The sequence below is a fragment of the Polypterus senegalus genome, chromosome 3, assembly GCF_016835505.1.
Source record: "Polypterus senegalus isolate Bchr_013 chromosome 3, ASM1683550v1, whole genome shotgun sequence".
Classification (NCBI taxonomy): domain Eukaryota; kingdom Metazoa; phylum Chordata; class Cladistia; order Polypteriformes; family Polypteridae; genus Polypterus; species Polypterus senegalus.
Window position 1 is genome coordinate 122,825,124 of NC_053156.1, and position 288,358 is coordinate 123,113,481.

Below are 288,358 nucleotides of genomic sequence, written 5' to 3' on the forward strand. Positions count from 1 at the left end.
TGTAGCAGTCAACTCTATCTGTATCTTATTTAAAAAAATACTGATCCTGGGATTTTTTTTTTTTTTTTACTTTGTTTGTTTGCCCAAACAACTGCTTGTTGCATTAGACAAAAACAAATTCTGAATGTTCTGTAATATTTAGGGGGAACAGTTATTGCATTGATCAGGGACAAGTTATAATGTTCTTGAATGGGGGGATGTAAGTGGTCTGGTTGCAATAAGAGCCCAGTAACACAGGCATCAAGGAGCTCTTTGACATCAAGAAACCCTGTGAATCCTCAAAAGAGACCATCTTCAGGAGATGGGAGTCCACCAAAAGGGATCTCAGCCAAGAGATCATCTGTGCATCCCCAACCGGTTATGCACAAACACATAATTGTATATTTCCCCGTGAAGACAAAAACAGGACAGTGTAGACACCCTGATATAGAATACACCAACACACTATGCAGCAAGTACACCGTTCATCTCTGCTTCTCAGAAGAAAAGAACTGTTTTTGGGACTATCACTGTAAATGAACATTGTTAAACATTAGTTCTATGACAGTTTTCATTAAGTTGATTTAATTTCTAAATACAATTTTATCATGTTTTTTATCAATATGATTATTAATAAATTGTGATTCATAAAAATGCAACTGTTGTACACTTATTATTTAAAATATATAGTCTGTGGCGAGCGGCTGGGGGTGGTACCATGGGGACAATGGGTATGGAGCTTGGAAGCTCAATCCTGTAGGGGCCCATGGTCACCACCAGGGGATGCCCGAATGCCAGAGGAGCCTTGGCCCTCGGCACTTCCGCCACACCCGGAAGTGCTGGGGGGAAAGAAGACCAGGGACATCCGGAGTGGTTCCGGGTGCACGGCCGGTCCTTCCGCCACACTGGGGGTGCCAGCGGAAGCTTTTCGGGAGGCACCTGGAGCTTGTCCGAGTGTGAATAAAAGGGGCCGCCTCCCTCCATTCGATGGCTGAAGCCGGGTGGAAGTGGACAGAGTCTTGGAGGAGAGGAGTGGAGGCGGTCAGGAGAAGAGAAAGGCATTGTGAGAGGACAGGACTTGAGGGGTGTTTGGTGCTGCGGCACTGGGTTTGTGTGTGTTCATTGTACATATTTGTAAATAAACATGTGTTGGGTGACAAAACGATGTCTGCCTGTCTATGTCCGGCCTGTCCCCCACAAGTCTTATGGGGGGTGCATAAGCAGTCATACCTGCAATTAAACCATTAATTGTTCTTTATATTTTTAAAACAGTGTGAGTACAAATAGGTCCGATGTTGCAATAGTACAACTAAAACATAAAAAAAATGAAAATGTTTTAATTTTTGCATCAGAAGCCTCTTACAACAACATCTGAAAGGTGAAAAAAACATTTGCTCATTTTTTTTTGTATTTGTAACAGGGTTAACAGTTTAGCTCACAGAATCATTGATTTATTTATAATTCTACAAGTAGATTTGATACTCCTGACAGAATCCAATGTAATGCCAAAGTGTCTGCCCTTTTCTCTGAGCCAGACAGTGACCTTCCAGACAGTGCTCATTTTAACAATGTATTTAAAAACGTCAATAGCAGAACTTTGACCAGTATTGCTTAGGCCTCTAAAACACACAACCTGGAAATCACTTCACATTCAGAAACATTGATGGAGCAGAGGAAACCAGACTGTGACATGTACAGGCAAGAATTTTTTGCTCTAATTCCTTTACTTACTGGACAAAAATTGAGCATAGAATACTTTACAAGATATTTATTTATTTGCACAAAAATTATACGATTGTTTAATAGAAAATAGTAATTATGATAAAGAATACCATGAGATATGATAAAAGTTTGGGGCAGCCACCCGTAAAATGTATCCTGGCTCCAAAAGTTGAAATTGTTGAACACGACTGAGTCCAAAACAGAACTGACTTAAGACAAGAAAGATGGTGACTTTAAAGGCCTGCTCAGGAAGTGATGTCATCTTTAGGGCCAGACCCAGAAGTGATGTCATCGCAACGACCGGAAGTGACATCATCTCTGGAGCCAGACACAGAATGTCATCAAGGGTGCCAGAACCTGGCGGGATTTCCCAGGAACGGTTTTTAAGTAACTGAGAAAGACAGTCAGCACACTCCGCCACCCCATAGTCGGTGGTGGTATTACAATTTCTCAGGCCCTTTAGCTGCCTCCTACTCGTATGTGTGTGATATATGCAAAGCAAAAGTAACAAACTATATAGTATATGTAACATTGCAAATGTGCTAAGACAAAAGTTACAACACAACTATGTGTGGCACTATCTTAGGCCATATTGTTTGTTTCCTCTTTTTAAATGCTGGACTATAAAGTTCAGAACATCTCTTCATATTCTCTGCAGAATAACAGAAGAAAGGCTAATGAAACATCATCATATGGTATAATGTTGTTTTCCAGCAATTGGATCTAAATTTGTATTAATTTATAGACAATTTCTAAATAAACAATAGAGGGAGGTTGAGAGCATGCATTGATACAGCGCATTGCTGTACCCACCACACAACAAACCACCTCAGTATCCCAAATTAGGACCCGAGCACAGCCGTACAAAAGGTGACGCCTCAGGACCACGCAAGTTTGAATGAAATGGAACAGTGTGAGATTTTTTACAATGGCTGGAATACCAATCCTGCCACCAACCCTCGAGTATTCCCTGCAATAGATAGTTAAAAAATACCAGGAGGTGAAGGCCTGTTTTTTCGTTGTATGAACACCCCAGTTACCTAAGTGTCACTGCTTTGTGGCTGGCCATGGGTAGTTATCACACCTCAAATGTCTAGATTGTAATGGGTCATGTTGTATCCCACCCGCTCCATGACAAAATATAAAATATAGTTTCATTTGGTAGACTTGCGATATTCAAACAAAATTTTACTACAACCTTAGAATTTCTGAGATCCCCACAGATTTGGATAACTCTCCTCTCCTCAATTACTACACATCTTCATAAAATTCATGGAAATTTCTATCTGATCTTACCAGCTTGTCCAAAATGGCACAGCTCCCCTGGTATGGTATGATCATTGCTTTGCCCACACACATTATTCTCTTATGTTCTCTCCATTGACTTTCTGTTGCTGCCAACTTCCATATCAAATATATTATTCTGCACTATAAATTCCAGCATGGCTTTACTATTCATTACCTCAAGACGGTATTCTGCACTATGCTGCCTTTTAACTGTGCCTTAGGTTAAGCAATGATTCCCATTTTATGCACTCACATTGTGGAATGTACTGGCTCTGATGACCAGAACTCCCAATCTCCTGGTATTCTGGTGCATACAGACAACATATTGCTTCCCTCAGCATCTTAAGGTTTCTACCTGTTGACAAAGGATATTGTGACAGAAAGGCAGAAACAAAAAATGAAGGTTGGGGTCCCGGAGGATGTTTGCAATGCCGACATGCTGAACAAAATGTTTTGTGTAATGCATGAAGCAAAATTAAACTTCAGAGTTTCCATGCTCGGTTCTTCACAGAAGCAGATCCAATAGTGAACGCTGACTTCCAGTGGGGGTTTTGTTTAAAGGGACATGGCTTCGTGGGAGAGGATAGTGACCTCATCGGTCTTTCAGTGTTTTTCTTCTTCTCCATTCTAAGACGGACCAAAGTTAGTGATGATGTGTCACACTCTTCTATGTATTTCTGTATTCATCCAGCACAAACCCGTAAAATGCTCCCCAAATGCGCATGTCTGACAATATCTCTCGACCCCATCAAGCCTGAACTACCTGTGCTATGATGCTACCTTTTCTCCTGGCATATCACATCAATGCATTTCCTGCACTCTAGTACCTGCTTATTTTCTTCATTCTTGCCAAGAACTTCAATATACCACATAAAAATGTTAAATAAGGAAGTCTGATAACTGAAGAATGATATTTCATATATTCTCAGATGCCCTGTGATTGACTGGCATACCAGTCATGGTTAATCTCTGCCTCAGGGATAGACCCAAGCCCCCCATAACCTTGAACTGGATAAATGGGTTAAAACATGGATGGGTGGTGTTATGTGTAAGGGGACACTTGCACTCTGACCTGACCGCTGCTGTGGAAAGAGAACGTGAATTAAGACTGCAGTAGACCCCACCAAAGATTGTTAAGTAAGGATCAGACACCAAAAACTACTGAATAGGGCGATTTACGAATAAAGCAGCCACTTCCAATACTAGAAAATAGTGTGATGATCCTATCTCCTTTTGACTTCTCAAAGAACAGGAAGGACCTTTCTCAATGCATAATTCAGGTTTTCCTGTGTGAATTACAAAAATTTGTCCATGAGTGAGCTTCAAGGAAGAAACGTTGTCATAAGTTCCACTGTTTAAATCAGTTACAGTTCTTTTTCTAAACATTAAAAAGCTATTTAAAGTACTTACTGTATCTTATTGGCTGAAAGGTTTTTCTGAACATTTTATAAACTGTTATTTTCCTAACTGGTGATTGGTTCAATCAAGGCATAGCATTACCTGCTCAGGGGGTGGACACATCGGTGCCAGGGGGCAGAATGTCCTGACAGCTCATCAGTTCCTCTCAGGTCAGAATGCCTGGTTCGGTAGCTCTCTGCTTGATGCAATATCTACATTTTCTCTAAAGAGTAATTACAGAGGATTACAGGATCTTCTTTTCTCTCTCTTTCTCTGTCTGTGTCTCTCATGTACACACAGTGCATTTACTCACCTCTATTCCTTTGCAGCATTTCAATACCTACATTGCAGATTGATATTTTTTAATATTTACCCTTAGGACCATCACTGTACTCTCTGATGCTTTACTTTTTTATACTTAATTAAGCTTAGGAGTCAAATTTCCCCTTGCTGCCCCAAATAGTAACTGCTGCAATAAGTATCTGTGCTGCAGTTTAGAACCTCTGATCTTTATTTTGGACTTTGTGTGCATTTGCACTTTGTTTTGGTTACAATGTTTATTTTGTTGTTTATTTTTCTCGCTGTGCTATTTTGTGTTGTATTTCGGATGGGCCCAGCCATTTTGTAGCTGTTTCTGCATAGCTGTGGTAATATCGTTTCTGAGCACTATGCCTGCCTGGATCTCGATCATCTTGATAATGTTAGCAGAAGTTACGTCAGGACAGTAGATGGGTGGTAGCAAAATATTTGAGGATACTTTTTGTGATAGTGCTGGAAGTGGAGACTGGAGAAGTACATGAAGGATTAGTATGAGCACTGATTATATTGTTTTGGTAGCAAATAATGAAGCAGAAGATAGGAGAAGATAAAGCTATCATGAGACCAAAAGGTTTCAATGTAAATGCAGGTGCAAACAATATGGTGCTTGGAAGTTTAGGGGTAGGAGACATGGATGAGGTAGGTGCATGGCAGTGTGACATGTGTGGTAGAGGTGTTGGGAGAAACTCAATATAAAGCATAGGTTGTTGGTTCATGCGGTGGATGTAGTGGAGGGAAGAGTAGCCAGTAGGTGAAGAGTGCAGCTTTCTATGTACAAAGTGTATGAGAGGAATGCAATAACGTAGTCAGTGTACATTCAGATATCAATAATAGAATTGTTTGGGAGAAGGCTGAGTAGTTCTGGTACTTGGGTGAAATGTTGAGGTGCTGGAACAGCACTGATTGTAAGGTTGAAGTTGTGAAAATGAACTCCCAGAAGCTGTTCTTCTTTCTGACTTGGGAAGGAGCCTCACTGACACTGAATGGTGAAATTTATGAAAGCTGTGCAAGGAGGAGTATACTCTGTGGGAGAGAGATATGTCAAAATCATATACTGTGGCTATGCCAGCCTCTTCCTTGTACTTTTGCTTTGCCTTCTCCTAATAAATTCAAACAAAACTGCAGGATGATTGTGTGCTATATGGCCAGCCATTCATCCCAGCCAATACCCCCAGGTCGCCAGATGCAGCCCTCCCTGCAGCATGGAGATTCCCCAAAGGCCAGCAGAGAATCCTGGACAATGGAGTTTTTATCCACAGCCCTGCTGGATACCATGGGGGCCGCTATAGGACGCTGCAGGGAGGAACAAGGAGTATTTTCCATACAGCCCGGCAGTATATCACAGTCACATGGACAGAGAAAATTACATGCTTCCGGGTTTTTACCTGACCTGGAAGCGCTGGATAATCACGTGGACTGAGGGCTCAGAAGCACTTCCGGGTCATGGACTATAAAGGACTGGGAAATCCCAGACGGGGGAGCTGAGTCAGGTGGCAGGGGACAACGTGTCTGGGAGAGTGGAGGATTATTGTGGATTGTTTATCATTTTTTATTGTATTGATTAGTGTTATTGTTTATGAATATAGTGGAGTGGAGGCTGCTTTGTGTACAGTATTGTTCAAATAAATTTAATATTTGGACTTTTATCTGGTGTCTGGCATCTGGTCCAAGGGTTCAAGTGGACGACAGCGCCCCTTATCCTTCACAATTGTTAAAAAGGTTTCTTGTTTCGGTCAGGTCAGGTCAGTTTGGAGAGCATGCATATTGCCTCACCCACCACATGACAAAACTGCATAGCATCCTGTTTGGCAACAGACACACGGTCCTGTCCATGAAATGACAATCTATCTGCCTCAGCCAGGTGTTTCGTGGACATCCCCCTTGGCCTAGTGCAGCTGCTTGGGTCTATTCCCCACGGGGAATCGAACCACAATGAAGGTAATGTGCCTTATTTGGGACTCTGTGATCAACGACTCATTCAACACAAAGTCAAACCAGCAATACTCAAGGATTCTCTGAAGAAGCACAGTACTGAAAGAGTGTTTCAGTGCAGTGTGCTAAAAATCCTGTGAGACTGCATCTCAAATAAATTGCTACAAAATTGCTTCGGAAGACTGACTTCATAAAGCAAGCAACTGAAAAAAAAGAAATTTATTCTTAAGAGCTATCATAAAGCAGCACAACCCACCTCTGTACTCCAGCTTCTGGTAATTTTAAATATATTTTTTAAAGATTTCCATTTTTCCTGGTAAAACCCCATGGAGATTCCCATTTTGCAGGTCCAGCCCTTGCTTTCACTGCTTTGCTTTTTTGTTCTGTATCCTTAACCCAGTCAGGGCAAACTTTAGCAACTGTTGATTGATGTTGATGTTACTTCATCTGCATTTGTAAAGCATAAAAGCCTGCTCTGGTGCCATGTTGAGTGATGACACAGTGCACTGGGGCCTGCTTCTCTGTCATTTTGGGTACAAAACTGATTTCTGAGAGTGGAAGGCTAAACCAAGAGTGCGGCTTTCTTCTACAGCTCCAGCTCTCCATAATCCTTTAGTGGCAAAAATGGATGGATGTGTGTAGAATAAGTCTGCTAGGAACCATACAACTGGAACTAGTGGAGATCTGACAAGACACAGAAAGGGGCACAGCCCTCCAAAGGCTGTCTTGTGTCTTAGTGTTACTTTAGTGTTGCATTTCCCCCATATACTATTTCATCACCTTATTGTGTATAACTTGTTTGATCCTGCTATTGTTGTTATGAACAGTATTATGATGAAGAAACTTTTCATTATCTGTAGAATAAAACGAATTTCTATACAGACTGCAGCACACTTTAATGCCCTTGACAACTGGAATACTGATAGAGTCATGTGATTATTTCACAGTTTTCATTATTGTTCAGAGCATTGTTCATATTTCAAATATAAAATGGAATACATACAGGAATAGTAACATAGCCATCAGATGAACTGCAAGCAACTGCTTAACGTCTAGGGCAAAAGAGAATGCCCAAAAAAGGTCAAGATTTAGCTGGGACTCCATCTCACACTTTTGGTTTTACCAATGCTTTTTATTTTCTCTTTTGATTTTCATTTTCCGTTCATATTTTCAGCTTTGTTAATTAACTGATATTCATTCAGTTGTTGGTAGGTTGCATTGCTCCTTTTTCCTCTTCATTGTACCTAATTACCCAGGCGTGCGATTATGTGAGGCACTGGCTTTAAGTTGTCAATACGAAGGCTTTCCTTCCTTCAGTCCTATTGCTGAGGTAATGAGTCGTTTCTCTTATTCTTGGTTCTCATTCTGTGGGTCTGGTTTAGTGAAAGTCTAAGAAGGCAACCATTTTGTTTAATTTTGGGTGGTCTTTTCCTTTATCATTACAAGCCTTCTTCTGTTGAAGTTCTTGAATGGTTTTCTGATTCATTAAGATGTTCCCTTCAATGAAAGAAAAGTTTGGCATTTGTCTATCAGGACTGAATCTTGTTCTCTATCTATCTATCTACAATCATATGAAAAATTTTGGGAACCCCTCTGTATTATCGTGGTATTTCCCTCTACTTGCCCTTTTACCTGTTTCCTCAGGGGTAAGTGTTCTTGTCAAGTTCGTTATCGGGTTGGTCAAAATTTGCCATTATCATTTCATAATGATTCCATAAGCATTCTGAATCCTTGGCTAGTTGACTCTAGTAATTCCTGTGTTCTGTTATTTCTGCAGCTCTTGTCTTTATTTCTTCAAATGCCAAAGATGCTGTATGCAAAATGGAAGCTGGATTGCCTAAATCTTAAACACCTATTCCAAGTTCAAGTGGTGTGTCAATTCTAAATTAATGTCTGCCACATTATTGTGTTTCACCTAAACAATGGTAACTAATTACTCCACCCCTGGACCCCTAAAAATGAGTCCATCTATCTAAGCTACAATTCTATACAAACAACAGAAATGTTTTTATAATGTCTTTGCATCTGATAGCTAAATACCTGGTCTTAGGAAGGAACACGTTTCCTCAGATGAGGCCTTCATCTCAACTATCAAATAAACCAAAGTAATTTCCCTGCTCAATTTATTCAATCAGTAGAGATCCGACTGCCACCAATTCTGGCCAGAATAAATTGGGACATCCTGTATGGGGTATCAAGTGTCTTTCCATCCAACAGATCACCACTGGAAGCTGCACCCAACAGGTGGACACCCTCTCCTGTTCCCTCCTTGAGCACTAAAAATATTTTTGGCTTATACCACTACTTGGTGTTCATATGAAATGCCTCCTTCAACTCTTAGTGTCCTTCTCTAATGTGATCACTTTCCCATAACAATTACCTCCTGCATTGTACATTATATTACATTTCCATAGTGTCATATGAATTCTCTATGATAAACTTTACAGTTCTGAACTTTGATATCTTATACAATGTAGGATACCAGTTTGTCAAAAGGCCCAAAAACTTCTCTAAATTTAGTTGCTCTATTTTGTTCTAAATTTTGTTCACGCTTTCTTTACTTTGTTTTTTTTTTTGTAGCACACATTATTGGACCAATTTACTCACTAAATAATTACATTAACAAAACTGCAAATCTAACATTCTAGTTTAGAATTCAAAGCTGAAATGTATCTAATTAATTTAGCTTTAATGTCCAGTTCCTTATGTTATATTCCTGGTTTTATGGTTCCCTCTGAGACATGCACTTCCCCCAGTTCCTAACTATGGTAGCCATAAAAGGCACACCAGGTGTGAGGTGGTTTGTGGCGTGGTGGTTAGCTCAGCTGTAGTTAGAGTGGGACCAGCCTGGTGGAATCACAGAACTCAATGCCATTGCCACCCCTTCAAATATAGCAAATGTTATAGTGCACCCTGAGCACAACTCTTTGGAGGACCACCAGAGGAATGTTAGCTCCCTTTCTTGCTGGAGCATCACTTCCACAGTCACAGATACTGTTGTGCAGCTCCCTGCACTGCAGCTTCTTGCCTCTAAGTGACTAAGATTACAGTAATCCCTCGCTATATCGCGCTTCGACTTTCGCGGTTTCACTCTATCGCGGATTTTAAATGTAAGCACATCTAAATATATATCACAGATTTTTCGCTGGTTCGCGGATTTCTGCAGACAGTGGGTCTTTTAATTTATGCTACACGCTTCCTCAGTTTGTTTGCCCTGTTGATTTCATACAAGGGACGCTATTGGCGGATGGCTTAGAAGCTACCCAATCAGAGCATGTATTACATATTAACTAAAACTCCTCAATGCTATAAGATATGCATCCCGCGCGGAGCTTGATTGTTTGCTTGTCTCTGCCTCTATCTCACCCTCTCTGACATTCTCTGCGCCTGATGGAGGGGCTGTTTGCACAGAGGCTGTTTGCTTAAAAGATACTGACGCTTCTCTAAAAAAATGCTGCTTTATTGCGGTGCTCGGCATATTTAAAAGCACAAAAGCACACGTATTGATTTTTTGATTGTTGCTTTAATCTCGCTCTCTCTCTGACGTTCTCTGCGCCTGACGGAGGAGATGTGAGCAGAGGGGCTGTTTGCACAGAGGCTGTTTGCTTAGAAGATACGAACGCTCCTCTAAAATGCCGCGGCAAACTTAAAAGCACAAGTATTGATTTTTTGATTGTTTGCTTTTCTTTGCGAGCCGCTCTCTCTCTCTCTCTCTCTCTCTCCCTCTGAAATTCTCTGCTCCTGAAGAGAAGAAGATCTATTTGCATTCTTTTAATTGTGAGAAAGAACTGTCATCTCTGTCTTGTCATGGAGGACAGTTTAAACTTTTGACTAAAGGGTGTTATTTCATGTCTAGAGGGCTCTAATAATGTTAACAGTGTGGGAGAGTTTATAAGGGCTTAAAATATATAAAAATAACTACACAAACATATGGTTTCTACTTCGCGGATTTCCGTCTATCGCGGGGGGTTCTGGAACGCAACCCCCGCGATCGAGGAGGGATTACTGTATAGTCTTTAGGGCATCCAGCACTCCATTTATCCCCCTCTTTGTACTCACTTAGCACATTGTAAGCTTCTTTACTGCTTTTCCACCACTGGTCTTACACTCATGCCCCTTTACACCTTTCCATCACCCACAAAGCACAGAATATCTATGACACCCAACTAATGGGCCTCAAAAAGGTGGAGGAAAATAGCCTGTTTCAAAGTGACCATTAAAACACAAGACACTATATTGACATTTAACCCACCCCAGAATGGACATCACTTTAAATCACCGAGTTTAGCCTAGTGGGCTATACACATCAATATACAGGCTACAAAAAAATTAGAACAAATGCAAAATAAGGCATTAACCTATCTGTCTAGGCCTTTTGGACAAAGTGATTCCCTCATAGTTTTTGATTGTCTTGATCATTGTTCTCCCTTTGGGTCCTATGAAATCCCTACAAATGTGTCCTAAACTATCCTGTCTTGCCCTTAGAGACCAGCTTCCCTCTGCATGCAGTACATCCCATGTTATGTGCTTATGGAAGAGAACACTTAGCTTTTATCTCTCAGTGTCCAGGTGTCTTTTCCTCAGTCCAGTGCTCGACAATGGTGGTGATGATGATGCAGTCCTTTGGCCTCTTTCAGCAGAATTCTGATGCTTGCTTCAGGTCCTAGTATAAAAACTTTGTTGCACACAAATTCAGTCCAAACATAAACAGTTCATTCTGGTTCTAAAAAAGTCTGTAGAAATGGATGCAAAACAGTTTTTTTCTGGCTTTCAGTCAAATCAAGTCTTTTGTCCTTTTTTCTAGCAGCCATTGTTTCTCATTTTCTGGATGATGTTCTTCCTAGACTATTAATCCAGACCTTGTTATCAGGTGTAATTATTAATAGTGCTGCAACTTGCCATACTTTGTCCACAACCAGAGTGAATGAAATAATATTAATTTCTAATTGAGAGAAAGAGAGAGTGCTCACATATTTTATTAAAATGTCTGCCTTCTGTCCCTGCTCCACAATAACTCCTAGAGCTCTTTACCTACCAGACAGACTTAACAAATATGTGACACCTGTCTTTCTTCCTGCTTTGGTGATCATGTAACAAAGACCCTAAAAACTACCCAGCTGTTAGTGTGAATCACAACAGGCCTTTCTGTATGTCCTTCTTACTATCAAAGCAACAGCTTTCAGTTCAGCTCACTAGCTACATTTTTCACCCCTTTGTTCTACATGCCAGAAACTGGATGGTAAGCCACTGCCTTCCATTTTCTTATTCCCCAATATGAACGTGCTGCTTGTAACACCAATCAATATACAGTAAATTTTGTTTTCTAAGCAGCACTAATCAACATGGGCTTTGAATGGTGTGTTACTAATAACCAGCTTCATTTCTACTGCTGTTGCTGGATGTTTCACTGCCCTATAGCCTGTAACAGCTGTTCACCTTTAAAGTTATAAGGATCGATGCTACTTCAGTGTTAAATGTAAATCAAAGTTAAAAACGTGCTTTTTCCTTAAAACAAGGGTCAGTTTGTGCAGATCTACACTCTCACTCCACTTATCTCATTTGCAGGGGACCACCTTTAAAACACTGGCCTCAGGGGGTTTTCTTTCCACCCCTCGCTGAGACCTGACAACTGCTCCTCCCCCGCTGATCTCTGTTGCTGCAAGCCGCTCACCTCGCTATCATAAAACACCTCTGGCTGTTTAGCCTGCACAACAACCAGCATACTTGAATGACTGCCTCCTGTCCCATCAGCAATCTGCTCTGCTATTAACTGCTCTCCGGTGTGCAGCGTAACAGCTGAGTATTCTTGCCTTTCAACAAAAGTGGCTCTCTTATCAGCAAGCAAATATGAGAGTGCAGCGATCTGTGACAAACTAAGTTATCCTGCATTTATCTCCTGTTTCTCAGGGTCAAAAGACCCCAAAATCAAAGCACACACTTTAACACTGAGCAATCGTTGCTTAATCTGTGTGGCATTCTCTTTATACATTTCTACGTGTACTGCCAGCTGCTTGTGGCTTTTTGGCCATCTATTTCTCATCTGTCTTGCCTCCACAACTAACTGCTTTATAATAATTAACAATACATAACCTGTCTGACCAGCAGACAAGTGTGTTTTCTATTTTAGCCGCCTTTGCCTCCACTTTATGCAGGGACGGCTTCTCTGCGTCTTTGACTAGCGCAACGGCCTGCGATTCTTCACTCTCTACACCCGTTGCCGTTAAAGTTGTGGCTGCTGCCTCCGTTTTAGCGGAGAAAACACAGCTTTAACAGCTGATTCTACCGTATATCTAAAAACTTTACAAATGCTGTTGATGCACGCTGACATGTGCCGGCTGTATGCCAGCATGCGATTACAGCATATTTGCCACCTGTGGATGATCCATCCCTGTCTTTGAAAAATTATACCAAACACACAAAAATGCAACAAATGATTACTCCGTTAACCCAGCTCGCAGCGCCAAAATGTATTATCATGGTATTTCCCTCTACTTGCCCTTTTACCTGTTTCCTCAAGGGTAAGTGTTCTTGTCAAGTTCGTTATCGGGTTGGTCTACTGTTGCACTTTAAGATGAACACACACACACATAGATAAACACACACAGAGATCCTAACCACAACTGTGCTCCATGAATGACACACACACGTTGATTAACCCTTAGCACTTTAAACCACACAAGTGCTATAGGAATAACACAGCCTGTCATTCACCACTTCAGGAGACTTACTTATTTTTGGCACGAACAACAATACGATGTTTTAGTGATATCTCAGACCTAAATATTACTTTTGGTCTACAAGAATACATTTAAACATACAAAGACTCAGCACTCTTGACTATAGGCCATTCATCAGCCAAGAATACCTTCTTTATCGTATCTGTCCCTTCTGTTGAGTATAGCGCTCTTCACTCTCAGCCATATAAACCTCGCAGCACAGAAATAATGGCAAAATCCGGCTGTCACCAGGTGCTCAAAGAAATCGAACTTATTACTTTAATCACTCTAGACATTAAGACAAAGCATTGAAAGTTAAAAGCAGCATGGTATTTATTACAAGAATAATAATAATACCACAAGAACAAAGAATACTAGAAAATAGGTACTGATAGGAAAGTCTGAATATATATAGTCTTTAGAAAAAGCTTACGAAAATGTTACAGATGACAAGGATGAATGTCCCAGGGAGGCGTTTGATTTAGCAGTCGATGTTCATGATGCCTTTCTGACGACCAGGGCCGTCTTCGTCCGTTCCTCTTCTTCTCTCTTCTTCTCCCTTTGCTTCTCTTTCTTCTCCCTTTGCTTCTCTCTTCTTCTTTCCAAACCAGGGCATATTTATTATGAAATGTCAAGCCTTGCTTTCAAAACACATGCACTTGATTGGCTGGCTGTCCAAATGATTGATGAATTAATTCAATGTCCATTTTCCCACACAACAAAACCTTTGATGTACTCTGAGGTATCAGTAGTTCTTCCTGTCCCAGGCTATAAAGCAAATTGTTGTTCCACATGTCCATCTATAAAGAAATCAATAGCCTGAGGTATCAGCACAGCATCCTTTCCCAGGCTATAAAACCAAATTAGCACGAAGCTATGAACAAGTGTTATAAAAGTAAGGTGTAAGGGAAGAAAACCTGCTTTAATTTGTTAATTTCATCTGTTGTCTTGTCTTGAACAAAATATAATGGAAAGCAAAATGTACAGATTTTATACACCATAACACCCTCTTAATTCTTTGGAATTTCTGTTTATCATTGGCTGAGCTTGCTGGGAGTTGTGTAGTATTTCATCAGTGACATTAAGTTCATTGGATTAACAGAAAATATGCAATATGCATCATAACAAAATTAGACAGGTTCTTAAATTTGGGCACCCCAGCAGAGATGTTACATCAATACTTAGCTGAGCCTCCTTTTGCAAATATAACAGCCTCTAGATCAATTCATCCGACCCTAGACTTTAACAAGGGCCCCAGACCCTGAACTAGCCACACAGCCCCTCACAGCATGGAACCTCCACCAAATTTGACAGTAGGGAGCAGGTGTTTTTGGTTATGATCAAATAACTCAATTCCTGTTTCATCAGTCCAAAGCACTTTGTTCCAAAATGGGTCTGGCTTGTCTGAATGAGCATTTGCATACAACAAGCGACTCTGTTTGTGGTGTGAGTGCAGAAAGGGCGTGTTTCTCATCACCCTGCCATACAGATGTTCTTTGTGCAAATTGCACTGAATTGTAGAACGATGTACAGATACACCATCTGCAGTAAGATGTTCTTGCAGGTTTTTGGAGGTGATCTGTGGGTTGTCTGTAACCATTCTCACAATCCTGCACATATGCCGTTTCAGTATTTTTTTGGCCTGCCAGACCTGAGTTGGTTTAACAGCAACTGTGCCTGTGGCCTTCCATTTCCTGACTACATTCCTTACAGTTGAAACTGACAGTTTAAACCTCTGAGATAGCTTTTTGTAGCCTTCCCCTGAACCATGATACTGAACAATCTTTGTTTTCAGATCTTTTGAGAGTTGCTTTGAGGATCCCATGCTGTCACTGTTCAGAGGAGAATCAAAGGGAAGCATAACTTGCAATTGACCACCTTGAATACCTTTTCTCATGATTGGACACACCTGTCTATGAAGTTCAAGGCTTAACGAGCTAATCCCACCAATTTGGTGTTGCAAGTAATCAGTATTGAGCAGTTACATGCATTCAAATCAGTAAAATTACAAGGGTACCCAAATTTTAGCACAGCCAGTTTTTCACATTTGATTTAATTTCACATAACTAAATACTGCTTCACTAAAAATTTTTGTTGGAAAACACCTCAGTACTCAGATGTTCCTAGGAAATGAAAGACATACCACTGTTATCTTTTTTGTTGAAAGTAGCCAAACTTTTTCATATGACTGTATCTATCTAATATTTGTTTAGTTTCTTTTATTTAATCTAGGTTATAATATGTAGTGAGAAGTCAAGCAAAATTCCACCTTTTATTGGCTAACTAAAAAGATTACAATATGCAGGCATTCAAGGCAACTCAGGCTACTTCTTCAAGCAAGATGTAACCAGTGTTTTAATTTTAATTTAGTATTTGGCTTATATATTCCAGAGCTTTCTGGTTGGATAATTGCTGATCTCATTTTTGGAGGTCTTTGTTATTGTCATTTGTTATTAAAGCTCATTATATTACTTGCTTTAAATGTGTGAGTATGTTCTTTCACAGTTCCTGTTTGGGCCAGCCATCTCGTTCATTTTAGAAAGCAACAGGCAGCAACTTTTCATACCATGGACCATGACCCCTCGAGGCACCACATGGCCCTGTGCTGCTTTTGTTTTGTTGCATTTTGTGTTTTTTGTATTTTACACAACAGCTTCATGGTGCTAGTAAGTGGCGTGTGTTGCACTTTGTCAAGTATGCAAATAAGAATTTCATGGTACTTGACAGTAGATCTGAACTGAGCTGATTACACTGCCTGTTTTACATTTTTGGGTAAATCAAAACCTTGGATTTTGAAAGAGCCCCCTGCAAATGGTCTCAACACCAGTTATCAGTCAGCATTACACATGTTCGCTGGGATGGCATTTGTATGGACAAGAAAAAAAATGCTAAGGAAATGAAAACACACAGGTAAATGTGGTAAAGCTAAGTGACAAAGAAAACAATAAGAAGTACCACAAAGCAATTGCCAAGAGTGCTGAGGCACTCTTTTTCATAATGGCGTAAAGAAAATGAATGAATAAGAGAGGCATGTTTGAATGCGTGCAAGTAACTAATAACTTTTAATGTCTCTTCCTAGCAGACAATTACTCATGTCCATAACATCACTAGCCCATAGGTTTCTAAACTTGGGATCACAGCCCAATTCCGATCGTGTGTTGTCTGAACTTGGGTTACGCAGACTCATGAATCACAATACAGTACTACTCAATGGGAAAGGGTCACATATGGTTTGTGGAGTGTTAAGCAAACACCATTGCTCCTCTATGACCCATGCCTGCAATTGTGCAAGCAGTAACCTCTTCCCACCAATGATGACGATCAGCAGCCATTCCCCAAGAGGTGGGATAGGGATGACGATTTGTGGTGATTCTAGGTTTCGAAGACACAAAAAAATGTAAGAAACACAATACAAGACATTGCTGCATTTGATACCTGTACTGGGAAGGTAAAATTGTCATTTTGGGACTGCAAACATTTTGCTTGGAAGGCCACAGTGGACTGTGTTTTCTTTTGGAACTCTGGAACAGAGAGTGGCACCATGAGAGTTTGTTTTAATGTTTTTATACTCCTCTGTATTTATCTAAATCTATAAACATTTTCTTTTAGCTTATCTTAGTGTATAACTCAAATTATAAACTTAGGTTACAATAACCGCTGTCATGCATAAATGAGTCAGGATCATCAGTACGGCAATACAGATATAAGGACACAGGTAACTGGGTAGGGAGAAATGTGATCACCAATAACCCCAGTCCTTTAATGTGGAGCCAAGATGACCAAGCCCACTAATGTCACTTCCGGATTGGCCCACAGAACCTACCTCACTCAGCAGGCTCTTTTCTGCACTCACTTCGCTCCCTTGTCACATGTCGATGCCATCTTGCCATTGTTTACATTTCACAACTCACGCACACGCTAGGATTAGTTGCCGAGTCAACGAGTCTAGCATTCCTCCAAGCACAGAGGGAATGCCTGTGACGTGACAGTGAGATTTGTCGCCATTAACAGCTGATTATCGTCCTCTATCCCTGGATGTTGACTTTAGTCGACATTCGCCCTCAACCCCTCCTGTCGACAAAAGTCGACATTCGCCCTAAAAGAGTTAAAGATGCGCGTTGCTGGAAGTTGCCATTCATTTACAAATAAGAGAATGAAGGCATACCTAGAAGCCTGACCAGAGAGGTGCTACATAACGCACAACATCTGAGATAACTGGATTGACGCTTTCATTTTCTTTTATCCAGTCTTTTGTTTCAGTTAAATGGGTCATGGCAGATCCCCAACACTTTATTTGCTCCTTCTTGTCATTTCTTATTGCACTGCTCAGTCAAACTCAAACACCAGATAGGAGTATCCATTCCAAAGGGAACAATGCCTGAATAGAAAAGCACCTTTGACAACATAAAGTGTTTTATGCATTTTTTATGATTAAAGATTTTGGGACAAGCTGTATCATCAGAGTAGTTAGCCAATCATCTGTCGGTAACAATACGGGAACCCCACATGGGGCATTTGGCATAGAGGCCATCAGAGCCATAGAGGCCATCAGAGAAACAACATGAAAACATCTCAGTCTCACAGGTGTTTCATTTGGTGCCATTCCTTCAGCTTCCATATCCTTACAGAAAGTATTATATAAGCATTTTGACTTTGGAACCAGGATCTCTTTAGGCCTGTGTATCCAGACTTACCTATTATTCATTCATTTTATTTACATTTTGTATCTTTTATTATTCTATTTTAATAAACATGACTTTATTCTAAATTTCTTGAATAGTGAGCAGTATGGAAGGGAGTAAAACACCATTGGTAAGGGCCATTAACCAAAAGTGCAGTAGCCTTCAGTATCTGGGGTACATTTTGGAACAATGGCGAGCTGGCCTTTAATGTGTAGATTACATCCAGGGCTACCCCTATATATAATTCTGGCTAGTAAGTCTTGATGTGGAGCACTGAGGAGTGATAGGTTCTACGGGCATCACTCAGGGTGTAAGTGGAGTGGGTGTGTGTACGTCCTCCCTGGCCATTTGACCATAGCATCATAATTATTGTTATAAACCTGAGTAAATTAAAAAGGAATCCTCTCTACATGATCTTTTATTTTTATATCTGAACTAGGGGGGCAAGCCCCCCTGGCTCCTTTGGTGCCCAACACCCAGTTGCGGCCAGTCTGCCGCACACGTTGTGAAGAGGGGGGCAAAACGCACCCCAAAAAGACATGATGTCTCCTCCGAAACCCCCTCTTAATTGGTGATACAATAGGACACAAACACAGTTTTATTTTTTACCTCCTCTATGCTCGATCAGCTGCTGCCATGCGGCATGATCTGCATTTCGCACGCCGCTTCAATCATTTAAAATGCTGTACAGCAGCTGTCCTATTCTTTGTCTTTTATTTCCGGCCTTGGGCTTGGTTAAATCTCTAAGTCTTATCTCGCAGGACGTGAGTTCTTGATATTTTTTAGCTTATAATTTAACAATGGAATAAGAATTTGAAAATCTAACAATATTACATATGATAACAAACATATATATGTAGGTTTTAAAACAAGCCCAATTTAAAGTATGACAAAGAACAAGACATAAAAACGTCACATAAAATCGTTGCACTTTTAGGCTTAGGATTTTATACAGTATATAGAGAGTAGATTTATCAAGTGCATATTGATGTATTCTTATTTACTATTGTTGGTAGTTAATTTATTGATTCATATACTTATGTATTTTTTTTCGTATTTGTCCTTCTTTAACTTGCAGTTTTTTTCTTTGACATCTTGTATAGCAATTTGAGCTGCTGAAATGTGCTGTATAAATGTGTTGTTGTTGTTGTTCTGTGTTTCTCTCGGAATGTTTTAAGATTAGGGTGAGAGAGTAGGCCAATACACTTTTAAATGAAAATTTAAATTAAGAACAGAAATAACCAAGTTGAACCGTGTTTACACATCTCACATATATAAAAGTTAGTCTGCAATACATTTTACTGAGTCACACTCTGGTTGGATGGTAGTTGCGATGAACTTCGTTCCTTCCTGTCATGGTTTGTTTAACAGTAATCAGTCACTGAACCTCTTAACTTTACCAAAGTACTCAAAGAACAGCACAAAGTCTTTAAACTTGAAAATGCAGCCTGCCATATGAAAGTAGTAAATTGGACTACACCAGGGGATGACGTTGGTGTACAGTACAGGCCAAACGTTTGGACACACCTTCTCATTCAATGTGTTTTCTTTATTTTCATGACCATTTACATTGGTAGATTCTCACTGAAGGCATCAAAACTATGAATGAACACATGTGGAGTTATGTACTTACAAAAAAAGGTGAAATAACTGAAAACATGATTTATATTCTAGTTTCTTCAAAATAGCCACCCTTTGCTCTGATTACTGCTTTGCACACTCTTGGCATTCTCTCGATGAGCTTCAACAGGTAGTCACCTGAAATAAAACAAAGCTCACCCAATGTAAATGGTCATGAAAATAAAGAAAACACATTGAATGAGGAGGTGTGTCCAAACTTTTGGCCTGTACTGTATTTCTCAGGAGCAGTGCTGTAAAGCAGACAGTATCAATCTAACGTGATGTATGTACTATTAACCATCCTGTAATCTGCCATAATAGTGGTGCTCTATGAGTGCATAATATCTGACACTTCATGGCCTACATCACAGTTTGCAACTGACATCCATGACTGAAGTGTGTCCTCATCAACGTTTGTTCTTCTCCCCGGGGTTAATTTCTCCAAATGAATGTTATGTGCTGACTATCAAAACAAGGGTGGTGAGGGCTTGGTGTTGTATCTGCATTGTTGCTAGGAATGCTTCCTTTTGCGATCTCTAGTAGATGGTGGAGATTTGTAGTGTCCTCCCATTTTTAGGAGAGAGCACATTTAAAAGAAAAAGACCAGAATAAAACATATAATCAAAAACATTATGCAAAGTTTGGAATCGTAAGATCAAAACACACTATTGTCAAAACCAAACAAAAAAAATTCTAAATGGAAGCCAAATGTAATAGTTAAAGTTCTTTAGCAGGAAACACTAAACAAAAGAAATTTGTGCACAGAGTCTCAATGAAATTATCCACAATCTTGGGTACCAGGATGTACATTGTACTGACCTTTAAACCATCGCACTGGTGTCATCACGGGTTGTGGCCTCCTGGCCTAACAATGCAACAGCAACCATTCTACAAAATGACAGCACCTATTTTAAATTAAACGGTGTCACACAAATGATGCCAAAATAATTTTAAAACATTTTAAAATCATAACATATCAGAACTGAATTTTATATTCTTCAAAACCAGAAAACGGTATGAAAAAGATCAGAAATACATAACAGCGAAGTCAGAAAAAAATTAAAATTAAGCCTACTTCACAACAGGTAGGATATCAGAATGGAATGACTAGAGGGAAGTACTTATACTGTTATGAAAGGACCAAGAGAAAATCATAGTTAGGAAAACAAAGCAAAGTCGATACCATAAAATCAAAGAAAGGCAATTGTCAAAACTAAACACTAATCGCAAGAATCATCAAAGAGTACAAGCTGCCTAAAAGTAGTATATGTAATCACTATATTGTTATCCAAATCTTGGATAGAGAAGAAACTGTCATGGCAAAGGTTTTACCATTGCACATGATGATGTAATCCAGTGGTTCCCAAACTCGATCCTGGTGACCCGCTGTGGCTGCAGGTTTTTGTTCCAACCAACCTCTGTTTTTCATTGGACTCTTAGCCTAATTAAGTGAGTCATTATTTCCCAGTTTCTGTGTTTTGGGGTCTATGTAGAAATTATGAACTAAGTTTGGTACATTTTTATGAAAATGGAATAAGCAGTTATATGGGGAATATGCAGTTTTTTTTAAAGTCGTTAACAGTATTTTCAACTTAATTTTCATTCTGCTATTCCAGTTGTTCTGATTATTTAATTTACTAATTAGTGAGTCTGACACTGAAGTCGTTGCTACTTTCATCATTGCGAGTGTCTGCTGTGCTGGTTGCTAATCTATATATATAATTCACTAAGGCAAGACACCCATGGAAAGCACCCCGGAAGGGGCGTGGATTCACTAAGCCGACAAGTAAGACACCTATGGCGCGCAGGAAGGAGCCACGCCCACCAACTCCTGGCACCTCCAAGCCACGTTGACTGTTCATAGAGGCATGTTTCTTGCGGACGTGAATCGCCACATGCAGCGTGTAAAAAGGTTTCCGAGGGGTATCCTATGGGATCCTTAAAACAATCCTTTACAACTGAGGTTAAAACACAATGAAGTAAGCAGTCTTTAAAAACCGAGTTTTCGGTTACGACACACGACCGCGTGCACCATAGCAAACTGTTTTACACGCTACATACAGCGATTCGCATCCGTGACAAACATGCGTCTTCTTAGATGCTCCTGCAGGAACACGGAAAGTCGACGTGAGTCACAGGTGTGCAAAGACAACAACGACTCAAGTGACAAGTTGGAGGTGGGCATGTGAGCGATGGCGGTCCGGCAGTTTTCAGTCACGGACGATTGTGTGTTGGTTCGTTCCGTGCATTGTTACAATGTTGCTTTTCTTGCTGATTTATTACATTACCGATTTTTCAAATATTAATTTTCTCCCAGTGCTTAAAAATCATTAAAAAACCGGCCTGATTATGCGGCATATGGTTGGCTAGTTGTCACTATTAGGGTTAAATGAAGGGAGAAAACTACACAGGAAAAGTGGAAAATAATACGAAAACAACAAAAGAGAGTTAAGCATTTATAGCTTTAGAAAAAAATATAACTATTTCTAAATGTCTTATAAATGTAAAAACCATACAGTTGTGTTTTTCTGAATGCAGAATAAGAGAAGAGTAAAAAAGAACAGCTAATTAAATGAGATCACTTGTTATCGATTATTATCACCGATTGTGAATCTGGTTGGAAAAAAAGCCTGCAGGTACGGGTCCCCAGGATTGAGTTTGGAAACCACTGATTAGATCAATGGTTTATTCTGAAAGGATTATGGGAAACTGCCATAGCAACAGAGAATGCTAAACTGTCAAAATGGCGATGTCCAATAACAAGCCAAAAAAGGCATTGAAAAAGACAGTACAAATAATTAACTTTTAAATCACAGAACATATAGCAGAATTCCTTGGGGTTGAGAAACCACCAAAATGGAGACGACGGAAGCTATTGATTTTCAATGTATTTTTTTAGTTCCTGAAGACTTCAAAAAATAAACAACTATAGACTAAGTCATAGTAGATGAAGTAACACTTTAGACTTGTTTGTACTCAAGTGTATGCCAGTCCTTTGCTGCTTTATAAGAAGACCCAAACATCTGCTGTTGGTCCTATAAGGCCGGAGTAATACATGCTGCAGCGGACGCTCTTGCTACGCAAGCGTTGTAGTGTTCATACTTGCGCGCGTACTTTACGTAAACCTGGAGGAATCCACCAGGTGGCAGTGCGAGATATTATCACGGTGAGAACATGTTCGACTTCTCTGTGTTGTGAATTGCCTAGAACGCCTATTAAATTCTGATGACACCTTACTGCAATATCTCTGAAAAGGATGTTTATTGATTAAATCCATCAATCCAGGGATGTGTCCATTCCAGCAAGCATTGGGCAGAGTGAGAAACAATCCCTGGACGAGGCCTCAGCTCATCGCAAGGTGAATACAAGCACTCGCATAAACTAGCGTCATTTTAGCGGCACCAAATCCTCAAATCTGCATATCTTTGGAAGGAAACCGGAGCACAGTGCGGAATACAAGCAGGAAATACCAGCAACATAACTCCCTGCGAGACAGCAGTGCTATCGCTCCACCACCGTGACACCCCCATGTGTGTAATTAACAGTATTCATTATTTAAACGAAATTATATGTAAAATGTAACATACATACTTTAATGCCTTTCATCATGAAAGTGATATCAAGTATACATCTAAAGATTCTAAATGTGCAGAGAGTTGGAATATCATACATTTAATTTGTTCTGTGTGGCGATCTATTGCTGCTTGCCGCTGCTGTCAGATCCAAGAAGCTCGTAGCGATTAAAAACTGGGATGATGTTTACGACGGTCTGCTTTAATGATAAAGTAAACTACGAGGTTAAAGTGGACATTTCGAGATTAAAGCCGAAATTTCCACTTTAATCACAAAATACTTGTTTTCACCGTGTCCTTTATTTTTTTCTCAGTGGTTCAAATATAATGCTATACATTATGTTGCTGTTGTTAAGTTGCAAAAATAAAAAAATAAAAAACACGACACAAAAGATGGTATATGAGACTTTTAAAATGTATCGCGTCATTATGTTCGGGTACTATCTACTTGTGACAGAAAGCCTCTCTACAGATCCTACAGGATGAATGCTTCGATGTGGTGAAGCAAAACGCCGACATACAGATGCATTTGTGGTGCTTTTATATTCAAGCGTCGCATATTCCCGATCGTAATACATTTTAAAAGTCTCACATACCATCTTTTGTGCCGTCTTTTTTATTTTTGCAACTTAACAACAGCAACATAATGTATAGCTTATATTTGAGCCACTGAGAAAAAAATAAAGGACACGGTGAAAACAAGTATTTTGTGATTAAAGTGGAAATTTCGGCTTTAATCTCGAAATGTCCACCTTAACCTCGTAGTTTACTTTATTATTAAAGCAGACCATCGTAAACGTCATCCCAGTTTTTAATCGCTACGAGCTTCTTGGACCTGACAGCAGGTAAAGTAAAAAAATAAAAAATAGACGGCACAAAAGATGGTATGTGAGACTTTTAAAATGTATCGTGTCATTACGATCGGAAATATGCGACGCTTGAATATAAAAGCACCACGAATGAATCTGTATGTCGGCATTTTGCTTCACCAGTTTGAACCATTCATCAAACAGCAAAGCGCGCACATCGATCCCCGAAGGATCTCCATAGAGGCTTGCTGTCACATGTAGATAGTAAACAGAGACTCTGACGTCACGTTCCGACTTTTAGCACACTGCGCCCCCCAACTTTTTGCTGGTACTGCAACTCGCGCACGCGTCGCATTAATTTCTGAGGACCTGCTCAGAGGACGCGTGAAATGAACGCTGGCAGCCATGATGCGGGCACGTACGCGTTCTGAGCGTGAAGTATAAATCGGCCCTAAACCAGCCCTTAGACATACAAAGCAGCAGCATGTTAGGTTACGGGCTATCGATTGACCATCTACTACTGCATTTTAATAAGTTTAAGTAAATCTATGGAATGTGTTCATTTGTGAAATACAGCACAGTAAAGGATGGGAGTCAAGAAAACTCTCCGTTAATCTAGTGATTTGGAATGAGCTGCCAGATTCAGTTAATGGGACCACAGGAACACTTTTGTGACTGCCTGTTTTTATGGCTGACTGTAACAGAGTGCCTGTCATTTAAACCTTCACCTAACTCTGTGGTTTTCTTGTTCATTGATTCTCTGGTAATTCTGACACTGTGGTAACATGTTGTAAGTTACTCAGACATGCAAGTGAAAATTTTACCATACTCTTAAGTATGTGACAAGAAATTTAAACTTGAACTGTTTGCCTTGTGTGCAGGGTTCTCTGGTTTGTATAAGTGTCTTGTTTGTTGAAGGGTCTTCCACATCTTGAGGTTATCCCCCAATACCCCCCTCCCCACAGACCCACAAATCATTCATTGATTGGCTCCTCTAAGTTGGTTCAGCATGAGTCTGTGTTTCTGTGTGGGTGAGTGTGCTCTGCATTGATTCCTGATGTATCTGCCATTGTTAGTTTCTGTCTTTTACCCTTGGAAAATTTCAGCTCAGATTGAAATACTGTTGACATTTCAGAACATAAAAAATACATCTACCTTTCATGTGGTGTTTACAAGTTCTTCTGATTTTAACCAAAACCATCTGTGATCATTCATACTGTAAGTGTGCTGAATTAATTTGCTTAAGAGCCTCCCATAATGACATCTGGCATCCCTTGAGCTATTTAAGACTATTACAGTATTGGAGTTCTAAAAACAGACCATTTATCTATTTCTTAATAGCTGGTAGTAGTATCATTATTAGTAGTGTTATTATTATTAATATTTACAACCTAGTACTGCACACACCAGGGGATGACAATAGACAGACTGGTTATGCTCCTTGTGAATTTCTAAGCAATTGAAGACTTCCCTAAAAGTGTCTTTTGCATTACAGTCACACCACAAATCCGGTGACGCTGCATCATTACCCAGGGGTTCAACTCATGTCTGAGACAATCCTAGAATACCTGTTATGCGACTTAGCCTTTCAATGGGAGCAATGATGCAGGACAAGGATTTAAAGCTCACAGACAATTTCCTTGCAGAAAAAAAGCTGTTTAAATTCCGATGTGACTACAGGGATGCAGGGCTTCCCAATTTGAGCTGAAAGGGAACACAATATTTTGAATATTTATATGGCCAAATTGAGATCCTAACCATGCGTCACATTCACCGCAATCCCCATTCCAGGCGTACTGTTAACAGTATTCAGTAAAGGTGAGAAATCTGAATTTAGTGCCAGTGGGTGCCATTACTCAGGGGAATCCAGGATTCAGCGGGTGAAGAACAAATCAACCTAGCAGCTCAGCTGCAGCTCTGTGGGCGACCGTCCCAATGTGGACCCCCGCGGGTTTTTAAATAGCTTTTGACGCAAACACAGTTCGAAATTGTGCATTCACCTGAAATCCATCACGGAATAGTTGCCATTACTGTGAGGTATAATGCTGTACAGTATGCATGGAGGTTTAGCCCGTACCTCGGCGGAGTGTAAACATCAACAACTGAAACACCAACACACGTCCATTAGGTTTGCAATACGCGTTGTTCTATTTATCATGACGTCAATGTGAGTGTTGGGCTAATTGGCGGATCTTATTGCGTGGGTGTTGTAGTGCGTCTGAGTGGGCACCGTATTGGACATTCGCCCCGATCCTGCCTTTGAAAACAGATTTGAAAGTGAATGGGTCCTTTTTAACTGTTTGCATGGCTAAATTTTGTTTGCAGAAGTCAAAACATGGCCTAACTTATTATCCTTTACTCCTTAATAATCGAATCACAACGACAGAGATTCCTATTTTAGTGTTACTGTTAAGGACACGTTCAATCTCGGTTTCTTGAAAATGTTCCTTCCTAACGAAAGAGCATCCCTAGAATTGTCATTTAGTCACGAAGCGTGTTTTTTTCTTGATCTTCGTGTCATCTTTGCTCTTCATCTGTCAGCCCTCGCACCTCCCCTTCTGAGGCTCCAGGTACGAACTAATAAAAAGGAGAGCTGCGCGCTACTCTACCAGTGAGGCGCGGAGGCAGCAGGAGGCAGGAGACTACCGGCCTGAATGAGGAGAGCCGTCACTGTCCTGCTCTGCTCTGCCCGCACTGCCCGCGGATGATGCGCGGTAGGAGACCTGAGAGAGGGGAATCTGCGAGGTTAACGCAAGGGTGAGTCGTGTCCAAAGTTTGATTTTCAGTGTGCAGACAGAAGGATGTAACAGGGTGACAATAAAAAAAAACAACTACAAAATATCAATAGTAAGCAACAAATAGTTTGATTCTGAAATAGATACGGGATGATCAATGGTAGATAGATAGATAGATAGATAGATAGATAGATAGATAGATAGATAGATAGATAGATAGATAGATAGATAGTGAGTGAGTGAGTGATCCCTGATGTGTTATACTCCGTTTTCACCCTTTTTCCGTCTACCACTGAAGTAATTGAAAACGATGAATAGACTTTTCGAACTTCTATATTTATAAACTTCTTTCCTGATTTTAGCACTATAGGCATCTCTGTCTCTCTGTTTACAAACACGGGACATATGAAAGACCTTTAGCTTTCAGTACGCAAGATAGGTAGTTTGTTTCTGTGTTTTGAATGCGCTATCCCAAGCAATGCAAATAAAATCTAATTGATTTCCAGAAGAGGCTCAGATCACTGCACTCTCGAGTTCTCCGGATGATCGCTGGGTTTTTATTGCTGCTCACCGCGGCTCTGTTTTTCATTTTCAGCTGTCCTGGCTGACTGGAGATGTCAGAGTACGGTCCGATTTCCAATACAACTTCTAGTCTGGCAGCTGAGCACTCGGATTACGTCTGGGAGTACGAATATTACGATGAACCGGTGTCTTTCGAAGGACTCAAAGCCCACAGATGTAAGTTCCTCTGTCAATGCGAATGTATCGGGAGACGCCTGTATCTGTGCAGTTCTGGCACTGAAAGACGAGCACATATTCTCTCTGATGAAATTGTATCATATCTGCCTTTAAATTATTTTTCCACGTAAATCTAAACAAATGGAGACTTGCGCTCCGAATTGTATCATTATAACGGATCCAGCTTTTTTCGTTAGTTCAGATTAACTGCTGTTGTGCATGACGTCTATAATATTTACTTGTTCTATCCCGTTTTTTAAATGCTGGGTGCGGTTGGATCTGAAAATCTTAAGAGAAATTAATGGCCTGATTAACGGGCCAGGCTTCTAAAACCCCGAATTAAATACGTAGGCGGTGAATTTTAATTATTTATTTTGTATTGTGAGGCGCTGCCTCTTCAAATTTATAGATTTTGTTTCTTCTAAAAGCCCCGTGTTATTAAGTATTATTAAATCCTTTCACATACAAACATCTTTCGGCTTTAATTAATCTTGAATCACTTAATATTTATGCTTATTCCTGTGTAGAGTTGTTGTGTGGGGAGTCTTGCAGATCTGGCAGTATTACTGATCTGTGCGCACACACACACGCACACACACACGGAGACACACATCCTCACGCACGCACGAGTGAAGACACTCCGGCACGCAGAGATATCCAAGCGTACATACAGGGACGCACACACATATGAGTTCACCCACGAAGACACGCACGCACGCACACACTTAGAGGTCTCTCATGACTTCTTTGAAATCCCACCTAATTTGCGCCCAGCCAGCAGATGAAAGAGCGCGGGTCACGAGGGGCTTTATCTCCGCTTGGTGACGACTGAAGGGAATGCTATTGGTGCCTCGGCTTTTGAGATGAAAGTTGAAGTTTGCTAAATGAGATAAGAACAGTTATATAACAGAGGCTAGAATGGAAATGCTATTTAAAAAACAAAGAATTGACTAATCAAAGAAATTATGTATGCTGACAAAATTAATGTAATGGCATTCACTCCAGGGTTTAAAGTGCTGAGCACCTTCATCTTCTGTTTTTCACTTAATACATCCACATGAAGCAATGCAAAGTTGAAGTGTGTATCGAACACAAAAGTTACCCGTTAAAAGCAGTTTATTGAACTTTACCCCCTCCTCTTTTCCAGTTATTGTAAATGTTTTTTCTTTTTCTTTTTTTCTGTGTGTATGTGTGCCTAAGATATTAAAACACGCGTGTCCTTGGCAGCACAGCCTACTTTTACGTTTACTTTCTCGTTTTGTCTGTATTAACCAATCAATTACAAACCCCACTTGCCTAACCACTTATTTCAATTTATCTCCTTTGCTCTCTTAGTGCCCAAGGCCGAACTATACGGCGACTGTTATGTGACTTGCATGCATCTGTGAGTTTTCCAGATGTTCTGTTTTGCAGGATTGCAGCAGTTAATGGAGGGTCTTTTTCAGCATACAAACATTTTCAGCCTCAGGGTTGCTAGGGATCAGTTCCTAATCTGGCAGCATGGTGTTCAAGGCAATAGACAACATGTGTACTCTTAAAAATAACACTCCTTTAATGCAACTTTATTGTGTGGTGTGGTTTCTCATAAGAACCATGACAAAGAACTGTGAAGGGTTCCTTGTATATGTAACTCAGTCTTGGGGTTTGAAAAGGTTCCTAATATTTGGAAAAATGACAAATCTGTAATGCGTAGTAAGCTACAAACAGGATATCGCAGGCTAAGAAAACCTGAACTTAGCCTGGGTTATTATATGCAGTCTTTTCAAAATCAGGAATGTGCTGGTGTTTAACAAATTTGTTATCATTTTGTCATGGCTGTTTATGGAGCCTGTTACTGATCTAAATAAATAATGGATCTTTCCAGAACCTTAATGTGGGTGAGTCTTTAGGGAAGCAAAAATGGTTCCCCTAAGGCATTTCTCTGAAAAAAAACATTTTGGCACCTTTATTTTTACAAGTGTGGGTAGAGCACCAGTCTATCTCGGGACACACACACACTAACTGTGGAGCAAAGTAAGAGATACCAAGCTAACATTTCTCTTTAGGGTGTGGTTGTAGAGGAGGAGGTTAGGTGCATGCAGTTGAAGAACTCATTTAGAAATATGAAGAACATACAAAGGTAATGGACATAATGATATGCTCACCAGGATACTACACTCTTAAAAATGAAAGGTGCCAGACTGGTTCTTCAGTGTGATGCCATAGGGGAACCATTTTCAGTTCCCAAAAGACCCATCCACCTGAAGGTTTCAGATAGAATCCTTATTTATTTAGATCCATAACAGGAATCCGTAAAGTAAATCACCATGATTAGATGGTAACAGACTTGTGAAAGACCAATGGGTCATCACAGACCCAGTTCTAGGATTTTTGCTGCCCAAGGCAAAGTTGTGCATGGCACCATGCCACCTTCTTTGCTTTGAGAGGAATCATCACTGCCAGATCTGTACATTGAGACTGCGAAGCAGGACTGGGTACAGTGAAGTATTTAGGACCTCAAATTTACAATTTGAGAATGTCGAGTTATAGCAACATCTGTCTCAGAAAAATACACTCTTGAGGAATGCCGTTTCAGAAAATAAGTAGGAATTGGGCTGTTTAGTATTTGTTATTTATTGCTTTTATCGTTTGTCTAAATAAATTTAAGAAACACTATTCTTATAATCTTTTTTTTTTAACTAAGTCATTACCATAACATACACATGTCATTTAAATTGATAAAATAAATTGAAAACTTAGCACAATGACAACATCCAGTGGAACTGAGAATATAATAATTATCGTTAAATAGGAATCTTTGCCCACAATTCCTATATTCCATATGCTCATGTATGCAAATAATGCAATCTAGCTATCCAAAGAAAATGGACTACTTTAGCGTGCCTAGAGTGAATCTCACAAATGACGGTGAGCAACAGAGGACAATACTTGCTAAGTTTTAACACAACTTTTAATGTATGTCCATTTGGGAGACCAGCACCTGAAGTGCTGCAGTCCTGTTGCCGTTTTGATCGTTTAATTTTATTTCACAATGTCTGTCTCTTCTATGCTACAGTTTGAGGATTATTATTACTGGCATCATCATCATCGCTGTTGTTTTTCGTGTTATTGTTGGACGTCACGCATTAAGACCAAACATTTCTAGTATGCTATAATAATATAAAACAATATAATTAAACATTCGCTTTGAGTCCGAATGTTCGTAGGTCTTGTTTGAAAAATTGTATGTCGCCCAGGGTCATTTCTGGGCAACAGATCGTGGTGTGCAGGGTGTGTGTGAGGTGCACAACATAAACATTTCATCAATTTTTTCTAAACAAAATAAAGATAGGAATCTCTACATGGGGCTGCTGTAATGTGCCCTGACAACTAGAGGGCGCCCTAGGTGCTTGCCTAGACCAGCTATGTTCAGAAACAGCCCTGGGTAATCATTTTACAATAGCACAGGCTAAGTTCAGGTTTTCTTAATCGCTTAGTGTCATGCTAGGTTGCCTACCATACATTCAGTTTTCTTTTCTACATATTAGGGGTTTTTGAAACACAAAGAAACAACTTCATATGCAAAGAACCCTTCCCAGAAATAAATGGTGCCTTATCAAGCCATAGCTCTATGAAGAATAATATAACACAGTAAAGAACCATAAAATGCCATTAAAGAACCATTATTTGTAAGAGTGTAGACATGTAAAGCAGCAATGCTAACCCCTGTGCCGCTTCTTATCAAATGTTCACAGGAAAGGTGACTCCATCATAATGCTGAGAGAAAGACAAAATATTTTATGGAGGTGTCATGCAGGCTGAGGACAGCTGAAGCCAGTTGGTAGGATCTTAAAATGAGAGATCCATTCAGGGATTTTTCTGCAATGAACAATCTGGTAAAGCAGCACTGTTGTAAATTTTTGAATGATCAGCTAAACCTGAGAAAATGCTCGGCAAGTCATGCTTCCACACACAGTAACTCTGCAAATAACCTTGAAACAGCCAAACTCTATTAATGCTAGAAACATTTAAGTATTATTACTCTAAAGTAGTAGTTAGTAGTTTTCCACACCCCCATATTTTATTACAGGAGGTGACCAAAGCCCATTTAAGCATCACCAAGAAAAAACAGCTTGTATTGGGGTGCTGCTTATCGCAGGGCAAGTTTAGAAATTTGAACCCACATGTCTAAGTCTGTAATTCAAGAGTACGAAGCACTGTGGCACTCTACTACCAACCAATCGCAAAAAACAGTAAGATAACATTCTTTAGCGTCTTTCTTAGGTACACTAATCTAATATCAGGTAGGACCCCTTTTTGGCTCCAGAACAATGTGAATTCTTCAAGGTATGGATTCACAAGGTGCCCAAGGTGCTAGAAACATTCCTTAAGTATTTTAGCTAATACTGACTCAACGGTATCATGCACTTCCTGCAGATCTTTCGGGCACATATGCCTGCTGAAAACTCCTCAACCAAAGGTGCTCCATTGCATAACAATCTGGGGACCGTGCAGAGACCAAGAGTAAGCTGATGTCCTTGTCATGATCAAAGATCTAGTCTGAGATGATATGTGTTTTGTGATCGGCATATTATATCCAACTGTAAGTATTCGTATATACGTAAGTTGTAATATTAGAAAAACGTTTGATGAGAACAATCCATTCCACCCAAAAATACTTGCCAATGCTATCCACCAAATTTCTTAAAAAATAAAATCAAGTTGAGTTTTGAATGTCCCGAAAGTCCTACTCTCTACCACAGAGCTTGGTCACTTACTCCATTTGCCCGTAGTTCTATATATTTGAAAAGAATAGGCTGCGGCCATAAAGAGATGCAAATGGTTCGCTACTATGCTGAAGTATAATGTGATTTTCACATGACACTCAGCTGATATTATGAGGCCAAATGTGTATCATTAAACATTCCCCACACCATTACAATGTCACCACCAGCCTGTACTGTCAACACCAGGCAGAATGGATCTTCCAGTCACTTGTCCATTGCCAAATTCTACCCCTGCCATTTGCATGTCTCAGTGGAAATTGAGATTTGTTCAACAAGGTGACATTGTTGCAGTGTTCAGTCGTCCAGTTTTGGTGATTATGTTTCCACTGTATCCTCATCTCCCTATTCTTAGTGGAGAGGAGCAGGCCCCACCATGGTCATGTGCATCTCCACTGCCTCAGATTCTGACATGTTCTGTGTTCACAGATGTCCTTCTGCACAGCATTGTTGTAAAGAGCTGTTATCAAAGTACTTCTGTCATCTCCCTTTGCCAAGATGAGCCAGGTTATTCTATTCTCACTTATGTCCTTGTTCTTTAAGCCAGCAGAATTTTCACTCTCTGGATATTGTTTTGTTTATCAAGTCATTTTCTGTAAACTCAAAAACTGCAATGCATGAAAATCCCAGGGGAAGCTGTTTCTGGGATTCTGCAAGCATCCTGTCTGACGCCCACAAGCACATCTACGTCAAAGTAGCTCATTGTAATAAGAGGCCGAGGAACAATTAAATCTGATGGTTATGTCTGCATGCTGTATATTGAGAGGCAGCCACATGAACAGCTGTTTCATTTTATCACTTTTGTTAGTCACATTTCATTGAATGAGAAAAAGAACAAGAAGGAATTTAGTGAACACTACTACAGGCACATTTATAGTCCCCTTCAAATCAGTAACAGCACACTTGAGTCACACAGCTCTGTGAAAGAAGACATAAAATACAGCAGTAGCCAGCTTTGAGGAGGCCCAGTTTGGTTATTTTCCTGCAGCATAGGTGAACTTCTGCAAAATTCTGAAAAATATTTGGACCATTCCTCACTGACAAAATATTTGGTAGAATAAGATTAGCCACACAGATCATGGAGTTACTGACTGAACGGTTATTTATTATTTTATTTACATGGGAAGGGCAGGTGGACTTAATAAAGTGGACACTCTGGTTTGTATCATTAAAGATTTATTAGATATGAGAAAACTTTGGAGAAAATTCCAGGTGTTGGGTTCTCTAATTATTATTTATTATGGTCCTGTCAGTGTTTGTTGGCAAAAATCATTGAAATGGGTGCCAAGTGTTGTTGTATTATGGCTGTTGTTAATCTAATGGCATTGTAGTTCTATCGATCAAGAGCTGTCGTTACATGCAGCAAACCATGGAAGGCAGAGAGAAAAGGTGTTACAATTCCAAGAGAGAGATCTGATGTGCTTACTCTTTCCACTGTGGCTTTGCAGTATTTTTGTCCAAATCGCCATTTTAAATTGCTACATTTTAAAAGCACAGACATTTAAAAGAGTAGCTCACCTTTTTCAAACCACAGTGGAACCAGTTATCTGCAGATTTTTTCACTCAGTTTACCATTCTGTATCTTCATTAAGTATTTTTATTCGATTTTTTTTTTAAGAAATCACATTTTTTTCATTTGGCAACTCTGAATTGGCTGATGGTTGAATGTGTGTGACTTCAACTGACTGGCATCCTATCCAACTTGCTACTTGCCTTGAAACCATTGCTACTGAGATAGCTGCCTATGACCATGAACTGGAAAAGAGGGTTAAAAAGTAAATGGATGAATGGATGGGAAGTTCAAAACATCAGTAATAGTGTGATAACATTGACAATGGTGATTAAGGACAACACTTATGGGATGCATTGTGGACCCCTCTGGAAGTAGTAGCAAAGGAGAGAATTAAAGCAAAACTGAGTTCCATTATGAACAATGCTCCACATCCTCTCTGACGCATTGAGGACCTTTAGCAAATGAATTATTCAGCAAAAGTGTGTCAAGAAACACTAATGGAGCTCTTTTGTACCAAGAGCAATTCACCTGCATAATGCCTCACTGGGACTGTGACAGCCAAGTAAGATGTTTTCTTTCTTTATAGTCATTTTGGCATGTTTTCAGACCATATTATATTTGTATATATATATATATATATATATATATATATATATATATATATATATATATATATATATATATATATAAAGCAGAGTCGATGTATGTATGTGTGTATGTATGTATGTATGTTTGTTTGTCCGCCATACAAATCTGCACCGGGCTCCTAATCAGCACCAGACTCGGGATGGGGCTCCTTTGTGACCAGGAGAAGGTCATGGGGTATGTTTTGTTGGGAAAAATGTCCGTGGTGACCCACAGGGCACCTTTTCACCAACACAACGTTCGGCACATGTCCCCGTACTTATCATCGACAAGATGGCCACACGTTGCAACAGACGTTGACCACGGCGCCATCTACCAGCAGCTTTGGTCTCTGTACATCGCTTTTTACCCATGTTTCTTTGCCAAGAGATAGCGGAAGTGTCCAAGTATAAGAAGGCCGACTGCTTTGATCGGGTGAAGGGGAACTGCCATATGGATGTAAAACGTGAACGACCCAGAAAGCCAACTGACACACCCATGTTTCCACACGTCACACTCCCACAAGCACTGATAGTGCTGTATTTCTTTCACCAACGTCCGTTATATGTAAGCACATTTGAACAGAGACTCGCCTTAAAAAGATAGCATCCTTCCCCCACCATTTTCCCCAAAAGCAGCACTGGTTGTATATCACTTCTCTCTGTAGTTACCATCACCAACGTCTGTTAGATGGCATCACGGTTCGACACAGACACTCCCTAGAAACAGAGCACCCCTCTCCGCCATTTTTCCCAGTACAGTTTCAGTGCTACTCTTTCTCACTGGCTTTCCGTATTTGTGGTGCTATTTGCTTGCTTTCCAACTCACAGTATGATTTCAGTGTTGCTCTTTCTGACTGACTGGTGCTGTTTGTTTGCTTTCCGACGTATTGTAAATAACATAAATTCATCTCACTGTGGTGCTTATTCCATACGTAATACCATGTAACACATTATAATTGTCCTGATTTTCGCTAATATACCCATGTCACCGAAAAAAAGACATAGAAATGGAAGGTCCACTTCAGATGCCACACGAAAATCAATTTCAAGGGCGTCTGAAACGCCACAGCAGACAGAATCCAGAGTGAGGAAACTTACAATAAACTATGAATCACAAAACTGTTTGTTCTATTTCTATGCTCTGTTTCTTTCATTTTTGAAATTCACCGGTTATACAGTAGATTCCCGATACTCCTGCTAGTATTTATACTGTATATATATATATATATATATATATATATATATATATATATATATATATATATATATATATATATATATATATATATAGTCACAAAAGCCACAATGAGACATAGCAAGATTTGGGGCAGCCACCCGTATAATTTGGTTTCCTGGCTGCAAATCGTCTTTTTAAATGATAGCACTGCTGTGCACAAGACCGAGTCCAATACAGAACTGAGGGACTAGGGAAAAGGTGTAGGTTTTTAGGGGAAGACAGGAAGTGAGATCATATGGATCAGGCTCATGGTCTTCAGCCTTTGTTTCTAGTCTGGACATGACATCACAGGGGCCGGCAAGATCTTCTTCCATAGGCTCGGTCCCAGAAGTGACGTCAAAAGAGCCAGGCGGGATCTCCCGAGAATGGTGTACAAGAAAGGGAGAAATAGAGTCAGTGCACTCTGCCACATCCCGGCATGCTTTGGAACTGCCCTTACTCAAGCCCTTTAGCTGCCTCCCATGCGCACGTGTGTGACAATATTTATATATATATATATATATATATATATATATATATATATATATATATATATATATATATATATATATATATATATATATTTATATATATATATATATATAAACATCTACACATGGAAGTGTGTGTGTGTCTGTGCCCAGAAATAAGAGGTAGATTCGGGGTAAGGGCTCCATCTCCGAGGACACACAAGCAAGGCGAGTACGTCAACAAAGCGAAACCTCCAAAGAAAGACAGTTGCTTAGCCGCTAATGCACAAACGATGTGAGCAGTTTGGCAACACAAAACCTCATAGGAGAGAGATTCCCAAAGTGGATCCTTCCAATTACCTGGCATCTTTGCATTTAAATTTTTTTTCTGACGATTTCAATACTTTTTAGGACCCCATGCTTTTTACAGCACAGGCTTACACAGCTAGTATATATTTAGAATATATTTGAAACATATTATTGCCCCTGAATGGGTATAATAACTTGGACAATTTAAAATAAAACACATTTAAATACCTTAATGCCTCTACCTGTCAAAGGATGAAGCAGACAGTGGGCAGTAACCAAGTGTGAGGCACCTGAAACCTCAGGCTTTACTAAAGATGGGTTTCATAGTGGCACGCTGTCTGTCTGCAGTCATATTCTCTGTGGAATGTAAATCTTTTCTGTGATTTTCTGCAAGTTTTCAAACGTAATCCACTCTCTATGGTTACCTGGATTGCCAGCTCCAAAATCTGCCCCATTCAGGTTTGTGCCAGAGGCATCGCACCCAGGATTTTTTTTAGTCTTTGGTCCAACTTTGCTGGTATTGGCCACTGTGACCATATTTTGTAATAAACAAGGTCAGGAAATGAATGAATGGCACAATACATTAAAAATATTTCTTTTGGTTCCAGATTTTTTCTAAATCTATAGTGCTAACTTATGAGAGGTGAGAACCTTTATTTTCTAGTTACATGTCTGTGTTAACACCATTTAGATAACATTTTCATGAAAATTACCTCATATTCCTCCATGTTCTGCCTGTTTCACACAGGATGCTAAATTTCTTTTACAAGGATTACAATGGGCTTTTATTATGTTAAAATTTGTACCTACCTCTTCAGCATTACATGGAAAAATGAAGAAAGAAAACCTCTCAAAAAACAGCCTAAGATGAATTAAGAGTTGACGCGCTGCTGTGGTGTGACTCACTGTGCACTGCAGGATCAATGTCATCATAATTTCCGTGTGCATTAGAGGAAAGCCTACTGAAGCAAAGCTTCATCACAGAAACTCTACAAACACCATCCTCTGACACTAGCTCCACTGGTCAGATAATAAGGGAGGACTTTAGTCTTTTTACTAATTTGTCTCTGATAGTGTTCACTATAAAAGTCCACTTTTTTGCCAATCAGTTTTTGGGCTATTGCAGCAGCATCAAACACAAGGCAGGAACCAACCCTGAACAGGGCCTACACACTCTGATTTAGAGTCGACAGTCAACCTAACCTGCACCTTGTAAGGAGGAAACAAGAACACCCAGAATCATGCAAGCTGAGTTTTGAACCTAGAGATGTGGAGCTGTAATGCAACAGCCCTAACCAACAAGCCAACCCACCCTACTATAGCAACAGAGGAAACCATTTTAGTTTTACCGTTTTGTGCTCAGCAGCCTGTCATCATGACTTACTGCATCCGGTGGTTATGGTAGCAGCAGGCAGTGTGGTGTATTAGCTTTGGATCTTCAGCTTGAAGGTCTCCACTTCTGACTCACCGTGTGACCGTGAATGAGTCACTGATCATGTGGGTACCTCAACTATAAAAAATGTGTGTAAACAATTCAAGTAAATATTGATCTTCTTAGTCAGAAATGAATCAGCCAACCAACATAATATTAGCTAAGTTTTAATTCACTAATTAATTTTGACAATTTAAATAACATTTTTCTATTGTTCTTTATATACTTTGTAGTGCCCCAACATAAAAAAATGTTGTGTTGCCACTTTTTGTCTAGTCTAATTGTGCGGGCATGAGGATAGCCCATACATCCTGTATTAGAATTAGACTGGTGATTGACAGCAGCACCCATGAAGGCTGTACATCTGGTTATAGAAGAAATTGTATAAATTGCACTTTTTTTTGATACAAGAAACAACACAGCAATTGGAGGAAAAAGACGAGAAAACTAGCTAAACAGATCAGCATCTGCTTTGGCCATTTAAAAAGGTTCTATAGCTTTAAAAACCTGTCTAGATAGGCAGAGGTCAGTGATCATCTCCAGGAACATGAATCTTGCACTTAGTTACAGCTAACAGACTAGGATGAGCTGGTTCAAGTCCTTCTTTTTGCCCCCACCATAACGTATCGTCTATAGGGGAGGAGCGAAATTTTGATCTCCAGTTTTTGACGGATCTCAACGTTTCAGGGTCCTCGGATACTGAAAACATCAATATCTTGATGATGGATGTGTGTCTGTCTTTGTGTGTCTGTGTGTCACAGTTTCTTGAGGATGGTCTGGAGCTAAAACAGCTGGAAGGACTCAAAACTTAACCCTGTTATGAGATGACAATGTGCTGATTAGTTTCTAAGCCAAATCGTGCATATCGGGTCCGATTCATTAGATGTGTAAATAGAAACAAAAAATGAGATGATGCATCTGTCTGCAAAGCATGGAATTGCCTTACTGAAAAATCATTCTTACTAATGATTTTTTCCAATTATCTGAAGTATTTCAGACAACATAAAATGCACAGAGAGTTTAAGAACAGGTTGTATTGAATAAAAAAAGTGATCTAATCTCAGAGACTTAAAACTTTAGCATTCTCAAAGCTGCTTAGTCCAATTGCTGATGAGGTTGAAGGGCATCAGCCTACCCCAACAGAATCAAATACAAGACAAGAAACAGCAATGGACAGAACACCAGTGTGTCTCTGTGCTTACTGACACCACCAGTCACCCAAATGAATATGCCTGTGGCCATATCGGATGAAGACCAGGCTTGACAATGTATCCATTTAATTTATGCATTTGTTAACCTTAACATATATATTTTTAGGGATGAGTGAAAAGACCAGACTATCGGAAGCAGAAGCTGATAGTGAAATGCAAACTCAACAAAGCCAGCGACCATGCTTAGAACTTGAATCCAGGACCCTGGAGCTGTGAGGTGACATGAGTATTCAATGCATCACTGTGCCTTTCCCAGCAACATTACAAAGTGGACTCTGCATGTCAGCATATTTTGTCCAATGGTCATGAAAAGATGAAAGAGAAGAAATTTATTAAAAGCACTTAATGGGGAGCAGCAGCCATTAAAAGCAGCAAGGGATTATCTCAATATAAACAAGGGTGTGTCTTTGTTAATAGTCTATGGTCACTCAGTCTGCCCTCAAACCTCCATGGTCAGACTATCACTCACCTTCAGCCAATCAGCAATAAAGAATGATCGATTTACTTAAAGAAGAGAGGATGAGAAGAAGAAAAAAAAGAGAATGTGATACATTTCAAAAAGAGGGGTCATTTTATATTTTAGTTGCATGCACATCCCTGCAGATAGATGGGAGAGAAGCAGTTGGCCCGATTGAGGGGGCAAGGTAAGGGCTGAAGCTAGAGACTAGAAAGCAGTGGGCATCTGAGAAGACAAGAGGGAGTTGCAGAGAACGCTGGTGACAGGGGGAAGGAGAAAAAGCCAAAGCAGTGGCAGCTTTAGGCTGCCATGTTGTGAGTGGAAAAGAATAAAGTTGAAGAGGAGGAGGGAAATGGAAATTAAGTATAATGTGAATGGGAAACTTTTTTTTTTCATTGGTTTCGATCCATAGGTAGCTTTCTGGCAGTTTATCCATTTCTGGACTGAAGCAATCAGTGAAACATCACTGCCACTGTGGTATATGCATGGATAGGGAGACACCCAAAGGCCACTGAGCCAAGAGTTGCTTTGTTTGCTTATGCCATGTAGCAGCCCTGCCCACTGGCATTAGCTTGAAGAAATGTTTCTTGCCTTTTAATGCGGAATGGCTCGTTCTTACATTAACAAGACCATAAGGTATTTCCAAGAACAAATAAACTGCTACACATTTCACTTACTTACTGGACATCTAATGGGTTGTCAGCATAAAATAAACAAATGCTAAATTCCATTTACAGTGAAACAAAAATGAAAGCCGTCTAGTTGAGCCGTCTCACTAGAGAATACATGAAGCATCATTTTCTGGCTTATTTATCCTTCTACAGTGACTTTTTGAAGACCTTATAGCAGTCAGCATTTTAACTGAACATCACCAACTGACAGCTAATAACACTGCTCATCACATGGAAGATTTTCTTCTCAATGAAGACTGTACTGACAGCTGCCATTCTCTGCAGCTTGCTCATAATGTCTTTCCTGCCAGCCGAGACTAATATGAAGTCCAGTGAGTGGTTTGTGAGCCCATATATCATTAGAAGTGTGTTGTTCATGCTACATACTGGGCAAATCTATTGCTAAAAGCACTTCTCCCCCTGCTCGTGTCTTCTCATAGACGATACACTTATGGTCTGTTCCACTTCATCTTCTTAGGGTGATTTATGATTGCAGATGTTTACCATCTTCTCAAGGTACAGAGCTATAGGTCAGTTGTTTCCATTGATTTTCTCTGTAGTTGGAACAGGTGACTTGCTTAGGCTCACACAGTATTCAATGAACCACTTTATTAAGTCTTTCCATGGACAAGACTAATGGTGGAACATCTTAACATCCATCTCTGAACCTATCATTATCCAGGCCTAGACAGCATGTCAGTCCACCACAATGCAGATTCACTCACGCTGAGCTAATTAATGATTGATAATTAACCTAATATGTGTGTTAAAAAGAAAATGCAAGGAAACATTGGAAGAACATTCAATTACCAACACAAAAAGTAGGGATTTGAACCAAATGCTGTGAAGCTGTGAGGTAGCCACACTAAGTATGGTACCGCCATGCCATTCCAGAAACCGGGTATCTTTTGGTATTGTGTCACTTTATCTGAAATTATAGTAGTATGTATCACATAAAAGGCTTATATGTGCTTTACACCCAGCAAATACCTCTAACCTTGAACCGTTCAAGTTATTTGAACTTGAAAGAAAGGAAGTTAATAATAAAATATGTATTTTACACTGAAACTCCTTTGGTGTTTGACAGAATTTCTAATTTGTGAATCAATAGACGTGATTATGGCTTAAGTAAAATTAAACTCTTGCTGTGTCCAAGGTTTCCGTTTTTTATGCAAGGCCACCTGGTGTTTAAGTAATCTGTTATGCAGCCTTTTGATGCAACTGTTTGTGCTGCTTTGTTGAAATTATGAACACTAACTGTGTGGGGAAAAATCTAATTCTAATAAGTAAAACATTAATGTTCTTGACAGTGCGTCGCTTGGTCTCTGCTGGGCCATAAAATGTCAGAAAAGAACATTGCTAATTATCTTTGCATTATAAATTTATATTGCAGCCTGAATAAATCAGGGACTAAGAGTAAAGTGTCAAATTACACTGAAGGACATGTCAGCTGCAAGCTGAATGACATATTTTTTTTAAATAGGTAGATAGATAGATATCCACATTTGGATGTATACAGCATATATTTGATTTTGTTATAGTTTGGGGTAAGACTTACCTTGCTGATAGTAGGCTGGTGTTAAGCTTTGAGGCCTACATCTTTGAGAGCTCACAAATATTGTAAGAACAGCCAGGGTGATGTCCCCTGTTTTGTCATGGAATCACACCATAAACCTTTCCAGGTTGTACATTTTGCACTGTGGTTAACTATCAATGGTCAGGCATGAACCCAGATCCCTTTTATCCCAACTCTGCCATGACCACTAAGATAACTCTCTTCCTTGGGCATACAGGGACTGCCTGTAAGAAATGCAAATCAACCAGATTCTGGTGTCCATTTGCTCCCCCTCTCTCACTCAGCATCCCCACACCTTCTGCCCAACACCACCACTACATTCCCACATAAACTTCCTAACTCGTTCAATGGTTTGTTAGAACATCTTTGAGACCATTCAGAAGTCTTTCTGCATGGCCTCACCTAACTCAACCCAGACAAACATCTGCGCTTCGGCCACTGGCACAACTACCACCTTGATATGCCTGTGGATATAGATGTTCACCCTCCTGTTAACACTGCTCAGAAGACCTCTTTCTTCACTTAAGAGTTTCCTATACTACTGGTGTCCAACCACAGTTCCTAGGGTTGCCGCCATAACGGAAAACAACAGCCATCTTGCAGGTGCCTTTCCTGCTGAGGTCTTAAACAGGGTTCACTTGAAGTCTACATCCTTGAACTCTCCCAAGATAGAGGAAAAGCTCTTCTTGATGTGGAAATTGAACGCATTCTAAAAACAGGCATCCATTACTTACCCCCAACCCACCCTCACCATCTGTTTGGTGTGCACTCCATCATTGTGTGCTAGCACACCCTTAATTGGTTAGAATTTCACAGCTCAGCACCTCTCTTCAAATTAGAGTTCAAGAGATACATCCTCATTTTAGATGACACATTTATAAATAAGATATAATAAAATATAATATAAAATAAGATAATAGTATTGTGGTTCCAGGTACACTAATGAGCAATTTTGAATTCAAACATGGTGTTCATTATGGACATACCATTACTAGAACAGAAATCCAACAAACCTTCACAGCAAGGATTCAGATTTGGCAAACTGTTTCTCCAAATCCCATCATTCTCGGTATCTCTATCATTCAACACATGAGCATTGAGGTCTCCCAGTAGCACTACAGAGTAGATAGATGGAACCATTTTGAACACCAAATTCAGTGTCTCTAAAAATGCTTAATACTCTGAAATATTGTTCAGTGCATATATATTCCCACAATGGTCAAAACTTTGTTCTCAGCAGCAGTTTCATTCACCAGAATAACTGTACAGCACCCAGCCAGAGGCTGGTGACTCTTCATACACCAGCTTGGGGATTTTGCATGGTCCACCCTTGATCGATAAGCTTATTTCCAGAAAAGCTGTTGTGTAGATAGGTGAGTATCAGTATACAGTGCAGGTAGGATTTTTTAAATAGGCCAACATCAAATCATATTACTGTATGGACTTTGCCCCCACCAAGGTAAGTAAAAAGATTACAGAAGAAAACTGAAGAAATGTCTCATAAATAAATACCTCTACATCAAGATTAATAATTCAAAGAGTTTATAAACAAATATGTATGCACAAACTGTATATAAACATAAAACTTCCATGTATACATATAGAGAAGCTATTTTTTCATACCAAGACATCCACAGCTTGAAACACATATACATATAAAATAAATTAAATTCTAACTCAAATAAGACAAATATGTGAAATGAGACAGTGTAGATTTTGACAGTTCAATAAATGTCATCCCTAAATATTTTTTGCTATAAGGAAGACAATGGTTTCAAGGTAAGGTACTTCCACTATGTCACAGAAGACAAGGGTTGGCTGGCAAAGATGGATCCTTATCTGGCTGAGAGAGTGGAAGAGACCACCATCTGGGGACATGTGCTGCTCCAGTCCAACAGGTGGCAGCAGTTTTCCGGTGGGTCTCCCTGAAACCTGCAGGGTTTTATGGGATTGGAGCTCCGATGGGCAGCCTTGCTGGGTCTCATGGGAGCAACCAGAGGAAGTGGAGGAGGTTTCCTCATTTTAGGGAGGTTCCACCTGACCCGGAAGTGCTTGCTGTATGCAATGTACTCCAGGGTGCGGTATAAAGGAAGCCATTCCTCCTCCATCGGGGAGTCAGAGAGTACCTCACTGCAATACAGTGCAGAGAGAAGGAAAGAACAGAGAAAAAGAGAAGGGTTTATTGAATTTACCAATAGTATCTGGAGTTTGGGGTGCTGGTATGCCCCGTGTTGGTCACAACTCATTAATGATGATGATGTGTTACAAGTTGATCAGCAGATTTAAATAAGAATATTGCTGTGCCCTGTACATTTTATAAAATTGACCCTATGAACTTATAATAATCAGATAAATAAACCTTGTAACTGCAGTGAATGAGAAAGAGTGGGAAAAAAAAGGTTCTCGCTTTCTCAGCATAAGAATTGCGGCAGCCCAAATAATTGTGGGAGTGTTGTTTGAGTTGTAGTTTCAGGTGGCCACCCTCAATGATTTCAGATGTAAGTGGTGAAGTTGAGACTGTCAGTAACTGAATCTTCGGATCCACTGGCTGTTGTCCTGTTTGCTGCTGACATAACGGTAAATGAAAAGTGGAATCTTACCCATTTGTGTGTTGCTATATATGTGAGTAACCCCAAACTTGGGTGGCACAGTGGTAGCTCTGCTGCCCCACAATAAGGAGACCAGGGTTTGCGTCCCGGGTTCTTCCTGTGTGGGGTTTGCACGTTCCCCCTACGTCTGTTTGGGTTTCCTACGGGTGCTCCGGTTTCTTTTTTTCCATTCAAAGACATAAGTTTAGGTAATTGGTTGTTGGCCCACATGTTTGTTTGGTGTGTGGGTATGTGTTTGCCTTGCAATGGACTGGTACCCTGTCCTGGTTTGTTCCTGCCTGTGCTAGAATGGTCTGGATTAAGAGGGTTAGAAAATGACATGGCATGACCCCATACTTTGTCATATCCATCCATCCATTATCCAACCTGCTATATCCTAACTACAGGGTCACGGGGATCTGCTGGAACCAATCCCAGGGCACAAGGCAGGAAACAAACCCTGGGCAGGGTGCCAGCCCACCACAGGGCACACACACACACACTAGAGACAATATAGGATCACCAATGCACCTAACCTGCAGGTCTTTGGGAGAAAACTGGAGCACCCAGACATGGACAGAGACACAAGGAGAACCCGGGGAGCGAACCCGGTTCTCCTAACTGTGAGGCAGCAGCACTACCCACTGTGCCGTCTTGACGCCCTGACTGAGAAACAATAAAGGGTAAAAGGAAGTTCAAATGCGGTCTGTAAGTGCCTCTGCACATAACGTGTATATACAGTATATTTGTATATGCACAAAATGTATATTAGTGATTAGTGGGGGGATGAACTCACATGTTGGCTTCACACATATTTTTTGGCTTGCATGGATCTTCTGGCCCCCATGTGCTCCATGGCTGACACTATGCCTAGGAGTGGCTCCAGAAGTGAAGTGATGATTTCTTAAATTTAATTATAACTATTTAGAAGGTCACAAGATAGCCTCTCTCCTCAGACCAGTTTTTCCTTAGGGAACCCAATCACATCTTCATAGATCTAAGGATAACTGAGGCACATAAGCCCCCAGCCTCCACCATGCCAAGGTTGCAATCCTAAGAGGGGAGTTTAGATCATTTAGTCTAATTTAATAATGTACACAAGGAAACTGAACAAACAGGCTCGCACCGCTCCAGATACAGCAGCTGTACTTTCTGACATACTCCACGTAATGTGATTAGTCTGCTCCTTTGCTGTTGATTCATTCTTCTTTGCTGGACAGAATGCAATTAAAACCAGAGCAGCCCAAGTGAGCACAAATACAAAATAAACATCAGATATCACTGAAGCACAATTAAAACCACTCTGCTGTCATACACCTCAACCCCTTAATGGAAAATAAATGTTTAAGAACAAGAGAATTGGCTTTATTGTTATTAAACTCAACCGTGATCATTAAAAAACAATAAAAAAAATAGTGTAATTTGATTAAAAAAAAAGAAAATCAATCCACATTCAGGCCATCTAATATAACTAAACACAGACAGTGGGAGAAATTCAGCAGTTTCTACACAAGAACTTAAAACATAAATTATGCAGGGATGTTATCCCAGATATGTGGCTGAAGTATATTTGGAATTTGGACAAAAACCTGTGTCATTAAGGAGGGCAATTAGACATCTGCTTATAAAAACAGTCTTTGAGCAGAGAGTGACGTAAAAGGTGGTGATAGCAGGGAGTCTACAAAACAGCTCTCTTCAGTAATAAATCTGTGGAACATTAAGTGCAGACTACATGCACATGAAAAGTAAAGAGATGATCAAATACACTCAGCACCAAGGCCAGCAGCACACAAGTGCTCTCTCTTTCCGGGTCTCAGTTTTATTGATCGGAAGGACATTGCACAGTGTATTTGGTGAATTCAAGTGCAAACAGTTAATAACATGTGAACTGCAGCTTAGGGGGCGCTCCTCCCTGAAGAATAGATAAGCATGCATTCCCAGTAAAGAAAATGTGAAACCAACTGAGCACACAGGAGCAAATGGACAACACAAGATGGTGGAGAGGAGATGTGATTTAATCGAAAAAAAATCCATGAAAAAAAAATGCATCCATCTATTTCCAGAGCCCGCTTTTATCATTACAGTGTTAAAGAGAGGCAGAAGGAACAACAGCTATATACGGCATAAAAGGGTTAATAATAATCATCATCATCATCATATTTCTTTCCTTCAATATATGTATGTTGTCATGCTTTTAATAACATAAATAATAATAATAATAAAAGTAATAATCATCACTACCATCTTGTTGTTATGGATCAGTTTGAATTGATATGCATTTTATGTTTTATTGTTGTATTTGGTAATTCCAAGTTATTATTGTTTTCATGTTATTTTCTGTTACTTTTACTTATCATTTGTTATTTGTGTTCTGTCTCCTTAAATGTGTGTGTCTTGTGGGTGGAGTTCCAAGAGGCGGGGCTAACCTGTTGGGTCCTCCTACTGGCTAGTTCCATTCTGAAGCGAGAGCCTGCCATTGTGTATTAAAGTTATTTGGAGTCATTTGCAAGTATTGTTTTCTTGTGGATTTACTGGTTTTTGACATATACTTCTACTCTGTTCTTTGATTGTGTTTTGGAACTTGTTTGCTTATGACTGCTTTTTTAGGCAACTCGTTTCTGCGCTTTAGTGCATTTTTATTATGTTTTGATAAATACATCTTCCGTTTTTGACGATTCTTTGATTGCTCATTTGTCAGTGCTGGTCGAAGCCCATTTGTTGTCCTAGGCAAGGTTTACCGCTGGCGACCCCAAAAAAACCAAAAAAATCAAATTAAAGCCAAATTAAATGTACAAACAATTTACAAACACAAATGCCTCCATATAATGCAGGGAGATTCACTCGAAAGAGGCCCCGAATATTCTGTAATAACTCTCACTAGGACAAAGCAATCTGAACGAAACTTTGTGCAATGTGCTCCTCAGTATATGGAGCTTTGAACAAACCAGGATGCCCCAGCATCGGAGCGATGAGGTAGGCACCGGACAGCCATTGTGATGTTTAACCTTTGTTTGCATCTTGTGGGTGCATACCGCCCATACTCCTTCACTCAGTCGCTCGACTTCTTATCAGGATGGTGCTGTACAGTATTGAGTGGCACATCTTCATGTTTCGAACTTATTAGGTAACCGATTCGTTTAAGCGATGTCAGAATCAACTGGATGATGTGAGTTAACAAAAGGTTACTTCCAGCAAGGTGGAGGAACTTGTTACACATCAGCAAGGAGCATGGCAGAAAATGAGTCAATCGATGGCAACAGGGTAATTTCAAAGGGGCTTTGGTCACCATGGTCACTGGTTCTGACACCACCAGACGTCTTCATTCAGCCTCGCACTGTGGAAGATTTGAAAGAAAATATCCAATGTTCAGGAACATGGAGTGCCGCGTTGAAATGTGTCTGGCAGAAAACGGAAACCACTTCCAGCATTGCATGTAATGCAATCAATTACACATATGTCAAGGTATATATTATATCTTTTTGGTTCGGATTGCTTCATCATAATAGAACCGAATATTTGGGGTCTCTTTTGAGTGAATCTCCCTGTATAACAAATCAAAGTAAAGGCAAACTGAACATGTGCAAAGTGCACACAGGGTCATTATAAATAACTAGCCACAGTTCGCTATCTTTTGCCTTACATGCACCTTCAGCACCTTTCCTCTGTAAGTTTTAGGTGTGCATTTAACTGGCACTCCATTTCTCAAGCACCATCCCATAAAGCCTGCTTCTCAGACTCTGTCATTATTTGTGAGGCACCTTTGTCACCTCATGTCCATTGTGCTGTCTTTGAAGGCAGCTCTCTCAGCATGAAGCTTTACTCCAGTTCGTGCATCTCACATTTGCACTTCCTCTTTCATCTTGTCACCAAAGCCAAACTGACCAATCAGATTTCTCAGGAGGACTGGACAAACAGTGTTTTATTATATAGAAGATAATAATAATAATGATGATGATAATAATAATAAATATCTTAAACAGGTACTTAAACATAAGGTCACTTAAACATAACACAAAAATTGCAAAGCTTTCACAACTGACATTTAACAAAACTGTGGGACTGACATGACATTGAGAACATTTCTATTTACAGGTTTACCTTCCTGGTCATCCTTGCTGCAAAGTCCTGTATGACATTGTGATATGAAATATGACGAGCAACCTCATGGTTGATACTCATTACTGCCTGCTTAGGTAGCAGGATTAATTATTATGGCATTTACAGTAACTTCAGGCTGATTGTGTGATCTGTTCCTTCAAACCTTTCTGGCTACTGCAGAACCTGGTGATGTCTATGATGTCTACGTAGTACTGTTGTGCACAGAGGGCCTTGAATTTGAATTAGGAGTCTGGGGTGTCCCTGGACTTGAACCATGTCATACCTTAAGAGTCCCGTAAACCTGAAAACACAGTACACAAGTACAACAAGTAGTGAAAGAGTATGGAAGAGGTTTACGGATAGCAGCAAAAACTACAAGACAGCATCTGAGATTACGAGTGTTACAGACATAAGTACAGAGCATGCAATGGCAAAACTTAGAATTATACTTGATAGCCATCAGACTATGATTAGTGCACAGTCTGCCAAATCAATTATTAAAAACAAAGACAGTCTGATCCATCAACTGTATATACCGACCAGCCACAACATTAAAACACTTGACAGATAAAGTAAATAACATTGATTATCTTGTTACAATGTCATCTGTCAAGGGTCGGATATACAGTACAGTAGTGGACAGCAAGTGACCAATCAGTTCTTGAAGGTGATATGTTGGAAGCTGGAAAAATGGGCAGTTGTAAGGATCTGAGTCCTTTTAAGAAGAGCCAGACTGTGATGGCTAGACAACTGGGTCAGAGCATATCCAAAGCATATGGGGTGTTCCTGGTATGTAATGGTTAGTACCTACCAAAAGTGTTCCAAGTAAAGAGAACAGATGAACTGGCAATAGGTTCGTGGGCACCCAAGGCTCATTGATGTGTGTAGGGAGTAAAGCCTAACCTGCCTGGTCTAATCACACAGAAGATCTACTGTACCATAAATTGCATAAAAACTTAATGCTGGCCATGAAAGAAAGGTATCAGAACACACAGTGCATTGCAGCTTGCTGGTATGGTGCTGCATAGCTGCAGACTGGTCAGATTGACCATGCTGACCCCTATCCACTGCCAAGAGCATTGACAATGGAAACATAATCATCAGAACTGGACTATGGAACAATGAAAGAAGGTGGCCTGGTCTGATGAATCACATTTTCTTTTAGATCATGCGGTGGCCAGATGCGTGTGCATCATTTACCTGGGGAAGAGGCAGCAGCAAGATATACTATGGGAAGAAGGCAAGTTGGTAGTGGCAGTGTGATGCTCTGGGAAATGCTTTGCTGGGAAACCTTGGGCCCTGGTATCCACATGGATGTTACTTTGACACCTACCACCTACCTAAGGATTGTTGCAGACCACGTACAACCTTTCATGGCAATGTTATTCTCCTCTTTCAGTAGGAAAATGTGCCCTGCCACACTGCAAAAGTTGTTTAGGAATGGTCTGAGGAGCATGACAAAGAGCTCAAGGTGTTGACTTGGTCTCTAAATTCCCCAGATCTCAGTCTGTTTGAGCATCTATGTGGTATCCTGGAGAAACAAGTTCAGTCCATGGAGGCCCCACGCTCACTACTTACAGAACTTAAAGGATCTGCTGCTAAAGTCTTAGTGCCAGATACCACAGGACACCTTCAGAGGTCTTGTGAAACCATACCCCTGACACTCAATACCTGAAGCTGATAAGACATCAAACATGAAACTACTTAAAAAATATACAATAAATCCTTACTATCCATGGATTCTGTTCCTGCAGATTCACTTATCTGCTATTATAAAAATGTAAGCCATTTTGTGACACCCGCAATTTACTTGAGCTTATCAATAGATAAGGTCTTTCTTGTGCACCATGTAAAAAAATTCCAAGAGGGCTTTCACGCATGAGTATCACATGTCTGGGCCTCCCCATGCACTACATTGAATAGATCAGGGGTCCTCAATCACGGCCCTGGAGGGCCACAGTGGCTGCAGGTTTTTGCTCCAACCCAATTGCTTAATAAGAAGCACTTATTGCTCAAGTAACACTTCTGCTTCACTTTAGTTGTCTCGCTCGTTAAGATTTTGAACCCTTATTGCTTATTTTAGTCTTAAACAGCTGTATTCTGGGTTTTTAATTGCTCCTAATTAGCAATAACATGCAAATGACAAAAGACACCAGCATTTCTCCATTTAGCTTGTTACCATTTACACCTGTGTGTATTTATCATGCACTATTGGGTTTAATTAAATACTTGGAAGGAAAGTGAAGAGAAAAAAGTGAAGGACTGAGAATTACTCCTCCATTTTAACCTTCTAATAATTTGAATGATATCCTTACAAAGAGGAAGAAAATCTAGTATATGAGAATTACTTGACATAGCAGAGTTAAAGCACTAACAAGCCATGAAATTAAATTATTGGCAAGAATTGCTTTCTGATTAAGCAACTGGGTTAGAACAAAACCCTGCAGCCACTGCAGCCCTCCAGGACTGTGTTTGATGAACCCCGGTAATAGATTGATGTGAGAGGTGTGAGTAAGCCATTCAACCTCATTCATGATGGGGACCAGTGCTTTCAATTGTTCCCCATGAATGATGAATTCCCTTTATACTCACTGCCACCCTTTGCTACCGATCAAATGGTTTAGTGAGGTCCACAGATCAGCCCTTCTGCAGTCAATCACAGCCTCTAGTAGAGTGCTTACAAGACAACAGAACTTCACTATAGAAGAAGTAAAAGTCATAACAGTAGGTGAAATGGTGGATGGATCATTACGAAGCGTTTAGGGTCAAGAACAGGCCAGCGCATCTGCCCAACACTATCTCGCCCTGCCAATCCTCCCCTTGAGCGATTTTCCCGCTTGAACCTAACCCCATTTCTCCCATAGGATCGAAGGTTTAGTATTTGTGGTTTTCCTTATTTTCAGGAATGTAACAACCACAAATAATTAATTGTATTACAATAATAAAAGTTAACACACTAACAGCATAATACTCATTGAAAAATAATACATATTAAGGAATAAAAAAACACTGTTCAAAATAAAATTTACAAGACAACAAATAGATTAAAACAAAGGAAAGAACCTTCAGAGTCAGAGATGATACCCTTGCTATAGTCTAACAGTTCTAAGTAATGGTGAGGAAACTGCCCTCAACAGGGCATATTGTTGAGAACTGGCAAAAGCATTTGGTTGAACTCCAAATCCCTGCAGAAAGTTTTTTCCTGGAGATGGCATTGCCAGAAGTGTTGGTTAAGGATAAGTTAATCTATATAAGTGGTTGCTGAACTATTTGCCATCTTTAAAGCCTTGCCATTAGCAAACACTGCACTCCTATACACATCTATCTATTTTTCTGATAAAATTAATCCACTTCAGGGATGCACTGCACCAGAGCCTATCCTAACAGTATTGAGTATTAGGCAGAAACTGACCTTAAATGGGGTGCTAGTCTTTTGTAGGTCACACTTGCATATACAGCCATACTCATTGACACAAGGCCAGTTTAGAGTTGCCAGTTAGCTTAATTTGAGGAATATGAGAAGAAAACCCATGTAGACATGAAGAAAATATCCAGATTTTATACAGATAGTAACTGAGCACGGAATTCAAGCCCAGTTTCCTGAACTGGATCTATTATTCAAATAGTGCATCATGCATTTTCTTGAAATATATTTGTAAATAAATGCATATTGTGATGCGTGAGTCCCTGTCTTGCACCCCAGAAAACAAGGCTGAGTGTCAGTACTTTAGCAAAACCAGCTTTATTCTGCTTGAAACAGGAACAGCAAGGTCATTTATTGCAGCAGGATCTACCATTCTCCCACACACATGCACAGCAAATGGGCAGGGTCGGGGCCACTTCAGTGGGCAAATTATACTGTTCCCTGCATTTGTAATGTGCCTTGCATCACCCATTGGCGACAGGGGCTTATAGTGCGACTGCAGTCGGATCGGATTTGTTTCCGCGGCACTATGCTGGTGTACTGTAAACCCACGGTTGCCTCTACGATGGACAAGCAGCCCTCAGCAGAGGCGGCAATCGCGCTTCATTGTGTCGTCCCATTAGGGGGATCCCAAAAGAGTTCAGAAACCTAATAATATACAAAATCCTGGGTTTAGTGACTCATGTGGGTTGGATGTGTCTTTCTAAATTCAGAGTGTGTTCAAATGCTCCTTAGGTGCTAGGATCTTAGGGCATTCACTCGTTTTTGAGAGGTGTTGGAGTTTTGCTGTATGCCTTCCAAAAAACCAATGTCCTTTTCTAGGTGATCTTGAATTGTGGCATTGACTTTAAATCTGCCAGATGGACTGGATCAGACAATAAGATCATTAATAAAGCTCTGTGTCCTGTTTACTCTTCTCTGCCATGGCACACACCTGTCAATATAAAGCAAGTCCTTAAAGATGACAATCTTCTGCACATTCTGCATTATTTTACCTCTGCATATCCTGGAGATCTTTCTCTGTCAGTACATTTATTACTGTGACCTTTCTGCTGGTGTTCATTTTTATGATCCATCCAGTCTGTCACTTTCCTACCTTCCACTTACTGCAACACAATGCGCGTTCCTCTTGCTGACTCGAGCTCTTTTAAATATTTCAAATAAGGAATGCAGTTGATTCTGCATTTCACAGGCCATAAATGTAAATGGGGTGGCACGCTGGTATGACGCTGCCATATGGATTCTATATGTTGCATTTTAACTCTATTCCTGGGTATTGACTGTGTGGACTTTGCATATTTTTGCCATATCAGTGTGGCTGTTTTTTTGTTCTACATCCACAAAGATCTAAATTTGCCCAATGTAAGTGTGTGTAATTAGGCCCTTTGATAAACTGGCACTTTTTTTTACCACAGCTGTTTCTTGCTTTACCGGTATAAACTGTGGCTGCCAACTATCTTGAATGGAATTAAGTGGGTTTGAGGAAGTGTGGAAATGTAATGGAAATAATTAGAAGAAAAAGTCAAAGATGTAAGAAATTCACAAAATAGCATAATAATTTAAACATGTTGTATTATTACAGACCTCATTATGCTAGGAACTCATTTGAACTTTGAAATACAAGTCACCTACTTGTCAGTGCAAAGCTAAACTCTTGAGAGAGACAAAAGAGGTGTTCATTAGGTATAAGTCTAAGACATGAAGGTCAGCAGTAAATGAACGTTTAGTGAAGGCATTTAACTGTCCATCTATGTGTCATTCCAGATTTATAAGAAATTAAACCCAAGCAGATCAGCACTAATAATTTAATAAACATCAGCTGCAGCTGAGTAATCTCCAGCAGAAGAAGCTCATAAACCATCTTCAGTAGGCCATCCTTACAGGTTACTGTATTGTTGGGGGTGTAAAAGGCTGAAAGAAAATAGAAGCCCAGTTTGTCAGACTTGGAGAGGTTCAGATATTAAAATGAAAGAAGGAACATAGCCATCCATTTTCAATACCTGCTGGTCCAGCCTGGGATCAGAGAGCTTGAACCTACTTGAAACTTGTGCTACCATGCAGAATGCAGACATTTATAATCGTTTTACCAGTATGTTATTTAATTACCTGTTATTAGAAATAAGGAGACGATGATAACAAATGACATCTGAATAGTAGCAATGTGTTTGAGTGACAACGTGCTGCTGCTCATCTTGAAGTGTCAACAGTAGTAATGAAGACTCTGCAGGCTGAGCCCAAGACTCATTTACTGTACGTGCACAAAGTGGAATCAATGTCACCATAATAAGGAGGCACAAGGTGTGTGTGGTAAACAACATGAGAAAATGTTCTTTAAAGAAGATACAAATCAATATAGTAGATAGCAAAGAAGGATTTAAAATAAGCATATTTTACTTCACATTACAAGTAAAGTCTTAAAGTGATTGTTCTTTTATTGTTGTGTGTTGTAGTATAATGATCTGAGTTAACAAAGATTAAATACTGCGGCATCCAGTGGAATAACTAATAACAATGACTGACGTCACAAGCAACTCAGGGCCGCTTGAGGCTAGAAGTGGGTGGGGTTCCGAAAATGTGGACCGACAAATCAGCAGATTTACAGTTCGGTAGAGTATGCAAATGACCTGATGATAAAAAGAGGATTGTGGCAGGGGCGAGGGATGTTGTTTTACTAGCAGGCAAGCTAAGCATCTCCTGGAGCCAAAACACCAGCACAATGAAAACATCCTTTGTATAATTTGTCCAGTGCTGACTTGGTAGTATTACATGATTCCTGTAGATTTTTGGGCAACATATTTGCGCTCCCAAAGGTCTGAATGGAGACTGAAATGTATTGATGTCATCCTTGCAATTGGAAGAGAAGGAAGTGCTGAGTGTTTGTGTTACTGTGGTGTGAGAATGAATTAAAATACAAATTTCGCTCCTCAAAACTTTTTTTTGGTTGCCGCTAAGTAGTCCTGCAGGAATTTTTAAAGCTCTTTTTCCTTTTAGAAGGGTCTTGCTTTTTTTTGTCTGCACGGGAGCAAGTTACTTGTACTCAGAACTAGTGCGATACGAGGCAGAAAGTGATAGCTGAGCAATAGCTGAAAGCGTAAGTAAATAATTGGTGTCATAGCAGTGAACAGTTAAATGTAACAGCTATTTCTTAGTAGGGAGAAATTAGGGCATATAAAGAATAATTGCATAATTGGATAGTGCAACATATAGCACTTGTATGGTTAAAAATTTTGAGTGATTTGTGACATTTGTATAAGTTGCAATAAGGTGATTCACATCGTCAGCAACAATGCTTAGATGCATAGTGGCAATTAAATGACTACTATCCCCAACTGTAGGTACAATGCTGGACAGATCCATGGATTCATACTGTTAATGCCAAATTCTTATCACCTTCATTTCTCTCTGTTATAAAAAAAATCTTAGAAGGAGATGAGACGTGATTGTCTCAGAGACACTTTCACATCCCACAAGACAAGTCTTCATGCCAAGAGATGTAACCACACCCAGGGCCGGAAGCCCCACGAGACAAGAGCTTATGTAAAGAGATTTGGAAAAGTCCTGTATGGTTATGTTAGATACATTTCTTGTAGTGAGAAAAAAATGATATTCACTCATGGGCAGTTATACGTTGCATTGTCACGATGTAATTCCAAACACGAAATCAAAATTCAACGCGATATTGATGAAAAGGTAAAAGTGAAAAGAGATCGAATATATGGACATAGGTGATATGACAGAAGTGTGACAACAACATGCAGATCACGCGGCACGGCAGCAGCAGCAAGCTAGCAGCTGATTGAGCAAAGAGGAGGTAAAAAAAAAAACTGTGTTTCCCATTGTATCACTGTTTAAGAGGGGGTGTCGGAGGAGTCTCCTTGGGGTGCATTCAGCCCCCCTCTTCACAACGTGAGTGGCAGAGACGTGAAGTGGCCGGTGCGTAGCGCAGGCAGGGGAAGGGGGCGAAGCCTTCTAGTTACAACAAAATTTGAGATTTGCCAGATGGGATGATTCTTTTTCCAATATTTAACCTAATAGTTCATTTTCTGGTTTTTAGCTGACAGGAGTGGATCCTACCATAGGTTTGTTCAGTTTTATCCCAGCTGCTTCAATATCCATGTGATGTGCATTACGATGTGTTCCTCTGTACACAAGTGTTGTAAAGAGCTGTTATTTGTGGTCTTTCTGATAGTTTGAACAAGATGGACCAATCTCTCTTTCCTGATCACGGACCCACACAACTGCTGCTTACTGGCTGTTATGCCATCTCCCTGTAAACTCTGGAGACTACATGGTATGAAACTCCCAGGAGGGCAGCTATATCTGAGATACTGTAATTATTAAGTCTTTCATCAACAATCACATCACAGTCAAACTCACATGCCTTATCCACTCCAATGTTTGGGTAACTAAACCTCTTCATCATGTCCACATGATTGAGCTGCAGCAACACAATTGGCTGTTTGGAGGAGCAGATTATTCGTTACAATAAGCCAGTGAACCTAATTAAGTGGTCAGTGCATATATAAAAATCGATGAAGGAACACATACTGACATTTGTGGCTGAATGGCTTAAAAGTTGAGGGATGGATTTTGGATTCTGCTCTGCCCATTTCCAATAGCTCTCATCTTACCCCTCTCCTCTACTGCACAGAATCAACTGTAGTCCTGCACAGTGCTAAAATAGCATCGTCTGCTTGGGATGCACGCCTCTGCCTAAATGTATGAGATGGGTTTCTGGTGGGTGTCTGAAGTGCCTGAACATCCTCTGCCAAGTGGCAAAGTCAGAGGAAAACTGTAAGTACATTATTCTGTACATTCTTGATTGTGTTAATAAGGACAGACTGTGACATAAGAAGGAAATGTTGACTGGCGTGGACCTTTTCTCAGCATTCTGACACCAATACGGTTTTATGTGGGTACATGTTCAGATTCTTCATGCAATCAATACTCACTATCATTTCAGTGTATTATAATGATAATAATCATAATAATAATAAAGCAGAAAATTTATAGTATATATGGATTTTTCAAATATCACAGGAATCATTCAAATTCAAATCAAAATCATTCAAAATCTTGAAAATGTAACATGTTTGGTTTGCATGTCCTATTTTGCAGATTCCATTGTCATTGGATTTTGGGTTGGCCTGGCTGTCTTTGTGATTTTTATGTTTTTCGTCCTAACTCTCCTAACAAAGACAGGAGCACCACATCAAGAGTAAGTCCCTGAATTTGCTTTCTATTGTTTCAGAATCCAGAAACACAAAAATGAAATGTTTAATGTACTGGGTGACAGGATTCATCCTCATGGTAGCACACTACAAGTAGAGTAAAGGCACAGAATATGCAAAACATAGTGTATGTATTAAAAATAAAACAAACGAGGAAAGACAAAAATAACAACTCTCCAGCCATTCTGGGCCTGCATATACAGGTGCTGACTAATGGGACTACAGGTAGAATGGCTTACCCACTTTCCCATCTTCAAGGAAGCGGCAGCTAATGCCCTTTTTCATGCCCCAAATCACCTCCAAACCACAGACTCAAAGATGACTTTGCTATGATGCAGCCTTAAATCCCATCTTATGATCCCTTCTGACAATGCACAGAAAATTTTTAAGAGGCTATACTACTGCTGCTACAGAGACCACATGTCTGCTATGGGTACAACTCCTTCTTTAATCGCTGCTGTCTCTGTGCCCTCTTAAAGAGCTGGACAGTCCCAACACCTCACACTCTGTTAAAAGGACAGTTTGCTCTCATAAAATACCTCCTCTCTGGAATCTCCAGACATTTTTTACATCTTTTTTGCAATATGAAGACCTCCAGTTGAGGTCTCACAAGTGTTATTTAATTTAAGCATAACGTCCCTGAATTGGACTTGACCCAATGTGATCTGTAACTTAATATCTTCTTCACCTTTTTAAGTGCTTCTGTCCACTGTCTGGTTTTGGATACAGTTAATCTACCACAACTCCTAAGTCCAGTTGCATACTTAGATCTACCATTTTTACTTTGTAGGTGTTAAACCTTACATTAATTTACATTGAATTATCATTTCTCGTGTATCTTCAGAGAAAAGGAACAAGCTTTGTGCTTTGTTGGGCAGGAGAAACAGAGACCTTTATTAAAAGAATGCAAAATAATAAATCGTTAAAGACTCTTCAAATATGTTATAGTAATTTTTTGTTGTTTTAAACCAGGATAAAACTCTTCTAATATGTTTACAAACATGCACACAATTAATAGTTGGTGATAATGTATTCCTCAACTAAAACATTACCAAAGTTTCTCAAGTTGAAAGTAACACTGATAAAGTCACAGTTTACACTTCCTGGAATTCTTGGCCCTAATAGATAAATCAGTTACACTGAATAAAATGTAAAGCAAAGCATTAATAAGGAGAAATGTCTGCAGTGCAGCTCATTTTACCTTCCAAGGACGTCTTATGTTACTCCCTTTCAGTGTTTGGCATAACATCCAGAAAGTTCGAATGATTTGAGTGCAACTGTGTGCAACATTGCTCTGCATAACTATTGTCAGGATTAGGCGTTTATTTTTGATTTTTTTTTTTTCCTTTGGAATTTAAAAGGTATTTAAAGGAATTTAAATTTGAAAGGAATTTTGTGGTTACGTTGTTTTTTAGCAATTGTGAAAATAAGTAACATTCTCCAATGACATCATTATGACTTTTATGGGTGCCGTCATTTTCAGAGTAATTTATTGACAGTCAGTATGCATTTGCCAGGCAGGGTCAACTGGAAGTGTGTGGCCAATGACATCAATGAGTCAAAGGTATAAAGGACAAGCCATCCATCCATCCATTTTCTAACCCGCTGAATCCGAATACAGGGTCACGGGGGTCTGCTGGAGCCAATCCCAGCCAACACAGGGTACAAGGCAGGAACCAATCCTGGGCAGGGTGCCAACCCACCGCAGGACACACACTAGGGCCAATTTAGAATCACCAATCCACCTAACCTGCATGTCTTTGGATTGTGGGAGGAAACCGAGCGCCGGAGGAAACCCACCCAGACACGGGGAGAACATGCAAACTCCACGCAGGGAGGACCTGGGAAGCGAACCCGGGTCTCCTAACTGCGAGGCAGCAGCGCTACCACTGCGCCACTGTGCCGCCCAAGGACAAGCCATGCACTTCCTAATTATCCAAGATCTGAATCCTCCTAAAGAACTTTGCATTTATTCTTTGTCTTTATTGAATTTCTGGTTATGAATCATTAGCCCTGGTTTTTGGCTACTATTTCTGATTTCTGATTTCACTGTGGTTACATGTTTCTTTTTATTTTTGGTCATCTACATACCCACACTCTTTCCTGATTATGATTCTCCATACACATCCTGAGCAGTTTTTGCTTAACCTTTTATCTTCTGGTTAACTCACTTTACTTGCCATATAACATTTCTTGCAGTAGGAATTTGTCATTTTTCTCATACCCCAATTTACTCTCCAGATTAGCTTGGGTGACAGTGCAGTATCAGATATTTGTACAGCAACTGCAGGTTAAGGGCCTTGCTCAAGGACTCAACTTCTGGTAATGCAGGAATTCAAACCGGCAGCCTTCTAGTTATTGGCACAGATCCATTTGCCAGGGAGCCATCACTCTGCCTAAAGACCCATTGCTTCAAATGTTTGTCTTACCCACATGTCTTGATTCAAATTCTACTCAAAAGCTTCTGCCACCTAATACAGTCAGTACAGGTGGCCCATGGAAAAGCAGCCTGGTCTTACTTCTAATGTCAATTAGATTTAGTCATAAAAAAAATGATGCTACACTTGAAACATTTTTGTTGTTGATTATTAGAATGTTATTAAAGATTATTGCTTAATGCTTTAATGCCTGGGCTGAAAATGGTATCCACTTGTAGTAATACAAAGATTAGTGTACCATAATATGTTCATGCTAACGTGACTTCTATGAAAGAAAACCTCTGAAGTACAAATGCAGGGGTTTCTTTGTTTCAGTGCATTCATTGCTCACACTTTTCCATCCATTCCTGCATTTCTCAGGAGCAACCATATACAGTCCTATGATTCCCTCACAAGTATAAAGATAGAGCACCACCATCGAAGTAGTCTCTTCCAATGATTAGAACTTGTCTTCTCTCTAGCACCCACATGGATAATAAAACTAACAAAATGAAAAACCAATCCACTTACTTTAGTGTCACTTACAGATTTAACCAATATGTTATTATCATTCTTAAAGCTGTCACATTATGCGCATTTTCACTTAGTGATTTGGAGGCAGATGGTATTGTACTCCCATGAAGTAAGGCGTATAATGTGATATACGTAACAACTCACTCAAACTAGGCTGCAAGTCACTCTGATAATATCAAACAGGTTTGATTTGGTCTTTAGTTGTAGTGGAAGTCTCTGTGTGTATAGAACAGACCACCAATGAATGCTCATCCAGAAGGACAATCATATATTACAGCAATAAGGAATAAGAAATGCAGGTGTTTTGGACTTCACAAACAGAAGAAAAGATAGTCCATATGATGCCTTGTGTTTTACGAATGACAATAGAATGGAAAAAAGAACAAGAAAGAGCCAAGGCTGCAGCTGAACTTACCGTACATGTTAACCCATCACAGAGAACCGGCTCCATCAGGCAGGAAGCACGCTACTGGCTGTCACAAAAAAGGGACAAGCACAACTGTGCTGGAAGCTTGGAATTCTGTCAGTAAATTTTACATGTGTAAACTGAAATGGCCCGTCAGCAACATCAGCAGCTACAGTTGGCAAATCTGACATACTCTCAGGGCTAGCATTTGCCTAGTGCGCAAATCATAAACGGGGAAAAACCCAGCCGCACAAGTTCACTACCGAACAGTTGGTTGACCACTAATAAGAAAAGGCCTAAGGCGCAGAATAACCTAGCACCAGCACTGTATACACCACAACTATGACTCAGGCACCGCCGGGAGTGGCAACCTTTCCAGCTTCTCCATGTACGACTTTATCTTTCTACATTTTTCTCTGTTTTTCTCTATTTCACTGATCACTCCTATCACTTTCTTTTATGTAGACTCGTTCCCTGGACACCTTTTACTACTTAGTGTGAATTTCCTCTTGGGATTATCTATCTATCTATCTATCTATCTATCTATCTATCTATCTATCTATCTATCTATCTATCTATCTATCTATCTATCTATCTAACTAAAAGTACCATAAAGTGACATTGGCTTTACCTAAATCATTAATATAAACTAAAAGGAGTAACAGCTCCAGTACTGATTGCTGAGGGGGTGCCATTTTTAACGTTACCAAATTTTTAAAAGGTTCCTCCCAACATAACCCTTTGCTCCTGGTGTTTGCACATATCAACAGTGCATCCTGCCCCTTGAATTGCCACTTCTTTTAGTCTGATCAGTAAGCTCTCATGAGGCAACTTAAAAAAGGCTTTTGATGATAACTACATTTTACCAAAAGGCTTTTGATGTTATGCACTTCTCTCATCTTTTGTTTCCTCATTCACTTCTAGCAGAGTTTTGAGACACTGTCTCCCTCATCTTAACCCATGTGGATGGTTCACTAATGCACCTGTACTTGACACGTGTTGTTCAACCTTTTTCTATATTAACAGACTTGTGGTACATAAGGAGCTAATTGGAATATAGCTACATGGATCATCCCAATCATTTTTTTACAAGCGACGATGATGTTCCTCCGTTTCAATTCTGTATTTCCCCAGTGTTCAATGTTTTTTGTAAAATGTGGGTTTGTACAAGTATAAACAAAGGCTTCCAGGGGGACTCATGGGTAAATAAAAAAACAGTGCTAGTGATTTGTCTCATTTCATCTTCTTTTAATTCCTGTCCCACTTCTCTCTCTGTACTCTGGCCATCATTTAATGTCTTATTACCCCTCCCTATAGTTGCTGGAAACTGCAAAACAAGAGCATTTTCTGTTTCATGTTTTATAAATTATAGGTCCCTCATACTTTTCTTGTTACAGTTTGCCTCATACTTAACTGCATGTTTTCTCCTTAAATGTATGAAAGATTTGACCTTTGCATTTTCAGTAATATTTTTCTCCTGGTGCATTTTGGCATTTGTTATTTCTTCTTTTCAATATAGGTCTCATAAATCCTGTGTTTAGTGCTGGAGATATTTGTCAGATAAACCAGTTCAAGGTTGAGGGGACCACAGCCTGTCCCCAGACACAAGGCAGGAGCCAACCACAAATAAAGTGGCAGGCCATCACAGGGCCTGCTTATGAACACATCCACTCAATGACAATCACTAATAACCCAATACATACTTTTATGTATGTAAGATAGGAAAGTTGAACACTCAATATAATTAATAGTTTATCTATGGTAATTCCAGTCAAAATCCATTAGTGTAAGGAGAGGAATAATGAAATGAAATATAACAGGGGATTTCAGATGCCCCCCATGCACTCCTCAACAGATGTCCATATGTGGTGGGCATCTGAAAATCATTTTTAAAATGATGTTATGTGCTATGAATCACCCAATGCTCATTACCAGGTCTGCAAGAAAACATTATGAAATATGAATTCAGAAGGTCACTGTAAGGAGTTTCTTTTTATTTTAATTTGCTTTGCCCTTGAGATGCAGTGCTTCTGCCATTCATGTTGTTAAGTAACCAGAGCTACAGAGCTGGTTTATGTTAGGGTGACATTAAGTTTAGAGAAAAAGAAAATAATCCAAGTTTTCAGCTTGTAAATGTTTGACTTACATTAAAAAAATATCAGATTAATGGCAATGTACCAAGCAGTGATATTTCACAAAAGTCTTACTGCTGTTGAAGTGAGCATCAGCACGTCTACGGCGGGTGAACTGACGGCTTCTGCTCTCCTGCACAGAAGTGAGTATGTGGTGTGAAAAGTGGCAGTTCTGTGGGATGCTGGTCAGAGTTACAAGTTCTGGGGGCTTCGGTTTGCAGATTGTATATCTGTGTATGATGCGATTTGTCTTTTTAAGAAATTCATATCCTAACTGATAGCATTTCTCCATAGCTAATTGTACATTTCACAGTATTAGAATTAGACTCCACCGTTCAATGCAATGGAGCACTAATGGGACCACCCGATTACCATGGGGTATTTCACGAACTGCTCAGCAGTTTGAAACTGAGGCCTTGACTTTCATGCTAAGGTTTAGTGTGGTGTTTACACAGTTCAATAAGATTCTTACTTGCTTCTTTCTGACAAAACTGTGACAAAAGTATAGACCATAAGCGTCCACAGCAGATTGAGAGGAGGTTTTTACCCTCAGGTCATAAGTCTTCTCAACAGCTTCTCATATTAATTGTTGTGTGTTACTTGTATTGGGTAAGATAATTTCTCCTTACAATTACAATAGAGCTTTAAGGACTTTCAGCTGTAGATCTGATGTTATTTTGCACCATCTAGGTCAGGAGTCCTCAATCACGGCCCTGGAGGGCCACAGTGGCTACAGGTTTTTGCTCCAACCCAATTGCTTAATAAGAAGCAGTTATTGCTCAAGTAACACTTCTGCTTCTCTTTAATTGTCTCGCTCGTTAAGATTTTGAATGCTTATTGCTTATTTTAGTCTTAAACAGCTGTATTCTTGGTTTTTAATTGCTCCTAACTAGCAATAACATGCAAACGACAACAGAGACCAGCATTTCTCCATTTAACGTGTTACCATTTACACCTGTGTGTATTTATCATGCACTATTGGGTTTAATGAAATACTTGGAAGGAAAGTGAAGAGAAAAAAGTGAAGGACTGAGAATTACTCCTCCATTTTAGACTTTAGATCATTTGGATGATATCCTTAGAAAGTGGAAGAAAATCTAGGATACTGTATGAGAATTACCTGACATAGCAGAGTTAAAGCACTAACATGCCATGAAATTAAATTATTGGCAAGGATTGTTTTCTAATTAAATGACTGGGTTAGAACAAAACTCTGCAGCCACTGTGGTCCTCCAGGACTGTGTTTGATGACCCCCGGTAATAGATTGATGTGAGAGGTGTGAGTAAGCCATTCAACCCCATTCACGATGGGGACCAGTGCTTTCAATTGTTCCCCATGAATGATGAATTCCCTTTATACTCACTGCCACCCTTTGCTACCGATCAAATGGTTTAGTGAGGTCCACAGATCAGCCCTTCTGCAGTCAATCACAGCCTCTAGTAGAGTGCTTACAAGACAACAGAACTTCACTATAGAAGAAGTAAAAGTCATAACAGTAGGTGAAATGGTGGATGGATCATTACGAAGCGCTTAGGATCAAGAACAGGAGGCCAGCGCATCTGCCCAACACTATCTGCCCCTGCCAATCCTCCTGGAGAAGTTGATTAGGCTGAAGGGCCTGTTCTTGTCACAACTGTTCTATTGTTCCAATAAAAAGAATGGGGTTCAGCTGTTGCACCTTTAGTAAGTACTTGCTGTGGAGCAGACAATGAAGATAAGGTACACTTGTGAAAGAGGTGATGGGGAAATGAAGATTAAAAAACGATAATTGGTCAGAGGGACTGCAAAATGTCTTCATCTGAGAAAACAAAGGGTGTGAATACAAAATTAGTCATTTGGTGGCAGAGGGATGCGAGAACTAAGTTTAGGAATTAGTTTGTTGTGATTTCCCAAAACAGAAAGACCAAAACCATTAAATCACCTCAAACACAACCACACACATATTTACATTTACAGTGGATTCAGAAAATATTCAGACCCCTTCACTTTCTGCATACTTTATTGTGTTGAAGATTTAAGTTTAACAGGATAATTCTCACATTTTTGCACATGAGCCTACACTCAATAATGATAAAGTGAAAAAAAAAAAAAGTTTTACAAATTTATTAAGAAGAAAAAATTGAAACCTGTCATTCATATAAGTATTCTAAGTACATTCATTTATTAAACAATGATCAAATAATCAAAACAAGGGCAGGAAATTAACAGGACTAAAAAGAAGTGCATAATTAATAAATTTATATAGAAGAATCAAATAACAAAAGCAATGTAGTAAAACAGAACTTCTTTAACTGGAAAACAAATTAAGTTCTAAATCCAAACTATGCATGTTACATTTTGGGAGTAGAAATCCAGAAACTCAAAAAGAAAAGCCTACAAAAATGTTTAAAGGATTACAATAAATTATTCAGTAAAATAAGCTGGCACAACAGTAAGCCAACTAATTTAAAGCAAGAAGGAATCTTAAATGAGCCTCTTGTGAAACTGCAGCCATAATGACCACAGTACCTGAGAGTATCATAACTAGACCCCACAACTACAGACAAAGAATATAATTAGAGGCAAAGAACTGAGGAAAACGTAAAATAAAGCATTAACAAAGCAATGCAAAGACTTTGGAGAAAAATAAAAATAAAAATGGCAGTGCTGCAACTGTAATAGGTTTGTCTCCTGCCGTTTTTCCTTTTATTGGTGTCCTAAAATCCTTGCAACACAAAAAGACTGATCAGTGCGGCAGTGATCACTAAGTGCCATTTGTACTCTGAAGACTATAAATCCAAAATCAACGGCATGTTTGATATGATTTAATCTTTTTTTTTTCGATCCAAGACCTGTTGTGCATTCTTGCAGCCTTGTCCTGAATTCCAGACCAGAACTTTGATTTTCTTTAGTCAGAACAAATAATCATGTAAATTAAATAATATTCTAATATTCTATCTTATAAAAAATCAGATTTTAGCATTCTTATTTTTTTCTTTATAAAAGTCTGTATTTTTATTTCGAGGTCCAAAGGTCTGTATTGCTGGCAGCTGTTGACTGGGGCTCATTCTCCGCCATCCCCTATCAATTTTTTTTAGTTCTGCTGCCTACTTGGTAGTCCAGCAGTGTTTACTGCCTGCTTTTCTTAGACGTTTTTATTAACAAGGAGATATTACACTTTGAAAGGTCAGTTTAATTTGCTGACATCTATAGATAATTCTACTTGAATGTTTAACAAACAGCTAACATGTCAGCCTGAGTGGCTCTCCATAGGCTTTGTTCAGGATGTGTGAGCAAAATAAGAACAAAACCTGCACTGAGTTCAGATTAATGTAATAGCAGTGCTTATTCAAAAAAAGGTGAGCTTTCTTTAGAAAGCTATTTCTGCAGCCTTTTATTAAGATCCTAAGGTTATTAATCCATAAAGCAAATTGCAAAAATCATCTAATTATTTCTGGAATGTGCCATTCTTTTTGTTATTTTCTTGTCCATTTCAGGCCTTCACTCCAAGTCATCAATGAAGTCTCAGTTCTATGTTTCAGTCAGCTGAGAACAGAAAATCCAATTCACTTTAAAATTCATTTCTTATCATTTTCACACTAGGCGTATGCTATTATATTCTGTACAAAAGATGTGCAAGATCTCAAGACTTTGTCTTTAGGACAGAAACAACGAGCATAAAAGTGCCGATTTTTTATGAAGTCAGTTAACTATTTTAACTCTACTGAGAGTGCAAGGATGTGTATGTGTATGACAGATTGGCCTTCCATCAGAGGATGGTTCCTGCCTTGCACTGAGATAGACTTCAATCCCTAGGATCCTATTTTTGGGCAATGTGGATAAGAAAATGGATAGATATTATGACTAATAAGGAAGATTTCTGAAAATTTTGAGCTCCTAATGCAGCTGTTCTAGTTATGCATATATGCATCATGTAAAGAAGAGATAAAACAACATGAAAGTGTTGGGGCACCACCTTGGTGATCATATCTCCCTATCCATCCATCCATCCATCCATCCATCCATCCATCCTGGGCTGGTTCTACACAGGCATATATGAGGGGGCAGACAGAAATGTGAAGGGGCCACATGGTGGCGATGGAGGCTGGAAAGGGGTGGTGGTACTCTGGATAACTGTTTTGTCATGTCATTGGATTGCACTTCATCAGGCCTCTACCCTAAGACCTGTCCAACTTGGGTGTCCCACCTGAAGGCTAAACTTCTGCTGGTGTAGCTCTTAGGGTCACTGAGGCACGCAAACCCCCTGACCACAATAAGGTGGCAATCCCTCAGGAGAAAAACTGAAAAATAAAACAACAAAAAATAAAATAAAATATTCCTCATCAGATTATAACAACTAAAAACATGACATTTACCTTAATTGGATGGCCTATATCAAATATATTCAAACCCAACAATAACACTTCTCACTATTGCCAATATTAACAAAACTAAAAAGGGTAGGCCAAGTTATAAAAAAAAATCAATTCACCAAGTCTTGAAAAATAAAACTGAAGAATAGAATAAAAAAAAATAAAGAATAAAAAAAAATATCCATCCAGATCTTTACAACCAACAACATAAAATTTATCTTAATTTGATGGCCTAATTCTCAAATAAATTTGCAAAATAAAGTAAGAATAAAATAAGACCTCTCAATATAGCCAATAATTACAAAACTAAAAAGGGTTGGCATAGTAATTATAACAAAAAAAATTCACCGTGTCTTTTCCTACAATTCTCAAAGTAATTTGTAGAACACAACAGATTTAGAACAGAACATTTGAACTTTGTTCTTCTTTCTTTGTCTTGTTTTCAGGTTGTTTGTTTTGTAAGCAACTGAACTCTCTGTTTGCAACTAAACAGCTCCGCTCTCCTTTCTCCTCAATCCACTCTACAACAACAGTCTCCTGTTTCCCTTTGCAAAACTCGTATTACAAATTCATCCATATCCAAGTTATTTGTTATGGACTTCTCATGGGCCAAGATCACCAAATTCCTCTTTCTTTTATGTAACATGGTGTGACGATAGGGGGTTAGGACCCGTGACAAAGTGGAGAAGGAAGTCTCACACGATGCTGAAGACACACCAATTACCAGGGCTGTTACATACAATTTATGCAACTCAGGAAAGGCTTCCTTGTACTCCTGCAGGAGTTTACACACAGTGGACAGGTCTGTTTCCTTTGAACATTTTTTGAGCAGCATCTGTTTTGCCACAAGAACTTCATTTTTCAGACTTACAACATCTGCTACAGTGCCATCCATCACAGCCAGAGGGTGCAACAGGGTGGGATCTAGAAATGCGCTAGATTTGGGTGCAAGACTAGATATGGCTCTCATCAGGTCAATATTCTTGTGTGAAAATCTAGTTTCCATTTCTGAAATGGCCCTGTCAAGGATGTTAAGCAGGGATCTTTTCAGAGACTGATGGGGGGAAATGGTAGGGTCACCAGAGTCTGTATGGCCCAAAGTTGAGAGCACAACACTTTGACCCAGGTGTTTGCTCATTGTTCTCCTTCTCTTTGTTGGATGTGACTCATCCTCAGCAGGAGATGACACTCCCCAACAGTCATCCTCATGGATGTTTTTTAAGGAGTCCAGTGCTGCACTAACAACCTCAGAAGCACTGCACAGATCAACTGACTGAGACTGTAGAATAGCATTTGCTGATTTTAAGACACCAAGCACCGGCACTGGGAACTTTCCAATCTCAAAGAAGTGATGCCTCTTAATTTGGCATAGCAGGCCTGATGCCTCAGTGCACAGGTCAACTGCAGCATCATCATCCTCTGTCATCTCAGATAGGATACTAAGGATTTGTTCTTGATTGTCCACAGTGCACCTTGTCACCTCATAGTGGCTTGTCCATCTGATCTCAAGCAGCCTTTTTAGACAAGGTGCATCATGTTTATTGAGCACATAGTGGTGGTGAAAAAAGTTGTAGATTGAACTAGATAGGCTAAAAATCTTTTGCACACGGCTCACTCTGCATGGCATGCACAACCACTAAGTGCAGTTGGTGGTTGTAGCAGTGGATGTATGGGACATATCTGTCAAGCCTCTTTTGAGCAGAGCTTGTACACCACCTCTAACCCCACTCATCACAGAAGCCCCATCATAACACTGGTTAAGTATACTGTCAGCACTGTAGCCAGCATCAGAAAGGTGTAACAGTATCTCAGAGGTGATGTACTCTGCATCAAGTTGTTGCAAGTCGAGCAACCCAATAAGATGCTCCTCTGGCATGGAATTTCTGACAAACCATATTATCACAGACACATTTTCCACATTGCCCCTATCCCTGGTCCAATCACAAAACCCTGCAGAATCAGCACTTTCATATTTTTACCTGAACTCTCTTACCACCATGTCAGCCAGTGTTTGGATAATTTCATTTTGGATATCCTTAGATGTGTATTTTGCATTTTTGGGATACCCTTAGCAATGCTTGCTAGCTTCTCATCCTTCTCTAAGGTATATTCCATCAGTTTTAGAAAAATACCTGAAGCAATGTCATCATCATTACCCGCTGCATCATGTCTCAAGGTTTCTGCAGTCCCACTGAGCCCCAACTCATTTACACAGAGAAACCTTATAGCACTACCGATACTCTTGACATAGTAATGGTTTTTTTCAAGTTGTGTTTTACCAACCAACATTGAATCCACTGTCCCCCTGTGGCCTCTCTGCTTTTATGCTCAGTCCAGATGGTTGAAGCATGCACATGGTTGTGGCTGGACACATGCCTCTGTAGCCCTTTGTCTCGATCAATTGCTGCTTTCCAGTTGTTAAAACCAGTTAAGGTAAAAACTAGATCCTTCTCGTTAACATTTCCAACAGGGGAAACAGAAGCATGCGTCCAGCACAACAGAGTACTCCAGCCATGGTTGTGTGTGGTACCAGGCAGGATTGAATGATCTTAATGTTGTACCACCAAATACACATTTGGAGTAACTACCCAGTATTGGCTGGGATGGTGTATTGCCATTTAAGTCACTGGGTAGCTGAGTGGGTTGCTTTGGGGCAGCAATTGTTGGCAGAGGTACAGGAGAAGCAGTGCCTGTTGATGCCACAGGAGTAGACATGCTAGTTGCTGTCTCTGATCATTGCTACTGCTATTGGTACAGGCAGGAGCAGCACCACACTTTTTAAAAGCTTGGAAAAAAAGGATGCATCTCACAGAATTAACTTTCCCTTTGTGAGCTGCTGGAAGCTGGGGTGGGAAGTAAATAAGCTTTACTAAAATCGCTGTGATTACATCAGTATATGAAACGATAAAACGGTTGAGTGCAGAGTTGGAAGCTGGGTCGGGGCTTTGTGTCGGGGTCTGACAGACACAGGTCCTCCAGTCGGCTCTGTGCAGCAGACAGGCTCACAGTGGTGCTTGTGGGATCAAGAAAGAAACACTTCTCTACCAGACTGAAACTGTGAGAAGAACAATGGACTAGTCCCCCATTAACTGTACAAATATAGATGTATTTTTTAGTTGTTGTTAATTATTTCACGAGTCCCTATGATTTTGACGACAGAGATTTGCTGTTTCCTCAAAACCTCCCGCTGTTGACAAGCTCATTTTGCTCTGCCCTGCCTACTGAGAAACCTGACACCGGGTCATTTGCATACTAACAGCGATTGGATGTTTAGCTGGGGGGCGGGTGAGTGGAGAACTCTGCCGAGTGCTGTGTGAGCCTGCGTTCAAACAGAGCACAGAGGGAGACAGTGAATAATGGTGAAAACCTATCATCTCATTTGTGTCTTTTCCATTGGATTTTTCAGCTACTGGAGTAAATCTTGTCCATATTCAGTTTGTGGGTAATCTATAATTTTCTTTCTCAACTTCTAAAAGTTTGATTTAAGGGGGCAGAACGTTTTTTTAAGGGGGCATTGCCCCCTCTTGCCCCAATGTAGAGCCGGCCCTGCATCCATCGATTATTCAACCCACTATATCCTAACACAAATCCTGAGACGAGACAAGACTTTTGCCAAGAGATTTTGTCAAGTCACACCCTCCTCTCTACCATTTACAACCACGGCCACGGTCCACTCACCTCTCATTCATATGAATGCTTTTGACAGACACAGTTCCCATGCTGTCAGCTCTTATAAATTTTTATGTTTTCCTTACTTTAAGTTCCCAATAAAAGAAGACTTATTAGTTTGAAATCTTATTGATGAATTTCATCCCGAAGGATTATCAACAAAAGAAATGAGTACACAGGCAATCTTAGCACCGAGAAACGATGAAGTCAAACAAATGAAAGCAAAAATTGTCAATCGGTTACACAGCAATGGCATGTAAAATCTGAACAGGCGACAAGAAAGGTAATGTTGTATATCTTCCATGGATAACATTAGACACCAAAGGAGATCTTGATATGCCATTTGTATTAAAAATGTTTACAGTTTCCTGTTACAATAGCTTTTGATATGACAATTAACAAACCACAGGGACAAACATTAAAAAAAGTCAGTTTATTTATTAGAAAGAAACGATATTCACTCACAGGCAGTTATACGTTATATTGTCACAATGTAAGTCCAAACACGGTATCAAAATTCAATACAATATTGACGAAAAGTTAATTAAAAAAAAATTGTTTTTACAGAAGTTTAACAGTAAAAGTGTACATTTAAAAAGTATTTGCATGTTAATTTCAAAGCAAAAAAGAACGAAACTCAACGAATACCTCTAACGCAACATGAAACATAATTTTCTTTCAATTTATTATGCTTAACTATTTTTTACTATGGTTAATTACACTGCACAACAAAGTTTTTGCTTCTTGAACACTGTTGGGTGTTTCTTATAAATTTTGTGGGTGCTGATCACGAATATCACATCAACATTTACCCATCCATCACGTACCGTTTCAGTTTTGTCATGATTTTTTCTTATATTTGTATCCAAACATTTTCGCTCCCGTAAGTGACTTATCAACAACGGTTTGTGCAGCCTGGGCATGTCCAGGAATGGAATCAGACCAGGTTGGAAGCTGTTCTGTGGAAGTTGACATCCTGGGCAGGTCTGAACGAGCTTGACGCTGTCCCAGTATGCTATAAAGGTGGCTTGCACCGATCCTGCTCATTTGGTTAATATAGATAGTCAGTGTGTATGTATAGTATCAGTATAATAAAGTATAGTATCTGTAGCAATATAACAGTAAGTAAGCCTGATGCTATAGACGTTTTGGTGTCGGGCGATATGTCACGTCAATGTCATAACAGCCACGATACATTCTGCTATATCTGTGGCGAATATACACTTGCGCCTAACAGAGATGTTGGATGATTGCTCTAGTGAAGAAAACTTATCATCTGTATTTCGACTGCAAAACTAGTGATCAAGACAAGGAATGGGCACCTCACATTTGCTGTGTGACATGTACTGTCAGTACGAGAGCCTGGCTCAGAGGCACTCGAAAGATGATGCCGTTTGCTGTCCGATGATATGGAGTGAACAGAAAGACCATGTGACGGACTGTTACTTCTGTTTGACTAATGCGTCTGCTTTCTCTGCCAAAAACAAGAAGTCAATTGAATATCCTAATCTGCCTTCAGCAATGAGACCCGTGCCACATGACGACAATCTTCCAATTCCGAAACCACCAGAGTATTGGACCTTAGTTGAACCAGATGAAGAAACTGCAATGCAGGGTACTGACAGTGACATTGACCCAGATTTTGAACTGTGCTCATTTTGCCATCCACATCTGATAACACAGTCCGAATTGAACGATTTGGTCAGAGATTTGGGTCTGTCAAAAGCAAAAGCCTATCTGCTGGGCTTGAGACTGCAGAAATGGTGTTTGCTGTCACCAGGTACGAAAATATCTGTGTTTCGAGGCCAACATCATGATATAACCAAATTGTTTGCACAAGTGAACAGTCTCTGTTTCTGTTGTGACATTGAAGGATTGTTCTCGGCCTTGGGTTGTGATCACAACCCAGAAGAGTGGCGTCTCTTTATTGATTCGTCAATGTTAAGCCTGAAAGCTCTTCTGCTACACAATGGCAACGTTTATCTGTTATCTGTTGGCTATGCAGCACACATGAAAGAAATGTATGAGACTTTGGAACTGTTGCTGAAGCATGTCCAGTATAGCAGGTACAACTGGAATATCTGTGGAGATCTTAAAGTCATTGCTCTGTTACTAGGACTGCAGCTCAGCTATACAAAGTACTGTTGTTTCATCTGTGAATGGGATAGCCGTACCAAAGAGTCACACTATTCTTGACAGAACTGGACACTCCGTAAAAACTTAGTTCCAGGACAAAAAAATGTGGCACATGAATCGCTTGTTGACCTGGCAAAGATATTTTTGCCTCCTCTTCACATAAAACTGGGACTCATGAAGAATTTTGTGAAAGCACTGAACAAGGAAGGCGAAAGGTTTTTGTTATTTAAGGCTGATGTTCCCAATAATAACTGACGCCAAGATCAAAGAGGGCATTTTTGTTGGCCCCCAGATCAGACATGTTATGAGTGACAAGCGGTTTGAAGATCTGTTAGTTGGGCCGGAAAAAATTGCCTGGAAAGCCTTCAAAGATGTTGTTGACAATTTTCTGGGCAATCACACAGCCCCAAACTACATTCAGCTGGTAGACAAACTTCTCAAAGCATACAAGACAATGAAGTGCAACATGTCACTCAAGATTCATTTCCTCCACTCACACTTGGACTTCTTCCCTGCAAATCTCAGTGCTGTCAGTGACAAACACAGTGAAAGGTTGGACAGGACATTGATATGATGGAGAAATGATACCAGGGCAACTGGAATCCGTCAATGCTTGGACACTGCAATGTGATGCACCAGACATTGAATACAAAAGAAAATCAGGAGCATAACCCTTTTAATTCTGTTGAATTTAATAGCTTATGCGAAACATAAATGTGACTAAATACATTATTGTCAGTAAACATCCATCCATTATACAACCCGCTACATCCTAACTACAGGGTCACAGGAGCCAATCCCAGCCAACACATGGCAGGAAACAAACCCCGGGCAGGATGCCAGCCCACCACAGGGCACACACACACACATACACCAAGCACACTCTAGGAGCGCCAATGCACTTAACCTGCATGTCTTTGGACTGTGGGAGGAAACCCACACAGACATGGGGAGAACATGCAAACTCCACGCCGGGAGGACCCGGGAAGCGAACCCGGGTCTCCTAACTCCGAAGCAGCAGCAATACCCACTGCGCCACCATGTCACCCATGTCAGTAAACATATAAATGCCTATTTCTCAGACTATATTTGTGCATACCCATTAGGTACCTGTCATAATCAGCAAAAACTTTTCAGGAAGCAAGACTTTTCAAAAAAATTGTTGTGCAGTGTTACTCGCTGTAATGTAAAATAGTTAGTTCTATTATGCATGTGTAACAGTTCCCATGAAAATCTGTTTAAATTGTACATCCGTTTCCCCATATGCAAGCGGCAGATCCACAAAGTTAAACTGCCTTTTAAACAAATTTTAATGTCAGTTTTGTGACAGCATACGGAAATCAAAATTGCCTGTTTCACTCATTACTGTATATTTTTCCACAGACAGAAAAAAAATGCACACATTTAGATCAGGGGAAATCCCAGTGTGGAAGCTTCACTCACATCCTGAGAAATTTGGGGTTTTAAAGGTTCCAGGTGAAAAAGAAGCCATCTTATCAGGACAACTAAAATGCCATATTCTTACTTACAGAGTTCCATGTTCTCATTGTAGATTCAGGAGTAGAGAATTAAAAAAGTGTACACAATTCTATTTTGCACTAGCCTTATTAAAATGTACTTCATACTGTAGAGAAAAAGGAAATCATTTTGTTCTTAAACCCTCAAATCATAAATCAGTGCCTCTTGCAGTAAGATAAGATGGGGTGAAATGTGTTGGTCTAGTGAATATTGGGGCTTTTGGGTAAAAAGGAGACATGTCAGAAATGCTTGTCTTGAGCTTCAGAGACATGAGTTAATTTATCAAGACATTCTTAATAAAAAGAATCTTATTGCCTTGGAAACTAATCAATTATAAGTTCTTAATAGCAAAATTAATTAATTTGAAGTGTAAGCTTTAATGGGTCTTAAAGGTACTTGTCTACAAGTTAATTGACTTTGTGACTAGACCCTTAAATTACATGGAGGTGTTTTACAAAGAAAAACATTTTAACTGAATTTCTTATTCATCAAATACTTTTCTCTAATTCTTTGTTAAAGAAAAAAGATTCATAATTTAACTGTATTTATTTCACTACATGGAGAGAATGTTACAATAAATCTTGTTTAAATAATTCTTTTCAATTTCCCCCTGTGTTACTTCATGCTGACCTCCTAAAATTAAAAAAGTGGGTTTATCTAGTTCAGACACACTGCTACAAGGTGACTCCTGCTGAAGAAACAATGGTTTCTTGAATAGAAGTTCCACAGGATCATCAATCACTGCCACCTCAGTGTTAGGATGCACAATTTATTAATGGGCCATTGACCTGAAGAATGCCCTTTGGTTTATGCTTCTACTTTATCTAGAGTGGATTTCAAAAGAAACCTACAGTTTGTCTGCCACTTGAATATGTATTTTTGGTGAGGGGTTGGGCGGGGACATTGTAAGGTTTCTGTTATAAAGATCTTCATGTTGCTTAGCAACAGTTCTGTCTCCCCTCACGTCTAGATTCTTGAATGTCAACATTTTAAAGAAGGATCTTGTAGGACAATAAGCGCTTAGACATTGAGCCAGTTTCCACAAAACTGAAGATGTTAGACAGCCAGAAAAATTAAAAATACATAGGCAGTTGTAGGGCATTTAGTTTTTTTGACATTTCTGATAGTAGTTCAAATTTATTGCTAATTTTAGGTTTTTGCATGATTGTAGTAGAACTTTGGGGTTTCTTGCTTTCTCCTTGCTTTTTATGTTGCTTGGTAGCCTTTTCGTTGGTCCTTTTTTGGCACCCAAAACCATTTCTGAAGTTGCATTAAGCATTCATGAATCACAAGACTGCCAATTGACTGATACTGCTGGATAACTCAGAATCAAAAGACGGGACAAAGTTAGGTTCCACACAGAGGGATAAGAAATTGTATTGAAAGAGCAAGACATTTATTTACACAAATCACCATAAAGATTTCCAATTAGTTCATGTGAGTGTCTAGAATAGCATAGTGTTTTAATGTGGAATCTCTCCACAATCCATCCCAGGTTGCACATTTCCACAGTGGTCCCTACTGGTGGTCGGCCACAAATCCATGATGTCTGGCCCACGGAAGTAACTACTTATAGTGTGAGCTAAAGGAAAAATTCTACTCTCGGCCATGCAAAGACTGCTTCTGAATACTATAAGCAGAATCCTTCTTAGTAATGTCAGGTGAACTGTCTACACAACCCTCATGTTTCTACTGCATATTCCACCCCTTCACATTGCAAATCCTGCCCACTACGCCAAGTGTTTTGTGGAATCACACCACAATCCATCGTAGGTTGAAATTTGCACTGTGGTAACTGCTGTTTGTCAGCTTGGAACCCACAACATCTGGCCTTCAGAAATAGCTCCTTATACCGTGAGCTAAAAGAATGCTACAAGCAGAACATGTTCTGGTGACATGAGCTGAACTTTATTCCCAGCTCCCACCTTTCCATGCAGCTGTACTGAACATATAGTGTTTTACATTTTGATGAATTGTACTCCTATTTCATATATGCTTTCTACATGTGCTACTGAACCTACCCATTTTTACAAAGTAAGTTAGCTTTATGCTTAATGTGTGAACCTTCATTTCTGCCATTGACTGATTTGTCAGCAATTCAAAAACTGAAACTCATCCCTAGTTCATTCCAATCACTTCCCTAAGTCTCTATAACAAATATAAAGGACTAAAGAAACCCAGAACTATTAGTAGCAACTAACCTAAACTTGTGAAGAAAAACTGACAGTCATCTACAGGTCAAACACACACCGTTTTAAAGTGTGGTCTGCAGCTGATTGGCGTCTTTTAAATAAATAATCAGTTCGCTTGCATCTTTGGTGGGGGGCGGAGTTGTAGCCTGATGAGAGCAGTTCCCGAGCACAATGCTTAGCGCACAGGTGCAGGATCGCCCGTGACCATAACTAACTCCAGCAGTTGCTGATTGCCACAGCTGTGCCTCGTCCCCATTTTAAAAGGGAAGTGTGAGTACGAGGGAGGAAAGAAAAGGAGCAAAAAGAGACAAATATAGTGGAGGTTATAGGACTGGAGAAGAAGCAAGAAGGCAGGAGAGAGAAAGGACGCAAGCTAGTGTAAAGTATGGAAGCAGGTGGACAGGAGTAGAGCCTCAAGGAGGAGCATGTGGCCATTTCTCAGGAGGGGTCTGTGGGTCACTCATGTTGAGCGACTTGAGAGCAAGTAGAGACTATTACGCTTTGGAGGTGATCTCACCGGGTGGAGCCAATAGCAGCGGTGTGAGTATAGAGCATCCGCACTGGCTGGAACCAGGATTGGCAGCGGTTTGGGTGGAGCAGGGCTCGGTGGTGGCTGCATATTCTCTGGGATTGGTAACGGGGACACAGGCCCGATGAGATAGGTGTCTGAACCTGTTGGTCAACATCTCTCTAGGCTGGCAGATTCAAATAAAATTATTTTTTAATATAATGAATTAATTAAAAGCAAGTAACATTCCATACAAACAAGTCAAACTTGACACAACAAAATTCAATTCAACCCCACCCATGAGAAACAGAGGGAGGCCAACAGCCAGAGTAAAACAATAAGAGTAGAAAAGAGGGGAGAGAATCCTATTCCCCAATATAAATGCTTATTCTAAAATGTTATTGATTAGATCCTGCCAGGTTTTTAAAAAGTTTTGAACAGATCCTCTAAGTGAGAATTTGATTTTTTTTCAATTTCAAATAGCATATAACATCAGCTTATGATGACTTAAAGAGGTACTGCAGGATGGGATTCTTCCATCTGAGGAAGTTAAGTCTCCGTGCTAATAGTGACGTTAAGGCAATTACAGTTTGTTTGTCCTTCTCCATAGCAAGGCTGTATGAAAGGCATTTAAAGATTTTGGTCCAGAATGATGTTAATTTGGTGCAGGCCCAAAACATATGGCCCAATGAAGCTGGAGCTCGATTACAATGTTCGCAGGTTGGATCTTGGCCTAGAAACATTTTGGACAATTTTAAACAAGATAGATGTGCTCGATAAAAGATTTTAAATTGAATAATTGTATGCTATGCGCATATAGAGTTAGAGTGAATTCTGTTCATGGCTACCTTCCACTCCTTTTCTGAAATGTTGAGTAAGAGATCCTTTGAAAGGAAGGGACTTTAATATGTTTTCTATATTACTGAAATGCTGTGTGAGTCCTCAAGACTCATCAATTTTTCTTCCGGAGTAGAAGTAGGAGGGAGGTGAGGAAAATTGGGCAGATTTTGTTTACCAAAGTTTCTAATTTGGAAATAGCGGAAAAATTGAGTTGATGGGAAGCTAAATTTGGAGTGAAGTTGTTCGTAGGATGCAAAGATGTTATCTATGTACATTTTTCTGTGATTTAATCCCGTATATATTTTCCAAGCATTAAAAACTATGTGGTCTGAGAGGATGGAAAAAGGTGGTTATCGTGCAGAGGTACCATAGATAAAGGCTTCTCTATCCTGAAAAACTTCCGACATTGGTTCCATATTCTGAGTGAATGAAGAATAATAAAGGTTGTTAATATATTCACGATAGCTTGTATTTACTGGGACGCAAAGCAACAAATAAAGAAGTACTGAAGAACAGTATTTCTATTGTGGACCAAGTCTGTATGTGTTCATCTATTTGTGTCAATGTCCAGGATGTTATAGGTTGTATATTTGCTATATATTGTATATAGCGTCATACTTGCAAGATTTCATGTTGGGCAAAAATTGTTACTTATAAAGAAATAACCAGTTCTTGAGTAACAGTGATGTACTGGTAAGAAGAAGGAATATGCTCTTCAGTTTGGATTTAGAAATGTTTATGGGTCTGATAAGTTGTGATCAATTACAAACTGGGTAATTGTTTTTGTAGTGTTAGATGTTATCGCACTTGTGGCAGAAAACCTAGCCAGGTCTGGATTTGAAACACAATTAAAGCGAGTGTTCATATTGGAAATAGATGCAAATACATTTTGGAGGAAGTCTTGCACATCCACATTACAATTACATAAATTACCCATGACAATCACATAGCACCCTTCAGAATCAGATACTACATCTGAAACTGCAAATTAAATTGTTCTATGTATAAAAATCCCCACACCTCTATGTTTCTTTGTATAGCTGGCGTGGAAAATTTGGCCAGTCCAGTCTCTTTGCAACCAAAACTAATCCTTGCTTAATAAGTGTGTCTCCTGTAAAATACTATGATGGCATTTAGACCTGTTAGTTGAGAGAATGCTTTCTTTCTCTTTATTTCATAATTGAGACCTTTGACATTCCAGTTCAAAAAGTTTTCACTGTTTGGTTATAGAGACACTGCTTCTGAGCTTTTGTTGACATTTTGTACTTTGTTTTTAGTTTTACCAGGACTTATTTCTGTGAAGCCTATTGTTGTCTTGTAAAGTTTAAAGGATAGATTAGAATTAGCTTGCTTTCTTTTTCTCTGCCTTAGAGTAGTATTGAACATTTTTGTACCTTTTCTGTATCTATTATTTGTTTTAGGGGTAGTTGCAATATGTTCTCATTTTTTGATTATCTCATTGTTTGTTTTATTTACAATTGCATTTGTATGGCTGTAGCTATGCTGCTTGTGGTTACTATACTCAGTTGCCAGGCACATGGCAGCCATTTTCGTGACATGCGATGCCAACATGCATTTCCTATTTAAAGATGATTATGTGCTTTCACAAACACCCATTTATTCAAATTAAAAACTGTTTCAAATAAATCCTGTTGATGTGTGTTAGAGATAAGAATTCCATGTCATTTAGAATGGTTTTTGTTTCCTTTGTCTCAAATACAACTGTAGCTTTGAACTTCAGGCCTTACATCATAGATGAAATCCTTACTCAGTTTCTGATGATTGCCTGTGACCCAACATTGATTTTGCTCATCCCATTTATTTATTTATTTATTTATTTATTTTTATCTTACAATCATTTCCTTCCCTGATTTTGCTGCGATCATAACAGTCCATATATCCAAATTTCAAAAAATAATCACAAAAACAGATCCAGGAAAATCCCAATTCCTAAATGGTCAAGAGACTCAAACCTTACAACAAAATAAGAAGCACAAAAGGGAGTCAATGAACACAGCTGCAGATGCAAACTAATGTCAAGGCAAAGTGGTCGTGGCTGCAGGTAGCTTTCAGGTAACTGCAGATTAAATTATACTTCACCCAAAGTGACATTTTTCAATACATTACTTACCCCATGCATACCCCGTACTGATGGCCCTTCAAATAGAGCCCCAGATTGAAGACTGGACCCTTGACCAATGAATGAGGGTAAGAGGCAAGTGCTCATATTACAGTAAAAGCGTGATTCTGTGGGAAGGGGCTGCCCATTTGTGGACTACTTTCATTTTTCCGGAATTCTTTATTAAACAATAGTTTAGCAAAAATACATGCATTTTGCATGTTGTGAGCATACAGTTGGATGATGTATTGTGTGAATTATGTGACACAAGTAACATGAAATTTTTTTCTTGGACATTTTTGATACTCTTTGCTGTTGTCCAGCGTTGGATACCATTTGGTCCCATCCTATCAGAATCTTTGTTACCTCTGCTATTTGCAAAAACATGACTACATGGGGTTAGTAATATATATAAAAAAACATTTTCGTTTGGAGTATTCCTTTAATGCAGTACAGAATAAACCATGAAAAAAGGGAGTGTTATGATGTGTTACAATTTAATTTTTATTCTGCTCTGCTGTTAAGTTTTAGTCAACTTTTTCAAGCTTATATAAGGTTTTAGAATATGTAGATTTAGGCCATTTTAACAGTTTTCTCATGTGAAGTTTATTTAAAGTATTTGAAGTATTACTGCATATTTTTTGATGCCAGCTTTGCTATTTTAGGTTTTGCCACTTGCAGGAGCAGTTGCTTCTGCGTTCATAAACACAGTTGTGGTCATAAGTACATACCCTGGCAGAATTTGTAAGATGTGTACCACACTTTAAAGAAAAGATGACTGATCAGGCAAAAGTGTTATTTCATTTAATTTTAACGGAATCCAGGGGCAGCATGGTAGTGCAGTGATAGCACTGCTGCCTCGCAGTAAGGAGACCTGGGTTCGCTTCCTGGGTCCTCCTGCGTGGAGTTTGCATGTTCTCCCAGTGTCTGCATGGGTTTCCTCCTCCCACAGTCCAAAGACATGCAGATTAGGTGCATTGGCGATTCTAAATTGTCCCTAGTGTGTGCTTGGTGTGTGTGTGTGTGTGTGCCCTGCAGTGGGCTGGCGCCCTGCCTAGGATTTGTTCCTGCCTTTCGCCCTGTGCTGGCTGGGATTGGCTCCAGCGGACCCCTGTGACTCTGTGTTAGGATATAACGGGTTGGGCAATGGCTGGAATCCAAATTAAACTATAAGGCATCACAGAACAGCACAACCATTAAACAAAACATAGTAATAAGGAAAATAATGAGACACTCCCTGTTTACAAGTTTGCATACCCTTAGTTCTTACTACTGTTTATTGCCCTTTTTAGCATCAATGATGGCATGCAGTCTTTTGTGATAGTTGCAGATGAGGTCCTTGATTTTTTCAATCAATGGCCATTTTTCTTGGCAAAAAGCCTCCAAGTCCCATAAATTCTTAGATGAAGTGCATGTTTGAGCTCTCCCCAAAGTGGTTCAATGCAATTGAGGTCAGGAGACTGTGATGGCCACTCCAGTACCTTCACTTTTTTCTGCTATAGCCACAGAAGGGTCAACTTAGCCTCATGTTGTAGATCACTGATATGCTGAAAGATCCAAGTGTATCCCATGTGCAGCTTCCAGATTGATAAATGCAAGTTATCCTACAATGTTTTCTGGTAACATCCCTGCCATCACTTTTCACTAAGTTACATGTGCCGCTGTAGCTCACACACCCCTAGAACATTAGAGATCCCCTCCATGCTTCAGTGTAGGGGTGGCGTACTTTTTGTCACGGGCCTTGTTGTATCCTCTCCAAACATAGCATTTATGGCTGTGTCCGTAAAGTTCAATTTTGGTCTCCTCACTCCAAAGAACTTTTCTAGAAGCTTTGTAGCTTGTCTAGATGCTGTTTGGCATATTGTAACTTAGCCGTTTTGTGGTGTTGGCACAGTAAAGGCTTTTTTTCTCTTTTTTTGGTGACAGTTCCATGCTTGACTTCCTTGTTATGAGTCTTTGCTGTGTTTTTGGCTCACATCTCGTCTTGTGGTTCTTCATAAAAAAATCACTGACAGCTCTACTGTAGAAACACAGCGAGCAGAGAAAAATTACAAAAAATTAGAAAAGGCAAAGCAAAATTGAAATTTTAATAGTAGAACATTTCAGCTAAAATGTATGTGAAAATTTTCTGCAAAGCTTTATCACAGAAGGGAGTTACATTAAAAACAAATAGTGTTAAAAATCAACGGCAAATATGCCAATTCATTGTAGCCTCTGCCAGTTTACAAGCAGAGAAATGCTTTCTAAAAAGCTTTCTCTATTTAAAAAATCTAATTTATATGCATCTGCAGCACTAAACCAACTTTACATATAGTTGCTAAAAACGATGCATGAATTATATTTCCCTCAGATGTAAATTAGAAAGATGGGATTAGGATAAAGAATGAGCTGACCCAGATGTGAATGTGTGCTTTTAAAAGTCACCTTTCTGCCAGGCACATTTCTAGGTGCCAGAAAAATAATAATATGGTACAGGCCGACGTTACTTAAGCTACTGGAATACCAGTAGATAAAAATGTTGATGTTTTTAGTACATTTATTTTTTCATTTCATGGGGCAACACACAAATGCTGCTACCGCAGAGCTTCAGCAGAATGGGTTCAAATCCCAAGCTTGGTTACTATTTCAGTGTAGTTTGCATCCTTTCACGATGTCAGCATAAGTTAACTAGTGAGTTGAAAATGACCTGATGGTAGTGTGGGTGTATGTGTGAATAAGAACGTAACAGTCTTCTCTGTTTGAGACTAAGCAGGCTTCATTCTCAGAGTCTGTCGGAGTAGGACATGGCATTAAGTTCTGGCATACACTTGGTTGCTCTCCACTGCACATCTACTGTTTTGTCTTGTAGCCTGGCAGGCACACAATAGTGCAGGTTCGGTCGAACGAGTACATCATATTGTCTGAGCATAACAATTCTCAATTTATATTTCACAGTTTTAAACAATATAACATTTCATTTGCCTTTTTAATAGATTCTGTGCAATATTCTGTGCAAAACCACCAAATCTTTATTATAGTTTCCTTCTTAAATGACAGTATCTCCCATCTTGTATTTATAACCGATGTTCCTGTCATCCACATGTACCACTTTGCACCTTTCAACAATGAAATGCATTTTCCAAGGGTTTGCCCAGTTCTAAAGCTTGTCCAGGTCTTTATGATTTGTTTTTGCTGCCACCTTAGCATCTGCCATTCGTCCAGTTGTAGTATGATCTGCAGATTTTACATGTTTACTAACTGTATCTAAATCTTCTCATAATATAAGTCAGAAAAGGTAATACTCCAAGGACAGACCCTGAGATACTCCACCGATGACCTTACTCCATGAGGAGTTTTATTCTCTTATCTGTACTCTTTGTCTCCTGCTAACTTGAGATCCAGTTTTGTAGGTGACCTCTGACAGCAACAGCTTTTATTTTCAGAATTAATCTGCGGTGTAAGACGGTAACAAAGGCTTTTTTGAAGTCCATGTAAATTAGGACGTATGCTTTGCTGTTGACAACTACTGCATTGGCCTGCTCAAAAAAAACGATGGGTTTGTCAAGATCTTCCCTCATAAACAAAATATGTGCTGCTACTTAGTGTATCATTTAAATATACAGTAAATAGTTTTCATAATACACCAAGTAACACCCAGTATTTGTTTATGAGAGGAAGATCTTGACCCATCGTTTTTTTGAGCAGGCCAATGGGTCTGTGGATTTATTTTTTGTCGCACTTACAAAACAAATTTCTTCAATTTTATGCTTTTGTAAATATGATAATTCATTATTTTTTTACTTATGGTAAAATTATAAGCATTGTTGATTACAAGATATATCAATAAATCATCTGTGGTTTAAGGCTTGTATTTTTTTTTCTCTTTACCCATGTATAAAGAGAGGTAAATCAGTCTAAAATTATTTTGTGCAATGATTTTATGTGAAGTTTTTATATCATGTTTTTTGTCACGCTTTAAATCTGGCTTATTTTAAAACCTACATATATATGTTTGGTATCGTACTTTTCAGAATTTATCAAATTTTAATGTGATGTTAGATTTTAAGATTCTTATTCCGTTTTTAAATTATAAACTAAAATATCAAGAACTCACATCCCATGAGACGAGATTTTATGCCAACAGATTTAACCATGCCCGGGGCCGGAAATAAAAGGCAAAGAGCAGGACAGCTGCTGTACAGCATTTTAAATGTTCGAAGCGCCATGCGAGATGCAGATCACACAGCAGCAGCAAGCCAGCAGCTGATCGAGCAATGAGGAGGTAAAAAAAACTATTTGTTTCCCATTGTATCACCGTTTAAGAGGGGGTTTTCGAAGGAGCAACCGCGTTTCCTTGGGGTGAGTTCAGCCCCCCTCTTCACAACACGAGCGGCAGAGACGTGAAGTAGCTGACGTGTAGCACAGGCAAGGGGGTTTGGCGAGTGAAGCGAGCAGGGGGTAAGCCTCTTAGTTTAACTATAAGTCAAAAACCTAGCTAATTAATCACACTTCCACATATGAGCCTAGCACATATTACAATAGTTACAAATTTGTGACGAAATAAGACGTGCAGCATAAACACAAAGCTTAATAATGGGACATCAACAGAAAACACCTCGTGCAATGTCAAAAAATTATTAAAAATATACAGGATCTATCACAGAAGCTGGCAGACAAAGCAAATAGAAAGTCCTTGTATTCAGAAAGCATAAGCAGTTCTACAATTCATTGAAGCTGACTGTAAGATAGCAATGAAATCACCTCAGCAGCTGATATAACGTATATGCTGTGTTAAATTAATGAGCCTTGATTTAAATTGGAGATTCTCTGGTATTGGTAGGTGAATCATTCCAATGTTCAGATGTCTTCTAAATAAAGGCTGTGTCTATTGATCCTTGGTCTTTTAAACAGGCCTGCAGCATCTTAAAATCACAATGTACACCCAGGAGTAAAGGGATTAGCAAACTAGGCAGGATAAGGGCAGCTAAGCAATTTGTATCTTAATGCATGAGAACAAGGATTTTAAACTTGTCTCTAAACTTAATTGGAAGCCAGTGAAATTATTTAACAAGTGGACTTATCAGGTCATACTTAGTAGTTCTAGTTTTGATCTTTGCTACCATGTTTTAAACTATCTTTAAAGTAGCAAGCGAGTGATTTGAACATTCTAACCACAAGGCATTACAGTAGTCAATTTTTCTTGAGACAAATGAGCTTCCTTAAATAAACTACAATACAGTGGCGTTGCTAGTGGCGGGCGGAGGTGGCATTATTGGTCAAAAAGCTCAGTACAATTCGTGTGTAAGCAGCAGGGTTCGGAAAAATATCACTCATGAATGAAAAAAGTTAAATTCTCTGATTTTTATCCATAAATGCTTCAAAATTAATTTTCAGACTGTCCTTCTGTGATGGCATCAGACAAAGCAGTTGAAATTTAGGAGGCAATAACAAAAATAAAGATACACATTACATTGATAACTTAATAAGATAAACAACTAATTTACAATTTAGAATTTAGTTTCGTTATCAATCCAAATGCGTTCTTGCTCTGTACAGGAAACATTCCCACCTATCACTTGTACACTACACAACGTATTTATATTAAACTAATAATTAGAGCACGGCTTATCAGTGCATCTATACTATATTCTTGTCTAGTTGATGCTTATAAATAATATGTAAAACATTATTGCTGTTTCTCTATATATGAATAAATCTATGCAAAATTATTCTTATTTTTTTCTCTATACATCATTTTAATTTTCTATTCAAATAGGTTAACATATTAAGATATGTTGGAGGGTGGCAAATTGAAGCACCAACCCGCCACTAATGGCACAAACTCTAGCTACGCCACTGCTACAATATATATTTATACTGTACTTTCTTCCATATAGAGAATTTGGCAAGCCACAAGGACAAATTAAAGATTTGTATATTTTGACCGAGAGATTGTTCAGAAGATATACAGTATACAGAGTTCACTAGCAACACCTCAGAAGACCTGCGTTAAAAAAGAAACATCAAAGTTCAAAACATGTCCACATCTACTTCCACTCTGCATGGGAGACTCTTGTTACTCCTCCTTTATCTTACACAGTTTGTGATTAGAATTGTGGTGCGCAGCAGAAAGATGGGGGCTGAGAAAGAAAGAAAGCTTAGCTGATGTCACCAGAAAGTGCTTTGTTTGCAGTACTTACAGGCAGTCTTTGCACAGATGAAAATTAATATTCTTCTTTTGCTGTCACTATAGAGAAACTGCTCCTAAGGGTGTTTTTAATCCAAATATAGTGTGTTCTTGTCTGGTTGTCGGCAATTATTACAGTACAAAATGGATTGTGGTGTGATTCCACGATAAAAAACACTTAGTGCAGCTGGCAGGATTTCTGCTGTAGGCAGGTGGATTGTGGTGGATTCCACGATAAAAATGATTATTGTTATTGTCATGAACTTGAAGTTCAAAGCACTAAAGAGTTTAAAAAACACTTCTAAAAATGCCCACTGAGAGGGATTTATGATCAAACGCCAGACAAAGGATTTCATTAAAACAACAGATTTATTTCACAAAAGAACATAATCAAACTGTGAAGCTTGGAAGACCAAAAGGGCATACAATGAGTGCAAACAGCAATCCCAAAAGCTACCAAGTCCCAACACAGAAATCTAAAGGTGAAGTAAAAAAACAACAAAATGGTCAACGATCCAGAAAATCACACAAGCACAAGGCACAGAAAAATCTCAAACACTCTACACTCCCAAGCGCATTAAGGATGAACCACCAGAAACAGTGGGAAACCCTTGGCTTTATAGGCTTAAGGACTGTGGCCCCACTTCTTGGAGAACCACCCAGTTATACTTTTGCTAGTAGCTCATTACATCTGCTGTATGCTTTCAAGTAAGTCACAAAGCACGTAACACAAGCATAGAAAACAAAGCAGATACTTAACAAAAGTAACGTTAGCATAAATAAACTACATAAAAATGAACAAAAAGGACAACAAACAAAGAATTGAACCCCAGCCCAGGGAGGAGCTCTAGCTGAAATATAACAGTTCGTATTTTCATAGACTACTGCAGCAGTTATACTTTTGCTAGTAGCTCATTACATCTGCTGTATGCTTTCAAGTAAGTGCCGTAGAACAAACAGCTCTTTCTTCATATTCCGCTGCAGCCTCTTCTTCATCTTTCTCCTCTTTCTAACTCTCTACTGGAGATCTGAAGGAGCAAAAAATATCAAAGTAGAGCATCTGATGCAAAGCCATAAAATGCAAAGTATTATTAGAATGCTTTATTAAGGAAAATAAATACTGCGGCACTGGGTTTTCTTTGTCTGTAATTTGTTTCTCATGTAATGTTACTGTTTTTTTTAGGGCCAGTACACTGCTACTTGACCTCAAAATTTAAACTGTAGTAATTCATTTGTAGTTATATATGTTTACTTATATTAATAAAGTGTGTTTAAATTATGTTTTAATATTCTTTTGAAGGCTTTGGTGATGCTATTGAGGATTATATCATGATAGACCCCATTCCGTGTTCTTTTCTTCCCTAGGCACCTCCATATTATTGTTAACAATGGCACTGTTTCTAGTCATGCGATTATTGCATGTTGTGTATGTCATTGTCCTAAAACAATTCACGAAGATCATTAGAAATACCGTACATACCCATATATGAGTCGAGTGTTGAAACCAGAAAAATCGATCATAAAATCAGACTCCAAGTTGTACACTAAAAATACAACACTTAAAATTCTTTCTTCTTTCAATCTCGCACCAGTTTCTCAGACAGATCGAATTTTGTTGCAGCAGCACAGTTACCAATTTCTTTCGCCATTTCAACGAATTTTAATTTAAAACCAGCTTCATATTTTCTTCTGATCGAATATACCATTGTAGATAAGCGATGCTTTTAAGATAAAGGTGTATGAGAGTTTGAGATACAAAAAACACAAAACAGCACAAACGTTGCTTCGGAATAGTTTGTGTATTACCGTGTGGTCACATAGGCACTATACATAAAAAAAAAAGGCAGTGTACTCCATGGTTACTGTCTCAGGTAGGCGTTAGCATATCATAATCTCTTGGACTACTAGCGTGAGTTTTCCGCATTCGACTTATATGACCGACATTATAAAATACCGGAAATTATACTGTCAAATCAAGCCCTGACTTATCCGCAGGAGAACTTAAATGTGAGTATATACGGTAATTATAGATCTGACCTCCTCTGGTTTGAGCTTTGTACTTTGATTTGAGTCGAACAATTCTGGTTGTTAGCGTTTTCGTCTTTTGGCTCTGACCCTTGCTTGCTTGAGCAACTACTCTTCTGGTTTCTCCACTGGCTGTTGTCCTTTTCGAATGACCATTTTGTCTATCATATTTGGCCATAATCTAAGAACACTGGCAAGTAGGTTGGGGAAGGTCACCTCTCATGTGAAAATTGGTACAGTTTTATAACTCAGTTTTTACTCTGGATACATGTCATTGCCTAAGTAATTGCTTATTGCTATGTAAGCAGTTGCCACTTTCCTTTGCTGCGATTTTGTTTGACTGGTGAGTTTGTATGAAGGTCATGCCAAAAGTAAGGAACATATGTAAATAACCACACTGCAATGCATTACATTGCAGTAAGTACTTCTTTGTATCATGTCATTACCTAAATGAAAAATAAAACTGCTAACCTCAATTAACGATAATATTGTTTCAGAGAACATACTACATGGCATTAATAAAAAAATTCAGGCTTCATTTAGAGATGAGCGAGTCGTGGACTAGTTAGAGTGAGTCGCTAGGCATGTAGCACTACGCAACTAGCTTCACGTTAGCACACAGCCAACTGCCTTCAACTCACTAAGATTACATAAATGAAAGCTATGACTGAAAATCATTCGAAAACTCCCATACTGTGACATGGGCTATAGTTTTCTTGTTGGTCTTGTGACTGCATAGTGTTTTTTTTTTTTTAGAAATTCCTTTTTCCACAAAGAATTTAAGACATGAGGTCAATTTCCATCTCACAGTTACCCTGGTGTCACAAAGAGAGGTGTTTTTGTGTTATCATGTCTGTGTATGAGTGTTCTTTGTTGACTAGCAACACATTCCATCTCTACATCTGCCACCGACAGTCTACCCCCACCTTGCTACAATCATGAAAATGGTAGATTCAAAACGCTAGCATTGGTTTACTAGGCCCCCATACCTCAAGACCAAGCCATATTAACCAACTAGGTTTTGGTTTTAATGGCACCATAATTATGGGACAGCAAATGTAATGTTCACTGTGGCACCATAATAATAGAAGCCTTCTCGTTACAATATACACCACCAGCTAATGTTCATTTTTTTATATTTCTTTGCATTAACTGTCAGTGGTAATTAAAATGCAATTTATAAAAGTAGCCAGCTGTGAAAATGGTTGAATGAGTTTCATTTTCAACTTCTCTTTTAAAATTGTTTTGCTTGCTGAATGGCACCATTGAAAGCACAGCAGTATTTCAATAATGTTCAGTCAAGGAGAGTATTGGCATTATACTAAAGCCAAAGACAATCCCTGGTGCTTGGTATAAGCAGAATAGGACATTTCTGATCTTATTCATAACGTGAAAAATATGTAAAAGTATAAAATTAATATGTATATTTTTAACACTCACTTTATTAAATATATGGCATGATGACAACAGTTTTTTCTGTTTTTTGCTGAGGTGAAAAACGAATCGTTTATTTATAACAAAATGAATGCAGCGTTCTGTTTAGTTATGCACAGCTGCCTTATTATCACTAATGAGGTGGCAAAATGAATCACCATTTCTCAGGTGGTATGCAAATATCCTAATTAATACTACAAGAAGAGTTGCTCTGGGCAGCAGAGATGTATCTAATAGCTGCTGCTCAGTGCAATTAAACCAAAATATTAGCCCTTACTGTAGCAAAATAGCAACTGTTGAAAAGAAGATTACATTTTAATTGTAAATTCAGTCCTAAAAACACCATTCAAATGAAAGCTATTGTGCACATTTTATTTATTAAAAATTAATACCTTCTACACAGCCACATGTTAATTCATGATACAGATTTATACGCAAATGATCTTACTGACTATGCTGTTGTTTTGCTGTAGAAGAATCCAATGATTGCCTGGTCCTCACCCTAAGGGCTCATTTATACTTCACGCTCAGAACGCGTACGCGTCCGCATCATGGCTGCCACACGTTCCCAGCGTTCATTTCACGCGTCCTCTGAGCACGTCCTCAGAAATTAACGCGACGTGTGCGTGAGTTGCAGTACCAGCAAAAAGTTGGGGGCGCAGTGTGCTAAAAGTCGGAACGTGACGTCAGAGTCTCTGTTTACTATCTACATGTGACAGCAAGCCTCTATGGAGATCCTTTGGGGATCTATGTGCGCGCTTTGCTGTTTGATGAATGGTTCAAAGTGTTGAAGCAAAATGCCGACATACAGATGCATTCGTGGTGCTTTTATATTCAAGCGTCACATATTCCCGATCGTAATGACACGATACATTTTAAAAGTCTCACATACCATCTTTTGTGCCGTCTATTTTTTATTTTTTTACTTTACCTGCTGTCAGGTACAAGAAGCTCGTAGCGATGAAAAACTGGGATGACATTTATGATGGTCTGCTTTAATAATAAAGTAAACTACGAGGTTAAAGTGGACATTTCGAGATTAAAGCCGAAATTTCCACTTTAATCACAAAATACATGTTTTCACCGTGTCTTTTATTTTTTTCTCAGTGGCTCAAATACAGCGCTATACATTATGTTGCCGATGTGAAGTTGCAAAAAAAAAATAGACGGCACTGAGACTTTTAAAATGTATTGTGTCATTACGATCGGGAATATGCGACGCTTGAATATAAAAGCACCACAAATGCATTTGTATGTCGGCATTTTGCTTCACCACATCGAAGCATCCATCCCGTAGGATCGGCATAGAGGCTTTCTGTCACATGTAAATAGTTCCTGAATGTAATGACACGATACATTTTAAAAGTCTCACATACCATCTTTTGTGTCGTCTTTTTTATTTTTTTTATTTTTACAACTTAACAACAGCAACATAATGTATAGCATTATATTTGAACCACTGAGAAAAAAATAAAGGACACGGTGAAAACGTGTAATTTGTGATTAAAGTGGAAATTTCGGCTTTAATCTCGAATTGTCCACTTTAACCTCGTAGTTTACTTTATCATTAAAGCAGACCGTCGTAAACATCATCCCAGTTTTTAATCGCTACGAGCTTCTTGGACCTGACAGCAGCGGAAAGCAGCAATAGATCGCCACACAGAACAAATTAAATGTATGATATTCCAACTCTATGCACATTTAGAATCTTTAGATTCATACTTGATATCACTTTCATGATGAACTGCATTAAAGTGTGTATATTACATTTTACATATAATATCATTTAAATAATGAATACTGTTAATAATTACACACATGGGGGTGACACGGTGGCGGAGCAATAGCACTGCTGTCTCGCAGGGAGTTACGTTGCTGGTATTTCCTGCTTGTATTCCACACTGTGCTCCGGTTTCCTTCCAAAGATAAGCAGATTTGGGGATTTGGTGCCACTAAAATGACGCTAGTGTATGTGTGCTTGTATTCACCTTGCGATGAGCGGAGACCTCGTCCAGGGATTGTTTCTCAGTCGTGCCCAATGCTAATTGGAATGGACACATCCCTGGATTGATGGATTTAATCAATAAACATCCTTTTCAGAGATATTGCGGTAAGGTGTTATCGGAATTTAATAGGTGTTTTAGGCAGTTCACAACACAGAGAAGCCAAACATGTTCTCACCGTGATAATATCTCACACTGCCACCTGGTGGACTCCTCCAGATTTACGTAAATGCAGCGCAAGTATAAACACTTCAACGCTTGCGTAGCAGTAGCGTCCGCTGCAGCATGCGTCGCGTGAAGTATAAATGAGCCCTAAGACTTCACCCGTAGACCCACGTATTACTAACCTTTGACTCCTGCTCTATTAAGTCAACATCTACCAGCCTGTCACGGAGATTTAGCTGCAGTCTGCAGTACCACTTGTGGTGACCGTCAGGATAATCTTGTCTACATCTATGGTTAAAATAACCCTCTTTAACACTCTCTTATCTCTAGACCCTAGACAGTTTATTAGGAAGAGCTCAGCAATTTAAATTTTTTATTCTTTTACCCACTAAATATAGAGTAACATTTTCTAAACTAAGATTCTTAATGTGCCAGAAGTGGAGCAAATGGATATGACGGTAACAGTAAAACCTGGATGAGTGGCACCTCTTCTTTCTAGAAGTCCAGGAAGTTCATGTGTCTTGATATCAGGTGGCTCATTTATTCTTTTCTTGTGCTTCTGAGATGACAGGTCTTTGATACAAAGTGGCCTCTAGAGAGATACAAATGGAAGGAGACAGACAAGGAAATGCAAGCATGCCCTAAATTTTTTGCAAAACCCTATTTTTCCTTACCGTATCACTTGAACCAGTGGAGTGTCATAGTCTAGAGGCCAACCCTTCCTGTGCTCTGGTCATATACCTCTGGACCAGTCCTGGTTATCTATGGTAATCTATGTTCTTGAGCCTTCTGGAAATCAGCATTCCGTCCCTGGCCGTGGTCTAGGGTAAAACATTTCTTTTTGTCTTTCGGCCCCCAACTTGTTGTTAATGTATCAAGTCAGATGGTTGCAAATTCCTGTGTTAACCGTTTCTGCCCAATTATGTAGTGAGCAGAGTAAGCAGGCAAGGTCTTATTATATGTACAATATAATGACTGAAAAGTCACGGTGCAATGTTTTTTACTTTAAAACCTTAGTTTTTGTTTATTTCCGATACATACTGTATTGCTATAAAAGTACAAGTACAATAGCCTGTTACAATATGTGAAAGCTGATACACCAAACAATTGTTCAAAAGTTCTCCTCAAATCCCAACCGTCCATCCTCATTTCAGATGCCATGATAAATACAAGTGGATTTCATACCTGGTAACAAACCATGATCATATACATACAGCCACTGTGTGTTTTCTGAAACTATGTGGTCCTTCATAAGTAGGCCTACAGAGAAGAACCAAATTAGGAACAATCCAAATAGAACACTCATGCTGTTTCCAAATAGATGTAGGGTGCAAAGTATGTTTTCTAATGAACATCAGTGGGACATATCCAGACATACTAGGCCTTAAGAATGTAAACTGGACTTTGGAACATAAAATATAACCTCACAAGCATTGAAGGAACTGGTGCACCTGTAAGATGTTAAAAAAATAATGTTTGGATGTAGTCAGACTCATCTCCATGAACAGCATTGGCTCTGAGGCCAGGCCTAAATTAGAATTGTGCCACAGGAGAGGAGGTTTGGTAATGCTTGCATTTTCCCCACTGGATGCTGTATAGTTGGACTTTTCCACCAGTGGATAAGAACATTGTCTCAATGACGTTTCAAGTTGGGGAAAGAAAAGGTTTAGCCTAATAGCTACTCCAAGTATTCAATACTTTTAGAGACAGAGGATTTGGTGTTTAAATTGTTGGGATGCTTGGTGGTACACACTTCAACTCAAACTATAATAAATTATACAAACAAAATTTCAAAGGCTTAGACTTTCCTACTTAATCTAGCCACCAGCCTAATCTCCAAAATTTACCTTTCCCCAAACCAGGAGACAAAAAGGGGAAAGCCCTGACTCATAACAATCCTTAATAATCCTAAAAAATGCATAAAAGGAAGAGAGGAAATGGTAAAATCCTCTGGTTCAAAAATAATTAAAGTTCTATGCAATAGTTAAAAGTATACTGTATTACAGAGAACTATACTTTCAAAAAAACAAAAGAAATGCAAAACATTACCAAAAAGCATTTGTCTAAAAAGCAACCATGGGCAAAAAAGCCATTCTATAATCCAAATCCTTTGTACACCAAAGTGAGCAAAATAATAAAAAAGCCAGAAAAATCCAATGCTACCAAGTGATGAATACAAAGCAAAATTCAATGCCAGTCTGGAGACCTTGACCCTCTACCTAAAATATAAAGGTAAAGGGTTAGGGTTAGGACACACAACAAAAACTCTAATTCTAAAATAAGCCTAACACATATATAATAAATAACTAGGAAACATAGTAATATTCAAAACGTAATATACAAAAGAACTAAAAACAAAATCAATGGCATAATATACAGGTCAGGTCAGGTTAGGGAGCATGCACTGGTATAGCGCATTGCTGCACCCTCCACATGGCAAAACAGATCCTGGTTGGCAACCTCCCAGGCACACACGTGGTCCAGTTGCACCCTCTGAAAATGACCTTCTATCCGCTGCAGCCAGGTGTTACATGGGTGTCTTCTTGGCCTGGTCCAGCCACTCAGGCCCTTAAAAATGAGGATCCTGCAAGCCGGATCACACTTGGGGAATTGTGCCATAACTGATGCTCTCTCACAACGAAGGTAATCTGCCTCAATTGGGACTTCATGAGCAACTGCTCAATCGACAAACCAGTAGTACCCAAGGATTCTCCGAAGAGACACAGTATTGAAGGATTCCAGTCTTCGTCTCAGATCAAATATAATGTCCAGTATGATAATATTTAGTGAAAAACAAAAATATCACAAAATATGAAGCTACACTTATGCCAGAGTTGAGACCCTGGTTAAAACATGACACTTCGAAAAAAAGTAGTGTCAATGAATCAAAAATGTGGATGTGAGAGGGCTCAAACAGGCAAATGATCCTCTGGATAGACCTAAAAGGCATTTTCTGAATGTCAGGAAAAGACAGATGCACAGACTTGGAAATGATCCCATTCTTTAAAGTAGAGGTAACTGAAAGGAACAAATGTAAAAAACTTGTGTCAGTTGAGGTGGCAAGCCTAGGGCACTTTGGTGGCTATTAGTGTGACCAGGTAGCTGTGATGATGCATGTTAGCTCCATGCTTCCACTTTTGTTTGGGAGCCACATGAACCTGCCACCATCGATAGTCATGACCAATTTGAGCTGGGCAAATGAGGGCACACACATGCAGCAAGGGGTGGGTACAAAAAGTGTTCCAGTGCTTTTATTAAAATCAAACAAAAAAAAACACAGTTTCCAAATAAAGAGTGCAGTGCATCAAAAAATCATTATGTCTGTCTCCTGCTTCCTACGCGTCAGAGCCTCTAGGCTGATTCTGGAACTAGGAGATATGAGCTATGAGGACAGCTGAACCATTTCAGTTTAAGCAAATAGAGATTAACAGGTGATTTTATCAAAGTGTTACTAAATTATGAAGGAAATTCAGTGGGTACCGGCTGTTACTTTAGAATTACTTCTGCAACAACAACACAGGGACATGACTGGAAATTTGTTAAGCTCAGATTTCACACAAATGTTAAAGATTTTCTTTATGCAAACAATTATAGACACATGAAATAAATTAAGTAGTAGTGTGGAGGAGAGAAGGACTTCAGGGTTCTTTAGATCTTGACTTGATGTTATTTTGGATAGTGGTGGTTAATAGGTTGGATGAACTTGTAGGGATGAGTGTTCTGTTCCTGTCACAGTTGTTCTATTCTAATATTCAATCTCTCTAATCCTATTTCTTCTTCTTTTAAACCAGAAACCCAGAGCCCGCTACGAAACGACATTGTCTCCACAGCTTTGCTGTCAATTTTAGCCACCACCGGGAATCTGAGAAGGAATCATCTCAACATTTAGAGGAGGCTCGCTCCCTTTTCCACTGTTACATTAATGAAGTCGATCAGATAGACCGGACAAAGAGGGCCATTAAGCCTCTGAACATGGATCATGCCAGTCTTCACATCCAGGAAAGCCTGGTAATATCGAAACTCAATGAGGGAATGGATTGTCTTACAAAATTCAACATCCCAAACTTTGTGAATTCAGAGCCAAGCTCAATGCTGGGAGATGACGACTTGCTCATTTGTGAACAGCCAATTATTATGGACAGTGATGCTAAACTGAAAAGTCCACATGAAATCCTCAGCTGAAAAAACATAAACCAGAGTTTATAGCCAATGATTTTAAAATGCTTGCGAAAAATCTTAAAAATGTGTTAATATTACCATTTATATTTCTTGTCAGTGTCACCATTTGATTAAGTGGCTTTAAGAAGATATGGATGTCATCAATGTACCAAATTCACAGTGACATGAACAAAGCAAGCATGAACTGCTGGAGATCTTTCACCTTAAAGCACTACTGTGCTCCATACAATACTTCAATTCACAAAACTGTAGTACTTATGGACAGAGAACATGCCAGATATCTGTATTAAAAGCATACTATAAAATTTGAAAGCTTTTAAGATGCATTTTATGATTTCCGTTTTATACAGCGTGTCAATGAATATTTAGGCTCATCTTGTAGTGCTGTTCTAATAAACAAAACACCATTTGCAAAAAAAAAAAAAAAAACAAAACAGAACTTTTAGCTTACAATTATACACAAATTATTAACATAAGGTTCCTATTAAACAAGGATCGTCAGGAGCAACACAATCCATTAACATTATTGACACATTCAGTACTAAAAAATTATTTTGTAAAAACATACATATTTAAAAGCAAGGAAAAAGATAACTGCTGCAGCACCGGAGGTCTTGGAATTTAAAGGTTAAAAACTGTGTTTTGGATTGTGGTTCTTTTTGCCTTCTCACTTTTGGACAGCAGAACAATATACAACATTACAATCATTTGCCTTTTCTGATATCTGTTAATCAAACCATCATCTTAAGGGATAAAAAAGCCAAAGGTCTCAATTTAAACAGAAGAGGTGTTAACTATTCTTGGAGATGAAAATAAAGAACTATGTGCAATTGAAGCTGTTCACATTTTGCAAACCATCAAGGATGACCAACATTTAATAAATCTTATATTTTATTTCCAAACCTTAATAAAAGCATTCCAAAGTCCTAAAAGGGTCTTGTATGACTTTTATAGTTAATTAAAAAAGGGGCCTCAAGGTAGCATTGGAACAAGGGCAGGGATGATCGGGTGAAACTCACTAAGCGTATGTTATCCATTAAATGAGGGTCTACTGACCAACAACAAGCAGGTTCTGAGATGCCGATAAAACAACAGGGGAGCAACAGAGGCTGATGTCTCTTGGAGTTTGCATAAATGTTCAGTTTTTTACAGTCAAAAGTTTGCAGAAATGAATATGCTGTATTAGTCCAAGTAAACGTGGATTAGGGAAAGAGTATATTATTTCCAAGGTGGTTTTCAACTTATTGACTATGAATTTTAATGTAAGGTCTTCATTCTAGCTCTGCTTTGAAGCCCTGATCCAATTTTCAAATGACGTCTTCATCTATGGGGTTATGTAGTATTGTTTCCTGAATTTAATAAAAAAAAAAAAGTATATAATGGGACATTGACACATATCACAAATTATGTAACTCTGATTTGTAAATATTATTTTTCCTAGAAAGGTGTTGGAACGATTCTATTTGCCCTTCCTGGCTTCATTACTGCATTTTTTTTTTTAATGGAATGTTTTTTCAAACAAAATATAACATTAGTGAAACCCAAGTGAACAATAATACACTTGGGTCCAGTGGTACAACTGCATTATAGGCTGGGGTGTAGCACTGCCCCCTCCATCTATACAACTATTATGCAGAAATTAAACAAATAACAAATTCACCTGAGTAATTTAACACATTGTAAAAACATTTAAACAAAACTCAACTTAGTTGTCACAAGGACATTCTTCCTAAATTTCCATATTATAATTGTAATGGTTTAGCTGGGGTCTATTATCTGTTATCTATAGTGTTCTTTTACTTTGGTTTTAAATAATATTTTCTAAATTATGTTTGTTATGAGATGCACATGTTTTCTTTATTTTTCTCTTAGTATACTTAGTTATATGCCCTGTACCCTATATGTGGCGTTTCGGGGACAGGGTCACTATGATGTTTCAGTTGGAAGACCACACTGTGCCCAAATATTCCAGAGGGAGGGTCATATTTTTGAGATTGGCACTAACTTATGTTTGGTGAATATTGTTATTTGTATGTACTGTTTGTGTTTCCTGGTTTTCTGACATTTTTTTCTCTTTCTGCGTGGATTTTGCACTGGCTTTTCTTTTAGGCTGTTTTTTAGGCCCACTGTTTTTGTTCTTTTTTTGTAAATATATATACAGTAATCCCTCGCTATATCGTGCTTCGACTTTCGCGGTTTCACTCTATCGCGGATTTTAAATGTAAGCACATCTAAATATATATCACAGATTTTTCGCTGGTTCGCGGATTTCTGCAGACAGTGGGTCTTTTAATTTATGCTACACGCTTCCTCAGTTTGTTTGCCCTGTTGATTTCATACAAGGGACGCTATTGGCGGATGGCTTAGAAGCTACCCAATCAGAGCATGTATTACATATTAACTAAAACTCCTCAATGCTATAAGATATGCATCCCGCGTGGAGCTTGATTGTTTGCTTGTCTCTGCCTCTCTCTCACCCTCTCTGACATTCTCTGCCTGACGGAGGGCTGTTTGCACAGAGGCTGTTTGCTTAAAAGATACTGACGCTCCTCTAAAAAATGCCGCTTTATTGCGGTGCTCGGCATATTTAAAAGCACAAAAGCACACGTATTGATTTTTTGATTGTTGCTTTAATCTCGCTCTCTCTCTCTCTCTGACGTTCTCTGCCTGACGGAGGAGATGTGAGCAGAGGGGCTTTTTGCTTAGAATATACTGACGCTCCTCTAAAATGCGCGCAAACTTAAAAGCACAAGTATTGATTTTTTGATTGTTTGCTTTTCTTTGCGAGCTCTCTCTCTCTCTCTTCCTCTGAAATTCTCTGCTCCTGAAGAGATCTATTTGCATTCTTTTAATTGTGAGAAAGAACTGTCATCTCTGTCTTGTCATGGAGCACAGTTTAAACTTTTGACTAAAGGGTGTTATTTCATGTCTAGAGGGCTCTAATAATGTTAACAGTGTGGGAGAGTTTATAAGGGCTTAAAATATATAAAAATAACTACACAAACATATGGTTTCTACTTCGCGGATTTTCGTCTATCGCGGGGGGTTCTGGAACGCAACCCCCGTGATCGAGGAGGGATTGCTGTATTCTTTGTAATTAACATCCTTCAGTTTTAAAGAAAATTCTAAATAATTTTGGGCTTTCCTTTTTTGTGCCTGTGTTGGCCCACAGACCTACATATAGTCTGGGGAGCAATGAGGCCTGGGTTAGATTTGGGAGGCAAAACAGTGGTCAAGCCATATGTTAGCTCTGTATGTGCGTGGGCAGGCTGAACTTTTCAATTCTGCCAATGCCTCTGAATTTGAGATAGATAGATAGTGTAACAAAAAGGCGCTATATAGGCGTCTGACCCGACACAGATGGACACGGAGGCACGTGTAAAAATAAACAAACTTTTATTTTTCTTCACTTGTGGGCACACGTCTTCCCCGTGACCCACAGGCTATACACAGTCCAAAAGCACAACTCTACCACACAGCAACAACCTTTCCTTTCTTTATCACCACTCCTCCTCAAGCTTCGCCTCCTTCCTCCCATCTCTGGCTCCTCGAGTGGTGGTGGCTGGGGCCTTTTATAGCCCACCTGGTCCTGATTGCACTTCCGGGTGGGGCTGAAGACTTGTCCAGCCGGGCTGTTGGAAGCAGACAGCCCCCCCAGCGGCCACCACGGGCCCCAACTAAGCTGTGGAGGACTCCATCTTCCATGGAGCCCTGTGGGTGGTTGGGGAATCACCTTAGGCCAGGGAGGCTGCCACCAAGTGTCCCGGGGGAGGTATAGGACTGCCCATGGCGGCTCCCCAGGAACATAAGCAGCAGGGGCGTCTCTGCCGGGCATGGGACCCGGCTGTCCTTCACAATAGATAGATAGATACTTTGTTACATATACTGCGAGAGCATAGTGAAATTCTTGTGCCACAATTTCAGTGATGTTTGAATACAGTAAATAAATACATACATACAGTAAATATGAGTGGGGAAAAAAGTAACATCGAGTACATCTTCACATGAATCATCAGGTGGGTACAGTACACAGTGCAGGGCAGGTAGGATAAGGTTGCTGGGTGTTGAGTGATCTTACGGCCTGGAGAAGAAGCTGTTCCTGAAGCAGGCAGAGTGAGTGGTGTGGCACTTTCCAGAAGGGAGAAATAAAAACAGGATGAACTGGGAGGCTGTAATCAGAGACAATGACTTCAGCACTCAAAAAACATCTGGCAAAGTAGATGGTGTGAAGCTTTGGAATTTGTGTCAATAATTTGAGATGCTGTACAGACTGCACTTTGAAGGAGTTAGTGATCCTGGTAAGTGAGATTACCAAACTATACCATGATGCCTCCGGTCAGGATACTTAATGCAGTGGTAAAAGTTCACTAGTGGCTTGTTTCCCTGCCTGAAGCTCTTTAGCACCTTCTAGAAAAAGAGCTATTATTGAGCCTTTTAAAGTATACAGGTGATGTGGACACCTAGGAACCTGGAGCTGTTAACTGTCTGAACAGGGGCACCATTGATGTGGAGTACAGTGTGACTGCCTTTGCTCTTTCTGAAGTAAATAATGATCTCCTTTGTTTTGTCGACATTCAGGGAGAGGTTGTTGTTGTGGACCATACAGTCAGGTGGTTTAAACCCTGCAGGCAGATTCATTATATTCTCGTCACTGATGAGCCCAAACACAGTGGTGTTGTTTGCGTACTTGATGATGCTGTTGCCCTCATGCTTTGCTCCATAGTCATTAGTGAACTGATTGTATAGCAATGAGAAGAGGCAGCAACCTTGCAGAAAGCAGATGATAGTGCACATCATGCAGGAGTCATTTTTGCCAGTCCTAACTGACTGGGGCCAAACAACCAACAACAGATGGAGCTCCTTAGACCAAGATCTGTGAGCTTTAGTACCAAACTGATGCTGATTGCAGAACTTATTGGCAATGAAGAGCATCCTGACATAGGTATTTTTTCTTTCCAGATGTCTGAGAGTAATGTGTAGGGTAAGGGAGATGACACCATTCACAGATCTGTTCTGCTGGTATTTAAATTGCAGGGGATTCAGGGCAGCAGAAATTTTGTGGCTATTGTGGATTAGGAGAAGATACTGTAAATATTATAATAAACCACAATACCCCAAACATATAACAGGACTTGTGGCTTGATTAATAAGAGAACAGTTGTCATTATCATCATGTTAGTTAGATTAGTTATATGCAGTACAATTTAGCACGTTGCACACTGAACACAAATTGGAAAAGTTATATTCATTTAACTTTCTGCTTTCAGTGTGGAGTATTTCATGTTTATGTTCTTTGGTGGTTGTACTGCATTACAAAAGGTCATGGAGCTTCATTTTGTGTATTTCTTTTCTGTGCCATTATTTGGCCGACACTTCATCGTATTTGGTGCTGGTAGATTAATATATTGTGAAACAGAATGTGCCATTCCTTTGCTTCCTCACACAAGATTCTTTGGTTGCACAGAACTTTCCTTGTGGCTCCAAAGTTCTTTTCTCTTCTGCATCCCCAGAAGGCACATTCAAACTGTCAGCTCCACCTCAAACCACTCATTCGGGGTCACAGGCACACTATCTGCACTCAATTTATGGACTCCTCGAGACAATCCAAGATGGGAGACTTCCCAGGTGACCACATACCCAGGCCAATGGATTTAAGCAGAGGAGTGGGTCTTGTAGGTGCTCTCTTCCTGCCTAATACACACAAAACACAGATCCTCTGCATGTCCTCTCAGGATGGCTCTGTCCCCTCATTCTCCTAGGTCCATGTGGCTTCACCAGAATTTTCATTCCAAAAATGCCAATGCTTATGTCATTTTTTTTGAATGAAGAAAATTATCGAACACCAACTGATGCTGTGAGCCTTCTTACACCTTTAGCCGCGACCAGTAATATTGCTTCTGTTTAGCCATTTGGATGTGGACTGGCTTTTGTGCTTTGGATACCTATCTTACTTCATAACCCAACTTCAGCTCATTACTGGACATTCCACTTAAGAATCTTCTCTTACAGAGCAGAATTCATGGTTCCCTCAGTTTCAGCTATGGCAAGCTGGCCAAGTCCTGAAGAAGCATAGCATCCTTGATTTATGCTAAACATAACGGGTTGGGTGCTGCGTCCACTTTGGCCTTGTGTCTAGAACATTCTTCCAAAATGCTTAGGCCACAGAAGCCTGGAGTTTTCTTGGATATTATTTAAGATTCTTTGAGACTTAAAGAGTGATTCTAGAATATACCATTGTAATACTATCAAACCAAATACTCCTGCAAATATTAACTGGTTTCCAAATGTGTTCCTTTCGGAAAATGTGATTTAATGGAAACCCAGAGTCTTAGAAATTGCTTTCCATTCAGCAAAAATAACTCTTTCTCAGCATTATTTGTAATGCTGTAATAGCAGTTTAAGAATCTGAAAACAAACTGTATTGTATAGAAGATACAGAGTTGCAAAAAAAAAAGATAATAAAATATAAAAAATTTTTATTTACTTTTATATATCACCAACATTTGTTTAAATAAATAATCATACATTAGCTTATCATACCTTATCACTTCACTTTAGACAAAGCAGGTCATTTGCACTTCATGATTTGTTAATCAGTTTTAGAATTTATATGTTGTGAGAGCTCTTATTTAACATTAATTTTAATCATCATGTGCTTCCACACATTAGCCATGTTTAAATATGTCCAGTAACTTTAGATGAAAAGGTGCCAACAACACTGGGTTCTGGAATGACAACTCCTTGCTTCTGCAACTCACGCAGAACGTCCAATATTGAATCCAGTTCTATCCTGAACATTTCTAACTCATTGCTCTTGTTCTGAGCAAGCCTTTTCCACTTTTCATTTTCCTGAATTAACCTGCTGTCCACTGTACAATGGGTCTGTTGAATAACCTGTTAAATGAAAATAAATAGAGTGCAATTCAAAGATCAGTGAAGTTGGGTCGGCATAATTTTGTTCAGACAATAAATGTTAGATTGAGAATGTTAACATAAAATAAACTGTTGAAGTTTATATTGTATATTTTTTTCTTAAATAAACACAAGAAATGTAGCTGCTGTCTTTTCAAACCTAACCAACTTCAACATGTTATAACAACATTTATTTATATAGCACATTTTCATACAAATAATGTAGCTCAAAGTGCTTTACATGATGAAGAAAGAGAAAAAAAGACAAAGTAAGAATTAAAATAAGAGAACACTAATTAACATAGAATAAAAGTAAGGTCCGATGGCCAGGGAGGACAGAAAAACCAAAAAAAAAAAAAAAAACCTCTAGATGGCTGGAGAAAAAATAAAATCTGCAGGGGTTCTAGGCCATGAGACCACTCAATCCCCTCTAGGCATTCTACCTAACGTAAATGATCAGTCCTCATTGTATTCAGGGTTCTCATGGAAGGACTTGATGATGACAGTCATGTGGACTTCTGGCCTTTAATCCATCAATTTAGGGACATCACAGTGCATGGTTACTACAAAATCTTTCATTTAATTTTTGAAGTTGCTTAGCCCACAAGATGGAAAGCCTATGTAATTAGCATTTTCATAAAGCTGTGTTTGGGATAGAGAATCCAGAGAAAAATCCCAATCGGGCATGGAGAAACTGGTAAATGCCCTATAGCAATGACTGGACTGGGATTTAAAACCAGTCTCCTGATTGTAAGGAAGGGACGCTAAACATAGCACCATTGTGTCACAAACTTGTAGCCTAAAATGATTCAAAACATTATGGAGACACATATAAGGTAAAAAACACATAGTGTCACTGAAAGAAGTCTTTATTTCAAACATATCTATAGCTAAATTGCAGTCTGCAGTATTATGGATAATTATGGTATAAACAATAAAATTAAGATATTATTGGAATAAGAAAACATTGTCATTTTTTGGAATAGACCAAAAAAGAATTACTGTAGTCCCCCACAGTAGGAGGACTAGCTAAGACAATACAATTAGTACTTAAAGCATGACATGTCGTAAAGTGCAAAATCTCTGCACCTCTACAGGCATGCCTTCATTAGCCTTATTTACTGTCATATTAGTTAAACGAAGCCCTGCCTGCTATGGCACTCTACATAGAAAAGATGCTGTATGTTTCAGGCTTTCACAGTATTGCAGGCACTGCAGTGGACTAATGTGTACTAAGCATCATGTAGATCTCAGAGACTCTCTGGATAAAGGTCAGCACTGATTTCATACTGCATTATGTTATTTAAGATAACTTATACTTTTAAACTTTTGACTTTTTCCACACCCAGCAATATTCCTTTACACTAAAGCATGAATATTCAGCCATGCTAAGAAAAATTCCTGCACATTAATGAAAAGGCTTCTGTATATTAATACACAACACAGTATGTGGCACAGATTGTAATCACAATCACCACAAGTTTCACAATGATCATAAAAATGTGGCAATTTGAGTTTGCCATTATTGGGCTTACACTATTACATGTACAAAAACTGCACCCTTGCCAGCTAGTAATACCCTTCACTAAGTTTCCTGACACTAGGCCTTGAACAGGTAGTATCTATTGTCTCACATGCATGTCAGAAGATCACCTTCTGGGCTCACCTAAGCTATATGGTAATACCCCAGGACAAGAGGGGGATGCTGTTGCTAACAACCTTATCTCCTTTTTCCCTCACAATTTTGAGAAACTTCCCCTTTGAAAGGGGACTGAGCCAAAGAAATCCTGCCTCTTGGATTTCTGGTGGGACCATCCTAAGAGTGTCACATGGACACTTTTGCACAATGGCAACTTGCCAATCATTTTTTCGCTATTGTAATGCTCTTTCTGTTAAAGCCCTTTTTAACATCTTGTGGCAACGTAATAAATGTGGTTTTGTCAAGCTGACACCCCAATTATTCTTGGTCTTGCCTAGAGTCATCCCTCACTCTACTACACTACAATTTAACACTTTTTCAGTGTGTGTGTCCATTTCTTTGTATGCAATTTTTCAAATTTTTACATGCTTCAGTCACTCAATTAACTGATAACTGTTAAAATGTTAACTGTTAAAATATATGTCCATCTTTTCCTCTAAAGGTAGAGCCATAAATGATTTTTGAAATTTGCTATTTCAAAATCATTGTCTATGTTTGGATCAAAATGGCTGTGTAAATCAATACTCTCTATTATTGCATAATGAGGTCAAATATAGAGCTTAAAATGCTGATGGCTAGTGTGAAGGCAGACCAGAGTGGTGAATTTTGTTCAGATATTCAGCTAATATTTCTGCAACATGTCAGATTCTCTTGGTTTTTTTCTGCTTGAAAAACTTGTTTCATTATTTGCATTTATGGCAGCTGTGAGTTGTCAGAATATACTGTACAGTACATGCTTTGAACACACCTGCTCATTTTTATTGTTTTACATTTCCAATTGAACGGCATCATTTTTCAGTTTCTCTAATTCTGTTTACATTATGTAACAAACTGAATCAATTATTCTGTGTGGGCTTTTCTTGGTGTTTCGTAATCTTAACTCCATCTGGGCTGTATACTAATTGACTATAAATGTTACATTAAATAATAATACTGAGCTTTCAGAGATGCTAAATGTAGGAATAAACTATCTGGGTCATTATCATTGAAACACTGCAATTACTAGGCTATTTTTGTTGATTATAAATACAACCTAATATGGAATTATAAGACTGTTGTCAAAATAACAACAGGAAAACAATTATGTCTGCACAAAAACTAGCATGTAACAAAGTAAAACACTTTAAATACACAGATATCATATTTCATAACTCTAATTAACCACAATCTAAAAAATGTTCTTTTCCCTATCATACCTTAAAAGTTAATGTTTTGCAATCAACATGACATCTTTGACTACTTACTGTTGATTTCTGCTGATATAATGATGAAAAACAAATTCTCCATTTATTAAACTGACCTTGAAAGCTTCAGTGAAACAATCATTAATTACTTCAATTAAAATTATAAATAAATTAAAAGAAAAACTTTTAAACAGGAGACATAATAGTTTATGCTACAGCAAACATAATATTGTGTTACCTTTTGGAGTTCTTGCTCTCTTTGTGCATGTCGCAATTCCATATTTTTGATTTTTCTTTCTAAAGCTAAAAAGTGCTTTAGTTCAGGGCTGTGCTTTTGTTTTGCTTCTTCAAGTTCTTCTTCTAATACTGCAACCTAAAAATCATGATGAGTACATCAAGGCACATAAGAATATTACACACTGCTATAAACAACAGCTCCTTTTAAAGGATTTTCCAGAAATGGCATATTTATCGATTATTTTAACAAAAATACATGTTTGGAATGTTGTGAGCATATGGTTGTATATCTAAAAATGGATTATACAACTCAAGAAAACTGAGATTTTCTTCATTAATATTTTGATATTTTTTTTTTGCTGTTTGTACCATACTACTCCCTATTTAAACATCCGTTCTCTGCAAAAACATGAAATTACAACAAACACAGGGTAAGTAACAGATAAAAAAATGTACAATTTTTATTGATTGGATTATTACTTTAATAATGTGCTTGGTTATTGTTGAGTCTCATGAGTGATGGGTTAACTTGCTAAAATAAGACTTAAAAATAAGCAACTACCATCACCCGGCTGATTGTACACTTCTTTGCCTAATGATTTCTTACTCTGCATCACTCTTTTTTACAATAGTTTAAATTAGGCAAATTGCAAATGGCTAAGCAAAATGTAGTAATAAAGTAAATTATCTTGTAAAAACCTGCTTCTGTAGCTTTTCTCCTTGAACCTTTGAAGCAGCAAGATCTTCTTTGCTTCTTTGGAGATCAGCAACTTGATTCTGGAGAAAATGTATCATTATCTGTTTTGTTATAGAAAAAAAAACAAATTGATTTTAACATATTTGATATATATTATTCTTTCTAGAAGAGAACCTTATATTGGCAGAGAAAAATACACCCGAAAAGGTCACTAGAAATGCATGTCTTGAAAACAATATAAAAGAGAAGATTTTGTGGATTTTGTGGTTTGTGAAACATGAGAATGGCAATTCAGTACTGGTTACAATGAACGAGAGAGAGATGCCTCACTCCACACATGTAGAATATATAAATATAAATAAAAGGAAAAAAATGACTAATTCCTGATTGGCTATTTCTCAGGCACATGCAGTACTTTGATATTTTAAAGCCTTTCTTTTGACACTGATTTTATTTTTATTTTCTCAAAATGCGCTCATGTGTTGATAGTAGTACACTCCCTAAAACTCACATTTTATTGCACTAGTATATAAAAGACTAAGCACATAAAATATTCCAAATAAATATCCCAAAACCAAAATCATCTACAAATATCAATCTGCAATTTGAAATAGTAAGAGTATGTCAAATTCATTTTTATATTAATTTACATTATTTTCATGGTTTATCAGAGTAGTGTCCCTTTACACATGTAATAAGAGAAAATTGTTTTTACCTCTGATTAAAATAATCAAAGTTTATTGCCAAATAACATTTTGCACAGATATTAATTATATAACTTGAAACCAGTCAAAAGGAGAATACTGAATTATAGCTTCTGGAAGAGAGAGAAGAAAAACAAAAATGCAGCTAGACTTAAAAGCCACTTCATAAAAAAAACAATCCACTTAAGTGGCAAAGAACCATTTGAAGATAAGTTAGAAAGAACAACACTTGGTTATAAGGATTTAACTTTTAATTAAACATATGAATCAAGGATGTATTATGTAATTAATGCAAAGGCTGGTGTGTTGTACTGGAGCAAAAGGCAGGGCTTTTGAAACACACTGACTAATATTCTTTCACCCTACACCCAGTGGGGAGAAGGACTGTGGATGTGTGTGTGTGTGTGCTTATGTAGTGGACCTTGGGAGGTCACTCTATACAAATTTACCACTTGCAGAACCTTCATTTCACCTGTTAAAGTATGCATTTACATCAATCACTCGATTATAGGTGAAAGCCCACATGCAGCGATGTCACATATATGAGTGGGTGAAAGCTGCTGAGCTGCATGGAGCACAGTACTCTATGCCAAACAGAGAAATAGAACAGGGTGAAATACATGGTTAAAAATAAATAATGGATAAAAGCAAACACAATACAAATAACAGGTGAGGATCCACTTAGAAGTCAAAGATTACCTCCTGTGTGGATACTTTATTTGTTAATTCGGCCACTTTGGAAGAAGAATGCTCCAAAGCATGTTGGGTAATTATACGTTCAAGTTCTTTTTGATGAGCCGCTTTTAAACATGACATACGTTCATCTGCATCTATTTGTGACCTGAAAGAATAAATAAGTAACAAATTAGTAGTTCAGAAACCTCCAAAGACTTTGTAGATTTCCTAGGCAAGTTAAAAATGTAAAGTGACTTCAAAAACATAGGCATTGCAATATAACATATATATATTAAAGTCTGCATGCAAATTTTAAAGCATGCTGGGACAACTGGTTGCTTATAAATACTAAAAGGTGAAATGCTAGTTAGAAATGTTAGTTTAAGACCAATTAACTGAATATACTATGTTGGCCAGATGCTCCTCCAAATTGTTGTATTTGAGTAGACATTAAGAGTGGAATCCCTTTCTAAATCATTGTTAAATTCATTCTTTGATGAACCTACAATACAGTATTCAATGTTTCCTTTAAAATGGGGAAAAAACACAAATATCATGTAATCCAATTTTCATAAATAAAAGCTTGTTAGTATAACTTTCTTATGCTTCTACTTTAAATGTTTAAACTTAAGTATCTCATTATCTCCCAGAACATATACCAGTATCTTACAGGACACGTTTCAGTATATCTCAGTAATGGATTCATACCAGTGCTGTAAGGCAACAGCACTAACTACTACACCACCTTGTGATTTGAACATGAAATGGAATTACACATAAACTGCATTCTTTATGAACTTCTTTAATGAAAAAATAGACAGTATAAGATCCCAGAACTCAGCATCACTGTACAAACTTTATACTAGATTAGCAAACCCTATCTTGCCTTACACACACCACTTTTATAATTTTAATTTAGTAACAGAATAGGAAGTTATATCTTTAATTTCTAAAATGAAACTTACTTCTTGTTCCTTATGCCCAGTCCGAACAATACTAGTAAAAAGTTCAATGAATGTTCTTGTAGCACCCACTGTTAGTGTTATGAATAGCTTATTACTAAAATTGCCCAGTTCCTGACGCACTAAAACTATTAATTATCATATAGACCAAACAGTATCTTTCAGATGCTGTCCTTAATTAGTTGCGTCAGTGAGATAAAGAAGTGGATGGATGCAAGCTACAGGTATTTGTCTCTGAATATGCGGGAAAACAGAGATGCTACTTATTGGGGGGAATGATGCTGACTGCAACAACATTCTGTCACTTTTCACCTCACAATTAGTTTTACTGAATCAGCACACATCACTGATAGTAGTACATTGTTTAAAACACACAATACAGAACTATCCAATATGTTTTTTTCCATCTTGAGAATGCTAGAAAACTAAGATGTTTTTCAAAAATGCTGGATACTGAGAAATTAATTAATGCATTTGTTTCTAGCGGAACTGACTACTGTAATGCACTATTCACTGGCCATTAAAATATTTTTTGCAGCTTTCAGTTAATTCAAAATGCTTCTGTAAAAATTATAACAAGAGTCAGAAAGTATGAATACACATCTCCAGTTCACTGTTGTGTTGTACTGAAATTGTGCCTAATGTTCTGTCATTAAAAGCAGAAATCTGTACCATAACAAATAATTCAATAATATTAAATACACAGCACACTGTACCTATAAAAGTATAGAATTTTTATAAACCTTACAAATTGCAATTAAAGTAAATTATCTTTTTTTTTTTTGTAAAGTATCTTTTATGAGTCTAATAAACATTGTGACAAATAAGACAGAACTACTTTTCTTAATAGAGTACATTTGTGCAGAAAGGAAGGGAACTAACTGGAGTAATTTACACAATATGTATAAAACGAACAGGTCAACCTGTACAGATGACAGGAACTCTGATTAGCAGAAACAGCAGTCTACATATTGATTTTGATCAAGTGCTGAATCTTTCACAATTGCAAGTTTAGCATATAGCTTGTGGGTAAAATATTTAGGGATAATAAACTCCAGCTTTTGCCAGGAGAGTGGAACTAGGACACATGCTAGACTACTTCCTGCAGGTAAGGTGGTGGATTTCTCAGACTACTATTACCACTGGATGATATCTTGCCAAAACACTTAAGACCTAATACTTACTTAACACTAATGTTTACTGATGATATGACTACTGGCAGAAGTAGCAGGATCATTTCTGAAGTGTACAGCGCTATACTGTCTGCTCAGATTCAGTCAAACGCTGCAAAACTGATAGATCAACAATACATAGTAGAGATGGAAAATGAGGCAAAACATACTGCAAACATAAATCAAGTGCTTTTCAACGTAAAGTAGTGGAATATTCTTCAATGGCCAAGTAAATGAACTGACCTCAACCCCATTGGACATGCATTTCACTTGCTGAAGACAAAACTGATGGCAGAAAGTCTAGCGAACAGGCAGCTGCTGTAAAGGTTTGGCAAAGTATCACTCTTGTGGAAATCCAACAGTTGGAGATGACCATTGGCTGCGGACTATGAAAATCATCATTATATTTATGATTTTTTTTGTTTGTGCGAATACTTTTGAGCCCCTGAAAATATGGGGACCATGTATCAAAATGTCTGTCTTTTCTAAACAGCTCATAAAATATTTATGTTAAACCCCTTGGATTAAAGTTAAACGTCTATACTTTAATCACATCTTAATTGCTTTGTTTCAAATGCACTGTGGTGGTCCACAGAGCCAAAGCCTTGTGGTCCTGACCTTATACAGTGTCAGATGTAATCTACATTACACTACACTACATTTAGCAGTTGTATTGCATGCTAGTGTTCATCCTATTAACATTTACAGTACTGAAGAATGAGAAAGAAATATATTGTTTTAAAAAAAGAAAATTCTGTGTTGAAATAAAAACATTTTAAAAACCTATTTCATAAAAAGGTAAATTTGTACAAATTCCAGGTACCATATTAGTGAGTTATTTGCCATCTGCTTATACAGCTAACTGCAGAGATACCGCATATCTTTACTGTTTTGAATGTTTGTAGTCACAGTTGTGCCCAGTCATTGTTTCAGAATTAAAATAAAATGTTATTTAAGCAATTACTTTACGTCTCTTTACTGTGTTACTATTGTACATCACCTTTCATAACTAGCAAAATCACTATTATAACAATTATAAAAATTAATAATAAATAGATTCTATTCAAGAGCAGATACATTAATACATTAGAAATGATACATACATACTAACCATCGTGCAATGTGAAAAATAATATAACACAATTTATAATAACACTCATTACAGAAGTAAATGTACAGAAGGCATTGTCAGAAATTTTTCTTTACCTTTTTGTTTCACATTCTGCCTCAGTAACTGCAGCTTGTAAAGTTACTTTTTGTTTCTCAATTTCAAGATTCAGCTGTTCTATTTCTAACTTTAGTTTCTCATTTTCCTGGAGAACATCAGAAATATGTAAACCAGCAAAGACATTTGGCTGATAACATTTCTCATCCAAAGTTGCAGGAAATGGTTCAGGACTTTCTAAATATTGGGTAGAACTGGGCTCAGTGTTAATTGTGTCTGCTTTGGATGGCTTTTTTTTCTTCTCCCATATTCTTTCTACTTTAGTCTGATTACTCAGTAATGTCCTCCTTTCTTTCTGAAGAGCCTCAACAGTTTTTGCAAGGTCTTGAATCTTGCTATTTTTTACTGCCAACTCCTGCTGCAGTTTCTCAATATCAATACTGTTAAAATCATTAACTGCATGACCTTCAGCTTTCTGTAGATTTTTCACAGCCCTGTGACATGTCATCATTTGGTGATTTGTAAGATGTTGATGATGAACATCATTTTCTGCTTGAAGGATGTCTTCTTTGCCGTCTGGCAAGTCTGTTAATTGTATATCTTCTTGTAATAAACTATGATTGCTAGAATATTGCTTAGGTGTATCTTGTCCACTTTTAAGCCGCTGTTCCAACTCTGAAATAGTTTGCTCATATTGAATCTGAAAAATGAAAACATAGCACAAAAATTATGTTTCTCGTGCATATAAATTACTTATTTGAAAACCAAAAGAAATACCTATATTATTACGGTACCTTTTTTATTTGTAAATACATAATAAAGTACCATAAACATTTATAAGTACATGAAACTATGTGTAATGTAATCAATAACAAGTACAGGGATTAAAAAATTGATAAAAACGATGGCAAGATGCAAGCATATTCTGAATCAGATTATTCCAATACAATGTAGTGAAGGGCTGAAACCTATCCTGGAAGAATCAGGGCCAAAGTAGGAATTGACAATCCTAGCTAATGCCAGGGTTTCCTTTGTATTTATTTCAAATTTCTATAAAAAAAGATCAAGTCTATGTCACATGAGGAAAAAAAATGTCATTGAGTGGAAATAAAAATGAACCTAGCACAGAGTAGGTCTATATTTGTAATCACCAGCTCACCCTGAAGTTTACATTGATGGTGACAGTACAACATTACCACTATGCAATCCCATAAACTGTATACCCATATAGAATATATATTTTTATATATATTTAGACCATTGACCTAACCTTACTAGTTGAATGTAATCACAAACTTCACTGAACTCGGTAATCACAAACTTCATTGAACTCAAAGTATAATGTTTACATCTAACCATTTAACCATGATTCAGGTTTACCATATTCTGGCTAAATGAGAAGACGTCAACGTTACCATCCAATCAATGTACAGTGTCAGTTTTACACTTCAGACTCCCGCTATATAGAACTTATTTTTATTGTTCCAGGAGTTATTTTGAAGAGTATAATCTTCAAGTCATTGATGACATTGAATAACAGAGGATGGTATTTGCAGTGTTTTAATATAAGCCCATATGGAGCTGGTTATATTTTGAATTAATTTACCCTTTAGAAAAATATTTAAAGTATACTTTGGTAAATAAAAGGAAATGGGCTGTGGAAAAAAAGTATTTATTTTTTATTTTCTTGATCTTTCGTTCAAAATGTTAACAAAAATCTAACCTTTAACTGAAGTAAAACAAGTGAAAGGTTAAAGAGAAATTCTCATTATTAAAACAAATATTATTCTCAATTGTACTGTGTGCCACAATACAATATTAATGGAGGGCAGTGTGGATTTCAGATAATGACAAAAAAAGCAGCCTTCACTAGAAAAGCTGATACCTTCATTTTTTGAAACTGTTGTTCCATTGCTCGAAGACTTTTCTTGGCATCCTCATCTTTACCTTCAAGGTCAGCTTCTAATTTCTTAATTCTTCTTTCTAGAAATGCTACTGAATTGGGTTTGTCAGCACCTTCAACTCCCCTTGATGTGGCTGAGGCAGCTGCATATATTAAAGCTGGGAGAGAGTTTGGATGTCGTCTACGAATAATTTCTTCCATTTCTTTTACCTGCGAAAATCGTAAAAATATAATAATGTTACTATCTTCCTGTGTTTACCTGGGTCACTACTTAGTGGTGCTGGTTCATCCTACCTCAACCCACAAAAAGTTTGGAGCCTGCAGACTAACAACTTTGAACAACCCAAAGGTGTCTGCCAAATACAGGAGATCATGTCAAAAATGTTATCTTGTCTGTACTTAGTATTTGTGATTTATATTCCCAATACCAGAGCCCAAACAAGTATAAAAAGGTGACAGGTCACTACTCCACCACTGGGCGCATTCACACACACACACTCACACATACACAAATACACCAACAGACTAAAAGCATGAGTCACAATGTCAGGAAACATGATTTGGAAATTAGCCAGATCGGTATCCTTCAATAAGGGCGTGTAAATAAAGGCGAGCTTCAAAAGGCCAACCACAATTGGGCGCAGCGAATAAAGGCAAACGCAAAAAAATTATTACAGAAAATTTATTAGATAAAGGCAATGATTGAACGTATAAAAAGGCGAAAGCAAGAATATTAAAACATCCCGTTGATAGTTTTCTCCTTTCTGAACGTGTAGCCTTCGACTACGAGTAGATCTGCACCTTTGTTGCTCTTCACATATTCCAGAGCCATTTGAACTAAATTATCTACGAACGCCTTTATTCGCGCTCAATTGAGGTCGCCCTTTTGAAGCTCGCCTTTATTTACACAGGCCTTTATTCGCCGCGCCCAACTGAGGTCGCCCTTTTGAAGCTCGCCCTTACTGAATAGAGTGCCTGAGTGCCCAACTTGTTTTAAATGTATTTCTTAGAGGGCAGGGTCCTGTTTTTAGCTCTTGGACAGGAAGGTGTTAACTGAGGGTTATCTCATGGTCTTAAGGATATACAGTATTTGCTCAAAATGAGGTATTGTATTATGTAGCTGAGACAGAATCTCAGCAAACATCTGATAAAAACTAAATAATCAGTTCTCTAATTGGCAAAATTGCTACAGTCCAAAATTCAGAAGTGGAGTTGCCAGTCACAAATCAGTGACATTTAGGTTTAAAAGATTACATTAGCCGAGCTTCCAGTCTGCCCCCATCCCATGCAAAACACCACTAAATTATAAATTTTGGTAATGAGAGATTCCTAGACCAAATGCTCTATAAATGTTGACCTTACACAATGTTACAGTGAAGAAAAAGCTTAATATGAAATATGTATTGCTTGCTAAATTAAAATCTCTTTTCACAATATAACCTTGTGTGATCAAACATCTGCTGACAAGAATACTTGAAGGCTGATTTACGATTCAAAACTGAAACAATCGCTGAGAAAACAGATAAACATTGAACTTCAACTAAAACTGCTTATTATATTCAACTTTAATGTTCTCAAGGTCTTGTAGATGCTTTGTTTGCTCCTGTCCTGAATGGTTAATGTTCAGTTACAAGCAAAACATGAGTGTTTTCTGCATGGTTAGTGAAAACAGAAATTTTACGAGTATTGGAGAACTCTCGACACATTTTGCTTCAATATGAAAGTTTAATAATTTACTAAAATAAAAATGGAGATTGTCCACATGTCCACCATGGCATAACCTAACCCTCTCACAACAGGTTAATTCAGTTCAGGGTTGTGCGGGGCTAGGGCCTATCCAGGCAGCACTGGTCTCAAGGCAGAGAACAGTCCTTGCTTAAAGTCAATCTGGAATCCACATTTAAACTAATACAGACATCTTTATGAATGTACAAGAAAAACAGAATTAACTTAAGTACAAGCCACACAGACTAATAATGGGTGTGAGATGTAACATTCCAATTTTTTGAAAAGTGATGACAGACTGACTACAACAGAAGAATTAATCTTTTAAGGAATAACTCTGTCCTAAGGGCAGACCATGTGTGTATTAGTGCATGTTTTAACAGAGGCACTTTGTGATTCGCAGGAAAGGCATATTCCAAAAGGAGTGCTGTTTGTGTTTGTTAAAAGAGAAAGAGAGAAACAGATCTCATGCTGTAATAATATTAACCAGTGTGCTGTGCAGTTGATGCAAATAGAAAGGAACTTAGAGTTAGTTACTTGGCAGCAGTGGCAAAACTATGTGACGATGGTCCATTGTGTTGGGATAATTTTAAATAAATAATCTGGTGTGGGTGTGTGCAGGCACGCTTCGTACTGTGGCTGATTGAGGTACTTGGCCAATACTGCCGCATATACTTGTGGAGGCGGGCAGATTGTTCGGGCACTTTAGTTATGCATCAGGGCAAGGCAGTTTGTTGCACCTGCAACCCAATTATGTAGGAGAGTTAAAAGGAGCCTGCAAGGGACAAAGGGGGAAAAAAATTACTCTGGGATGAAAGAGTGAAAGAGAACAATCAGGAACACAAAAGAAAGAAAGACAGAGGTTGAAAGAAGGGATGACGGATGCTGGAGGCATGTAAGCAGTGTGGAGCTAGGAGAAGAGCCCCAAGGGAGCACAGATGCTCGAGGTGGCTGAAGAGGGTCTACTTCTGCTGAACATGACTGTCACTGGAGTTTCCCGATCCTCTCAATAGGTTCCCATGCAAGTCTGGGAACAGGCAGCGGGAGACGAGGATAGAGAGGCGAGGTTCAAAGTGGAAGCCCTGCTGGGTGCCTGGGACCAGCAGGGACACAAATCTGGATAGAGGGGAGGCTATGCCGGCCAGCAGGATGTCTTTTCATGCTGAGAGATCCATGGCAAGTTAGCCGGGTTGAGGTTTGTTCATAGAAGGAGGTACTAGGACTTACACATCTTTGTCTGTGCAATTTAAAAAAAAAATATCTGCAGTGGATTTTAACTTGGCTTTACCTGGACATGTTTGTGGATATTTTCACCTCCTGGAAATTACTCCAGTTTCAATGGATTCTTATTTATTTGTGAACATTTTACCTGCACTATTTACTTGGACACTAATTTGTTTTGGACAGCTTTAACAAAAGCACTGTTCCACTTTTTTGCATCTAACCTTTCCTATATGAGGGTCCTCATTTGCCTGCCTCATTCTTGGTTACATTATTGATAGTGGCAGGTTCAAATGACTCCTAAAGGCACACAGGAGTGTGGCACCAAACTGCACCATCAAATTATACTTTAACTGTTCCATGATTGGGAAGCACTTATCAGAACACAGAGGAAAACCACAAATTGCAGCAAGAAATAAAAAAAGCATTTGAAACATCAAGAAAAACCAAAATAAAAATTGCTAGTGAAGCTAAAATGAACAGCAAGCAATTTTTTGAGTACTATTCTAGTAAAAAGATGATAAAAAAGAATTTAAGAAACCTTAGGGACACAAATGGAAAAATCTTTGAAAATGAGAAGGAAATAGCAAATGAACTGAACAAATATTTCACTCAAGTACTTATAAAGGAAGAAACAAGTGGAAAGCCACATACAGAAGTAAAAGCACAATCTGAGTTCATAGAATTTAAAATAGAAGAGTCAGAGATGCTTCAGGCCCTCAAACTCCTGGACCGAATGGGATCTTACCAGTTGTACCGAAAGAAATTAAAGACATCATCTGTAAACCCTTATTAAGCATATTTTAGCAGACACTATGGAAAGGAGAAGTCCTAAGCACTGGAAAGTTGCAAATGTGACTCAAGAATTAATCTTCAAAAAGGGAGACAAAAAGGATCCTAGTAATTACAGACCAGTCTTACTTCTGTGCCATGCAAAATTATGGGAACTATAATAAGACATAAAGTACAAAATTTCCTAAATGAAAATAATATTCTAAATATCAGGCAGAATGTGTTTATGAGTCAAACCATTATTTATACTTTTTTGAAGAAGCAACAGGAATAGTTGGAAAAAAAAGCAAACTATACAAATAATTTACCTAGACTTTCTAAATGCATTAGAGAGAGAGAGAGAGAGAGAGAGAGAATAAAACCAACAACCACCCCCTAAAAACACACATAACAACTTCTGGCTTGGATACTGGAGAACTGCCTCAATCACTGACAAGGCTATAGGTGGCAGTATCATGGTCACACCTTTCCAGATGTTCATTTGAAGCTATTAACATTGCAATAAAATAAGTCCAGCTTGCTGTATCCAAAAAATAAACATAACTTATTACTCATTGTTCTGTTGCAGAGTTTAAAAATAAACATTAACAGGATGATGCAACTGCTCCTAAGCAGTAATCTGGACAAATTCAATTAGTTTTTTCAAAGTCTGGATCACACTTATTGGCTTTATTTGTAATGTGCTTGCGTCTCCTTCCTAAGTCTCCTGACCCTCTCCTGCTTTCACCACTCTGTCCGATCATATCAGATGAAAACTGTCTGCATCAAATAGTATCAGAAATATGTTTTGGCTGGTTCTCGACAATAAACAAATGCCACAGTACCAGGAACAGTTTGTGACTTGCCATAACACATAAAAGATTTTCCAACTTATTTAAAAGTGATAGAACTTTCCACATTTATGGAGACATGCCAGTTCTCAGTCCTTTCCACCTTCTTTTATCTTTGGTCAGTATTTTTTCCATCCTTGGTAGAGCTGCTTCTGCAATACTGCACAAGAGTCAGTGGTGATTATGGACCTACCAGCTGAGTAAGGGATCATTTAATATTTCTATTTCTGCTCACCACGGTACAAGAAAGACACAGCAGCACCTGAAGCTGTGCAAAGCAGAGCGACCAAATGCATCCCAGGACTTAAGGACATGTCCTACTCTGACAGACTCTGAGAAGCAATATGCTTTATAGAAAAATTGCAATATTCATTTAAATTATTTAGAAATTTAAAACCTTAAAAAATACTACTAATCTATATTAAACATACCTATTTAATAATACAAAAACATTACCTGTCTTTCAAGCTCCTGAATTCTTTTCAGATCAATAGACCGCTCTTTAATTCTTTTTTGTTGTTGCACATTTTGACACCCAGCTTCTGCTTTAAGTCTCTCTACCTGTTTGAAAGATAAAATAATTGTACATCAACTCACATGCAGAACCATAGGTGAAGGGCTTAAGCATTTCACTCTTACAGTGCTCCTGTGTAGTATAATTATCTCCTGTACCATCATCAGTCCACACCTTGAACCTGTCCCAGTCATTCAATACATAAGACACAATGTTCCTCCGGATATCAAGAGTGAGCCTGATATGGCTGTGCAATATGTAACAAAGAGAATGGAAAAGGCCATAAATAAGAAAGTTCAACAAGGCGGACGTTGTCGACCATTACGCGTAGAATTTCGAAATGAAACCTGCTTTAACTGTTGTAAGTAAGCTGTAAGGAATGAGCCTGCCAAATTTCAGCCTTCTACCTACACGGGAAGTTGGAGAATTAGTGACATTAGAAAGTTCAATATGGCGGCCAACAGTGGCGTCATACCACCGAAATATGTACGTACATTGGTTTCGGTTAGCGCAGGGAAGCCGTCTACCAAATTTCGTGAAGATGGGGCCATAAATAAGAAAGTTCAACATAGCGGACTTTGTCGACCGTTATGACCGTTAAGTGTAGAATTTCTAAATGAAACCTGCTTAACTTTTGTAAGTAAGCTGTAAGGAATAAGCCTGCCAAATTTCAGCCTTCTACCTACACAGAAAGTTGGAGAATTAGTGATGAGTCAGTCAGTCAGTCAGTTAGGGCTTTGCCTTTTATTAGTATAGATGATATGTAGAGTACAAGTTGAACCTTTTTATTTTTTAGCAAATGTAGGTTAAGAGATGACATGACTGAAGTGCTTAAAATTATAAAAGGAATTAGAACAGTGGATTAAGACAGTTCGTTTAAAATGAGTTCAACAAGAACACAGGGGCATAGTTCTTATTTGAAAAATGTTAAGGTGTTTTTCTTCACATAGTAATTTATTCCATGCATCTATAGTTGTCTAAGTAATGTGATGGACAGTAGGATGCTACAGACATTCAAAACTCAACTTGATGTTGTTTTAGATGAATTTGGAGGTACATAGAACTGGTTCTTTGTTGGGGTAAATGGTCTGTTCTCATCAATCAAGATTTCTAATGTTTCTAATTACATAATGATCATTATTTGATAACAAGAGGCAGTAATTTGGCCAATAAAGAGAACCCCAGTTTATCCTTTTTTTCCAGGCTAAAAAATATGAATTACTTGTTGTAGTCACTCATTTTACATCTGCCATCTCTCATTTACACTTTTACTTACAAACCATACCGATGTGATCTCTAGAAATTATATTGGACATTTTTATGATTACTCCTTTTTGTGCACATACAGTATAACTGCAGGTTAAATAAAAACATCCATCCATCCATTTTCCAACCCGCTGAATCCGAACACAGGGTCACGGGGGGTCTGCTGGAGCCAATCCCAGAGCACAAGGCAGGAACCAATCCCGGGCAGGGTGCCAACCCACCGCAGGACACACACACAAACACACCCACACACCAAACACACACTAGGGCCAATTTAGAATCGCCAATCCACCTAACCTGCATGTCTTTGGACTGTGGGAGGAAACCCACGCAGACACGGGGAGAACATGCAAACTCCACGCAGGGAGGACCTGGGAAGCGAACCCGGGTCTCCTAACTGCGAGGCAGCAGCGGTACCACTGCGCCACGGTGCCGCCCTAAAACAATGAAATAATAAATAATAAAATTCTCATGTATGATTTTCAGGTATATGGTAGAAGTTAGAAGTGCTAGAAACACTCATTTAACAAGCATATTTGGAACATAATACATAAATTGTTTAGTAGTAATGGTCTAATACCTGATGATTAGTAAATTACACAGCGATTGGATTCCGTTCAACTTTTTGCAGGTAATTATGTTTACTATACTTTTGGTGCCTTCATCGCCATGTAAGATTAATATTAAATAATGAAGAGAATAACATACAAAATAAAAATAAACACTTAAAAGACTATGAACATCTATAAACAGATTATTCTGTAAACAAGTTTTCAAATATGTTTAATATACCTGCTTATTCAGCTTTTCTATTTCAGTTGCTGTTGCTTTGAGACGTTGGGAATCCTTATCTAATAGTTCTTGGTTTTCGGCATACCACTGCAACCTTTTCTTCAAACCATCGATTTCCTGTTTGTATTGCTCTTCCATGATTTTCATCTGAAATTCTTTGTCTCCTATGAAGTTTAATGTGAAATCAATTTGAAATTTAAATCAAACTGAACTTAAAAGGCTATTATATTAAAACTTACAGAAATATTATGTACCTTTTACAGGCATGATGTGTATTTTGGTAAAGAAAACTGAAGTAATGAAATTATTTACTGTATGTAGCACCATTCATATATAATTATGCATATATATCTCAGATGTCTTGCAGAAATAATATAGTAATCATGTATACATAGTAATAAAGAATTAAAAATGGATGAACCATAGAAATAAAAAACACAATATTTTAACAAAGCATAATCTATAACAAGATACCTCTGGAAAGGAAAAAAAACTGCTTGCCACACAACATGGTTTAAAAGACTGCTAATAAAAATAAATGGCTCATCTTATTAAAAGTCATATGTAAATGTAACTCAAGATCATTCATATCCTTCAGCAAATTGGTCTACCTGGAGTGAGACTTGACTTTCTGGAATAGTATCACTCAGTTTATCAATTGCTTCATGTTCGCTGCAAAGTATAATACATGTATTTTACACACTTAAATGATATGTATTATATAGTGTATTGTTATATGTTCTAGTCTCCTGGGGAAACAACTTGAGCTCAAAAGATGCAAAATGCCTGAACAAAAATATCAGGAAAAACTGCTCCATTACAGGAATAACCGTGGACATACTAGAAGCTGTTGTGGAAAAGTGGATTTTGGCAAAATTGCATGCCATCATGAAAAATCCCCACCATTCCCACCAGGAAGTGGCACCCCTTTTATCCTCAGGCTCATTCCATTATGGTGTCCTAAAAAAGTACCTGTGGGAAATCTATCAGACAGTTCAATGCTTCTTCCCGACACCCCAAACTAAAGGCTGATACTCCAAGTTCAATTTGCGAATTCTGTACAATACACATCATTTATTTATTAAGACTAGAATCCCTGAAGCCTACGAACAAAGTTGTAATGCTGGGCCACCTTAAATTCCCTTGCACATCTTCATCAGTGTCTTTGTTTTGCAAATGTGTCAATCAGCACAAGCAGCATTATGACTTTTTTCATAGGCTTGAGGTATTCTAGTGTTAACTGATTGATTGATTGATTGATTGTATTATTTGTCCTATGAGTCTGCATCCTTGTTTCTATGTTTATTCTGCTGTATGCATCTAAATCTCCCCTTGAGATTAATACAGTTTATCTAAACTAATCGTAATCTATCAAACCCCCAACATTAACACTTTACAGTGGTGTGAAAAACTATTTGGCCCCTTCCTGATTTCTTATTCTTTTGCATGTTTGTCACACAAAATGTTTCTGATCATCAAACACATTTAACCATTAGTCAAATATAACACAAGTAAACACAAAATGCAGTTTTTAAATGATGGTTTTTATTATTTAGGGAGAAAAAAAAATCCAAACCTACATGGCCCTATGTGAAAAAGTAATTGCCCCCTGAACCTAATAACTGGTTGGGCCACCCTTAGCAGCAATAACTGCAATCAAGCGTTTCGATAACTTGCAATGAGTCTTTACAGCTCTGGAGGAATTTTGGCCCACTCATCTTTGCAGAATTGTTGTAATTCAGCTTTATTTGAGGGTTTTCTAGCATGAACCGCCTTTTTAAGGTCATGCCATAGCATCTCAATTGGATTCAGGTCAGGACTTTGACTAGGCCACTCCAAAGTCTTCATTTTGTTTTTCTTCAGCCATTCAGAGGTGGATTTGCTGGTGTGTTTTGGGTCATTGTCCTGTTGCAGCACCCAAGATCGCTTCAGCTTGAGTTGACGAACAGATGGGCGGATATTCTCCTTCAGGATTTTTTTGGTAGACAGTAGAATTCATGGTTCCATCTATCACAGCAAGCCTTCCAGGTCCTGAAGCAGCAAAACAACCCCAGACCATCACACTACCACCACCATATTTTACTGTTGGTATGATGTTCTTTTTCTGAAATGCTGTGTTCCTTTTACGCCAGATGTAACGGGACATTTGCCTTCCAAAAGTTCAACTTTTGTCTCATCAGTCCACAAGGTATTTTCCCAAAAGTCTTGGCAATCATGGAGATGTTTCTTAGCAAAATTGAGACAAGCCCTAATGTTCTTTTTGCTTAACAGTGGTTTGCGTCTTGGAAATCTGCCATGCAGGCCATTTTTGCCCAGTCTCTTTCTTATAGTGGAGTCGTGAACACTGACCTTAATTGAAGCAAGTGAGGCCTGCAGTTCTTTAGACGTTGTCCTGGGGTCTTTTGTGTCGTCTCTGCGCTCTTGGGGTAATTTTGGTCGGCCGGCCATTCCTGGGAAGGTTCACCACTGTTCCATGTTTTTGCCATTTGTGGATAATGGCTCTCACTGTGGTTCGCTGGAGTCCCAAAGCTTTAGAAATGGCTTTATAACCTTTACCAGACTGATAGATCTCAATTACTTCTGTTCTCATTTGTTCCTGAATTTCTTTGGATCTTGGCATGATGTCTAGCTTTTGAGGTGCTTTTGGTCTACTTCTCTGTGTCAGGCAGCTCCAAGTGATTTCTTGATTGAAACAGGTGTGGCAGTAATCAGGCCTGGGGGTGGCTACGGAAATTGAACTCAGGTGTGATACACCACAGTTAGGTTATTTTTTAACAAGGGGGCAATTACTTTTTCACACAGGGCCATGTAGGTTTGGATTTTTTTTCTCCCTAAATAATAAAAACCATCATTTAAAAACTGCATTTTGTGTTCATTTGTGTTATATTTGACTAATGGTTAAATGTGTTTAATGATCAGAAACATTTTGTGTGACAAACATGCAAAAGAATAAGAAATCAGGAAGGGGGCAAATAGTTTTTCACACCACTGTATATTCAGCCTCAAGCCTTAATTTATTCACAAACAATTTGCTTAAATATTAAAAACTAATTTCAAAGAAGAAAATTAAGTATTATTTTCTAATACAGTGCCTATAAAAGCATCAATTGTCTTGGAAATTTACACATTTTATTATTGAACAACATTGAAACACACTGGACCAGTGAGGAGTCAAGTGTGTCATTTTAAGGTGAGTGAAATTGTTCTCAATTATTTTGTGTTTTATAATTTAGACTACTTTTCACTTAGACATTAAAGAATCTTTTTCTTTTGATCAATGTCAAAAAAGCCAAATTAAATCCAATATGATTCAATGCAATGCTTAATCCCAGTGCTACCATTTACAATGTTAACTTCTGTGTTTATCAAGTAATCCACGCCTACTACATCCTACCTTTCCTTTGCCATTTGCTTTGTGAACCTCAACACATTTCCAAATTCATTCTTCATTTTACAGCTCACTTGCACACTCCCATCTCTTGGCTTCTTGTAATTATGAAAATGTATTTTTAGCATTGTGCTTCACTTTCTTATAGATTCCTTTGTTGCAATTCACCTGCCACTTCTTACAGCATCTATTTTTCTTTCTTTGGTTTCTATGGCCCCTCAGTCCAAGCATAGACTCCTGTTGTTTTCAACCAGGCATTCTTAATCACTTTCCACTAGCCATTCACACTTAATGCTCTTGAGAACTACAATAATATGGTCTTACTACCAACTTGTCAGTAAATTTAATTCTCAAACTCTCCTCCCTCAGTTTCCAGACCTAAAACTAAAAGGTCTCTTACAGCCCAGCAATGTTAAGATACACTCACTTCTACAGAATCAGCTTCGTAATTTTCACTTTAATCACCATTTTGTTTTGTCTTAAACATAGTATTGCACAGAAACTATTGTGCTGGTTATTTAGATCACTGACCAGTACAATTACTTCTCTCATGATACCTCAAATATCATTCCCATCAACCTGGCCCAAAACTCATCTTTCTCTTTCTCACTTCTGCCAACATGTGAGTATATGCTGACATTATACTGATTAGTCATTTACCAACAATCTTCTTAATAAATAAAATGCTTACATCAAATCCATCACTCCTGTGCCTGTGTTTTGGTTGGGTTCTTCAATTTCCAGTTTGACATAGGTGGGATTGCCTGCAGGTATTATGGGCTGCACCATCTACATGCTACATGAATGTTCCTCTTGTCAAACAGAGTATAGTACTGGAGCAGAAATTTTTAAGAACAGATGCCCTTCCTGACATCAACCTCTGTTAATGATCTCATTCAACATATATGAGGAATGGTGGTTTTATTATGACCCTAAATCACATGAATACTAGTTGTCTGTGAATTTCCCCTTGGGATGAATAAAGTATCTATCTATCTAACCATTCAGGAAAAAGCAATCACCAATTTTTTTCTGAAGTTTCAGATGTATTAAATTATTAACAAATGCTGTTCAGAATTCAGAATGCTGTTTAATGATATTTATATGTTGTGACATAATCCAAATATAATTAACTACAGCATTGTTTAATGCTCCAAACACAACAAAATGAAATCTTTCATGTTTAAGAGATACTGAATGAGGGTAAAAAAGTATTACATTAGGAAATTCTATACTAAACCCACAAAACCCTTTTCTGATCTACGTTGTAGCTACACCTTGTCTGAATAATTCAATAAACTGCAACCTCTAGTTATGGTCCAGTTCCTCTTAAACTTAATCAGCCGACAAATCAAATTAATCTTAACCTCAATAAAAGAAAATGTAAATTCATAAAATGTATAAAAATATTTAAAATTAAAAAAAATAACAAGCATGACATTATAGACAAAGAACTATGACGCTTTATTACATTTAATTAAAAAGGTGAAGCAAGTTCTATTTCATAATATGTTTGAATCACTTCTTTACCTGAAGTGCTAAGAACTTCGGCTTTGGCTAGATTCCTTTCTTTCTTCATAAGTTCTAGGTCTACTTCTAGAGACTGCTTTTCTTGCTTAAGTCTTCTTATTTCTTCAGCCATGTTTGATTCTGTTTTCTGAAAAGAGAGGCATGTAAATAATACAACTAAGTTGAACTAAAATGTTTTTTCTTAGTTATTCAAAATTTTTCCCCCATGTTTATATTAAAAAAAATGTTGCAAAGAATGAAAAAAAATCTAAACTGCAAATTTTTGTTTTAAAAAGAACAATTTCTCCTTTTCTTAAAATGTTTGCTTAAACCAAAATACCTTAACCAGACTGGGGTTTTTGACCAAAAAACAAGATTGTGGCTTCAGGAGTGTTCAGGTAAGGACAATTGAGAGAGTACCGTAGATACTCGCCTATTAGTCGACCTCGCAGATAAGTCGAGTGTATTGTTTAAGCTGAAAATTATTAAATTTGTTATGACCCGCATATAAGTCGAAGGTAAAGCTTGAGAGCCTATCAAATTCTTTGAATTTCAATATTATACCCAATGTACATGGGCCCAGACTTTCAAAATTGTAATCTTTGAAGAATTTTAGTAAGCCAAAATTAAAACTTCAAAAACATTTTTATTCATTTACTTACAGTTAGAATATTTCAATTAAATTCGTATTCAAATCCCTTGCATATAATAAAGTGGCCCTAACTGTCTTCTTCAAATCCTTCAAAGTCTGACTCTTGTTGGGATCAGAGTTTAAAATAGCAGCCTGACATCCCAATTATATTGAATGTGGGATGTGGGTGGAGTTGTCAGGGTTTTGGGGGGTGGAGTTTTGGGATTGAGTGTTTGTTGACGGCATGGTGGGGCTCTTGTGTTTTTGGTCTCTGTTAAGCTAAAACAGGCACCTTAAAAAGAAGGAGATAATAAAGTCAACCATTGAGCAGTCAAGCCTTGTCTGTCACTCCCTGCTGTAAATTAGGAGAAGGGAACTCAGGGACAGGGTTTTACCCCAGAGCACGTTGCTCTGGCCTTGGAGCTTCAAACCACTGGACACGAAGAAGGAGAAGCTCCCCTGTGTCACCCCGACCACGGTCCGGAGACAGGCAGGAAAGGTAACACTGGGGGCTCGTCCGGGATTATTCCTGCCAGCACTAGTGAGTGACACGAAGCTTGTAAAACTGAAAGAAAATTGGTGCATTCTCTCGGTGGAGTGTGTAACTAGGAAACTGTGAATGGCGACAAAACTAGGGGTTTTTCCAAAGGCACCGCAATTAGCACCAACCCCTTTAGGACATCGCCCACGCAAGAGGAAACTATGTCCCACCGTTTTCCACTAGTAAACTGGGAGAAAAGTGTCGAGGATGGGATTGTCAGACGCGAAAGTGAGCACCATTGTAACCCTTTCGTACAGATGGCGTGGACCGAACTCCGAGAACTTGTGGACTCGGTCGCTATAAAGAATAGAGATCCGGGCATGCTTGATGCTGAAATCACCCACCTGTTTACCTTAGACACTGAGGATGAAGAATTTCATAGATTTGTGGAAGAGGATTGAACTGAAAAAGTGAGTGTATTGTTTTGTATTTTATGTTACAACTGAGCAATGTTGAGAGTTATTGTGAATGAGTTGAATAAAGTTTGACTTATCTGTTTTGTTTCGCCGAATGCGCTTTATAATCCAATGTGCCTTATGTATGAAAGTAGACCCATTCATTGATATTGCGCTTTAAAATCCGGTGCACCTTATGGTCCAAAATACTGTATGTTTCTGGTTGCCGCCATCTACTAGCAGCTAATGGTATGTTTGTTATCCAAAACCTGCAAAAGCTAATGCTCAAATTCAAGTGCGGTATTTCACAGTTTAAAGAATTATTTAATGAAATTAGTGTTGCCCTGTGGATAAGTCGACTTTGTGTTTTTGAATGAAATTTAAGGCATAAATTTTTTGACTTATACATGAGTATCTACGGTAATAGCTGTCACATAGACATAGAATGTCTAGAATTTCCAAGTCCAAGAATATGAACATTTGTACATGCAGCAAATTTTGTCAACAAAATGTATTAAGGTATTGGTATCACTGAAAATGAAATGTAATAACCTTTTGTGAAGGATATGTTTTTAGCTGTTATCGGTTTCTCTCCCCAAATCCAGTAGGACCTTACACACATGCACAAACTACATTGGGTATTTGGGGGAACCAGTGCACACTAACTGTGAACAAATAAATGCCACTTTCATGATGCAGGCACTAGACACTTTACAACTAGCTAAAAAACTTAACCATCTTGATCACATGGATTGAAAGATCAGAATGCTTAAGTTTTATGCTCTTTTCTATAGGAAAGAAAAACTTCAACTAAGCTATCACAATGTTTATGTTTTGTGTTGTATATTTATTAATATATACGCTTGCATATATCCATCTTCTATTATTTTTATGTTATACATGAATTGTATTATTTGATTTATTGCAGCAAACATGTCTAGGTTATCTGTTGAAAAACAGTCTCTCACCATGTCCAAAACACAATAGAGAAAGAGAAAGTTTTTTAACGGAGACTTTCGCAAATTTACATATACTGAATAGATCTCATCATATTTCTGGCATTCTGGCAGGTAAGTGAAACTGAGATCCATGGGTGGGAAAAAGTTGGATCTAAGATCCTCAATAGACTAATTTAATTTGGCACCAATGAATAAAATTTCAAACAATAACACTAATAAAACACATTTCAAATAAAGGCTAAGTCAGAGACAATAAGCACAGAAAAGGGGCTATATAAGTAAAACGGAACTGCATTCATATTGATTAACAACACCTTAAGTCTATAATCCAATTCGCTGCTTGTAACATAAACATAGGAATTTTCAAAATAGGATGTGTTTTCTAAAAGTCACAAAACAATGGTTTAGAGTAATGAAAAGACCATCATCATAAGATTTTGAGAGGTTTGGCAAATTAAGCTGTTCAGAGATGTTGAAATTTACAGCTTTCTAAGTCAAAAGTACACACAGTAAGACAGGATATTTAAGCCATCTGAGGGATGATATGCCCATTTTCTTTGTTCATAATTAGTAGTATTGTAGCAGCCCTTTGAAAAACTCAGCCACAGGGGATGCTTAAACCAGTGTGTTTCTTCATGTCAGTCCCAAGCTGAGATAAATGGGGAGGGTTACGTTAAGAAGGGCATCCGGTGTAAGACAACAATACAGATTTCCATACCGGATCGGTCGAGTCCTAGGTAAACAACAACCGCCACCAGTACTGTTAGCCAACAGGGTGCTGGTGGAAATTGGGCTACTGTTGGCCGAAGAAGGAGAGGAAGAGAGAGGAGAGGTGTCTGGAGGAAAGAGGAGAAGAGGAAGGTAAAGAGAGTGGAACTGAGGGTAGGAACTTTGAATGTTGGCAATATCACTGGTAATGGGTTGAGTGTTAACCAATATGGAGAGAAGGAAGGTTGATATATTGTGTGTGCAAAAGACTAAATGAAAAGGGAGTAAGGCCAGGTGGATTGGAGGTGGATTCAAATTGTTCTATCATGGTGTGGATGGGAGGAGAAATGAGGTAGGGGTTATTCTAAAGGAACAGTATGTATAGAGTGTTTTAGAGGTGAAAAGAGTTTCAGACATAGTAATGATTATAAAGCTGGGAATTGGAGGTGTGATGATAAATGTTGTTAGTGCACGTGCCCCGTAAGTTGGGTGTGTGATAGATGAGAAAGAAGATTTCTGGAGTGAGTTAGATGAAGTCATGGATAATGCATGCAAAGAGACAGAAAGTTGTGATCGGAGTGGATTTCAATGGACATGTTGGTGAAGGGAGCAGAGGAGATGAGGAGGTGATGGGTAGGTATTATGTCAAGGAGAGGAATGAAGAAGGTCAGACGATAGTGGATTTTACAAAAAGAATGGGCATGGCTACGGTGAATGCATATTTTAAGAAGAGGGAGGAACACAGGGTGATGTATAAGATTGGAGGAAGATGCATACAGGTAGATTATATCCTATGCAGAAGAATCAATCTGAAGGAGATTAAAGACAGCAAAGTGGTGGCAGGGGAAAGTGTAGCTAGACATGATAGGATGGTAACCTGTAGGATGATGTTGGAGATCAAAAAGAGTAGGAGAGTGAGGGCAGAGCCAAGGATCAAATGGTGGAAGTTGAAAAAGGAAGACTGCAAGGTTGAGTTTAGGGAGGAGGTAAGACAGGCACTGGGTGTCAATGAAGAGTTACCTGACAGCTGGGCAACTACAGCAGAAGTAGTAAGGGAGAAAGCAAGAAGGGTGCACAGAGAAAGGAGGAAAAGAAAACCTGGTTGTGGAATGGGGAAGTACAGGAGACACAGACAAAGGTAGAGGATGGTGAAGAAGAAGTGGCATAGCAAGAGAGATGCAGAAAGTAGACAAGGGTATAAGGAGATAAGGTGCAAGATGAAGAGAGAGGTTGCGAAAGCTAAAGAAAAGGCGTATGATGAGTTGTATAAGAGGCTGGACACTAAGGAGGGAGAAAAGGACTTGTACCGGTTGGTTAGACAGAGGAACCAAGCTGGGAAACATGTGCAGCAGGTTAGGGTCATATAGGATAAAGATGGAAACATACTCACAAGCAAGGAGGGTGTGTTGAGAAGATGGAAAGAGTACTTCGAGAGGCTGATGAATAAAAGGAATGAGAGAGAGAAGGTTGGATGATGTGGAGACAAGAGAGAGAGAAGGTTGGATGATGTGGAGATAGTGAATCAGGAAGTGCAATGGATTATCAAGGGGGAAGTAAGGGCAGTTATGAAGAAGATGAAGAATGGAAAGGCCGTTGGTCCAGATGACAGGCCTGAGGAAGCATGGAAGTGGTGTTGAGGAGAGAAGGCAGTAAAGGTTTTAACCAGATTGTTTAATGGAATCTTGGAAAGTGAGAGGATGCCTGAGGAGTGGAGAAGTGTACTGGTAAAGATTTTTAAGAATAAGGGGGATGTGCAGAGCTGTAGTAACTACAGGGGGATAAAATTGAGGAGCCCCAGCATGAAGTTATGGGAAAGAGTAGCTGAAACTAGGTTAAGAAGGGAAGTGGTAATTAGTGAGCAGCACTATGGTTTCATGCCAAGAAAGAGCATGACAGATTCAATGTTTGCTCTGAGGGTGTTGATGGAGAAGTACAAGGCCAGAAGGAGTTGCACTGTGTTTTTGTGGACCTGGAGAAATCATATGACAGGGTGCTTCGAGAAGAGTTGTGGTATTTTATAAGGAATTCAGGAATGGCAGAGAAATATGTAAGAGTTGTATAGGATATGTACGAGGGAAGTGTGACAGTGGTGAGGTATGTGGTAGGAGTGACAGATGAATTCAGCTTGGAAATAGGATTACATCAGGGATTGGTCCGGAGCCCTTTCTTATTTGCAATGGTGATGGACAGGTTGACAGATCAGATCAGACTGGATTCTTCTTGGACTATGATGTTTGCTGATGACATTGTGATCTGTAGCGAGAGTAGGAAGCAGGTTGAGGAGACCCTGAAGAGATGAAGATATGCTCTAGAGAGAAAAGGAATGAAGGTCTTTAGGAACAAGACGAAATGCATGTGTGTGAATAAGAGGAAGGTCAGCGGAATGGTGAGGAGCCAGGGAGTAGAGCTGATGAAGGTGGATGAGTTTAAATACTTGGGATCGAGTTTAAATACTTGGGATCAACAGTACAGAGTAATGGGGATTGTGGAAGAGAGGTGAAAAAGAGTGTGTAGGCGGGGTGGAATTGGTGGAGAAGAGTGTCAGGAATAATTTGTGACAGATGGTTATCAGTAAGAGGGAAAGGGAAGATCTACAAGACGGTAGTGAGACCAGCTATGTTATATGGGTTGGAGACAGTGGCACTGACCAGAAAGCAGGAGACAGAGTTGGAGGTGGAAGAGTTAAAGATGCTAAGATTTGCATTAGGAGTGACGAGGAGGGCCAGAATTAGAAATTAATACATTAGAGGGTCGGCTCAGGTTGGACAGTTGGGAGTCAAAATCAAAGAGGCGAGATTGCATTGGTTTGGACATAGGCAAAGGAGAGATGCTGGGCATATTGGGAAAAGGATGTTAAAGATTGAGCTGCCAGGCAAGAGGAAAAGAGGAAGGCCTAAGAGAAGATTTATGGATGTGGTTAGAGAGGACATGCAGATGATGGGTGTGACAGAGCAAGATGCAGAAGACAGGAAGATATAGAAAAAGATGATCCATTGTGGCAACCCCTAATGGGAGCAGCAAAAAAAAAATACATAACACAATCAATTATTGTGAGATAAACTGGTGCTGCAGGGCCACTGAGAACAGAATAACAAAAATAAGAAAGGGAGATAATAAAGGTGTGACAGACTACATAAATACAAAAGCCATTCTTACCTGAGCAGTTTTAAGCTGCAACAATAATTCTGTAAAACTGTGGTCAGTGGTTTTCTCAGTATCATGGGCTATAGGCTTTTTGTTAGTCTGAGCCATCTGTTCTCTTTATATAAAAAAAAATATATTATGTAAAATCTGCAAACATCAAAGATATAACTATTTATAAGGTAAAAAGTGCTCAGAATAATTATAAAAGCTACCAGTACATCTGCATTTAATCATCTGCTTTTGTTTCAGAAAAAGGGTGGATGGATACTAAATAAACCTTATGTTAAACTCACTAAAGTTTTGAAATTTTTAAAGGATCTGAAGCTCAAACTTACTTTATATTAGCAAGCTCAGTTAGTAACCTTTGATTTTCTTTAAACATTTTTTCCTCATTTTGCTTATTTGCAGCTTGCAGTTCTTTTACTTGTTTGTACAGTTTAACATTTTCCTGAAAATAAAGCATGCCACGTTAGTAACAAGGTAATTATTTTGCACCAGCAGTCTAGGTGACATGGATTAAATGGAACAGTAACTACATAACAAAAAAAATATTTGGCCATTGGCAAACAATCAAAAAAATATAAATTAAGTTTGATACACATGACATTCCCCAGTCTATATTTTTGTATTTACAGCTCTTACCCTTTCCATGTAAATAATAGCAGACAGCTATCTATGTCCACAAGAAAATAATGATTTAGTTTAAAGAATTTACAGATGACATATTCTAATATTATCTTTCACACATTCTGAAATTATTCTGAAAAAAATCATATAGAATGTAGAATGTATGTTTTCTTTAGGGGTGGCATATTGTGCACATTCTGAAGCAGCAAAATTCCAGCTATCAGATAGTACAATGAAATTCTAGATAGCCATGACTCCACGTACAAATAAGAATAGTAAAGTACCAACAACAGATAATGAAAGTAATCATAGTTGAATACAATCTGATACATTAAGAATAACATCAGACTGAATGGAAGAAACATTCATGAATTTAGTAAGAGCCACTGTTGTGTAGCCTTATGGCTTGTGAATAAAAGCTGCCCTAAAACTTGAGGTGAAAGTTCTAGTTTTAGGAGGGCCAATGTTTTTAGTAATACTATTTGCCTTTCTAAGGCATATATTATATAAATCCTGAACTAAAGGGAGCTGTGTCTGAGAAACATTCACCACCCTTTCCAATGTTTTGGAGTAAATTAACCATTGTGCATTTATTTTTATATATAAAAAAAAAGATAAAACATAAAATGCATCATATTTATCGTTTTTAGTTTGACTATTAAGTCATTTGTTGTATAAGTTTGACTTGACTGTATGAAATGTTATTTTCTTCAATAATAAAATTTGAAAGAAAAAATATAAATAAAAATCTGAACAGCATTACTGCTTGTAAATGCCTGTGTGTCATAAACTTTGCTATGATGTAAAAGATATATAAACATGAATTAATAATATATATACACTACTGAATAGTGGCACACAACCTTTGACTATTGATATGTACATACCTGTAATACAAATTTTACTCAAAACAAATTACTAGAACTGGATAACAACAATACAACTTCCTATCAACATTCTCCATAGGATGAAAAGGCTTGTGGAAACTAATAGTAGAACTTTTGAATACTCAGGTGTTATAAGTGAAGTGTACCTGATGATATCCCTGAATGAGAATCTCTTGGTTTTTTGCCTCATCTGCAATAGACTGAAGTTTCTGCTTTGTTAAGGGATCAGATGCATCAGAAAAATCCCAATTTTTTTTGTTTTCTTCAAGGCTGTGCAGCTTTAAAAAGAGAAAATTATGAAGTACAAAATAATAATTAAAACCAGTATTACTTGTATTATTTTATTTTCCAAAACCAGAACACAATTTATTAACCAATGTCAATGCTTACTGTAGATATCAGTATCTTTTCTTAAATTAAATTTTATAGTTAAAGTTTTATTTAAAGTATATTCTTAAAAAAGTTTATTGTCCACTTCGTAATATTTTCATTTATTTTATTTATTTCTTATCCAGTGTTGTTTCTTAAAATTTTTCCTATCATTTACTTAAAAAACTACAGTACAATAACTGGAGAAAATGGCTTTCGGCTGGCAAGAAAATGGAAAGGTTCACAGCACTCAGTATTCCCAAGTGGACTCCTGTTCAAGTATTTACCAAACCCAGAACCACTCAGGATCTATGATTGTAAGGATTCAGAGTGGTAGGGTCATAAGCATGAGGTTCCACTTTTTGTTGCCTTCTATTCCAAATGAAAAGATAAATATATGAATAACTGTTCAATATTTTTCTATAATTTGTCTTCATAAATTTAATCTAGACTGAAGACCCATCATTCTTCTCTGTTGCTAATGAATTCATCCATAAGCATTCCATCCAAACTAACAATATCCAATCTATGTGTGTCCAGTAGTAGCTTAGACCAACACCATAATACTTAGGTCTCAAACAAACTGAGAACAAATATAAAACAGACTCATGAATGGAAAAAGATGGTCTACATCACATTTCTCAGCTTTTGGAAAATACACATTATGAAAATATATAGCTATTGGGGAAAAGCTGAAGAATTACTTCAAAATTTTCTTGAATTTCATAAGAAAAAACATTTTTTATTATTATTATAAGTCACTTTAACGTGGTGGCAACACCTAATCACTATTTTGTAGTATTTTCCAGTTGATCCCATGCCTGTGTGAATTTTCACCTCTTACTCTTTCTCCCACATTCCAAATGTTTGAATGTTGGGCTAGTTGGTGAATCTGGAATGGCCTGGAATGTATAGTGTGGACTACTATTGTGTTGTGTATTAACATAGGTTGTTTCCTTGCATCTGATGCAACTGAGCTACACTGTGTTAGGAATCATTGAAGATAAAATGCTAATGGGTGATTCCATGTCCACTTCTGCAAGCTTAGTAGAGTACCTTGGCTTGAAGAATATAATTCTCTTGTTTTAGGAAGGAGACTTCTTTTTCATGTTCTAGTCTGAGATCATTTTCAATCTGATTTAGTCTTTCTTCCTTTAGTGCAAGTTCAGCTTTCAGCTTCTCAACGAGGCTGTGCTCTGCTTCCCATTTCTCCTGGGCCTCTTCTGCTCTTTGCAGTAGACTAAGTTCTCTTTGAATGTTATTTATTGGAGTGACTGTACTTAATTGATCTGGGACATATTCTCCAATCTCTTGAGCAGATTTAGTCTAGGAAATAAAAAGTTAAATGAATAGTAATTAATATATCAGAAGAATATTGCAAGCAGAATAACTCATAACATCAGCCTTCGACTCAGTTTAAAATGTTAGTACTTAGCTGATTCCAGTGCTATGGACTGATAGAAAGGGAGACAAAGAAAGCAAAAACACCAGCAGACAAGATGCTGAAAAAAACAAACCTCCAAAGGTACCAAGGCCAAAAAAAAATGCCAAGCCCATGTTGTGAACACTACAAAACATAAATGCTGTAAAGTAATTAATTATTGTTGCGAAGATGCACAATCAGTGTTAATAAGAAGCAGTGGGTCACTTCAAAAGTTGGGAGTGTCCACATTCCTTATTAACAAAGAATACAGTCCTAAAGGTCACATCACATATGTCACTTTTTGCAGTAATAACTTTATTAGCAAATGCTTTAAGGCAGGAAATTAGTATTTAAAGACCAAAGTATAACAATAATCTAATTGTAAATGTGAGTAAATGGTACTTTTCTGTACAACAATATCATCTGAAAATATCCCATACAAAGTCCAACTTCACAATTAAATATGTATGAATCATACAACTGTTCTTAATATATTAAAAAAACAACAACAAAAAAAAACACATCTACAGTAACTATCTTTCATAAGAAATATTTAGGCTCTGGACACAACTTTTAATTATTAGCAATACAGTGCATTCCCCTTAACATTTATTTAATTTATAATAATGAGTCTATTTTCAGTATGCTGATTATGTAAAAAATACTGTACAAAAAAAAATGTATGTTCAGCAGATGACAAATTATAATAATGTTCAATTATTCATATTCAGCTTGTCCCAATTGTCGCAAAAAATACCTGCCAGGGGCCATTTTGAATATATTTAAATATTCAGGAAAAACTTTTAAATTAAATTTTACATGAAGAATGTTCTCTTTATCTATAATAATAAAAGGCAAAGCTCTCACTGACTGACTGACTCACTGACTCATCACTAATTCTCCAACTTCCCATGTAGGTAGAAAGCTGAAATTTGGCAGGCTTATTCCTTACAGCTTACTTACAAAAGTTAAGCAGGTTTCATTTCAAAATTCTACGCGTAACGGTCATAACGGTCAACAACGTCCGCCATGTGGAACTTTCTTATTCATGTCCCATCTTCACGAAATTTGGTAGGCAGCTTCCCTGCGCTAACCAAACCCAATGTACGTAATTATTTCAGTGGTATGACGCCACTGTCAGCCGCCATATTGAACTTTCCAACTTCACTAATTCTCCAACTTCCCGTGTAGGTAGAAGGCTGAAATTTTGTACTTATTTCGGTGGTATGATGCCACTGTCGGCCATTACATTGAATTTTTCAACGGTCTTTGTTATGGGCCCATGTTCAAGAAATTTGGTACGCGGGTTCCCAACGCCAACTGAATTCTACGTACATATATATATTTCCATAGCTTGCAGCTCGGTCACCGTGTGAGGCGGCGTTGGGTCCCCAAACCCAACGCCTCCCACGTTGTTGGCTGCCTGCCTATATAAGGTCGTCTGTCGCTTCAGTCTCTACATTCCCTTCCTTGCTTCGCCACGGGATTCACATCTCCCTGCTGATAACTACAGCCTTTTAATTTAATCCACGGCTTCTCCGCTGTTTTATTGTTCATTTATTACGATTATAGTTATTGTTTAGGTATTTTAGACTTACTTTACATTGTTCAGGTACCCATTTCCTTTATTAACCTTATTGAACCTTACTCTTATTCGATGTGAATGTTGATTTATTTTGTTTTATAATTGTGTCTTTCATTTTTCTATTCTTTAATATGTAAAGCACTTTGAGCTACTATTTGTATGAAAATGTGCTATATAAATAAATGTTGTTGTTGTTGTTATTATTCCAACCGTACCCCCATTAACATGTCTATCGAGGTGATCACCATCGATCAAAGAACTGTCACTTACCAAGTGGTTTCCATGCCCAGAGATGGCACCTGCCTTTTCCATTCTCTTTGTTACATATTGCATGGCCATATCAGGCTCACTCTTGATATCCGGAGGAAGATTATGTCTTATGTATTGAATGACTGGGACAGGTTCAAGGTGTGGACTGATGACGGTACAGGAGATAATTATACTACACAGGAGCACTATAAGAGTGAAATGCTTAAGCCCTTCGCTTATGCATCTGCATGTGAGTTGATGGCTGCCGCTGAATTGTTCGGTTGTCGCTTTCAAGTGTACGAAATGGCCAAATATTTTACACCTTTCAACAACCGCCAATGCCTCTTAAACATCTTAGATTCACAGGTGACGATTTCAGTAGTGGACACTTTGATGTTTGTGAATGTTTAAACTCTCAAAAGCTGGATGTTATCGATGAAACCAGTTGTATACTTACAACGCTTGAGAGATGCTGAATGTCTCTTCAACACAAGTCCTACAAATACTGTTGTAATTGAAACAAACCATGAAACTCCAACTGATTATGACAGCAGCAATCCAAGCTGTGAGATCTGAAACAAGATTACTGTTCACATGGCCAACTGTACGTTGCATGCTCAAGAGTAAGCTCAGTGCACAGCTTGGTCATATTACAACCGGAGGGCCGAACTCACAATGTGGTATACAAAGAGATCCTTAACAAATAATTATTGGTATATTTTCCCTCAGTTTAAAAAGGTTAAATTTTCTTCTTAATAAAAATTTTAAGGCAGTACTTCGCCACTGCGAAGCGCGGGTATTTTGCTAGTTCATACATATATATATATATACATACATACATATACATATATATATATATACACATACATATATATATATATACATACATATATATATATACATACATATATATACATACATATATATATATATACATATATATACATATATATATACATACATACATATATACATACATACATATATATACATACATATATATATATATATATATACATATATATATACATATATATATATACATACATATATATATACATATATATATATTGTCACGCACGCTGAGTAGGAGGCAGCATGGATTGATTCGATAGCACCTGGGAAACCACTCACGCCAGGGAATGGTGGGGTATTAACTTTCTCCCTCTGCTTCCTCATAGAAAAAGACCTTCCTGCACCATAGGCCTGGATTGACCGCAGTGCGATACTTCCGCCCTTCCTCCGCCATCTTGCCCTGACGCCATCCTTCCCATCCTCCCTTGCGGTCCTTCCCGCATTCCTCCACTTCCGCTCCTCCCCAATAAAATGGCCGCGACGCCAGGAGTCGGCGCGCGCATTATGAACTGTTTGTTTATGATTTTGACCTTTGTTTTTGTATTTTACAATATACGGGCCGGAAAACCCCAACCTTGCTACTGTCTCCTCGGTCCTTTACAAGTGGCGTAGTCGGCAGGATAGAGATCCCGGAATGACGGAGGGACAGGACCTGAACACCGTGCTGCAGGGAATGAACGCCCAGCTCCAGGCCCTGCAGCAAGCGCAAGCCGCTACCACCGGGAGCTGGAGGCCACGAAGGCCAGGTTAGTGGAAGCCCAACGGGCGAGACCAGACCCGCCCAGGCAGCCGCCTCCTATGGTCCGATGGGCCCTTCGAGGACGCCGATGCCTACCTGGGCATGTTTGAGAGGACGGCCACCCGGAACGAGTGGCAGCGGTCCGAGTGGGCGTCCATCTTGGCGCCATACCTGAAGGGAAGGCAGCGCTGGGCCTATTATGACCTCCCTGAGGAGGAGGCCGCTAATTACGACCTCCTCAAGCCCGAAATACTGGCCCGCTACGGCATTAGCCCGGCCAGCAGGCGGCAATGGCGGAACTGGGTCTTTGACCCGAAAAGCCCGCCGCGCCCAGGCGCTCGAAGTTCTGGGGCAAGATGGGCGCTGGCTACGGCCAGAGAGCCCGACGGGCGGAAAGTGGTCGGCGGGTGGCCTGTGAAGGCCTGGTCAACGCGATGCCCAGTTCCCTCGCCCAGCAGGTCCGGGACACGCCTATCAGAACATGTCGGGCCTCCTCGACGCCCTGGAGCGCCAGTTGGCGGTCCTCCGACTTGGGGGTCAGAAAAGCCTGCTCGCGGGAACCGACAGGGGCGGCGAGCCCCTCGACGCTGCAGAAGCGCCAGCCAGAGCCAGAGAGAGGCCGGGTCCGCCGCGCTGTTTCAAGTGTGGCGAGACCGCCACCTGCTGCCAAACTGCCCCATCACATCGCCCGGAGCCTATGGACTGCAGCTGGACATCATCGAGAGGTATTGTACCCGCCGCATCCCTTGGCGAGTCGAATCGGGAGTGGTGTTGCTAAATGGGCACGCCGTGGTGGCTTTGTTTGATTCCGCAGCAACATTACCATTGTTGCTCGCCGTTTGTCTTACCGCAACAGTGGTTAAAACAGCATTTGTTGGTTACCTGTGTGCATGGGGGACTAGGTCATATCGCTCCGCTCACTGCTATGTTACCTGGAAGGGGGAACCAATCCAAATGACGGTCGCTGTGTTACCTGACCCCCCCTTCCCAGTGATTCTGGGACAAGACTGGTCTAAAAGAATCAGCGGTAAGCCATTCGCGCCTCCCGGGCCTCGTTGGATCTTGTCATGAGGGGAAAAGGCACCCTCCGCGGCCTCCACGCCGTGCACAAGGGCAGGCCCTATGGGCGCTGGTGTCTCGGGGACCTTTCGTGGCTACGGACCTTGACCCGAAGATTCCGCGGAGAAGGGACTAGCCAGGAACTCTTCCCGGCCCAGGCCCCAAGACCCTCTCGGCGCCTGGACCATCAATTTCGGTCCACGCCGCCTCCTTTAAGAGGGAGCAGTGGAATGATGACTCCCTGCGCTTTGCCGAATGCGATTGTTCTGCCTAACAGCTCACAGCGGACGGATCCACACCGGGAACCCTTCTTTGTCCTTGAGAATGATCTGTTGTACCGGTGGCTACCCATGAGGGCGAGGTGCGGAAGTTGTTGCTAATTCCGCGTACCTTCCGGGCGGAGATATGCGAGTTGGCACATGCTCACCTCCTAGGCCCACCTGGGGCAAAAAACACTGGAGAGGATTAAGCTCCGCTTTTACTGGCCTGGGATCAATGAGGAGGTCCGGCGGTTCTGTCAATCCTGTCCGGAGTGCCAGACCCGCCAGATTCCTAGGAGGGACCGTGCTCCTCTAGTCCCTATTCCCCTCGTGGACATCCCCTTTGAAAGGATAGGGGTCGATTTGGTGGGACCCTGGAGCCCTCAACCCGTGGCCACAAGTATATCCTAGTCATGGTGGACTATGCCACCCGGTACCCAGAGGCGGTTCCCCTGCGCCCGCTAATACTAAAAGCATCGCGACGGAACTGGTTAACTTGTTTTCGCGCGTGGGCATACCCAAGGAGGTCCTCACGGACCAGGGTACGCCCTTCACTTCGGATACGTTCAAGGAGGTGGCCAAATTACTGCAGATAAAGCACCTGAAAGCGTCAGTCTATCACCCGCAAACTGACGGGTTGGTCGAACGATTTAATCAGACGCTTAAGCAGATGCTCCGCAAGGTAGTCAGCGCTGACGGCAGGAACTGGGACCAGCTCCTCCCGCCGTGCTTTTGCCTACCGGGAGGTACCCCAGGCCTCTACGGCTTCTCCCCTTTGAATTACTATACGGGCGACAACCCCGGGGAATCCTCGACATCCTAAAAGAAGGCTGGGAGGCCGAGGCTCTTCCCTCCTCTAATATTTTGGAGTACGTAGCGCAACTGCGCGACCGACTCACAAAGATCAGGCCCCTCCTAAAAGAGCACGCGACTCGTGCGCAAGCAGCGCAGGCCCGGTGTTACAACCGCAACTCCGTCCTCAGGGAGTTCCGCCGGGGACCGAGTTATGGTGCTCGCCCCGACCTCCCACTCGAAGCTGCTCGCCACTGGCAAGGGCCTTACGAGGTTAAGGAGAGAAGGACTCGTCGACTATTTGGTAAAACAGCCCAATCGTCGACCGAAAGTGAGAGGATCTATCATGTCAACCTGTTAAAGCCCTGAGAGATAGAGAGGAGCTCCCAGCTCCCGTAGGTCACTCTCCCTTTTCAAGCACAACTGCCCTTAACCTCGGCGAAGAGCTGCCCCCAAGCAGCGGCAGGAGTTAGCCCAAACACTCCGAGCCATCCCCGAGGTAGTGAGCGAGTCACCCGGCCGGACCGCGCTGATTGAGCACGATATAGTCACGGAGCCCGGGGTAATCGTCCGGGAGGCCCTACCGACTCCGGAGGCAAAACGCGCAGAGGTCGAACTGGAGGTGAAACGTATGTTGGACATGGACATAATTGAAGAGAGCCATAGTCCCTGGTCCAGCCCTATTGTCCTCGTCTCCAAGCCAGACGGCTCCTGGAGGTTCTGTAATGACTTTAGACGCCTGAATCAGATCTCCAAGTTCGATGCCTACCCCATGCCCCGCATTGACGACCTCCTTGAGCGGCTGGGTGCGGCTCGATATCTGACTACCCTTGACATGACAAAAGGGTATTGGCAAATTCCTTTAACGGCATCCGCAAAGGAGAAAACGGCCTTTAGCACCCCTAGCGGGCACTGGCAGTACAAGGTCCTCCCATTTGGGCTGCACGGGCCCGGCGACCTTCCAACGCCTGGTAGATAGAGTGCTGAAGCCCACCAGTCCTATAGCGCCGCCTACCTGGATGACGTTGTCATCTATTCCGCACCTGGGAGGAGCATCTACTGCAGGTCGCAGCTGTCCTCCTAACACTGGCTAAAGCCGCCTCCGCATAAACCCCGGAAGTGTTTTTGGATTAAAGGAGGCCAAATATTTAGGCTACCTCGTGGGACAAGGACAGGTGCGCCACAGAGCTCCAAAGTTAAAGACATCTTAGAATGGCCCGTCCGAGTACCAAGAAACAGGTGCAGGCTTTCTTGGGGCTTGCGGGTTACTACCGCCGGGTTTGTTCCCCGTTTCTTCGAAAGAGCAGCACCCTTGACTGACCTGACAAAAGGGCGCCCCTATACGTGGTGTGGACCGACAAAGCAGAACACGCGTTCAGTGACCTAAAGAAGGCCCTAACGCCGGCACCTGTGTTACGGACGCCCGATTTTGGGCTCCCGTTTATTCTCCAGACCGACGCTTCGGACACAGGCCTGGGTGCCGTGCTGAGCCAAAGCGTCGATGGTGTCGAGCACCCTGTGATGTACCTTAGCCGGAAACTGATGGACCGGGAGACCCGCACGCTGCAGTGGAGAGGGAGGCCTTGGCCATTAAGTGGGCAGTGACCCACCTCCGTACTACCTGCTGGGTGCGATTCGCTCTGGTGACTGATCACGCTGCACTTCAGTGGATGTCCCTACACAAAGAGTCGAATCCGCGGGTCACCAGGTGGTTCCTGGACTTACAGCCGTATAAGTTCACTGTCACTTATCGGCGGGCACCCTTCAGGCCAATGCCGATGCCCTCTCTCGTATTCACGACCTCTCGGTTAGGTCCGCCCGACCTGACGGTCCTGGGCTAAGGGGGGATCGTGTCACGCACGCCAGTAGGAGGCCGCGGATTGATTCGACAGCACCTGGGAAACCACTCGCCGCCAGGGAATGGTGGGGTATTAACTTTCTCCCTCTGCTTCCTCATAGAAAAAAGACCTTCCTGCACCATAGGCCTGGATTGACCGCAGTCGCGATACTTCCGCCCTTCCTCCGCCATCTTGCCCTGACGCCATCCTTCCCATCCTCCCTTGCGGTCCTTCCCGACATTCCTCCACTTCCGGCTCCTCCCCAATAAAATGGCCGCGACGCCAGGAGTCGGCGTCGCGATATGAACTGTTTGTTTATAATTTTGACCTGTTTTTTGTGTGTACAATATACGGGGCCGGAAAAACCCCAACCCTTGCTACTGTCTCTCTCGGTCCTTTACAATATATATATACACACATCTATACACATATATATACACAGTTATATATATATACATATATACACATACTGTATATATACATACTGTATATACACATATACATATCTACATATATACTGTATATACACATTTATATATACAAATCTACATATATATATCCACATATATATATATTAGGGGTGGGACTCGATTAAAAATTAATCAAATTAATTAGAGGCTGTGTAAGAATTAATCTTGATTAATCGTATGTAATCGACACGTAAATTTGCCCCAAATCGCAAATGTTTTTTTTTTTTTAAAACGGTTTTAGTGGGCTTACAGAATTAAATAATAGACATGGACATGAATATTGTAAACTGAAGCTGTTTTAATTTCTGAAAAAAAAGCCTTTAAACTGCATTTGAATTCAAAACAGAAACAAAAATATCATCCCTGGTTAAAATTGGGCAGACTTAAAAATAAAGTGGTAGTTTAAGTACTTTAAGTAGATTTTCAGAATAGTATTGTCTTTAAATAATAATAACCAAAATTTCAACATAAAGTGCAGTTTTCTTCTGAAAAATAAGTCAGAAACATAAAAGGTAATTTGACCAACTTAATCTTTAAACTCTGAGTAACCTTAGCCAAAATTATTTTGTACATTAGGCTAAAACAGTGTGATCATTGAACATTTTGTAATTAGATGTAATTAGAATTACTAACGGTCACGGAAGTCCAATGATCCCCAGTAAGAGCCACAAAGTCCGCTTTCTGTAATGCATCTAATTTTGCTTGCTTTTCATTGTGCACAAAACCATGCTTTTATCAAGGCTTCTGGAAGTCGAAATGATCAGTCGAGGAGCGCTTTATTCCGACTCTAACATTTTTGTAGCTGTGATGTGTGCATCAGTGTAATGGATGTACCAGGAAATGATGCATTGACAAAAGTTCCCGTTTGCTTGAATTGAAAGTGTGATTAAATGCGTTATTTTTAACGCGCTATGGAGTACATGCATCGAAGCTTCTCAGCTGTGCTTGTGCTAATAAAGGAAACATTTTAAAAATAACGTAACATGATTCTGCTAACCTAATATTTTTTCATACGTCCCAAACCAAGGAGATGCTAAGGTAAAATGAATCAGTAGCGCACATACTCAGTGCATCCCTCTCGAATCAACCTCGAATGTCGGCATTAGAGGCTTAAGACTCTACAATTGAGCCACAGCATGTGGCTTGTCTACGAGAGTATGTACTGTAGATAGGGGTATATATATACATTTAAATATATACCCGCGTATCGCAGTGGAGAAGTAGAAGTTATGAAAAAGAAAAGGGAACATTTTAAAAATAACGAACATGACTGTCAATATACAGTATTTGTTTTGTGAGTGTTATTGAATGTTGCTGTCATCAAGGATTTGATTATCATTATTTCTTTCAATCAGGGTCGTATTTGTACGATGTGTTGTGTTCAAGTTACATTCCGTGTTTGTCAATCGCTGTAAAGATGACAGGTTTCATTCATCGATTCGCTTTCTTACTGCATCAATAAACAGCTCGTCTTCTTCTTTATCTGAGACCTGACACACTGCATGCACGGGTTTTTTACACTGTCTTCCTTTAGCGGGACATTGACTTTTTCCACCGTGTGCTTTGTTTCCACAGTAGCTGCATTTATGAATATGCTTATCAGACGCTTCATATTTTTTGCTGCCTTTTCAACTGTGTAATTCGGTTTTGTTCAGCTCTTTGGAACTGTTGCTTTTATCTGTGTACTGCGCCAGTTCACGGAGCCACTCGGTGTACTTGCATCGAAGGTTCCCAGCTGTGCTGGTGCCATCTCGCTATGTCCATAGCTTTATTTAATGTTACCTTAGTCCTGGCACTTAAAACTTTCTCTCGCAGTTTCGCTGAGTTTGTGTCAAACACCACCCTGACCATCTCATCTTCCTCTCCATAAGCACAGTCCTTCACCCGTGAATATTTACCCGTGGCAGTTTGCTATTGGATTGCCGCTGACGGACGGCCTTCTATGGCAGGCACTAAATTACAAACGCCAGCGCAGCCTGTCTATGAACTTAATTTAAAGTGTAGGTTTAAATCGTGCTTTGTTTCCTAAGTAGCAGAACTCGCTTCTTATTGTTTCGCTGCCTTCTCAATTATATAATGCATGTTTTCTTGAGCGCATTTTGATGTCTTCCTGGTTTCTATGTACTGCGTGATTACGTGGGAGGCGGACGATGTCACACGAAACTCCCCCCCACGGCGTTGAAGCTCATCTCCATTACAGTAAATGGAGAAAACTGCTTCCAGTTATGCCCATTACGCGTAGAATTTCGAACTAAAACCTGCCCAACTTTTGTAAGGAAGCTGTAAGGAATCAACCTGCCAAATTTCAGCCTTCCACCCACACGGGAAGTTGGAGAATTAGTGATGAGTCAGTGAGTGAGTGAGTGAGTGAGTGAGGGGGCTTTGCCTTTTATTAGTATATATATATATATATATATATATATATATATATATACATATATATATATACATATATACACACATACACATACAGTACAGGCCAAAAGTTTGGACACACCTCCTCATTCAATGTGTCGTCCCCACCCAACACCGCCCCCCCACCCCAAACTAGACAGCACGCCAAAGAGCGTCCTGAAGTCCGATCTCCGCATCTATGGAAGACTGCTTATCGTTTGCCGGGGCAACAGCAGGCTCATAGCTATGCTGCGTCTTTCCACCAAAGCAAACAGAAAAGATATCGATGGGTGATGCAAGGAACATTGTAACTGCAGGTAACAGGATTACTTGAACACTAATCTGGACACGACCCTGCCTGACTGCTGTGTCTATGTATACCAGAGTGGCAGATCACGCTACAATAAATAAGTGTGCCGTTCCTGTTTCAAGCTGAATAAAGCTGGTTTTGCTAAAGTACTGAGACTACGCCTTGTGTTTTGGGGTGCAAGACAGGGACTTATAGCACGACCCCGATCTTTTATGATTTGCTTCTGTGTTGCTTCACTGCAGCGCTATGAAGCCTGTTGTTTCCCTCCCTCAGCAATCCACAGACGCTGGAATTGTGCTTTGGGACACACTTGCATGCAGTTCCCGTTGGGTGGGGAGTGGGGTCTCAAAAGAGTTCAGAAACCTCACAACATAAAGAAGAAGAAAAGGATAAATTAGCTCCTGATTGATAACTGTGCTGCCCAGAACATACTTCCATATTTAGATAATGTTCGTGTTGCACAGCAGTGCTTCAGCCACTGGATTTGGGCATCATTCGCACCCTGAAAGTGTATTATCGCAAGGAAATGCTGAGAAAAATTCTCATCAGCATAACTTGTAGGCAGGAGAAGATTAAAATTAACGCGAAAGAAGCTACTGAAATGATTGCAAACTCCTGGGCGCAAGTTAAAGAAAGCACTATAGTAACAAATACAGAATCTCATTACAACAAAATTTTAGTTACAACAAAATATTTTTTAGGTCCCTGCACAGCCGTGCACATAACAGGCATTAGGGGGGTCTAGTTAATGCTGAAACTCCAATAAGCAGGTCTAATCATGTCCACTAATGCCTCTTCTCCCTCCCTACAGGAACAAATAAGATGTAATCTACTTCCTCTTCCAGCAGCAGACCACACCCTCCGATGACTTCACTTCCACCTTTTCCCTCCAGACAACCCACCTCTTCCTCTCCCACAACTACAAAACCCACCACCTCTGCTCAGCTGTCAGTCCTGTCTTGTGACTCAGTTATATGTGACTACTTGGTAGAGTATTACACAGCATTTTTCCTTTCAGCAATTCCACAATATATGGGGTGGATCCCCAAACCTTTACCATTGTTTCCGCTTTCTTTACTGTTGGCGTAGTGGGCAGGATCCAGCTTAAATATGTCAGAGGAGCAGGACATGAGTACAGTACTGTCCTGCTCACCAAACCCGATAAGGCATGCCTGCCCCCGCAGAAGCCAGTTGCCAAAACTGGCCAAAGGAGCACAACCTCCTCCACTGTTTCAAGTGATGAGAACCGAGTCACACGGTGCCTGCCTGCCTGCCCGCTCCTGAGTAAGCCCATGGACTGTGAATAGACCCACGGAGAAAGGTATAGTGCACGGTGAACCCCCTGTCCTTTTCCCAAATGGGAGTGATGTTGGTGTATGGGTATAAGGTCACAGCATTAATGGATTCCAAGAGCAACATTTCCATTGTCGCTCACTGGTCTGTGATGCCACAACAATGGATTGACAAAAAGATCAGTATAACTTGTAGTCACGGGGACACGCGGAACTACAGCATGGCAGTATGTGTTGTTACTCACAAAGGACGGATGCGGACACTTCCTATGGCCTTGCTGCTGGACCCACTGTACCCCATGATACTTGATAGAGATTGGTACCCCATGATACTTGGTAGAGATTGGTCTAACAGCAAACACAGTAACCTACTACCCACTCTTCTGTCTAAACTAGACCTGCTTATGGACAGTCAGAGCCCATCCGCTACTGCCTCCACACAGTGTTCTCTTCCAGCATCAAGAAATGACGTAGCAGCCCAAACAGATGTGGCTGACAGCACAACGCACCTATCCTTGCCTGTTGATATGGATAGAGCACTGTTTCCGACACCATGCCCATTGAGATTGCACCAGGCCTGCTTCTGACCTTACAAGCTCAATTTAAGAAGACGCCTAGCTCATTTAAATGGGAGCAGTGGAATGATGGCTCCCTAAAGAATGCTAAAAATGCAGCTGTCTCTGCTAATGGCCAACACACAATACAACCCATGCCACAGGGGATGCACTTTGTTATAAACAACAACCTTTTATACATGGTGGCCTAGCATGAGGGGGAGGTGTAGTCACAGCTGCTAGTCCTGCGGACCTTCCGGTGGCAGGTTTGTGAGCTAGCACACACATACCTCCTGAGCGTATTAAACGCCGCTTTTTTTGGCTAGGAATTAATGAGGAGGTCCACCACTTTTGTATCTGTTGCCTGGAGTGCCAACTGCAGCAGATTCCCAGAAGGGACCATGCTCCACTCGTTCCTTTTGAAAGAATTGGGTTAGACTTTGTGGGACCCCTAGAGCCCTTGGCAAGAGGACACAAATACATTTTGGTCCTTGTTGATTATGCCACACAATTTCCTGAAGCTGTCTCTCCGCATTCAGCTAATTCAAAAATCATCGCACGGAAACTAGTAGGGGTCATTGCGCTTACCGGCATCCCCAAAGAAGTCCTTACACACCAGGGGACATCATTTACTTCGGAAACGTTCAAACAGGTGGCCAAATTACTCTGAATAAAGAGTCTAAAAACCTCAATGTATCATCTTCAGACTGGTGGTTCAGTTGAGAGGTTAAATTAAACTCTCAAACAGATGCTACGCAAGGTGGTCAACGAGGATGGGGTTTATCTTGTGCACTAATGCCTCTATTCCCTCCCTATAGGAACAAATAACACCTAATCCATTTTCTCTTCCGGCTCCAGACCACCCTCCGATGACATAACCTCAGTTCTGCCTTTTCCCACCAGACGACCTGCCTCTTCCTCTCCCTCAGCTAAAAAAACCCACCACCTCTGCTCTGCATTTAGTCCTGTCTCGTGACTCAGTCATATGTGACTACATTGCGGAGTATTACGCAGCATGACGTTCACACAATCAAGCCTGTACTGCATTCCTCAATTTTCAAGACTCATTGGCAGCTGCTTCTTCGCTTATATCATTTCTGCCTGAATCTGTACTCTCTGCAGTTTAATTTGGGTCTTAGTTATATCAATGATAATTTAAATTAAGATCACCTTAATCTTTTTTGCCCTATTTTTTGGCCCAGGATCATTGCAATAAGCTCTCATTTACAGAATGTCACAACCTAATTATGCTTGAATCACAGTGAGCTGTGTGGGAATCATCGAACCCCAGACCAATTTAATATAATTATAAAGTGTTTCTCAATGCATCTCGACTTTTGACTTTCTTTCCTATATATGACAATTTGTTTCTTTTTAACAAATGGAAGAGGCCAAAGGCAAATTCCATCATGTTTCAGCAAATTTTATAGCACTGTGTAGAGTCCACAAGAAAATGACATTTGATATGGTAGAATGTTTTGATTAAATTTCCATGATATTCAGCCTGTTTTTAATCACTACAAATAGCTTAAAGGTATGAACATTATTCATGTATTTTACTACACCATTCTCACAGATTTTAAATTTTTTGGCAGACACGACTAATCAAAAATTTAAAAAGTGTACTAAAAAACAATTACAAATAAACTTTTCAAACGTCCACCTTGTTTTTATACCTACCATATATTTTCTATCTGCATTGTATTCAGTTATGATTAAGTTGAAATTTACATTTATACGCTCAAATATACCACCAGGATCAGCATAATGTCAAGACATTGCACTGATATCTTACCGATGGCCCAAACTGTGATTTGCAGAATGAGGGGTTTGATTGTCTGTCGCATTGAGTGACTTAGTACAGCAGTGTTATTCATGTCTCACCATCTCATTATGCGACTTGATTGACTCGATCACAAGTGAATGTACTACTTTTGTTTTGCTCCCTCCCCCACCCTAACCTACCGTGTCTAAGGGGGAGGAGCGATAGCTTTAGATTTGTCAAAAATTCTGATTTCTGGTTTACAACGGATCTTGACATTTTAGGATCCCTTGATACCAAAAACATTGATATCTCAACGATAGGTGTGTGTCTGTTTGTGCGTGTGTGTGTGTGTGACTGTGTGTCACAGTTCTTGAGGACGGTCTAGAGCTAAAATGGCTGGACCAAAAAATACCAAACTGGAAAGTTAAGTATGTTATGAGATGACAATGTGCGGATCAGTTTATGAGCCAAATTTTGCAAGAGAAAGAGGCATTCTAGAGGAATTCTCAAATACTATAATTCTGCAATTAATTATGAATTCTTCTCATCAACTGCTATCGTAATGACCTATTTTATGATCAGAAAGATCAGCATTAGAGTGGTCAATAATTACTGAGATGTTACAGAATAGTTTGGGTAATTTGGTTCCTAGGACGCAAATGTCACATACCTTGGTATTGACATTCATGTCTCTGGTGTCTCTTCCTATGAAGTCAGTAGACAGATTGGGAGACCATGGGGGGTCATGAGGTCGCTGGAAAGGGGTGTGTGGTGCTCCCGATATCTATGCAAAAGGACGAAGGTCCAAGTCCTTAGAGTCCTGGTGCTTCCTGTCTTGCTATACAGTTGCAAGACATGGACGCTATCCAGTGACCTGAGACGAAGACTGGACTCCTTTGGTACTGTGTCTCTCCGGAAAATTCTTGGGTACCATTGGTTTGACTTTGTGTCAAATGAGCGGTTGCTCATGGAGTCCCGAATGAGGCACATTACCTGCATTGTGAGGGAGCGTCAGTTACAGCACCACGGCCATGTGGTGCATTTCCCTAAGGGTGATCCAGCTTGTAAGATCCTCACTGTTGGGGACCCGAGTGGCTGGACCAGGCCAAGGGGTTGCCCACCGCTGCAGCAGACAGAGGGTCATTTCCGGAGGGTGGGACTGGACAGTAGGTCTGCCTGGGGGGTTGCAAACTGGGATCCCGAGTTGTTTCGTCGTGTAGTGGGTGTGGCAACACATTGTACCAGTGCATGCTCCCCAACTTGACTTGACATGCGCAAAACCTACTGACGCTCAGCCCGAATTTGTTTTTAAACAAGGTCAATTATTAAACCATTGTACAAGAAAGAAAGAGCGGCTTTGAGCCTTAATAAGCTAGTGGTCTTGATCTAATTGACCAGGACCGATGTGAGCTGTGATATGTGAAATGGATTATATTTGCATGGATGTGTGGATTTATGTTGTCATTTTACTGTGAAAATGTGTACTGTGTTTTGTTGTAATAAAATTATCACTTTTTTTAACATTAAAAATTAAACAAAATATTTATTGTCCATTGTTCCTCAAGTCATTTTTTTTCTGAAATGTTTTGTACTGTGTATACAGTAATCCCTCGCTATATCTCGCTTCGACTTTCGCGGCATCACTCAGATTGTGGATTTTATATGTATGCATAACTAAATATATAACGCAGATTTTTCGCTGCTTCGCGGGTTCTGCGGACAATGGGTCTTTTTACCTCCTGTACATACTTCCTCAGTTTATTTGCCCAGTTGATTTCATACAAGGGACGCTATTAGCGGATGGGTGAGAAGCTAACAAATCAGAGCACGCAGTTAAGTTCCTGTGTGCTGAATGCGGTGTTAACCAGGAAGTCTCGTCTTGTTCATTCAGCATCAACGTGTTTCACTGTGTAAAGAGTTAACTTTTGTGCATTGTCAAGCCCTTCATTAAGGCTCCAAAACAATCTGCTCCTGCTACTGCTTCAGGGTCTGTGCCCAAGCGCCAACGGAAGATGTTAACGATTGCCGAAAAGGTAAACGTTTTGGATTTGTTGAAGGAAGGGAAAAGCTACACCGCTGTAGGACACCATTACAGCATCAATGAGGCTACAATTCTTTTTATTTCAAAAGTAGGAAAGGAATATAAGAGCTACGGCCGTAGTGTCCTTTTAACCAGGGTGCAAAACGAGTTGTAAGTGGATGTAATGAGGCAGTAGTCTGGATGGAATCTGCTTTAGGGATTTGGATTGAAGAAGAATAACGGCGGTGCTACAGAGTTGCCTGAAGTGGCTCCTTTAGAAGGGCTGTAATGCTCTCCTTTGTTGTGTAGTAAAATTAAACTCATCGTTATCGGACAAGTCATCGTGTCATTGTTGGTGAGTAACCATAATTAATTTTCTACTTACAGTACTTAGTACATGTAATGCACGCTTAGTGTCACTGTACACACATTTACTGTATACAATTTTTCTTGCATTGTAATGTATTTATTGCTGGTGGCCTGTCTATCGTAATGGCTGTAACATATGTGATATCAGAGACACTCGATATCTTTAAAATAATATTTAGGTTTTACTGTATATAAACAGTGTGTTTACATACATAATTTCAATGAATCTTATCTAATATCTAAGAGAATACAAAGGTATTATGCTGTATAACTGTGCAGGGAATATTTATAAACAGTGTGGGAGAGTTTATAAGGGCTTAAAATATATAAAAATAACCATGCAAACATATGGTTTCTACTTCGCGGATTTTCACCTATCGCGGGGGGGTCTGGAACGCAACCTCCACGATCGAGGAGGGATTACTGTATTTCCAAATCATTCATAAACCCACATAAATTACTGAGCTGTATACAACAATACAGAATATTTTAAGACAGGGAATCGCGATGCTTATGAGAATTGGATTTCTCAACCCTTATACATTATGTAAATTATGTATCCTACACAAGACACAAAAAAGCATAAATTCAAATGAAAATTGTAATTTTAAGACAATAAAATAAATTTCAGTTTATCACAGTCACCATGCTAAAATCAAATTTACAAACATAATTATAAGCAATTTTTTGTACTAAAGGAAAATATTTTTTTTCTTATTTTTGCAAGAAATTACAAATGCTATAGATTTAATTCTCTCTGAACTTCAACAATATGGCTATTACATTCACATTTATTTCTTCTCTGTCGCTAACTGTTCAATTCCTAAGTGTATAAATGAACATAATAAACTAATTTATCTACTCAAAAAATTACTTTTTAGTTATTGGAAACTAAAGACTTATATTGCAATCACCTGCTAGTTGTTCAAGATTAAACATATCAAACTGTTAAACACAATACTTACAGCAGCATCTTTAGCTTGACTTGAGTCAACTGTACTTCTGTTGATTTGTTTCTGCAGATAGCCAGTAAATGACTGTCTAGAAGGATCCACTTTGGTGTCCATTTTACGGTCTTTAACTGTCTGCTGTACTTCACCTAAACAGTTAAAGAAATACAGAATTAAACTGAAGATTCAATACTTAAACATTTTTGATATTCTGAGTGCAGAAGATGAAAAACGTCTGACTGTTCTATCTGGCCATTAGCTTTTTTTTTTTTTGTGACTTGAAGTGGATTCAAAAATTAACTAAATGATATTCGTATTCAGATGCAAAAAAGGCATTCAAGGTGCTGAATGCAGTACACACAAGGAAAATGCAAATGTAAGTAGAGTTGATGTGTTTTATCAAAAAAAATTAATTTAAGCTGACTGATTCTTTGATGCATAAATTCATGAAATTGTTAAACATGTGGAAAAAAAATCCATTTCCTTCACTAGTATTTCACTAAAAAAAAAATTTTATATGCTGCAATTTTATTTTTAAACAGTTTGAAGGATAGTTATATGCTGTAATTCCATCCACTGAGTTAATAGTGCCATAACACCAAATATACAATGTTAATTTCACTATCAAGAATGACTGCTTAAACAGAACATTTTAAATTTTAAATTTAGATCTGAAAAATAAAAAATGTTGCATTAATGTAGAACTGACTTAAAAATAAACTTACTAAATTTTGTAACAGCTACAGTAAACACCTTTTGCTGTAATTAATTGTTTTTTTTTTTTTGTTGTTTTTTTTCTAGTTGCTTCTAATTTTCTTTTAAATGTATTAAAAGATTCATTCGGATCCTTGGGCATTTGTTTAAGTACAGAATTGTAGGTTCGAACAGCTAGTCTTATTTGTCCAAAAAATCAAAAGCTCAGCCTAAATAATGCAACTGCACTGCATCTGTAGCTTAGAGAACTGTAGTGCTTCTATTCATGCGGTATTCATTAGAATTTACGTACAACACCTACTTTTAATGCTTAGTTTATAACTGGTGTAGATGTGGGTTTGTCTTTTTTAATTAGTTGGATTTGCTTACACATGGCTAATATTATGATACTTAACTGGTGAATAAAACCACCTGTAAGTTTTGAACACATGTGTTCTAGCTGCTTTTTATAGCTAAGTAGAAACATAAAATGATACCATATGTCACTGCCTATAAACTGTTAAAAAATCACTGGAAAAATTAATAAAATCTTTCAAAAATGCTCCTTGTTCTTAAAGATTGCCAAGTAGATTTCATTTTACAATTTCAATTTTTTCTGAATGTGACATTCATTCATTCATCCATGCATTGACTTTTAAACATATTCCAAGAAGGAGTCATGAAGGTGATTAATTACTAATCACTTTAATATCACACTGTGTTTTATAATCACAAACGACAAAGAAATAGGAAATTTAAAACCAAAGCAAAACAAGAATCAGAAAAGGTATCCACAATTCTACTTACACATTGACACTGCTAAACATTGACCTAACAAAACTGTTCATTTAAATGTTTAAAAAATATGCATATATGTCTTATGTATATACTGTATCGCCCTCTCTCTCTCTCTGCCTCAATCTTAAAATTAAAGAAAGGAACAAATAACCAATGTGCAACAGAACAATAAAAACTGCCTAGTAGTGGGTTAACTAAAATTGGTTGCTTTACAGTTAAAAGTATTGTATTACAGTAGAGACTCTACTGACCACACATTTTAACCCTGAAATTATTAAGCACCAAGCAAGGGTGGTTTTTAATTCTACGGTCACTTCCAGAGCAAAATCTGGAATCGCTTTGGGGTCAAGCCAGTAAAGCAACAGTGTCAATAGATCACAGCACACGGCAGTGGCCTTTTATGTTCCTGCACCCCCTGAGCCCTGATAATCCTCTAGAAAGCTACATTCCAAAGAATGCCTTTTCTCTACCTTTGGTAGTAAAATTCCACCTGATATCTAGAGGATATTTGTGTTGAAATGTATCATTGAAACATTAGTTTGATCTAGTGTATCCAGGATAATAACCCTAACTTTGGTGTTCTCAGTGAGTTTACTTCTCAGGCATTCTCTTAACAAACAGTTCTGGACTCTGATGATCTCCACTCCATAATAAAATGTAGGAATTCTTTCTGTCTTTCTTTCATAGCTCAATCTATCTATCTAGTCAAAGCCAGGCTACTTTTGTAACTTGTGTAACCTGTAACCATGGCAATATTTTGCCAAAAAGGAAACCTTTCACCATTGCAGCCAATTAAAGCTTTAGAAAATTATACAAAATGATAAAACAATTATAATTGAAATTACAAAAAAGTACTTCATATGCTCTAAACACAAAGAGCATATCTGGCATTTTAAAATACTTTTATTTATTCTATTTCTTTTTCAATGTTATAATTAGGGTCAACAGCTTGTGCACATATTACAAAGGATGTAGGTGCTAGTGATCATGAGACAAGGCATTTTCTGACTATACACAAATATGATTTGGGATATTATTATTCTCAAAACACTGGTTTAGTTCTTTACGGAAAGACTGATACAAATCTTTTAAACAATTAAATTCATTATTACCTTTTAGTTTTCGTGTTACTTGAAATGCAGGTAGCTTGTGTTTTCCTCTCGTATTTGTAGCAAAATTACTTGAAAACTTCTCATTCACAGGTGAAGCTTGCTTTGACAATGGGCTTTTTTTTTCAGATTCCAAATTCTTAGCTACAGCAGAGGATCCGGAGAAAAACTTTTTGCCCTTCATCTGGGGGGATCTGATTATTTTTTCCTGTTTTTGCTGATTCATATTATTTATTCTTAAAGCAGAAGTCTAGACAAAACAAAAATGAGTATGTAACTCTGTTTATTGTACCAATTAAAATAAAAAAGTAAACATTTCTTAAAAACATAAAACATTCTTATCTGTACACATAAAAAAAGAAACTTTTAAAAAACTTGCTAGTGTGACTGGTACAATTAAAAACGCTTCTATAACAAGCATTACACCATACTGCAAAAGAGCGATAGAGGCATAAATTCAATTAAACAAAAACATTCAAAAGTCATCTGCTAAACTGCAAATGGAAATATGCATAAAAACAACAGATCATTAAACAAAAATCAAAAAAGCAAAACTTACACTTAAACTGGTAAAATTAAGTAATGGAAGAAATACCCACAACCAACAATGATCCAATGTATAAAGTTTGTTAATGTTTATTCCATTACAACCTTACAAAAGATTGTGGATTAATAATGTATTATTCCACATTCCTTGTTTATATCTTACTTCTGTCATTGAATTTTTACCAAATCTCACTTTACAAACTTCCTCTGAGTCTATTTTCCTTTATCAATAGCTTTTTTCTTTATTCGTATTGCATATCTAAAAAAATATAATCACACTCTTTTGTATCCAACAGAGGTTTAAAGCAGCCAAGTAGGAGTGGGATGCATGTATATGTTTTCAATGGTTAATTGATTTTACTGTTCTATGCACATTCTAAAAACAAATATCTTACATGATCACTGGGAAGCTTTTTGCAGTACAAGTTCAACTTATCTTCATGTTACTACATGTTCTTTTCTGTTTTATGCACATTTACATAACCTTGCTTGTACCACTTACTTGTTGGCCTTAGCTTATCACATTACTGTAGTTCACTAAATTCAAGACAAAAATTACTGTTTTGTCTTTTTAATTTTAATTTGCATTTTTATTAGCTTCTGCATACCATCAGTATTATCTGTTAACATGAAGAACATTTAGTTATTCATTTATGACATTTTATTTGATATGAAAAAGAAAACCATTAAATGCTACCGTGCTTTTAGTTGAATAGATGGAGTTACAATAAACACTTTATACTGATGCCATGACTGAGATGATGAATTATGGTTTCACAAAAAAAAATATAAATAATATATATTATTTGAGTTGTCTTATGTCCAAAAACAGGAGATCCATTACAACCAAAATCAATATTTTGCAAATGGTCATATCAGATGTCAAAGCTAACTGAAAATGTGCAGTGAAAAAAGGGGAAAAAAATCCATAGGTGTAGGCCAATGAACAAAAAATTACATGAAAAATATATCCATAGCAGGGTGGTCCAAGATGCATTGCGTAATGTGTTCTATAACCTTGGCAAATAAAACAGGAAGAATATACTACCATTCATACCAGAGGTGGAAGAGGAGGCACCAAGTGCTATACATAGCAATTATTGGGCACCTATGCTTTTCAGAACAGCACAGCATTTTCAGTTGGATAATTTGATCATCCCTGCAGTGGACAGGCGCCCTGCCCAGGGTTTGTTTCCTGCCTTGTGCCCTGTGTTGGCTGGGATTGGCTCCAGTACAACCCCGTGACCCTGCAGTTAGGATGTAGTGGGTTGGATAATGGATGGATGGATGGATGGATGGATAATTTGATAATAAAATATCACAGATTAGGCATACTGTTTATCATTTATACAAAGAATGCCAATAATTCTTGAACACAATTTAGATAACATTTACTTTCAATAAGAAAGATGTCTTCCTTCTTCTGAAGCAAGTAACTCTAGGTGTGACAATTTGATTCCTGGAATGACCATGTATTGCCAACCTGATCACAAGGTGCACAGATACACATTTTTTCTACGTGTTCATTACTGAAATAAAAGTGTCACACCTACTATATATTCTGAGCAATTATAGTCATTTTCCATGAGAAGATCAGTAGAGAAATTTGCCGTGTGGCTGAGAAACAAAAGGACTGCTTGTAAACCACGTCATGATTTTAAAAAGTTAGTATTGTGAATCTGAACTCAACCCAATGATATAAAAACAGTCAATAATGATGCAATAAACGTGGGATACAAAAAAAACCCATTCTTTATTTTACAAACCAGGGCATAAATTTCAGGGGTGGATTGAAGAAGTCTCCCTTATACTTTAAAAATCCACATGGTTTAATTTAAGAAAGTGAAAGATATTTGAAAAGTTTGTGACATTTGAAATTTAAATTATTTTGACTACTCCAATAAAAATTACTCTTCAGTAATTGTAATTAACAGTTAATATCTTCTCTATATACTCATGCAATCATAAGCCTCTCAATAACAAATAGCATGGACCTGATAAACTGGTTTTCTGAAAACCTTGAACTAAAAACTGTGTTTGTTGGTATTAACTAATTCATTTGGCACTAATATTTTTTTGAAACTTGATTTTAAGCAGTATTTATTTTTAGTTACTGAAAAGATAATGTCATTGAATACACTTAGTATGCACAGTGTACATATGATGAAATAAATCACTAACTCCATTATCATATTATTTTTATTAACCTGTTACTGAAATTTCCTCTAGCCTATAACATGCTACCCATTTAAATCTTGTTAGATTGGTGAAAAAGCCAAAGTTATTACAAATGAGATTCCCACTCTACAAATCCTGTAACAGCTATAAAGGTAAAATAATTTTAGAATCTACAGTTAACTAAATCTATCTAGACCTATTCAGCACAGTTGTCTCCCGGTCAATAAGAAATGCCCTCTCTAAATAACTGTGGAAACAATACATCAACTGATGTAACATTTCATGCTTTTTGAAGAAATCTTACTGTGTCATAACTTTCCACTATAGAAAACAATATTACAGAATGGTCAACAGCATTTCGACACAATACTTACGCCGGGGTTATACTTAACCATGCTGCAGCAGACGCTCCTGCTACGCTAGCGGTTGACTGTTTATGCTTGCATGCATACTTTACATAAATCTGGAGGAATCCACCAAGTGGCAGTGCGAGATATTATCACAGAGAGAACAGGTTCGGCTTCTCTGTGTTGTGAATTGCCTGGAACACCCATTAAATTCCGATGACACCTTACCACAATATCTCTGAAAAGGATTTAATGATTAAATCCATCAATCCAGGGATGTATCCATTCCAGCACGCATTGGGCACGAGGCAAAAACAATCCCTGGACGGGGTATCGCAAGGTGAATACAAGCACACACATACACTGGCATCATTTTAGCAGCACTAAATCTCCAAATCTGTATTTCTTTGGAAGGAAACCAGAGCACAGTATGGAAACCCAGCAGGAAAACATGTAAACTCCAAGCAGGGAATAACAGCGACGTGACTCCCTGCGAGACAGCAGTGTTACCGCTCCGCCACTGTGTCACTCCCATGTGTGTAATAATTAACAGTATCCGTTATTTAAACGAAATTAACAATTTATCTGTAAAATGTAACATACATACTTTATTGCATTTCATCATTAAAGTGATATCTATACTAATAAAATGCAAAACCCTCACTGACTTACTCACTCACTCACTGACTCATCACTAATTCTCCAACTTCCCGTGTAGGTAGAAGGCTGAAATTTGGCAGGCTCATTCCTTACAGCTTACTTTAAAAAGTTGGGCAGGTTTCATTTCGAAATTCTACGCGTAATGGTCATAACTGAAACCTATTTTTTCGTCCATATACTATAATAGACTTCTGCTCGATAGTAGTTTAGTGCCTGCCCATATAAGGCCGTCCGTCAGCGGCAATTCAATAGAAACACTGCCGCTAAATATTCACGGGTGAAGGACTGTGCTTATGCAGATGAAGATGAGATGGTCAGGGTGGTGTTTGGCACAAACTCAGCAAAACGGCGAGAGAAACTTTTAATTGCCGGGTCTTAGTTAACATTACATACAGCCGTGGACATCGCACGAGATGGCACCAGCACAGCTGGGAACCTTCGATGCATGTACACCGAGCGGCTCACGTGAACTGAAGCAGTGCACAGACAAAAAGCAACAGTTCCAAAGAGTGCTGAACAAAAACCGAATTACACAATTGAGAAAGCAGCAAAAAAATATTAAGCGTGTGACACATACAAACATATTCATAAGTTCAGCTACTGCAGAAACAAAGCACACGGTGGAAAAAGTCAATGTCCCGCTAAAGGAAGACAGTGTAAAAAAAAACCCGTGCATGCAGTGTGTCAGGTCTCAGATAAAGAGGAAGACGAGCTGTTTATTGATGCAGTAAGAAACGAATCGATTAATGAAACCTGTTATCTTTACAACGATTGACAAACACGGAATGTAACTTGAACACAACACATTCTACAAATACGAATGTGATTGAAAGAAATAATGATAATCAAATCATTGATGACAGCAACACTCATAACAGTGACAAAACAATTACATTGACAATCATGTTACGTTATTTTTAAAATGTTTCCTTTTCTTTTTCATAACTTCTTTAACACACTATTCTCCGCCATGTTACAGGTATTTTGCTAGTATATGAATAAATCTATACAAACTGAGAGGCGGAGTGGTGGCTCTGAGGCTAGTGTTCTGCACTGGGAATTAGAAGGTTGCCGGGTTGAATCCCGTAAATACTAAAAAGGGGCTCTGCTCTGTTGGGCCCTTGAGCAAGACCCTTAACCTGCAATTGCTGAGCGCTTTGAGTAGTGAGAAAAGCGCTATATAAATGCAAAGAGTTATTAAAATGTATCTTAATTTTTCTCTATATGTTATTTTAATTTTCTAATTAAATAGGTTAACATATGCAAATATGTTGGAGGGCGGCAAATTGAAGCCCCGCCCCAAGCGGCACAAACTCTAGCTATGCCACTGCTGTCAGTTCAGTGAGTTTAGCAAGTGATGAGATCACTGTTAATACTGAGTCATACACAGTCATGACGAAAGAAAGGAAACTTTGTAAGACTCAACCTTGGATGGGGTGCCAACCTTGCACAAATCGACAACACATTATTACAAATTAAAATGTATTTAGTTAGTGTTTCAGAATTTCCAAGCAGACATGTGTTAATTTTTTGAAGCACAAGACAAATCTCTCCAAAGTGTTAATGTAAATGTATAGTCTCAGAGATGTGCAATAACGGAGATATTCAAACAGCACATATCAATTACAACAAAGTAATTTTTACTTAGTGTAACAAGCAAAATTTGACTAATGGCACAAGACACATATGAATGATACAGGAGTGAATGCAAAGCCATTTCCAGGTAAGAATAATCTTCACTTACAGGAACCTATACTGTATAAGCATAAGCAGTCTAAAAGCTTATGTAAGTTAAACTGAAAGCAACATAACAAAGGTTGTTTATTGGGAATTCTGAAATAATAATCTTTAACTAATTTAATTTTAAAAAAGGTAGCCATAAAGCAGGTTCAAGGAGGGAAAGATTTCGAAATGTAAAGTTTCTGGTGAGTGACATTTGAAATTTGAGTTTATTTCTCTTTAGTGTTTTTTACCTAATGTCTCCTTCATACATTGATGTAGTCTTACAATAGCAGATGTCATAAAATTGACAAAATTATTTTGCAGAGGAACTTAATTTGAAAAGAGTCCTCTTATAAAAGCAGCTTTAAAGAGTTTGGGTAAATGAAAAATGTATTATTAATTTTGATATTCAAAAAAAGATCCAACTTCAATTAAAGGACAGGAATACTAAGTAAATTAATGTAGTATGTGCACATGGTACAATAAATCAGATAGACCATGTTGATTTTATCGTTATTTATAAACCCCACAGTAAAACCAATAAAAGGCCCACTGTTTGTTTTCACACTTGGGGTGTTTGGGGGAATCTCCCTGTCAAACATGAAATTCTAGCTCTAAAATGTTTATTTTGTGTAAATCAAAGTATGAAAATTTCAGGCTATTTTTTTATTCCATAACAAGCTATTGCTAATACATTAAAAATTAATTAAAAAACATTTTTACATCAGAAAAAATTTAAAGAACAAACACACACAACAAAACACCTTGTAACACCTTGTTAAAATCCCCACATACAATATTTTTGTGCAAATAAAGAAACATCACCTTTAGTTTTTATCTGTAACAGCTCAGCACTTAAACAACGTAAGTGAAAATAAATGACAGTACTTCAGAACATTTAAATTCCTGGAGGTGGTACACCAAGAGAAAAGGTTAAGAATCCCTGTAATGTACTGGCCTCCCGTGTGGAGTCTGTTACTTGCTTGGGGATTGATGGTTTAAAGTGCACAAAAAAAAATGAAAAGTTTAAATGCATTGTTAAATAAAGCATATTAATTCCTGGACATGTGTTACATGCTCTTTTGTAAGCATCATGACATTCTTCATTAGTGGCAAATTTAATGGCAATTAAATAAAAAATAATATTTTAAAATACTGATAAATGAAAGTATAATGAGCACTTACACCTAAACAAAATTAAACTAATTAGATCATAAAAAGTGCGTACATCTACCAGTTTTGGTTCCTTTTAAAACTGTACAATTAGTAAGATTTAACAATTAAAAAACAGAAAGAAATCCAATTATTATCTGATTGAGTTATGTGATTCACATAGTTGCATGTACAAAATTTTGTGAAATGGTTCTGGCTATTTTAGGTATGTAGAGTCAATCAAAGTTAAACCACATAGTCACATGATATGTATAAGAACCACTATAAATTATGCAAAATAATAAATGAAAAACATTTGAGGAAAAAAAAAATCTCAATGGGATGTCCATAAGCACACGATGCAGTACTCACATTCACCAATTTTCCAGCAATGAAAGAAATTATTTGAAAACAACATCTGAGGAAACAGAAATAAGTGATATTCAGCAAACAAATTGTTTTGTAATGTAATTGGAATATTTTATAAAGTCCACAAAAACTATACTCCCTTAGTAGCAAAAAAATATGTTGATCAGTTGGTCAGCACACAAAACTAAATAAACCATCCATCCATTTTCCAACCCGCTGAATCCGAATACAGGGTCACGGGGGTCTGCTGGAGCCAATCCCATCCAACACAGGGCACAAGGCAGGATCCAATCCTAGGCAGGGTGCCAACCCACCGCAGGACACACAAAAACACACCCACACACCAAGCACACACTAGGGCCAATTTTTAGAATCGCCTTGTTCAATAAATGCTGTCTATTATATAGTACCCAATACCAATAGCAAGATTGGTATTTTTATATTTAAAAATTTCTGTAAGCCAGGACAGTGAGAATGAATAGCACTGAGGTCTCCATGATCCAGCATCTAGGGTTCAAATCTTAGAACATGTCTTTGTCTATGTGGAGTCTGCATGCCTAGGTCCTCTGGTTTTCATCTCCATCCCCAAACATATGCATGTTAGAGTATTTAGTGATTCTAAATTTCCCCTTTGAGAGAATATGCACAAATAGATCCTGAATGTAAACGTTGCCCAATTCTGAGCTGGTTCCGGCTTTGTGCGCAATGCTGCCAGGACAGACTTTAGTACCCCCGACCCTGAATTAGATTAAGAAGGTTTTAAAATCCTCAAAATATGTGTTTGTAGTTCTCTGTTTCTTTATTTTTATACTTTGATTTAAAATTACATAGATATTTATGTACTACAGTTCTATTGTGTCACATTACTGTGCTCCCTGCATTTAGAATACATGACCATTAATAAATACGGCATACAATTAAAATTAAATTAAATGTAATTATGTTAATGATTTTTATTGCTTCATAATTTGCATAATATGAGTTATGCATTGTACATCATGGCCCTAAATAGGTTTCTAATTTGGTGGAGTATACTAAATACTGTGGATCTATTAGAAAGTCAAGTGAATAAGAAATGCACTTCTGTTAATTTAATAGTAACTGTCAAATTATAAGCAATTCAGAGAACAATTATATTATCTCTGCCATACGATAACCCTTAAAACCAAAATGTGGTCTAAAGTAGGTATATTGTTGAATATTCATCGATGCAACAGCCAATTTAATATATATTAAAGACATTTCCTCTATGATTGCTTACAAAATTACACAATAACAAAGGCAACTGTTTTTAAAAGAGCAATGTATATTATTCAAATTGTTATTAACATAATAGTTGTGACATATTTAGAAGTATTGAATAATAAAGGTGAAGTGGTTTTTATGTTACATAATGGTAAAAAAATATTATTTTGTAAATGAAGCTAAAACAATTATTTTTGACTGATACTTTTCTGTGTACTTGAAAAGTAATGGAAGATACTGACAGGTTTGTTGGAGTATCTCATAAGTTTCTCAGTAGTGTACTTCAGAAATTAAATTAAGAATATTTCTAGAAATATGGATGAACAGAAGGTTAGATAATTAATGACCTAGACCAATGCTTTAATGTTCATTATATATACACACAAAATCACATCCACTTTATTTATCAACTGGGGAACTCGCTTAGTAAAACTACTATTTACAAATAATATTACACATCTAAAAACACATGCAAAAAAAAAAACAAACATTCAGTCACATTAGGATACTTCAATGTAAATGATTCATAATTAACAACATCAACTAAAATATCCTAATAATCACTGGGAACTTCTTGCATCCTCACCAAAGCAGATCTTTCTTCATGTTATGGTATCAAAATGTTTATGCACTTTATAAAACACATATTATAATATTTTAAATTTTAGGAATCCTGCTATCAATTACAAACAACTAACAAAAGTTCAACCAAACCAATTTTTCCATGTTATGATTATTCCAAATTTAAATTAATTTACCCATAATGCCACTTTCTATATTTGCATATCTGAATAATCAGGTAGGTTAGCAATCATTACTTAATAAGTGATTTCAGTGGAAATATATAGCTTATTTATGATAAACTTTCTTTTAAACTTTTCAAAGAAAGTCTGAAACCAGATTAAACTAAAAATAAATTATTTTTAATAAACAAACCTTTAGCTAATTGTTTTTAAATATATCAAGACATAGCAGCTTGTATGAGTGCAATTTGTTTTCTTCATTTTTTTCCCCTTTATTTTCACAAGACATCAAATTACAATGGTTGCACATTAACTACTAAAAAAATGCTCAAAATCTAAAAAAGCACAGGAATTATCACTGAGCCAGAAAATTCTATAGATGTATTTATAGACAATGAACACAGTAATTGCATTTTTCAAATATTCAATTAACTAAAGATGACTGATCAGGTGGGATTACATGCTAAAATTGACAGCTATTCTTTGAGAGCAAGATTGGGATTGCCTGTCTGCCAGAAATTAAATACAACTGGAGGTATGACATCAGATTATATGGACTTTCTGCTTTTATTTCATAATGTCACTGAGTCAAAAAAATCAATCTTTATTATTCCATAGGAGAAGACATAATATGTCTGTGCTAATCAAATTAAGCTGTTCATTAAACAGGTTGCTGTTGTAAATAAGGTGTTGGAAGGTTACAGTCCCTATGGGTGTTCATTGTAATTAATCTCTAACTGGAAGCTAATTTCTGAATTTAGTGAACACTTCACATTTTAGAGAATCAGGTGTCCTTTTCCAAGAAATGAGTGACAATAGTAATGTTCAGGATTGTTTTGTGGTCTCCCTTACACACCCTCCCACTAAACAGTTAAAAAAAAGAAAAGAAAAGAAATAAAAGAGGTTGTGCTGGACATAAGTAATCACAAAGACCTGCACAGGAATAACGGACTTCACTGTTATTTGCAACTGGTCTTGTACACTACAAACATAAAATTTTGTATAAAAGCTGTTTTGTTTATAAAATACCAGGGGCCTCATATATAAAACCTTGCTTACATTCCATGCAAAAATATTACTTACTTTCAAAGGGCAACAATGGCATACACACAACAAAAAGTAGATTTATAAAACCTACATATACTACATGCGATGGAAGGTTCCTTTACAATTCTCAAATCAACTTAAAACTATGCACTCATGCATTTTTTTAGTTACTCTCCATCACTTCCTACCAGTAAAATAACCATACATGGATTAAAAAATGCCTTTTCCTGAATATTCAAATCTAACCAGCTTATAAATTTGACCATGATCCCAAGATACGTACGTCTGTACTACAAACCATAGGAAAACAGAGGATACTAAAATTCAGTGAATGTAAACTTCAAGTAATACTGAAATGGACTGTGTTACTAAAATAAGTCTGATATAAACAGTACTTTTTTAAGGCCACAGGTAATGTAAATATGTTAGTAATCTAGGCTTTTGGCATATGGTGATGCACTGGTAGTGCTGCTGCCTCGAAGTAAGGAGTCTGGGAGGGTGCACCCCAGATGCTCCCAGCGTGGAGTATGCCCATTCAGTTTAACTATGATATAATTAGTTCAAGAACAGAGTAATGTGACTAATGCATCATTGAAATACACACTGAAATGAGATTTTCTGTTCACTTCTTTGTCCTCCTAACTGGAGTTGTTAAAATGGAAGCACCAAAATAGTGTGCGCAGGACTTATGGGTCGTTAAAATTTGCCATAAAGTTCATGTTTTATAAATCCTAACTTTTGTGCAAGAAATGGCTTAATATTTATGGGATATAAGTGTAACATTAAATTTCATATTATACAGAATCACTTGTTTAAGCAGAAATAACAGAAAACATGGGGTGAAGTATCTCAATTCAGTAAAGAGATTAAACTATTTTTCATAAAGATGTTGGATTTAGTTAAAATCTGTAACTATCCAAGGTTAAAATTGAATTTCCAGTTGCAGACAGTGCATCTCATACTCAGGTCTTGGAAAGCCATAGTGCCATTAAGTTTTTAGGAAAGTCTTATTTAACTAAAAGCTGATTCATGCCGTTAGTAAAAAATAAACTGTTTTAATTGCATGGCATACTCCCATTTTTATTTATCTATGACAAACAATGTCACATTTAGTGTTTTGGACTGGAGTAGTACTGCTCATTTATCCACTGTATTAGACTGCATTGTTAATGGTTTGAAGGTTTAGGAAAAAATGATGCTAAGTTTTAACAAGTGGTCATTACTAAAATGAAGGACAAAACACACTTGTTTGATTTCTGAGCACTAAACAACCCGACTGCAATCTTTCCAAATTTAACAAATAATTAAAACAAAAACAATCAGCAATATTCTATGAAATTTCAGACAAACACCTGTCATTCTAAGTCTGAAGCAAGTTGTTCCAATTTCTGGTGACAAATACAGTATCTCCAAAATGAACCATAGCTCATATTGCTGGAGGTAATATCTCACCTCCTATGAGTATATAAAAAAAATATTTTTTTCCTAGGAGAGTGTTTAGATCCTTGCTGTTCCTTATTATTATTATTCATCTGTGTAATTCGCCAAAGCAGTTATCTCAGCAAATGTGCTATATTTACAAGTGACCTTGGATGCCAACTCTTTTACTGGAAAATCGTTGTGCCGTCAGCATAGACAAAAATTGTTTTTCCTTTGTCTCATGATACAGTACTTTGCAAGGCCAATGTGACATGACAGAGTTGTCGCAGCCATTAGCAGAACTTTCACTGTGTTTTGGGCCTATTTTACATCACTATACCCTATGTGCTTCATGTATGCATGATGTTACTACTCCAGCCAGATTTGCACCCTGGATGCGTATTTGTTGTATTTTGTGTGTGATTATCATTTCATAAACATCTGTGGTTGTTTGAGGCAGGGTGGTGCAGTGGTTAGCACCAATAACATTTTAGTTCCTCCATCCCCAATGACTTCAATGCATTCTGCCGAGTTTGTTGAAGCTCCGTATTATTTCTGGGATTTTGCTGAACTTCTGGCAATGTGAACTCCACAGGATTTCCTCATCATTACTTATCATAATACCTGACAGCTGAAAAGAGAACTATAGTTCTAAATGATCAAAAGTGTTTACTTTAATAACCTAATAGTTAAACAATCATCAATAGGGTGAAGTTTAGAAAAGGTAAATTTGAAGTGGAAATTCTTCATGCATAATGTGAAAGTAGTGAGTGAAGAGTCAATTAACCACTTTAATAATACACCAGACTTCTTTTTAAGCCCATCCTGAAAGTTTTGTTTATGGCTACTGAATGTTGTTACTGTAATTCTCTCTCTCATTTGTTGTTCTTTTAGCCCGACTATGATGAATTAAATAAAACATGGTTGATGAATTCATTTACCTTCTTATCTGTTTTGTTTCCTGTACATAACTGGAAAGATATGCAGTCTGTGTCACAACAAACTGACACATGCAAAGAAATAACTGTAGCTGGGAAGCCAGCCAATTGTAAGGCATTCAATGCTTCACTTTCATTCTCAGTGAGCCAATTTCAGTCTGTCAAACAAATTACCAGGTGGAGACTTCAGAGGAATTTATGTGGGCACAAGGATATAAAGAATTTAAATGGATTACAAAGACTACAAGAGGGTAATGCTGTGGACTGTGTCAACATCCCATCCAATAAGTTTTTAACATAGTTGGAAACAAAATAATGGTATACTTGCCTTTCGTTTTTCATAGGTGAGTATACTGGAAGTATTTGAAATGTTTTTGTTTATGCTGTCATCCACTCTATTTTTATGGTCAAAATCATCACTAACAGCTTCTGTGGCTATATGAATACCGGATATCTGATGTGGAACCAGGCCTTCGCATGAAAAGCTGATATCTGAGTGTTCCTCAGAAATTCTGCCTTGCTTCCTTAGACTTTCCTTATTGAAGAGTCCATCCAGTGTGTCATGCTGAAGTTCGATTTTGCTGTAAAGTGTGACATAACATCTTAAATACAAAAAAGACCTTTATGAATCTTTTCGAATGCATACTATGTAAAAGAAGATACCTTGCTGGCTGTAGTTCAAAGCCACGTGAATAACCATACTTATTCCCAAGGGGCTTCATGAGCTCTTCAACAGTTGGTAAGTCTAAAGTATACAATTTCACAATAATAAGTTTATTTCTAATGATTATATACACAAGAGACAATTAAATATTTTTTTGAGTTACATTTTTTTAAACAAAATAAGAACAGAAGAGGCTGATCGCACTTGTGATACTTTTAGATAAATATGAAAATGATCTACATAATATCAGGTATTACCATTGATGTTTACAGAATGAAAGTTTGCAGTTAGTGTTTTTCTATGAATAATACCATTAATGATTTTATTGCTCCAATTGCGCTATGGCTTTAGACAGTAGTTGAATATTCTATAATAGTAACTGAAACCGAGTATTTTTTCCCCCAGTGTTCAGTATCAGCATTATCTACATTTTATAATTTATTTTTGGTGGTCCCAGGACAGATGATTAGAAGTTAGCATAAAACCTCAGAAAGAAAAATCCAAAAAACCTATGTATTCCACATTCAATGGTTATTGATGTAAACCACAGATTTTGAAGTGTTTTACAAAAACAGGGATTAATAAAAGGCAAAACTAAAAAAACTCTGACCTCAGACTTTCCTCTCTTCATCATTTGTCTGAAACTAATTTGCCTAGTACATTATTGCTGGACAAGACACCACTTAAACATAAACATCTCAACAGAAAATTTGCAATGACCCACTGTTAACCACTGCACCACTATGCAGCTCTGTCATTTTTTTATGAATCAAAAAAATAAATAAGAAAAATAATATACAGCCAAGTATGTGTAAGTGATTGACTACCAAATAAACTATTTTAAAGATATCAACATTAACACATAAAAAAAAATGTGAAAAGAACAGGCCATTCAACCCAACAACCTCGACCATCCTATTTACCAAGATTGTCCAAAATAACACAAAGTCAAAAGTTCCAATCTCCATAAATCTTTGAAAGGAATAAATAAGTGATTTTTAAAAAAAATTCACATAAATCTAAAATTGTCTGTTCCTTTCATTTCTGATTTTTTTTTTTTTTCAGTACAGAAATATAACTGGGCACATGCAATACATTAAGTCCAATGCAGCCACACACACCCCCGTTAATTGTCAGTTTCAAAGATATTTTATTTTACTGTAAGGCTTCTGGATTACCTGAGTCAGTGTTACTACCAACAAATCCAAGTTCTTGTGTATTTTTAAGGCTCTGAAGAATATTCATTTTACTATTCTTGCTGTCACCCATGAATATTTTATATTCACTGCCTGAGTCTCCAAAAGAGCCGTTAATCTTGCGGTAGGCCTCCTGTAATGCTTCCAGGTCACTACCACTTTGAATATATGAAACACCTAAGTTGAAAGAAATTGATTAATTAAAAAACAAGTAATCCTGTATATAATTAGTGATCACAACATAGGGGATTTACTACATTTCTAAAAATACAGCACAACTTTAGTAACCAGCAAATAGATGGCTCTCCAGACCACTCCCATTAAGAAGACTGAAAATTCTGTGCTCCTGATTTTAACAAATTTTCAGAGAAACTGCTGTAAATATCAAGTATATGAATTTCATATAAACCAGTGAAAGCATTATACATTAATGGCAACAGATAATTACACTTCTCCTCAATAGTTCCTAAAATAGCTAGTTTATAATTTCAATAATAAATATCATTAAAAAGCTTTTAATAAAATGACCTCTTACCTGCACCAACTCCATCAAGGTCTGTGAATGCTTTCTCATTACTTTCAGTTATTCCTTCATTATCTTCCTGTAATGTGTTTTGACGTGATTTACCATTTGTTGACTCTAATGAGTCAAGAAGTGAGACTATAAAACATTAACATAATTCAAATGTTAATAGAAATTCAGGGAGCTATTTGCATTATACATGCAAAAGACGCATTTGGTCTTCAAAAACATTCTAAAAATACCTTACCTTTTGCCAGCATCCTAGGCTTTGCCAATGGCTATATGTAAAAAGAAAAAAAGTACACAAAAATTGATCATTTACATATCTTTAAACCAATATACTCAAATCTACAATTAGCCATAAACGATTGGAAACTGGACATTATTATGGCAGGTGTAGTGATAAACCATTCCATTTGCAAACATACAGTGTTCCTCAATTAGCCCTTTTCACTCTTCTATATTTTTTCTTCCAGAAGGTGTTGTCGACACATAAGCTCTCTTCTGGTTATCCAAAATTACAGCAGAGTCACAAAAGAAGAATTTCTGTAGTGGCCTTCTATGTTTAAATTCTAAACAAAATCATCCTTGCCTGAGTTTTAACAGCTTTACCACTGATAAAACATAGTGAAGAAAATGAATCCAAGTAATCAGAAGGCATAAAACACAAATCCATTATATAGTATGGAAGCATGTCTGTTTGTATCTGGTACTTTTACTTAAGAATTTACAAAAAGATTACATGCTGCCTTAAAACTGATGCTGTGCATTTTTAACTAGAACAATTGTGGTGTCTTACTGACTTGGGGACTGGATTTTGAAAGGGTAATGCTCGTCTTAGAGTTTATCTATTAGAGTCTGAGCTGATTGAAAACAGCACAGCAGATTTCTTCTCAATGGAACATGTCTATGGCGCAGCACCTTCTAAGTATACACAACCTAATGTAACTGCAATATACCATACCATATTTATTTGTTGAGCGCTTAAAAACACAGCATTACAACTGACCAAAGCGCTGTACAGTTACAACAAGCAGGACTAAAAGCAAAACATTAAAAATAAACATTAAGAGAGAATTAAAACAGAGATACTAAAAACAGGTCAAGGGACCAAATAAAATAGAGAAAATAGCAAAAGGCAAGTGGAAAATGAAACAGGTTAAGAATTAAAAGCCAATGTGAAGAAGTTCGTTTTTAGGCGAGATTTGAATGTGGCGACTGAAGCGGCTTGCCTAACCACTAAGGGCAGGGAGTTCCAGAGCCTGGGTGCACAGACGGAGAAAGCCCTTTCACCACAAGCTTTAAAACGTGCCTTGGGAACGGTTAGGAGCAGCTGATCTGTGGATCTAAGAACACGAGGGGGATTGTGACAATGGAGCAAGACACTCAAATAGGCGGGGGCTAGACCGTTTAATGCCTTATAGGTTAGGAGGAGAATCTTAAAATCGATTCTGAATCTAACCGGCAGCCAGTGCAGGGTTTTCAAAATCGGTGAAATGTGTTGGATTCTGCTACTTCCAGTTAGAAGCCTTGCAGCCGCATTTTGAGCCAGTTGGAATCTAGAAAGCGTGGCTTTACTGATACCAAAAAGGCAGGAATTAGAGTAGTCAAGCCGGGACGTAATGAATGCATGAATTACTGATTCCAGGAGGTGGTTAGAAAGAATAGGCTTGAGTTTGGCGATTCGCCTTAGATGGAAAAAGCAGGATTTTACTGTGCTGTTGACTTGAGCATCCATTTTCAGGAACGTATCCATTTTGATTATGATTAATATGATTAATTTTTTTGTGGATAACAATATGAACCACAACTTTAGATACTGCATGTTTGCAGGTTTTGTGGCAGGAACTTAACCAACATAAAGCAAGCATTAAAAAAAGTTTGAAAACAATACAAAGATAATTGTTCAGTATGTAATCATATATCAAATACTATTATTTTATTAGATTACAGCTAGATTACCTTGTTTATTCTATATGAAAATGTATTGAAGCCTGTTAAAACCAGGTGAGCTAACATTAAACATAAAAAACAGGCTAGCTGAAACTGTTACTGGCATGTGAAAGTTAGCAAAGGTACCTTAGTAATTATAAAAGAATTCTTCAATGGAAATATTACAGTCTTTTTCTAGTTTTGATGCTTAATTTGTATTGTACTTGTGGCATATGGCCACTGCCCTTACCTGGCCAAGATGCCTTCATACTGGAAGGACTGGGGTAGAGCTTGTGCATAGGGCATTATCTTCCCTGGGATGCTAGGCTTCAACACAGAGCTTCAAGCGACCCTACTATTACATGACACTGGGAGTACTCCCAGGTGTTACATAAAAGGAGCTCACTGCCACAGCTCCAGAAGCTAAAGTCATGAAGAAGGAGGATGAAGCTTGCTCAGAAGAGCGAAGGCACAGAGTGACAAAAAGATATATTCTAAATTGTATAGGTTTAAAAGTAATAACATTTTCACAAACGCTGACCTGGAATAGTCTAAAACGATACCTCACATGCTTATGTTAAAGAAGGACTCTGGAAATTCAGAGGAACTCTCAAGGGAATTCTGTGACCACTCTCTCCGGGGAAACCCCCATCAACACCATGCTCTTAACACTCTCCAAAATGACCGATTGCACCCTTCTGAAACCTAAAAGCAGATAAGCAGCTCCCTCTCTTACAAGCTAGAAGCTGACCATTTCTTCTCTTTGTGAGCCGAAAAAGCTGTAATCCGATTTTCTTCAAGAAGAAAATTTCAGCTCCTAAACCCGTAGGCCAGAAAGAGTAATGTTTCTCCCTATGAAGTTGCAGACAACACAGCAAAGGTGCCTATCTGAGGAAAGCACTGCACAACACAAAGGACCATGTTGCAAGGAGAAACAGTGCACTCCAAATCAAGAAAAATCCATTTAACCTAAAGCAACAGCAGTAACACCACCATACAACATAAGCCATCACCTTAAAAGGCTTGGTATCATGAAAATATTTTTTGTGCAAAGATAAACTAGAACTCTAAATAGCCAGTAAACAATCTATTTGTTTCCTGTCTGATATATTATATATATACACTAGCAAAATACCCGCGCTTCGCAGCGGAGTAGTGTGTTAAAGAAGTTAAAAAAGAAAAGGAAACATTTTAATAATAACGTAACATTTGCTTTCTATTCATTTGCATAAGCACAGCGCCAGCGGTAGCAAGTCTATAAACTTAATTTAAACTTACGGTTTACACTGTGCTTTGTTTCCACAGTAGCTGCACTTGTGAATATGCTTGTATGCATCACTCGATTCATATTCTTTTGCTGCCTTCTCAATTGTGTAATGCATTTTTTGTTCAGCGCTCTTTGGAGGTCTTCCTTGTTCTCTACGTACTGCGTTCACAGTCAGTTCATGTGAGCCGCTCTGTTGTGTGATCTTGCGATGTCCACGGGTTTATTTAATGTTAGCTAAGACCCGGCACTTAAAAGTTTCTCGCTATAGCAATTTTAACTCTGTTACAAAGTGATCCAAAGTCTTGTTTATACCTCGTGTCTTCTCATTAAACTTGTATCTCGCGAATATCGTATTCGTCGTAGGCATGACAAACGCCAGCGGCAGCAGGTCTATAAACTTAAACTTACGGTTTACATCGTGCTTTGCTTCCGCAGTAGCTGCACTTATGAATATGCTTGTATGCATCACTCGCTTCATATTCTTTTGCTGCCTTCTCAATTGTGTAATGCGTTTTTTGTTCAGCGCTCTTTGGAGCTCTTCCTTGTTCTCTACGTACTGCGTTCACAGTCAGTTCACGTGAGCCGCTAGTCCTTCACCCGTGAATATTTATCTTATATGGGCAGGTACTCAATTACGTGGCAGGCGTGATGATGTGGGATGCCACACATGGAGATCGAGCTTCCGGCTATGGCCGTATATATGGTCGAAAGTAGGTTCCAGTTATGACCGTTACGCGTAGAACTTCGAAATGAAACCTGCCTAACTTTTGTAAGTAAGATGTAAGGAATGAGCCTGCCAATTTCAGCTTTCCACCTACATGGGAACTTGGAGAATTAATGATTAGTCAGTGAGTGAGTGAGTCAGTCAGTCAGGGTTTTGCCTTTTATTAGTATAGATACAGTATATATATATCTCTTTGTATACCATGTTGTCAGTTCGGCCCTCCGGTTGTAACATGACCAAGCTGTGCACTGAGCTTACTCTTAAGGATGCAACGTACAGTTGGCCATGTGAACAGTAATCTTGTTTCACATCTCAGAGCGTGGATTGCTGCTGTCATAATCAGTTTGAGTTTCATTGTTTGTTTCAATTATGACAGTATTTGCAGGATTTGTTGTGTTGAAGTGACATTTGGCATCTGTCAAGTGTTGTAAGCACACAACCGGTTTCATCGATAAAATCACATCCAGCTTTTGAGAGTTTAAACATTCATAAACATCAAAGTGTCCACTACTGAAATCGTCACCCCTGAATCAAAGATGTTTAAGAGGCATTGGCGGTTGTCGAAAGGTGTAAAATATTTGGCCATTTCGGTACACTTGAAAGCAACAACCCAACAATTCAGTGGCAGCCATCAACTCACATGCAGAACCATAGGTGAAGGGCTTAAGCATTTCTCTCTTATAGTGCTCCTGTGTAGTATAATAATCTCCTGTACCGTCATCAGTCCACACCTTGAACCTGTCCCAGTCATTCAATACATAAGACACAATGTTCCTCTGGATTTCAAGAGTGAGCCTGATATGGTCGTGCAATATGATCATCTCAATAGACATGGTAATGGGGGTTGGAATGATAAAGGAAATGGATATCTGAGCAATGTAAAGTAAGTGTAAAATACCTACACAATAACTATAATTGTAATAAAAAACAATAAAAAAGCGGAGAAGCCGTGGATTAAACAAAAAGGCTGTAGTTATCAGTAGGGAGACGTGAATCCCGTGTCGAAGCAAGGAAGGGAATGTAGAGACCGGAGCGACGGACAGTCTTATATAGGCAGGCAGCCAACAATGTGGGAGGCGTTGGGATGGGGCACCCAACGCTGCCTCACACAGCGACCGAGCTGCAGGCTATGGACGTATACATGTACGTAAGTAGGATTCAGTTAGCGTTGGGAACCCGTGTACCAAATTTCTTAAAGATGGGCCCATAAGTAACAAAGACTGTTGAAAAGTTCAATATGGCAGCCGACTGTGGCATCATACCACCGAAATAAGTAAGTACATTGGTTTCGGTTAGCTCAAGAAAGCTGCCTACCAAATTTCGAGAAGATGAGGCCATAAATAAGAAAGTTCAACTTGGCGTACGTTTTTGACCGTTATGACCATTACGCATAGAATTTCTAAATGAAACCATTTTCAATGCAAAATTTTTGTAAGTAAGCTGTAAGGAATGAGCCTGCCAAATTTCAGCCTTCTACATCCACGGGAAGTTGGAGAATTAGTGACGTTGGAAAGTTCAATATGGCGGCCGACAGGGGTGTCATACCAATGAAATAAGTACGGACATCGGTTTCCGTTAAAAGTTCAATATGGCGGCCGACAGTGGCATCATACCACTGAAATAAGTACCAAATTTCAGCCTTCTACCTACACGGGAAGTTGGAGAATTAGTGATGTTGGAAAGTTCAATATGACGGCTGACAGTGGCGTCATACCACCGAATAAGTATGTACATTGGTTTCGGTTAGCGCAGGGAAGCCGCCTACCAAATTTCGTGAAGATGGGGCCATGAATAAGAAAGTTCAATATGGCGGACGTTGTTGACCGTTATGACCGTTACGCGTCGAATTTCAAAATGAAACCTGCTTAACTTTTGTAAGTACACTGTAAGGAATGGGCCTGCCAAATTTCAGCCTTCTACGTATTAACGGAAGTTGGAGAATTAGTAACGCTTTGGAAAATTCAATATGGCGGCCGACAGTGGCGCCACACCACCAAATAAGTATGTACATCGGTTTTGGTTAGTGCAGGGAAGCCACCTACCAAATTTCGTGAAGATGGGGTCAGCCTTCTACCTACACGGGAAGTTTGAAAATTGGTGATGTTGGAAAGTTCAATATGGCGGCCGACAGTGGCGTCATACCATCGAAATAAGTAAATACAGCGGTTTTAGAGTATATGCAGTTTTCATATGTCTGTACTTCTGGTACTGCTCAATAAATTGTATTACTCTGTTGAAACAAGTGTGCTTCAGTTACGTTGATGCAAGTCTAATGGCCTGAGACCACCTCCTACAATAGAGAAAGGTAAGGTGAATAGTAGGAGACCTACCAGATTATTTAATTAATTACTGAGAAAACACGGATAATTCATTAATCACGTTACATCTCTCCCTGTTCCTACATGCCAGACAAAATAAAACTGGATTGATTTCAAAGTGTTCATAAATAATTGTTACGAACACAAAAATGTGCAATTACGCATGGCGATAATTTGACTAACTCACAGGAAGCATGCAATACAGCTCTGCTACCCCAGTACTAATGTGAAAAAACTGTGGAATCTGCCAATTTACAACTGCATTTTCCAGGCAAACAGATATCACAAACTGAGAGTGCCCAACCTGGGCATTAGGTGTAAATAAACTAGCCTGTTTAAGCAATTGGATGAATCGAATAATCAGAAAGGCAATAATATTTTTCATCTTCATGGGAACGGTGCTATATAAATAAAATGTATTATTATTATTATCCTTTTAAACACAGCATTATTGAAAGAAAAAATCAAAGTGCCAGACTAATCTGCTTTGTTATACAGGAAAAAAAAAAAAGATTTTCATTTCTTTGGTAAATTTAATAAAAATAAACTGAAATATCACATTGACAAGTATTCAGGACCTTTAGTCAGTACTTAGTTCAAGCCCCTTTGGCAGTATTTCTAAGGTCTTCTTGGGTTTGACATGAATAGCTTTGCACACCTCCATTTAGAAATTTTCAACCATTCTTCTCTGCCCCCTCCAGTTCTGTTAGGTGGGATGGAGACTATTGGTGGGCAGCTATTTACAGGTCACTCCAGAGATATTTGATTGTGTATAAGTCCAGACTCTGGCTGAGCAACTCAAGGGCATTCTCAGAGTTGTCCCTAAGCAAAACAAAGTTTGATGTCTTTGTTTAATGCTTCGGGTAACTAAACTGTTGCCGGAGGTCCAGAGCACTATGGAGCACATTTTCATTAAGGATATTTATGTACTTCGTGCCACTCAGCTTTCCTTCAACCCTGACTAGTCTCCGAGTCCCTGCTGCTGAAAATTTACTCTATAGTATAATGTTGCCACCACCATGCTTCATAATTTTAGAATGGAGTTGCATATGTGATGAGCAGTGCCTGGATTCCCCAAACATATTGCTAATCTTTGTTTCATAAGACCAGATAATTTTGTTTCTCACAATCTGGCAGTCTTTTAGGAGGGTTTTTGCAAACTCTAGGCAGGCTTCCATGTGTCTTTTACAAAGCAGAAGCTTCTGTCTGGCCACTCTGACATTTGCTGGAGAGTTGCAGTGATGGTTGTCCTTCTAGAAGTTTATCATATCTACAAAAAGATTCTCTGAGCCTCAGCCTGTGTGACCATTAGGTTTTTGGTCAATTCTTTCACTTTGGACCTTCTCTCACAGTTGCTCAGTTTGACTCAAGGGCCAGCTCTAGAAAGACCTATAGTTGTTTCATGTAAGAATTATGAAATCATCTGAGCTCTCGGGAACTTCCCAGGAATTTTTCATGGCCTTCCCTATAACCCTACCTTGATGCAACCCTCTCTAAGCTCTGCAAGCAATTCATTCAGCCTCAAGGCTAGTTTTTTTATCTGATACAAACTGTCAACTGTGGGACCATGTATAGACAGGTGTGTGTCTCTCCCAATTATGTCCAAACAACTGAAATGACCACAGGTCAGCTGGATTTCAAATCTCTTCATGATGACCATTAGCATGGGATGCACCTGAGCTAAACTTCAACAGTCTTTGCAAAGGGTCAGAATGCTTATGTAAATGTGATATGTCAGGTTTGTTTGCTGTTGTTGTTGTTTTTTTTTTTAAATGGGCAAAATATTTTGTTTTGCCGTGTCATTCTGAAGTACTGAGTGTCGTTTGAAGTAGAGAAAAAAATAATTTAAATGATTTTAGCATAAGGCCGACACATAAAATTTGAAGTGAAGGAGTCTGAATACTATCTAAACTCACTGTAACTGTGAATCAAACAGTTAAACAATCCTCGCCAAAATCAAATATTTTTCTGCTTGCAAACTCAATATTATTTGTATAGTAAGACTTTCAGTTTGCACCCAGAATAAAAGTGTCACTAAGAACTAAAACCGACTTTATTCAATATTGTGATCAAAACTAAATGCTGGTTGGTTACATCCATATGCATAGTAAACAAATCAATCATGTCAAACCATTCAAGTCTTTTTCACTTCACACATCCACCACAGATATATGATTAGTAATCTTTATATTCTAGATTTATTATTTAGTTTCTCTCAAAAATAAACATATGTAGATGTTACACTCTAGAGAATAGTGTGGCACAGTGCTGTAGAGGTCAGTGCCATAGACTCATATTTCCAGAGTTCTCGGTTTAAATCAAAGATGTAAACACTGCCTATGCAGAGATTGCATGTTAAGCCTGTAAATATGTACATTAAATTTTCAATACTCATTCCAAAATCATGTATATTAGGTAAACTGACAAAAGTATACTGGTTCAGTATGAGTTACAGGATTTGTGAGTGTGTTTCTGATGTACTGATGCCCTATCCACAAGATGATGATGTACTACATAAGTAAGTTAAAAGGGATGGATGAACACACAACAAAAAAATAAGTCAAAATATTATTTATTTTCAATTTTCTTCTTTTTAGTGTAAAAACTTTCAGGCATAATAAGAAGACCTCTAATAATGTAGTTTAAGTTTGCATTGGTGACGCATGATGTATCCATAAAAAAATTCATTAAGCAGTTCAACATTTTGTTTTACCGGATTGTGGGAATTCTTATCTTCCTCGCATGTTTTCTCTTTGCTGGGGCTGCTTGCTTCCTCAGAATGAGAGTTACCCTCTTTGGAATCTTCTCTGTGATTAGGAAAGTCTAAGGAAAAGCAGTGCATAACAAAACGCATAAATACCAATATTACATGTATAATTTATATTTCTGATTCTGTTGCATAAAGCAGTTTTCTACTATAGTGTATACCCTATAGATGCAAGAATGACTACTAAGATTCTATCCAAAGCTAAAGTGTCCTATTACTGTATTATTCTTTTAAACATAATACAAGAAACACACTTTCCTTACTCCTCAATTATCAAAATGCTCAGTGATCTTTGTGAATTGATTATTGCTTTTCAAACTGAAAATTGAATGATTAGGAACATGCAATTTTCTGCATATCTCACTAAATTTCTGAAAAAAGTTGACTATTAGTTCACAAAATGCCACATGGTGCCCATGATATGAAAACCTAGTCTGTGCAACAAGAGGTAAGAAACTAGTGTCAGCTGCCTGGGTAAGTACTATATTTTTCTTCTTTTTTGTCCTGTAATTCCCAAATATGGGAAATGTGCTATATAAATAAAACGCATTATTATTATTAAAGCTTAACACAAGTTAAAATAACTAAATTATTTATTTACTTCTAAAAGTCTAGTGGTTCAACTATCTCTCTGGTTTTACTCAATTGAACAGCCTATTCATAAATTTCCATTTCTTCCAAAAATCTTAGAAAAGTTTGTTGAACAACAGCTGGTTGTTTTACTAGAGAAACAAATGTTTGGATCCCTTTCAGTCTTGCTTTCAAAAGTATCACTCCATAGAAAAAACAATTTATTAATGGCCGCAGATGCAGGCGAGTGTTCTTTGTTAGCCCTGCTTGATCTTAGTTCAGTCTTTGACATGGTTGATCATAAGATCTTCTTAGCAAAGGTAAACAACTCTGTGGGTATCAATGGTTCAGCCTGAACTTGGGTTCCCTCATATTTATCTGATAGGAGTTTCTCCATCTCTGTGGGTAAGTATACTTCTGCTTCTTTGACTTGTGGGTTGTCCCAAGGATCTGTCCTCGGACCTAACTTGCTTACACTGTATATGCTTCCTCTAACTCAGATTATCAACACTTTTAATGGTATTTCCTATCATTTTTATGCTGACAATATGCAGCTTTATTGTCCTTTAAAGCTGAAAGAACTACAAAAGTTGTCTTCTTTGGTCAGTTGTCTGAAGGAGGTTAATAAGTGGCTACGTGCCAACTTAAAGTTAAATACCCAGCAAATGCATAAGCACTTTCTCTTATGCATACCTATGTAATTTAGATATCATAACTGACTGATATTTGAGTTTCGATGCATATGTCAGGTGACTAAGTCGCTTTTTTCATTTAAGAAATTTAGCCAAGTTGAGATCCATTGTTACCAGTGCTGAGATGGAAATGTTTATCCATGCTTTCATCTCATCTGGTCTAGTGTGGTATAGCAGGTTCACGGCTCAGATGAAAGGTCAGTTTTTAAATAAAGAGGGGGCATTGTAGTGTGGCCAGAGCGGTTCCTAAGCGGTTCGTGATGCGGGCAGTCCTTGCTTATGTGCACAGGTGAGCAATCATTCTCATCCGTAATTGATGGCGGGAACTGCTAATCACCAAACTTGAACCACGTCCCCATTATATATAGTAGGAGCATGAGTGCAGAGGGAGAGATATAGGAAAAGAAAAAGTGAACAGAGGTGAAGGGAGAAGACTGCAGGAAGGAGAAAGCTGGTGTGTGAGTGAGCGAAGGCACACTTGCTGTTGAGAGCAAAAGGCAGCTGGGCAGCGAGTACTAGCGGGGTGTTGGCGGTAGTGGTTACTCCTGCTCAGGATTAGTGCGTAGCGGGAGTGACCGGAAGGAGGATGGCTCGCCGCATATGGCTGCGGGAGTCTGGGACTTGGAAAATGAAAGCCCCAGCCTGAGCGCCCTGGTCGCTGGGGAGCCCAAGTCACGGTCTGGTGGAGCCAACCAGTGCAAGGGATCAGAAAGGCGAACAGACCAACAGAAGGCAGAGAAGGTCAGCTGCAGGTAGGGTGACTCTCCTAGTGCATAGCCTGAATGGGAGAAGCAGGGGAGTCACCAGTATAAAGAAGGCACCGGGCTTTGTTTTTAAAAGGACTGCTTCCAGCCATTGTTTTAACCCCATTTTTAACTGGATATATTTATTTGATTTTAACTTCCACATTTTTCACTTGTTTTTAACGGATTATTCATTTCTTGAACTTTATGCACTGTACTATTTATTTGAACAGTTTGTTTTGACTGTTTTTAAATAAAAGTACTTTGCACATTTTGCACCAATCCCCTTGCTTCGTTCTGGATGTCTTCACTGTTCAGATCATCTGGTTACATTACCAACAGTGTCGGGTTCGAGAGCTCCCCAGAAGCCAGAAGGGAGCATGGAGCAGAACCCTCATCTTCAAATCTAGATTATTTCTATTCCCTCTTTACCTGTCCAAGTAAATCGGTTTGTCTCGTCTTCAGACTGTCCAAAATACAGCTGCTAAGCTTTTAATACATTCACACAAATGGACCCATATTTCCTGAATTTTATACATTCTACATTGGACTCCAGTAGAATTTATGGGTCAGTTCAAATTTCTGGTTCTCACTTACAGAACTCTGCATGGTCAAGCTCCCCAATATTTTATGAAATTCCTTCAACATTACAAGCTGTCAGGCTTTTAACACATTCACACAAATGGACCCATATTTCCCCAATTTTACACATTCTATACTGGATCCCAGTGGAATTTAGAGGCCAGTTCAAAATTCTGGTACTTACTTAAAGAACTCTTCATGGTCAAGTTCCCCAAATTATTATGAAATTCCTTCAACATTACACCTCAGACCATGCTCGTAGATCTGCTCAATTAGATCTCCTTTCAGTAACAGATTAAAGACATGTGGGGATTGCACATTACAAGTAATTGATCCAAGGTTATGGAACAGTCTTCTGTTGTCGTTAAGATTAGCAGAATCTACTGAATTGTTTTAAGTGTCTGCTTAAGACACATCTGTTCAGATAGGCATTTGTGTAGCCTTGTTTTGTATTTTGTTTTTGATATTTCATTTTATTTTTTACTGTTCAGCACCATGTGACATTTGTCTGCAGTAGGCTCACTAGAATTAAAATTTTACTTACTTACTTAAAAATTATTTAAAATATTTACCACTACATTTTGATGTACAAAGAAAAGGGAAATAAAAAGGAAAGGAATGATATTATTTCTGGAGACATTACTTCTAATTTGTCACTTTGCAGAGGACATTCTGTCATTGTGTTATAGACTAACCATCTTCATTTGCTCACCCTACTTCTCTGATGAAACTTCATACCACTTTAGAAAAGATTATACATTTGTTATAATTTATTTTGTTTATATATTTATAGCTGAAATAGTTTCTGGTTGAGGATAATGAATTGTTTCTCATTTTTTCAAATCATTCTGTTTATGTTCTGGTATTTCTGTCAATTTGTGTTCTGATTATCATGTAAAGTGTAACGTTTCAACTAAATTAGACAATCATTTTCAGTGTCATCTTTTACTTTTACATTTCAGGATTATTGTAATGAACTGCAGTATTGGTCTGATTTCTATCAGTCTTTTAAAGAAAACTTCCATAGTAATGTCTGTTTAAGAGTGTTTATATTTTTACAACTGCTTAAGGCAATTGTTATGTGCCTATTTTCTCCAATAGCAGTATAACAGACCGCTTATATGGCAGCCCTATACAGCAGAGTTATGTAAGCAATGCTATTTAACTCTTGGTAGTCTCCTTAAGAAATGACCTCCCTGAAATGAGTTTTAGAGAAGGACATGTTAAGTTTATGTCACATTACATGACCTCTAATCATAGGGTATGCGAGATTTGCCTACTGCAGTTGCTGAACTCACTGCAGGACCACGTAAGTGTAAATGATTGAAAATTGTTGTCTGACAGAGTGCTAACCTTTCGGCATTATCAGGCTCGCCCCTTTTTGTGATACTTAATAACATGCTACATGATGGAGTCCATCCTGTACAAAGGGTTATGCGAAAGTAAGTCCAGCTGCAATCTATGCTGGTTTTTTTAGCATTCTTCCATGGTATGTAAAGCATAAGACATCAGACAGATGAACTTCTCTTCTGTTTTTGAGGTCCAAAACACCTGTATTCCTTGTTACATTACATGCACTATACTTCTGGATGAGCATTCATTCACTTGTTGTTAGCTCTTATTCATACAAAATCCCTCTGCTGTGACTAAAGACAAAATCAATCCAGTTTGATTTTATTGGAGTAAGTCACAGACTAGGGCTACCAAATGAATAAGTCTGAATATTTCAGAGGAATACAAGTTAGTTAATCAGACATTAACAGTGTGACGATAGTGAGTAAAGTAAAAAAAAGCAAGGTAAGAGGCAGTCTTGATGAAGGCAGATTTATTTTATTATTTTGGAGGTGGCAAGGTATCACAGTATTCAGAATAAAATGCCAGTCTGAGCTGGAATGTTAAAGGCCTGAATCATGAATTAAAGAGAAAGAAAGTATTCTCTCACCTAACAGGTTTAAAAGCTAAAATAGTATTTTTACTGGAGACCCACTTACTAAGCATAATCAGTTAAGGCTACAAAAAGACTGGACTGGCCAATTCTAGCTTTACAAAGAAAACTAGAGGAGTGGGAATTTTCATACATAGAACAGCCTCATTTGTAGCATCAGATGTAGTATCTAATCCTGAAGGGAAATATGTGATTGTCATGGACAACTTATTTAATTGTAAAGTGATTTTGATAAACATTCATGCACCTAATGTTGATGATAAGGAATTCATGCAAAATGTATTTGCATCCATTCCCAAAGTGAACACTCATAAAATTATAATGGCTGGGGACTTTAATTGTGTTTTAAACCCACTCTTAGATAGGACTCCTGTCACAGGGGGAATGACATCTAACACAGCTAAGACAATTACACAGTTTGTAACTGACCACAACTTATCAGACCCCTGGAGATTTCTAAACCCAAACTCAAGAACATATTTGTTCTACTCATCAGTACATCATTGCTACTGAAGAATTGATTATTTCTTTATTGATAATAATTTCTTGCCTATGATTGTAAATATTGCAAGTACAACGCTATTGTTATTTCCGACCATGCACCTCTGTGATCTTGGAGCTAAAGTCATTATGCCCTACACACTCACCTCGCAGATGGCGTCTTAACCCGCTTCTATTAGCAGAAGAGAACTGTACAGAATTTAAATCCAAACAAATCAGCTTCTACCTAGAGACAAATAGATCCTCAGAGGTGTCTGCAGGAATACTCTGGGAAACTCTTAAGGCTTTCTTAAGAGGACAGATTATTTTATATCTTTCCCACAGGAATAAATTAGAAACCAAGAAAGTATCAGAGCTAAGAAGCGAAATTACTAAAATAGATGAAGAACATGCCAAGCTCTGCATTCAGAACTCAACCTCTTGACTGCTAAAGAAACTGAACAACTTATTTATAAATCAAGACATCATTACTATGAACACGGAGAGAAAGCTAATAAGCTTTTAGCTCAACAAATCCATAAGCAAGAAGTTCGCAATGCAATCCCAGTAATCACCAATACGAACAGAGATGAAATCATTGACCATAAAAACATAATGTACACATTTAGAGACTATACTATAAATCCTTATATTCTACTGAGTTTAAAGAAGACAACACACAATCTAACTCATTTCTTGTATACATTATAGATACCACAAATAGATACTTTTAGTGCGGAAGAACTCGATAAACCTTTGGCGCTATCAGAATTACTAGATGCTATAAAGTCACTTCAAGGCGGGAAAGCAGCAGGCCCTGATGGCTACCCTGCAGAATTTTATAAGAAATTATCCACTCAGCTAGCTCCCCCTCTTATTAGCAACATTTACAGAAGTTAGAGACAATCAAATTCTACCTCAAACTTTTCACCACTTAATCACCATTTTTCCTAAACAAAATAAGAACTTATTACAATGTGCATCATACAGACCAATTTCACTTTTGAATAATGATGTTAAAATACTCTCAAAAATCATAGCTAGAAGGATAGAGAAAGTGCTGCCTTCGATAAAATTACAAGATCAAACTGGATTTATCAAGGGTCAACACTTATCTTCCAAACTTTGACGCCTGTTTAATGTAATATACTCACCAGTAAAGTCAAACACCCCAGGAAATATTATCATTGGATGCAGAAAAAACATTTGACATGATTGAATGGAAATACCTTTTCACTACATTAGAGAAATTTGGGTTTGGCCTGAACATTTGTGCATGGATCAAACTACTGTATACCAATCCAGAAGCTTCAGTCTGTATAAAAAACATTTGCTCAGACTACTTTAAACTAGAACGAGGTACCAGACAAGGATGCCCCTTGTCACCACTGCTATTTGCAATCGCCATTGAACCACTGGCAGTTCACTGTCGAAATGTTTATCAGATAAAAAGGATTATCAGAGAGGGACTGGAACAGAAAATGTCTCTATATGCAGAGGATATGGTACTGTATATATCAGACCCACAAAATTCTGTCCCTACAGTCTTAACAGCACTCACAGAATTTCAAAAGATCTCTGGTCTCAGAATTAATTTGAATAAAAGTGTACTCTTTACAGTGAATTCTCAACCATATAATATTAGATTATGTTTTATCATTGCAGATCAGTTTAAATACCTAGGGGTTAACATTACAAGTAAACACAAAGCTCTTTATAAAAAAAATTGCCATCTCTGCAATAAATAAAATTATTTTACAGTCCCTCCCTTTCAAAGATCCAAAAGGACAATGGGAAAAAGATCTCTTAATCAATATATCAGAAAAGGAGTGGAAGGTAGCAATGCAGAGAATTCACTCGAGCTCCATATGCACAAAGCATATAATTATTCAACTCAAAATTTAATACCGAGCACATCTGTCTCGCTTAAAACTGTCCCCAGGTCAAGATCCAACCTGCAAACGCTGCAATTAAGTCCCAGCTTCACTGGGTCACATGTTTTGGGCCTGCAGCAAATTAACATCACATTGGACCAAAATTTTTACGTGCCTTTCAGACAGCCTTGGTGTCACAATCCCTCCTAACTCATTAACAGCTGTGTTTGGTGTTCTTCCAGATGGGCTTAAAGTGGAGAAGGACAAACAAACTGTGATTGCACTCACTACACTACTGGCACACAGACTTACTTTGCTAAACTGGAAGAATCCTAACTCTCCTCTTTTAAGTCAGTGGGAAACCGAAGTTTTATACCATTTGAAATTGGAAAAAATCATATTCTCAGGTAGAGGATCGGCACAGAGTTTTTTCAAAACCTGGCAGGATCTAATTAATATTTTAGAATAAGCTCTATTTCTTTTTCTTCTCCATTCATCTCTATTGCCCTTTTAAACTAATCAATTTAGGTATGTTTACAAGCTTTTAGTTTAACTCCGTTGGCCATGCTCTCATTCTTAGGGGTGGGGCTTAAGTTGTTTTCATTCTATTTTTTTTGTAAAAATTGATCTATTTGTATGGAATGATTACAATAAAATTAATAAAATTAAAAAAAAGAAATAAATAAAATGCCAGTCGGACTTACCCAGAAAACAGGGATTGTCACAGTATCAAATCAGGGTCCGCACAATTTGTCTGCTTTTTTTCCCCTTTTAGAGATGCAGAAATATTTTAATTAAGAGTGGCCTGAATATTTTTAATTAGACCTCATTGATTTAAGGAATATTTGTGAAGCCAACGGCCATACAAGACATATAGGTTAATTGTGAGACACACTGTGTTTGCTGACAAAGCAATGCAATAAAAGGAAAATCAAAATTTTACTCTAACCCCCTCCCGGATGACTGAGCTTCTCACCCTATTTTTAAAGGAAAGCCCAGACACCCTGCAGAGGAAACTCATTTCAGCCGCATGTAATCGTGATCTCATTCTTTAGGTCACTATCCACAGCTCATGACCATAGGTGAGTGTAAGAATGTAGATCGACCGGTAAATTGAGAGCTTTGCCTTTCAGCTCAGCTCCTTTTTCACCACGACAGACCAATGCAGAGGCCACAGCACTGCGGACGCCGCACTAATCTGCTTGTCAATCTCCTGCTCCATTCTTCCCTCACTCGTGAACTAGACCCCAAGATACTTGAACTCCTCCACTTGGGGCAGGATCTCGCTCCCAGCCCTGAGGGGGCACTCCACCCTTTTCCGGCTGAGGACCATTGTCTCGGATTTAGAGGTGCTGATTCCCATCCCAGCCGCTTCAACTCGGCTGTGAACCGATCCAGTGAGAGCTGAAGATCACGGCCTGATGAAGTAAACTGGACAACATCTACTGCAACAAGCAGTGACCCAATCGTGAGCCCACCAAACTGGACCCCCTCAACACCCTGGCTGCGCCTAGAAATTCTGTCCATAAATATTATGAATAGAATTGGAGACAAAGGGAAGCCCTGGCGGAGTCCAAATCTCACCGGAAATGGGTTTGACTTACTACCGCCAATGTGGACCAAGCTCTGACACCGGTCGTACAGGGACCGAACAGCACTTATCAGGCAGTCCAGTACCCCATACTCCTAGAGCACTCACCACAGTATTCCCCAAGAGACACGGTTGAGTGCCTTTTCCAAGTCCACAAAACACATGTAGACTGAATGGGCAAACTCCCATGCACCCTCCAGGACCTTGGCAAGGGTGTAGAGCTGGTCCACTGTCCGCGACTAGAACAAAAACCACACTGTTCCTCCTGAATCCGAGGTTCAACTATCTGATGGACCCTCCTCTCCAGGGAGGCTGAGGAGTGTGATCATTCTGTAATTGGAACACACCCTCCAGTCCCCCTTCTTAATAAGGGGAACTACCACCCAGGTCTGCCAATCCAGAGGCACTGTCCCTGATGTCCTTGCGATGTTGCAGAGGCGTGTCAACCAAGACAGTCCTACAATATCCAAAGCCTTGAGGAATTCCGGGTGTATCTCATCCACCCCCGGGGCCTTGTCACCAAGGAGTTTTTTGATCATCTCGGTGACCTCAGTCCCAGAGATGAGATAGCCCACCTCTGAGTCCACAGGCTCTGCCTCCTCATTGGAAGACATGTTATTGGGATTGAGGAGGTCTTCGAAGAAAAACAACATCCCGAGTCCAGGTCAGCAACGCACCATCCCCACCATACACAGTGTTGACACTGCACCACTTCCCCCTCCTGAGACGCTGGATGGTGGACCAGAACCTCCTCGAAGCCATCCGAAGTCGTTCTCCATGGCCTCCCCAAACTCCTCCCATGCCTAAGTTTTTGCCTCAGCAACCACTGAAGCCGCATTCCGCTTGGCCTGCCGGTACCTATTAGCTGCCTCCGGCATCCCACAGGACAAAAGGGTCCTGTAGGAATCCTTCTTCAGCTTGACGGCATACCTCACTGCTGGTGTCCACCAGCAGGTTCAGGGATTGCTGCCACAACAGGCACCTACCACTTAGAGCAAGAATTTTTTAAAATAAATTCAAATAATATGCAAATACTAATGTTCGATCTGACTGCCCTATCACAAACTAGTTGGAGAGAGTTTCTAGGAATGCCACATTAGGCAAAAGGATTTATGAGAGCATGCTAAGATTATGTAAATTAAGTTATCGTAAATTAAATTATTTTCTTTCTCCTCATACTGGAGTACTAGGGTGTTGTACCGTGTTAGCCATTATAAATGTAGAGAAGAGAAAAGCCAAGCAAAATGTCACCTTTTATTGGCTAACTAAAAATATTACAATATGCAAGCTTTCGAGGCAACTCAGGCCCCTTCTTCAGGCAAGATGTAATCATCTTCTTGCCTGAAGAAGGGGCCTGTGTTGCCTCAAAAGCTTGCATATTGTAATCCTCATACTGGTAAAGGCTTTAGTGGCAAAGTGCCAGTCCTGACATATTAGGTTAGTTTATCCCAAGCAACAGTCTCTGAAGGGTTCCCAAGGCAACCAAGTCAGATAATACTTCAGACATCTAGGATAGTAGCAGTTGTACTCAAAGTCCTAAATAATGTGTCAGAAATGACAGTGACCATAATGATACTGCACATGAACCCCATTCTAACATTTTTGAGCCACAATTTTATTCTTTTGGTCAGTACCCAAAACATGTGACCATTCGTGAGAAAAGGCTAGAAGCAAGGAAATAACAGTAAAAGTTTTCTCTTCTACAGTTACATAAAGGTGACCCTCTCTGATATCCCCGAGTACATATTACAACAACATGGCATGCAACCAGGCTTAAAAAGTACTCCCAACCCCGTCTGGGGTGTCCATTATTGGGTGACCTCAGAACAGGAGAGGGATAGAAAGAGCGAGAGAAGACTAGGAAGGCTTGTTCCAGAGCCAAAGCTGTAAACAGCAAGGAGTTCAACAGTATCTAGTCACTATTTTGTAAACACTCAGCACACGCCCTGACTACTTCCACAGGTTCTTCTTATCTCAAGGTTTCTATTGCAAAGGACTAGTACATCTGGATATGTCATACCACAATTAACCTAGCATCACAGGAACATCAACTCTTTCTCTTGTAGTTCAAAAGCTCAAATAGAGGTCCATGACAGCTTCTTTGAGTCAAGTTTGACTGTACTATACAAGTCGGCCAACCCCAAGTGATTACCCGAGAATACCAATTCCCAGGCTTGGATTTGGAATAGATCCCATTATCCCCAGATTAGTGGATGTTTAAAGAAATTAATAAAAAAAACACAAATCATACGAGTAACATTTTCAACAGCTTATTACTTAGCATTCCCCTTAAGAATCACTTTTGCAAAGGTAACTCTTAAGAAAAAAAGGTTGCAGGCACAATAGATTAAAAACTTCCTACTTACCATTTGTTATTGTAGGTTTCAGATTTGAAGACTTGTCAGTAGTAACCTCTGCCATCTTCTCTTCATTATTTCTGGAAATGAAAAGATACATTATTACAGTATGTCTATATTAAATGAATTCACTGTTTGCTCATTCACAAATGATAATATAAAAATTGTTATTTTCCACTCTTGACAACCCATGGACAACTACATTGTTTTGAGTAGGGATCAAGCTAGAGAAATAGTATCTATACTGTTATTATTCTTTGATTCACCGACAGATCAAGTCCATATAGAATGTAGCATTTAAGAAACACATCTGTGTAGAAACTCCAGGTGAGAGTTGCACAAGATAGGAGCTGGAGATGAGCTAAAGAGGAGAGTCTGCAAACATAATTGTAATTGCTGCAGCCCATGTTAAAGAGAAGAATAAGAAAAGTGTCATTGGTGGATGGTCTAATAGGGTATGACTCAGAGCCATATGACAGAGACATTATTAGAGCTAAAGAAGGCACAGTCAACTAAATGGTGTGAAAAGAGTTTCTCACCTATTTTGGACAGCTTTCTTTCCAAAAAGGTTGGAACCCACTGCAGCTGTGGAAAATGAATACTCAAAGTTTTCCACTTTGGCTATTTTGGCAAAGTAATATTTGTGTGTACATGTCATTTTGTGCATCACAATGCCCATTTTCAGCCACTGGAAATACAATCACAAAGAAGAAAGGCAGCAATAGCCCAAAGCATGTGGACATGTACCACTTAGGTCTAAAAGGATGCAGAAGCTTAATTTCTGGTCTTGTTCCAAGTTGGACTTATGTTAATAATCATTATCAATCAAAAATATCCTTTTAAAAATTTTTGACTCAAATATTTTGTTGTTAACAATGTTGTCGTTTGTAATGTTGTTAGAGTTACAGTGAACCCTCGTTTATCACGGTTAATCTGTTCCAGACTCTACCGTGATAAATGAATTTTCGTGAAGTAGGATTCTTTATTTATAAATCGAATATTTTCGCAGTTAGAGTATAGAAAACCTGTTTACGACCTTCTAAATACGTTTTTTGACATTATTAGAGCCCTCTAGACATGAAATAACACCCTTTAGTCACCATTACACTCGTATTACCCAATATATTAGACAAAATAAGAGAAAATAAGACATATTAGATGTTACAAATATATTACTAGGCGCACTCACCTTTTAAGGCGACCGACTTTTATCCTCAATTTTTGTGCGCTCCATGTGTACATCAGGCATGTAAATGTAGGGAATGAGAACATCAAAGTGCCCATTCATAACATCTCCCGAAGTTTTTTTTATCCCCTCAAGTGCCTGTCCAAAGTCGTACATTATCAGCCCGAATCTGTACCGCTAAAGACGGAGTTTCATGCACTAAATAAGCCATAGATGAGAATAAGCAAGCACCATCTCCCCTGATATTTACTACGCGGTGAGGCATTTGTACTCCATCAACATTAATTATTTCCAGAGATATAATTTTGTCTATTTTTCCAGCGCATCGCACACAAAAGCAAGGGAACGATGAGAGCACCATAACTCTGCTCACATTGCGTCGCTTCGTACCTCAAGCCACAAGTAGTAAGTCTGTAATAAGTGGAATAGCGCTACGCTTTGCACTCACGGGACGGAAGGACAATCCTGAACGCTTTTATATAGTAGATTATTGTAATGTACATTTAATTGCACACAAACACACACAGTTCTTACGCACAACCACTAACCTATGAAGGCACGACCTCAGTAGGAGAGTCTTCAAAGGAGGTGCAGTATCTTCAGCAGGTGCGTTGTTGTCTTCTTCCGCTGAAGGAGTACTAGGAGTAGGCAGTGGGTGTCTGGGTGCGTGGCTGAAGAACATCTTGATAGGCAGTTGCTGGCGCTGTCTTTTCATATGTGTGAGGAGGCTTTTGTAGGGTATTGCCATCTTTAATCATATCCAAGAGTTTCACCTTCTCCTGGATAGCAAGCATCTTCCTCCGGCACTTAGTTTTATTGTCAGAAGGCTTACAAAAAGCAGCACGCTTAGGAGCCATCGTAGGGCTTAGATAAAAGTTCTCAGAAAGCGCATGCGTAGTGACGTAAGCGTGTATGAGAAAAAAATCGCGATAGAGTGAAGTCGCGAAAGTCGAAGCGTGATATAGCGAGGGATCACTGTATTTCAGTTGTGTTTTTTTTATATCTTGATGTTTTCAAATTTAATATACAAAGTTATTCAATAAATTTTCAAACACAGCAAGCAATCATATGCCCACTTTATATGGATAAAATTAGTTATTAGATTATTTGATTTATTGATAACTAAATACATTAATCCTTTACAACATAATTGTTAGTGGCAGCCCTAAGTTACTTTGAGTAATATTCTTAAAGGGGAAAGCTCATTAGCTCATTATTTCCCATATACAAAGACATTACCTTTAATGCACTAATATACCAACATAAAAACACATTTTTCATTTCCTTTTGCACACACAGATTTGCACATTGTGCGACAGAACATGTTTTACATTTAAATTTTCTCACAAATTTTTAGCATGCTGATAGAACTTTTTTGAAATCCATAAAGGAAGAAGAATTTCACCCACCATACATTGTCAACTGGTTTATTATGCACTCCAGATTGTAATATACTGGGATATAGTAATATGAAAATAAAGCAATTTGAGATGAACAATTATTTTTTGTATTATTAGTCTAATGGTTACAAAAGTCATTTAATTTGTATATGAATATTTATAATTTATCACTAATAAACAGTTCAGTGAATGAATAAACCTAAACCATAAAGCTTAATTTTCATTTTTATTTTATTAATTATAGCAGAAACATCCAGCTTAACATACTGTAGATACATTTAAAATGCTTGTTACTAATTCAGAAGTATATTTTCAGACCATCTGAACACATTAATATTAAAGACAAACAATGCCCTCAAACCACATATTTCTGTTTAACATTTTAGATTAATATCCATTTTGAATTAAAAAACACAATTAAGGTATCAGAACTAAAGTAGTAAAAATCACTGAACCTATTTGCTAATCCCTTTCTCAGAATAGGCTAATAAAGCTTACAACTATAGGTGTCAAAATAGTATATTATGAATGCTCATATAAAATATGAATACAGGTGAGTCTCAGGTTACAGCTCTGTAGATATGAATGAGCACATAAAACACCATTTTTTTATTTTCTTCTAAATTTCATTTATTTTTCATCTAGTGACTTTCATTTTTAACATAAGAATGTAGCAAACTAGTTTTGAATACATAGCAGCCTTCATTAACAGTGATGAATACAGGTGGAATCCTGTTGTAATGAAACTCATGAGACTATACAATAATTCCGTTATAGCGAACATTGGGAAAATACATATACCATTGTGACTATATGGCAAATTCACCATCTCTAACGTAGCTACTCTGCAGCGTCTGGTAAACAGGGAAATAAGGGCAAAGCAATTGGTTGCCTCAGCAGGATCAGGTTTACCACCTAACGTACTTGTTGCACAATGTTAAGAACATTTAACACTGGGCTTTGACCTGCTCTTCCTCGCACTCTCCTGTTCTGCCACAGCAGTGATTCTAGGCCGCAGGTGTTCTTTTCATCTGAAGATGGAAAGTAAAGCAGGATGATTACTGTGTCATGGCTCCGATATCGTGTGCTTCAGTGTTGAAGCAACAGCTCCTATTTTGAATGAAATCTCGAGACTGTAACTGTCTTCTCTATGCAGTAATAAAGTACCTGTACTTTCCTTGAAAACCTGGACTCCCCTTCCTGTCTCTCATGCAACTCTGTAACCTAAACTTGTCAGTACCTGTATAAAAAAACAGGACTACTTAAGCTGAAAAAAAATTTAAAATAAGACATTAGATTTAACTTTTTTTTTTTAAATCAGAATGCAAATGAGAAATTAGATGAAGTTTTTGTTTTCAGTGTAAAATGATGCAGTTTCTTACTTGTTTTGTTCATTGCAAATAATACTGTACTTTGAGAATCACTATGAAACTCTAACAGTACAGTATCTGCACACAACACAACTACCCACACAGATGCTTGGTGGAGCACTGACTCGTAATTCGGCTATACTGGTATGATGTGTCGCCTACACTCTCTCCGAGCCTCACTGAGACTGTCCGAGGCTGGAAACTTTGAAAAAGACTGTCACTTTCTTTTGGTCTAACAAGAAAAAGACAGCCTGTTACAGGGTTCCTGAGAATCAGCAATAAGTCAAACAAACAAAATCCATTAAACATTATGTTTTATGAACACTTGTCCGGGCCAACAAAAACTATATACAATATGCATGAAGTACACTATTGTTGAAAACTTGTAACTATATATATATATATATATATATATATATATATATATATATATATATATATATATATATATATATATATATATATATATATATATATATATATCTATATCTGCAGTGGTCTGGCGCCCTGCCCAGGGTATGTTTCCTGCCTTGCGCCCTGTGTTGGATCGGATTGGCTCCAGCAGACCCCTGTACCCTGTAGTTAGGGGTTATGTTTTTTTAGTCATTTGGAGCTTGTTTTGAATGTTACACTTTCATCTTGCCATTACTTGGCAGTTCCTCATCAGATTACAACACTTAGTCCCAGAATTCAACTGTCTCAGTAAAGTACAGTTTTATAGAGCATTACAGGTGATACAACATTCAGAACACACACATATGAAACACACAGGAAATAGTTTTGCTAAAAATGGAAAATTCAGGTTTACATGACAACAAAAGATCACCTTCCTAAAAACAAAAAAGAAATGTAGTGTTGTCTGCTTATATATAGCAATTAAGGAAATTAGGCAAACTATTAAAAAAATGTGAAAAAGCCATCTTACAAAAACTCTTGAAGGAAAAAGTTACCTTAGTGTTCCTATGACTGTTGAGTTGGTTGAGTCAAGTTCTTTATTTAATCTTGAATAATCAATTGTGGAAGATGCACCTTTTTCAAGGTTAGCAAAAAATTTTTCTTTCTCCTCCTCTTCATCCATCGTGTCCTTTCCAAAACCAAAATGTGGTCCAGATGCCATTATAGATTCTAAATGTAGTAAGTATTAAAGAGTAATTTTAAAAGATTTATTTAAAAAATATTTGATTCATGAAGTTAGAATGAGTGATTGCAACTTATCTGCACAATCTTTCCAATAGCCTGTTGTAGACTGTACTTCACTGAAGGTTCAGAATACATGAACAGTTTACTACTTAATCATTCCTACCTATATAGTATGTTATGCAGCCAGGCCTAAAATTAAACATGACTTTCAGTGAGGTATAATTTTCAAAGAATGTAAAAATAAGACTAAAATTGACACCCTAATGTATTTTTTTTTATTTTTCTGTCAAATGTGTTCTTTTTGTCCCAGTTAAAAAGCATAGTAGTTTAAATATAATTAAAGAATAAAAAATGAAGACTACAAGGACAAATAACGAAGATAATACATTTAATTTTCACATAAAAATAAGGGGTACACAGTACGAACGTGACCAAAAGAAAAAACACTTACTGAAAAAGCACTTTGTTTTTTTTTGTTTTTTTTAGAAAAGGATGATGCTACATTTGCAAAAACAAATATATGAGAGCAATACAATTTTTAATAGGTCACAGTAAATGAAGCAAATGGTTTTTAAGAAAGAATAAATGCATTATTTTTAATGGTAATTAACAAAGTTAATAACGACCAATGTGCATTTTCTTTAATATTTAGTCAGTAATTGATCAAATTCTTTTTACAAATTGTAGCTTCATTACAAAAACAGCACAATAACTCATTTTACACTCAAGTGAAATAAATATCTACTTAACTAAGCTTTCAAATGAGGGGAGTTGTTTTTAAATAATATACTCCAGCTCTGACATAGATCAATCTTCTTCTTTTCTTGCCTTGAGCTCCTGAAGCTGCACTAAAACTCCTTTCACTGACCACAATAGTAAATAGTGCCGACAGATGTTTTGTGCTAAAGTAGAAAGTGATACGAAAGTATAAGTATACTTCTGTCCAACAGTGGGGAACACTGTCTAATCTCAGGATATTATGTTTGGAAAGATATGCTTGTACTTGAAGTTTAAGTTTAATTGTCATTTCATTGTATGTTATGTATTACATGAAAAAAAACTATACATTTAAAGAGTTGCAAATTCCCCCACAATGGGAATTTTCATAGTGGCATTTTTTTAACAGGCAAATTAATCTATTCTTATGTTTTTAATGTTTTTATTAGTATATGTACATAGTGGTCCATTCATCATAAGTGGCAATACAGCAGAAAACTGGCTACAGCTCAAACATGATTATGCACCTTGCTACATAGGGTGTCAACCAAGTGGAAAGATCTGAAACTTTGAATTTTATTTAAAATAATAAAGGGATTTATAAAATAAATTTACATATTTTAACTTCAAATTTGAAATAAGCTTTGCACCTGAATTTGAATTTAGACGTAGGGCTTATGTATAAGTTCAAAGAAAAGAATGTAGTGATTTAGAACTTTAAGATTTTTAAATGTATTCTTTTTTGGTTTTCTAAACTTTTCTTCAATTTTTTTCTACATTTGAATAATAAAAATTAAATACAATCTGATAAATCCTTAATAAATAATGGACATTAATATAGATCCCATATTCAGCATAACAATTATAACTATGCACTTTTTAATGAGTGAATTAAATATATGTGATAAGAGTATTAGTAATAATATATTAATCACTACACAACTCTATTACTTGCATATTCTGTTGTTCCTCACCATGCTGCTGAAAATCAATAAAAAGTTAGTACAAGGAAACCTTATTCAACATCCTTAGCTAAAGTGGTAAAGTTCTCTCATAAATAAATATTTAAGCATGTGCCATGTTTGTATTAACAGCCAGTTACAACTCAATAATACAAACAACATTTTGCTCAAGTTGCCAAAACACAGTATCCTCTGTGATCACACCCTATTCCCAAACATCTTTTTGGCAGCCATTCAATTTCATGAACATACTTTATTCCAAACATCACATGAATAGAAATGTTTTAGCACTCAATACTACACATAGTAGTTTAAAGGTCTTTCAGTGAATGAAAAGACTCCTTGGTCCTTTTGTACGTATACTATGCATATTATTTTTGAATAAACATATTATCTCTTCATTTACCCCCGACAAATGCTGGACTGTACTGTTCATAGACATAGATTCAAGCAATTAATGCATACAGCAAGGGAGTACTAATACCAGACTGACTCCAATCTTCCCCAACTGTTTTTTGCAAATTAGCTTGTGCTGGACCTTTTCCTCATGCCATATTCTATATAATGGATTGTCATCTGGGGCCTCATGTATAACGCCGTGCATAGAACTCATACTATAACCTGGCGTAAGCACATAAGCGGGAATGTGCGCACGCACAGAAAAATCCAGATGCAGCAATCTGTGCGTATGCAAACTTCTACATTCTTCCGCTACATAAATTCCGATCAGCGTGAAAAGTAACGCACTTGCATGCGCCTGCTGTTCCGCCCCAACTCCTCCCAGAATTACGCCTCTTTGAATATGTAAATCAATATAAACAGCCCTTAAGCTCAGCATTCTGTGAAAAGACAATGGCAAAACCACAAGGGAAAATAGAACAATTTCAGCAAATACCAAGAGGAGGCAAGGAAAAATACACTATTTGTTGGTTTAAACAGTAGCATAAAGAAGAAAAGGAAGCTGATCGAGTGACATAGCGTGTCGGAGAAACTCAAAAGCTCAAGTTCACAAAGTCACACAATGCCCGAAATAAAAAAGAAGTCATTATATATCAAAGTCGTCGTGAAAAGGCGAGTCATAGCCCACCATCTGAGTGTCATATGAAAGCTTATTAGAGTACAGAGAAAAAAAAATGCACACAGTAAGGGAAATGTCAATTTTAATCTCGAAATTTCCACTTTAACCACATAGTTTATTTTGTCATTAAAGTAGAACATCATAAACTTAATCTTAAAATCGTTTAATTTACTAGTTTCTCAAATCCCATCGTAACTAAAGTAGTAAGTTAAAGCATTTGATCTTCTATGTGCTCTATGTGTGTGAATCACTACGTGCTTCTTAAACCAGCTTTCTCTTCCTCCGACAGGACACAGAATCCATTACATTCGTGATATTACAGCTCTCTGAATGACTTAAATACTGAGATATATACGTGATATCATTTTCATGATGATAGGAGTAAATCATGTTATTAAACATGGGAACACGGTGGCGCAGTGATTGTGCGAGACCTTCGATGAAATAATTTATTGTAGCAGTACTGTCTCCTTCAAACCAATTCCTGTCATTCCTTTTCTTTCTCAAAATACCCAATCGCCACACAATCAGCTCTGTAATAGACGTTAAGCCATCTGTAAGCCTATAACGCCGATTCTTCAAAACTTTTAAGGAACATTGAAATATCTTCATAGTACATGTTTAATTATTCTATCCTTCATGCCAGTCCCAGTGAAGCATACAGTGAAAGGCAGGAACAATCCGTAAACGGAGCGTCAGATCCTTACTAGCGTAGCGACACCGTGTCCTTTAATTATTAACAACTAGCAAAATACCCGCGCTTCGCAGTGGAGAAGTGTGTTAAAGAAGTTATGAAAAAGAAAAGGAAACAATTTAAAAATAACGTAACATTTGCTTTCTATTCGTTTACATAAGCACAGTCCTTCACCTGCAATTATTTAATGTTAGCTCAGACCCGGCACTTAAAAGTTTCTGTCACACTTTTGCCGAGTTTGTGCCAAACACTAGACCATCTCATCTTCATTTGCATAAGCACAGTCCTTCACCCGCGAATATTTACCTTATATGGGCAGGTACTCAATTACGTGGGAGGCGTGATGATGCGGGATGCAACTCCGCCTCACACGGCAACCGAGCTGCAGGCTATGGCCGTATATTTGGTCGAAAGTAGGTTCCAGTTATGACTGTTACGCGTAGAATTTCGAAATTAAACCTGCCTAACTTTTGTAAGTAAACTGTAAGGAATGAGCCTGCCAAATTTCAGCCTTCCACCTACACGGGAAGTTGGAGAATTAGTGATGAGTGAGTGAGTGAGTGAGTGAGTCAGTCAGTCAGGGCTTTGCCTTTTATTACTATAGATATAGACTATTTAAATGAAGTTAAAGTTTTATCTGTATAATATAATCAACATATTTTTCTGCATTTCATCTTAAAAATTATATCGTCATCATATGTAAATATGCACTTTTATAAAGTGGCTCAGGTTGTGTAATATTATAAGGGTATCTCAAGTTTACAGTGAGATAATTGTACTTCTAAGTACAAACAGATCTACAAGGAGCAGTTGATGGACAGATAGAGTGCGTTTAGAGCTCTTGGGGTGAAACTTTTTCTGAACCGCGAGGTCCGTACAGGAAAGGTTTTGAAGCGTTTGCCGTGTGAGAAGCAGTTCAAATAGGAAGCATGGCTGAGGAAGTGTGTGCTTGATGCTGCATACCAATAATTCTCTTTCCGATCTGCTGCTCCAAGTGGTGCCTTGAGAGTAATATGGAAAAAGATGATCTGCTGTGGCAACCCATAATGGGAGCAGTGAGAGTAACAACGCTAAAGCAACTATGGTATTTAGAATAGTTTGACCATTCTGTGGAACATTATATTGTTACAGGTTAATTACAATCAGATGCATTAAACTAATAAACAATATGAGATTAATTTCAATTTATTTATAAAGCCGCATTAGGGATGTGGATCTAAAAAACAAAGATAAACCACACAGGCACAGCAACACTGCTTTGACGCTGGGTGCCACCAGTCTGGAAAACCGAGCGGAGAACTTGCGTACGACAGGGTATGAGGTACCGTGGAAATGTGAGTGGCTTTACCCCAAATTTAGGTTTTATACATCACGATTTGAACGTGGAAATGTTCGTACGCAACATTTCTGTGCATACGCACCGTTTATACATGAGGCCCCTGGTGACTGGGGAGAACATTGCATTATCCAGAAATCACTATAAAGTCTCCCCTACCATTTCAGCACTTTCTATGCCTTTTAAGGCTTCAAGCATTACCTTGATAAAAAAGTCCATCATACGTTTAGAGAGCCTTATCCAAATAATAAATCCTATTCACCTAGATTGTCCAAAATAATATCAAGTTGAGATCTGAAGGTCCCTAAAGACCTGATCTCTGCATCACTATTTCCTAATTTGTCCAAGTGTCAATTATTTTTTAAATGAAGAAAAACCCCAACATTTGTTTAAAATTTGCCCTTAGCAAGTTTCTTAAGTAACAGCTGGGCTCTGCTGTACTAATTCCCTTCATAATTTTAAACACTTCAATCATGTCATCTCTTAATCTCAGTTTGTTTAAACTGAATAAAGATTATTTCCTTCAATCTCTCCTCATACTTAATTGAACTCATTAAGTCATTCCTCATAGCTCACATTTCTTAGCTCACTGCTCTTGTGACTTCATACGAGTTAAGTCTTATATCCTCAGGCTGCTTTGGTCTAAACTCAAAATACAGGCCCAAAAAGTACGGCAAAGGATTTAAAGGCTCAAATATCTAAAGGCAAGAGAAAAAAAATGTGAAAATCCTCTGGTCTAAGAAAAAATAACTAATCTCTTTTAACATTTAACTATTTTTAAATAATTAATAAAAATAAAGGTTTTGCCTCAAAAGACAAATAAAAACTCAAGAAAGAAAATCTAAATAAGCACCAAAACGATGAATGGTATCTTAAATAAATGCAGGGGGCAAAAGCAAGTGTATACAAAATGTGGTACCCGGATGGAGGCGGTACCCAGCCAGGACGCCCAAGAAGACTGGAGGAGGGCGTGTGCCTCCTCAGACCTCGAGGGGGCAACCGCCCTGGGGGCCACGGGTAAAGAGCTGGGAAGCTCGACCCTATAGGGACCCGGGGTTACCGCCAGGGGGACCCCAATACCTGGAAGACCCTGGACCTCAGCACTTCCGCCACACCAGGAAGTGCTGGGGGGAAGAGGAACAGGGACACCCAGAGTGTTTCCGGGGAGACAGCCGGCACTTCCGCCACACTGGTGCGTGTCGGTGGGAGATTGCCGGGAACACACCTGGAGCACATCCGGGTGCTTATTTAAAGGGGCCGACTCCCTTCAGTAGAGGACAAGAGTCGGGTGGAAGAGTGGACAAGGTTTCTGGAGGAGGCAGGAGGCGGCCTGAAGAAGAGAAGAGAGAAGGCATTGTGTTGGCCTGGACTGAGGGGTATTGGGGCTTGTGATCATTGACTTGTGAAAAGAATAATGAAAAATAAACGTGTGCTGGGTGACATGAACGTGTCTGCCTGTCTGTGTCCGGGGCAATGTCCACAATGGCGCCCAACGTGGGGTGATCCATCTGTTCCAAGACGGGGACCCCCAAACAAATATTTTGTGGATGGCCCGGAGCAGGAGGCACCCCCGCACAAGTTGCGAGGGTGCGGAGTGCTCACGGCCCCGAAAAAGGGAAAAAAGCCCCAGTCCGTCACAGGAACGTGGTCGGTGACCTACCAGGTTCGGGAAAACCCTGACGGGTGTTGGACGAGTGCAGTGGGCTCCTGTGAGTGTGCTGCCGCTGAAGGCGCCTGGGACTGTGTGGTGCTTCGATCAGACAGGATCCGGGAACTACGGTCCCTGCATGCCAACAGCCACCCCAGGAGGGCTGAGCTTGTTTTATGTTTTACAGGCAGGGGCTGCCCGGGTCATTATGGAAGGATGGATTCTGCGCGCCGAACCGAGGCGAAAGCTGCCGGTAAGGAGACGCTGCAACCCGAAGAGCCAGCATGTTGCCGCACTGGGAGGATGAGAGCCAAGATGGCCACGGACCGGAAGTTCCTCCCTGAGACAGGCACGGGATTGGACGGTCTGTTTTGTGTGCCCGCCAATGAATGTATAGAGGCGGGACCAAGGAATGTTCGTCTCTTGCCAGAGAGAGACCCGATTGGGCTGGAAGAGCCTCACAGGAAGTAGTCGGCGAAGATGACTGACAACCAGGTTGGTCAATGGTTGACTGACTTTCTGTGCTTGTCTGTGATGCAGGTGCTAGGTGCCATCCGTGCCGAGTTGCAGAAGCTGAAGGGGAAGGCGGTCGCGTTAGCGACGTCAGAACGGCGCGACGCCGGAGTCTTTAGCCGGATTGGTACCGCGGAGACGGTGAATGGAGCCGACTCTGTAAAGCATAAAGGAGAGCCCACCGAACTTGGCCGTGAACCAAATGACCAGTATCGAGTAGGGGGTTCTCCAACACTGCATGTGACGGTGAATGCTGTGTGCAAGGGGAGGGGAGTGACAGTGAGAGGGTTGAGAGGACGCGGGCTGATGAGTGCCCTGGGTCCTAGCGCCCTATGCCCCAAGCCTGCAACAGTCTCCTGTCGCTCTATAGGGACGCAAACCGGACAGGGTCTGTACCTTTCCCATAGGCAGACTCAAAACGTTATAGCGTCCCAGAATAAAGGGGGGAATCGAGGGAAGAATGCCGATTCCTCCGATAAGAAAGGTCGTCCTCTGCGGTGGCAGAGAAAAGTCCCGGAATCGGTGGGGGAGACGACAGTGAGAGCGAACCCGTCGGAGCCAATAGCCAATTAGACGGGCACGGAACCCACAGAGGGGGTGCCAAACAGGCAAGTGCTGGGTTGCCGGTGGGGGCCTGCCAGTGCGTGGCACAGAGAGACACCAGGAAAGGGTGTCCAGACGGCTCTGCCCCCTTGTTTCTGTTTGTTACAGGACCAGACCCTGGACGAGCAGAAGGACCCGCTTCGTTTGGAACCTGCCCTCATGAGACAGGATGCTTCACTGGAAGATTCTTCACTGGCGATGGGACGACCCCACTACTGGCAAGGGCTACGGAGGCGTGAGCGGCTCACTCCAAAAGGGCACGAAAACCTTGGAGGGGGTGCCGAAGTGGTACGTTCCAGGGTGCCGGCTTGGACCATGGATACATAGTAGGACCCATTTCGGGGAGGAGTTGCCCTCGTGGGACATGTCGCTCCGACCGACATGTCTTCGCTGGTGGTGGGAAAATGTGGTACCCGGATGGAGGTGGTACCCAGCCGGGATGCCCGAGAAGACCAGAGGAGGGGTTGTGGCTCCTCCAGACCTAGAGGGGGCGACTGCGGGTAAAGAGCTGGGAAGCTTGACCTTGTAGGGACCCGGGGCTACCGCTAGGGGGACCCCAATACCTGGAAGACCCTGGACCTCAGCACTTCCGCCACACCAGGAAGTGCTGGGTGGAAGAGGAACAGGGACACTCGGAGTGCTTCTGGGGAGACAGCCGGCACTTCCGCTACACTGGGGCGTGTCGGTGGGAGACTGCCGGGAACACACCTGGAGCACATCCAGGTGCTTATTTAAAGGGGCCACCTCCCTTCAGAAGAGGACAAGAGTCGGGTGGAAGAGTGGACAAGGTCTCTGGAGGAGGCAGAAGACGGCCTGAAGAAGAGAAGAGAGAGAGAGAAGGCATTGTGTTGGCCTAGACTGAGGGGCATTGGGGCTTGTGAGCATTGACTTGTGAAAAGAATAATGAAAAATAAATGTGTGCTGGGTGACATGAACATGTCTGCCTGTCTGTGTCCGGGGCAATGTCCACAAAACAAAAACCAGAAGCAAAAATCAGAAATGTGAATCAAAACCAAAGCCAAAAACCTAACCAGAAACCAGAATGAAAAAGCATCACTACAGTATTAAGTACCAAAATTCAACAATGATACGCACACAAAAAAACTCTCTAGGAGTATTTAAATCTCAGATAATGCAGACTCCATTGCTATGGTTTATGAAGTGTTGTGTGCTTGACTTGACCAGAAATCAGGAGTGCACCTTGACAACAATACTACCAAAGTGGTGGCTGCTATATACAAAACAAATTGGTATTGTGGTAAAACAAAAAAAAAAAAATACAATAATAAAATATTTAATTTCAGATGCATAATACAAACAAAACATGCAATAGTATCTCATGAATAATGTACAATTATTTGCACAATGCCTTTAAAAAGAAAAAACAGCATTTCTGCCCAGTCAACCCTATTCATTTAAAAAGTTCTTCTGAATGACCCCATAACCATGATACCAAATTGACTATTGGCATTTTTTTTTTCTCAATTGTAAACTCAATTGAAAATCCACTTGGTAAGTTGTTCATAGCCTTAAGCATAAGTTTTAAATGGGTTAAAATTAAGACTATCAGAAAAACATCTGAAACTTTTCAGAAGTAACAGATTCGGTATTACAGGGACTGTAAAGTACACTACTTTAAAGACAATGGCTCTGTAAACAGCCGGTAACCTTCACCATTTTTCAAATATTCTTTCATAAACTTTATGACTTAAGATTTCAAATTAATTGCTTTGGACCTCTGATGCAGCAATTCATGTATGCATTCATTCTATTCATGAGAATTCTTAGATATTAAGAGTCCATCAAAAATAGCATACATCTACATTATCATAAAAACATAAAACAAAATAAACAAATAAATACAAAGGAGCACCAAAGTTTCTGTTCATGTAGGTATGTTTAAGATAAGCAGGATATTGGCATGTGTTTATGTAGTTTATTACTAGCCAATATGAGTAACACCTGATTATACTGTAATATTGACAAAGTGCAATCATGCATTTCCTTTTAGTATTTATGGGCATTAAAAAGTCCACATACAAATGATTTCCCTTAAAAATCATTTACCTTCAGGCTCCAGACTGTCTCGGATTATAGACACAGAAGCATGGTTATCTTCAGCATTCAGTGCCTTCACTTGCACTTGTTCTTCTTCATCTTCTTCCTCCGCTATAGACATAGAACTCTTCTGAGATTTGAAACTTCTGCCTGTACCCAGAATGTCTAAAGAATAGAATATAATACATAACAAAAAGGTTATTCTAACATATGTAATATTTGGAGATTGAGACTTTAATTACATTTAGATTTTTTCCTAAATCATGTTTTGCTGTTTTACTTTTACTTTATTTATATTTTTCCTGTGTTGTCTCTTTACTGATTTTGAAATAAGTGATTGTATCTGTTATGTTATTATATATTTGATTGAGCAGTATGCCATTGTAATGGTCTGCTTACTGAAAATAAAAAAAAAATGTACATAAAAATGATTATTAACAATATCACTTGTTTCTGTAACTTAAAGCAACATAACTACGTAAACCAAGGCATAAAGCTATTTATTTATCAATTTTAACCCACTTAATTCTGTTCAAACACATTGAGAATGTGCACTGAAAGTTCACAATGCAAAAACCAACCCTGGACAGATTGCTAAAACAATTTCTTTGTATTTATTTCAATAGGTATCAGCAAACATACAGTAAATGTGCATCACTATTATATCGCCTTTAGCTTTAAATTACAATGATATTCACATCTTATGTTATTAGATGAGTATTACCATGGTAAATGAGAATAGGCTGAAGATACAACAAAATGCAGGCTTACATTTCCTGAAGACTCATGATTAAATAGCATGCGGAGCAGTAGAGAAGAACTGGCAACATAACAATTTCAGGTCTTTTAAAGCCAAACCTGGGGTCAAGCATGTGTATTAGAGGATCACCTTCCAGGTTTATCAGAGGTAAGTGATACTGCCTCGGGGTGAGAGGAGACACTGTCATGTCTTTTACATCCACAGCAGAAAGAAGATGCCCAGTGAGGGAAAATGACTCTGACTCTTCCAACCAGAGCCCGATAAAAGGCTGGGTGTCATAGAGAGGGACATCTCAATCCAGACCTGAACTACCACTAGAACAGAGTTCCGAGAAAGACCCGCTCTATTGAGATGCTAATGTTAGTGTGAGAAAGTCACATGGTCTAATGTTTATTTTTGTTTAACTGCCTTTTGTGCCATCGAGAGCCTGTTTTGTTTACTATATTATCTGTGCTCCCAACACATCACTGATGTCCACAAGTGTCCTTCTAACCCTCCACAATGGATAAAACTAAATTGATTTGCTTTGCTTGAATAACATCGGTAATGGAAACAGTATAGGTGCAACTCAAGGAAACAAAAGGTATTTCCATAATTGTAGTTCAGTTTTGCAATATATTATGTACAGTAAAATAAAATCTTACATTAAGCTAATAAATGCTTCATTTTTTCTGCCACAGCATAGCCATGCTTTGCAAACGTTCTCAGCATATACGAAACTGAGCATCAAGTATACCAACTTGGAATTCTTGAATCATCATTGATGAACTACTGTGGACAGTATTCCAACCCAGATTACAGCAGCACTAAATTTCTATAACCATCTGGTAATACACAACAAAACTACAACATTACTGACAAACTACTCAAAGAAATACTTTTATATACAAGAGTTTTGCCAAAACAAAGATTTTGTAATGAGTTTATTAATGACCCTATGATGGAAAAAGCAGGATTACAAAACTATTATTTCAAATTAAGGAATAATAGCCTAATTCTTTGAAGGAAGTAAGGGCTGAGAAAGGGTATGGCATGCTTATTAACTTCGACTTTGTTTTAAATCTACACAGACTGTAATATGTACCATATATACACACAGTACAATAGACCCCAACTTATACGCCCATTCAAAAATGATACACTTAATTATTTATTTATTTTTTTTACATCATCTTGTCTCCTCCAATCTCACATCAGTTTCTCAGGCACATCGAATTCTGTTGCAGCAGCACAGTTACCAATTTCTTTCGCTACTTCAATGATGTTTAATTTAAAATCAGCTTCATATTTTCTTCTGATCGAACGCTCCATCGTAGATAAGGGATGCTCTTATAATAAAAGTGTATGAGGGTGTGAGATACAAAAAACAAAAATCTGTGAAAACGTTGCTTCGGAATAGTTTGGGTATTACCGGGAATCACATAGGCACCATACATAGGAAAAAAAGGCAGTGTGCTCCATGGTTACTCTCTCAGATGGGCATTAGCATATTATAATCTCTTGGATCAATAGCGCGACTTTTACGACCTATGTTATAAAATACCAGAAATTACACTGTAAAATCAAGTCCTGACTTATCCGCGAATATAGTAATGCTGTCTTTTTTGTCCAAATAACATGATAAAAATGTGATTCCATTCTAGCAGTTTAAAAGAGTTCTTGTATTCATATTTGGTTTTGTTTAAAGCAAAATCACATGAGATATCACATAAGAATCTATAAACATCTATAAAAAAATCTATAAAACCCAGTTTTTTAAAAGAAGAAAAAGTATTAAAATGGAAAGCATTTAAGGAATTGTGGGGAACGGCCGGGGCTCATACTTGGCCACGACACCCAGAGTATGGATGGAACGGGGGAGAGAATGTTTTCAAGACCGTTTCTCCCCCAGACCGGCAGAGGGCAGCCCTTACAGCAGGGCCACGTATTATGAGCGTGGAAGCTGAAACCTGCTGGGGCCTGTGGCCACAGTCAGGGGGCGCCTGGATGTTTGCAAGGCCCTATTTGGCAGCACTTCCGCTACACCCGGAAGTGCCGCCAGAAGAAGCCCACTGGGCACCTGGACTCCTTTCAGGTGCCCTATAAAAGGAGCCAGTCACCACCACTCATTGGCGTGGAGGATGCAGACAAAGCTCCTGAGAAGGAGTGGAGGCAGAAGGATTGGCGGCAAAAGGGACTGTGTTGTGCTCTGTGAGCCTTGTGTGTTGTGAAGCCAACTATAAATAAACCATGTGCTGTGTGGACTAAAACCTGTGTCCTGCCTGTCTGTGTCAGGGTTTGGGCCGCTGTATGTGCCCGGGCTTCACAGAATATAAACTTTCTTTACAATTAATCATGGCTTGGAAGCCAAAAACATATTACAGTATACGCTAAAACATTAAGTCAGGTTAAAGATTCATATTCACTATGATTACATCTGAAAATGTATGGCTAAAAAGTACAGCTTGTGGTGTTTATATTAATATTGACTTTTCAATGTGTGAAGAAATAGAAAAATAATAATTTTGGAGAAGTAACACTTGAACAAAAATTCAACGGCTTCATCATCATCGGTACTGCTCTCTATACTCTCCCCTCCTGTTGTTAGGCTTTTTTAGCACAATAAAGCTCCTGAAGCTCCTTTAGGCCTTGTTCACACGGGCGTTAAAATCGAGCGTTTTTTGCGTTCAGAAGGCGTCCGGTGAGCGGATCAAGCGCCGAGTGTTTTCTACGTAGGAGTCAATGAGAGTGTTCACACGGGCTTTGGTGGCGTGAGTTTGTCCGCTCTTGGCGTTTATACGGCATCAAAAAGACGTTGCATGCAGCTTTTCTTGGCGTTTAAAACCCAACGAACGCAAGGAAACCGCTTCTAGTTCGTTTTCTGCGCGTTTATTTTACGCTTCGGAGGACCGGATATATATAAGTTTACATGTTGTATATGAAAAAATATTCATATTTTTATGTTTTCATATACAACATATATATTTTCATATTGCTTATTTTATTTTATTGTCTCGTGTAATTTGTAAACCATGAACCTATTAATTTATGTTCTAATATAATATTTGATAACGATTATGTAGGGGGGGCAATCCATGGCGGGGGGCATTTCAGTGCATAACACCGTGTAAGCGCACACTCGACTACTGTTTCCTTACCTCAAAGTGACAAGTAGTCTCTCTTCGGGGCTAACACCAAGTCGCATATTGGTTGATCGGCGTGCAATGTGGCATTGCACCAGCTGCAGCAGACAATCAAAAGTGGAAACCGACATCCGACAGTTATAAAAAAACTTGCGCGGAAATTTTCGCATTTCTTCATAAAGTACAAAAAAACTTCCTTTAACCCAGTGTTTCTCAAATAGTGAGTACCCCGTGGCTCCGTCATTTTCTCTCCCTACGCAGATTACAGTATTTTTAAAACAAGAAGATTAATATCTAACATAGCAAAATGGTCCATATTGAAAGGAGGCACCTCAAATAAAACGACAAGGGCTTTCATATCCAGTTCCCGACACTGCCTCCACAGGTTAACACACAAACTACAATTTGGGCTGCAGGCTGGCGTTAGACAGAGACAAACGAACGCCGGTGTAGAAGTCAATCGATCGCCACCACAAAATGCAACATAAACGTCTAGGACGTTCAGAGCAAGTTCGTTTATCCAAAAACTTAACGCCCGTGTGAACAAGGCCTAACTTTATCAAAAACTTCATTGTAGGTTTTAAGGATGACTTCTACAGAGACTAAAAGCAATTTAGATTAAGAAGATAAAAGGGAAGTACGGTAAGGAAATATAAATGCAGCATATGGAGCAAACAGCTGTATATTAACTGCATTTGTCTTCACATTTTCAATTGAATAAATGAATTAAAGTAATAATTTAATGTTCCCATAACATTTTGCTTGCATTATATAACAATTGCACTCTAATAACAAAGTATAAAGTTGTACCTGTAAAGTAAATAAAAGTATAACATGTATTTGCTAACAACAATGTAGTTCTAATATATAAATATGGGGAAAACACAATAAAGTGGTTTAATACTAAATTACAACCCACAAACTTACAATATGTAAATTAAATATTTTATTTGCAATATCTAAATAAAATAGGAGTATTAAAATTGACTTTTGAAGAGAAACACCTGCAAAACCAAACAAGCTTTATTTTTCACCATGCTTCTCTTGAACACTAATATACTTGTCATAATATCAAAGAGGCATTTCTGTGATACTAAAATAACACTTAATGCCCTGTTTATGCCACCACTCTTCTCTAAATGACTTGATGTCTTCATTATTAGCATAACATGTCTCATGGAGGCAGTCCTTCCGATTGGTGGACAGGTGGTAAGCCAGGTCTAGATAATATAATGGGTGTGGTACTTCTTCATATCCAAAGTCGTGCAGACAAAAATCTTAGCAAACCACCCAACACTGTATGAGTGGGGGTGTGGTTGTGACACAGAAGAAAATGGTTAGCAACTTTCCTCACTGCTCACTTTACTTGGATTTGAGTGTGTAAATATGCTTATCCCAAAAAGTGGATATAATAAGTGTAGATTCAAAAAATTATTTTTTTTATTTATTTATTTTTTTTTCAGAGAGAAATATGATGGGAGGGAAACCCCATGAGGTTTAGATCACTAGGAAGCAACTACACATGATTAACGATCTGTGGATGTCCTTTTTGTAGCCCGGAGACCAAACCTATATGCAGTACCCCAGATGAGGCCGAAACAGTGCATTATAAAGCATTATAAACTTCTTCCACTTGTACTCTACACACCATGGTATATAACCTAACATTCTGTCAGCCTATATAATGGCTTCTGAACATTGTCTGACAGTTGATAGTGTCCACTATGACTCCTAAATCCTTCTCATAAGGTACACTTTCAATTTTTAGACATCCCATTGTGTATTCAAACCTAACATTTTTACTTCCTTTTTTAATATATTTTATTTTATTAAAATCACAAAACAATTTCCATACATGCAAGTCAAGTTTAACAAAAATGGTTTGAAACAAATCGACCTCCACCAATGAGAAAGAGAGCTAGGTCAGCAAAGTAACACTTTAATAATAGTAAAAATATGTAAGTAAATAAATAAATAAAAATAGGTAGAATAGAAAAAGAGGGGAGAGAATCCACTCCCACAATTTAAATGCTTATCCTAAAATGTTATTTATCAAATCCTGCCAGGTTTTAAAAATGTTTTGTACAGATCCTCTAAGTGAGAATTAGATTTTTTCAATTTTAGATAATATATAACAACAGTTATCCACTGACTTTTAAGAGGCGACTTAGAATTCTTCCAGTTGAGCAAGATGAGATAAGTCTACGTGCCAATAGTGTAGTAAAGGCAATTACAATTTGTTGATCCTTCTCCACTTTAAGCCCATCTGGAAGTACACCAAACAAAGCTGTTAGTGGATTAGGAGGGATTGTGATGCCCAGGTTGTCTGAAAGGCATTTAAAAGTTTTTGTCCAAAATTATGTTAATTTGGTGTACGCTTAAAACATACAGCCCAGTGAGGCTGGAACTTGATTGCAACATTCGCAGGTTGTATCTTGCCCGGGAAACATTTTAGATAATTTTAAATGGGAGAAATGTGCTCAATATATAATTTTAAATTGAATAATTGTATCCTTTGCGCAAATGGAGCTCGAGTGAATTCTGTGCATTGCTACCTTCCACTCCTTTTCTGAGCTGTTGAGTGAAAGATCCTTTTCAGATTTTAAATTTTTTTATATACTACTAAATAAACCGCGCTTCGAAGCGGAAAAGTAGTGTGTTAAAGAAGTAATAAAAAAGACAAGGAAACATTTTGAAAATAACGTAACATGATTGTCAATGTAATTGTTTTGTCACTGTTGTGAGTGATGAGTGTTGCATGTCATATGTGTATATATATATATATATATATATATATATATATATACACATACATACACTAGAATACCCGAGCCATTCGCAGCGGAGAAGTAGTGTGTTAAAGAAGTTATGAAAAAGAAAAGGAAATATTTTAAAAATAACGTAAGATGATTGTTAATGTAATTGTTTTATCATTGATATGAGTGTTGTTGTCATATCTATATATAAATATATATATATATATAAATATATAAATTATATATATATCTATATATCTATATCTAGCAAAATACCAGCGTTTGGCAGCGGAGAAGTAAAAAGAAAAGGAAACATTTTAATAATAACGTAACATGATTGACAATGTAATTGTTTTGTCATTGTCATGAGTGTTGCTGACACACACACACCCTTCCTGATTTCTTATTCTTTTGCATGTTTGTCACACAAAATATTTCTGATCATCAAACACATTTAACCATTAGTCAAATATAACACAAGTAAACACAAAATGCAGCTTTTAAATGATGGTTTTTATTATTTAGGGAGAAAAAAATCCAAACCTACATGGCCCTGTGTGAAAAAGTAATTGCCCCCTGAACCTAATAACTGGTTGGGCCACCCTTAGCAGCAATAACTGCAATCAAGCATTTGTGATAACTTGCAATGAGTCTTTTACAGCGCTCTGGAGGAATTTTGGACTACTCATCTTTGCAGAATTGTTGTAATTCAGCTTTATTTGAGGGTTTTCTAGCATGAACCGCCTTTTTAAGGTCATGCCATAGCATCTCAATTGGATTCAGGTCAGGACTTTGACTAGGCCACTCCAAAGTCTTCATTTTGTTTTTCTTCAGCCATTCAGAGGTGGATTTGCTGGTGTGTTTTGGGTCATTGTCCTGTTGCAGCACCCAAGATCGCTTCAGCTTGAGTTGACGAACAGATGGCGGACATTCTCCTTCAGGATTTTTTGGTAGACAGTAGAATTCATGGTTCCATCTATCACAGAAAGCCTTCCAGGTCCTGAAGCAGCAAAACAACCCCAGACCATCACACTACCACCACCATATTTTATTGTTGGTATGATGTTCTTTTTCTGAAATGCTGTGTTCCTTTTACGCCAGATGAAACAGGACATTTTCTTCCAAAAAGTTCAACTTTTGTCTCATCAGTCCACAAGGTATTTTCCCAAAAGTCATGGCAATCATTGAGATGTTTCTTAGCAAAATTGAGACGAGCCCTAATGTTCTTGTTGCTGAACAATGGTTTGCGTCTTGGAAATCTGCTATGCAGGCCATTTTTGCCCAGTCTCTTTCTTATGGTGGAGTCGTGAACACTGACCTTAATTGAGGCAGGTGAGGCCTGCAGTTCTTTAGACGTTGTCCTGGGGTCTTTTGTGACCTCTTGGATGAGTCGTCTCTGCGCTCTTGGGGTAATTTTGGTCGGCCGGCCAAAGGTTCACCACTGTTCCATGTTTTTGCCATTTGTGGATAATGGCTCTCACTGTGGTTCGCTGGAGTCCCAAAGCTTTAGAAATGGCTTTAAAACCTTTACCAGACTGATAGATCTCAATTACTTCTGTTCTCATTTGTTCCTGAATTTCTTTGTATCTTGGCATGATGTCTAGCTTTTGAGGTGCTTTTGGTCTACTTCTCTATATCAGGCAGCTCCTATTTAAGTGATTTCTTGATTGAAACAGGTGTGGCAGTAATCAGGCCTGGGGGTGGCTACGGAAATTGAACTCAAGGTGTGATACACCACAATTAGGTTATTTTTTAACAAGGGGGCAATTACTATTTCACACAGGGCCATGTAGGTTTGGATTTTTTTTCTCCCTAAATAATAAAACCATCATTTAAAAACTGCATTTTGTGTTTACTTGTGTTATATTTGACTAATGGTTAAATGTGTTTCATAATCAGAAACATTTTGTGTGACAAACATGAAAAAGAATAAAAAATCAGGAAGGGGGCAAATGGTTTCTCACACCACTGTATGTATATATATATATATATATATATATATATATATATATATATATATATATATATATATATATATATATATATATATATATATATATATATATACACACACATATATATATATATATATACATACATATTTACACATATATATACATATATATACTGCTCAAAAAAATTAAAGGAACATCAGATCTCAATGGGAAAAAAAAAATCATGCTGGATCTCTGTACTGCTTTGGACATCAGTAATGTGTAAGGAATGAAAGGATGTCACATCGTTTGATAAAAATGAAAATTATCAACCTACAGAGGGCTGAATTCAAAGGCACCCTAAAAACTCAAACTGAAAAAATGATGTGACAGGATAGTGCATTTTCATTGCAGCAACTCAGTAGTTTATATGGCCCGCATGTGCTAGTATGGTTGCCTGACAATGTCGGGGCATGCTCCTAATGAGACAATGGATGGAGTCCTGGGGGATCTCCTCCCAGATCTGGACCAGGGCATCACTGAGATCCTGGACAGTCTGAGGTGCAACCTGGCAGTGTCAGATGGACCGAAACATAATGTCCCAGAGGTTTTCTATTGGATTTAGGTCAGGCGAGCATGGGGGCCAGTCAATGATATCAATTACTTCATCCTTCAGGAACTGCCTGAATACTCTCGCCACATGAGGCGGGGCATTGTCATGCACCAGGAAGAACCCAGGACCCACTGCACCAGCATAGGGTCTGACAATGGATCCAAGGATTCATCCTGATAACTAATGGCAGTCAGGGTGCTGTTGTCTAGACTGTTGAGGTCTGTGTGTCCCTCCAAGGATTTGCCTCCCCAGACCATCACTGACCCACCACCAAACCGGTCATGCTGAATGATGTTACAGGCAGCATAATGTTCTCCACGGCTTCTCCAGACCCTTTCACATCTGTCACAAATGCTCAGGGTGAACCTGTTCTTATATGTGAAAAGCACAGGGCACCAGTGGTAGACCTGCCAATTCCGATATTCTATGGCAAATGTCAATTGAGCTTCATGGTGCCGGGCAGTGAGCACAAGCCCCACTAGAGGATGTCGGGCCCTCAAGCCACCCTCATGAAGTTTGTTTCTGATTGTTTGGTCAGAGACATTCACACCAGAGACATTTGTAGGGATCTGGCAGTGCTCATCCTGTTCCTACTTGCCCAAAGGAGCAGATACCAGTCCTGCTGATGGATTAAGGACCTTCTATGGTCCTGTCCAGCTCTCCTAGAGTAACTGCCTGTCTCCTGGAATCTCCTCCATGCCCTTGAGACTGTGCTGGGAGACACAGCAAATCTTCTGCCAATGGCACGTACTGATGTTCCATCCTGAAGAAGTTGGACTAACTGTGTTACCTCTCTTAGGGTCCAGGTATCACCTCATGCTACCAGTAGTGACACTGACTGTAGCCAAATACAAAACTAGTGAAAATACAGTCAGAAAAGATGAGGAGGGAAAAATGTCAGTGGCCTCCACCTGTTAAACCATTCCTGTTATGTATTGTATATATATATATGTATATATATATATGTATATATATATATATATATATATATATATATATATATATATATATATATATATATATATATATATATATATATATATATATATATATATATATATATATATATATATATATATATATATATATATATATATATATATATATATATATATACATATATATATATATATATATATATATATATATATATATACTAGCAGAATACCCGCGCTTCGCAGCGGAGAAGTAGTGTGTTAAAGAAGAAAAGAGAAAGAAAAGGAAACATTTTGAAAATAGCGTAACATGATTGTCAATATAATTGTTTTGTCACTGTTATGAGTGTGCTGTGATATATATATATATAGCAAAATACCAGCTTCACAGCGATGTCATGTGTTAAAGAAGTTATGAAAAAGAAAAGGAAACATTTTAAAAATAATGTAACATGATTGTCAAAGTAATTGTTTTGTGTATTTGGCGGCAGCGTCACGAAGTTGTTTTCGGCAGCTGCATCAGAAAATGTACCACGACGTACATATATTATATACATTATATACATATACATATACATACATACCTATCTACATCATATATACACACACATACACACACAAATTATATATATATGTGTGTATGTATGTATGTATGTATGTATGTATGTATGTGTGTGTGTGTATATATATATATACACATACATATACTTGTGTGTATGTTTGTATGTGTCTATATGTGTGTGTATAGGTTTGGTCACTGAGTGCAAGGGAAAAATAATAAATTATAGTCTATAAGTTATTAAACAGTAAAACATTAACGTTTTACGAAGTACAGGTACATTGAAATTACATTTTCTATGTGAACGTTCAAATTTGTGCCTCTGGTAATGTGCCTTACCGGCATTTAAAGAAAATTAGTTTTGTGTCCTCTGCAGTGTTAAGAGAGAAAGGCTTTGGTTTGGGATAAAAGGAAAAAGGTGTAAAGAAAGGAAAGTTGCCTTTTCTTTTATATAGTATAGAGATGTGTTAAGCTGGCGTTATGATCGCCTTTTGGGGACAGTCGCGTGGGTCTTGTGTAGACTGGTGAGGCGTCCCGCCATTAATCGGCTGTGATGGCAGTGTCAGTCCTCCACTCGTGTGCGTGTCTTCATAATCCGAGGTGAGGACCTGATAATCGTATCGTGCAAAAGAAAGTGTGAATCGCCTTAATATTATTTTGCCGTGGTGTAGAAAAGGGGTCCGTGTTTGCACTTGTCTGGGCTATAGCGCAGGGGAGGATGAAAAAATTAAAAGTGCTCACTTTGACTTAAGGCAGAAGCGCAGTCAGCGTCTCAAAGGCGGCACAGCTATGCGCGCGCTGGCTGCTCGACTTTTGCTGGGCAGGAGACCCCAGTTTGCAGACACGTTCATGATATCAAAAGTCTCAGCGCTCTTTGGAGGTCATTCATATATATATATATATATACAAAATACCAGCGCCTACAGCGGAGAAGTAGTGTGTTAAAGAAGTAATGAAAAGAAAAGGAAACATTTTAATAATAGCGTAACATGATTGACATTGTCATGAGTGTTGCTGTCATATATATGCCTGCCTAAATAAGTCACCCTCGCTTTGCTCTTACTTTTTACCGTTCATTTAATCATGGCTAGTGGCGGAAAAATTATAAAATGGAAGGAGGATGGCTTTACCAAAACAATTATTGATGGCGAATCGATTATTCATAAAGCTTGAATTGGTGATCTGTTTTCTGTGTTAACCTCATATTTTTCATACTTCTTCTCAAACTAAGGTGGTGCGAGGGTAAAATGAATCGGATGCGCTGATCAATGTAATCGTGTACCAGGAAATCATGCATTGACAAAAGCTCCCTTTGCTTGTAATGCAAAGTGTGATTAAATGCATTATTTTTAGCGCGTTATGGAGCACATGCATGAAGCTTCTCAGCTGTGCTTGTGCTAAGAAAAGGAAAGATTTTAAAAATAACGTAACACGATTGTCAATGTGACCTTTTGTAAGTAGTGCCTGGAGGATTCAGTGTGGAGAAACTCTAGAGACAGCGTGTGTATTAACTTGTGGATTTTTCTGTGAGTATTTGGTGGCAGTCTGGCGGTTGCTTGGAAGACAGCGTTAGCTGAGCTCAGCTCAGAGCAAAATGAGGTGGGAGGGAGATGATGACGTGACTCCCCACCCGCCTTAACTGTCAATCCCCACAAACACAGTCTCTCGAATTTGCATAAGCACACCCTTCACCTACAATTTTAACTTAGTTACAAAGTGATCAAAACTCTCTTTATATCCTCGTCCTCTCATTAAACTTGTATCCCGCATTACCTGTGGGTATGTGAAGCGCAGCGGTAGCCTGTCTATGAACTTAATTTAAAGTTTAGGTTTACACCTTGCTTTCTTTCCGAGCTGGCAACACTCATGAATATGGTAGTATATGTCACTTTCGCTCACTTCTTATTGTTTAGCTGCCTTCTCAATTATATAATGCATGTTTTCTTAAGCGCTTTTGGAGGTCTTCCTGGTTTTCTACGCGCGTTGACAGTCAGTTCACGTGATTACGTGGGAGGCGTGATGATGTCACACAAACTCCGCCCCGTCATTCCAGCTCAACTCCATTACAGTTAATGGAGAAAAATACCTTCCAGTTATGACCATTAGGCGTAGAATTTCGAAATGAAACCTGCCCAACTTTTGTAAGTAAGCTGTAAGGAATGAGCCTGCCAAATTTCAGCCTTCTACCTACACGGAAGTTGGAGAATTAGTGATGAGTCAGTGAGTGAGTGAGGGCTTTGCCTTTTATTAGTATATATATATATATATATATACACTACTAAAAAATACCAGCATGGCGGAGAAGTAGTGTGTTAAAGAAGCAATGAAAAGAAAAGGAAACATTTTGAAAATAACGTAACCTGATTGTCAACGTAATTGTTTTGTCACTGTTGTGAGTGATGAGTGTTGTTGTCATATATATATATATATATATATATATATATATATATATATATATATATATATATATATATATATATATATATTTTACACACACACACACACACACATAAACATATATATATACATATCTATACATATACACATATATACATACATATATATCTACATATATACACACACATATATACACACAAATACATATATATATACATACATACACACACACATATATAAACATATATATACATATACATACATATCTACATATATACACACACAGCTATTTATTTATCAGTGCAATACGCTGTTTGTTAAAACAGTTGACTCCGCTCTTACGTGCAATAACAAATCAAATCATTCAGTTGTCTTTGCTCATATGTCATTTTAGAGCTGGGCGCCTGGCATCTTTTTGGCCACAAGTTCGTTTCTGTTTGGTGTGAGGTTCTGTGTTGTGGAGATTCTCAGGATGGATTGCGGGTGCTCATCAGTGAGGCGACTCCTGTGTGCTGTTTTGTTAGTCTTTATCACTGAGAAGAGCTTCTCACACAGATATGTGCTACCAAACATGCACAAGGTTCGAGCCGCATGTAGACGGACTTTTTTTGTTCTTCAAAGTCACCAAAGCGCCGTGCAAACTTCATATTTTTTGCTGCCTTTTCAATTGTGTAATTCGGTTTTTGTTCAGCGCTCTTTGGAACTGTTGCTTTTTATCTGTGCACTCGTCAGTTCCGTGAGCCACTTTCGGTGTACTTGCATCGAAGGTTCCCAGCTGTGCTGGTGCCATCTCGTGCTATGTCCATAGCTTTATTTAATGTTACCTTAGTCCTGGCACTTAAAACTTTCTCTCGCAGTTTCGCTGAGTTTGTGTCAAACACCACCCTGACCATCTCATCTTCCTCTCCATAAGCACAGTCCTTCACCCGTGAATATTTACCCGTGGCAGTTTGCTATTGGATTGCGCTGCTGGACGGACCTTATATGGGCAGGCACTAAATTACAAGCGCCAGCGTAGCCTGTCTATGAACTTAATTTAAAGTGTAGGTTTACATGCGTGCTTTGTTTCGAGTAGCAGAACTCATGAATATGGTTGTATATGTCACTTTCGCTTCTTATTGTTTAGCTGCCTTCTCAATTATATAATGCATGTTTTCTTCAGCGCTTTTTGAGGTCTTCCTGGTTTTCTATGTACTGCGTGATTACGTGGGAGCGTGATGATGTCACCGCGAAACTCCGCCCGGCGTTGAAGCTCATCTTCATTACAGTAAATGGAGAAAACCTGCTTCCAGTTATGACCATTACGCGTAGAATTTCGATATAACACCTGCCCAACTTTTGTAAGGAAGCTGTAAGGAATGAACCTGCCAAATTTCAGCCTTCCACCCACACGGGAAGTTGGAGAATTAGTGATGAGTCAGTGAGTGAGTGAGTGAGTGAGTGAGGGCTTTGCCTTTTATTAGTATATATATATATATATATATATATATATATACTAATAAAAGGCAAAGCTATATAGTATAGATATATATATATATATATATATATATATACATATATCTATACTAATAAAGGCAAAGCCCTATTAGTATATATATATATATATATATATATATATATATATATATATATATATATATATATATATATATACATATATCTATACTAATAAAAGGCAAAGCCCTCATTGACTGACTGACTCATCACTAATTCTCCAAGTTCCTGTGTAGGTAGAAGGCTGAAATTTGGCAGGCTCATTCCTTACAGCTTTCTTACAAAAGTTGGGCAGCTTTCATTTCGAAATTCTATGCGTAATGGTCATAACTGGAAGGTATTTTTCTCCATTTACTGTAATGGAGGTGAGCTTGAAAGCCGTGGGGGGCGGAGTTTCGTGTGACATCATCACGCCTCCCACGTAATCACATGAACTGACTGTCAACGCAGTGCGTAGAAAACCATGAAGACCTCCAAAAAGCGCTGAAGAAAACATGCATTATATAATTGAGAAGGCAGCGAAATAATAAGCGAGCGAGTGACATATACAACCATATTCATGAGTGCTGCTACTTCGGAAACAAAGCAAGGTGTAAACCTAAACTTTAAATTAAGTTCATAGACAGGCTGCCGCTGGCGTTTGTCATGCTCACGGGTAATGCGGGATACAAGTTTAATGAGAGGACGCAATATCAACGAGAGTTTTGATCACTTTGTAACCAAGTTAAAATTGCACGTGAAGGGCTGTGCTTATGCAAATTCCGAGAGACTGTGTTTGTGGGGGATTGATAGTTAAGGCGGGTGGGGGAGTCACGTCATCATCTCCCCTCCCATTCACCTCATTTCGCTCTTAGCAGAGCTCCGCAGCTACCGCACGCAGTGTTACGGAAGCAAATTTGTGACGCTGCCACCAAATACTCACAGAAAAATCCACAAGTTAATACACACGCTGTCTCTACAGTTTCTCCACACTGAATCCTCCAGGCACTACTTACAAAAGGTTACATTTACAATCGTGTTACGTTATTTTTAAAATGTTTCCTTTTCTTAGCACAAGCACAGCTGAGAAGGTTCGATGCATGTGCTCCATAACGCGTTAAAAAAATCACGCATTTAATCACACTTTGCAATACAAGCAAAGGAGAGCTTCTGTCAATGCATTATTTCCTGGTACACCGATTACATTGATCATCGCTTCCCAATTCATTTTACCCTCGCACACCCTTGGTTTGAGAAGTATGAAAAATTATGAGGTTAACACAGAAAAACAGATCACCAATTAAAGCTTTATGAATAATCGATTCGCCATCAATAATTGTTTTGGTAAAGCCATACTCAGTGTAATCCTCCTTCCATTTTATAATTTTTACCCCACTAGCCATGATTAAATGAACGGTAAAAAAGTAAGAGCGAAGCGAGGGTGACTTATTCAGGCAGGCAGGCGACAGCTCAATAGCTCAAATTTGGATATAAGTAGGTTCTATTTAGTCGCCAGAAATATCTTTGTTAGGAATGGAAGTTGAATTTAGTCTTTAAATTTCTATGGTAAAGAAAAAGTTATGCAATGATGACTAAATTTAACTATATAAAGTCAAAAGTTTTATATATAAAGTCATTCTCGAATATATAAAGTCAAACCTTGATTATATAAAGTCAGTGTCGGAATAAATAAAGTCAAAACTTGAATATATAAAGTCAGCGTCGGTGTATATACTCAGCAAAAAAAGAAACGTCCCTTTTTCAGGACTGTGTATTTCAACAATAATGTTTTAAAAATCCAAATAACTTTACAGATCTTCATTGTAAAGGGTTTAAACAATGTTTTCCATGCATGTTCAATTAACCATAATCAATTAATTAACAAGCACCTGTGGAATGGTCGTTAAGACCTTAACAGCTTACAGAAAGTAGGTATTTAAGGTCACAGTTCTAAAAACGCAGGACACTAAAGTGACTTGTCTACCGACTGTGAAAAACACCCAAAGAAAGATGCCCAGGGTCCCGGCTCATCTGCGTGAGCGTGCATTAGGCTTGCTGCAGGGAGGCATGAGGACTGCTGATGTGGCTAGGGCAATAAATTGCCATGTCCGCACTGTGAGACGCCTAAAACAGCGCTACAGGGAGACAGGAAGGACAGCTGATCATCCTCGCAGTGGAAGACCACGTGTAACAACACCTGCACAGGATCGGTACATCCGAATATCACACCTGCGTGACAGGTACAGAATGGCCACAACAACTGCCCGAGTCACACCAGGAACACACAATCCCTCAATCAGTGCTCAGACTGTCCGCAATAGGCTGAGAGAGGCTGGACTGAGGGCTTGTAGGCCTGTTGTAAGGCAGCTCCTTACCAGACATCACCAGCAACAATGCCGCCTATGGGCACAAACCCACTTTCGCTGGACCAGACAGGAGTGGCAAAAAGTGCTCTTCACTGATGAGCCATGGTTTTGTCTCACCAGGGGTGATGGACGGATTCGTGTTTATCGTCAAAGGAATGCGCGTTACACCGAGGCCTGTACCCTGGAGCGGGATCAATTTGGATCAATGGCTAGGGCCATTCCCCCCAGAAATGTCCAGAAACTTGCAGGTGCCTTGGTGGAAGAGTGGGGTAACATCTCACAGCAAGAACTGACAAATCTGGTCCAGTCCATGAGGAGGAGATGCACTGCAGTACTTCAAGCAGCTGGTGGCCACACCAGATACTGACTGGTACTTTTGATTTTGAGCCTCCCTTCATTCAGGGACACATTGTGAAACATTTTTAGTTCATGTCTTATGGTGTTGACTCTTTTAGTGTTCATACAAATATTTACACATTAAGTTTACTGAAAGTAAAAACAGTTGAAAGTCAGAGGACGTTTCTTGGTGGGAGATGAGGGAAATTGGGTAGGTTTTATTTAACAAAGTTTCTAATTTGAAGGTAGTGAAAAAAATGTTTAGCTGGAAAGTTAAATTTGGAGTGTAATTGTTCATAGGATGTGAAGACATTATCTATGTACAGGTCTGTAAATGATTTAATCCCAGATGTTTTCCAGACTTTAAAAACTACATACATTTCAGAGGGAGAAAAAAGTTGTTTATTGTGTAGTGGTGCCACAGATAAAAGCTTCTCTGTCTAAAAATACTTCCTACATTGGTTCCATATTCTGAGTGAGTGAAGCACTATTGGTTTGTTGGCATACTGGCGATGACTACATTTTGGGGTACAAGGAATATAAAGAAGTACTGCAGGATTTTATTTCTATTGCAGACCAAGCCTGTGTTTGCTCACTTATTTGTGTCAATGTCCAGGATTTTATATCTTGTATATTCGCTACACAGTAATAAAACTGAAAGTTAGGTAAAGCCATGCCACCTTCTTCCTTAGGTCTTTGTAGGCCTTTTGGATATGTGGATGTTTTGAATTCCAAATAAATTAGATTATGGTTGGATCTAATTTCTTAAAAATGATTTATTGATGTATATTGGAATGTTTTGAAATAGAAAAACAAGCTTAGGAAGGATATTCATCTTGACAATGTTAATTCTTCAAGCTAAAGTGAGATGAAAGCTTGACCATCTATGCAAGTCTTGCTTAATTTTTCCAAGAAGACAGCAACATTTTTTTGCTAAAGAGCTTTATGTTTACTCGTGATGTTTACCCCTAGGTACTTAAACTGATCTGCGATGATAGAAAGGAAGGTGTCCGATCTAATTTTGTGTGTTTGAGAATTCATTGGAAAGAACACACTTTTGTTCAAATTAATTCTGAGACCAGAAATCTTCTGAAATTCTGTTAGTGCTGTTAGGACCGCAGGCAGAGTATTTTGTGGATCAGATATATACAGTACCATATCATCTGCACATAGAAAGTTTTTCTGTTCAAGTCCTTCTCTGATAATCTCCTTTATCTAATAAGCATTTCATAAGTGAGCAGCCAGTGGTTCAATGGCGATTGCAAACAGCAATGGGGACAAGGGACATCCTTGTCTAGTACCCCATTCTAGTTTGAAGTAGTCTGGATTAATGTTGTTGATACAAACTGAAGCTTCTGGACAGGTATACAGTAGTTTGATCCATGCACAGATGTTCAGGTCAAACCCAAATTTCTCCAATATAGTAACCATTCAACCATATCAAATGCTTTTTCTGCATCAAACGATAATAATATCACCAGAGTGTTTGATTTTGTGGGTGAATACATCACATTAAACAGGCGTAGAAAACTAGAACTTATGTGTCTGCCTTTAATAAATCCAGTTCTGTCTTGTGACATTACCGAAGGAAGCACTTTCTCAGTCCTTCTAGCTAGGACTTTAGAAAGTATCTTTACATATTTATTCAAAAGTGAGATTGGTCTGTATGATGCACATTTTAATAAGTCCTTATTTTGCTTAGGGAAGATGGTAATTAGAGCTTGGCAAAAAGTTTGAGGAAAAATTATATTGTCTCTAGCTTCTGTAACATTTTTACTTCTTATGTGTAATACTTTACATTTACTTACATTAAATTTCTTTTGTCACAAATCTGCCCAAGCCTGTATACTGTCCAAGTTCCTCTGTAATGGTTCAACAGATTCTAGATTATATGCCAATCCACCGAGCTAAGTATCATCAGAAAACTTTACCAGCTTGTTGCTTATATTCCTATGCATATTAAAAATAGTAGCAGCCCTAGCACTGACCCCTGTGGAACACATCATCATCCACTGCTTCCTGTGTCTAGGCCAATTGTGCATTCATCTACAAACAACACCCTGAACTCCCACTTATTTTAGCCTGATGCCCATCCTATCATTTGGCATCTTATTAAATACCTTCTGAAAGTCAAGATAAATAATATCATATGTTCCACTTTGATCACCTCCTTGTGTTGCTTCCTCATAGAATTCTAGCATGTTGGTAAACACAACCTCCCTCTTCTGAACCTCTACTGACCGTTCAGTAAAACTCCTGTTCTTGCCATGTGTTGCTCAACCTCATTCTTAATAATTCCTTCCATTAATTTACCCGTGAGGCACATTAAGCTTTGTTATTTATGTATGTAAACCCACACCATATGAAAACTGAATTTAATTAGTTTAGGAAGAATGTATTGTGTATTTCACTGAATCATCACTATATATAAGAAAATTAGCATTTCAAGAAATAAGGCATTAATTTTTAAAATGCATTATTTTAAATTTATGTTGAAATGTTAAGGTGTTTTAAAGCTGTTAAGTTGGCTATCCTACAAATAACAGATTAGGAATGATATGACAACATATAGTTTGCTCAATGCCACACACACATAAACAATACAATAATGAAATAATTGTTTCCCAAAAGAACTCTATCAAACTGAACACATCCGGCCTAGTCCCCTTATACAAATCAAAGAGTAATATGGCAAGTGTACCCAATGTTGTTTCTTATATACAGTATATTTAAACAGCAGCAAAGGTTAGGCAGAGACCTGTCATGCTTATTTTATAGTAACATGAATGAATTCTTGCCAAAGTTTTCAAAGTCATTGAATAACAGATTTTACTCCTGAGATCATCTGAGCAATATGAAAAAAAGAGTGTATGGCTTTCCCAGAATATATGACTGGAGATGGCCACAGTTTAGATCTTGTCCTGAAGAAGTGCTGGATACAAATTATAGTATGTCACTTTCTTTTTTTAAATTTTTTTATTAATTTTATTGTAATCATTCCATACAAACCAATCAATTTTTACAAAAAAAAAACAGGATTGAGAACAAGTTGACCCCCACCCCTGAGAGAGAGAGCATGGCCAACGGGTTAAAACTTAAGGCTTGTAAACATATCTAATTTGAGTTTGACAGACCAATAGAGATGAATGGAGACGAAAAAGAAATGTGGAAATAATTGCTTCCTTTGGTGCTTTAAGAGTGTATTCTAAAATATTATTGATTAGATCCTGCCATGTTTTGAAAAAAATCTGTACAGATCCTCTGAGTATCTGATTTTTTCCAATTTCAAATAGTAGAACACATCGGTTTCCCACTGACTTAGAGGAGAGTTAGGACTTTCTAACCCACCTAATCCAGACCTGAGATGTGGGGATTCTGCTGGAGCTCATCCCCGCTAGCATAGGGTGCAAGGTAAGAGCAAACCCTTGACAGGGCATCAGTTCATCGCAGAGTGAATACACACACACACCAAAAACACACTAGAGCCAATTTACCGTTGCCTACCAACCAAGACTGCATTCCCTCCGGAGCACCCAGAGGAAACCCATGCAGATACAGGGAGAATATGTAAACTCCATGAAGGGAGGACCTGGGACGTGAACACTGGTCTCTTAACCGCAAAGCAGCAGCACCTCTGTACCTCCTGCGATCCAATTATACTATGCTGACCATAAATTGAGAAAGAAAGCATTTTTGTTAATTTGTGTTACGAAAGTCTAGTTCTAAAATCCTTTCCTTAAAGTACAATTTGATTATCAATGGGCAGTATTCATGAAATTTGTTGGTACAATGGAGAATACTTCCCATATTTTCATTAAAACTTGATTCAGGAATAAAAACTGTACAAAAGTGAAGGAAATTATGCACAATAATCTTGTGAAAAAAATCATAACTTGCATATAAAAAAAATGTCTTGGTGGAAAATTATATTTATTATATAATTCAAAGGATGCACAGACATTGAATATATATAATTTAGGAGTGGACGATACACCTGTTTATTTGTAATAACTGGTAGAATTCTTGCTCTGGTATGGAAATCGAGAAAACTGTTACTGGTATGCTAAAAATGATTGGAAAACGTATTTAAATGTAAAAAAACATCTGTACAAATCTAAGTGCATAAGAAATGTGATTTACTGTTGTCTTAATAGTTTCCTAAAGGTAATCTTTTTGTGTACACACTTGTACTGTAAGTGATCTGTATGAGATCAGTGAACCTTCCCCTTTAAGAATATTATACAGAGTGCTGTGTAGTTTAATATGATTTGCAAGTTGAAGCAAACAAGAGCACAAGACAGATCAAACTGTATCTTGTGTTGTGTTTGTTTGTTGAATCAAATCTGTTTGAGAAGCGTTAACAAGCATTTCGAAAGATTACAGGTATACGTGTTTGCACAATTAATCAGTAATATTTGTTTTTTGTAAAAAAAAAAAATGTTCTAGTCTGAAAAATATATACAACTGCATTACACAATTATCTTCCCAATCATGTCAGAATTTTTAATTATATCGTGAAAGAGATTTGTGATCAAACTTCCCACTCCTGATAGAAATCACTAAAGCAATGGATATCTAGTGATAGCCGGACTATGGGCATGACGCAATTTCTATGGTAAAGGTTTCATTGATTTTGCCCCATTCCAAAGTTTCACTGTATACATATTTGCAGCCAAGTAAAGTCATCATGGAGTTTCAACACTATGGGTACCACTATCACAAATGTATTACGAGCACAGTACATTTAAGCAGGCAAACAGCAGTTGCCTCACCACGAGAACAATCTCGCAGCAAAACTGAGGAGTTTGTAAGTAAGATTCTAAGAGTACTACTATGACACTTCTTCGTTGTATATCTTATGAAGCTGAATTTTGCAAGACTGTCCTGAATGTTTTTGAGAATTTTACATTATGCACTACAAATAATCCTATGCACTTTTTCATAATAGATTATGTTAAGCAGAGTAATATGACTTGAGGTCTGATGAAACAGGATTTGTACTGCGACCCTAGCTAAAGTGATAACAAACTGTTACAGCTTTTGTTTAAATTCCACTGAACTGAGCTTAAAATAAAATGTATTAAAGTACTACCAATGAAAAGTATTGACCCAAATGAAAGTTTTCACATTTTATTGTGATGTGACATTGAATCACAGTGGATTTAATTTTTTGACACTGATGAACAGATAAATACTAATGTCAAAGTGAAATTAATTACAACTAAAAATAAGAAAACTGATGGCATACATACTCCCCCTTTCATTTCAGTATTTAGTTGATTCACACTCTGACAGCAATTACAACCTTAAGTCTTCATGGATATGTCTCTTATAACTTTTGCACATCTGGAAAATGCTATTTTTCCTGTTGTTCTTTGAAAAACATGATTAAGCTCTAAACCGGGTATCCACCACATCCATTTCTTCCAATCGGGGAAGCAAAAAGTACTCCAGCATTTCTATGTAATGTTCTAAAGTGACGCTGACCATTGCTCCCCCCTCCTGAAAAAAGTAAGGGCCTACAATACCAAATACGTCGGCGCACCAAACTATAATACGCTCAGAATGCAGGGGTCTCTGATGAAGTTCATGATGGTTGGTTTCAGCCCAGTACTGAAGCTTTTGCTTATTTATGCAACCATTCAAAAGGAAATGTGCCTCATCACTGCATATGACAAAACAGTTTGCAGAATGTTTGTGCACAACTCTCTACAACTCTCCCAGTCTCTCTCAGTGAGTTCCTGCACAACCATTATTTTGTATGGATGGAAATTAAGGTCGTTCTGCAAAATCCTCCTCAAAGACGTGTTGGAAATGCCGAAGGCAGAAGTACGTTTGCATGCTGAACGTCTAGGAGACTGCAAAATTGATGCCCTTACAGTTTGGATGTTTACAGGCATTCGTACAGTCTGAGGACAGCCTGGAGATTTTCTGTTCAATGTTGTATTCGTCTGTCTAAATTTAGCTACCCACTGAAGAATTTTTTTCTGATTTGGGATTTCACTGTTACGAGGAATACTGAAGTGCGTTTGGAAGGCACGTTGCATAGGGAGGATGGATTCGTTCTTTTTGAAGAACACTTTGACAGCAAAAGCCCGATGCGCACCGAAACAAGGCATGTTGCAGATCGAAAACTACAAGGGATCGCTTATCAAATGACCCCCCTACTTGCTTGTTTCTGTCTCCTGTATTTGCAAGGCAGAGCTCTATACTGCCATCATTGTGGTCACTTGTACTCCTAGAAAGCATTGATTACAGAGACGCACTTTCCAAAGAGTTCTGAAAAAGTAATTCTTACATATTGTTGAACTCATTTGATTAATCATATAAAACAAGGACTTTGATTAACACGACAAATTGACTTCTAAATATTACATTAGCTTCAGAAAAAAAATCTGAACATAGCAGAAACAGGAGTACTATGAAACTATTTGTTTAATTATTGGGATACTTTCTGATGAACCAATTACTTGGTTAAGAAGTTATTAAAAATGGCAAAAACGTTAGAACTTCAGTTAGTCAGGTGGAAATATCTTTGATTGGAAGTATGTTTGAACTGATCGAGATTGGCTTCCTGATAAATATATGCTGTGAATTACAAACTTCTGAAGCACACTTGACAAATGATTACATTTCACTGCCCACAATCACATTTTCCTGCAATTTTCTGGTTCTGCCTATTGTTAGATTAAAAATTGTTACATATAAAATTAAATACCATATGCTGAAATTGTGCAGATGAGTAGCAACTGTTCATCTTATAATACAAATTAAATTATTCTAAAAACATAAATAATATCCACATGCCTGCATAAAAACTGCATGTTTTCAGCGAAGACCTAAGTAAAAAATAAAAAAATTAACTCATTTAGAGGTTCACAATAAAACAGTTCATTCTCTGCACCTGCAGTGCACTCAGTTTCCATGGGGACAGGGTCAGCAATGAAATAATACTAGCAAACATAATACATACCTCTTCCAGAAGAATCCTCTTCATCATTGTCACTGTTCCACCAGGGTTTATGGTTTTTATTTGTAATTTCTTTAATTTTTCTCTTGCCCAGTCCATCTAAAATGCTTGATCGTTTGGTGGTTCCAAACTCAATCGAATCATCTGAAACAGACTAAGATAAAAGTATTAAAAAAAATAAAAAAACAACATATTGAATATTACAGCTTATCAGTAATTCATGATAAAATATGAAAACAATTTAAAATTACCAAAAGCATAATAATATAATGTACTAACATACAAATATTTGCAATCAATTAATTCTTGCTATGAATAGTATCTCAGTTTATATTAAGTTTGTGCAGATGCAAGCAGTTTCATGTTCATGACTAAGAACTATGTCATAGAGAGATTATGCACTTTCAAATTTCTGTCTTACTGGTATTTGGGCACTGCTCTTAACAGTGTTTCATAAAAAGGTTTATAATTAAACCATTGCTTGCAGAAACTATTTTCAAAGTATTTTTACTAACACATGTGCTAGTGTCCTTGGCTTCATAGTATAATTTTATTTGTGTAGATCTGAACCCAATATGTGGCAATATAAATGTTACATTAGATTTATGGGGTATTCACCATGTTTTTTGGCTTTTATTGGTACTGCAATACAGTCATGAGACTGATTGTGATAGGCAGATATGCATTTTGTTATACTACTGTAGTTGATGTATTTTAAATAATGTGTACTGCAAGCCTAATAGCAGAAGTACAAAGAATAGTCAATCAGTCATTTTTTAACCCGTTTTGTCCTGAACAGGGTCGCAGAGGTGCTGGAGCCTATACCAGACAGCACAGGGCACAAGGCAGGAACAAACACTGAACAGGGTGCCAGTCCATTACAGGACTTCAAAAAATTAAATTTTGTTTAACAACTTGTAAGTTTAATTAAACAAGTAACATAACACTTAACGGCCTACCAAAGTTGAGAAAAACACCCACTTAGTTATTTTACATTTTACATGGCATTACTTTTTTTTTAATTTAAATTAAATTATTACTGTGTTAAGTTATGCACATAAGACATCTTCTAGATCAGGTGTTCTCAACTTGTTGTCTTAGCATACTACCCAAGGAACCGAAATGTTCTTAAGTACCGTATATACTCGCGGATAAGGACTTGATTTTACGGTATAATTTCTGGTATTTTACAATGTCGGTCGTGTAAGTCAAATGCGGAAAACTCATGCTATAGGTCCAAGAGATTATGATATGCTGACACCCACCTGAGAGAGTACAGAGCACACTGCCTTTTTTTTTCCCTATGTATTGCGCCTAGTGCCTACATGACCATATAGTAACACCCAATCTATTCCGAAGCAACATTTGCACTGATTTGTGTTTTTTGTATCTTACACCCTCATACACCTTTATAATTAGTGCATCCCTTATCTACGATGGAGCGTTCGATCAGAAGAAAATATAAAGCTGGCTTTAAATTAAACGCCGTTGAAGTTGCAAAAGAAATTGGTAACTGCATCTAAGAAACTGATGTGAGATTGGAGGAGGCAAGCAAATCAGTGTATAAGTTGGGGTCTGATTTTATGATCGATTTTTTGGGTTTCAGGACCCGACTTGTATGTGAGTATATACGGTACCACCATTATTTTTATCTTAAATTATTGAGCAAGTTCCTATTAGGTAAACAGGTAACCATCCTGTAACTTCTTAAGTTCCACAGATTGAGAACAACCAGTCTAGATCACAATCCTAAAAAACCTAAAAACATAAAGAAGAGAAATGAATGTTTATTGAAGCCCTGACAAGCACATTTAATATAAAGAAAAAAGGAAAGAGGCTTGTCCAGTTATTTTTCTATTCCATATAACACGGCAATTTCCATATGGACCATATCATATAGCAATATATTTTAAAAATAAACAACAGTAAAAATTCTTAATATTGGGTTCAGGAAACAGCAGCTGCCAGGCAGATTCAATACTAATAATGTAGCTCGTTACTACTGTTTCACATGCTGCTCCAGAAAAACTTTCACAAATGTCCATTTGAGTTGAGACGTGATGGTCGAGTCTGCCATGGTATATATGTACATACAATGCTGTTGTGCTCTTGATACCATTCACTTATTATCTGTAAATGGGGAAATTGGTAGTAGAATCTGGGTTGACCTAAACCATGCACATGACATAAACATTTCACAATACACGTACATATACAGTATAAAACAGGTCTACAAGCCTAAATACGTTTTTTGGTGTGCACCACAATTGCACTAGACCACAAAGTGGAAGATGACTCTTCTGATTATAGAACTTTTCTTGACTACAATTATATTGAAGAATGATGCTAATATTATTTGCTGAAATGTATTACTGACATAATTGGCTTTGCTCTTCTTTGTGCTATGAACTGTCATTTTTATATTTGTAGCATTTGAAATTTGTGGTAATCGAGTCTTTGAAAAACAAGTCGTGCTGGTCACTCAAAGAAAACAGCTACAGTTTCTCTGAAAACAAGTTAAGCTGGTTGCTTAAAAGAAGCAATCTGCTGATACTTCTAAAAGTTGCACAAGCACCTTGGCTGTATGAGTTTTATGATCTCTAACAGGCGAAGCCACCGATCTTGTCTTCAGGCAAATGAAAATTTAATTTTATGAGCCTCAAAATAAAAAGAAAGGGAAAGATTTGTAATCTCCTCTAGGGCATGACAACCTCACAACACTTTATATTTCACTTTATATGGTCAGTTGATGAACTGACAAATGTTTTTCTACCTCCATTATGACTGAGGTATGCATGCAGCACAGAAGACTTTGAGATACCAAACAGCAATGCAAGAACAGAGCCGTGTGGATAACTGAGCATCTAGCTATATCAAGTTATATGGCGTTTGACCTTGACACAGAAGACTATTTATTACTAATATTTTGAACATTATAATAATAAACTGAGTTAACTGACTTTTTCTCTGGATTACTTTTTTATTTACTCTACTACCAGGAACTAAGATAATTAGTTAAGTCAGCAGGTGAAGAGAATGCACCAAAAGTAACATGATATAAAATTAAGTGTAGGCAGTGTTCCCCCAATTGTTTTTAAAAGTTCAAGTAAAAAAATAAATAAACATTATACTGTGGACTGTGGTCCACGCCCAGGAGGACCAGAGGAGGGCTTGTGCCTCCTTCAGACCGCGAGGGGGCGTCCGTCCTGGTTATGTTGGGGGCCTCGGGTACAGGGCTTGGAAGCCCAGCCCTGTAGGGACCCGTGGCCACCGCCAGGCGGCGCCCCGATGCCGGAATATCCTGTGTGGTCCCCGGCCAGGACGCCCAGGAGGACCAGAGGAGGGCTTGTGCCTCCTTCAGACCGCGAGGGGGCGTCCGTCCTGGTTATGTTGGAGGCCTCGGGTACAGTGCTTGGAAGCCCAGCCCTGTAGGGACCCGTGGCCACCGCCAGGCGGCGCCCCGATGCCGGAATATCCCATGTGGTCCCCGGCTGGGATGCCCAGGAGGACCAGAGGAGGGCTTGTGCCTCCTCCAGACCGCAAGGGGGGCGCCCAGGTGCCTGAGGAACCCTGGAGCCCAGCACTTCCGCCACACCAGGAAGTGCTGGGGGAAGACGACAGGGGACACCCGGACGGCTTTCGGGTGCGCAGCCAGCACTTCCACCACACTGGGATGTGGCTAGGACTGATTGCCGGGAAGCAGCTGGAGCCCATCCGGGTTTCCATTTAAGGGGCCGCGTCCCTCCAGTCAGAAGTGGATGTCGGGTGGAAGAGGACAGAGCTGGAGAGAGGACGGGAGGCGGTCGAGAGAGAGAGGCACAGTGACTGAGAGTGTGGCCTGGACTTTAGGGAATCGATGTAAGAGGCAATGGGGTTTGTGAACACTAATTGTAAATACTGTAAATAAATAGCGTGTGGTGGAACTATGTTGTCCGTCTGCCTGTGTCCGGGTCCCAGTCCACAGGACTCACATTAAAAAGAATCTGTGACAATCTATGTAGGTAAGAGAAAGTACATGTTTTGAGGCAGGTGTCCTCCAAAGCCTTTCTGCAATAAAACATCTGGAGCCAACAGTTAATATTCTTTGCACAACTTTATTCAAAAACAGTTTATGTACTACAGTCTACTACTACTCTGTGAAATTCTTGAAAGTCTATTTTTGAAGAAGCTTTCTACTTCTAACTAGGATTGGCATTTGAAGTCAAATGATTGAGTGCGGTTTACATATTACTCTTTACCTCTTGAGTCAATGAATGGATATCAAGGATTTTGTGCCCCTATCCTGTGAGCCCCCAAACGAGAATTCAAAGAGAACTTCAGCACTGTAAATCACAAATCATCTTGACCACAGATATTACTATTAACTGTATCTTAATAATCAACCTTTTCTCAAATTCACCAAGATACATGTCATGCAAAATTGTTATTCAAAATTTAAAGCATAATTAATAAAGATAAAATAATAATACTTAATCATGATAATAGTTTCATTACACAGTGACTCAGTAAATGACTCAGTAACAAGCAACAGCTGAGGTAAAATGTAATGTACAGTATAAAACTCATAACTTTTTAATAGCGCTCACTAAATTAGCCTACTTTAAACATTTTGTGCAACTGCTTTGGACTTAACAACAACCATTTCTTTAGGCAACAAATGCACATTTCTATTTGGATTAATCACATGTAGATGTAGACTCAGTGAAGATGAAACCACAGCCAGTTAGGCACAAGTCCTACCATGCAAAGCACAGATGTAGGAGGCATGCATGTAGCAAATACTTAACTTCTGAAACTCTTCTCCTTCAACAAAGTTAATACAAAGCATGATTAATGCAACCATGTTTGTGATGAGTGCTGTTGTTTACTTTGCATGTCTGTCATCAAAATGACACTGCCTATCCTTCGATTGTCGATCTATGATAAGGAAATTCGGTCGGGTAGTTTGGTTTCAAATGACTATGCATGGAGCCACAGGAGTCGTGACCAGGCAGCTTTGCCTAGCAAAGTTTGCATTGTACTTCATTTTTATTCACCTTTTTTGAATAAATTCCACACAAAACTCTTTGAAAGATGCATAAGAATTTTTTTTTAATGGACCAAATATCAGACAAAGAGAAGAATTTATTATTTTTTAATGGACCAAAATATCAAAGACTATATAACTATGCTGCCCTCAAAAAGATTAAGGACTTCTAAAATTAGAGAATACAGAGAGATATTGATTTAATTTTAATTTAAAACAAAGACTAAATTTACTAATAGAATTATAAGAATTGTGTTGTTATTTCAAAGTGCAAAAATCTAACTAATCTCAAATCTTTTTTTCCAAGTCTCATGAAATTCAAGTGAATTTAACACCTTTGATGGATTTAAATTAGATATTAACTCTTTCAGGGCTGATGTAGACTTTTGATAATCATCTGTAAACTATGACAACCCAACCGTTACATTTTAGTTGGACTCTCTTTGCTAGAAGGAAAGTTAGATTAATTGGTTTGACCGAGATTTCCTGTGCTCGTGTGAGTAGCAAGGCGCACACAACGGCAAAAATGGCACTGACATCTGGCGAGTGATAAGAGCGAATGCTTAAAGCAAAATACTTCATGGACAGCGTTTTTCCTGTTATCTCTGAACAGGACTATGACTAGTCAGACTCAGTTGTTGATACAAGTGATCGAAAACGAATGTGAGGTTTCAGCTTCAGCTGATCGGGCCCCAGCTAGTCGTGGTACTGACAATGTTTGCCAGGACACTTAAAAGGAAGGACTGACACTTAAAAATGATAAGAGGTAGAAACCAGATTGTAATGCACTGCAACCGTGACAGCCACTGTTGCTGTCCCAGCCACACGAAGACAGCCTGGCAGCAAACCTGCCGCAAATTCTTGGCAAACTGGCAGCCACAGCATGCAGCAGCAGATGTTTTATGCTGATTTCTGACTGAAACCAATGTTTTTTGGAAAAAATATTCAGCCCTCAAAGAGTTAAAATACAGCAACATCAATTTAATAATTGTATAGGCCAAAATCACTCAAGCAGTGCTGTAATGGGTTTTTAACAGGCCCAGTTTTCTGACAACCCCCAGCCTTGACTCCCTAAAAAAACTACCAGAAAAAAAACCTTGTAGGGAAAAAATCTTGGGGAAGACAATTCAGAGTGAGACAACTTTCTAGGTAAGTTGGGCGTGCATTTGGGTGTCACAAAATGAAATAAATACAATACAACACACAAAACAAAGCACAAGTAATCCTCTTCACAGATATTGATAGCCATTCCAACGTTGCCACCTCAGGAATACAATATAATAGTGCAATAGTAATCGTACTATGGAGGAATATTTCGGACAAAATGAAATAAATAAATAAATGCGTAAATAAATAAAAGTACTGTGAAATGTGAGCATAAATAAATAAATGTGTCATGAAATGACAGCCTTAATAAATAAATATGTCATGAAATGAGAGCATAAATAAATAAATGTGTCACGAAATATGTTTTTCGTTGCTTATTTATTTATTTCATTTTGTCCGTAACATTCCTGCAAACCGTCATGAAATACGGCTTGAAATAAAACTGTCAGTTTCACTCATCAAAGTTGAGAGGGTGGGCTCTAACACGCCCTCTAGTTAATGATTGGTGAATCGATAGCACAAGAATTAATTAGAAAAATGCTTACTACTGCCGATGAAATGGATTCTGCCGAAGATATTACGTATTTCAGAGAGAGAATTGAAGATTTATCGGAAGAAATTACAATGTTGGCGGCCCTTTAGACTCGATATAGATGAAACTGTTTTTGAAATTATCGAAGAACAGGTGGAACAGACTCTACTACACTCCAGTTCAGGTGATGCAGTACCCTGCTCTGGACATCCATCCTTTGACATTCCAGCTGAGTCAATAGAACACCTTCTGTTATGCGGTTTAAAAGTACAACAGATTGCAGATCTGTATGATGTATCAGAGAAGACGATCACAAGACGAATGAGCCAGTTTGATATACGGTAAGCTGTATTAGTTTAGGTACTTTGACATGGAATGCCCAAAGCAGCTCCACCTAATATTTTGAACTGAACAACTTTACCACTGATCAGAGCTGTACAGTTGTTTGAAAAAGTAGCTGCGAATATGCAACTGACTTTCTACTCGTAAAACAAGGGTCAAATACTCAGTTCTAAAAGGGCCGCCAACATTGTAATTTCTTCCGATAAATCTTCAATTCTCTCTCTGAAATACGTAATATCTTCGGCAGAATCCATTTCATCGGCAGTAGTAAGCATTTTTCTAATTAATTCTTGTGCTATCGATTCACCAATCAGTAACTAGAGGGTGTGTTAGAGCCCACCCTCTCAACTTTGATGAGTGAAACTGACAGTTTTATTTCAAGCCGTATTTCATGACGGTTTGCAGGAATGTTACGGACAAAATGAAATAAATAAATAAGCAACGAAAAACATATTTCGTGACACATTTATTTATTTATGCTCTCATTTCATGACATATTTATTTATTAAGGCTGTCATTTCATGACACATTTATTTATTTATGCTCACATTTCACAGTACTTTTATTTATTTACGCATTTATTTATTTATTTCATTTTGTCCGAAATATTCCTCCATAATCGTACAAGCTACAAGGCAAAATTCAAAAGTAGATAATATCACATATGAGGATTCAGATTTGTTCAGGGTCCTGGAAACCTTGGCCAACAAGCTGCCTCTCCCCTAATTGTCATTCTACAGCTGAGTCAGTGCTGGGCCGGCCAAACAGGTATAAGGACCCTTCTACCGAATGATTCCAGTGCTCCTTTATCAGAGATAACTTTTTCATAGACAGGCAAACAACTTGGCAGTAGATAGAAAATGGAATCTAACACAATTGTAATGTATAGACCATCATGCCCATTATTCCAAATGTATTTATACAGCACTTTTAAAACAACCAATGGCTGATTAAAGTGTTGATCAGCACAAGCAGCCTGCTATCCCACCCCCGACCACCACAGAAATGGCAAAAAGCTCTCCCAGCTCAAGCCTTGTATATCTCGGAGTGAGGTACCGGGAGCTGTATTTCCCATCATCCTACACTTATATACTTATTTGTAGACACGGAACACACATGAAATGCAGGAGTTCCAAATAACGATATATTATTTATTCTATGCAACTCAATGACCTCACACGCAGATAAAGAAGACTTGAGCTGGGAAAACTTTTTGCCCGAGATAAGCTGTGGCGGTTGGGGGGATGGGATAGCAGGCTGCTTGCTGCTTGTGCTGATCGACACATTTACAAAACAAAAGACGCTGATGAAGAGGTGTGGAGGAATTTAAGGTGGGCCGGGATTACGAGTTTTTTTGTAGGCTTCAGGTATTCTAGTGTTAAGAGAGTTTACGTGTCACAGCAGCAAAGGAACAAGAAAACCTATTTATAGAGACAAAGAAAGATCTATCCTTAAAATTTGATTTAAACCAGGCAAGAGCTGTACCTTTGATGCCAACAACATGGTATGGTAAATTATGTCAAAAGGACCAATCAGATCCTAGCAAGGTCAAACAAGCACAGTCCCCAGTATTAACTGCCACCAAAATATCATTGATCATTTTCAACAAAGCAGTTTCCTTGCTGAGGAGTGCACTGAAACTCAATGGGAATTTTTCAAAAAGCTGATGTTTATTTAGGAACGGCAGAAGCTGGGAGAAGACAGCCTATTTGTAGATGTTGGTTAGGAAAAGTAACTTAGAAATAGGGTGAAAATATTTCAGAAGATTATATTTTTAAGGATGGCCTGAACAGCAGCCATTTTGAGGCAGATTGGCACAATACCTGGTACTAAACAACAGTTTATTAAAGATAAAATGTTTGGACTAAGACTGTCCAAAGCTTCTTTTACAAGGTGAAGAGGCATAATGTCCAAAAAACAGGCTGACAATTTCAAATTTAATATTTTCCGTCTCAGATCATAGATAGGTAATGGATGAGACTGTCTAAACAAGTATAATGCAAAAGAACACATTTTAAAACGTAGGATTGGGGGATTATGAGTTGTCTTATATCATTAATTTTACCAATTAAATAATGCAAAAATAGTTTGCAAATGGCAAAAGAGCAAGACGAAACAGAACCCACAGAAGGGTTTAGCAGAATGTTTAAGCTCAAAAACTAATTCAAGGTTATGATGATCGGTAGATTTAATCTTAGCAGCCTCCTGATAACAGAACGGACATCCTCTCAGAATCTCAAATGACAACAAAAGCAGTTCATTTGTCCATTTGTGGACCCCTGTCTAAGTTGTATGGTTTAGCCAAGATTGAGCTCTTGATTTTGAGTGCCTGATTCTTAAAGGGACTATAATGTTCAGAATGAAAGAACATTAGGTACTAAAATATGAAAGCAACTATTTTGAGTTGCTATGTAGAGCAGCTGTCTCAATAAGTTCGGAAAGAGGAGCAGCTATGAAGGCATCACAAAGAGCTCTGAACTTCAACGGGTTACTAGCACAAGAATTGGAGACAGATTAGATTCATTCATTCATTGTTCAAGACTGAACTTGGCATCTTATCTGAGTTGGCTATATATTATGGTCATGTGGGATGGGGGATTTTAATATTCATATAGATGTGGACACCTTTAGCAAATGTTTTAGACACCTGATAAACTCAGTAGGATTTTGACAGATTATTAAACAGCCCAGCTCATCAACATGATGATAGCTGGAAATATTTAATAATTATCACTAACTACTTTTGACCTATTCCTGCCCTTAATAACACAGTCACAGGTTAAATCAAGAACAGTGCAACATCTAGATTGTGATTCCACATCAGAATTTGTAGACACTGTAAGACAGTCAAACTTAAGTATGGAGAACAATGTAGATCAGCTGTCATATAATTATAATGCCTTTATGAAAAAGGGCTTAGATTCAGTAGCCTCTCTCAAAACAAAAGTAATTGCAGAGTACATAGAAACTCACCTTGCTTTAATGAGGGCACTTGCACTACTAAATGAGAATGACAAAGACTGAAGTGGAGATAAGGAGCAAGAAAGTTACTTATCTTCCAAACAACATGAACAGAGAGTATTAAAGGGGATTTAAAAATGCTTTATGGACCACTCTACCATTCCAGACTAACAGATGAAAACAGAAATAATCTTTGTGATCTACTTTGAGCACTTTCTAATTTGACAAAAGCTGTGTACAATTCCCAAACAACAGCAGTAAAAGTTATATGAACTTCTTTAAAGATACAATTAGTAAGAAGTCAAGCAAAATTGCATCTTTTATGGCTAACTAAAAAGATACAATATGCAAGCTTTCGAGGCATAGTTTTTAAATATGAAGGATACCGAAAAATGATTGAATGCATTTATTTCAACTAGAATTGACTATTACAATGAATTATTGACAGGTTCATTCAAACAGTACTGTAGTTAATTTAAAATATTGCTGCAAAAATCCATACTAAAACATAAAAATACAGTATTTCCAAGTCTTTTTCATGGTATCTACGTAGGTTTAGTGCTGATTTGAAAATCCTTCCCATATTTAAATCTTTATGTAGCTCAGGCCCTACTTACCTATCTAAACTTATCATTATATAAACACCTGGGCAAGTATCACAATCTCAAGATGCCGATCTGGCATCAGTAGGAGATCAAGCTGTTAACTACAGGGCCCTCAAACTATGAAATGATCTGTATGATTACATAAAAGATGCCCTTTCTGCCTCTGCTTTTAACCCAGGCTGAAGACTCACTAATTTACTCCCTTAACTTAATTACAGTTGCCAATTAGCTGTCAATATTGCATTTGTGCTTGTTTGTAATTTGTACAAAAATGTAAGTATTACAATTGCTATTAATTGTAAGTGACACTACTCTGTTTTGTTTACATTCTGTGCATCTTGCTGAGACACTTTCTTACACTGCTATACTATTAGCTTTTCTCCTTTCCATGAAAGAAATGAGAAAAAGGCTTAGAATACAAGAATAACAGAATTTTGTTGTCATATTAGACTGACCGGGATGAGCTTATACAGTATTATACAATAAATGCCCAGGTAGGGGTGGGAAGACAGTTGACTCTTTGTGCTGTTACTTAATTAAAAAAATACACAAAAATAAATTAAATTGGTTTAAACTGTACTGGAATATGAGGAAAATTAAATAAAGCTATGGAGCACTGTTTTAAAAACAAAATAACTCACCTCTTTCAAAAACTGTTCAAACTGCTCATCAATTTCTTCTTTTGTGAGCCGATAAGACATATTTCTAGGGTGGAAAAAATAACAAACTTATTAATACATTTAAAATTTTATTAAGACAAAAATTAGTCACTATTGTACAATATGATTTTACATGTATATCTATATAAAATGTTTTATAAGAATTAAATGTTGCTTGAGAGATTTTGCACATTCTAATATCACAACCTATCTAAAGTTAAGTAGCAAACCCCCAGCAATCTGTAACCAGATCCTTAAAGTTACACATGTCATATTGTTTGTAAAAACATTTTCTGTTTGGAGACATCTTGCCATTTTTTTTAGAGACACCACCTCTTTGAAATATGAATTATTAAATAACAAGATGAAAGTGAACAGTTTTCAAATTAAATCATTTATCCTACAGCTTTACACATTAAAAAAAATAATGCTAAGTATGTCTTCATTGCTGAATCAAATTTTTCAGAATAAAAGCTTGGAACAATAGGTTAAAAGACGTTCCTTGATATATGAGCATTTGGAACACTATGTTAAACATAAATTCTGAGTATGTACATTTTAAGTAATATTCTAATTTCCATTTAATGAGAAGACCACTGCTCATATAAGGATTAAAATAAAAGAATGATTTACAAGGTACTTTTCAAAATTTAAATTGGCATTGGTTGCTTCTTACAAGTTGAACTTCAGTCTACCTTCAGTCAGTGGGTTACAGTCAAAGTGGAGCATCCATGCAATCTTCAAGTTTCAGAATCAGAATTGCGTTTATTGGTGAAGTATGCTTGCATACTTTTTTCATGACTCTATATATAGTATGTAAAAAAATTTCAAGATATTATGGGCTGGGGGTGCCCAGACAGAGCAAAGCCATCCAAACTAGTCATTTGTGAGCTTGACAGCCTGTGGGGGGAAAAAAAAAAAGTTCTTACATCTGCTCGTTTTGGAGTAGTTTAGTCAAACACCAGGTAGATGGGAGAAGTTGAAAGAGGTTGTGGCCTGGACGCAAGGAGTGTGTGGTGATTTTCCCCCATACCAATGATACCTGACATTGAGGAAACTTATTGCTGCATGATCCTTGGGAGTCATTAGTAAATACTAATGCAAAATAAATTAAATTCAAATTGTATGTGAATTAGATGCACTGTGTGTATTCTAAATATGGCAAAACAAATATTCCTAAAACACAATAAAAATATCTGTTAAAGTCTTCCATGCATTTTATTATCCCTTTGACTATTGTAGGTGTACAAGGATCCAGAGCATATTTCTCCACCAATACGTATATAGAAATACTCCGCGCCAGTCCACAGTAATACAAACTTGCGTGGCGAGATACACCGATTCACATCACTAAATAGATTTATTCTTGCTAAGTCGCGGTGTGCTCATTCCGTCAGTCAGCACTGAAGGATTAAAGTGCTAATTAATTTTTACTAGGGTCTTTCCAGAATAAGAGGAAAGATAACTTATTTAGAGGACATAACACCAAAATATACTTGGATCAGAAAAAAGTGAAAACGTCCTAGGAGTAATGATTAACCAAAGGGGCAAAGCAACAATAAAGACGAGGGTCATTAACACAAAAAACATAAAAAATGTAACGTTTAAGAACCAGGAGTAAGGCACTGGAAGCATCACTGATCAGTGTGTTTGGTGTGTACAGTGACTGACTAGCGCCCGGTGTGCCTTGGATGCTTCAAGGACAGGTTCTGGTATTCTGCCACCCTGAATTAAGCAGGCTTGAGAATGTCGCATATAGTATAAATATTTATAGGTTTATTTACCTACATATAACATTTCTAACTGTTGTCCTGTTTAAAATATCACACAAATACACGCAAAAAGGCAACTTCATTAAAACAAACATGTATAATTTACAGTGGAGAAGCACTAAATCCAGCGTCGAAGTAAGGAGTTCTAAAACTTGCTACAAGCAAAGGCAAATAACTGCAATCTTGCTAGCTAGCCTCTCGGGATGAAGTTAAGTACATTTTTGATATATAAAAATGTAAAAACGACAAAAAAGACTCACTCATCAGGCTGAAATTTAGCTTGCACAACTTTACGTTTCCTTAGGAACCTGTAGTAGAAAAAATGCCGCCAGTCATTAACGAATTAGTTGTTTAAGAAAGGCTATATTAAATACAAGGTGATAATATTTTTGGAGAAAATACTAAACGCCTTTTTTAACACGAATACTTCTGTTATCTTCTCCCGCGACATGCACGCGCGGATTTAACAGCGGAGTTTACAAAACGCAACTTCCTGTAAACAACGAAGTATAGCGAGAGCAACCTCCAATCAGAACTGTTGTTGAAATCAAAACCAATGGATTTATCACGTGGGCGGGACCAATTCTGAAAACGTTCCACTAAGCATCATAAACACCCGAGCACTCCGCCAACCAAAGAACAAGCAGATTACAATTTTGCCAATCCCAATGCAGCAGGAGCGGAATTCACAACAGTAGAGTATTACTCACATTACTTTACAGCCCTGGAGGGAAAATTTAATCTGATTTAATGTTTTATGTGAACGATATATCAGAATGTTTTAACGATTATTACATAAAACTTCAAATATGAAAACAGAATTCTAAAAGTGCAAACGCCTCGCGTACGTTTCTGACAAGTTTTTTTTTTTGTATTACTGGACACCATAGTAACATGCAATGAGGATTTGAAACGATTGTTAAAAAGCAACTGGCCGATCTGTTTGGAGCCTTGGGGCAGAAATGTGATACGTTAATGAATCGCAGTACCTACACATTACGTATAATTAACCAAAGACATTCAAGTGAACTGATGCTGCTAAACTGGCTTTGGTGTGTGTGTGTCTGTGTGTGTGTGTTCCCACTGTGATGGACTGGTACCCTGCACAGGGATTGTTACTGACTTGTGCCCTATGCTAACTCTAAAAAAGGTAATGGGTGGATGGATTTATAACAGTGGCAAATTTAACAAAGGCAACTGTATATATTACTTTCCCACTTTATTTAGAATTTTAAGTCAGCTGAATAGTAGAAATGACCCAAAAAACTCCCCTTCAAATGCTATTATTTTTAATGCTACTTTGTTGAAGATTTTTAATTCTTGGACCTCCTCCATTTTCATAACAAATACAATTCTTTCCATCCAACATTAAGCTGAATCTTAATTACTGAAAAACAGAAGTCAGCTTCCTTGACACCATCATTTACCTGAAAAATAACACCCTTATGACCTCTGTTTTTCACAAACTAACAGACAAATGGACATACCTGAAAAGTGATAGCTTCCATCCATATATATAAGGCACTCCATCATTTTCAGCCAAGCATTACATCACAACCGTATTTGCTCAGTTCTGACAGACGAGGATAAACAATTGTAGGAGCTCAGACAAGATTTAATCAGACTAGGATATAATCCCAAAAGAAAAGACACTCAGATAAGACAAGCTATTGACATACCCAGAAGCAACCTTCTGGCATATTAAAACAAAGACCACAAGAACCACACCCCACTTGTCACTTATAACCCATATCTTGAAGCACTTCTCAAAATTATAAAAGAGCTTCAACCAATATTAAATAATGATGATACACTGATAGATGTTTTCCCAGAACCTCCCCACTTGGTATATAGACATCTACCAAACCTGCAGCAACTAACTGTCTGAAATTCCTTAAGAACATGGTACCAACAGAAAATGGTACATCTCCCTACCTAGAGAAAGATGTAAAATGTGTGCTCAAATTTATAACACAGATTGTGCAGAATTACCACAAGAACATTGCATAAAGGGATAATTTTCCTGCAGATCATCTAATGTAGTCTACCTGATTCTGGGTATGAAATGTGCCAACACTGTACTCTATGTGGGAGAAACTGGACAAACACTCCACCTAAGAATGAATTTACACAGGCTTCACATTAAGCATGGCAAAAAAGATGTTCATGTAGGAGCTCACGTCAGCAGTAATGGACTCTGGAAGAAGGACTTCAAAGTTACAGGGCTTATGGACAACCTCAAGACACAGCATGAGAGAAAAGAATGGGAAGTTAAACTGATCCTAAAATTTAACACATTACAACATGGTTTAAATAGAGACAAGAATTTTATGACCAGATATGAGGACTATTTACTTCTCTCTGACTGACCCAAACAATTTGACTATACTGTAGATTCGCATTGTAAGGAAAACTCATCAAAAACGTCCAAAGACTTTGCTGGACAGTTATCTTATCAAAAGATCTTAACTATATAGTATTCTTCCCTCCTGCTAAATAAATCTTAGGCTGGAGAGGGCCATTTATTTGTAACATTGAAGATGAGCCACTTAAAGTTTTTTTTTCGTTGTGTACCGTATATATAAACACAGGGAACTCCAGTTTCTGTACTACAATTTGCCTGAAGAAGGGACATGAGCTGCCTCGAAAGCTTGCATATTGTAATCTGTTCATTTAGCCAATAAAAGGCTGCTTGACTTCTCATTGCAACCATGGGTAAAAATGGTGGAAATGTCAAAACACATACATTTCCTGAGGCAAATGATTATGAGATTGCATTGTTCCTTCTCATGGTGGAAATAATCTGTCTTGAAATTTCAAAAATTGCTAAATTTATCTTGAAGAACTGAAAGTACAGTACTAAGCTCAGGAGACACAAGCTCCATGGTTGTTTTCAGATTTACAATGGCTGTCAATGAAGTTTAATATTTTTTTAAATGCATTTTTATGACTTTTGCCAAAAGAGAACTTTATAAGTGAAGATGCCTATGTAAACGGTTGGAGGGGTTTAAGAAATTAGTTTTCTATCCTAACCAGATTACTTACTTTATCCCAGTTTTGTGTATGCATGTAAACACACTGATAGCTTTCCTCCTGGAGGTTCACCTTCGCTCTAAGGGAGAACAAAATACTGTGACATTTGAACATGATGGCCCTGAGTCTTAGCTGTTAAATCTAACCACAATCCAGTGATAAGTTTTGCCACTAATCTTTTATTATTTGCATTAATGTAATAGCCAAGACCAGCTTCTTCCGTGTAGCTAAGGAATATTAGAAAACTGCACAGTGGTGCAGCGTGCTGAGCTGTTGCCTCAAATCTTTATGGCTCCAGACTCAGCAGTCAAATTATTTAAATGCTTTGTAGGGTGTGCTTGTTCGTCCCATGTTTGTGTGTGTTTTTCCCAGTTACTCCAGTTTCCTCTCATATTTGAGAGACATACTTTAAGTAGACTGGAAACTCTACACTGGCCTTGTATATTGATGTAAATATGTGTATTATTTTACAATAGATGGTCTACTTTGGCTGAATTGATTCTAGTTCTCTTAGATCACATTCTGGTTTTGATATACTATGAAAATGTATAGATGCATTTTAAATGCATTCTACTCTCTCTTAGAACACAGATTTTGAAGTTAGGAAATTCAGAGACTACCTAAGAGTCCTGAGTCTAAAGTCAGAAATGCTGCTGTCTCTGCATTCACTGAATGACATTGTAGCTGAGTGAATCTGAGACTATATTCCTCCCATTATTCTTGAAAGAAATTCTGGGCCTGAATAAAGGAGACACTTAAAGGGTATATTAGAACTCTTAAAGAAAGAAAGAAAGAAAGAAAGAGGGGCAGTTAAGTATTTTCTGTGTGAGAAGTGGGAAAATAAGCAAAATACCTCATCATATAGGTAGAGTTTACAAGACCTCTGTCCAGGTGGCCAGAGTATAAACTGTGTTGTTGCTTTTTAGTAATTTTACTACGTTTTCCTCTCTTTTGTTTTTTCCTTCCTTTTGTTCATTAACAAAAAAAGGAAATTTATGTATAATTTGGCTTAGTTAACATAGTACTGGATTGGTAAGCCTGCCACTAGAGTGCCATGTCTTGATAATGTATATATTAAAGAACAAAACATGCTATTTTGTCAGACTAGCTTACTAGAGAAATAAACTTGTTAACTGAAGACAGCAGCATGTAGCTGTCCCCCTGTTACCACCTACTAGCAGGCATCTTTTGATGAAGCTGAAGATTTAAGTTTAACAGCAGTTTAAATACTGACTGGGCACAGGGAGTCAGTAGGGACTCTGACACAGTTGTATTGTGCACAATTGCTGCTATTAGCATGGAGGGGACTGAAATCTACAGTACATGCTAATGGTCAATGTATGAAAAATAGGCTAAATAATATTCTTTTTAGAGTGTTATGTCCTTTGAAACTGTTTTAAAACTAAACAAAAAAATGAAATTGATTTTAATATTTGAATCCCTTCTGCAGAAAAATAAAATGTTAATTTTTAATACTTTGCACCCTGTTTGGAAGGGAAGAAAAATAGGATTATTTGAGAGTGTAAATGCTAGGATTTAAGCACTTAATTCATATATATTTTAGAGAATAAGTAAACAACAAATATTATGTAGTAAATAAAAAATACAGGAAAATATAAAATTAAAGCAAGAAATTAACTAAACAATAAGTGATCTAAAAAACCACAACTAAAGAGGTCTGACTATTAATTAGCAAAAATCCCCTAGACAGACTAGGAGTCAAAGCAAGAAAAAGCTAAACGTTATATTTCATTATTTTAATTACCTTAACAATATGAAAGATTAATCACTAAGCCAAAGAGGCAACAATATAACTATATCAATTTAACCAAAAATAAGTAAAAGCCAAGAATACACAATAAATCAAGCATTCTTTTAAGCGCCTAAGGAGTAATTCTTGTGTGAACAGCTGAGGTATCAAGAGATCCTTTTATTTCCCTTGACTGACTGTGACTCTTTTAGTTGGAACATATTTGAGCCTTAGATAAATGAAGGCCCCTACTAGATTGAAAATACCCACCTAATAAAAAGATAAATGCCCATGTCTATCTGTGTGTCTGTATGATTGCTGTGTCTCTGTCATTCCAACAGATGATATAGTACATCAAAAAGATTAACATTTTTAACTTTTATGAATTCCATACCTAGAGGCATATAGAAGAGACATATGCACTGCAAACATTAGCACTATGTTAATCACTTACATTTTGACCTGTCTTAGATGGGTAGCACAGCTAATTTAATAGAAATTGGTAAAGAGAACAGGGTCATACAAAACACAGAGGGATGGAGATTTCAGAAAACCATAAAAGTAAGATAATGTTAAAGAAAAATACCTAGGTGTTTATTTTCTTCAGTGCCTTTTAATATCTTAATAGTTATTAAGAAAAAAAAAATCAGCATTAGCAGAGTATACCATTTTAAAAGTACAAATTTTAAAGGGGTTTCTACCCAACAGAAAATGGTCCAGAGCAGTCAACAAGCTTCAGAGCTATGGTTAACCAGCACATGATTAACACAATGGTAAACATGAGTTTCATGTCTTCAGTCAAGTCTTAATGAAACTCAGGTCAAGTTTCAAGTCAGAGGGTCCAGGTCATGTTATAGGTCCCAGAACTGGTAACTACAGTATTTTCAGAAATTGGAACCTTTTACTGTTTTTTTGCCGCAGTAACAACAAATTTGACATGCCTGTAAAATGGATGGATGGAAAAATAATATATTTTCTCATATCTATTTTTTCAGCTTGATGTTATCATTTTCATCTTTTGAAGCACAATACCTTATCATAGTTTTATCTGTCCATCTATTTCTGAGCTACTTTTTCTGTCACAGTGTTATGACAAGCATGAATCTGTCATGGCTAGGTTTCTGTGTATCGATAGATTTGTGGACTTTTGAATCAGATGATGTATTAAACCAGTCATCTCTGTTTCCTTCATGTTTCATACTTTTTATTCTCTGTCCTTGTATTCCTCCTTCTTAAGTTAATTACAGATAATCACTGACAGGTTGTCTCTTCTGAATTATTCCTCTTATCTTCAAAATGTTCAGTGAATTAAGTGAAAATAAAACTCATTAAAGTAGGGTACAATACTGTGTCTTTTTTTCTATGGATTACCTTTGGAATAAACACATTTTTAGCCTTTGTTTATTTTAAAGCTACAATTATATAGTTTAATTTACATTGTCCAAATTATAGAGAACCTAATAACTTGGTATGCCTAGTTAGATTTTTCTAAGGCATATACAGTACAGTATACAGTATGTCTTACTACTGTACATTTGGCTACTAATATTGTCACCACTAGAGGTCACTTGAGAAGTAAGGCCTGAAAATGTATGAAAACCAGACATTGTAGTGCATTTATTTTCTACTCCTAAAGGCACACTCTTATTAGTTTACTTAACAGGTTTAGTTTCTCAGAAGGTAGCCTGGTACATTCTCTTTGGCAGAACACACCAAGTGAGCTGGGATAAAACTAGAGGAAGTAGGTCTCTTGCTTCATCTTAAGGCTCCCTTGCTGCCTAACACTCTTGGCTATCGTTCTGAAATATGCCCTATCACTGTAGAACAAGATCCATTCTAAATTCTTAACCCCTTTTACATCAGTTCACATTGTGTCCCAACACATTTTGGATAAGGAGGCAGAGCAAACAATTAAATAATATTTATTTACTGTATTTATAATGGATTACAGGAGTTTGGATGAACTACTTTTCTAACATCTAAAGTAATATAAATATGTTTGTATTGTAAATCTTGTAGTCTTATGGTGTGATCTATATTTTGACAGTTTTCCTGCTCATTCTGGCTTCAATAAACTGTTGTAGTTGTTTTTATTTATAATATAATCGTGAACTGAGAACAACATGAAAAAGATAGACGTTCTACCTACAAATATTTTGGAGGTGAGATTTATGATTAACTGAAGTTTTCTGATTTTGGCACTTTCTACAGTGAATAAAATTAAGACCTTTTGTTCCTGCTTGTTTGAACTGAATGACCTCCTTGTCAGTTACTCTATTCTACCAATATTTTATGCATCAGTTTTGCACAATGTCTGTACTAAGGTCTGGGTTGTGTTTTCAAAAATGTGTTCTCAACATAAAATAAACACATGAGCAAAGTACCAAGTAGAATAATCAGGTTTGATCAAGTGTCTATGGAACAGCTATAGGCAGTCCTAAAACAGCCTGATCACTAATGACACTGATATTGTGATTTTTTGAGATTTATTGACCTTGGCTCTTATATTTTGCTGTATAGATTTCAGTTTGTACCTTCTTTAATATGTTATTGATTGATGAACTCCACACAGCATTAGTTATCAGTCTGCACTTTATATGTGACTGAGTCATACCCCATGTTGTTTTACAAAACAGACAAGGTTCAATAAGATTAACACAAATTAACCTTTATATATTATGTACTGTATTACAAAGTAATCAAAAAACTAGAAAAACATTAGGAAATTCAGATACTGAGTCTTGAAATGTCTTGGCTTCAATTCAGCATATAAAAGATAATACACTTAATATGTAAAAGTGTCAAATGACTCTTTTACAATGGCTCTACTACATTTTCTTATCAAATTTCTTCAAATATTGTATGTTTCTATATGTCAATACTAACAGACATCTTGTCTGTCCCAAAATTTTATTAACCATATTTCTTATAGTCCAGCTGTCCGCATACAAGAAACAGGGACATAGCTAGCAGACCATTTCAGGGAACACATCTGAACCATTTTAACTCAAAGACCTTACATAGCCTATTGGAGAACACTTTATATCCCTTGATTAGAGCCACACTAATCTCTCTGTTTGTGTTTTTTCACAAGACTTCAAACACACTTTTCAAAGAAAAGCAGAAGAAGCTAATCTCATTTTCAGCCTAGGATCAGATATTTCTCCCAGTCTCTATGACCATCTAGCGTTTTAATCCCTCCCTTCATCTTCTCAAATGGCAGCATTTTCACACCTACTCTCACCTTTTCTCCTTTCATTCGTCCTTATTTTATTTCTTCCCTATATATATTACAGTACCTGCTTTTTCCTTTTAAGATGCACACCTGTTGAAGACTATACAGTTGAAACGGGGTGTCTTTAATCTCCTTTCCTTTTCCGTGTGGAAATAACCTTTAACTTTTTTTTGTCCATCACTGTAAATCTTACCTATACTCAGATCTTTCTTCTGAAATAAGCTTCCATGTATTAATTGCAAAACAAAGAAGAAAACAATATATAACTACTGAAGAACATGGGAGATACATAACATAGCAAAACAGAGTACTTTATTTGTCCCAATTTATTTAACTTTGTTACTTTAGCTGAAAACATATTATAAATAACAACAACAATAACCATTCTTAAATGTACACTAGAAGTACAAAAAAGAAGAAAGCTGCTGACTTGGTTAAAAATAAGAGAGTAGTCAGTTTAGGCATTAAAAAGTGTATTTCTGTAGGCATAAATGAGCCCCAATTACATTTCTGGACACACTTGTGTTGAATAAAAGTGCTTAGTGATAATATGTCATAAAGAGGGTGTGCAGCATTGATTATAATGGCTTTCAATTTTATTTTCATTCACTCCTCAACTAATATGGTGCATTTAGAGTGCATCCATTAGTTGAGCCTGACTTCTTCATTAACTTGTTAATTTGGTGGGCCTTTGGTTGTTGAAAATGTGATGCTCTGTCCTTTCTTATATGCAGTAGTTGCTCTGTGTTTCTAGACTGATCCCACTTGTCATTGATGAGGACCCTTGAATGTTTACTACAGTATTACCCAATAGCATACCATAATACAAACTTCCCTAAACTAACTCAGGGTAATGGGGGTGAGGGCAAAGCCTAAGCCGGCAAGCATTGGGCATGATCCTGGGGTTCCAGTCCCTTGCATGGAAAAACTATAGGTTTAAAATAAATGAAATCCCAAGATACAGGAAAATACTGAGACTCAGTAAACAGTATCCACATACTGTTTTCAGTGGTCTTGTATTGTGTAATACTTCCATTTTCCTAATACAAGCTCTAAATAATAATACTATTAGTAATTAATTACATTTACACAGCCCTTTTCTAACTACTCAAAGTGCTTTGCAAAGGCAGGTGGTAACTACTTTAACCACCACCAATATGTAGCATCCACCTGGCAGTCATTGTACACTAGTACGTCCACCACACAAAGCTGTTAGGTGGTGAAAGGATGAGAGAGAGAGACAGACAGACAATTTCAGACAAGAGATCATTAGGGGCCATAATTAACAAGGTCATGTTGGGCAGTTTAGCCAGGACATTGGAATACCCCTTACTCTTTTCAAAAGATGCCCAGGGATCTTTTATGACCACAGACTGTCAATATCTCAGTTTCACATCTAATCCAAAACAAGGCACTATTTTTTGAGCACAATGACCCCATTACTAGACTGGGACATTAGGATCCACACACAGACTACAGGATAAGCACACCCAATGACCTCACCATTACTTCTTCCAACAGAAACCTAAGCTTTTCCTGGTTGGTCTCCCATCCAAGTGCCTGCCAGGCCCAACAATACTTACAGCAGCTTCAAGTAGTTTACCTATTCTGAAGTGCAAATATACCATATAGAAGATGGAATTTCACTTGAATTATGTGATCTAGTAATTCAAACCCCTGCTGTTTCATGGATCCACTGGTTCTCAAAGCCTGCATCCAATCATCATCTGAGTAAGTTTACAACTACATTGCCAAAGATGTTAAGGCTAGGTTAACTGTTAACTCGAGATTAGCCAAGTGTAGATATGTAAACTGCCTCAGACCTTGAATTTGATTAATCAGGGTTGAGAATGTTATGCTACGCAGCGCTAACATCATCAGCCAGACTATTGACAAGCAGTTCACAGATCAAAGGATCTGGGAAATAACAAAATTGTCGGACTAACCTACAGTAATGAATAAAGTGTCTTATTATATTCTAAAATCCTTCAATTTTCTTTGTAATTAAATGCAGCGGAATAATTGACTACAAAATGTTTAATATATTGTAAAAGTTCACAAACGATGAAATTTTATAACGTAGAAAAACATGCAATTGTTTTTACGACGTTTCTGTGTGTTGCGGCGTCCGCTTTCTGAACAAGAGCCGATACGGGACACTGCTTATTCGGAAAAAAAATAGATTCTGTTTAAAGTTAATTTGCGTATTCGACATACGGTGGCGATATGAACTGACAGAAATGACTTGTCAGTATGCATTGAACGTGCCGGAGGCTCAGTCAGGTAATGCACAACCGGAACAGTGATCTTCCAGCCAGGTGCACACACGCAGGAGGCTGGTAGAGCAGCCAGGCGCACTACTGGCGCACTTTCCAACTTGTGGCTTTGCGCGAGGGCTCCGGCGGCGCTTCCCGAACGAGCATGTGTCATATTGTGCAGCTCCGGGCGCTCACTCCGATCACGTCTTAGGTTCTACCTGCCGTGTGACTTGGCGCACTTTAATCCTTCTAAAGTGGGAGCTGGAAGGGAACGGCTTTGTAAAGATCGACAACTACTAGCCCCCACACCATTTTTCTTCTTTTTTGGCTTTCTGTGTTTTGAGTACAAGCGTTGTAGTCATGAGTAAATCGAGCTCAAAGTTCAAGAAGATATTTCATAAAAACAAATCGACGGAGCACGAAAAGGAAGAAGATGACAGGCACTCTGCGAGAAAGCAGTCGATCGTCTCTGAAGATGCGGAGCCGTCGAGCCCACATGGGGCAAAGAAAAAGTCCTTTGGTTCGTGGCGCAAAAAGAAGACTCACAGTGAACCGACGTCCCCAACATCAATAGCGTAATTATTATTGCTTTTTTCTTTTCTTCTAGCTGTGCATATTGTTTTAGTTTTCGTGTCGATGGTGAGTGGCATGTATGGGACACCTTTACATTATAAATGCGAATAGGGGTTTCGGTCCGGACAGATCAAGTCCCTCGGCCAGGAGGTGTTTGAACTGGGTGCCACTCACCGCTGTCTTGCATTGAATGTTCCTTAGAATCGACTTGCAGTCAGAGGGTACCACACCGATTCACCCTTGTATTATTTTCATCAAACCAGGTTAAGATGAGCTTATTTAACAATAGGAAGAAAAACTTTATAGCGCCGTCCCCGTAGCACGTTTTACTTTATTTTCACATTTTCATGATATGAACACCAACAGGCAGAACACATCGTTCAAGAATTTAGCCCGCACTTTTTCACTTTTAAGTCCAGTGTCTGGTCACACTGTCAGTATTATTGCAATTGTCATTATTACACCTTTTTTACAAGTATTATTAGCACTGATTAGTAGAATAATTATAACTGATATTATGAGAGTGGTGGTGCTGATGATTATACTAATTAATAATTGTACTTAAGTCAATATTATTGATCTTATTGCCGCTGTCACACTTCTTACTGTGGCATTATTAATGATGGTAGAAGAGTTACTATGAGAAGTGGTATTTTATTATGTGTAGTTATTAAAATAGTGATTGAAGTTGTTGCTGTTTTTGTTATTGTGGCTTTGATAAATATAATAATGACTGCTAGCAATTATTTTTAGAATTGTTTGTGTTAATGTTTTATTATTGTTTTCATTGCCTTTGAAGTATTATTTCAGTATTATTTTAATTATAGTTTTTGCAGTGTTTATTGTTATTAGACATCGTGTTACTGATTCAGTTGCTGTCATTACAGTTGTTGCTGTTATCGTCACTGCTACGATTAGCATTTTGATTGATGTAATTACAATAGTTATTGTTATATAGCAATCTGTTTGGGGAATTCAGTTTGGGGTCTTCAGAACAGGGGCTCATTCATCTAGCATTGTATGCAAGGCAAGCATATATGCTGTACACGGTGGCATTCTCTTGCAGGAACAATTTCTGCTATTATTTCATACACATATATACAGTATATATTCTCAGATCAGCTTGATTCATTTTGGGGATGTGGTGTGCCAGAGTCTATTCTGGCTGCATTGAAGGCACAAGGCAGGAAGCAACCCTGGATAAGCTGATAGTTCACCTCACTCACACATACACATTTGACTTTGGAACAATTGGAATTGCGAATTAGCCTAATATTATCCGTAGTAGCAGTATTTTATTTGGAGTAGTTTTAATATTATTATTGTATTTGTCAGTGCAGTGGTTGTTATGTTGTTGTTATTAGCAGTAGTATTTTTATTATTACTGCAGATTTTACAATGACAGTTATTGTTGGCAGTAATGGTGGTGGTAGTAGTAGTAATAGCATTGATACTGTAATTATTATGATGTTAATATTATTGTGTTTGTTAGTATTTCAGTTATTATATGCTGTTTTAGCTTTTGAAACTATTGTTGCTATCATTTCCATTAATAGTTTTAGTATTTGCTGTGTTATCATTTTTACAACTGTTCTGGTCAAGTGAATTTGGTCCACACCTTACTGGATTTATGCCAAGATGAACTGTTTTCCTGAAGCACATTTTTCACAATCCTTCTGCAGAACTCTTAGCAGTAGATTATAAGAAAGATAATGATTATTCTGAACAAAGCAATCATCCTTAATCATCTGTAACACAGCTTAAATGTTGCCAGAATCTGTCACTTCTAAAGGTCTTTTAAATCTTTTAATTGCAGTACAGTACAGCTTTGCTTTAGTTTGTCTGAAAAAGGAACCCCATTTCTGTTGCCATTTTTAACATGGCTTTAACTGATTACTGTGAGTTGATCAAATGGCTTTTTGTCCACACATGAAGTAGTATCTGTTGTGTACTGTGGTAACAAATTCAGTGTTATCATCATGCAATGTGGCTTAAGTGAATGACAGTTAATGTGGGCTGTGTCCTTTGGCCACTGTATTAAAAATAAACAAAGAATCCCGTGGCAGTATCCTATTTCAGTTCCTTCTTAAATACAGCTGAACAAAACTGGACCTTTTTTCAAAACACCAGCATCTGCCAGCAGAGTAAACAAGAAGTGTTGTTTAAAACCTATGCTGTTAAGTTAAGGTTACAACAGGCTTATGCTTGTGTCAGTAATATGGAAAAAACATTAAATGTGTTGCAGAGTTATAATTCAGCCCTATTTAATAAAAACTAGTTTGTAGACACATAGTGCTAAAGATCTATCTGCCTGTCATTTTAGGATGGGTAGGTGGACATATTTGGTATGTTACAAGGTATTTTTATAATTTTAATTTGTCCTGTAGTATTTAGGCATGTGAATTCTGGCTGCTGTCATGTGAAAAGTGCAAGGTAACCTTGCTTAGTGACAATGATAGGACATTTGAATTTGTTTGCCTACTACATAATTTAGTTAGTTACATTCAAGTATGCTGTGCCTTGGTGCCATGTTTAATGCTCCTGCCTTACAGATGTAGGGACCAGTTTTCACAGTCCAATTACTTCACTCCCTGGGTACTCTGGATTTTCTCCCATACTCCAAAAACAACTGTATAATTTGTGAATTTACATGACTGTGTCATGTCATGTACTGGCACCCTTGTTACATGAAGTAAATGACATAACATAATGTAACGTAACATTCTCCAACCTGCTCTAATTAATTTAGAGTCACTGGAGTGGGGTGGTGGGGTGGGGCGTGTGTGTGTGTGTTGGGGGGGAGGGGGGTGTTGATTGTTTTGGAGATTGGAAGAGTCTATCCCAGAAGCACTTGGAAATAGATGGAGAAATAACCCTGTACATGTTGCCAGTCCATTACGGGGCCCAGTCAAGCACACAACCACATAGGGCTAATTTGAAATTAGTAATTATTCAAATATTCATATCTTTGTAAATGTGAGAGGAGTAGCCTTTGCAGGTACAGGGAAAACATGCTAACTCCACATGGAAAATGGCCGGACACAGGGTTTGAAGCCAAAGTCTAAGGCCTATTTGGCAGCAGTGTTATCCCTTTGTCCATCCACCTATTCGTTGTCGTAAATGTTCTTTTCACATACAGTATAGGGCTGCAAAGGATGATATAGTGAGTATGGCAGAATTTTGTTTGTGATATAAATTCTAAGCAGCACATATAGAAAAAATCATAGTGGGACTCAATCATTTACTTGGCACATTAATAATTTACATTCAACTTACTTGACCAGTACTTCTGTATAGTCATATTTCAACTGAAGAAGGCATTTCAAGATAATCAAAGTGGGTAACTGTAAGTTAAAAGGTATTTTCAGCAATTTTGCAAACAATTTGTGGCATTTATTAGAATGTATCACCACTCCTATTAAAGAAAGATTTGCTGCTAATCATCTTTCATTATGTGGTTTTCAAAACTGTTCTACTACTTTTGTGGTACATGTTCCAGCTTGCTAAGACCTTCATTACAATCAGGTACAATATATGCATAATTACGAGTAAAGGTGAAGGTCAGGTACTTTTACTTTGTGGATCACTCAGTCATGCTGAACTTTAATTTATTACCCTATAGATTTCCAATTCATTATTAATTAAAAAAGAATAAGATGCTAGATAAGAAAGTAGACATTTTTTTAAAAATTATCCTTATGTTAGATTTATATTTTAAAAGAATAGTAATAAGTGTGTTTGCTGTAAGAATAAAAGCCTTTAAAGAAGCTTACCTTTTTGCAGAGTAGAACGTAAAAGTTACACATTGTTTAAGGAATAATAATGAAGTTACTCTCATACAACATAATGTTCTTGGTGAGGAATGTCAGGGATGTATTAATAAATGGGAAATTAGGCAACCTTTTAAAATTTTAATTACCTTGAAAGTCTGATTTGTTTACTAATCTCATTGGCAAAATCATGCCATTGTATAAAAAAAACAAACAAACAAAAAAAATGTGTTTAGGCTTTTTTTAAACATTGCAGCAAAGTGACATGTGCTGGTCCAGCCTGCGAAAATGTCTCTCCAGCATGGGCATGTTGAAACTGAATGCAGTTAGTCATGTTTCTGCTCTGAGTGTCTCATGCTTTCTCAGGGTCGTCTGAGCTTGTTTTTTATAAGGCCAAGGCTATTCAACATTTTGCCTCTGGGATGTTTAATAAAATAACATTCAGATGAGTTGTCAAGTTTATACAATGAAGTAGTTATGGCCTTTTTTCAGTCATCAGCTTCCTTATAAGCTTAGGGAACTGTGCAGTACTTTTTATGTTGATTACTGCACGACTGTCATTTTTAGATATTTAAAAAATGTTAATATGTTCCTTTTGTTCATCTGCCTATACAGAAACCTACTATATTTTCTCACAATAATAATATAAAATATTATCAAAATAAGCATTTTTTTCTCTCCAGAGTGTAACAATTTCATAACTTTTTGTGTCTCAAAGAAACCACTCAAATAACATTTTTTCCCTAACAATTTTTGTTTTATACCTCTTATTTTGGAGTTTCCATTGTATGTATTGCATTTAGCATCTTGTCTGCTTTGCTGGCATGTGTGTCTGCCGGTCACTAACATCTGGGAAAACACTGCTGTTTGATTTTTATATAAAGAAAGACAAAACTCCCCATTTATTACTGTGTGAATCACATATTAATACATTTACTGTACATATGTATGTTATACATATATATGTTTTATGATTTGCACAATTTGAGTTCCAGATTATCTATATGAATAAACATGCTTTTGCTTGTCTGTAATAGTCTGTATGATGTGTGTGCTGGTAATTATTATAAAGTAAATACCCATAGTACTTTGCATCCAGTGTTTGAAAGTCTCTTGAATCTTTTTTCCTGTACATGTATTTTGCACAGCTGGTGCCAGGGAAGATTCTGTAAAGGGCCGCTTGAAATTCTGAGGAGGGTAGTGATATTTCAGTTGGAAATGCAGCTGTTTCAACAAACCCAGAGAAAAATTACTTTCACCTTGAATTTCCAATAAACAATGAAATAAAATTTCCCCATTAAAACTTATAACAAATTTATAAATGGTTATGCAAAATGTGCTATATGTTGAATATTAGCTATTGTAAATAAAAATACAAACTTTAAATGAAAATAAAATAGGAAGTTTACCCCATAACTGATACACAAACATAAATAATTCCCACTTTCCCCATACTATTCCCAACTAGGTATTTTAGCAGTGGGTGGTTTAGAAAACTCCTGAATTCAGCAACTTTTCAGTATTTTCAGCCAGTCTTCTATTCCTTTGGAATTAAAGGTAATGCTCATAAAATGCTGGTAAAAGAAAACAATGGGCATTTGGAATAGTTTTACAGGAAGTCAATGACTCTTCTTGGGTCAGTCAGGAGTAAAGAAGCATATTGAAAATGAAAACAAAAATAGTGCCAGAGTCATCTTGAATGCCAATGCTTTGGTTGTCTAGTAACAGCTATTGAGAGAGAGGTCAAATGCACTTGTATCTTGCAATCAAGTGACAGGAATGTGGATTTGCATATTCTTTCCTTGTGTATTTGTATATGAATCAGTATTACTGATACAAGAATAAGTGTGTAAGCTGTATGCAATTTCTATATGTTCGGCTCTGATTTTTATACAAGTGAAAATTACTCCATGCCTCTTGACTAAACTTCATCCTCTTTTAACCTGAAAAAAATAACCAACTGCCACATTGGTGAAAGCTGGTTGGTCAGGTAACAAATGACCTTCTGGAAAATCTGCCATTTTTTGTTTACATGCACACTCTGAAATAATTTTTCTGATAGTTGAGTGTGCATCATGTATCTAGTATTTCTGGCGCAACTGTGGAAGCATATAATTGCATCTACAATGTCCAAATGTTTTGTGGATGTGTTGTAGTATAAAAGAAGCAGCATGTAAATGTTTGAGGAGGATTGCATGATGTTTAACTTCTTCTGGTATAGCAGCTTTATTGAGTCTGCCTCTGAACCTCTGTGTTCCATCTTTTAATATCAGGTCCAGTTTAACGATTTGACCATTCCTTTTTACATGGACATTTTTCTTTAAAGCCATTATGTCTTCTGGATATTCTTGTAGATCACTGAGGCAAAAAAGCTTTGATTCAGCTTTAAACAAATCTTCTGAAGAAATCGGTTTGGTTTTAATGTTAGTTTGTACTTTTTCATATGTTCTATGATGTACATTTATGTTTTTCTGGGTTACTTTCAGATTGACTGACTTCAAGTTGAAATGCCTTTCTTTCATCCTTTAAGTGCATCAATATTTCTTTATACTTGAGAAACCAAGCCACAGCTTTCTTTAAGCGTAGCCATTCTGAGAAGTAGGTGATGAATTTATTTACAGGTTCAGTAATCTCTTCTTCTCTTGTCATGTTAACTGAACATATTTTAATTTTTGGATTATCTTCAGTAAGAGGAGTATTCATTTGGTTTAGTCTTTTTGGCCACTTATGTTCTGGCTTCAATAAGAAACTTGGGCCTTGTGACCTTTTTGTGCTTTTGAGAAAACTTTCTATGCTTAGTCCTTTTGATGATTGATCTGATGGATTTAGGGCAGATGTGACATACTTCATTTGTGAAGGTTGTGAATGATCTCTGATCACTGTGATTCTTTTGGCAACCAAAGTCTTGAATCAAGTATTTTCATTTGAAATGTATTTTAGCACTGTGGTGCTGTCAGTCCAAAATGTAGATTCTAGTTCACTTTTTAGCATCTTATCCATTTTGACTGCTACAACAGCTGTTGTTTGCTCTAGTTTTGGAATTGTGACATGCTTCAATGGTGCCACTCTTGATTTCTCAATTAGAAGTGAACAATGTTTTTCACCTCTTTCATTGGACAAGAGAAGATATGTGACAGTGCCATAACCATCTTCACTGGTATCTACATAATGATGTATTTGTGCTGACTTTATGCGTCCAAATCATGCAGGTTCGATGCATCTGTTCACATTGTAGTTTGCTGGTAACTGTAAGTCATCCATCCATTTTTTCCATTTTTAAATATGCTTGACTTCCACTTTATCATCCCATCCGTACTTCTATTTGCACAAGTCCCTTAAGATAGGTATTACTGGCAGTATAGCGGGTGCTAAAAATCCGAGGGGGTCATAAACTGAACTGAAATCCAATAGAATACCATGCCTTGTATCTGACTTGTCATGTTACTTTATCTGAAATTTGAAATTGTTCATTTCAGTACACCACTGGATGCCAAGGGAATGTTCTGTTGGGAGCACACTATGGCTCAGGAGCTCTGTCTTCTTCAAGAATAGACAATAGGACTGCAGCATAGGGCTTGGAGATTTTTTGCCAACTTTATTGCTTGTTCTTCTGTTGCCACTGACTTTAAGGAGTCACCTACATAGAAATTATGAAGCACAGTGTGAACGGCCTCCTAAGGAAATATTTCTCTTGCACCTTCGGCCGTTCAATGCAAAGCATGTGCTGTCTTTAATTAAATTACCTTCAAGCCACCACAAAAAGCGAAGAAGATCATTGTCTTTATCTGGGACTTTAACTTGGTAGTACATCAATTTAATGTCTGCCATTAAAGCCACCTGTTCTTCTCTAAATCTAAATTAGGTCAGGACCTTTTTTAGTAATTGTTCATTAAGAGACGTCCCTTGATAGGTGGCTGTACAATCTTTGGATGATATACACCATGATGTGGAATGTACCACACCCTGTCTTCATTACAAATCAGGTTTTCTTTGGGTACTTTGACAGCATAACCCTTCTCAATAATGTCTCTCATGACAGCTTTATACTCTTCATGGAAACTGAATTTTTGCAGACGAGCTTCCTACAGCATGGAAGTGCTCTGAATTCCAGCAGGGCATCATGGACATTGGAGTTTTCCGGTACAGCCCTGCTGGATAACGTCGGGACCGCCTGGGGACACTGCAGGGAGGCCCAGAGACTTGTATTTTCCATACAGCCCAGAAGTACGTCCCAGTCATATGGACAGAGGAAATGACGTGCTTCCGGGTTGAAGAAGAAGAGTTTTTACCTGACCCAGAAGTGCTGGATAATCACATGGACTGAGGGCTCAGAAGCACTTCCGGGTCATGGACTATAAAGGACTCTGGGAAATCCCAGACAGACGTGCTGAGTTGGGAGGAAGGGAATAACGCGTCTGGGAGAAGAGGATTATTGTATTGTCTATTGATTTATTATTGTATATGAGTATAGTGGAGTGGAGGGTGCTTTGTGCACATTATTTCTTTAATAAAGTCAATTATTGGACTTTTATCTGGTGTCTGGCGTCTGATCTCAGGGTTCAAGGGGACGACAGCGTCCCCTATCTGTCACACTGTATAAACATTTAAATGGGACTAAGTGAAAGTAAAATTCAAGGCTTATACTAACTGGCTGAAACATGGCTATCCAATGAAAACACCATTAACCGACATAAGGACATGAACCCAGCATATGCAGGCTAGAAAAGAAGAACATGCAAGTAATAAATAAGACATTATGACCAATACCCTTTGAATCCCATCACATCAATTGCCCCCCACAACCCTACTTATTTGCAATATATTGCCTTGGATTCACGTAAGCCTAATCATTTTCCTCTGATGAGGATTCCTGATAGGAGTTGAAAGCTTAGGAATAAAAAAACTATTTTAAGATATGATTCATTTTCTCCCTTTGTGGATTTCCATGTATAGATATGCAAATTGTATCGCAGACCTTTGCTTCCAGCTTTGATATTGTAGGAAAATTTGCAGGATCGCCTTTAAGGCTCTAATTTCAGTTAAAAGATCAGACATCTGAGTTTTACTTTTCTTTATGTGGACATTACGTATATTTGAGTCTGTACTCATATCAGTCACTGTGACTTCACTCAGGCACCGTTCAGCATCTTTAAAACTGCGCAAGTAGCTGAAATGCATTTCCAGGCAACAGCTTCTTCAGCAGCAGCTAATTCACAGTCACAAAGTTCACTTGGCAAAGGTAAGTCAAACGTCTTTATCCTTGGCCAAAAACTGAAAGAATCATCCATGATGCCTTTATATAATATCATAGTCTCTTTAAATTTGGGTACATTGTCTTTGGCTTTCAGTTCCGATCATGCATAAACAGAAAGAGAAGAGCACAGTATCTCATTAGCTTAGTTCTTTTTATTTTGTTGACAAATTCCTGAGTACCAGTCCTCAGATATTAGATCCCAGTTAAAAGTCCTTTGTTGGCAGTTTTGTGATGAAATCTTTAGCTGCATTTGTTAAGAATTACCAAAGTTCTGCTGCTTTTAGTTGTTTTTAACAGTTCAGGCAATAGCATGGTGCGTTTTCAAATAATTCCACAAGCCAAAAATGTTTGTTTGAAAAGTTTTAGTAAAATTCAAAGCAAACAGTTCACACAAAAGCAGAGAAAAATTGATTTTACAAAGAGAACAAAATGTTTTCACTTAAAGTTCTGTTTAAGTCTTATTTTATCTGGCTTCATTCCTCTCAAAGTTTGGTCATACAGTCCTATTAGGTGTAGAACGGTCAGCACGATCAAAACAGTCAGAAAACTGTATGTGCTGATATCCTATTTGCAAACTATTCTGAGTGCTTATTGTATTCAACCTTGAAGCAGAACAGCTACAGCACCAGATGTCCAAACCTTGTTTTACTCCTTCTAGCTAATAGGAAGCTTATAGGAAGTTGAGATTACAATGGGCTTGTGACCTCTAAATCTGAATAAAGGTTTTACATATATCACCTGGTGTATAGAATATTGACTTCTGCTGAGACATGGTGATACTATGTTTAGAATTTGGTGAAAACAGCACAAATCCATTACATGTTGTGTCAGCGGTATAGGCTGGTAGAGTTAGGATAATGGTGTGCCAGATGTATTTATGAAACATATTAAGTCTCACAATAAAGTCTCTCCAGAATGTATGGTGTAATTTCTGAGTGCTGCTGACCAGGAGACTGAGTTTGATTAGTGACTTTGTCATTGTGTGTATGTGAATGTGAACAGTTATGGACTGACATTCTGTTCAAGAGTTGTTGCTGCCTTGTACTAAATGTTGCTAGCATAAACTTGGGACCCTAGCCTAGATGGACCAGCTGGATAGTATTTAATGCAGAGTCATTTTTAAAATAATTAAATGACATGTCTAAAATGAAAGAATGAGTTTTGTGCATATCTGAATATTATGATTTTTTATCACTTCACTTTTTGTGTATATTTGAATATTATGATTTTTTTTGTATCTTCACATAGATAAGACGGAGAATTTGTGGAATTTTCTGAGCAGTAGTTGTATTATCAGGCTTGCAAAGAGAAGAACATTTCTAAACATTTCCCTGTAATTTCTTTTAACACTGTTTACTGTTTACCCCATGATGTAGTATTTTTAAACATAAACTTTTTTATACACTACACTTAAACATTGATCACAATATATATAAAGGTTTTAAAATCAAATGTTAGGCCTTTCTCTCTGTTGTACTTTCCCTCTCTATCTTTATAGTATATATTATCTCTTTCTTCTGTCTCATTAATTTTATTTTCAAGGTGAAGGTTTTCTAAATACTGTTTTTATTTATTTATGTATTTATGTTTTTTTTTTCTTTTTAGCAGCTTACTGTTTTGAAAGAGCTTTCTTTAAATGGCGTCTGTGTGGTTATTGTAATTGCTTATTGATTATTGAATAAGGATTGTTGCTTTGGTGACTGGACCAAGGCCCCCGAGCCTTCAGCTCTCAGCAGATCACATATCTGTCTTTGCGGGACGATTCATCTGGGTTTATCCTTCTTCTTAATGGTATTTATTTTATTTTAATGGCTAATCCTGGTTTATCTGGTGTGAGTCTTAGCTGCTGTGCTTAATGTGCTTTTTGGGGTGTCTCATGCTTTCAGTTTTTCACTTAGTGGTAAGACTGTTCATATTATTGTTAACAAAAATTCATAAAAATAATTATATTACTACTGTTTAGTGCTAAATCTAATATGCTTTGTTTAAAGCTGACAAATAAAAAGAGATTAATTATTAGTTAAAGGTTGAGAGTAAAGCCTAAGATGCAATGATGTCATGTTGAATAAATTAGTAAATTTTGTCCTTTTCATTAAGAAGAGTGTTCTGAAGCACACCCACATACTAAGTCTCTGTGTTTCTCATTGAACAGGTAAATGGCCATTTATTTCGGTACTGTACCTTTTCCAGAATGGGTGCGAGGCAATAAACTAAGATGCATATGAATTGAGATGGTTGTAGTAGACATGAAGCATTACCAGTTTTGAATTAGTAAATTTCAGCATTTGACTATAAGGGACTCTGTGTAAACATGAGTCTAGATAAACATGCAGCCTAGGTAGAGTTATGGTGAAAAGACAGCTCGTTTGGCACAAGGCAAGGTGGTGAGAAAATAAGAAGCACACCATTTCCACAGACAAAGTGGAAGAAAAGTGATGGAATATAAAATGGCAAATTATTTCCTTGCTGGAGGAAAAACTTTTTTTAGAATGGATAGGAGGAGTAATTATTGTTGTTAATAGTTTATTGCATAAATTGAGCTATTTTTTGTTGCACAATTTGGGGTATGCTTCATTTCATGATGCTGGTAATAGCTTAAACGCCATCCCAGTGCTGCCCAGATAGGATCTGGTTCTGGCCCACTGTGACACTGAGCTTGATTAGGCAGGTCTAAGAATGTTATGTTACTATGTTATAGTATATTGTAGAGTTTAATGTTAGTCTGTATCTTGACTAATTCCTGCGGTCACACTACTCCACTCCTAATGGTGTATTTATGTATTTCTGTGTGCTGTATAAATCTTTACAGCATCTTGTTAATCATTTCTTTAATTATTTTCTTCCATAATAGTACTGGAGAACTAGTAAGAAATAAGTAAAAAACATTGAATAAAATATTTGTTGAAGTCTTGTATCCAGATGCTACCTATTTCTATTTTCTACTTTAATACCTAATTGTGAGAGTAGTATTATTAATGAGTACTTCACCAAAAAATGGTCTTTTTAATATGTTACTATCTCCATGTTGTTTATAGTAATGGCTGAGAAAAAAAAATTAATTTAACAGATAAAGATAAAGTAAAGTTTCTGATAGACCAGACATTGGACAACAACAAACAGTATCTATTTGAAAAAAATCTCACATTTCTCATATCACATAATCCATGTGTTTAGGACATTGTGAGCATATAGTCAGATGATTGCACATATGACGTCATCAAGTTGTATACTCACAAAATTACAAATATATATTTTTATTAAAATATTGTTGAATTATTTATTTAGCAGCAGTTTATGAAAATGCATGGGTGAGTTGACCTTCTGTTGGTTGAAACATCAAGGATATGCGAAATGTGAGGCATATTCTCTTCCTGATAATGTTTTCACTTGTTTTTCTTTCATTTTAAGCTATAGGTGCACTGTTTTTAGTTTAATTTTGCACTGTCAATTATAACATGAAACACAATGTTAGCCCAATGATTAAGCTGTAATTGGACTGAACTTATGACCAGTGAATGAGTAGAGGCGGTGGGTCTTTAATTCAAATCCTAAGGCTCATCCGAACATGTTCTGTTTTAGCTTACAAGAGTGTTTTCCAGAGTGATTTATTTAACAGTATTAACATGTTTTAATGGTATGTGCATCTTTTTGTGTAAATTTTAGTTGGAGTATTCCTTTGAACTACTTAAATGAAATGTGACCAGTACTCTTTATAATATTATGATGTGGTTGGTATGAATCAGTGAGATGGTGTGCTGCAGGGCTAGGTGTGCTGGTTGCCAAGTCCAGCCAATTCAAAGGCTGTCTACACCTGTTTTTGCTTAATGCATTTTCTATTCAGATACAGGGTGGGGAGGTACATTCAACTACATGATCCAAACAGCATGCCTCAGGCTTAGACAAGGTCCAGAAATTGTGTTGCCTAGGCTACTGGAAACGAAAGTGGTATGAGAACTAAATGTTTGGGATGAAGACCCACCAACAGTGGGTGTAATATTCAGCAGATTTCAAAGTAATGGAAATTAAACAGTACTGTGGAATAACTAAGGAGGTGGTATTTGTATTTACTACTTCACAACATCTCTATTTCCTAATTGATAAATACTGGATTTATTATAAATATTTACTGTATAATGATAGGCTTTTTTTTATAATCAGTACTCAAGAAGTGGGTGGCTATGAAGGATCATCCATAGACTTGGATGGAGTTTAATGAAAAATGGATAAAAAAGTAAACTGGCTGCACTTCCAGTTTCTTTGAAAATGTTTTAAACCAAAAAAAATTGCATGTGAGCAAACAAGTGAAGATCAACAGGGACAGGATGTCAACTTCCAAACGTTTTTGCAGGTCACATATGAGAAAACGGTAAAAGAGGAGATTGTTTGTGTTTCCCAGGTTGAAAATCCCCGCTCTAATCTAATCTGATTCTTGGGCATTTTAGTGGCCAGAAAGTGGAGACTAGCAAACTAGAACCTGCATGGGAACTTACCAGAATTTTTTTTTCCTCTTCCCCTCCTAAATGCTTTTATTTAATATTATTTATTGAATTGTTTTTTGTGATCCTGTCGGCAAATACACATGAGAAGACTGATGTAGCTGTTAAGATTTTTGTGAGTCCAGTGTTTCCTGTTTAGGGTTTTTTGCTGCAAGTAGCCCCCCAGTGCGAATTATTCTTACAGTTTATCCGGAACTAACCCTAATTTCTGGTGTCCTCCCACATCTCATATCGTGTATTCTTCTTTGCTTTGTAAACTACCATATAGTGGTGCTTATTGCAAAATACGCAATATGGATAAAAGACTTATGAGGTTTATGAATGGGATACGGCAAGGGCACATTTTGTTTTGGACCTCCTTTCTAAACTTGCCCTGCTGATAGTGGTGCCTAGCAACCAAGGAGCTGGACTTAAAAATAAAACCACAGGTTCAAATTCCATTTAGTTAGTGACCCTGAGGAAAGTGCACATAAGTAGTTGGGAGTTTTGAACAGCATGTATCTATAAATTGACTTGCAGTCTTTTCAATAACTTCTATGGAGCAGAGATCACAGTAAAACATGCTGTTTAGACATTGATATAATTGTAGGCTAACCGATCAAAGTACATATATGATCTTGTTCAAAATATGTAAAGCCCTATGAATATTTTTCCATGAAATAAGTAAATGTTGCAATATAACAAACACCAAACACATTGAAAGTTTTGAACTAATGGTTTTGCTGACTTGACAGTCTCAATATGCAAATGCATCACTAGCAAAACCCTGTTAAATATCTTAAATTTAAATGGAACTATATGGCAGAATGTCAGTGATGCAGGTTATCAACTTTAAAACTTGATGTAAATAAACCAGATGTTTGTAGAGTTCTTGTTCCATCACAGAGTAAGAGTATTCTTACTTTCATTTCATACCCTTTTTTCCAAATTTGAGGTTCCTTCTTTACACGTTTCTGGTTAGAAAAACTGTTCCTGGATTTCTACCTGACAAGCTCTTCTGAACAACAGACTTGAGAAGGGTACTAGCACAGAGATTATATACAAGAAGTGCCAGAGTGGCATCTACTATTTTTCCTGAAGAGGCTAAGATTGTTTGGTGTATGCCGAACTTACATTCTTACATGTTTTCTGCCTGCCTTTAGTGGCCATCGTACAGTTTTTTTCTGTGTGGTTGTGTGCACGGGGAAATTGCATTAGTGCAGTTGATACAGACTAAATAAACTTGTTAAAAACTTTAATTCCTTCTTGGGAGTCTGGATGATGTGGCAGAAGAGAGGTCACTCCTCAAGCTGCTTAGTATCCTGCACAATGATTCTCACACCCTGTTGAGGTTTTGGATAAACAGTGGAGTACTTTTTGTAACACAATGAGACAATAAAACATGGAATGGAGTTGATGCTTCTATGCAGTTTATCTAAAACAGATTAGAAGATAAAATACTTGAGCCTAGCCTGGAAGTTGATCAATAACTGTCAAAGGCTAAACTGGATAAACGGAATTATAGTATTAGATAATAGGAATTTAGGAGAATAGTTTTTGATTTTATTTTTGCTGATGTTTTGACAATATAGACACTCTTATCATCCAAATTTTAAATTTTAATAAAAAGTCTGTTTTTAGTTTGCATTTTGCAGAAATATATTTACTATTTTCCATTTTTTTGTTGCCCTGTGTCCCCATTTTCTCTAAAGTTTGGGCACTTACCAAGGCAACAAGGTCATCTTACTGCATTGTTGTACATACCACAGCATGGATAAAGGTCAAAAGCAAGCATTAATTCCAATAGTAACATGTTTAAAAGCTTCGGGGTAGTCCCTGTGGGCTTAACGTTAAAGCAATTAAAATTTATTATCAGTACTGTGGACCTGACAGATGACAGGCTAGAGGCAGGCCTTTGATTTTTTTGTTTTACCCAGAGTCTGATTTGAAGGCGCAAAGGAAATAAGTTTATCATCTATGGTCCTATTAATGGTATTTCAGTACCTGGTGTGCTTACAATACTGTGACAACTGAGTAATAATTCTCGCTTTATATTACTTTTATGTAGTAAGTTAAAGAAAGCTTTAAGGGGAACAGTTACTGAGGGAATTATTTGGGGTTACATACTTTATATTTTATATGTTTCCGCTTTGCTCAGGGCATGTACTCTGTATTCCGATCATTTTATGTTTGAAACATCCCAGGACTATTATTAATAGTGCTCTCTCGCTTCATCCAATTGTTAGTTTGCATATATAACATTCAGAATAGGAGGAAAGCATACTGGCCATATACTGTACTATATGTGTGTAGTAAACAAGATGGGTTTATGAACACAAGCATTAGTTAGACATTGTACTAAATTATAACTAGATTAAAGAACTCCCGTACATTTATTTTCAGAATGTTTTTTTCCATTCTGATGTCCCAGGAAGGGGGATGCTACGGTAGCTGAAATGTCACAAGTTTGGTTGGCCAAGCAGTCCTTTGCAGGAACCACTCATAAACACACACTCATACTTACTCAAATCAAGTTAATGAATAAATTGTACAGTACATATGTTGAAATGTGACATAAATGCATAATTTTTATAGAAAAGTCTCATAAATGCAGGGAGAATGTGCACATTTCATCCTGCCCCAAGTGGAGGAGTTCAAGTATCTCGGGGTCTTGTTCACGAGTGAGGGAAGAATGGAGCGTGAGATCGACAGGCGGATCGGTGCGGCATCCGCAGTGATGCGGGCTCTGCATCTGTCTGTCGTGGTGAAAAAGGAGCTGAGCCGTAAGGCAAAGCTCTCAATTTACCAGTCGATCTACCTTCCTACCCTCACCTATGGTCATGAGCTATGGGTAGTGACTGAAAGAACGAGATCGCGAATACAAGCGGCTGAAATGAGTTTCCTCCGCAGGGTGTCTGGGCTTTCCCTTAAAGATAGGGTGAGAAGCTCAGTCATCCGGGAGGGGCTCAGAGTAGAGCCGCTGCTCCTCCGCATCGAGAGGAGTCAGATGAGGTGGCTCGGGCATCTGATCAGGATGCCTCCTGGACGCCTCCCTGGTGAGGTGTTCGGGCACGTCCAACCGGGAGGAGGCCCCGGGGAAGACCCAGGACACGCTGGAGGGACTATGTCTCCCGGCTGGCCTGGGAACGCCTTTGGGATTCTCCCGGAAGAGCTGGAAGAAGTGGCGGGAGAGGGAAGTCTGGGCCTCTCTGCTTAAGCTGCTGCCCCCGCGACCCGACCTCGGATAAGCGGAAGAGAATGGATGGATGGATGGAATATTATTAGTTCAGCGAAACTCCTTCCTCTTGAATATGGTACATACAGTTGCACATGACTAAATTTTAGGAGTTTTTACTGTTATTATTGTTATTATTATTACATGTTTACAATTTTGGTTTGTTTAAGTCATTCACTCAATAAACTACTCTTTGTGTTTCTCATCTGTTGTATGTTCAGATTTTTTTTTTTTGCTCTAGTTATAGCCAGACAATAAAGCTGCAGCACTGAATCATGTTGTACTTTATCTTATTACAAACAGCAATGTTGTTTAGAGGTTGCACATTTAGGTGGTGCAATGAATTGAATGTTTTAGCTCTGGGGTTGTTTTCTGTAGTGGTTTAAGTGGAACAAAATGACAGCTGATACTATGGCTTGGATGCTTCTTAAACAATTACTGGGGATGTGTACTGGTCCACATCAAGCACTGATTTTCTCCCTGTAAAAGCAGTGATATATTTTGTGGTAGAGAAAAGAAGACACGGGAGTATGAACTATAAATAATGAAGGGAAGAACTTTTTATCATGGAGTGAATTGCAAACAGAAGGCAATTAAGGATTTTACAGAAGAGAGCAAGTGAAAATAAATAATTTCGGAAACTGCAGTGTATGTATAGTTATCCACCCCTCTCCCTTTTGTTTGTGTGAGATGTGCTAACTGAGTGGTGTAGTATTTAAATTGATGCAATTACTGCTTGTTTGTGCTGGACATGGGGAAACCACATCTCCTGAATTTTCCCCTCCCTCTGTGGTAACCTGGCTCAAGCTTTACTGCTAAACACATGTTACTTGAGCTTAGTCAAACCTTCTTCTTTCCACTTTACAGCCCACTTATCCCCTCCAGTGGTTGAAGTGAGACCATACAGGAGGTATTCTGTGTCGTTGACATCTTGCTCCCCCTCCCCCAACCCTTACATGACATTTTAGTCCTCTATAGCTGTCCTACTTATATACTGGAATGTGTTTATTTGAGTATATGATATAGAAGAGCCCTTCAAGCCCTGATCCCCTCTTTTTTTCCTATGCTAAACACTTTGACTTCTTCACTCTTTCCACTCTACTGTATTGCTTGGGCTGCTGTTTTGCCGGCGACCTTCATTTGCATTCATGGTGAACCCCATAACTCTACTTAATCACTTCGCAGCACTAAGTTGAGAAAAGGATGTTGTGCATTAGCATATCCTCCTCGTTACAACATTATTATTGATAAATATCGAGAAAAAAAATACACGTCTAATTTTATTTTTTCTACAAAATCACCAAATTTCTATTAGATCCGTTATAGGATGTTTGAGATTGTGGGGTATTAAATTTTGCTATGGGGGAGGGGTGACCACTAAATATTGATATGTTGAAATATCCTTTCTTAGCAGATACCTAATGACCTAGATGTATCAACCTCCCAAATTTCAAAGATACAGAGAGAGAAGTTTTTCAGTCCTGAAAAAATGGGTGGGGTTGGGAGTGTAGATCGAGCATCTGTCTTCATCAAATACTTTAATAAAACTTAAAACGCTCCACCATGATTTGTTTATTTACCGGAAGCACAGTTTTGTTGTGCCAAGGTTATCAGCCCTAAATAAAAGACAGGTGAGAGTCAGTTGGAATTCTCCACAAGGACACCAGTTCAAGGAGGGTAAAAGTGAGCTGAGGTTGTGCTTATTAGTACTAATCACATTTCTTAAATGAGACAATGGGGTCAATTTGCAGAAATGCAGCTGGGCTCAGTGCTATGGAAAAAGGGAGTTCTTATTGTCCCAGGAGATCACTTGTACAGCAATGTTGTTGTTTTATTTGGGATTCTTATGTCTTAAAATGCCAAGGGGATGATTGAGGGGGCCATCTGCCTTAGGTCTTTCAATTATTCACATTATGCAAGTACTATGAATCCTTAAAGTTTTTTTTTCTGTCTGGAATTTCTGAAGTGCTGAAAATTGTATCCACTCACAAGACATATCTCATCTTATGTTCTACATATTTGTAAATGGCTTTTTTGTGTATGTTTATACACAGTGTTGATTGAAGATGTGCAATGTGGCCTAACTATAAATAGCAAGGCCTGTCAGATCAATACCTGTAATTTATTCAATGTGAGACCCTGAGCAAAACACGTTATCTGCCTGTGCTCTAATTTTGATGAAATCAATGTAAACAATTAAACTAAAGCTGTGCATGTTATCAAGTGACTTAGGATGGTTCTCCCTATATATGTAAGAGTGTTTGCTATGTTATTGTTCCATTCTCTCATATCTAATAGTGTAATGTCTTTTCTAAATTAACAGTTGCCTTCAGGATCCTTTAAAAATTAAATTGAGCACCACCCTGTTTTATTTTTACTCAACTCTTTATTGAAAGACTAGGAAAAAACATTATCTTACAGTCCAAACCAAACTTTGCATATAATAAGATATCAACCCTTAATCTGACATTCTATCCAACCCCAAACCAGGCCTATCGAGACCAAATTTCTAAAAACCAACAAAAGAGGATCTTAAGTTGAGTGACAAGTGAAGAGCACCACTGTATCATCTATATCAAGGAGGTGAAAAACTATGGGATAGAACTGAGGTGCAGACCACGGGTACCCCCTCATGAGCTAAATGTATTATATATGAGCAATAATCAATGTAGAGACCAGAAGCCCCACTGACCCTTGCCGCTAAGTGTTCCAAAGGAGTCATATTGAAAAAAAGATTACTTCCAGACACAGACATAAAGAGTTTTAGAAGATTTTTACTGATAGGTGATGGCAACTTTTACAGTGGTTGTCAGTAAATGTAGAAAGCCTCTGCTGGATAACAGTGGGATGAAGCAAAGTGATATCTAGTAGTAAAAAGCGTGTATGTGTATAAAGTTCTAGATCAGGAAAGGAAACTCAACCCATCACCCTTTATATGAATCAGTGTGGGGTATTTAATAGTAGCTCTTTTTCTCCATAAGAAGTTAAATAGAAGTGACAAAAAATTAGACCAGTATTTAGGAGGAAGAGGAAGCATAATGGTAACAAAATTAAGATGGGGAATAATAATAATTTTTATGATCTGGACCTAGTGAGAAGTCGAGCAAAATGACACTTTTTATTGGCTAACTAAAAAGATTACAATATGCAAGTTTTCAAGGCATCTCAGGCCCTTTCTACAGGCATTTTTTTTAGATTAATTGGTCATCATAGCAAAAAATGAGGGAAATTTTGGTCATTTAAACACTACTGCAGCTAAACATATCCATACCAATATAACTACTCTGTAAACCTATAGCAATTGCATCCTTCTAGGGATGAAATTTGCTAATGCTTGTTTCAGAACAGAACATAAAAAAGAAAGCATTTTTTAAATTGATTTGCTATTTTTGACTGGTGCTGGGCAGATTCAATATCTAGAAAAATGATATCTTGAATACTTTGTTTAGTGGTCCAATGATAAAAGAAAAAAGAAACGATGTGTATATGTCAAGTAAAGCTGACCATCAAGAAAAGCAAAGTCACCAGGAAAAAAACAGAAATTTGTCTAATTCAGGAATTATGTACTCATGGACAATTGGGTATAGCAGGGATTTCATTCTAACCCTTTTCATAATCATTGACCAGTGTTCACTGCCAAATAACTTCTTTTCCCTTCATTTTAATAGCTCTATGTTTAAGTATTCAGATCTCTGAATTGATTTATTTCTTCATTTAATGGCAGCAAAAAAGAAATGAGATACGAAACAAACCTGCAGATAACCAGCTAAATTGGAGCCTCAAACTCCAACCAATTTCACTCCAATCAGTTTTTTTTAATGAGAAGCCAATTCTTGCTGTTAATTAAACCCATTATTTTAATTCCAACATTTATTGCTGCTCTCATTCTGCCGCAGCAGACATTTAGAAAATGGTTTGAATTTCTATTTTGCCTAAGAACACCATCAAAATGTTTTGGTGACCTTAGCAGATAAGTCCTACTGAGACCTTCACCTTTCTTTATTTTCAGATAATGTGGTTAACTGGTCATGTGGTGGCTTGTTTTGTGTTTCATTATTGTTTGCCTGCTAATTAAGGAAAAAAGAAATAACCAAGGGTTCTGAGTCAAATTAATCTAAACTAAGACAAAATAAGTTAATTAGTACCAAAAACTAGTCACTAATTAAGAAGATGGTTAGAATGAAAACCTGCAGCCACTGCGGCCCTTCAGGACTGGATTTGGACACCCTTTTGTGTATAGTGTGTCCATAGTAAGCAGCTCCAATTACCTAATATTATTATTACTTATTATTTGACTGATGCCTTTATCCAAGGTAACTTACAACATTTGGTTTCATTTCTTTCATTTTTGTAGTAGGAGCACAGGCTTTTAAAAAGTGAATTTCTCATGGTCACACAGTGTAAATAGCAAGATTTGAACCCACTACCTCAGGAATCAAAGTCCTAGATCAAAAGCCTTAACCACTACACCACACTGCCCACCGATAATATTAGTCCTTGGTAAAAAAAAATACAAATATTATGTACAGAAAAGCAGTTATATAGTATTTTTTATAAACTGTATCAAACAACGGTTAATAACAGTGACCCGTTTTCTTACTAAATACCCTAGGCAAAGCCAGATATCACAGATAGTATGTGTCTGTGTATACATACTGATATCCTGTATATATATATATATATATATATATATATATATATATATATATATATATATATATATATATATACACAAACAAATGTTTGTTATGTTACAGTATTTGTTCTTCTGATTGACTGTTCAGCAACCTTATGACATGTGAATAGAAACTATCCCTAAAGTGGTGTTAGTGCTGCTGCTAATATGACCTGGTTTTGGTATGTTCACCATTGGAGAATACAGCAGAATAGAAAGATTGATGAAGAAGCTGTAAATCAATACATTTAGTAGATTCTGATGTCAGCCCAACTAAAGAATTGATCAGACATTATTTAGCACCTTGCAAAAAGCTCATCATTGTCAAGGTGCATTATAAAGCATACTCTTTCAATTCAGGTTGACTGAATACCAAAGTACAATCCAAGGTATTTAGAAATGTCCTGAAACAGAATTAAATATTGTATACACATATGATCTAGAGCAGGGGTGCCCAATGCGTCGATCGCGATCGATCGGTAGATCGCAAAGGTAGTGCAGGTAGATTGCGTTGCATTCAAAAAAATTTTTTTTTTTTTAAACGTTAGTCTGTCATATATCCTCCCTATGGCATTTACCACTTGATTGACATACAGGGCGGCCAGTCTGAGATCTCTTGTCTTCTAACACACTGGTCATCCCGCACACACGATCAAACGTGCGAGCTACTGCAAAACTCCGGCTGTGATCTAGTTAGCCTTCCAATTTATATTGGCTAAAAAAGGGATTTAAAAAAAAAAATTGTTTGGGGAGGCTACAGGCTGGATGCGGAATTGGAAGAGGATTTTTTTCTCACAATGTCACAATCGAAGTGCGTTTGTCTGATCTGTCAATCTATCATTGCTATTCCAAAGAAGGAAAATGTGGAAAGGCACTTTCGAATTGTTCATAAAAACTATGAAACTGACTTCCTTCCGAAAAGCGATCTGAGAAAGAGAAAGGAGAGGGAACTAAAATCGCAGTTAATCGGACAGCTGTCATTTTTCACTCGGCTGAATTCAAAAGCTCCTTGACTGCATTATTCGGCTCTACTTATTTATGCGAGTCAGCCTTTTCCCACATGAAGATTATTAAATCCAAATACGGCAGTGACCATAAAAGTATTGAAAAGATTATTCAGTTATGCAAGGTATGACAACATATATTTTATGTATAAAGTACACTCAGTATATATATATATATATATATATATATTGTGGACTGGGACCCGGACACAGGCAGACGGACATCTTATGTTCACCCAACACACTTTTATTTACAATATTTACAGGCTTTTTTGTGCACGCACACACCCCAGTGCCTCCAGCACCGATTCACCCAATGTCCAGGCCACACTCTTCTAGTGCCTTTCTCTTGGCCACCTCCCGTCCTCTCTCCAGCTCTGTCCTCTTCCACCCGACATCCACTCCTGACTGGAGGGAGGTGGCCCCTTAAATGGGAACCCGGATGGGCTCCAGCTGCTTCCCGGCAATCAGTCCTAGCCACACCCCAGTGTGGCGGAAGTGCCGGCTGCGCACCCGGAAGCCGTCCGGGTGTCTCCTGTCTTCTTCTCCCCAGCACTTCCTGGTGTGGCGGAGGTGCTGGGCTCCAGAGTTCCTCCGGCACTGCCTGGCGGTGGCCACGAGTCCCTACAGGGCTGGGCTTCCAAGCCCTGTACCCGAGGCCCCCAACATAACCAAGACGGACGCCCCCTTGCGGTCTGGAGGAGGCACAAGCCCTCGGCCGGGGACCACAATATATATAGTGAAAGATAGCGACCCGGACACACACAGGCGGACACCATTTGCTCCATCACCCACGTTTATTTACACAATTATATACAAAGTCAAGTGCACCACCACCAAACCCCCCAAAGTCTAGGCTCTCAATAGCCACTTTCTTCACACACACGGGCCTCTCCTCGCCTCCTCTGCCTCGACCTTGTCTTCCTCCTCACCCGACTCCAGCCTTGATTACAGGGCGACGGCTCCTTAAGTAGGTGGCTGATTGGTGACCACACCCAGCCACCTGTGACAGTACTCCCCCCGCTAGCTGGGACCTTCTGGTACCAGCGGACCATTCCGCGAGGATGAAGACGCCTCGGCGCCAAGCCGACACATTGCAGGGTAGGGCCCGAACCTGTAAACAAAATAGAAAAACAAGGGGCGGGGACGTTGCCCTGACGCAGCCCCTCGGCTCGTCCTTTTAACTGGGCCAATGTTCTACGTTCCGATCGGCCCTCTGTTGCTCCCTCTTGCGACTTTCCCATGCGGTAAGTCCACCTCCCGCGCTGCGGGGTTTTCCTCTGCCTCCGCAGAGGCCGGCTCTTCGCGGGACGCGCGCACCCAGCGACACGTCCTCCCATGTTGGAGGAACTGGCTTCCCCAAGCCACTTCCTCCTCCTACTTTGGGACGCCGCAGCGGTTAGGATCTGCTCATTGTAAGAGCGCAGACCCAGCCCCGCTGGCGTCCGGAGCTTTACGGGGTTGGTCTCACCTACCTTCCCCGCTCTACCTCTCCGTCCAGGAGCTCCTGCAGTGCGCCGATCCTTTCCTGCTTGCGGCTCTCGACCCAACGTCACTGCCATCCCTCCCGAGCCCAGCGTCTCCGCCCGGAGGGCACATCGCTCGGCCGGCGGCGACAGCACAAGGCGCAGTTCTTTTTGCAGCTCCTGTAACACAGCCGGCAAGGAGAGAGAAGCAGCCGGCGGTGGGCTTACCTTCTAAGTGGTTCCGCCGACCGACTGCTCTCTATGGGCCTTTCCCTGCGGCCCACTCGGGTTTCCTGGGTGCACGGGACGGACATTCCCTGCTCTCGCCTTTGACCAACTGCTGGCGAGAGAACAGGACACACTGTCCAATCCCGTGCCTGTATGGAGGAGGAATTTCTGGCTGGCCTTTTCACTCTCCTCTCTCACTTGAGAGCGTCTCTCTGGGCAGCTCCGCTCCTGCTGCGGCTTTCACAGCCCCAGTCTCACCTTCTCGGCAGCCCCCGCCACTGTGAAAGATAGCGGCCCGGACACACACAGGCGGACACCATTTGCTCCATCACCCACGTTTATTTACACAACTAGCAAAATACCCGCGCTTCGCAGCGGAGAAGTAGTGAGTTAAAGAAGCAATGAAAAAGAAAAGGAAACATTTTGAAAATAACGTAACCTGATTGTCAATGTAATTGTTTTGTCACTGTTGTGAGTGATGAGTGTTGTTGTGATATATATATATATATATATATACATACATATATATATCTACATATATACACACACATATATACACACACATACATACATACACACACATATATACACACAAATACATATATATATATACATACATACACACACACATATATAAACATATATATACATATACATACATATCTACATATATACACACACAGCTATTTCAGTATCAGTGCAATACGCTGTTTGTTAAAACGGTTGACTCCCGCTCTTACGTGCAATAACAAATCAAATCATTCAGTTGTCTTTGCTCATATGTCATTTTAGAGCTGGACGCCTGGCATCTTTTTGGCCACAAGTTCGTTTCTGTTTGGTGTGAGGTTCTGTGTTGTGGAGATTCTCAGGATGGATTGCAGGTGCTCATCAGTGAGGCAACTCCTGTGTGCTGTTTTGTTAGTCTTTATCACTGAGAAGAGCTTCTCACACAGATATGTGCTACCAAACATGCACAAGGTTCGAGCCGCATGTAGACGGACTTTTTTTGTTCTTCAAAGTCACCAAAGCGCTGTGCAAACTCAGTGCGCAGTAACTCTAGCTTTGCAATAACTTGCAGCATCATAAGGTAGACTTGATTAACGCGGTAAGTGTTCGGCAAGGCAGCTGAAGCGCTGCATTATGGGATCTGTAGTTTATTGTGTTACCAGCGCTTCATATACCCGGGCTTTAATAACAATAATACAGTATATAAAATGATCTCGCGGCCGGATATAATTACACGCCGGGCGGATGTGGCCCGCGCCCTTGAGTTTGACACATATGGACTAAATAGAACTTGAAAAGATATATTTTTCAAATGTGATCGCGCAATTCAGATAGAGTTGACGCAAGACTACAGCCTGCATGCCTCAATGAGTCATCCTCCCCTCGCTCTTACTTTTTACCGTTCATCTAATGAATACACTGAGTATGGCTTTACCAAAACAATCATTGATGGCGAATAAAGTATCCATTATTCGAGTATGTAGATCGGGATATATATATATATATATATATACATATATATATACCCGCGTATCGCAGCAGAGAAGTAGTGTGTTAAAAAAGCTAGAAAAAGAAAAGGGAACATTTTAAAAATAACGTAACATGACTGTCAATATACAGTACTTGTTTTGTGAGTGTTACTGAGTGTTGCTGTCATCAAGGATTTGATTATCATTATTTCTTTCAATCAGGTTCGTATTTGTAGGATGTGTTGTGTTCAAGTTACATTCCGTGTTTGTCAATCGTTTTAAAGATGACAGGTTTCATTCATCGATTTGTTTCTTACTGCATCAATAAACAGCTCGTCTTCTTCTTTATCTGAGACCTGACACACTGCATGCACGGGTTTTTTTTACACTGTCTTCCTTTAGCGGGACATTGACTTTTTCCAACGTGTGCTTTGTTTCCGCAGTAGCTGAATTTATGAATATGCTTGTAAGTATCAGACGCTTCATATTTTTTGCTGCCTTTTCAATTGTGTAATTCGTTTTTTGTTCAGCGCTCTTTGGAACTGTTGCTTTTATCTGTGCACTGCGTCAGTTCACGTGAGCCACTCGGTGTACATGCATCGAAGTTTCCCAGCTGTGCTGGTGCCATCTCGTGCTATGTCCATAGCTGTATTTAATGTTACCTTAGTCCTGGCACTTAAAACTTTCTCTCGCAGTTTCGCTGAGTTTGTGTCAAACACCACCCTGACCATCTCATCTTCCTCTCCATAAGCACAGTCCTTCACCCGTGAATATTTACCCGTGGCAGTTTGCTATTGGATTGCCGCTGACGGACGGCCTTCTATGGGCAGGCACTAAATTACAAATGCCAGCGGCAGCCTGTCTATGAACTTAATTTAAAGTGTAGGTTTACATCGTGCTTTGTTTCCGAAGTAGCAGAACTCATGAATATGGTTGTATATGTCACTCGCTCGCTTCTTATTGTTTCGCTGCCTTCTCAATTATATAATGCATGTTTTCTTCAGTGCTTTTTTGAGGTCTTCCTGGTTTTCTATGTACTGCATGATTACGTGGGAGGCGTGATGATGTCACACGAAACTCCGCCCCGGCGTTGAAGCTCATCTCCATTACAGTAAATGGAGAAAACTGCTTCCAGTTATGACCATTACGCGTAGAATTTCGATATAAAACCTGCCCAACTTTTGTAAGGAAGCTGTAAGGAATGAACCTGCCAAATTTCAGCCTTCCACCCACAAGGCAAGTTGGAGAATTAGTGATGAGTCAGTGAGTGAGTGAGTGAGTGAGTGAGGGCTTTGCCTTTTATTAGTATAGATTATATACAAAGTCAAGTGCACCGCCACCAAACCCCCCAAAGCCTAGGCTCTCAATAGCCACTCCAAAGTCTAGGCTTTCAATAGCCACTTTCTTCACACACACAGGCCTCTCCTCACCTCCTCTGCCTCGACCTTGTCTTCCTCCTCACCCGACTCCGGCCTTAATTACAGGGCGGCGGCTCCTTAAGTAGGTGGCTGATTGGTGACCACACCCAGCCACCTGCGACAATATATATATATAGCTCGCAAGCCGAAAAAGTGTGGGCACCCCTGATCTAGAGGGTAAATTGGATCAGCATTTCACCCTCTCATGCTGATTGATGTCAAAGCAAATTATATGTTGTGTTTGCTGGTGACCTTGTTTGCCAGATAATTTCCTGGAAATTTGCCATGCAGCGGGCTTAGGTAAACTTTTTTTTTTCCAGTGTTCCATGATTCCTTGATAGAGCAATTTTGGATGAGAAATGTTCCTGTATATATATATATATATATATATATATATATATATATATATATATATATATATATATATATATATATATATATAATATAATGCTGATCTTAACAGTGGGATAGAAGTTAGCAGAATAATGTGCAAATACATTTAACAAAATGCACATGCAGAAGGAAACTGGAAAAGTGTTGGAGTGCTCATGCATATTTGAGCCAGCCCCTTCAATAGTATTAACTAGAGTGCTTTGCAGTTGATGCATGCTGGAAACAGTGAAGAATCCTCTTGCTTTAGTGTTGTGCTTATTTGATAGCAGTGGTAGCAAACAAGCAAAAGCATCAGGGGAAAAAAAGCTGTACTTTTCAGCTCAAGAGAGATAAGTATGCTATTGAGTCTGTTGGGGGCAGGCCTAAGTGAATTCATGCTTACTGACTGCAAGAAATGTCAGTGTGTTGATATTAATTTTATTAATTTAATTGCAAGGAGGTACAGTGGCACAGTGGTTAGCACTGCTACCTCACAGCTCAGATCTCATTTTACCCATAATAATCAGCCCAGCATAGTTGACAGATGTTTGGGACATGTTAAAAGTGATCACATAATTATAACTCAATTAGAAATAGTTGTTTATCCTTCCTCATTGACTTCAATACATTTCTCTGAGCTTGGTGAATTTCCCAAACATATCCGCAATTGTACCGAACTTACCGACAAAAATTCAATCATGATTAGTTGCCATGTGTTACATTTTGGGCAAGTATGCAAGATTATAAACTTGAAGTTGAACATTTACGATAAAAAGACTTCAAATAAATACTTGATCACAAAAAAGTAATTAACTGATCGTACCTTAAGTTGACTTAAACTAACAAATGTTGAACAGTGGAATGTAGTCAGAATTAGCATACATGGCTGATACAAGAGAGCTTTAATTAAATAAAGTAAAGTAAACAAATTTAAAAAAGATTATAAGATTTAAGTGAACAAGCATGAATTTTTGAGCAGAGTATAAATATGCACACTATTGGAGCGTTAAGGACAGACTTAAAGAGAGTGTTTCAAAGTGTAGGGGCTATGGAGTAGTGATTTCAGAAGATCCAGTGTGGCTGGTGGGTTGTTACAAGGTAAGCTATGATGATAAGTAATAATTAAAGAGTTTAAATTTACAGCTTTGTGAGCTTTGTGTGATTAAATTTTAAAGATGATTAGGCATCAGACAGGAAGACTGTAAAGTTTAATAACTTGAGGGAGTGATGTTTACTTCAGACACCACACCTCAATGAATGAAAGTATACAAAAAAATCGAACAACCTTTGAACTTGAAGAAGTCTGCGCAAAATATATGTAAACAAAAGCTGAACCTGTCAACTCTTACCAGAAGGCTCCTTTCCCATGATCACCTGAGAACAAAATGCTAACAACCAGAGTTTAAATAAGAGAAAGCAGAAAAATAGAAATATGGAAGAAACATCTAAATCAAAATGATTATACAGTAATAGGATGGTTCTAGTCAAAAATATATTCCTTGTTTCACTGTTAAAGCAATGTCAGTCCTGCTGGGTGTTTTCAGCCATTCCTGTGGAGAAGGTTACATTTCAGTGAGAAGATATTTTCTAGCACTTCATGATCAAAGTTGCTGAAGTTCAGGATGAAAAACATAACATGTTGCAGTGCAGAAATTAAGAAACTTACACGTGTGATATTTAGGGGTTTACTGTACAGTCCAGTAGTGGTGTGGGAGGTGATGTCATTCTAGATAGGTGGGTCTCTGAAACAAGCATTTAACACTAAGTGTACATTGTTCAGGGTAATCAAGCAGCTTACATTTCCCTGAGGACCTTGATAATCTATATATATAATTCACTAAGGCAAGACACCCATGGATAGGCAAGACACTCATGGAAAGCATGTCGGAAGGGGTGTGGATTCACTAAGCCGCCGACAAGTAAGACACCTATGGCGCACGTAGGAAGGAGCCACACCCACCAACTTCAAGACCATTGGATACGACGACAACTCGCAGAGCAACGCACACCAACTCGGACGCGACAGCGCAGAAAAACTGGTTTCATTTATATTTGTCTGTCGTAGAGGCTACATGCACCTCTGAGCCACGTTGACTGTTCATAGAGGCATGTTTCTCGCGGAAGTGAATGAAAAGATGGAACTCTGGAGAGAGCAACATATAATTTTTCGTGGGGGAAGAAGACGCATGTTTGTCGCGGATGCGAATCGCTGTATGAAGTGTGTAAAACAGTTTGAGAGGGGTATCCCATAGGTTCCTTAAAACAATCCTTTACAACTGAGATTAAAACACAATGAAGTAAGCATTCTTTAAAAAACGAATTTTTGGTTACGACGCACGGCCGCGTGCACCATAGCAAACTGTTTTACACACTACATACAGCGATTTAATTCCGCGACAAACATACGTCTTCTTCACTCACGAAAAATTATATGTTGCTCTCTTCAGACTTCCATCTTTTCATTCACTTTCTGTTGTCAACTGTGTCTTTCCAGAAGTGTTCAACCATCAATAAATAATTATGCGGCGTTTGTTATGCCGCAAGTTCACTATTGTGTTGTATTTTGCTCTCTCCAGTGTACTATCTTTTCATTCACTTACTGTTGTATTCTCACACCAACCTGATTTAGACAACCGTGTCTTTCCAGAAGTGTTTAGCATTCAATAAATAATTATGTATGAGATTGAGCGTGTGTCTACCCGGCAAAGAGAGGCGTGGGTAAGCCGTTGAACCCCATTCGGGCTGCAAACCGTGGAATTCCCACTAAATGCGACTCATACGCTCCCACTGGTTATGTCCCTACCCTTTGTTCACACCCCCTCCCACCTTGCTGCTACCATGATCAGGTGTCTTGGTGGATTATATATAGAAAAGCAGCCAAAACCGCACAGAGCAATGAAAAGTCTACGTGAGTCACAGGTGCATCTGGACTGTGCAAAGACGACAACGACTCAAGTGACGAGTTGGAGGTGGGCACATGAGCAGGCAGTGCATACTGAACGAGAAATCAGCAGACTAGCATGATGGAGGAAGCGGAATGGACGTCCTTCTCCTCTCCTCCCATTAGACCTTCCGCCCCTGTGCGCCGTGCACCCCCATCTTTCCGTCTGGCAGGAGAAGGCGCGATGGTGGTCCACCAGTTTTCAGTCACGGACAATTATGTGTTGGTTCGTTCCATGCATTGTTACAATGTTGCTTTTCTTGCTGATTTATTACATTACCGATTTTTCAAATGTTAATTTTCTCCCTGTGCTTAAAAATCATTAAAAAAACGGCCTGATTATGCGGCGTATGGTACGCCGCGGGTTGGCTAGTGACTGATAATTCTGATAAGCAAGGCTGGTGAGCCCCAGTGATCTACCACCATACCCATTGCCTGAAAGAAGGAAATTGTTGTTTAATTTACTTGTTTTTTAAGGTGGGGTGTGTAAATGTGTGGGTCATCAGGGAAGAGATGACATACAGTAAATAAAGAAAGGTTGCCACTTTTGCAAAACAGACTTGAAGAATGTTGCTGAAAAGCAGAGTAGTTGGTACATTTGGAAAGACTGAGGAGATCAGAAAGTTTAAATATAAAAAATACTGAGGTCAAAATAATGGGCACAGGTTTATTTGGGCAATAGGGCACCTTCTAGAAGAATTAAAACATATACTGTTGAGATATTTTGGGTTCCTAAATCATAGAGAATGCTAGCCGAGGATTGTGTAAAGTTGTGCAAAGAGCACAATTTACAGATTGGATTCAGCTGTTCAAATAATATAATAAACAACAGTATTAAAGAAAATATCAATTAGTATTATATCACAGAGAACTCCAAGGATGCCTCAAGTAGAAGTTGAGTCTCCTCATTTGTAGGATATCTGGATTGCAATGGAGAACTGCAAGACATTATATTAAACATGTTTTACATAACATATTTTTAAACTTCCTTAATTCAATTCATTGTGGCTTTGGGTGCTGCATTTCTTGACAGTGGGAGGTAGCCCAAGTCAGGATGCCAGTTCATGACAGAATCCACTCATGCACACACACACACACATACACACTCGCTTAATGTCACACAGGGCTAGTTTGGAATTATCATTTAACCTAATATGCTCATATTTTTGCATATGATAAGATAATCAGAGTGATTAAAGTTAAACCCATGCACACACTCGAAGACGATGGAAACAGCACATGAGCAGCATCCAGGTGCAGGATTTGAACCAGTTTGCTGGGTCAGTGACACAGCAGTACCAGTGCCTGGGCTACCTGCACTTTCTCCAACATATATAATTTATACAATGAAAAATAGTTGGTCACAGAAATTTCAAAAATTTATTGAGTTATATTTCTGCAGTCTGATTTTACATTTTTATATTTTTCTTTACGTGTGGCTATACAATATTAACAGTGCTAGCTCAGTGCTAATACAAGCTAGGCCTTTAAAAGAATTTAAAACTCGGCCAGCTATAAGTAATTATAAAGTTTATATTTAATAGAGCTACCTTTGTTTACTTTTTAATTTGGCATGTTCCCTTAAAAGACTCATTCAGTTCTTGAATAACATTCTTAATGTTTACCATATTCCTTTCAGCTTGCATCACAGCCCTATCAAACTGTATAGCTGGCAAGCATCCTTGATTGCCATTTGGTTTAAGAAGACATTCTTCCTGTCTTGGCTTGCCATGTTGTCATGAAGCTTTACCAGGTGCCTAAATACTGCATCTATCAATAAGACTGTCTACAACATGTTCTTACGGAGATAGACACTTACGACTGTACACTGTTTAATCATGTTTTATTAGCAGAGCTTTCAGTTATTTAAAAGAATGTTTTTAAGTGCTGAAATCAGTCATGGTGTATATGTTACAGCTGAAACCAAAATTTATTTTTTCAATCATTTTTTATTAAAAAAACACAATAGAATACAATAAGGGTAAATAGTTTGCACAAGCAGTACATTTTGGCACCACAGATAGCAAACAAAAATTCTTATTACGGTATTAAACTATTTACATATCACTCTATCCATTCCTTCACTATGCCTGCCACGGGAAGCCAAGGTTCTTCTCAGCAGTTTTGGGTGAAAGTCTGAAGCTAACCACTGACAGGATACCAGTTAGTCACACACACTCAGACTCTTTTACACTGTACCAATTTTTAGTCCAATCAGAGTAACATGATCTTTGGGGACACCTGAAGATAAACTCTAGACAAATACAGGAAAAGAAAACAGCGTGGAGTAGTGGTATAACCATGAACAAGTCACTTCACCGGCCCGTGCTCCAATTGGAAAACCAAAAGAAAAGTAACCAGTTGTGCCTCAAATGGTGTAGGATCATGATGTCAGCCAAATACATAGCTATAAGTGTAAGAGCTAAAGTCTACAAAAACAGTAGTAGGCCAATATTCAAACCCAGTCTCCTTGTACCATGAGGTGGCAGTCTTAACCATGACGCAGCTGTTTTACACACGGTACTTATATAAATAACAAAAAAGTTTACATAAGTAGATTTGTGTTTAATATACTGTAGGTTTTTTATTCTGTATTCATTTATTCATCCATATACTAATCTTTTACCTGTCTACACTGCCGGTTGGGGATGTTAGTTTGAATAACAGATTTTTACAGGTGTATTAAGTAAAAAATTAAAAACAATAGTGCAAAAAGATTAAACTGCCTCATACTAAATCAAAAAAAGGAAAACTAATGTTTGAGTAAAGCACAATTAAGACTATATATAGGTGGGATTTGACTGAGGCGTTCATTGACTTACTTTTGTCTCACTTCATTTAGAGTACAGGTTATAATAGGAGTACGAAACTGAAAAAACTCGGTGGACAAGCCAAGCATTACATTTACTCTCCATGAGCTAGTTAAGCTAACAAAAAAGTCTTTGAGATATGCAAGGATACTGTATATTAAGAAAATCAGAATGCCAGTGCTGACTTTATTTCTCATATAGTTCAGGTGTTATATAGCACCTTTCACAAAGCACCACATTAAAAATTTCAGATACTTTTGAAAGCAATATTATAAGACAGGGAAACCACATATAATTCAGATATGTCATTAATTATAGATGACAATTTACTTGAAAATAAATTTGAATAACCTTTCAAAAGTATTAATAAGTGTATTATATACAAGAGTAGACTGAGAGTTGATGAATGACGTAATAAAACTCAATGTGGTTTATACAAGGGAAACATAAAGTCAAGTGAAACCAGTAAATCACATGGGAAGGAACTTAACATTTACAGTTATAGGACAATGATCTAAATGCATTCACTTGAATCAAGTGCATTCCATTGTAAATACAAAAGTCCATTTTATGTTTAAATGATTCAAAAATATATATTTGAAGAGTTCGTTAAATTATTGTTTGATGCTGTAAAATAGCAATGTGGATATAAGTACCTGACAAAGCATTCATTATGTACTAAATGCCCTGATCCTGTCAAAACAATTTTTACATACAAAAACATTTTTTGTCTGTAACTTTCAGTTTTTGGATTATATTTTTAAATTTTTCAACTTAATGCAGATATAGTTGTACACACTTTATTTTATTAAACTGACATACTAGTTATTTTAGTTTAATTTTTGAGGGCACAGAAACTGTTGTAATAGAGAAGATTAGATTGTTAGTTGACTGATGAGCACATTTCAACCCTTGGACAAGTTCCTTCTTATATGCTGATTTAAAAAAAAAAGTTTTTTTTGGTTTTCTCTGGCAATTGCGAAATATTTTATTTAGAAAGGCCTCCGGTCCTGGCAGACTATCAACAAATATCTTTGCATTTTGAAATCTGTACATAGTGCAGTTTGAGAGGCTTGAATAGGCTTTTCAACTTGGCGATCATTGCCAGGTGCTTATGCCCTTAGGTGCTAAACGTTTGCATTGCTTGGGTGGTACCTGCTACCTACTCTGTTTATTGACTGGCATCTTGAAAAAAATAGTGCTGTAGCTTTTGTTGACTGGGCAGAGTCCATTATTGTGTACACTAGAGAGTTAAGCTTATGTTAAACCAGTAAAAGAATGCTTTCACTCCTAAAATATTGTATGTGGTTTGGCACCAAGCAGCATTGATATTTCAGTGCTTATGACAGTTAGGTAAATTTTGTTATTGCACCTCTCTGCCCTCAGAATTATTTTCTGTTGTTCTGTTTTTTATGTAGTATTCACTATACTACATTTGATTTTTTTTTTTTTTTTTTTATTAATTTTATTACAATCAATACATAGCAATCACATTTTACAAAAAAAAAAAAAAGAATTATGCTAAGAACAGATCGATCCCCACCCTTGAGAGAGAGAGCAAGCCAAACGGTGTAAAATTTAAGGCTTTTAAAAATACCTAAATCAACAAATTCTCTGTGCTTTATAAACTTATTTCAAAATATTACTGATTAGATCCTGCCATGTTTTGAAAAAAGTCTGCACAGATCCTCTAACTGAGTATTTGATTTTTCCAATTTTAAATAATATAACACATCAGTTTCCCACTGACTTAAAAGAGGAGAGTTTGGGTTCTTCCAGTTTATCAGAATAAGTCTGCGTGCCAAAGTGTAGTGAATGCAATCACAATTTGTTTGTCTTTCTCCACTTTAAGACCCTCTGGAAGAACCCCAAACACAGCTGTTAATGGGTTAGGAGGGATTGTGAGTCCAAGACTGTCTGAGAGGTAATTAAAATTTTTGTCCAGAATAATGTTAATTTGGTGCAGGCCCAGAACATGTGACCTAGTGAGGCTGGAGCTAATTTGCAGCGTTCACAGGTTGGATCATGTCCTGGAAACATTTTGGAGAGTTTTAGTCGAGACAGATGTGCTCGATATATAATTTTGAGTTGTATAATTGTATGCTTTGCACATATGGAGCTCGAGTGAATTCTCTGCATTGCTACTTTCCACTCCTTTTCTGATATATTAATTGAGAGATCATTTTCCCAGTGTCCTCTTGGATCTTTGAAAGGAAGGGATTGTAAAAGGATTTTATATATTGTAGAGATGGAGTCTAACTCCTTGAAATTGAGCAATAATTTTCCAGCGTGGATGAGGGTGCAAGATGAGGAAAATCTGGAAGGTTCTGTTTAACAAAGTTCCTGATTTGAAGATAGTAAAAGAAATTTGTAGCTGGAATGTTAAATTTGGAATGTAATTGTTCATAGGATGCAAAGACGTTGTCTATATAAAGATCCTAAGCAAGTTAATTCCAAATTTTTCCAGATATTAAAACTGCACATGTTTGTGAGGGTTGAAAGAGGTGGTTCTTTTGCAAAGGGTGCCACAGAAAGAAGCTTCTCCGTCTTAAAATGCTTTCTACATTGGTTCCAGATTCTAAGTGAGTGGAGCACAATTGGGTTATTAGTGTATTGCCGATAACGTGTGTTTATTGGTGCACAAAGCAAGGAATACAAAGAAGTACTGCAGGATTTTACTTCTATTGCGGTCCATGCCTGTGTATGTTCTTCTATTTGTGTCCAGGTTCTTATCGACTGTATATTTGCCCCCCAGTAATAAAACTGGAAGTTAGGTAGAGCCATACCGCCTTCTACCTTTTGTCTTTGTAGAGTCGCTCTTTTGATGCGTGGATGTTTAGAATT

At 38.3% G+C, this 288,358-nt stretch overlaps 3 protein-coding genes across 5 annotated transcripts in view; 2 read left to right on the forward strand and 1 right to left on the reverse strand.

Annotated features, from left to right (window-relative positions):
• The first annotated feature begins 26,309 nt into the window (after window positions 1–26,309).
• On the forward strand, window positions 26,310–96,821 carry LOC120525510 (melanocortin-2 receptor accessory protein 2-like). 2 transcript variants are annotated; one of them, XM_039747869.1, is made up of 4 exons: window positions 26,310–26,792; window positions 27,366–27,508; window positions 56,981–57,080; window positions 95,502–96,821. In XM_039747869.1, exons 2-4 carry the CDS (start codon window positions 27,385–27,387, stop codon window positions 95,890–95,892), a joined length of 615 nt encoding a protein of 204 aa, XP_039603803.1. In that variant the 5' UTR covers window positions 26,310–26,792; window positions 27,366–27,384; the 3' UTR covers window positions 95,893–96,821. The 2 variants fall into 2 exon arrangements, with proteins under 2 accessions (XP_039603803.1, XP_039603804.1); XM_039747870.1 differs by lacking the exons at window positions 26,310–26,792; window positions 27,366–27,508 and adding an exon at window positions 55,912–56,656.
• Window positions 96,822–102,343: 5,522 nt separating this feature from the next.
• Window positions 102,344–242,032, reverse strand: cep162 (centrosomal protein 162). Of its 2 annotated transcripts, XM_039747871.1 has the most exons (28): window positions 241,803–242,032; window positions 240,466–240,670; window positions 239,753–239,816; window positions 228,542–228,692; window positions 204,327–204,482; window positions 194,519–194,693; window positions 189,622–189,692; window positions 178,725–178,834; window positions 170,018–170,048; window positions 169,783–169,908; window positions 169,230–169,424; window positions 168,051–168,132; window positions 167,716–167,968; window positions 155,025–155,271; window positions 152,437–152,570; window positions 134,554–134,823; window positions 133,275–133,406; window positions 131,950–132,062; window positions 131,627–131,729; window positions 125,258–125,384; window positions 120,340–120,503; window positions 118,224–118,328; window positions 113,182–113,409; window positions 111,338–111,996; window positions 108,022–108,163; window positions 106,621–106,719; window positions 105,923–106,057; window positions 102,344–102,783 (listed from the first exon to the last, which is right to left on the reverse strand). In XM_039747871.1, exons 3-28 carry the CDS (start codon window positions 239,810–239,812, stop codon window positions 102,565–102,567), a joined length of 4,287 nt encoding a protein of 1,428 aa, XP_039603805.1. In that variant the 5' UTR covers window positions 239,813–239,816; window positions 240,466–240,670; window positions 241,803–242,032; the 3' UTR covers window positions 102,344–102,564. The 2 variants fall into 2 exon arrangements, with proteins under 2 accessions (XP_039603805.1, XP_039603806.1); XM_039747872.1 differs by lacking the exon at window positions 240,466–240,670.
• Window positions 242,033–251,916: 9,884 nt separating this feature from the next.
• crybg1a (crystallin beta-gamma domain containing 1a) overlaps window positions 251,917–288,358 on the forward strand; it is a 327,674-nt gene continuing 291,232 nt past the window's right edge. The window contains exon 1 of the mRNA XM_039747873.1: window positions 251,917–252,393. Coding sequence (XP_039603807.1) covers window positions 252,179–252,393 — 215 coding nt within the window. The 5' untranslated portion in view covers window positions 251,917–252,178. The remainder of the gene's footprint in view (window positions 252,394–288,358) is intronic.

Excerpts from the sequence above, each read along its gene's own strand:
- LOC120525510 (XM_039747869.1), top strand. The coding sequence starts at position 27,385 with ATGTCAGAGTACGGTCCGATTTCCAATACAACTTCTAGTCTGGCAGCT. Across the intron at positions 27,509-56,980 it reads AGGACTCAAAGCCCACAGAT|ATTCCATTGTCATTGGATTT; the intron begins GTAAGTTCCTCT and ends CCTATTTTGCAG. Across the intron at positions 57,081-95,501 it reads ACAGGAGCACCACATCAAGA|AAACCCAGAGCCCGCTACGA; the intron begins GTAAGTCCCTGA and ends CTTTTAAACCAG.
- cep162 (XM_039747872.1), bottom strand. The coding sequence starts at position 239,812 with ATGTCTTATCGGCTCACAAAAGAAGAAATTGATGAGCAGTTTGAACAG. Across the intron at positions 152,571-155,024 it reads AGTAACACGAAAACTAAAAG|GTGAAGTACAGCAGACAGTT; the intron begins GTAATAATGAAT and ends TTAACTGTTTAG. Across the intron at positions 131,730-131,949 it reads ACTGAGCTTGCTAATATAAA|AGAACAGATGGCTCAGACTA; the intron begins GTAAGTTTGAGC and ends TTTTATATAAAG.